General features: G+C 37.7%; 33 protein-coding genes, 1 long non-coding RNA gene and 1 other non-coding gene across 46 annotated transcripts; 15 read left to right on the top strand and 20 right to left on the bottom strand.

Annotated features, from left to right (window-relative positions):
* Positions 1-8,586: 8,586 nt before the first annotated feature.
* LOC114819621 (transcription factor MYB1-like) lies at positions 8,587-10,488 on the bottom strand. Its single transcript, XM_029088907.2, has 3 exons — positions 10,216-10,488; positions 9,986-10,115; positions 8,587-9,474 (listed from the first exon to the last, which is right to left on the bottom strand). The coding sequence occupies exons 1-3, from the start codon at positions 10,346-10,348 to the stop codon at positions 8,823-8,825; spliced, it is 915 nt and encodes a 304-aa protein (XP_028944740.1). The 5' UTR covers positions 10,349-10,488; the 3' UTR covers positions 8,587-8,822.
* A 51,725-nt stretch (positions 10,489-62,213) lies between these two features.
* On the bottom strand, positions 62,214-64,456 carry LOC114819616 (transcription factor WER-like). Its single transcript, XM_029088902.2, has 3 exons — positions 64,249-64,456; positions 64,010-64,139; positions 62,214-63,028 (listed from the first exon to the last, which is right to left on the bottom strand). The coding sequence occupies exons 1-3, from the start codon at positions 64,379-64,381 to the stop codon at positions 62,473-62,475; spliced, it is 819 nt and encodes a 272-aa protein (XP_028944735.1). The 5' UTR covers positions 64,382-64,456; the 3' UTR covers positions 62,214-62,472.
* Positions 64,457-77,794: 13,338 nt separating this feature from the next.
* LOC114819615 (protein ELF4-LIKE 3-like) lies at positions 77,795-79,906 on the top strand. The gene is made up of 2 exons (XM_029088895.2): positions 77,795-78,039; positions 79,267-79,906. The coding sequence occupies exon 2, from the start codon at positions 79,338-79,340 to the stop codon at positions 79,686-79,688; it is 351 nt and encodes a 116-aa protein (XP_028944728.1). The 5' UTR covers positions 77,795-78,039; positions 79,267-79,337; the 3' UTR covers positions 79,689-79,906.
* A 7,122-nt stretch (positions 79,907-87,028) lies between these two features.
* On the top strand, positions 87,029-89,934 carry LOC114819614 (small ribosomal subunit protein uS3z-like). The gene is made up of 6 exons (XM_029088891.2): positions 87,029-87,190; positions 87,285-87,432; positions 87,535-87,706; positions 89,140-89,194; positions 89,296-89,427; positions 89,547-89,934. Exons 1-6 carry the CDS (start codon positions 87,155-87,157, stop codon positions 89,745-89,747), a joined length of 744 nt encoding a protein of 247 aa, XP_028944724.1. The 5' UTR covers positions 87,029-87,154; the 3' UTR covers positions 89,748-89,934.
* An 885-nt stretch (positions 89,935-90,819) lies between these two features.
* On the top strand, positions 90,820-93,799 carry LOC103418083 (replication protein A 70 kDa DNA-binding subunit A-like). The gene is made up of 2 exons (XM_008356233.4): positions 90,820-91,292; positions 91,908-93,799. The coding sequence occupies exons 1-2, from the start codon at positions 91,036-91,038 to the stop codon at positions 93,589-93,591; spliced, it is 1,941 nt and encodes a 646-aa protein (XP_008354455.2). The 5' UTR covers positions 90,820-91,035; the 3' UTR covers positions 93,592-93,799.
* Positions 93,800-95,628: 1,829 nt separating this feature from the next.
* On the bottom strand, positions 95,629-99,574 carry LOC103400886 (mechanosensitive ion channel protein 10-like). Of its 2 annotated transcripts, none has more exons than XM_029088868.2 (6): positions 97,878-99,574; positions 97,654-97,777; positions 97,082-97,375; positions 96,799-97,001; positions 96,035-96,330; positions 95,629-95,933 (listed from the first exon to the last, which is right to left on the bottom strand). In XM_029088868.2, exons 1-5 carry the CDS (start codon positions 99,263-99,265, stop codon positions 96,057-96,059), a joined length of 2,283 nt encoding a protein of 760 aa, XP_028944701.1. In that variant the 5' UTR covers positions 99,266-99,574; the 3' UTR covers positions 95,629-95,933; positions 96,035-96,056. The 2 variants fall into 2 exon arrangements, with proteins under 2 accessions (XP_028944701.1, XP_070670650.1); XM_070814549.1 differs by having other exon boundaries at positions 95,629-95,999; positions 96,048-96,330; positions 97,878-99,524.
* A 2,960-nt stretch (positions 99,575-102,534) lies between these two features.
* On the bottom strand, positions 102,535-106,192 carry LOC103450923 (mechanosensitive ion channel protein 10-like). The gene is made up of 5 exons (XM_008390329.4): positions 104,600-106,192; positions 104,376-104,499; positions 103,958-104,251; positions 103,675-103,877; positions 102,535-103,054 (listed from the first exon to the last, which is right to left on the bottom strand). Exons 1-5 carry the CDS (start codon positions 105,874-105,876, stop codon positions 102,787-102,789), a joined length of 2,166 nt encoding a protein of 721 aa, XP_008388551.2. The 5' UTR covers positions 105,877-106,192; the 3' UTR covers positions 102,535-102,786.
* An 11,059-nt stretch (positions 106,193-117,251) lies between these two features.
* LOC103453393 (RING-H2 finger protein ATL16-like) lies at positions 117,252-117,812 on the top strand. The gene has a single exon (XM_008392935.1). The coding sequence runs from the start codon at positions 117,252-117,254 to the stop codon at positions 117,810-117,812; it is 561 nt and encodes a 186-aa protein (XP_008391157.1).
* Positions 117,813-118,352: 540 nt separating this feature from the next.
* LOC103450905 (vacuolar protein sorting-associated protein 2 homolog 1) lies at positions 118,353-120,855 on the bottom strand. The gene is made up of 5 exons (XM_008390315.3): positions 120,547-120,855; positions 119,687-119,817; positions 119,301-119,405; positions 118,916-119,176; positions 118,353-118,652 (listed from the first exon to the last, which is right to left on the bottom strand). Exons 1-5 carry the CDS (start codon positions 120,581-120,583, stop codon positions 118,509-118,511), a joined length of 678 nt encoding a protein of 225 aa, XP_008388537.1. The 5' UTR covers positions 120,584-120,855; the 3' UTR covers positions 118,353-118,508.
* Positions 120,856-126,075: 5,220 nt separating this feature from the next.
* Positions 126,076-127,272, bottom strand: LOC103450896 (protein BIG GRAIN 1-like C). The gene has a single exon (XM_008390305.3). The coding sequence runs from the start codon at positions 127,270-127,272 to the stop codon at positions 126,076-126,078; it is 1,197 nt and encodes a 398-aa protein (XP_008388527.2).
* A 4,224-nt stretch (positions 127,273-131,496) lies between these two features.
* Positions 131,497-135,643, bottom strand: LOC103450888 (protein Brevis radix-like 4). Its single transcript, XM_008390295.4, has 5 exons — positions 135,317-135,643; positions 134,852-135,234; positions 133,320-133,455; positions 132,708-133,108; positions 131,497-132,002 (listed from the first exon to the last, which is right to left on the bottom strand). Exons 1-5 carry the CDS (start codon positions 135,449-135,451, stop codon positions 131,924-131,926), a joined length of 1,134 nt encoding a protein of 377 aa, XP_008388517.2. The 5' UTR covers positions 135,452-135,643; the 3' UTR covers positions 131,497-131,923.
* A 2,632-nt stretch (positions 135,644-138,275) lies between these two features.
* LOC103415883 (uncharacterized) lies at positions 138,276-139,127 on the bottom strand. Its single transcript, XM_008354162.2, has 2 exons — positions 139,119-139,127; positions 138,276-138,998 (listed from the first exon to the last, which is right to left on the bottom strand). The coding sequence occupies exons 1-2, from the start codon at positions 139,125-139,127 to the stop codon at positions 138,276-138,278; spliced, it is 732 nt and encodes a 243-aa protein (XP_008352384.2).
* A 1,307-nt stretch (positions 139,128-140,434) lies between these two features.
* Positions 140,435-145,044, top strand: LOC103450792 (phospholipid:diacylglycerol acyltransferase 1). The gene is made up of 7 exons (XM_029088849.2): positions 140,435-141,336; positions 141,901-142,123; positions 142,254-142,537; positions 142,684-142,981; positions 143,260-143,519; positions 144,007-144,498; positions 144,679-145,044. The coding sequence occupies exons 1-6, from the start codon at positions 140,867-140,869 to the stop codon at positions 144,488-144,490; spliced, it is 2,019 nt and encodes a 672-aa protein (XP_028944682.1). The 5' UTR covers positions 140,435-140,866; the 3' UTR covers positions 144,491-144,498; positions 144,679-145,044.
* Positions 145,045-146,841: 1,797 nt separating this feature from the next.
* LOC114823746 (F-box protein At5g49610-like) lies at positions 146,842-148,150 on the top strand. The gene has a single exon (XM_029099188.2). It carries the CDS (start codon positions 146,842-146,844, stop codon positions 148,003-148,005), a length of 1,164 nt encoding a protein of 387 aa, XP_028955021.1. The 3' UTR covers positions 148,006-148,150.
* Positions 148,151-150,310: 2,160 nt separating this feature from the next.
* LOC103406823 (nuclear transcription factor Y subunit A-3-like) lies at positions 150,311-153,882 on the top strand. Of its 2 annotated transcripts, none has more exons than XM_029088842.2 (7): positions 150,311-150,664; positions 150,871-150,938; positions 151,721-152,009; positions 152,210-152,322; positions 152,390-152,461; positions 152,783-152,944; positions 153,160-153,882. In XM_029088842.2, the coding sequence occupies exons 3-7, from the start codon at positions 151,796-151,798 to the stop codon at positions 153,523-153,525; spliced, it is 927 nt and encodes a 308-aa protein (XP_028944675.2). In that variant the 5' UTR covers positions 150,311-150,664; positions 150,871-150,938; positions 151,721-151,795; the 3' UTR covers positions 153,526-153,882. The 2 variants fall into 2 exon arrangements, with proteins under 2 accessions (XP_028944675.2, XP_070670589.1); XM_070814488.1 differs by having other exon boundaries at positions 150,506-150,664; positions 150,871-151,487; positions 151,643-152,009.
* A 1,008-nt stretch (positions 153,883-154,890) lies between these two features.
* LOC103450838 (alpha/beta hydrolase domain-containing protein WAV2-like) lies at positions 154,891-158,360 on the top strand. Of its 3 annotated transcripts, none has more exons than XM_008390229.4 (8): positions 154,891-155,358; positions 155,774-155,809; positions 155,978-156,056; positions 156,210-156,264; positions 156,360-156,476; positions 156,618-156,782; positions 157,160-157,403; positions 157,852-158,346. In XM_008390229.4, exons 1-8 carry the CDS (start codon positions 155,121-155,123, stop codon positions 157,866-157,868), a joined length of 951 nt encoding a protein of 316 aa, XP_008388451.2. In that variant the 5' UTR covers positions 154,891-155,120; the 3' UTR covers positions 157,869-158,346. The 3 variants fall into 3 exon arrangements, with proteins under 3 accessions (XP_008388451.2, XP_008388443.2, NP_001362747.1); XM_008390221.4 differs by having other exon boundaries at positions 154,925-155,358; positions 157,951-158,346; NM_001375818.1 differs by having other exon boundaries at positions 154,931-155,358; positions 157,945-158,360.
* Positions 158,361-159,155: 795 nt separating this feature from the next.
* On the top strand, positions 159,156-161,881 carry ALF6 (PHD finger protein ALFIN-LIKE 6). Its single transcript, NM_001294089.3, has 5 exons — positions 159,156-159,328; positions 159,518-159,550; positions 160,627-160,855; positions 161,099-161,234; positions 161,375-161,881. Exons 1-5 carry the CDS (start codon positions 159,214-159,216, stop codon positions 161,636-161,638), a joined length of 777 nt encoding a protein of 258 aa, NP_001281018.2. The 5' UTR covers positions 159,156-159,213; the 3' UTR covers positions 161,639-161,881.
* A 1,204-nt stretch (positions 161,882-163,085) lies between these two features.
* Positions 163,086-165,631, top strand: LOC103450847 (ankyrin repeat-containing protein BDA1-like). The gene is made up of 2 exons (XM_008390251.4): positions 163,086-163,926; positions 164,333-165,631. The coding sequence occupies exons 1-2, from the start codon at positions 163,348-163,350 to the stop codon at positions 165,203-165,205; spliced, it is 1,452 nt and encodes a 483-aa protein (XP_008388473.2). The 5' UTR covers positions 163,086-163,347; the 3' UTR covers positions 165,206-165,631.
* Positions 165,632-168,851: 3,220 nt separating this feature from the next.
* LOC103450857 (protein PLASTID MOVEMENT IMPAIRED 1-RELATED 1-like) lies at positions 168,852-173,526 on the bottom strand. Of its 2 annotated transcripts, none has more exons than XM_008390261.4 (3): positions 173,189-173,526; positions 170,798-173,053; positions 168,852-170,690 (listed from the first exon to the last, which is right to left on the bottom strand). In XM_008390261.4, exons 2-3 carry the CDS (start codon positions 172,996-172,998, stop codon positions 169,532-169,534), a joined length of 3,360 nt encoding a protein of 1,119 aa, XP_008388483.3. In that variant the 5' UTR covers positions 172,999-173,053; positions 173,189-173,526; the 3' UTR covers positions 168,852-169,531. The 2 variants fall into 2 exon arrangements, with proteins under 2 accessions (XP_008388483.3, XP_070670633.1); XM_070814532.1 differs by having other exon boundaries at positions 173,180-173,401.
* Positions 173,527-178,935: 5,409 nt separating this feature from the next.
* On the top strand, positions 178,936-182,047 carry LOC103450868 (glycerophosphocholine acyltransferase 1-like). Its single transcript, XM_008390271.4, has 8 exons — positions 178,936-179,253; positions 179,368-179,487; positions 179,646-179,703; positions 179,801-179,901; positions 180,470-180,565; positions 180,653-180,746; positions 181,225-181,462; positions 181,547-182,047. The coding sequence occupies exons 1-8, from the start codon at positions 179,167-179,169 to the stop codon at positions 181,908-181,910; spliced, it is 1,158 nt and encodes a 385-aa protein (XP_008388493.3). The 5' UTR covers positions 178,936-179,166; the 3' UTR covers positions 181,911-182,047.
* A 701-nt stretch (positions 182,048-182,748) lies between these two features.
* LOC103450878 (myosin-17-like) lies at positions 182,749-195,664 on the bottom strand. The gene is made up of 39 exons (XM_008390283.4): positions 195,238-195,664; positions 193,664-193,792; positions 193,332-193,475; positions 193,079-193,224; positions 192,823-192,979; positions 192,638-192,696; positions 192,080-192,239; positions 191,815-191,964; positions 191,604-191,740; positions 191,363-191,509; positions 191,110-191,211; positions 190,978-191,035; positions 190,781-190,882; positions 190,562-190,599; positions 190,236-190,362; positions 189,980-190,150; positions 189,467-189,598; positions 189,231-189,340; positions 189,070-189,130; positions 188,463-188,640; positions 188,135-188,340; positions 187,880-187,999; positions 187,694-187,792; positions 187,364-187,585; positions 186,828-186,967; positions 186,041-186,158; positions 185,900-185,950; positions 185,723-185,803; positions 185,469-185,639; positions 185,185-185,340; positions 184,868-185,074; positions 184,485-184,622; positions 184,325-184,395; positions 184,111-184,210; positions 183,948-184,004; positions 183,799-183,855; positions 183,621-183,701; positions 183,445-183,527; positions 182,749-183,343 (listed from the first exon to the last, which is right to left on the bottom strand). The coding sequence occupies exons 1-39, from the start codon at positions 195,238-195,240 to the stop codon at positions 183,220-183,222; spliced, it is 4,593 nt and encodes a 1,530-aa protein (XP_008388505.2). The 5' UTR covers positions 195,241-195,664; the 3' UTR covers positions 182,749-183,219.
* A 16,618-nt stretch (positions 195,665-212,282) lies between these two features.
* Positions 212,283-213,995, top strand: LOC103450777 (threonine synthase, chloroplastic-like). The gene has a single exon (XM_008390158.4). The coding sequence runs from the start codon at positions 212,283-212,285 to the stop codon at positions 213,873-213,875; it is 1,593 nt and encodes a 530-aa protein (XP_008388380.2). The 3' UTR covers positions 213,876-213,995.
* Positions 213,964-216,541, bottom strand: LOC103450784 (WD repeat-containing protein VIP3-like). Its single transcript, XM_008390170.4, has 2 exons — positions 215,777-216,541; positions 213,964-214,823 (listed from the first exon to the last, which is right to left on the bottom strand). Exons 1-2 carry the CDS (start codon positions 216,113-216,115, stop codon positions 214,209-214,211), a joined length of 954 nt encoding a protein of 317 aa, XP_008388392.1. The 5' UTR covers positions 216,116-216,541; the 3' UTR covers positions 213,964-214,208.
* Positions 216,542-217,261: 720 nt separating this feature from the next.
* On the bottom strand, positions 217,262-218,977 carry LOC103450766 (uncharacterized). Its single transcript, XM_008390146.3, has one exon. It carries the CDS (start codon positions 218,975-218,977, stop codon positions 217,262-217,264), a length of 1,716 nt encoding a protein of 571 aa, XP_008388368.2.
* Positions 218,978-224,461: 5,484 nt separating this feature from the next.
* On the top strand, positions 224,462-226,795 carry LOC103450755 (UBP1-associated proteins 1C-like). Its single transcript, XM_008390137.4, has 6 exons — positions 224,462-224,730; positions 224,854-224,928; positions 225,111-225,244; positions 225,568-226,024; positions 226,249-226,359; positions 226,484-226,795. The coding sequence occupies exons 1-6, from the start codon at positions 224,644-224,646 to the stop codon at positions 226,544-226,546; spliced, it is 927 nt and encodes a 308-aa protein (XP_008388359.2). The 5' UTR covers positions 224,462-224,643; the 3' UTR covers positions 226,547-226,795.
* Positions 226,796-227,292: 497 nt separating this feature from the next.
* LOC103450740 (uncharacterized) lies at positions 227,293-229,971 on the bottom strand. Of its 2 annotated transcripts, none has more exons than XR_011576589.1 (6): positions 229,776-229,940; positions 228,860-228,942; positions 228,593-228,700; positions 227,976-228,131; positions 227,783-227,900; positions 227,293-227,664 (listed from the first exon to the last, which is right to left on the bottom strand). XR_011576589.1 is itself a non-coding variant. In XM_017323444.3 (6 exons), the coding sequence occupies exons 2-6, from the start codon at positions 228,867-228,869 to the stop codon at positions 227,611-227,613; spliced, it is 417 nt and encodes a 138-aa protein (XP_017178933.2). In that variant the 5' UTR covers positions 228,870-228,942; positions 229,776-229,971; the 3' UTR covers positions 227,293-227,610. The 2 variants fall into 2 exon arrangements, 1 of the variants encoding a protein (XP_017178933.2); XM_017323444.3 differs by having other exon boundaries at positions 227,976-228,102; positions 229,776-229,971.
* Positions 229,972-233,348: 3,377 nt separating this feature from the next.
* LOC103418197 (pre-mRNA cleavage factor Im 25 kDa subunit 1-like) lies at positions 233,349-235,441 on the top strand. Its single transcript, XM_029088791.2, has 7 exons — positions 233,349-233,805; positions 233,943-233,988; positions 234,141-234,234; positions 234,321-234,394; positions 234,479-234,565; positions 234,898-235,008; positions 235,098-235,441. The coding sequence occupies exons 1-7, from the start codon at positions 233,624-233,626 to the stop codon at positions 235,167-235,169; spliced, it is 666 nt and encodes a 221-aa protein (XP_028944624.1). The 5' UTR covers positions 233,349-233,623; the 3' UTR covers positions 235,170-235,441.
* Positions 235,412-237,019, bottom strand: LOC103450731 (pentatricopeptide repeat-containing protein At1g09190). The gene has a single exon (XM_008390107.4). The coding sequence runs from the start codon at positions 236,946-236,948 to the stop codon at positions 235,494-235,496; it is 1,455 nt and encodes a 484-aa protein (XP_008388329.2). The 5' UTR covers positions 236,949-237,019; the 3' UTR covers positions 235,412-235,493.
* Positions 237,020-241,641: 4,622 nt separating this feature from the next.
* LOC114823812 (small nucleolar RNA Z103) lies at positions 241,642-241,744 on the bottom strand. The gene has a single exon (XR_003771759.1). It is a non-coding gene; the product is annotated as a small nucleolar RNA Z103 (small nucleolar RNA).
* A 1,940-nt stretch (positions 241,745-243,684) lies between these two features.
* LOC103450724 (uncharacterized) lies at positions 243,685-244,563 on the bottom strand. Its single transcript, XR_531595.4, has 2 exons — positions 244,398-244,563; positions 243,685-244,284 (listed from the first exon to the last, which is right to left on the bottom strand). It is a non-coding gene; the product is annotated as an uncharacterized lncRNA (long non-coding RNA).
* A 1,211-nt stretch (positions 244,564-245,774) lies between these two features.
* LOC103450713 (mitogen-activated protein kinase kinase SIPKK-like) lies at positions 245,775-249,951 on the top strand. 2 transcript variants are annotated; one of them, XM_070814514.1, is made up of 9 exons: positions 245,775-245,974; positions 246,097-246,181; positions 246,420-246,554; positions 248,029-248,253; positions 248,359-248,541; positions 248,642-248,865; positions 249,327-249,372; positions 249,473-249,571; positions 249,656-249,951. In XM_070814514.1, exons 1-8 carry the CDS (start codon positions 245,898-245,900, stop codon positions 249,560-249,562), a joined length of 1,065 nt encoding a protein of 354 aa, XP_070670615.1. In that variant the 5' UTR covers positions 245,775-245,897; the 3' UTR covers positions 249,563-249,571; positions 249,656-249,951. The 2 variants fall into 2 exon arrangements, with proteins under 2 accessions (XP_070670615.1, XP_028944614.2); XM_029088781.2 differs by having other exon boundaries at positions 249,473-249,951.
* A 552-nt stretch (positions 249,952-250,503) lies between these two features.
* LOC103450699 (probable protein phosphatase 2C 6) lies at positions 250,504-253,194 on the bottom strand. Its single transcript, XM_070814509.1, has 6 exons — positions 253,014-253,194; positions 252,874-252,936; positions 251,957-252,483; positions 251,469-251,843; positions 251,224-251,329; positions 250,504-251,135 (listed from the first exon to the last, which is right to left on the bottom strand). The coding sequence occupies exons 3-6, from the start codon at positions 252,395-252,397 to the stop codon at positions 250,801-250,803; spliced, it is 1,257 nt and encodes a 418-aa protein (XP_070670610.1). The 5' UTR covers positions 252,398-252,483; positions 252,874-252,936; positions 253,014-253,194; the 3' UTR covers positions 250,504-250,800.
* A 4,717-nt stretch (positions 253,195-257,911) lies between these two features.
* On the bottom strand, positions 257,912-267,606 carry LOC103406943 (uncharacterized). Of its 4 annotated transcripts, none has more exons than XM_029088750.2 (15): positions 267,382-267,606; positions 265,094-265,627; positions 264,737-265,016; positions 263,822-264,120; positions 262,440-262,622; positions 261,499-262,254; positions 261,292-261,386; positions 261,130-261,189; positions 260,956-261,044; positions 260,212-260,772; positions 260,047-260,121; positions 259,807-259,877; positions 259,668-259,725; positions 259,233-259,452; positions 257,912-259,031 (listed from the first exon to the last, which is right to left on the bottom strand). In XM_029088750.2, the coding sequence occupies exons 2-15, from the start codon at positions 265,507-265,509 to the stop codon at positions 258,316-258,318; spliced, it is 3,879 nt and encodes a 1,292-aa protein (XP_028944583.1). In that variant the 5' UTR covers positions 265,510-265,627; positions 267,382-267,606; the 3' UTR covers positions 257,912-258,315. The 4 variants fall into 4 exon arrangements, with proteins under 4 accessions (XP_028944583.1, XP_028944597.1, XP_028944594.1 ...); XM_029088764.2 differs by having other exon boundaries at positions 260,047-260,106; XM_029088761.2 differs by having other exon boundaries at positions 261,130-261,180; positions 267,382-267,598.
* A 1,494-nt stretch (positions 267,607-269,100) lies between these two features.
* On the bottom strand, positions 269,101-274,038 carry LOC103450679 (uncharacterized). 2 transcript variants are annotated; one of them, XM_008390056.4, is made up of 13 exons: positions 273,753-274,038; positions 272,437-272,611; positions 272,099-272,182; positions 271,714-271,955; positions 271,339-271,582; positions 271,089-271,168; positions 270,898-270,982; positions 270,615-270,740; positions 270,405-270,518; positions 270,239-270,286; positions 269,852-269,936; positions 269,654-269,704; positions 269,101-269,567 (listed from the first exon to the last, which is right to left on the bottom strand). In XM_008390056.4, exons 1-13 carry the CDS (start codon positions 273,920-273,922, stop codon positions 269,476-269,478), a joined length of 1,596 nt encoding a protein of 531 aa, XP_008388278.2. In that variant the 5' UTR covers positions 273,923-274,038; the 3' UTR covers positions 269,101-269,475. The 2 variants fall into 2 exon arrangements, with proteins under 2 accessions (XP_008388278.2, XP_028944568.1); XM_029088735.2 differs by having other exon boundaries at positions 269,834-269,936; positions 273,753-274,023.
* Positions 274,039-277,067: 3,029 nt separating this feature from the next.
* LOC103450670 (protein ALP1-like) lies at positions 277,068-279,108 on the bottom strand. Its single transcript, XM_008390046.4, has one exon. The coding sequence runs from the start codon at positions 278,915-278,917 to the stop codon at positions 277,244-277,246; it is 1,674 nt and encodes a 557-aa protein (XP_008388268.2). The 5' UTR covers positions 278,918-279,108; the 3' UTR covers positions 277,068-277,243.
* Between the last annotated feature and the right edge of the window lie 2,026 nt (positions 279,109-281,134).

The following is a 281,134-nucleotide window of genomic DNA, read 5'->3' as shown; positions in this document are numbered from 1 at the left end:
GAAAACATCCATCGAAATACATTGGGAAAACCGAGGATTTGAATCTGCAAACGTTATAAACAACTCAAGATCTGAATTTCGGATCTGAAAAAAGTCTGGAGTAAACCCACAATTTGATTTTGTCTCTCTCTTTTCCAAACTTAGTTTTTTTTCTTATGGATTTCTCCCTATATCTTATTTTTCTCTAAATTTTTTCCATCGGAAATTTGTGAATGTAAAGTACATGTTCTAGAATCATGAAAAATTTGTATATTTTATGCTCCATGAGCTATTGGGTTGGCTTGATAGGTTTTTAAAGAAGTTTTCGTAAATTCGGAGCCATGAGTCCATGACCTTTTCATGGTTTGAGAGATGGGACCATAAATTTTTTATAGATCCTGGCGAGAGAGGGTGAGGAAGAGGAGAGAGGAGAGAGAAATACCATTTTCCTTTCTTTATCTTTTATTTTATGCTTAGCTTTTATATTAATGCACTGAAACTTAAGAGAATATCCAAATGAGATGTCAAATTATCCAAATAAGTAATAAAGGTAACAAATGACAACATTAATGTTTTCCAACCAAGAATCTAAATCTAATGTGGCATGACATGGATTGACATATCTCCCTCTTGCTACCAAATTTGAAAGCACCTTCAGCTTTTTTTAATTAATTATTAAATGCTTTTTATTAATTTTTTAGGGGAAACTTAATACGACTCCAATTTCATGAGCAATTATTAGTTATAGTCCAATTTTGCTTAATTTTTAGGTTAGGTCCAGTGATTCATTGTCCACATAAGCTTATTTGTATTCTCTTGCCAAATTTACCCTTAAATTGACCAATTAAGTAATTACTGTTTTTTTAAGTTTGTGATTAATGTTAATCTTATCCTTAATTATATGCTTAGGGATTTAAATCTCCTTTTTTTCTTCTCCTTCCCCAAACCGTTCATTTCTCTTTTTCTTGTTTCAATTCTCATTTCTTGTTTCTCCCTCACAATATCTTTCTCTTCCTACGTTATTTTGCTCAGTAATCTTCTACCATAATATTCTTATTCTGCTCCTCCTTTCATAAGGATGATCAATATACATTTGATTGGTTTAAAAAAAAAAATTGTATTAGCCAATCTTGTGTTTTGGGCTCTTCGTCTCATCTTTTTTTTTTTTTTTCATTCTCCTTTATATATATATATATATATATATATTTTTTTTTTACTTTGAAGTTCTATCGAATTAGCATTTTCTCTAGTGTTTCCTCCCTCAATATCATTTTTTCTTCACGAATTTTTTTGGTTTTTATCTACCTATATCACTTGTCCTTTTTTTTTTAATCTTTTTATATTATAATGTGCTTGTATCATGAATAATTGTATATATCTACCTATATATATTACATATTTTGTTGATAATCTATCTAAGATTAATTATGTTTATCTACCTATATATCACAAATTAACTATGTTATCTACCTATAAAATATGTTTTTGTTCATAGTCTATCTGTATCACATATTATTTTGTATTATCTATCTATACAATAGGTTTTTGTTCAAATCTTTTATTTTATTTTATTTTCTACCTCTGCCAATGTTTATTTTAATTTTTGATAAACTTATAAGATTTGTAATAATGTCTTTTTAATTAGAAAACGAGTAGATAAAGGTATTTGAAGATTCAAATTTTAAAAATTCAAATTTAAAGAATTAAAAAAATTCGAGGGGGAAAACAAGTGTAATAGAAAATCAAATAAAATTGGACCCAATTAAAAAACAGCTGAATTTTTTGGACCTGAATCAAAGTGCCCCATTTTTTTATTGGTTTAAAGCATATCCTTTAGTTTCTTTTCATTCCCAATGCAAAGAAAATATATATGAATTATTATTTTATGTTTAAAATTTGACATATCAGTTGGAGAGTAAAAGTTTAAAAGATGCTAAAATGCCACGTAAGCCTTCAAATTTAAATTTTAGGTTTAAAATTTGACATCTTCTTTGGAGATGGTCTAACGGTGTCAATTTTTGAGTAAGTGAATGGACACGTGTCAACTAAATAAGAAATGAGACATAAACGAGACACCAAAATCAGGACAGGAGACCCGTTGTCAATCATGAAATCTGTGGTCCATAATGTACAGAGTAGGAACCTCTCTTTTCATAGATCTCTCTCTCTCTCTCTCTCTCTCTCTCTCTCTCTCTCTCTCTCTCTCTCTACAGTAAAAGCAATAAAATGTTGATAGAATTTAATCGTGAACGTTAAAATAGGAGGGCACTGAAAGGAAGGAAAATATGAGTGGAGAGCGGATCCATAATGTCAAATGGTCGTAGTAAGTAACAATTTGCATATCTTTATAAAACTACCTCCTCAACTTCCATTCTTATGGTATATATTGAAATTCGGATGGTGCTGTTGCAGCCTGGCAGCTGGAACACGAGGCTTGCAGAGACTTGACATTACGTACAATATTATAATTAACTTGGATCCTGTGTACATCCATGGGATTCTCGTTGTCCTTTTTCATGAAAAAACAAAAACAATCAACAACAAATAATGTGATGATTTTTGCTGATTTTTTTTCACGTGCGTACATATATACATGCATGCTTGCAGATTTTCTTTCTTATATGTATTTTGGTTCATATATGCGATGATAAGGCCCATCGTGTATTTCTCTTTCCAAATGATTTGATCACCATGTGCATATAGTGCGCTGTGTGGAGCCGTGGGGATTGTATATTGTGCTGTTAGACTTGTGAGGTTGAACCTTATTTTTCAACAATCAACCTTGTTCCAATAAAATAAAATAAAAAACTTTGTCATCTATCCTATTATACATAAAATGATGCATTAAATCACTTGTATTTTCGGTACCTGTAAAAAATTTATCATCTACAATGTTTGGGGCATTTGAAATTGTATCCACCCGAAAAAAAAAAAAATCTAATAGTAACCTAGGGATGGTTTGAAATTGTATCCAATTTCGATCCGTTTCAAAATTTTGAAATCGGATCATATTGGATCACAATTTTTAAATTAGAAATTTTCGGCATATTACAAATTTTTGGAATCTTAGTAATCTTGAAAATTTTGGAACATAATTTGGTAACAGTAATGATATTCTTACCATGTTTTTATACCGCATTTATATAGCACCTTATGTGGTATCTGATACGGACAACCACATCATTTAAATTAATCAGAATTTAATTTAAATTAAAAACCATTTAATAATGTGACATCCCACATTGCCCAGGGGAGTGATCCTTAAATGTATATTTCTATCCCTACTTAGCACGAGGCCTTTTAAGAGCTCACTGGCTTTGGGTTCCGTAGGAACTCCGAAGTTAAGTGAGAAAGAGGCCAGAGCACTCCTAGGATGGGTGACCCACTGGGAAGTTGCTCGTGAGTTCCCAAAAACAAAACCATGAGGGAATGGTAAGCCCAAAGCGGACAATATCGTGCTACGGTGGTGGAGCGGGCCGGGGAAGTGGTCCGCCCCTGGCTGGGATGTGACAAATGGTATCAGAGCTAATCCCTGGTCGGAAGTGTGCCGACGAGGACGTCGGGCCCCTAAGGGGGGTGGATTGTGACATCCCACATCGCCCAAGGGAGTGATCCTTAAATGTATATTTGGATTGTGACATCCCACATCGCCCAAGGGAGTGATCCTTAAATGTATATTTGGATTGTGACATCCCACATCGCCCAAGGGAGTGATCCTTAAATGTATATTCTCATCCCTACCTAGCACGAGGCATTTTGAGAGCTCACGGGCTTCGGGTTCCGTAGGAACTCCGAAGTTAAGCGAGAAAGAGGCCAGAGCGCTCACAGGATGGGTGACCCACTGGGAAGTTGCTCATGAGTTCCAAAAAACAAAACCCTGAGGGAATGGTAAGCCCAAAGCTGGTGGATTTGACTGACCTGAAAAATTGACGTAAAAGAACTAGCGTGGAAGAAGAAACGGGAGAAGAAGTAGGATTGAACGAGGAAGGAAAGAGAAGACTTTTCGTATGCCACAATCACCATTTAATTCCAGTTTTTTTTTTTTAATTTTTGGTTTATTAAATGGTTTTTAATTTAAATTAAATTTTGATTAATTTAAATGATGTGGTTGTCCACATCAAATGCCACATAAGGTAATATATAAATGTGGTATAAAAATATGGTAAGAATAGCATTACTGATTCGGAAATTCATAGAATTCATATGTTTTTTAATACTATCAAACTTTTTTGTATATGCAATTTATTTTCTTTCTCAGTATTTAGTATATGCTTATATATAAATTCAATTAATTTTTGTTATAATAGTACGTTTTTCTTTTTAATGTATAAGTATATGTTTAATACAAAAAAAATGAATAAAAGGTATCCAAAACTAACAATAAAATATAAAAGTTCATTACAAATCCAATCGGATCAAATCGGAGCACAAATTTTAAATTAGGAAGTTTTGGCATATTACAAATTTTTGGAATCTTAGTAATCTTGAAAATTTAGGAATATAATTCCGAAATTCATATAATTCATATGTTTTTTAATACTCTCAAACTTTTTCGTATATGCAATTTATTTTCTTTCATAGTATTTGGTATATGCTTATGTATAATGTGACATCTTGTCCCGAAGTTTATTGTATTTTATTCTCAGTAGTAGTGAAATTATCAGAAGAGATGCCATGTCAGCCTTCCACGTGGACCTTAATTTTCCTTTCACCTTTCCAGTTTTATTTTACTATTTTCGACTCATTTCTACGAACTTGCGATCGCAGACGGAACTTAATTCGAAGTTATAACGAATAAGTTATGTCCAAAACTGTATGAAAATACCAGAGGAAAATCCAAAACTTAGAATCTCATATTGTGCAGCGTGCACCACCACATGGATTCTATCTGGAACATGAAATCAGCCTTTGTGCAGTGTAAAAGCTTGCATAAGTAAACTGATTTGTGTTTAAGAATTTTGCTACATCAATGTGACTTGGTATAGGTACAAGCTTATTTAGATTTACGAATGACAAGGCTTATCGAGGGCAAGCGAGCTATGGTTATGTGAATGGGTCTTTTCTTTTATATATATATATATATATATATATATATAATTGCTATATGAATGCCACAATTAAATAACGTCATAAGAAATGTTGTACTGTTGTGAAATGCTAAAATAATCCTACAGGATGCGTAGGTAAGTTTACTATGTTGACTAGAATTATTGAATCATTATGGCATGATTATATTTATGTAGTATGCTCATCATTGCTGCACCCCGGTGTTAGTGCCTGCCCAGGGCCAGGGCCAATTTTTCATGTGTATGTTCAACTTCGCACTGCATGTTCGCCTTGGATCCAAGTAAGTGCCAGTCATGTTGTACATGTTGCATTAGGCAATTCTAACTCGTAGGTGACCGCGAATAACGCCAGTTTTCACGTGATTGTAGCATTAGAACGTATATTATGATTACACTCAGTTATGTCCTACAAGTCGCATTAGGCGACTCCAACTCCTGTGCTAACATAGATTGATGAGCATCAATTCAGTCGTACAGGTCGTATTCGGCGACTCCGACTTATGTGCTAGTATAGATTGTTTGAACACCTGATTTTACTTATATTGTTGTTGAGATTTTGTGATTTTGGATATTCTGCCCTTAGTTACGTGATATTGTGGCGTAATGAATTCTTGAGATTTTGCAGGCTATGGTAAGTATTTTTATACTATACATAGTAAGTATATTTTGGAAACCATACTTGTTTTACGGCGATGGGTTACAATGTTTTCAGAAAGGTTTTTATAAAACTTTATTTTTAGACCCACTCACCATTGTTTTCACCCCTCCAGGTTCTAGTAGCAGAGCTTTCCTACCAACAAGGATTATTAGGGATGGGCATGGTGCAGTTCGGTGTGGTTCCACCCCCAAATTCAAACCGAAATCGAAAAATATCAATGATTCGGTTCGGTTTGGTTCTGCTTAAATTTATTACTAGAACTGTATGGTTCGGTCTACACTGGTTCCGATTCAGTTTTTGTTGGTTTACGGTTTCGAATACTAAATTATTTGAATACCAAATCATCATGCATTCAAATTATTTATGGCACAAATCCTCCAGAATTGTACAGTATGTTTTCACAAAGGGGTTTGGCCGAATAGAAGAATAACTACCTAATTTCCATTTGGATTGTCCCTCAAACTGATCCATAAGCAGCATCAATTTGAAGTCCACATAATTTTGTTTTCTTGTTCTTTTGTCAAGAAATTGGCATAAAGTTTATGTAAAAAACCTAGGAAAAGCAATGAAACAAAATGTTCTTCAACTGACATGAGATCATATATCCTAGCAACAGGACATCATAGCAATAGATGCACCACACCGCACCACACCACCCCTTTCCTCTACTCATAGAACACTAAACCAAAGCAATGACACTCCTCTTGTGAGAATTCTCAATTTAAGGTAGCCACTAATATTGGTTTCTGTAGAATAGAGTGCAGACATTCCTTTTTTCCAAATGGCAGCGACATCTAAAAAAGTGCAACCAAGTGGGGTTGATTGTGTGAAACTGAAATAGGGGAATGGGAATGTGAGGCCATGAGTGAGGTGAGAGGGTGAAGTGAGTGAGCTCTAATTGGGATGTGATCCATTGCTTTGCAACTCGGTAAAACTAATTTTTCAACCTATTATACCATGACATGTGTGTATATATAATTTATTTATTTATTATTAATAAACGGTTTGGTTCAGTTCCGGCCAGTTCTTGTTCATTCGAAACCGGAACCGGTTTGAACTGTTCAGTTCGGTTTTTGACTTAAAGTTGACTTTTCCGGTCAACACGGTTCTTTTCGGGTTTTTTTTCATACGGTTCGATGCGATTTTGTGGTTTGGCAGTTTTTATGCCAACCCCTAAGGATTATTGGCAAATCTTGGTGTAGATGATTACCTTCGATGGTATAATTCTCACCCTATTTTACTGTAATCTACTTATACTCTGTCATCACGTGTGAAATTGGTTCATTCCCGCTCGTAACGCACTCTTTAAATTAGGCACTTTTAGGTTTAAATTTAGTCACATATTCCACTACACTTTATGGCTTTGTCACCTTCTAGGTGTCGACCATCACAACTCAATTCGGAGCCTAAGTGGACAATTTGAGTCCCGGTGTGTCATACAAATTCAATTAATTGTTGTTATAATAGTATGCTTTTTCTTTTTAATGTATAAGTATATGTTTAATACAAAAAAAAAATGAATAAAAGGTATCCAAAACTAACAATAAAATATAAAAATTCATTACAAATGCATTATTTGAGTAAATAACTATAAAAATTGGAGTGTTCAATAACTTTTTTTTTTTGTTGAAATAAGTTCAGAACACTTCAGATCAAAAATTCAGAATTATCTGAATCCCTAAATGCGCTCCAATCTCTAGGGGTGTGTTTCAGAATGATCGGATCATAAACAACATTTCCAATTTTCATTCCAAAATTTCGGAATCAGGTCGGATAAAAAAAAATTAATTTGGAAGTTTTAGCATATTCAGAAATTTCGGAATCAGAGTAATCTCGAAAAATTCGGGACATAAATAAGAAATACATATATTTTCTATGTTTTTTAACATTCTCTAACTTTTTTCGTACATGCAATTTATCTATTTTAATATTTGGTATATGGTTATGTATAAATTCTATTAATTTGTGATATACTAGGATGCTTATCTTTTTAATATATAAATGTATGTTTAATATGAAAACAATAAACCAAATGTATCCAAAACTAACAATAAATACGAAAGTTAATTACAAAATATATAATTTGAGTAAATAACTATAAAATCGAAATATTTTGAAAGTTTTTTTATTTGAATACTTCAAAAAAATTTGCATAAAAAATTTATAATTCTCATAATCTCTCTAAATGCATTTCCGTTTTAATTTTTTTTTAAAAATATTCGAATTTGAAATTTTCAGATTCGGAAGTTTTTCCAATTCCAGGAGTTGGAAATACCATTCCAACTTGCACCCCTTCCAATCTCCGTTCCAAGGTTTTAGAATTTCCGGATTCGAATTCAGAAATTTTATCTTTAGAACCGGAAACACCATTCTAAATTGCACCCCAATAAACAAACCCACCAAGTGTCATCTATGTCCAATTGAGGCCATTAACCCAGCCCCATTTCTGTTATCTTATTCTTTCATTCTTTTATGTTTTTGCTGTAACCTGCCCCTTTTTCAAGCTACGGTTAATATGGTTGTTCTTAATTTGAAGCTCAATGTACTATAACTAATGGTGTTGAGAGTTTTGAGACCCACTACTGACACTTTTTAATACAAGCAGATCCTACATGCATAATATAGTTTATTTATTAAAGAGTGTATCAACAAGTGTGTAACCCTAATTTTAATACATTTGAAGCTCAACGTACTACATGATAATACCCCGTAGCTTGACAAGCATACACAACAATGTTGGAGACTTGTCTTTATTCTTTTATATAGTAGAGTAATGTTACACTTACCTTATATTTGTATCATCTCTCTAGCAAAAGAAGAGTCCACAAATACATGTGGGTTCCATCTCTGTTAAAAAAATATACCAAATGATGGTACAAGTACTTGTGGCAAAAGTAGCATTTTTGTATATAGTATGCTTATGTGCATTATACTCCATATACTGAAACTAGCCATAACAAAAAAGAAAGTACATGTCTCCCACTTATTGACCAATTCAAATCAAATAAAACAGAATCTAATTACGAAAATGATCTCTCGTAATTAATTTAAGGAATGTTTTATTGTCAACATTAATATTAGCCCTAGCTAGCTAGCTTGCAGGGTTTGATCCATTTTAACTAATTACTGCTCCACTTTTCATGATCGTCTTCTAAATTCAGAACAGATGAAGTTGCATTGAGGCCATGGACACGATCATGATCATCATTTGGCTGAAATATCTGGTCATCGTGATGATCATGAACACTAGCGGTCCAATTTTCCAACATTGCTTCACCCATCAAACCTTCAAGCTTGGTGATTCCATTTTCCATTTCTTGATCACACTTATTGATTTGATCTTGGAGAAAATTATCTGTATTTAATAAATCAGATATGAAAAGGTCATCGATATCGAAATCTATGAGAAAACCACAAGGCGGTGAGTCCTCCTGCGGATCCTGAGACGCTGATGAACTCGGGCTTTCCCACGGGAACAAACCAGGGTTTACATTTAACCTATCAATCATTTGATCGTGACCGTCCAAATGTGATGGGATGACAACCTTCCTGCACTTAAACGCTTTCGTTCGAATCACCTGGACCGTCTGATGAGACTTTGATGCTGGTTTCGGTTTTGGTGTGTACTCTTTTGAGTTAGTAGTACTAGTAAGTTCATGATGAGGAGCCTTGTCGCTTCCTTGCTCCGTTTTCTTGCTCAGAGTGGTGTTCCAGTAGTTCTTGATCTCATTGTCGGTTCGTCCCGGCAGTCTTCCAGCGATCAATGACCACCTGATGAAATACATACATCACCATAACAAGTACAAATTCAAAAGTTAATCTTGCTTCTATATGTGCTTTAATGAGTATGCATGGATATACTGGCTTCCATTTTCTCTATAATTTAGGAATTGTAACATGTTTTTCTTTCTTTTGGTTTCTTTTGTTCTGGCCTTTTTTCGTTTCCATTTTCTCTATAATTCTCTATAATTGGACGACTTTACTATTTATTCTTGTGAGCTTTGTTTTTATATAGATGGGGGACGGCCGGTGGGATCCCAGAGCGTATAGAACTTTCATCTTCAAGTCTAAATCGTCTTACTTCGGAATAGCTAATATCACCTAATATTCTATTTATTATTCAATAGAAACAAATATTTGCATCAATATTATTATTCAGATGTGTGTTGTTGATGTTAAAATTTGAACTGACGGTCAAGATTGAATTGAAAAAAATAATAATCAACATAAAAACGGAGCTGTACTCATTCTTGCATGCATGCATACATACATACATACATACCTGTTTCCAAGAAGCTTATGTAGTCTAATGATGAGCTCTTCTTCTTCACTGGAAATGTTACCTCTCTTAATGTCAGGCCTCAGATAGTTCAACCATCGCAGTCTGCAGCTCTTTCCACACCGGTTTAACCCTGCAGCAACATAGTTAATGCTAATTTGGATCCTACGCATACAGCATCTGAAAAAAAAATATTGTAAATTTAAATATGTAAAGTGCATACACACACATACCAGCTCTTCGAGGAAGGTCTCGCCATTTTCCTTCTCCATTTGTTTCAATGTAGTTGGTAAGGATTTTATCTTCCCAAGCTAACCATGCTCCCCTGTTTAGCCCTTCTTTATCAGAGCATGGTTTTCTTCCCATCTCTCTCTCTCTCTCTCTCTCACATAGAGAGTTCAAAGTTCAAAAACAACAGTCCAGCTTTGGAGCGTGTTTGATGGATTAGAGCTTTAGATTACTCCCCATGTTGATATAAAAGGACATATATAGTGCATGGAGTAATGCCAAATACTAAAAAAAGTATAAAAACTAAAAGATATGAAAGTTGATGATTTATTTATTACTTATATGTTGATAAACGTGTTTATTTTTATTGGTGACACATCATTTAGTTTGTAAATTTAGTTTTTAAATTTAGTGTCTTTAGCATTACCCATGTGCATGTGATGTAAGATTCAGAAAGAGATCCCCTCCGAATCCCTTCCACCAAATACTCTCCATCAATTAATCCGAATATTTGAAATTTGATCCAACGGCTAAAAATAGGAATCAACTTTAAAATTATATAATAATTTTAACCGTTAGATTAAATTTCAATAGCTCGAATTAATTGACGAGAAGAATTTGATGAATAAATCCGGAAATAATCATTTCCGTAAGATTCTCAGAACTGAATCTCAACATTTCGTGTCATCTTGTCACACCACTTGGCCTCAGCATTAAATATCCAACGTCTGTGATTCTGACCACTCTGCCTCAGTTTTTAAAAGGGCCAATTGAAGCCAATTTAGCTTAATAGAAAAATGATTAATTAAAGCTAATCATCAACAGTCACGTTGTTCAATATCTTCGTTAATTAAGATCTCTTCACACCATGTACCAAACTTTCATCAAAATTCTGTCTGGGGAAAATTGTTAATTGTGACGGGAATACAAGTGATATATTATGTGTTTTAATAGGAGCTGTGTGAAATTTTATTTTTAAGTTATAAATTTTTTAGCACACATATTTCACTATTTGTATAATGACACGTAATATAAAATCTCGTTTACCGATCACATCGAAAAATCTCTTGTGTCTGGGACCACTTCCACTCATTTTCAATTACCATGTGGACCTTCTGTAAATATTAATTAAGTTTAACCATGTTTAGTCCATTACTTTGACTTTGTGTACTCGGGATTTGGGTTTTCACTGACATTATTTCTCTGGTTAACCGCTTGAATCCCAAAAAAGCTTTTGATTTCCCCACTCCTGCTCTTGCCGCTAGACAGTTGGTTTAGATGACCTATATCTTATTAGAGTTTTAATAGATGATCTAATAATAATTTAGTTTGGTAAAAAAAATTAACGAATGATTTGATAACGACCTAATTTGTTAACGAGTTGACTTGACATCTATTATTTCGTATCATTCTGTATCTGGTTAACAAATCATGTAAAAAATTGTTAAGCGTAGTTAGAAGGTTTGAGATCGTTCAAAATCTTTGGCTCGTTGAGTCATTGGTGCTAGATGTATTAGATGACAAAATGGAAGGGAAAATAAAAACATCTATAGGCTCCTAGTACTATTAAAGAAATATGATAATGTAAAATAATGTCTAAATAAAGACGATGATGTAAAATATTGAAAAGAAACTTGTACAGGGGTTTACATTGACAACCAATGAAAGAATCATTCCTCTAATTAAGCAATAAATTTTTTTTTTATGGAACTATCAGATCAAATATACAACATGTAAGTAAATTTATTCCTTAATTTTTGGATATCAAACATCGACGTAACAATTACTACATTTTGTGGAGCAAAAAATAATCATAAAACGACACGTGAATTTTTGAGTGAAGATAACAAATTTACCCTCAAAGCATACCGAGTCTCCTACACGCGAGTAATGAAGAATCATCCATCAACCAAATCAGGAGTACCCAAAATAGGTAACAAGTTCAAATTTGTCTCATCTATCCTCATTCCATAACCTCCAAAAACCTCTCAAAACATTTCTTTTATTATGATAATTAGCCAATTAATATATTTATACCTAATTAATATATTTTTTTGCTAATTGAATCACCAAATAACATCCCAAAACACACTTAAAGGCCGGCCACACCCCATTCCCTATATATATGACCCTATTTCTTCTAAAAAGCGAAGTTGATACTCTTGCAAAACTCCCAAAAATCCTCTAAACACTTTTTCTCTCTAAATTCTAACTTTGGCATCGGAGGTTCTTCGGCCAAAGCCCCCCCATTCATCGTGGGCACGTGAGGTTATTGGCCTTGACCAAATGTGTTGATTGTTTTGTAGGTGCAATTTTGTCAAAGAAGAAGAAGGCGAAAATTTGCATCCACAAATTGGTGCTTTCATTGAGAGTTGAGATTCACACTCGTAGAAGACTCTCGCACAAAAAGGTTTTTTCTCTATTTTCTCTATTTACTAGTCCATTTGTATTTTTCGTACGTTCTTATTATTAAAAAAATTTATTTGCAAAGATTCTTTGATAAAACGTGAAAGAGAAATACAATGGCTAGAAATTTAGAAAATTCCACAAGTGAAAATTCCAATATTCAAGAAATGGGACCGTGGCAATACACAAGACTAAATGTGATCTTCAGAGTGGCACCGCCACTACAAGGCTCAACCATGGCAACCACCGCAGTGGCCACCATGGCAATCACCCACGGCGAGGTCCATGACTCTATCACCACGGCCCAAGCCATGTCACTCCATGCCCAACGCGAGCCATATACGTTGCCAACCCAAGCTCAAGCCTCGCATTCGCGAGCATTACACGCCGAGCAGCCTGCTCCCGACTAGCAGCTCACTCACATGGCCCAGCTTGCTCCCACCGAGCAGCCTACTCTCGTGGCCTAGCCTGCTCCGACGAGCAGCCCATTCCCGTGGCCTAGCCTTCTCCCGACGAGCAGCCCACTCTCGTAGCCCAAATCGGTCCAAGATTAGTTCAACCATCTCGGTTTCAAATTTTTGAGCTTACAATCGAACCGGGGGCATTCTCACCATATTTCTCGGTGGATTTGACATTTCCCAACTCAAATCTCGCGCCCGGAGTCTACCACTTTTCCACTACTTAAGGAGGCACATTCCTTCCAAGCTCTTCCAATCCAAATGGTGAAGAACACTTGTCTCGACAAGTCATAGAGTTGACAAGCGCCCTAGCACAGCAAACGCCCTTGGTGAACCAGCTCTTGCAACGCACTAAGATGCAACGTGCCCCAAATGAGGTGTCCCAAAGTAGGACAAGGGCAGATGAAGAACCTTTCCAGCACAGTAGACGGAAAGAAGCAGTCACTCAATCCAGTTCAAGTTCAACCAGCAGCCTGTGAGTTAACCGCTCGCTTGCTAGGAACATACCACACCCACCGCGGCCTGGCATAGACGAGCCGAATATATGGAAGAACAGCTTAGACCAACACATCACGATCGGGGGCAGTCGAGAGCTCTGCCACCCTAACAAAGGAAAATTCAGGAAGAAGAAAAAAGGCTCCTGACCAAGCGATTGACCAATTTCTCGCGCCAACTAAGCCTCAAAAGGGTCTACTCTCCAGTACGAGATGATAAACTAATTGATCTCCAACACGAAAGGGTAAACTAATTCCCCGACACCCAAAAAGGGTCTGCTCTCCAGTGCAAGAGGATAAACTAATTGCTCTCTAGTGCGAGAGGGTAAACCAATTCCCCGATACCCATATGGGTTTGCTCTCCAGTGGAAGAGGGTAAACCAATTCCCCAACACTCATATGGGTTTGCTCTTTAGTGCAAGAGGATAAACTAATTGCTCTCTAGTGCGATAGGGTAAACCAATTCCCCAACACCCATATGGGTTTGCTCTCCAGTGCGAAAAGATAAACTAATTGCTCTCCAATGCGAGAGGATAAACTAATTGCTCTCCAGTGCAAGAGGGTAAAACAATTCCCTGACACTCATATGGGCTTGCTCTCCAGTGCGAGAGGATAAACTAATTGCTCTCCAATGTGAGTGGATAAACTAATTGCTTTCCAGTGCGAGAGGTTAAACTAAATCCTTAACACCCATTTGGGTAAGCTCTCTAATGCAAGAAGCCCACATAGTTTAAAAGATCGAATGCTTGAAGATCAACTAAGCAACAAATGTTGAAAAATCAAACTCAAGCAGTTTCCTCATTTTCTACAAGCAGCCCAGATGTGGCAGCCCAAACAATTGTCTATCCCACGCCACTTCCTCGCCCTATGCCGAACCAATCCTTGGCTACAATCAAGCCGAGTTGCTCAAGCAATGGCCCCTGCCACATCACCTACTTGGCCCATGCCAAGCCGACTCCTGGCCCCTGCCAGCCGACGTGCCGCACCATCCCGACAACTACCCCGTGGAAGCACCGCCTAAGAAGAAGACAAGAAGAAATTAAGTTTTTATTACATTGGTGCGGCACGAAGAAGACGAAGAAAGCTACGAAAAATGGTCCTTTGCACGAGCAAGATGTAAAAGATTGCTAGATGAGGGTGAACAAATATCCTCTAAGCTCTCTCTCTTGCAGAGTAGAATAAATCACTCTCCAAAGTTGATTTAATAACCCACTTAAGGTGGACTTAAATAGGCTTTGAGAGAAATTTATTTCCTTTTCCTATAAGGATCTAATTTCATATTAAAAAGGGAATCTACATCAAAACAAGAAGCAGTCCTAAGTTTCCTAAGAAGATCTCTACACCTGCTGCACTTTCCTACGAGCAGCCCAGCAGGTGTGAGGGCATTTGTGGAGCCAAAAATAATCACAAAGCGACACGTGAATTTTTGGGTGAAGATGACAAATTTACCCTCGAGGCATACCGAGTCTCCTACACGCGAGCAATGGAGAATCATCCATCAACTAAATCAAGAGTACCCAAAATAGGTAACAAATTCAAATTTGTCTCATCTATCCTCATTCCATAATCTCCAAAAACCTCCCAAAACATTTCTTTTATTATGATAATTAGCCAATTAATATATTTATGCCTACTTAATATATTAATTGCTAATTGAATCACCAAATAACATCCCAAAACACACTTAAAGGCCGGCCACACCCTATTCCCTATATATATGACCCTATTTCTTCTAAAAAGCGAAGTTAATACTCTTGCAAAACTCCCAAAAATCCTCTAAACACTTTTTCTCTCTAAATTCTAACTTTGGCATCGGAGGTTCTTCGGCCAAAGCCCCCCCCATTCATCGTGGGCGCGTGAGGTTCTTGGCCTTGACCAAATGTGTTGATTGTTTTGTAAGTGCAATTTTGTCAAAGAAGGAGAAGGCGAAAATTTGCATCCACACATTTTATATTAAGAGTATCTAAGTATTCATGCTCAGAGAACAAGAAGTGGTACGTCATATATTATTATACAAATGAATGAAAGATTTTTTTAAATATTCTTCTACTTATATAATAACATATAACGTATGTACTCAAATTCTATACTGAAAATCTCGCGTGCTAGAGCTTGCATGCATAATTGCACATGCAATGCAGCCAAACTTGCCAGTTCTTATACATTCGAATAGTCCTTGTCAACTAACGGTACTTATTCTTCTCCAAATATGTAGCACATTTTTTGTTGTTGAGAAATTTGGAAATATGCCATTTTAAATAACCTCTAAAATTGATGTTTAGATGACTTTGGTACCCTCTGCCAAAACTTTCTCTTTCTTCCAACATTGTGATTTTTTTATTCCAAACCTTATCCTCGTTGTTGAACCACCATGTTACTCTGTTATCTCTACTCAAACACAATAAAATCAAGAGATCAGCACATCAATCACTTGGTGCAAGCGACTGTCAGTTTTTTCTTATCACAAACTCCGCAGCTAACAACCTCCATCGAATGATGAGTTTCACAATTGCCATCCGAGCTGTACTTGAGTAGTCATTGAGTGATGTGTAAGTCTATGAGAGGTATTCGAGACCTCGAGTAGTAAAATTCAATAATTGAAATAGAGATGAGGGGTTTAGAGAGGAGAAACACCGGAGTTCATAGAAGAGAGTTTTAGTCTTAGAGCCATTTAGTCTTTAAAACATCAAATTTGGTTAGTTTATTAAGAGTTAGAGACTGATAGCAATTTTTTTGAAAGTAGAATCATCTCCCTTTAAATTCTCTCCCATCTCCTCCTCTTCTCTCTCACTTTCCTCTTCTTTTTTTCTCTTTCTATATAAAAAAATCAACACAAATGTTGACGTGATTTAATCGTGATCATTCAAATAAAAGAAAACTACAAAGAAAGATAATTTAAAAGAGAAAGAATCGTACTAGCTATATTTTTTTTAATTGTCCCATTGAATAATATATGTCGGGTGTCGTGACCACTACAATAATAATATGGTGTTTTTGTGGTCTGTGATCGTATTCTTGACTTGTTAGGCTGAGTGACGTGCTTCAGTTGGACCATGCACATTTATATTTTCTGGATCCACAATGGACCTTTAAATTTAAACACTACAATATGAAGAAGAAAACTACGAAAATCAGCAAAGCAGCAGTGCACAGTCGACACTTTTTATACTCCACCAGAACTTTGAAAACCGTTGGATTATTCGAGGCATATAATGTCCAAGCAATTTCTATGCTAATTTTATTAGTTTTTACTGAGATGAACTATTCATGATGATGATGATGATGAGAATGGAAATCGCAGATTTTAACCATAAATGGGTGAATAAGGAAGTACACATAGTGATAGATCTAGGATTCGAACGTTGAGGGTTTAAATGTTAAGGATCAAACTTTTTTAATTGAAACAGAGCATGAAGCGTATAAAAAATATTTCAGTTTATTCACTGAGACATTTCATCGAACACTTGATGGGCTTGTTGTCGTCAGTCGAATCATGTAGCGCACATGTTAACATCGGCATATATTGAAGCAATCAGATAAATGCTATTGAGAAATTTGTCGATTGCTCCCGATGCAACCTACCGAGTGCTGCCGAGTATGCTTGATATGCATTATATCAAACACTTGGTGCATTATATCAAACACTTGGTGGATATAAAAGGAAATCATACCAAACATTCAAAGGATTCTCAGAAGACCTTTACATGTATATTTTTCATATTCCAATTGGTCTTGGGACCACCTTGGTCCCAATGTGCATCCCCTAATGGGTACACGAATGTATAAACACTATGTTAAAAAATAAATTTTATTAGATTATATGTTATATTAGCTAACACCATCATATAATGGCTTAACTCATTTTCACCACTATGGTAAAAACCCACTTACGTATAAACACTGTGTGTTGTGGGATTTATTGTTCGCACCTAACATAAATCAGAGAATATTGAGCAATTCAAATTTGAGTATTTGTTACTGAGTGGTACTGAGTGGTAGGTGGACGCATGAAACTTCGCATCAGCTGAACATTAGCATCAACACATTCCACCCACGAGTTTTACATGTTACATTGTCATTACTCATGTCATGTGGAAAAAGAAAGGGAGTGACTTTGTTAGCCAAATCATATACCCCTCATACCTGTATGTCCTCATGTTCTATAGAAAAATTAGTCATCTGCCTCACATCTACGTGTTTGGCAATTATCTCATTTTTGTCGTTTTACTTTTATTTTTAAGTTCACTTATTTTAGTATCATTGTTTTTTTTGTCAAAGTAGGTTGTGAAAAATAATGAACGTAACCACCCACAGTCCCACTATGTGGGGTATTTTTGTATGCACGTTTTTTTTATTTTTTGAAATCCTAATGGGAAAAGGATAATTTGGATATTATGAAAGTTTCACTATTTTTGTCTTCTCCTTTATATATATAAATAAGATAAACATTCCCACGTCTCATTAAACTCAACCAAGACGGTGACTGCAGTGTCCATGGTAATAAATTATAAAATTCTTAAGCCACCTTTTGTGCCTAGAATTGGATTGAATTGGATGACACATAAATACAATGCATATATTGAAGGTAGATGTAAATAATTTTTTTTTTCTTTTATTTTGGGGAAGATTAGAAGGGAACATGAAAGAAACATATCTCTTCTAGTCCTACTATTTTATTTTTTTTTAAGATTGAAAGAATAAATTTCTTTAACGAGTGATATATCTTGTACCTTCAAATTAGACATAATTTCATAATTTCTTTCTCATCTTCAATATAGTGAATGATCCAATCCAGTTACTAAACGTCGAGCAATCCCATTGTCACATATTTTATTAAATACGTTCAGCTTCCACGGACGTGGGCCAATAAATATAAGTTATTTTTATAACAAGTAGTTTAGAAGCCCAAAACTCAAAGAAAATTTGGACGGGTTTCAACAATCATATCTGGGTAGCACAACAAGAATATCATATTGTGTAACAAATTTGATCATTGACGCTTAACAAATTTAGGGTTGCGTTTTGACGGAAAATTAAGGGACAGAAATTTAAACGGAGTTAGTTAAAAGGTTCATTATTTTATATTATAATAAATTTAGAATTAGAGACTAATACTTACAAATTTTAAGTTCAAAGATCAAATTTGCTTTTCAGTGCAATTCAAAGACTAGTACTACTTTCAACTTGAGCTTCCATATTCCTACCATTATTATCTTCCAAGGATGATATAAATTGGTTGTAAGTTCAAGGTCTGGAAATTGTTCCTCACTGTATTCAATGGAAAATTTTAAAATACTTACGGTCGTAGAAGGATATATTGGAAAAGGACTTGATAGTGCTTCTTTGAAAGCACTTCCTAAATATTTTCCCCAAACTTTTTAAAAGAAAGCGCAAAGTTTACCAAATTCATATAAATCTTGGGGCCCATAGATAATTGGGGGAAAAGTTGGATGTTGATATCGGTGTTTTAGTCTTCAAATTCCACCAAAATCTACCATTTAATGGAATCTTTAAACTCCCCATCACTTTCATAGCCTTGAGGTTTTTCGAAACTCTCGATTGAATACGCCTAGATTTTCAAACTCCGTCAAAAGCCTTATAAAGTCCACCAAAACTCTAGGTTGAAGACCACAAGAAGTACTCAAATGCCCAAACACCAAATTGTTTTGCATCAACCAAACCAATGGATCAAAACACTAATCAAATCAAAGAAACCAAAATTCCATACTTGCGTTTTCATTCAAAACTGATAAAAACCATTGTTTGTACCATACTTGACCAATCCCGAAATTACCAAGCACCGGTCAATGTTATACCATCAAGGACCCAGAAGAGTTTCCCTCCAACCAAGAGGCCAATCACACATGTCAAGGCCAGAACAAAGCTAGAAACTCTCTTCTATAAAAGGAGATCATTCTCCCATAATAATCCCTAATGTCATTTGTACTAAATCATTCACTAGTACTCACTAAAGGAGAGCTTGAACCTATGTACTTGTGTAATCCCTTCACAATTAATGAGAACTCCTCTACTCCGTGGACGTTGCCAATCTGGGCGAACCACGTACATCTTGTGTTTGCTTCCCTGTCTCTATCCATTTACATACTTATCCACACTAGTGACCAGAGCAATCTAGCGAAGGTCACAAACTTGACACTTTCTATTGTATCAAAGTCCTCACTGATTTTGTGCATCAACATTTAGCGCCGTCTGTGGGAAACGCACTTATTCCTACTCTCTTCAGCTTTGTCAAGCTGGTTTCCACCATTCATACACTCTTTTTTTACCAGGCATCCATCTCCAACATGGGAAACGAAGGAAGCCACAACACGCAGAACGATACCCCATCGCATCTCGTGCGAAGCAACGAAATAAGGAACCAAATAAGCTCGTTCTTCAAGCTAAAGTCGAGGAACTGAAGGCTCAGAACAACAAGATAGCAATAAAGAATGAGATCCTTCAAGAACAATATGAGAAGCTCTTCGAGACGTTCCACGAAACTAGGCGTACTCAAACATGCGAGCTTGTTGCCCTTGTAGACATCAACCATCATCTGGGTGCCTCCCAACACAGAGGGTCACCTTCCTTCGATATAGGTATCCCTGATGAAGAGCGAGCTGATCATCAAAACATTGATCAACATGAGACTTTTCTCAACCCAGTTGCTTCGACTTGAAGCAGGAAAAGTGGAGGAAAACACCTCATTGCAGAAGGGTTAGAAGAATCGAAAGTCGTTTATCGTGACTACCGAGATTTCCTAAAGCAACATCGAGATAATCCCCTCCATATAAGCTCGAATATCAATGACACAAGGGTTTCTAAAAGACTCAGTCCCCTCCCACGACCTAGGCCAGCTGCCAATCTAGGGAAGAAACGATAAGTCCCAGAGGAACATAAAGGTACAGGGGACTCGGAGGTATTCCGACAAACTCGCCTTAGAAGTCAGTACAATGAGACTAAGGAAAAACCACATGTTTTTGCTCAAACTTTCCTACTTCCAAAAGGCAATGTAAACTTACAGAAGAAAATTCTAGTGGTACATGACTACACTCAAGACCCCCTTGTCCTACAGCTCCTTGAGGAAGTAAACAAGTTGAAGGTTGAACGTCAGGCCGAGATACTTGACTGGAACCAACCCAGGCCTGTCCCTCTCATAAGGAGGATCCTTGACACCCCCTTCAAGCGAAGACAAAACAAAAGCTTGGTTTACAACTCTATACTGGAAGGGAGGACCCGATTGAACACATTAACCTCTTTAAGTCCACCATGGCATATCGGATGCACACCGACGAAGAGCGATGTCTTCTATTCCCTTCCACCCTCTCTGGCGGAGCTCTAAACTGGTATTGTCGTCTTCTACCCAAGACAGTAAACTCATTTGAGGAACTAAGGAAACTGGTTGTCTCTCAACACATCTTCCAAACCGATCGCTTACATTCTGCAGATGACTTGTACACTATTTGTCAGAAGCCGGACAAGTCACAATGAGAGTATGTCGGTAGCTTCAGCCATGAGTATTCTTGCTGCGCTGAGGCAGATGACAAGACCGCTCTCAAAGCCTTCACGGCAGGCCTACGTGATTGTTTCTTCAAGGACATGATCAATGCCAACACTTGGAAGACTTACTCTGAGGTGATGGCACAGGCTTACAACCACGCCTCCGTCGAAGTAAGGACATACCAAGGGAACCCCTATATGGTTGACATTTATCAACAAGTGGGAAGTGGAAGTTAAGTTCTACCAAGTGAAAAGATTTTGGCCATTTAGACATCCATTGCATCATCTCCTACCTCATTTAGCTACTCGCTAAGTCACCAAACGTATTTGTCTCTTAGTAAGATTAATTATTTTTACTCTCAGCAAACCCATTACAACAAGAGGGATAAAAGTTCGTATCAAGACAACCAGGGGTGCACATACCGTCAACTATTATGACTATGGTGACAAGCCTCACTCTTTTAAAGTGGGGGACTAGGTACTGAAGGAAATGTTATTATAAGAAGGCATACACATTACAAATGTTTTGACTCTTAACCGCTTGAGATCTTTTGTCACACAAGCCATTTGGCAAATATTTAAAGAAGAGGAAATTCAGACTTCTTCTGAGTCTTTTGCATTCCTAGCACTGGAACACTTAGTCTACGCTAACCTACCCCTATACTCCAACTCAGAGCTTCAACATGCGTACTTTGACACAAAGTATGTGATACTAAGTGTTACAACCAACATGGTTCACATATCGAAAGCATGAATCCCTTCATGCATAGCAAAACATTCATAAGCATCGCTCATGTCAATCAACATAAACATCATACATTCCAACACATTCATACATAAACATCATACATTCCAACGCATGCATACATAAACATCATACATTCCAACACATTCATACATAAGCCAACTATGCTTCGAAAGGGTTCAACATACATTGTGTCATTCAACACTTACTACAATGTGCCTCGGCACCTTGCCCTTATTCTCACCAACTAGGTGATGAAGGAACTCATCTTCATGCCACCAACCAGGTGATGAAATGTACAACCTGTACTCTCCTTCATGCCACCAACCAAGTGATGAAATGTACAACCCGTACTCTAATATTATTTGGCAACTTGCCACTTTTATCACCAACCAGGTGAAGAAGGAACTTACCTTCATGCCACCAACCAGGTGATGAAACATACAACCTGTACTCTAATATTATTTGGCAACTTGCCATTCTTATCACCAACCAGGTGAAGAAGGAACTCATCTTCATGCCACCAACCAGGTGATGAAATGTGAAGAAGGAACTTATCTTCGTGCCACCAACCAGGTGATGAAGGAACTCACATTTGTACCACCAACCAAGTGATGAAAGCAACTCACCATTCATTCCACCAATCAGAAGACGAGTGGTACAACTTGTACATGTGAACTCCTAGCATTCACAAATAATCAAAAACCCTTAAGCTTTACAACTCAACTAGGGGAGCATTTATGCCTAACAAGAGTTATAGTCACCAACAAAGTCTTATTGCAAGCCAACAACGGCTTCAGTGCATGGTATACGAAAATCAAGCTCTTTAGCCCTATTGCATCTGCTTCAGACATTTCTTCTCTGTAACAATGCAAACACTACAACTCATAGAAAGCTTCACACACTCTTGATCAAGACTGTTCGAAGCAAATTCAATTTATATGGTTCATCCAAACCTTCGACTACTACAAGGTGTGGCTTGCATCACAATCTCTTGCTCAACAGTGTGAAAGCAAAATTTGTATATGTTGTCTCTCCCACATTTTTAAATTTCTAGTTTTCCTAAAAAAAATGAAATTGGGAAATTCAACAAAGCTTCAACCTCAAAGCTTCCCCTACAAAGCTTGACCACAAAAGCTTCACCAACAAAAGCTTCAACAAATGGAGGGCAACTACAATTCTTAAAAGCTTCACACACTCTTGATCAAGATAGTGTGAAGCAAAATCAATTCATGGTACCCATCAAAGCTTCAACCTCAAAGCTTCACCACAAAAGCTTCACCAACAAAAGCTTCAACAAATTGAGGGCAACTACAATTCTCAAAGCTTCACTTACAAAGCTTCACCACAAAAGCACCACCAACAAAAGCTTCAACAAATGGAGGGCAACTACAATTCTCAAAAGCTTCACACACTCTTGATCAAGTTAGTGTGAAGCAAAATCAATTCATGGAACCCAACAACGCTTCAACCTCAAAGCTTCACCACAAAAGCTTCACCAACAAAAGCTTCAACAATTGGAGGGCAACTACAAATGCCAAAGCTTCACACACTCTTGATCAAGATAGTGTGAAGCAAAATCAATTCATGATACCCAACAAAGCGTCACCTACAAAACTTCAACACAAAAGCTATACCAACAAAAGCTTCAACAAATGGAGGGCAACTACAAATGCCAAAAGCTTCACACACTCTTAATCAAGATAGTGTGAAGCAAAATCAATTTATGGTGTCAACGAAGCTTCAACATCAAATCTTCACCTACAAAACTTCAACTCCAAAGCTTCACCTACAAAAACTTCAACTCCAAAGCTTCACCTACAAAAGCTTCAACTCCAAAGCTTCACCCACAAAGCTTCAACTCCAAAGCTTCACCTACAAAAGCTTCAACTTCAAAGCTTCAACACAAAAGCTTCACCTACAAAGCTTCAACACAAAAGCTTCACCTCCAAAGCTTCGACTACAAATGCCAAAAGTTTCACACACTCTTGATCAAGATAGTGTGAAGCAAAATCAATTCATGGTACCCAACAAAGCTTCAACCTCAAAGCTTCAACACCAAAGCTTCACCTACAAAGTTGAAAGCTTCACCTCCAAAGCTTCGACTACAAATGCCAAAAGTTTCACACACTCTTGATCAAGATAGTGTGCAGCAAAATCAATTCATGGTACCCAACAAAGCTTCAACCTCAAAGCTTCACCTACAAAGCTTCAACACCAAAGCTTCACCTACAAAGTTTAATATATATATATATATATATATATATATATTCGAAAATTCAAAAATTTAAAAATTCGAAAATTCGGAAAGAAAAAAAAATAAAAAAATGGCCTAGGCCTCATTTTCTTTGGGCCTAACAACTTTCATAACAAATATATATGAAAGATGAGTTTTGGGCTACCACTTAGAAAGGAAAATGGTGAAGTTTTGTTACTTTGGAAATTTGGCTACTAGCAAGACACCTCCTTCGTCAACTCCCTCGATCGGAGACTTGGGGGACTCCTTTCATATGCTACTACACCTTGGTACTTGAAAGGTTCACGAACTCAGATCTTTCAAGTCTCCAACCGAGAAGTTTTCCTCACTCGGAAAATTAAGGGAGCGCTACCTCAACCTACATGCTTCACTCACAAAGCTTCAACATACAAGCTTCAACAAAAGAAAAAAATTCAAATAACTTTAGTGAAGAAGGCCTTGGTGTATTTAACACAATACGTTGAAATGAAGCAAATCTTATTTATTGATATCTCAAATAAGTTACAAATATGTACATATACATGAATCAAAATAAACAAACAAGATGGAGCCTTCACAAATGTTACTCAGGAGAAGTCTTAGCAGTCGGTAGAGCCTCAGAAAGAGGAAGCACCGGAGGGTGATCATTCGGAGTCTCAGTACAGGGCAGAACCCTAGAAGGATAAGGCAATGAAGGCTAATCATTTAGAGCTTCATTACGCAGTACAGCCCCAGAAGACGAAGGCAATAAATGCCTTTGGAACAAACTCACATACCTCTGATGATCAAGTAAAATCTGACCATCAAATTCCTGCAGCTGGTCGAGCTTCCTCTTCATGTTTATAGCATAGTCATGTGTGAGCCTGTGCAACTGTTTATTCTCATGCTTGAGCCCTCTTATCTCCTGTTTGAGACTTATCACTTCAGCTGCTAATGATTTAACTTGGCGGGTTCGAGCAAATAGGCATTGGGCCATATTAGACATAGAACCTACACACTGAACACTGAGAGTCAGAGAATCCTTAACAGGCAACTCATCAGACCATTTGGAAAGTAGTCTGTTATCTTTGGGAGTGAGAAGGTTCATGGCTACCACCGCAGCGTTCATATCATTCTTCATCACAGAGTCCCCAATGGTAAGAAGACCAGTAGGGGATAAGAAAAATGGGCGCCATATATTGTCTTGAGAAAGCATGGCTGCCTCTTCACCAAAGTTCAAGTCAAAACAACGGTCGGATGGGCCAGACATTTTCAGAAATGATGAAAGAGAAATGAGGTCCAATAAATCTCTGAAGTACAAAAATAAGGGGAAAATTCCTACAAGCAATAACTCTCTTAATATACTTCTTGAACACAATTGGTGCCCTTATAAAAGAAAGAGCAGCAGGGCCGTTTGTTCAAAAATCGAAGAGGCACCACTCTCCGGATTTCAATAAGCGGATTTTCCTGAGTAAAATCTGTCGACAATCTCCACACACAACATCAACTCCTCGGGTACCCCAGATAACATTGCCAAAGATCTCTAACAAAGTTTAGACACATAAAATTTGAAGGTCCAGCTACCCTACTATTACCCACAAGGGTAAAGGAACAGCATCACGGCTTGATAACTGGAAAGTCCATATATGTGTCAACCTCCTTGCTTCGTGGCAAGGCAGACTGGCAAAAATGCCCAACCTTTACTCACATCCAAGAAAACATTCCCAACAAGATTGCTTGCTCAAAAATCGAAGAGGCACCGCTCTCCGAATCTCGAAAGCCAGATCCCCCAACAGAATTACTTGCCCAAAAATCAAAGAGGCACCGCTCTTCAAATCTCGAGAGTCATACCCCCAACAGGATCAGGATTACTTTCTTAAAAATCGAAGAGGCACCGCTCTCCGAATCTCGAGAGCCAGACTCCCAACAAGATTGCTTTCTAAAAAATCGAAGAGGTACGGCTCTTCGATTCTTGAAAGACAGACTCTCAAGGATTGCTTGTTCAAAAATCGAAGAGGCAACGCTCTCTGAATTTCGAGAGCCGGATCTTTAACATATCTTCTTTCCTGAAAACCGAAGAGACACCACTCTCCGAGCTTTGAGAGCCAGATTTCCTTGGATAAAGCTTGTCTGCAATCTTCACACGCAACATCAGCTCTCCCTCTTCTCCATGTCCTTTTCTTTGTCCTTATTGATGTCTACAGAACAAGGAGAAAGAGAACAATCAGCCGGAACACGAGATCAAACTTTCGATCTTAGACTGACTGTTTGGAACTCTGATTGCTTACTTTATCTGTCACCTCTTTTGGCAAATCTCCTCACTCAGAAACTTAGGGGACTCCTACTATAGGGTTTGTATCTCGCTTAACCAAGCCCGAAACTACAAGTAAGCTTCAAGTGAAATTGATACATTACTTTGTGCATCTCCATCGGTTAAAGATACCACCCCTAGATGGAGGAAAAGTACTTCTAGAGAAGATGTCATATCTACCTATGAGACAGATAAGGCAAGTAAAAACGATACCATACTTTGGTACTTAGAAGTTTCGTAATTACTCAGTGGGTTGGATCTTACAAGTCCCCAACCGAGGAGCTTCTCTCACTCGGGAACTTAGGAGAGCACTGTTTGTACCATACTTGACCAATCCTGAAATTACCAAGCACCGGTCAACATTATACCGTCAAGGACCTAGAAAAGTTTTCCTCCCACCAGGAGGTCAATCACAGTGTAATACATGTCAACATCAAGAGGCCAATCACAGGGCGACACGTGTTAACATCAAAGGCCAATCACAGCATGACACGTGTCAAGGCCAGAACAAAGCTAGAAACTCTCTTCTATAAAAGGAGATCATTTTCCCACAATAATCCCTAATTTCATTTGTACTAAATCATTCACTAGTACTCACTAAGGGAGAGCTTGAACCTATGTACTTGTGTAAGCCTTTCATAATTAATGAGAACTCATCTACCCCGTGGACGTAGCCAATCTGGGTGAACCATGTACATCTTGTGTTTGTTTTCCTATCTCTATCCATTTACATACTTATCCACACTAGTGACCAGAGCAATCTAGCGAAGGTCACAAACTTGAAACTTTCTGCTTTACCAAAGTCCTCACTAATTTTGTGCATCAACAACCATTAATTTATCAAAATCATGCTTATTCTTATTAATATTATGGACACATAACAAAGCACAAAAAATCTTTAGAGACTTTGCAGATTGAGGCGCCCCAACAACGTAATCAACTTCGATCACGTTTTCCACATACTCCTTGACCTTGTCCTTCTCCATCTTCACTAGCTGTTGCTTCGAATCCAAGCCTTCAAGCTCCTTCACACCCAGAAACACTGTTAGTGACGCGATCAAATACCCTTTCGCCCTCACATGTGAAATTTTTTCCAGCGAGGATCCTTTTCCAACCACTTGAATCCAAAAAAAGTTTTGATTTCCCCACTCCCTGTTCTTACCACTACACAGTTGGTTCAGATGACCGATATCTTATTGGGTTCTTAATAGGTGATCAAATAACGATTTGGTTCGCTAATTGTTCTTAACGGATGATCTGATAATGACCCAACTTATTAACGAGTTGACCTGACACATGTTATTTCGTATCGTTTTGTATCAAATTAACAAATCATGCAAAAAATTGTAAAGCCTAGTTAGAAGGTTCGAGATCGCTCAAAATCTTTGACTCGTTGAGTCATTGGTGGGCTTTGGGGCATCTACCATCGCCAAAAAAGAGTTTGCTTCTAAACAGATGTATTAGAGCAAAATGGAAAATAAAAACATCTTTTGGCTCTTGGTAACATTAAAGAAAGATGATACTGTAAAATAATGTCTAATTAAAGATCATGACGATGTAAAATATTGAATAGAAAATTGTACAGGTGTTTACATTGACAACCAATGAAAGAATAACTCCTCTAATTAAGCTATCCAATCAAATATCCAACATGTAAGTAAATTTCTTCCTTAATTTTTTGATATTAGACAATCGAATTGGATAGGAAATCGTTTACTATCGTAACAATTACTACAATTTATATTAATGTTAGGAGAAATTATCAATGTATCTGAAACAGAAGTGGTACGTCATAAGTTCTTATACAAATAGATAAAAGTTTTTTTTAAGTGTTCTTTCAATTATATAATGACATATGACATATTCTACACTGAAAAAATCTCTTGCATGCATAATTGCATATGCAATGCAGCCAAACTCGCCAGTTCTGATACATTCGGAAAGTCCTAGTCAGCTGACGGTACTTATTCTTTTCCCAATATGTAGCACATTTTTTTTGTTGAGAAATTTGGAAATATGCCATTTAAATAGCCTTTAAAATTGATGTTTAGAAGACTTCAGTACCCTCTGACAAAACTTTCTCCTTCTAATATTGTGATTTTTTTACTCTAAACCTCATCCTCGTTGTTGAACCATCAGGGTCCGGCAATACCACGTGACTCTGTTATCTCTACTCAAACGCAATAAAATTAAGAGATCAGCACGTCAATCACTTGGCCCAAGCTAGTGCCGGTTTTTTCTTATCACAAACTCCACAATTAACAATCTCCACCGCACAATGAGTTTCACAATTGCCACCCGAGCCGTACTTGAGTAGTCATTGAGTGATGTGTGAGTAAGTGAGAGGTAGTCGAGACCTCGAGTAGTAAAATTCAATTATTGAAATAGAGATGAGCGGTTTAGAGAGGACAAACATCGGAGTTCAAAGAAGAGAAAGTTTTAGTCTTAGAGCAATTTAGTCTTTCGAATATCGAACTTGGTTAATTCAATAAGAGTTAGAGATTTATAACAATTTTTTTTTTAAGTAGGATTCTCTCCTTCAAATTCTCCCCCCTTCTCCCCTTCTCTCTCACTTTCCTCTTTTTTTCCTATCTCTATAAATAACTTAACACAGTAGAAGTCTCTTCCTTCAAATTCTCTTTTACACCCTTCTCTCTTGACTTTATTTCTTTTTTTATTTTCCCCCTCTCTAGTTCTTATCTACTCCCTATCAAAACTTGTTGCCTAGCTCCAAATCCTATCGGCCCCTCAAGATAGAACCTGATAAGGGTTCATAATCATGAAAAGTAAAGCTGACCCATGGAATTTTTTTTTTCATATTAATTAGAACCATATATATGACCAGTAGAGATATATATGGCTTTGAAAATATAGATCACAAAACAGCCTAACTAGAACCAAATTTTCCATGAAAGGCTACATAAAACTAACAACACTTTCCATTATGCAAAGTAGTAATATCTTCGCTTGTTTATGCATCCCTTTAACTTTTTTGGGGGACATGTTTCAACTATAAAAGAAAAAAAAAATATAAAGTTTGTGATAACAATATTAATACTGTATGTCTGAATCCATTAACGTAAAAGCACAGAACATGAAATAGACACTGCAACGAAGTGTCTAAATTCACAGAACAATAAACAAACATTGTGCTGCAATGTTTGAATCAATAAACTTATTTGAATCTCAATGCATAATCACATAACATAAAACAGACACTGCAACGAAGTGTCTAAATCCACAGAACAGGAAACAGACACTGCAACGAAGTGTCTGAATCCACAGAACAAGAAATAGACCTACTTGAATCTAAATCCAAAACTAAACAACATAACCACCATGAATTAACATACACAGAGCCAACAAATATGCCGAAACAGACTAAATTTGTTATATGCCCAAACCAATTTTAACATCCAAACAAGCTCAAATTCAAAACTAAAAGGTATAGTGTGCAAAGTTACACCAAATCTCTCAAAAACACATCTCAAATAACTTAAATTTAAAAATTGAAGAACAAGAAGAAAATAGGAAGAAACAAATTATCTTGACCGTGATTTCTCAGTCGCAAGTGCGAATTCTTCGTTGGAATCAGCGCAAATACGAATCATTCGTCGGAATCGTTCGTTGGACGATGAAGGTGGTGGGAGGCGATAAAGGTTGAAAGTGGTGGGAGGTGGGGAGGTTGAAGTCTAAGAGTGTTTTATGGCTGCAACGTGATTTACAATGAGGGAGATGGAAGGGTTTGGTGTTTTAAATGATAATTGCATCATTTGTAATTTTAATTTGATTGAGGTGTTTTAATGTATCTTAAAGTCTCATTAACCTATTTATAATTCTAATAAATTTGATTGACCTATTGTTAATATCATAACTTTTAATTGATTTTATACAAAATCACCCTAAAAGTTATTTAGTTATGTTTACTTAGTTTTTAATTAAATAAAGTTAGCATGGCAACGTAGAGTCCAAGTCAAGCTAGAGTCCAAGTCAAGCTAGAGTCCTAGATTGTAGGAGTTATGGTTGAGTCTGTTCACCACGTTCAAATTTGTTTCTGTTGCTTAAGGTAGTTGAACTCCACAAAATATGCACATGTTGTGCTAGTGGTTATCGTGGAGATTGTTATTTTCTATTTAAGTTGTAAGCTTTGTTTTCAATTAATGAGAAGAGAAAACTGCAATATTCAAGCACTGTGTAATACATTTATTCAAGCATCCTTTTACGTTTAAGTTAATTCCAGTATCCAACATCTGGTATCAAAGCCCCTTCTGGGCCTGAACAAACTTGAGAAAAAAGGTGAAAGATTGTGTCTTGCGGTAGCAAGAAACAATGGCAATTGACAAAGCTACTGAGAGTTTTGTTCAACCAACGATTCAACGGTTTGATGGTCACTACAACCATCGGAGTATGTTGATGGAGAACTTCCTCACAAAGAAGTACTGGAATCTTGTGGAATCAGGGATTGACACCCCAGCAAAGGGAGTTATGTTGACTGAACAACAACAAAAGAGGGTTGCTGAACAGAAACTAAGGGACTTGAAAGTAAAAAATACCCTTTTTAGGCACTTGATCGATCAATTTTGGAGACCATACTCGAGAATGAGACCTCCAAACAAATATTGGTTTCTTTGAAAAAGAAATATAAAGAGCCAGAGAGTGTGAAGCGTGCAGTGCTTCATGCTTTAACAAGGGACTTTGAAACTCTACAAATGATCAGGTGAGTCCATCACTAATTTCTTTGCTATAACTCTGGGAATAGCAAGCAAGATAATATCCAATGGTGGCACCATGGAAAAAGTCAAAGTTATGGAGAAAATCGTGAGATCATCAACTCCAAAATTTAACTACATCGTATGTTCAATTGAGGAGGTAAAAGATGTTGCTGGGTTACGAGTTGATGAATTGCAAAGCTCTTTGTTAGTGCATGAACAAAGACTTAACCGCACCACTACCAGTGAAGAACAAATAGCGCTGAAAGCTTCCACTTTTTCTGAGTCCTCAAGTTCTCTAGGAGGAATAGGTTATGGAAGAAATGGAAAAGGTGGCCGAGGCCATCAAGGTGGTGGACAATCTGGACATCGAGATGACAACAAGTCACCTCGTGTTTTCAAAAGAGATGATGACTTTGAAGAAAAATGAGCATACGACTATGATAAGTCAAAAGTGGAATGTTATAAGTGTGGAAATTTTGGCCACTACAAGAATGAGTGTTACACGAAGTTACCAAAAGAAAATTGAGAAAAGTCAAACTTTGTGGAGAAAAAAGAGGAAGAGACACTTTTGATGGCTTTTCGTACACTGGCAAAGACTAATCAGGAGACATGGTATGTGGACACGAGTTGCATCAATCATATGAGTGGATGTAAGTCTTCCTCTATTAATTTGGATGAAAGCTTTCACACAGTGGTAAGTTTTGGTGACAAATCAATAGTGAAAGTGATGGGTAAGGGAGATATTCAAATCAGAACCAAAAATGACTTTATTGAAACTGATTTAAAGACAAATTTGTTGAGTGCTGGTCAATTACAAGATAAAGGTTACATGATTACAATCTATAAAGGAGAGTTAAAGTGTACGATCCAAAAAATGCTCCATTGATGTTGTAAAAATGTCTTCCAACAAATTGTTTCCTTTGAAAATCAAGACTGTGCAGGCTTGCCTGCTTGCCTGCTTGCCTGCTTGCCTGCTTGCCAAAGAAGATGACCCGTGGAGATGGCATTATAGATATGGCTATTTGAACTTTAAAGGCTTGTGAACACTTCACCAGAAAAGGATGGTCATTGGCTTACCTGAGATAACTCTTTCATCAAAGGTGTGTGAAGAATGCATCACTGGGAAGCATCAAAGAAATTATTTTCCAAGTGGCAACGCAGCAAGGGCTTAATCAATCATGGAGATGGTTTACTCTAATCTATGTGGACCAATAAATACCATCTCAGATGGTAACAAAAAATATTTCATCTCTTTTATTAATGATTTTAGTAGGAAAACATGGGTCTATTTCTTGCAGGAAAAATCAGAAGCATTTAAAGCATTCAAAAGCTTCAAGGCTCTAGTTGAAAATGAATCAGACAAGAAGATTAAAACACTAAGAACTGACCATGGGGGAAAGTATTGTTTGAAGGAGTTTGATGCATTTTGCAAAGAGAATGCATCAAGAGACAGTTGACCACTGCCTATACACTACAACAAAATGGTGTAAGTAAGAGGAAGAATCACACCATTCTTAATAGGTTTCGAAGTCTGCTAGTCAAGGGAAGCATTCCCAATAAGTTTTGGCATGAAGCTTTGCTATGGTCAGTTCATATCTTAAACAAAAGTCCCACATTTTCTGTTAAGAATATGACTCATCAAGAAGCTTGGAGTGGATTAAAGTCTGTGGTTGATCACTTTGGGTGTTTGGGTGCATAACATGTGCACAAATCCCTGATGAGAAAAGAAAGAAGTTGGATGACAAAACTGAAAAATGTTTTTTTCCTTGGTGTAATTGAAGTTTCAAAAGCTTACAAAATGTACAATCAGTGACAAAGAAGATAGTGGTAAGCAAGGATGTAATATTTGATGAAGACATCATGTGGAATTGATCTAAGAATAGATCGGTTCAACAACAAATTCCAGTCGATGATGATTCAAACAAGGAAGATGTTGCAGCTCCTGAAATTTAAGCTCAACAACCACCTCAACCAGAAGTTCAGTCATCTCAACAATCTAAAGAATGGGGATACAATCTAAGAAATGAGAACTCAAGGAAAAGGCCAGCATAGATGATGGATTACGATGTAATTTATTCAAGTTGTGATGATGAAAATGCTCGCTTTGCATTATTTGTAAGCAGTGATCCAATCACGTATAATGAGGCTGTTAAAGAGGAGAAATGAAAGGAAGCAATGGACAATGAAATCAAGTCCATTGAGAAGAATCAAACCTAGGAGTTAACTGATCTTCTAAAGGGAAAGAAAACCATTGGTGTTAAATGGGTGTTTAGAAGAAAGTTGAACAAAAAAGGTGAAGTTGACAAGCACAAAGCTCGTTTGGTAGCTAAGGGCTACAAGCAGAAGCATGGCATTGGTTAAAAATAGATGTTTGCCCCAGTTGCAAGGCATGACATGATCAAGTTGGTGATCTCTCTTGCAGCCCAAAATTCCTGGTCAATTTTTCAGTTAGACGTGAAGTCAACGTTCTTGCATGGTAACCTGCAAAATGAGGTGTACATTGATCAACCACCTAGTTATGAGAGAAAATGAGAAAAAAAAGAAAGTGTTCAAACTGAAGAAAACACTCTATGGACTAAAACAAGCACCTTGAGCTTGGTATAGTCGCATAAATGCTCACTTTGCTAAGCTTGAATTTCACAAATGTCCCTTCGAGCACTCTTTATGTCAAGACTAAGGAAGAAGGTAAACTACTCATGGTATGCTTGTATGTTGATGACTTGATATTCAAGGGAAATGATGCTAAAATGTTTGATAAATTTAAGAAGGAGGTTTCAGATGGATGATTGCAAGCCATTTGGAACTCCAGCTAAACTCAGCTTAAAGTTATGCAAAGACAAAGGTGAGAAGGAGGTTGACAGTACTTTCTATAAACAAATCATTAGCAGCCTCATGTACTTAACATCCACGAGGCATGACATCATGTATACAGTGAGTCTAGTAAGCCGATATATGGAAAAACCAACTGAAATGCATCTCAATGCAGCAAAGAGAATTCTCAGGTATGTAAATGGAACAATTGATTATGGTGTATTTTATAAAAGGGAAGATGCTTCTGGTTATGTTGGGTACATAAATAGTCATTATACATGTGATATAGATTATCGTAAGAGCACTTTTAGGCACACATTTCTGCTCAACTCTGGTGCAGTATCATGGTCCTAAAAAAAGCAATAGATTGTGACATTTTCCTCAACATAAGCTAAGTTTCTAGCAGCAGTTACGAGCTCCTATCAAGCTATATGGCTCATAAAAATGTTTGAAGTGCTTGGTGATGTTCAAAAGGGACCAACGACCATCTACTGCGACAATATGTCAACTTTAAGCTATCAAGGAATCTAGTCATGCATGGGAGAAATAAACACGTTGATGTTCGTTTTTATTTTCTGCGTGATTTGTGTAAAGATGGGAAGATTGAATTAGAATATTGCAAGAGTAGGGAGCAGGTTGCAGACATCTTAACTAAGCCTTTGAAGCAGCCTGCATTCGAGAAGCTGAGGAGCATGTTGGGAGTTTGTTCACTTTGAAGCATTGATCATGTTGGTACCATATATTTAGGCCTCGTCTTTGGGCTTCATCTCTAAGCCCATGATTTATGTAAAATGGGAGGAAGCCCTTACTCTATAAAAGGGAGCTTCACCTTCACTAAAGGAGAGGAAAACAAAGAGAAACACGTCCCTCACAACAATAGAGGGCAATACCCTCTTAACCAAACAGAGAGCAAAATGGCAAGGGCAACATCCACAGAGAGAGCTCAATTACCGATCTATTGTAATTCATACATCCATACAATGAAATGGAATCAACATCAGTGTGGATGTAGCCCAAACATTAAGGTAAACCACGATACATCTTTGTGTTCTTGTACGTTTGTGTGATTCACGGCCGGATTTACGTTGGTCCAAGATCCTCCAGATTTTGTGCATCAACATTTAGCGCCGTCTGTGGGAAACAACATGAAAAGCTATGTCAGTTCTCTTTCATTTTTTTTCATCTCACCACCGTGAAACCCTCACACTCCATCGTGAATCTGAAAAACCCAAGAAACCAAAACTCCTATCTCCACTCTCCAGCTCTCTTTGTGCAACTTTTGATTTTTGAATTTTATTTTCAAAAAGAAAACAATTTGGGAAATGAGGATGAGGATGTACGAGCCACAGCATTTCCTGGAATCGCAAGAGAATTCCAGTAATTTCGGGGACCAAAAATCCTAGCTTTTCGTGGATGCCAACTCGTTCCCGACCCACCACTCGACTCAGTCCTCACTCGCTCACTCATCCACTGCCACCAACAGCAATCTCGATCGCATCCTCTTCAAAGACCTCGTCGAGATCATCCCTCTCGTCCAATCCTTTATCGATCGGAAAGCTAGCAATTCATTTATGCGGCGGGGTTTAGTGGCCTACACCAAGACACCTTCAAGAGAATCTGTATCCAAAAAAGTTGAACAAAAAGGGAGGAATGCGGCTCAATCCATTCCTGCAAGACAGAAGAGGGATCATAGAGACAACGATGGAGGAAGACGAGCAGAGGAAGATCGAAGCTTATTATCAAGAGATGCTGAAGTCAAACCTCGGCGGATGAACTACGGGAAATTCTTGCATGAGGTGGAGAAGGATGCAGTGGGGGCGAAGGAGTGCTATTGTAGGGCGGTATTGGGGAGTCCGGGAAACGGTGAGTTGTTGTCGCTCTACGCAAAGCTAATCTGGGAGACACATAATGTATGAGGACGGAAATGGAAGAGCTACTGTACTCTTATGGCGTCGATATACTGTTTAGTGGACATGCTCATGCCTACAATGAAACTGCTTGGAAACTTACTTTCCAGAAAGCTCAGTGCTCTCTGCAGCACCAAGCCGTCAGAAGATACCCACCAACTTCTGAAAAAAAAAGATGAAACTTTCATCATGAAGAGGAATGCATGTTCCCATTTTTTGGAATAGCCACAGGAACAGCAAGATAAGATTCTTTTTTATTATTATTATTTTGATAAGATCATTTTGCTTTACATCTGTGTGTATATTCTTTAACAAGAGACCACATCATTTCTATCACACTTATATTTTAGTGCACAGTTAGCAATATATTATTTGCTTTCATGATATGTGTGCATATAATGCGGCACCTCACGATAAATATATATGTGTGTGTGTGTATATATATATAATCTGATAGTGCGGCACCTCATAATATCTTATTTTCCATTACTATTGTATGTTTATTATGCCGGGTCACGACGCATACACATCACTACTACTATCATTATTTTACTGTTATATGAATTGCATTATTACCTAAACGAACAGGGTATATATATGTGTGTGTGTATATATATATATATATATATATATATATATAATCTGATAGTGCGGCACCTCATAATATCTGCTTTTCCATTACTGTTGTGTGTTTATTATGTCGGGTCACGACGCATACACATCACTACTACTATCATTATTTTACTGTTATATGAATTGCATTATTACCTAAACGAACAGGGTGACATGTTATAATAATATGTTTTACATTATTATTAATGATTTATCACATGACTATTTTCCATGACATGTGGCAAGCCTGACCAAATTACACCTTTTATTATTTGAATGTTAGGGTGACATAACTTTGGTGGTTCATGGCACAGACTTTGTTGATCAACGTTATTGCTGATTAAAGAAGTCTACCAACTTATAGACTAATGGGCCACATGCTTATAATGACAAATATTTAGTCCGAACAGTGATCTCTTGTCTGATCGAACACCCACTTGCTCGGATACTCGCTTATTTGGACACCTATGTGCCTGGACCTAACTTAAAGACCCTACAGATAGCCCCGAGTCAAAGACCCGACTTGCGGACCCTATCCACGGATCCGACACATAGACCCAATATGCGAACCCGACAAACGGACCTGAATCATGTCGAGAATCAACTCATACTGAGTATATGTTGACATAAAGTACATACTTGCAATGAGGAACACCACGAGCCGAGCCGCCTCGCAGTGAGCATAGCCTTTAGCCGAGCAGCCTCGCAATGAGCATCGCCTCCAGCCGAGCAGTCTCGCAACGTGTGATACCTCTAACCGAGTATTGCTTTATGTTGAGCATTGCCTTGTGTTGAGTACTGGTTCAGGATAATATCTCGTCACTTCGGCCCACATATGGACTGGATTTGAAGTCTCCAACCAAAAGACTCTCTTGACTGAAGACTTGGGGGACTCTTGTTGGTACCATATATTTGGGCCTCATCCCTAAGCCCATGATTTATGTAAAAGGGAAGGGAGCCCTTACTTTATAAAAGGGAGCCTCACCTTCACTAAGGGAAAGGAAAACAGAGAGAAACACATCCCTCACAACAATAAAGGGCAATACCCTCTCAGCCAAACAGAGAGCAAAATGGCAAGGGCTGCATCCATAGAGAGCTCCCTTGCTGATCTATTGTAATCCATACATTCATACAGTGAAATGGAATCAACATCAGTGTGGACGTAGCCCAACATTGGGGTGAACCATAATACATCTTTGTGTTCTTATGCGTTTGTGTGATTCACGACCGGATTTACGTTGGTCCAAGATCCTCTAGATTTTGTGCATCAACAGATCAGGAAGATGATTATGTGATGGTGGAGAAACACCCTAAACTGTTTTTCATAAAAATCAGTTTAAGGGAGGGTGTTAAAAGTTATTTAGTTATGTTTAATTAGTTTTAAATTAAATAAAGCCGACATGGCAGCGTAGAGTCCAAGTCAAGCTGGAGTCCTAGATTGTAGGAGTTGTGGTTGAGTCTGTTCACCACGTTCAAATTTGTTTCCATTGCTTAAGGTAGTTGAACTCCACAAAATCTGCACATGTTGTGCTAGTGGTTATCGTGGAGATTGTTATTTTCAATTTAAGTTGTAAGCTTTGTTTTCAGTTAATGAGAAGGGAAAACTGCAGTATTCAAGCACTGTAAAATACATTTGTTCAAGCATCCTTTTACATTTAAGTTAATTCCAGTATCAAACATGGAGAAACGGAGGAGGTGTTTGGAAGGTGAGAAAGTGCGAGAAAATGAAGGGGTGAAAAATGTGCTAGGTGCATGCAGCGTGAGATTCATACTGTCGTTGGAAGTGAGAAAGCGCGGGAAAATGAAGGGGTGGAAGATGTGCTGGGTGCACGCAGGGTGAGATTCAGTTGTCGTCTGGAAAATCACACGATCGCGTTGGGTGTGCTGGGTGTGTGGTTGGTGTCATGTTGAATTGAAAAAAATAATAATCAACATAAAAACGGAGTTGTACTCATTCTTGCATGCATACATACATACATACCTGTTTCCAAGAAGCTTATGTAGTCTAATGATGAGCTCTTCTTCTTCACTGGAAATGTTACCTCTCTTAATGTCAGGCCTCAGATAATTGAACCATCGCAGTCTGTAGCTCTTTCCACACCGGTTTAACCCTGCATTAACATAGTTAATGCTAATTTGGATCCTACGCATACAGCATCTGAAAAAAATTATTGTAAATTTAAATATGTAAAGTGTTAGTCTTATGAGGTTATACAATGAAAACACAAACGAATGAGTAACTGACCTGATTCCAACGGCGGCCATGGAAATCAAACACAAAAGTAGTAGGGCACGGCAACACCAGGATCTTCTTTAAACTCCTAGCCGGATACAACTACTCTATGGGAAGCATTATGTTGTATTCTAGGGCTTATAGGGACCGGTGTTTTATATAGGCTAAAAGCTAGGATTTCCATCCATAAAGGAAACCTAAACTTTACTTTCTTAGTCTCCAAGTCAAGTATCATAATCATATTCAATTAAGGATTCCATCAATCTTATTTCCAATATAAGACAACTTATAGAGGATTGATATCTTTAAGAGATGAAATCACAATCAACATTATTCTCCAATATTACATTCTTATTACATGTAGTAGACCACTTAAAGGTCGATTTATATTGAATAAATCCAACATAAAGTGCATGCACACACATACCAGCTCTTTGAGGAAGGTCTCACCATTTTCCTTCTCCATTTGGTTCAATGTGCTGGTAAGGATTTTATCTTCCCAAGCTGACCATGCTCCCCTGTTTAGCCCTTCTTTATCACAGCATGGTTTTCTTCCCATCTCTCTCTCTCTCTCTCTCTCTCTCTCTCTCACATAGAGAGTTCAAAGTTCAAAAACAACAACAGTCCAGCTTTGGAGTGTGTTTGATGGATTAGAGCTTTAGATTACTCCCCATGGTGATATGAAAGGACATATTTATGTGCATGGAGTAATGCTAGAGACTAAAAAAGTTTGAAAACTAAAAGATATGAAAGTTGATGATTGGTTTATTACTTATACGTTCATAAACGTACTTATTCTTATTGGTGACACATCATTTAGTTTGCAAATTTAGTTTTCAAATTTAGTTTCCTTAGCATTACTCATTTGCATGTGATGTAAGATTCGGAAAGGGATTCTCTCTGAATCCCTTCCACCAAATCCTCCCCATTAATTAATCCGGATCTTTAAAATTTAATCCAACGGTTAAAAATAGGGGTTCACTTTAAAAATTATAATAATTTTACCTGTTAAATTAAATTTCAAGAATCCAAATTAATTGATGGGAATAATTTGATGAAAGAGATCCGGAAAGAATCATTTCTGTAAGATTCTACCAATTATAAAACTATAACAAAATTAACAATTATATATCACAGATTCTCCATGGCATAGATTGGGTTCCAAATGACAGAAACAATGGACACAGTTCTCAGAACTGAATCTGAACATTTGGTGTCATCTTCTCACACCACCTGGCCTCAGCATTAAATATTCAACGACTGTGATTCTGCCCATCTCTACCTCATTTTTTTTTTAAGGAAAATTAATGAAAATGGTTTTAAAACTTTGAGTTTTAATGATAAGAACAAAATAAAAGGTAAAGTGAATAGTACCATGATTGACTTTTTAGTGTAAAAATGTAGTTTTTCGTTAAAGTGAACAGTACCAGAAGCTTTTCGTTAAAGTGAACAGTACCAGAAGCTTTTCGTTAAAGTTCCCTTTTTTTAAGGGGAACTTTTACACTAAATATTCAATTACTGTTCACTTTAATGAAAAATCATATTTTTACACTAAAAAATCAATTCTGGTACTATTTATTTTACCATTTATTTTGTTCTAATCGTTACAACTCAAAGTTTTCAAACTCTTTTCATTAGTTTTGCTTTTTTTTAAAAGACCAATTGAAGCCAATTTATCTTAATAGAAAAAAGATTAATTAAAGAATCATCATAGCTTAATTAATCATCAACAGTCACGTTTTTCAATATCTTCGTTAATTAATCTTCATCAAAATTCTGCCTAGGGAGAAATTGTTAGTTGTGATGGGAACAAAAATGGTATACCACGTGTTTTAATAGGAGTGGTGTGAAATTTTATTTTTTAAGTTATTAACTTTTTAGCACACATATCCCACCATTTGTATAATGACACATGATGTATGACACACCCCGTCCCGAAGGAGGGCATGCTGGCCGTCACGTGAGAGTGACGTAACCATTTGCACAGTACGGAAGCTTTAATTATAAAATTTAAAAGTTGATACACCTGAAGGTGAGTCCTAATTTTGTCCAATCTGTCAGAACACCGTCGAAATCCTCGTAGTCACCACACCTTTGTGCTTCCTGAACCTGGAGGGGCGCAAAACCAAAATTGAGTGGGTCAGTAAAACAATTCTTTTCCAAATCCAAACATTTCTCAAAACGTTGTAACCCCTCTCCGTAAAACCTGTATACTTTCCCAGAAATGTAAAATATAAATATACATATATATTCTCAATACTTTCTTTTCATTAACTCAACATTTTCATATCAGTTATGCCATGCCATGTTTAAATTGATCAGTTAAGTATGAATGCATCAACAATAATCATATCAGGTGCAAGAAAGAAATCAACCGGAGGCCCTCTAATAGCCCTGTACGGTTGAATCTAGAGCTCAAAATCTATCACTATCACTCTGCCGGAGTCACCTCTGTGACCTGTACGGCCTTCTGCACATAGGTTACGCTCTAGTGCTTCTCTCATTAATCATCTGTGCACATAATCTAAGGTCACCCACCAGTCGAAATCTCACTAACACTCTTCGACTGGCCCGTCGCACCCACTCCGCGTGGACTGTGCGACCAGCATCTACTTGGATCCAAGGCGAGCGTGCGATGCGGTGAATACTATAAGCACTAAACCAAGGTGCAGGATTTGAGCTCAATATATATCAACATCATCATAACAGTAATTAAATACTCACCTGATACTCACCTGTGCGTCCGCCGCACCATTCATTCATATGCATCATATATCTCAAATCATACTTTTCATATCATTTCATGCATGGCAATTCAATTTACATTTCCATATATATTTCATATACTTCTATGCATGATCTTTCAATTCACGTTTTCATATCATTCTATATACCTTTCATTTAAAACATAATTTCATTCTAATTCAATTTCTGGGAAAGCGTCAAGTATATATATATATACGGAAAACAAAACTGCCCACTCACAGAATACATCGACGTGTCGTAGGTCCCTGAGCCTCCCTTAGTCATGCCCAACGTTCGTACAAGCCTCGCCTATACGAGAAATAACCAAATTAACGTTATTTAACGCATAACCTAATTCTTAGCTAATAACCCCTCATATACTGCTCAAATTGGGTATATGAATATACCACTGTGACCTACACAACCTCAGAATCATCCCCATATTTTTAAAATAATTTTTGGAGGTCTCACGCGCCTCCACGCGCCTGACGTGGCACGGACCTACGCGCCCCCCACGCGCGGCCACGTGCCAAGCACACTGACGGTGTCAATTGACGCCGTCAGGAATATTCCGTTAAACCCCGGAATATTCCGTTAAAAACTAACCGTTCCGTTAACGGCGTCAGGAATATTTCGTTATAACTAACGGAATATTCCTGCTTCTTCTCCGATGGACTCTCGCCGGACTCCGGTCACCGGAAAACTGGGAAAATTTTCTATTTAACTATTCTCACTCGTTTTTCATCCAAATTTCTCGAATTTTACACCAATTTGAAGCCCTAAACATCTACTTTCACGTTGGACTAGTTTTAGGGCCTAAAAACTACGAGATCAAACTTTTCAAAAATTCAAGAAATCGGCCTACCTTTGAACTAGGTGATCCCGACGTCCATTTTGTTCAAACGAGGCACTCCGAGCCTCCTCGTGACCTCCTTAAGCTCACTATGAGCTTGGTTTGGCCTAAAACACAACCAATTCAAAGCTCATGAACAGTACACATTCACGGCAACTTTAGAAACTAGGGTTTTCGAAGTGAAACTTACCTTAAACTGGTACCTACGTGATCGTGAAGTCCTCAGGAGTGTAATGGTGGTTTTAAATCCGGCGTTGGTATTAGTTTTAGGTGGTTTTGATGGTTGCCCGTGTGTTCGAAAAGGTGAGAGAGAGAGAGAGTGAGGTCTGAGGAAAAGAGAGAGAAGGACAGTATACGGGAAATGAGGAGGGATTTAGGGTGTGAGGCCCTACCTGAACCCCAAACACAAAATCAAACGTAGAAATGTAAACCTAAATCCTAGCTTAAGTTCCTAACACCAAATAACTTAGGAACTTTAAGTAAACCAATTGTTAAATTTTCGCCCCTTAGTCCCGTTTAAGGGCATTTTCGTCTTTTCACGTCCTCGGAATTAAAATTCCGGGACGGGCTGTGACAATCTTCCCTCCTTATAGAATTTCGTCCCCGAAATTCCAGCAACCAACTAAATCAACCATACTCATTCAATAGCCTCGGGTAAATCCCTCTCATCCGATTCTCTTTTTCCCACGTAATTTCTTCCACCGAAATTTTCTTCACAAAATTTTTACCACTTACACTGTTTTAATTCTTAGGACTTCCTTTCTCCAATCCAAAATCGTCCTTAGTTCCTTATCAATCCGATCCAGTTTAATTCTCAATAGTTGCACCAGAATCTCATGTGAGAATCTGCCACCTAATGACAACGTATCGAACCCAAAATACATTAAGTACCTTAGCCAACTCTGAAGACATCACCACTTGTATGCAACTTTATTGATTCCTTTAGTGATAAAAAATGGTCTGATGTGTCTAAATCTTATCTTGTCTCCTTTCCAATTCTCGCCATTTCTGTTCGTGGTGAATTTTCCAAAATATCGAATCATGAAACACATCATACACTTACAACAACTCTGGAAGCCATTTAAATCTGTATTCAACTTCACCAACCTTTCGATGATCACGCTAAGTCCGATTCATTTGGGATTTAATTTGCCTTCCTTTCCAACCCGAATTATACTTTTCTATGATGAACACTTCGAAAATATAAAACCATTTACCTTATATACTCGATTAGTGACATATCCATCTGTTGATCTCTTTTGCCATTCCTGGTTACTTCAGGTTAACTTAATCACCTGAATACTTTGAGGAGACTCATCCATAGTCTCAGGGTCTACTAAAACTCTTTCTTGATCGAATCTTTCTCTATTCAGAAGCATTTCATTCACACGACACGCTTCAGGGACCCTATGGCGTTATTCCGGAAACTGCGCACCCAACATACTTAAGAACTCAGCAGTTCCGTAATCCAATTCTCTTTCCATAAAACAAATAAGTACCGTTGCCCTGTCTGGGAAAAAGTTATTACTCAGCACTGGAGTAATTGTACTAACTTGGTACAATGACCAACTATCACTTCAAATTCGATCATAACCATCCTATGTACAAGGAAACTTGTACACATAATCCAAAGTAATCTTTTTCCATTTCCGCTGCGAAACAGAAAATAGTTATCTTAATCCAAGGTTTATTTCTTTCTGCCTCAATCTGCTGACCAATAAAATGTCGAATGGTATGATAAATCTTATTACTTTCGGAATATTGCAGAAGTTGAACAGTGTACTTCATCCAAAATTGCTTGCTTCAAATCCTCAGCATTAGGCACATACTTTTTCATTTGCTTGTATCCACATACCATTTGATTCACGAATCATGTACTCATTCTTTTTCCCCTTCTTTCTCTGCCTTAGTTAATTCTTAAATTTCCTCGTCAAACATTTAAGTTTCGAGTACGACCTTACCAAACAGGCCTAACTTGAAATTTAACAAATATAACTTCTTCTCGATCTTTCATTCTTAATTTTTCTTCCGTTGGTTTTCAATCCACAAGATGATACTCTTGGCAAACGTGCCAGACATTAATCTTACTGCAATCTTTTCACCAAGTGTATCAGCTAGAACAATTTTTCGATCACCCTGGTCGTACAATCATATACATTAAACAATTAAATTTACCTTCGCTAACTTAGATCAAAATCCTTCCGAGTACATTATATTGAAGACTTTTTGGATTCGTAAAAATCTTGCATTCTTAACAAATATAATGTCTCCATAACTTCACAGCAAGGATGGTAATCGTGACTTCCAAATCACCAGTAGGGTAATTCATCTCATGAGGTTCCATTTATCGTGAAACGTATGCAATCACCTTAACATTTGCATCAACATGCCTCCAATACCATTCAAGAAACATCACTAAAAATTTATGATTACCACTATTCTCTGGGATTACTAAAATACGTGCATGAGTGAGGAAATACTTCAGTTGTTGAATCCTTTGCTCACAATTTCCTTCCCACTCATACATAACCTCTTTTCTCAACAGTCTCGTCAATGACAAAGCAATGACTAAAAACTCTTTCACAACCATCCAAGATAGCCTGGTAAGTTAAGAAATTCCAAATCTCAATTATGGCTTGTGGTTGTTCCAATTTCTCAATTCTGCTGCCTTTTAAGAATTCATTTGAATACCTTAAGCAGATATAACAAATCTTAGAATGCCACTTGATTCATTTAACTTTAGCCTTTGCTAAACTTAGCATACAACCAACGTTCTCTCAATCTTTGCTTCACCGACTTAATACGTTTACATGCTCTGCTCTGGTTAAGAATATGCCAGAATATTTTCAATGAAAATGATATCAATTTATCAAGGCATTATTGGAATACTTCATCCATCAACTCATAAAACTGCATGAGTATCCACATAGCGTCACCAAACTTCATAAGGACCATAACAAGTCCAGAAAACCATCTTATGATCAACACCACTTATAATATTCAATTGGTAGTAACCAGATCTCAATTCAATCTTTGAATCTCCGCAATTACTTCTGAGCTGGTTAAATAAGCATCAGTACATCACCATGGATAACGGTTCTCAATCGTTACCCGACTCCATTGTCTATAATCCATGAATAGTATTTAAAGTCCATTTTCTTTCTCATCAACGAACTGGGGCTCCTCAAAAGTGTTGTACTAGGTTGAATAAAACTTTTATCAACTAATTCTTTCAACTGAATTTCCAATTCCCTTAACTCATCATGAACCAATCTTTAACATAAATTTATACCTGGCAACAAATCAATAATGAACCTCATATCTCTGCCTGAAGACAATCCAGGTATACTTTCAAGGAAGACATCAAGAAAAGTCTAACCTTTTCGACATTATTCACATTACTCCAAACAACATCATTTAGCACCACTTGAGCTAAGTATTTTTGGCAGCCTTTCGAAAACAATCTCTTTGCTCTCACAGCATAAATAATGGCTGAACTCACTTCACTTTGCATGCCCACTCATTAAGGTAACCTCTGATTATCCAGGTCGATGGAAAGTGACTGGTTTCCCATAACAATCCATCTAGTCACAATTATAACCAACCAATCTAATGGAAATAATTTAACCGACACAATACATACTCTATTGCTACTAAGCATTCTAAATAAGTACAATACTAACATAAGATAATCTACCGGTTTGCTTGCTTAACGAATCCACGAATGAGTTATTAATATTACGGTCTGCAGCCCGCAATACTGATAAATCATCGTTGTCTCGATAAGTAGGCTGTTGATGCACAAAACCGGATGGTCTTGGTTCAACGTAAATCCGACCGTGAATCTGCAAGTAATGTAAATGACACAAGAGTTATCGTGGTTCACCCCAAGGTTTGGGCTACGTCCACACTGATTGTATTGTATTTCTCTGTTGAAAAGGGAGAGAGAGAGCTTAGAGCTTAGGGGGTGTGAGGAAGCTTTGAGAGGGGGTGAGAGGCTTGAGAGTTGGCCTCTGAGGGTGAGAATGAGGCCTCCCCCAATTGTGAGGGTGAGGGGTCCTTTTATAGAATAAGGACTCCTCACTTATTACATATTTGCCCCTTCCTTTATCCCATAATTACATTTAAGTCCCCTGAGTATTTGTACGAGATCTAAATACGAGGCCCTAAATATGGTATAAACAGTAGTCCCCCAAGTCTTCAGTCAAGAGAGTCTTTTGGCTGGAGACTTGAAATTCAGTCCATGTGTGGGCCGAAGTAACTAGATGTCGTCTAGAACTAATGCTTGATATGAGGCGGTGCCCAATCTGAAATGATGCTCAACTAGAAGTAGCACATGTTGCGAGGCCGCTCTGCTTGTAGCTTGTGTTGCCTTGGTTGGCTCGGCTTGTGGCGTTTGAAGGTGAAGGAGTCCCTTTTATAGAATAAGGGCTCTCTCCTCAATACATAAGTGATGGGTTAGAGTTGATGCTCGCAGTGAGACGGTTGCTCAGTAGGCGGCGATGCTCTCTAATGGTGGTGAGGGAGTCCCTTTTATAGAATAAGGGCTCGCTCCTCAATACATAAATCATGGGTGATCTTTCAATGAAAGTGAGGGAGTCCCTTTTATAGAATAAGGGTTCACTCCTTAATACATAAATAATGGGCTAGAGTCCCCCAAGTATTTTTCATGAGGCCCAGTTGAGGCCCAATATATGGTACATAATGTAGTCCCCCAAGTCTTCGGTCAATAGAGTCTGTTGGCTGGAGACTTCAAATTGAATCCATGTATGGGCCGAAGTGGCGGTTGTTAGGAGGCGATATTTGTATACCTTGCACTGAAGCTTTGTAGGTGAAGCTTTGTAGGTGAAGCTTTGCAAGTGAAGCTTTGAAGCTAGAGCTCTGTAAATGAAGCTTTTAAAGCTAGAGCTTTTGTAAATGAAGCTTTTGAAGCTAGAGCTCTGTAAATGAAGTCTTTGAAGCTAGAGCTCTTGTAAATGAAGCTTTTGAATCTAGAGCTCTGTAAATGAAGTCTTTGAAGCTAGAGCTCTTGTAAATGAAGCTTTTGAAGCTAGAGCTCTGTAAATGAAGCTTTTGAAGCTAGAGCTCTTGTAAATGATGTTTTTGAAGCTAAGGCTTTGTAAATGAAACTTTTGAAGTTGATTGTCATGAGTGATGCTCATGAATGTTTGATTGACATGAGTGATGCTCATGGATGTTAACATGAGTGATGCTCATGAATGTTGACATGAATGATGGTCATGAATGTTTATGTATGATTGTCATGAGTGATGCTCATGAATGTTTATGTATGAATGACATGAGTAGTGCTCAAGTATAATTTGGAGTACTAGGCGTACTTTTGATGACCTGGTTGGTGCTATTTCAGGCCTATGGGCCTTTGCCCTCCACAACATGTCAGCCCATTTGTTTTGGGCTTTTCCTTTTTTGTTGTTTTTTGTTTTTTGTTTTTTTGTTTTTTTTTTTTTTGTTTTTTTGACCCTCTGATGGGGTTTATATATATTACCCTCTGATGGGGTTTATACATATGTCTCCGAAAGATAAAAATAAATTACATCATTCGGGTGGGGTGTTTATTCCTTGCTTTTGCTTTTGTTTTCTGCTTTGCATTTTCTTTCGTTTTTCTGTTTTGCTTTTGTTTCTTTTTCACCACTCTCTCTGTCTCTTCACCTCACAGACAAAATGAATCGTAATCATTGAAATTTTTTTTTTTTTTTGCTTTTCTTCCTTTCTCTTTTCCTTTTCCTTTTCATTTTTGCTTTGCACCTCTGTCTTTGCTTTTCTCCAGATTTTGTGCGTTTTGAGTGATGTCCCATCTCTCTTTGTCTGATCATGCAGTGGAGGTGGTGGACCCAGAAATAGCAACAGCACACAACACTTTGAATATGGCCTCTTCAACATATTTAATCTCAGTGTCGGTGAGTTTGGTGCCCTTACCGTCAGTATCATCCTTGAGTGACAGCAACGTCGTTAGCATGTCCACGTGCTTCCCTCTGAATTCTTGAGGCCTTGAGCTTCTCTTTCCTCATCATTTGATCAAGCTTCGAGGCAGTGGCGAGGGTTGGGATCCGCACAAAAAATTTTTAACAAGTAGGAAATGGATCGTCGGATCTGGTTGATCCAACGGTTGCGAATGGCTTTCTTTAGGAGGCCATTTCTCTTATTTTTTCTTGCCTGCGTCTCCATGGGACCACCTGCTTAAAGCTTTCACAAATGCTTGCCCACATACGTGACCTTGTGTTGGAATCATTCAAGAAACTGGCTCTCCTCCCAGTGGAGGAGACTGACCGGACCAGGGTGCAGAGACCAGTAGCTGCCTCTGACATTGTCGCCGCTGAGGCCGTGTTGGTTACCGGTGGTCTATGGCCTCCACGTTGCCGGTGAAGACGAGCAAGAACGGCGGCAGAGAAACGTGCTTGATGATGGAGGGCACTGCAGCCATTGACCCCCGGAGGTACTCGGAGTTCGAAAGCCACGGCGATATGGAGCGAGCCTTCTGGAGAGAAGTTTGAATTGGCTGAATTGGGATGACAGCCTGGTTTTGATTCCCAAACAAGTTAAGAACAGAGCTTGGTTTTTTCTTATCCATCTTTAGAAAAAGCTGAAAAGTAAGGATTGAGGTTTCAATAATCTTGATGAGATCAGGAGCTTGCACTGATGAATTTGCTTCTTCTTACTCCTTTCCTTTTTGTATTGGACCTTGTATATTAGGCACCCGGAGGTACTCGCGCCGCCCTAATCCTTCAGGGCCGAGCCCAAGGTTGAGAGACCCAATTCCAGAGATGGGCTTGATTGGACCCCGGAGGTTCGAGAAAAGAATGGCGGTGGAGTTGTCAGTGGTTCTGTAGCAATACTGCCTGATTTCTGGCCAAAAAGCACGTATATAGATATATGCGTAGGAAGCAAGGTGGACGACAACGGATTTGGGGGAGAGAAACTAGTCCGGGCCTTTTTAACGGCCCGCATAAGCTGCATGCACCAAGAGACTAGCCCAGCCCATTCAAAGTAACTGTCGGCGAGCTCGGGCTCAACAAGGTGCCCCGTGAATAAAGTCTGGTTCTTGGTCTCTGATCATCTATACCCAGCGAACAAGTTTGTTGTTCTGAGAAACCAAACTTGAGAGAGAGGGAAAGAGAGATATTTGGTTTTTTTTTGGATTTTTTGTGATTTTGCAGATTCACGACAGATGTGAGAAATTGAGAGAGAACCGACATAACTTTTTGTGTCGTTTCCCACAGACGGCGCCAAATGTTGATGCACAAAACCGGATGGTCTTGGTTCAACGTAAATCCGACCGTGAATCTGCAAGTAATGTAAATGACACAAGAGTTATCGTGGTTCACCCCAAGGTTTGGGCTACGTCCACACTGATTGTATTGTATTTCTCTGTTGAAGAGGGAGAGAGAGAGCTTAGAGCTTAGGGGGTGTGAGGAAGCTTTGAGAGGGGGTGAGAGGCTTGAGAGTTGGCCTCTGAGGGTGAGAATGAGGCCTCCCCCAATTGTGAGGGTGAGGGGTCCTTTTATAGAATAAGGACTCCTCACTTATTACATATTTGCCCCTTCCTTTATCCCATAATTACATTTAAGTCCCCTGAGTATTTGTACGAGATCTAAATACGAGGCCCTAAATATGGTATAAACATAGGCAACCACTCAAAAAAAAATATAACATTACTATTTTGTCACTCAATACAAAATACATACACTCGTCTCAATTACAATTAATTACTACTCTCTAGGTAATAACATACATAATAAGAAATATATCAGCCGAAGTCAACTAGAATGACCAATACGACTGATTCAACTCTCATCTCAATAATACGTCGGCCGGATCCACTCCGCGTGGTCGGTACGGCCGAGCCTATAACTCACCAATTTCTCATGTGTCAGTCGAATCCACCTCTCGTGGTCTGTACGGCTGAACATATAACTCATCAAATCTCTCTGTACCCACGGTCAATCCGACCAAACTACTAAGTCCATAACTCTGCTGAAACGACACTATGATATCATGGAAAATTGTTGAGTACAACTGATTCTAGGGACGATTCACAATTCTGTGTCCCCTCTGTTCACATAAACACATTCATTAATTTCACACTTCCCAAAGTGTTAATTTTTGTACCTGCTGCACAAGGTACATTTCCTTTACTCAAGACACCTTGTCTCAAATATCTGGGATTACCAGTATATCCATCACTTTTACTCTGACCAGCGACATTAAAACCTCAGCTGGAAGAATTACCTCTAGCTTCACTTCTTTCGAAGCTCTGAATCTTTCTATATCCTTGATATGACGAATCATTAACTTTATCGTCTTCTTTTGATTCCCATTCATTTCTTATTCTTCTTTATTCTCGTTGATCATGTTCTCAGAGTCCTCAAGGCTCAACAACATCTCGTATACTCCTGGCAATTTAACAGTAATATCTGGATGGAAACGAGGCAAGTCTGAAAACTTTCTATAATATCCCTCGATCATCACCTTCCTTGTCTCATATTTGTAAACTCTTGTTTACTACCATCGATAAATGCCGGAGGGATAAACTTTTCCTTAAACAAGTCCTTAAACAATTTTAAATCGGCTGATTCCTCTGGTGACAACAAATAACAATCCTGTTTCCACCAAGATACAAATTCATACCTAAAACCAGGTAGTCGTCTCGACCCCTTGTCAGAAGGAAGATTCCTTTGACTTGCATAATCCGAAACATCTTTTCCAAATGGTTAAACCGTTACTTCGCTCCCTCAGGTTCATCATTTCATAAGGTGATTCAAATTCGACTCATAACCCGTCTTAAAATGTCCCTTTTTATAATAGACTGAATCACCATAATAATAGTTTCCCCTAAACCGCTATATTAGGGAGACTAAATTCCTCTAACTAAGTGGCTTGCTACGAGGCGGTGTAGTTCTGACAGAATTCACTAGAACTTCTCAAGATGTCCAAGATTGCAACCATGCTCTGATACCAACTGACACACCCCGTCCCGAAGGAGGGCATGCTGGCCGTCACGTGAGAGTGACGTAACCATTTGCACAGTACGGAAGCTTTAATTATAAAATTTAAAAGTTGATACACCTGAAGGTGAGTCCTAATTTTGTCCAATCTGTCAGAACACCGTCGAAATCCTCGTAGTCACCACACATTTGTGCTTCCTGAACCTGGAGGGGCGCAAAACCAAAATTGAGTGGGTCAGTAAAACAATTCTTTTCCAAATCCATACATTTCTCAAAACGTTGTAACCCCTCTCCGTAAAACCTGTATACTTTCCCAGAAATGTAAAATATAAATATACATATATATTCTCAATACTTTCTTTTCATTAACTCAACATTTTCATATCAGTTATGCCATGCCATGTTTAAATTGATCAGTTAAGTATGAATGCATCAACAATAATCATATCAGGTGCAAGAAAGAAATCAACCGGAGGCCCTCTAATAGCCCTGTACGGTTGAATCTAGAGCTCAAAATCTATCACTATCACTCTGCCGGAGTCACCTCTGTGACCTGTACGGCCTTCTGCACATAGGTTACGCTCTAGTGCTTCTCTCATTAATCATCTGTGCACATAATCTAAGGTCACCCACCAGTCGAAATCTCACTAACACTCTTCGACTGGCCCGTCGCACCCACTCCGCGTGGACTGTGCGACCAGCATCTACTTGGATCCAAGGCGAGCGTGCGATGCGGTGAATACTATAAGCACTAAACCAAGGTGCAGGATTTGAGCTCAATATATATCAACATCATCATAACAGTAATTAAATACTCACCTGATACTCACCTGTGCGTCCGCCGCACCATTCATTCATATGCATCATATATCTCAAATCATACTTTTCATATCATTTCATGCATGGCAATTCAATTTACATTTCCATATATATTTCATATACTTCTATGCATGATCTTTCAATTCACGTTTTCATATCATTCTATATACCTTTCATTTAAAACATAATTTCATTCTAATTCAATTTCTGGGAAAGCGTCAAGTATATATATATACGGAAAACAAAACTGCCCACTCACAGAATACATCGACGTGTCGTAGGTCCCTGAGCCTCCCTTAGTCATGCCCAACGTTCGTACAAGCCTCGCCTATACGAGAAATAACCAAATTAACGTTATTTAACGCATAACCTAATTCTTAGCTAATAACCCCTCATATACTGCTCAAATTGGGTATATGAATATACCACTGTGACCTACACAACCTCAGAATCATCCCCATATTTTTAAAATAATTTTTGGAGGTCTCACGCGCCTCCACGCGCCTGACGTGGCACGGACCTACGCGCCCCCCACGCGCGGCCACGTGCCAAGCACACTGACGGTGTCAATTGACGCCGTCAGGAATATTCCGTTAAACCCCGGAATATTCCGTTAAAAACTAACCGTTCCGTTAACGGCGTCAGGAATATTTCGTTATAACTAACGGAATATTCCTGCTTCTTCTCCGATGGACTCTCGCCGGACTCCGGTCACCGGAAAACTGGGAAAATTTTCTATTTAACTATTCTCACTCGTTTTTCATCCAAATTTCTCGAATTTTACACCAATTTGAAGCCCTAAACATCTACTTTCACGTTGGACTAGTTTTAGGGCCTAAAAACTACGAGATCAAACTTTTCAAAAATTCAAGAAATCGGCCTACCTTTGAACTAGGTGATCCCGACGTCCATTTTGTTCAAACGAGGCACTCCGAGCCTCCTCGTGACCTCCTTAAGCTCACTATGAGCTTGGTTTGGCCTAAAACACAACCAATTCAAAGCTCATGAACAGTACACATTCACGGCAACTTTAGAAACTAGGGTTTTCGAAGTGAAACTTACCTTAAACTGGTACCTACGTGATCGTGAAGTCCTCAGGAGTGTAATGGTGGTTTTAAATCCGGCGTTGGTATTAGTTTTAGGTGGTTTTGATGGTTGCCCGTGTGTTCGAAAAGGTGAGAGAGAGAGAGAGTGAGGTCTGAGGAAAAGAGAGAGAAGGACAGTATACGGGAAATGAGGAGGGATTTAGGGTGTGAGGCCCTACCTGAACCCCAAACACAAAATCAAACGTAGAAATGTAAACCTAAATCCTAGCTTAAGTTCCTAACACCAAATAACTTAGGAACTTTAAGTAAACCAATTGTTAAATTTTCGCCCCTTAGTCCCGTTTAAGGGCATTTTCGTCTTTTCACGTCCTCGGAATTAAAATTCCGGGACGGGCTGTGACAATGTACCATCCTGTATACCGATCACATTGAAAAATCTCTCCTGGCTGGGACCAATTCCACTCATATTCAATTACCATGTGGACCTTCTGTAAATATTAATTAAGTTTAACCATGTTTAGTCCATTAGTTTTACTTTATGTACTCGGGATTTGGGTGTTCATTGACATTTTTTTTCTGGTTAACCGCGTGAATCCAAAAAAAGCTTTTGATTTCCCCACTCCCTGTTCTTGCCGCTACACAGTGGGTTTAGAAGCCCGATATCTTATTAGATTCTTAATAGATGATCTAATAGCAATTCGGTTGGTTAAAAAAATTTAACGGATGATCTGATAACGACCTAATTTGTTAACAAGTTGACTTGACATCTATTATTTCGTATCATTTTGTATCTGGTTAACAAATCGTATAAAAAATTGTTAAGCCTAGTTAGAAGGTTTGAGATCGTTCAAAATCTTTGGCTCGTTCAGTCATTGGTGGGCTTTGGGGCATCGACCATCGCCATAAAAGAGTGCTAGATGTATTAGATGACAAAATGGAAAGGAAAATAAAAACATCTTTAGGCTCTTAGTGCTATTAAAGAAAGATGATAGTGGAAAATAATGTCTAAATAAAGATGATGATGATGTAAAATATTGAAAAGAAACTTGTACAGGGGTTTACATTGACAACCACCAATGAAAGAATCACTCCTCTAATAAAGCTATAAATATTTTTTTTTAATGGAACTATCAAATCAAATATACAACATGTAAGTAAATTTCTTCCTTAATTTTTGGATATCTGACAATGAAATTTGATAGGAAATCGTTTACTATCATAACAATTACTACTTTTTATATTAAGAGTATCTAAGTATTTATGTTAAGAGAAATTCTTCAATGTATCTGAAACATGAGGTGGTTCGTCATATGTCATTATACAAATGAATGAAAGTTTTTTTTAAGTATTCTTCCACATATATAATAACATATATAAAACGACAAAAAAAATAGATAATAACATATGTAAAACGGAGGAGGTGTTTGGAAGGTGAGAAAGTGCGAGAAAATGAAGGGGTGCAAAATGTGCTAGGTGCATGCAGGGTGAGATTCATACTGTCGTTAGAAGGTGAGAAAGCGCGGGAAGATGAAGGGATGGAAGATGTGCTGGGTGCACGCAGGGTGAGATTCAGTTGTCGTCTGGAAAATCACTCGATCGTGTGGGGTGTGCTGGGTGTGTGGCTGGGGTTCTGTTGTTGTATTATATAGTGTATGATATTGACGGTTGGATTGCTACTGAAAGAGTTGGGCTCAATAAAATTGGACATAAAGCCCAACTGTCAGTCCAGGATCCTTAATTGGTCCCATATTTGCTCTGACTAGGCCCATTTAAAATCTTCATAGCTTTCCTCTTTTCAATTAATGAGTAAGTGTGTTTATTATTTCATGATTGGTATTTCAATGTGCAACATTTAAAGTGTATAAATATTATGGGTGGGCACTTGGAACCAAAAACTAAAACCGAAGCACGAACTAAACCGGGTTGCATCAAACAGTTCGATTTTTTGCGGTTTTGAAACGGTTTCTGTTTGAAAATGCTGCGATCTATAAATATTATTAGAGTAACCAAATTAACTGTAGGTTTGAAGAAATAAAGAGATTATAAATTGCAATTCTTATGTTCAATTCTCATAAATAACTATAGGTTTGGAGTAAGGAAACTCTACTACTCGTCGTGCATCATGACTTAATTACAAAGCAAAAGTTGTGGAAATTGAAGTGTTTTCTTCTTGAAACACATGGGAAAATGTTTAATACATACATATAGAACTCCATTGATGCTGATTTAGGTGGAGGCTACTTCTTGTAGTTGCAGCTGCTTCACCTTTACAATGTATTCAGTCATTGCTTCTTCTTTGCTCTTCCCTGATTAGTAACACATACATCAGGGTCAGTTTAGCAAAACTACTCTTCTATATCTCAATTTATAATCACCAAGCTGAAGAAGTTCTCTAATAGACTGTGCCCTGATATTGTATGTGAAACGCACTTGTATTAGAGGTTGTCAACAATTATGTCAGTTTTGTATACAAAGAACCCCTGCCACATCAGTGAAAATAACCCTTCTCTTATCCCAGTTGAGGAAATGGGATAAAGTTGGACTAAAAAAAAATTACTAGGGTAAAGTGAGAAGAGTAAAAGTACAAACCACAGCTAAAAATACAGGGGCAAAGTGAGATTTTGTGAAAAGTATTAATACATGTAAAAACAAGCCTATTTCCGATTTAAACGTTTCTTATATAATATAGGGTTTTGTTTAATTTGTCAATTTATAGGTATTATTACCATCAACAGCTTTCCATGCATCCCATTTGGCCCTCTCTGTTGGGCTGAAAAATCCAGGTCGATCTGTATAATATATACATATATATATAGTTAACATGAAAATTGCTGCATGCATGCATATAATTTAAAGATACATACAGATCAATAGAATAACGATGGAGTGAAATTAAATTGTAAATTAGAGAAATTAATTAGGCCAATTATATATAATTATTGAAAGTACTCACTATTATTAACCGACCCAACTGTTGCCTGCTTGTAAAGGCCGTACAGGATTAGTTTATCTGCATCGGTTGTTCTTGGGGGTAAAGAAAAGACTTGGCCTTCTCTGCGTACTCTTTAAATTCCTCCTCCAGCTTCAATTATTCATATATATATATATATATGGATTTATTAGGAAAATTAGGTTCAAATCATTCTTTTTGTTACTCTATTGATTAAAATCCTATTCATTTTCACTTTTTGATCAAGGTCCTTGGGTATTAATAACATCATTAATTATTTGAATAATAAAATATTTTTATTTTTAAATATATTTCTTTAATGTTAAAAATGTTACAATTAGTATATTTATATTTATGGCTAAATTTTTTATCATATATTTTTATTTTTAGTTTGTACATATTTTTAATTTGCAAATATTTTTTATTTGTACCAATTTTCTTTTCATTTTTAATTTGTACCCATATATTAGTTTCTTTTTGTGCCCCTATTTTTTTAAAGTTTTATTTGTGTTTGTACCCATATGTATACCGTCAATTGACATTGTATATTTAATCAATGATAGAAAAATTACATATTGTATATTTATGTTTTATGCCTAAACTTTGTATCATATATTTATATTTTTAGTTTGTACCCACTTTTAATTTGCAACATTTTTTTTTAATTTGTAGTATTTTCTTTTTAGTTTTATTTTGTACCCATGTATTAATTTCTTTTAGCGCCTATATTTTTAAAAATTCATTTGTATTCATAAGTTTTAATCTTTTATTTGTACCCTAATTTATTTCTAATGTACACATTCTTCTTTATTAATATACCATTTTGTTATATGTGAAATGTACCAATTTTTTTAACACTATGGATACATTCTTTTGCCATTTATTATTTCTTATTTTTGCATAGTTTTTATCCATTTATTCAATCAAAATGTTTGAATTTTTTTATTGTAACCGTTTCTAATAGGATTATAATGAGAAATTTTAAATTTATAGGATTATAAATCTCATAAAATATCAAACAATTAATGTCAAAACTATAAAAATATAAATATTAATAGTAATATAATGAGGTGTACAAAGTCAAGGGACCTTGATTAAACTTTGAATACTATTAAGGTTTTAATCAAAGAATGTTAAGGATTAGGGACCGCATCCAAAATATCCCAATTAATAAACTCTCAGAAAATGAGTGTCGTGGAGATGAGAATGTTTTTTTTGATGTGTGGGTATAGATGAAAGAACATGATTAAGAACGAAAATATAGAAATGGCCGCAATTGAAGATAAGAAAAGAAGAGAGAAAATATATATAAACGGAAGACCTACAAATGCTCTGATTTAAAGATGTGATTATGAGACAAAGGCTCATGGAAAAGGAGTAGACACCTATGAAGATTTGGGAAAAGACTCTAAGAAAAGGCATAGAGTACTTGGAGCTAACGAAAGATTTGACACAAAACCGTGTGCAGTGGCATTCTAAGATTCATACAGCCGACTCCATTTAGTGGGATAAAACTTTTTTATTATTGATGATGAGCACTTCATATAATACACACACATATATTGCATAATTCTTTACATTTTTAAGCAGGTATCAAAACTATATTCTTATGAGAGAGATAATTACCTGCAGAGCCATTGTCGTATGCAAAGCAAGATTGTTAGCAGCAATTAGGATCAACTGTGAAATGGTTGTTATGATTTTGGGGTGGTCTTCTAGTTGGTGGTGGAGTGCATGGACGAGACTCACAAAGAATTTCTGTACATATGTATGAACTTCTTAGACGATTACAATGAACAATGACAATATAACATGGGTCCACTAGCACCACTACCACACAATATATATATATATATATATATATATATATATATATATATATATATATATATATATGCGCCTATGTGTATGTTAATTTCCGTGATATCTGCAATATTTGGAGTTAGAGGTGATTTTCACAATGTTTTCAGTTGTTTATACGTTTTTTTATTTATAGTCATCGACTCAACGATTAATTAAATTTAAAAAAAAACAACTAATATAATTAAATAACAAAGTGTTGGAGAAAAAAAAGATGCATGTTTATCATTTTCTTTCAAGTTATTAATTGAACTCGACATGTAAACAACTTGTTTTGGTAAAGTTAATATTATCATACAGTGTGTGAATATAACATAAAATTAGAAGTTGGTGAATATAACATAAAATTAGAAGTTGATTTCTTTCTATTTTAAAAAGGGGACCAGCTAGTGGCTTCTTCACGTCAATCCATCATTCTGGGCTTGGAAAGACTCACAGAGGCATTTCTGCCTCCACTGACCACTATCGTATGATTCATCAACTCTAGAAACCGAACACGGGACGTGCCTTGTGGAATACAGGCCTGAAATTCATCTTCAACCACTAAACCACCCCATGGTGGTTGGAAGCTGATTTCCAATACCTTCATTTTTCATACAAAAAATGTGCTCTCAACAATATAAAAAAGAAAACAGTAAATCTTTTACAATAAAATCAAGAAAAAATTTGCTCGACTCCTAACAAAAAACTTATAAGAATAAAACGGTTTTACGCATGTGCTAAACTGTAATTGATATGTGTGACAACCCGTCCCTGATTTTAAGAGTTTTAAAGTTTTAATAAAGGATTTTACAAAAATGCCCTTTGAGGTACGCGCATTATTCGAGATTAATTGTTGTGTCATGCCATCTAAGATTTGTTTTCTTGACATATCCTTATAGTACTCGTCGCTACGGACGTGTGGACGCTGACGGTTCGTTATTTGGAGTTATAACGAAAAAGATTTTAAAGTTTGAAGTTTGGGCATTTTATAAATTTTATTATTAAAATTTGGATGGCCCAGATTTAATGAAGAATTAAATGGATGGCTTGGATGTAAGGAAAACAAAAATAAATAAATATAAGTGAAAGAAGGTTTTTGTGTGTGTGTGTGCGCGTGAGAGGAAGAAACAGAGGACGGAGATTGGGCAGAAATGCCCAATCGGGACAAGAGAGAAGAAGGCATCAGTAGGGATTGAGAGAGGGAGAAGCCGGCCAATCGGAACAGGGGAAAGGAGGAAAGGAGAGAGGGCGAGAAGCGGAGGAAGAAGAACAGAGATGGGTTTTCAACCCATGACCCGCGCGGCGACCCGCTCCCGCAATGCCATTTTCCGACGGTTTTCCGTCCAAATTTATGGTCTTCTTCAACCTCCCATCAACCCCAAACACCTGAAAGACATCCGAGCATCCTAATTGACCCAAAAATCAATGACTTTCGTGGTGATTTCGCGAAGAACACCCACACGGGTGCCGCGACTTTCTTGTTCAAAATTCGCCCAATCCCGAAGCAATTTCTTTCAATTTCCACCACCCATACACTTCTCTTGAGGCCTAGAACAAAGCCCAAGCATTGGTTGGGACGGCGGAGTTGATTTGAAGGTCGAATTGGAACTCACCCAATTCTAGGGTCCGCACGGATTTTGGTGAAATTGAAGTGTTTCCAGGAAAAATTGGCCTTGGCCTCAGGTATAAAGTTTACTCTACTCATTGAGATCTTCAATTATGTATTTTTTGAGAATTTTTGGAAATAGTTGGATTTTCCGGCGAGCCGGCCGGCCGACCGCCACCCGCGGCGGCCCGTGCGGCGGCGCGTGGCCAATGGCCCGCCAATGTCATTCTTAGCATGTGTTTAAGGTTCTAGGTTCAATTTTGATAATTGATGGACGTAACTTGAGTAATTGAACCTAAATTCGTTTCGATTCGTGGTTAGGTGAAAATGTGAATTTACGATCCAACCGTCAGATCGTCACCAAACTTTGATACGTTGTAATACGTAATATTTGAGGATTATAGGAACTTACGGATCGGGAATCCGATTTACGGATATTGGGATTGGAGTTGTAAGTTCATAAAATAGAATGTTAACCGTCACTTGGTTTTGGAAATTGACGGAGATCCGACCGTTGGATGGTAATGAAATTTTAGGATGTTATTCTAGAGGTATATTGTGGACCTCTGGAAGTTATGGATTTGAAATCTGAGTTGCAGATCTTCCGGATCGAACTACGTAGTGACGTGTTTTATATAAGTTATATATTCTATTGATATGATTTCTGAGGTTGGATTTGATTATTATTTTAGGCGCCGATCGTCATGACGCATTGATGTGTGGTGTTAGGGAGTTGTTGGGCGAACTCCAGGTGAGTGGGCAGTATTTCTGTTTATACCTATATACTATTGATATTTTTCCCAGAAATTGAGTTTGAATGAACATACGTTTTCAAATGCCATGCATGCATATTATGAGATATGTGAATTGATAATTGATGCATATATATATATATATATATATATATGTGAATTTGTGCTGTGGACGCACAGGTAAGTATCAGGTGAGTTTTATGTTATTCATGTGAATCATTGATGATGCATATTATGTTGATAGCTCATAACCTGCAATCATGGTGTTAGTGCTTATATTATTCACCTCGCACCGCACGCTCACCTTGGATCCAAGTAGGTGCATGTCGTACAGACCATGAGAGGGTTCCGACTGATAGGTGACCTTAGATATGTGCACAGATTATTGATGAGAGAAGCACTATAGCGTATTATCACACCATTCATGTCGTACAGACTACTTCAGGTAGTTCCGACTTATATGCAGTGTAGTGCCGTACAGGTCACCGAGGTGACTCCGGTTAGATTGGATGTTGAGCTATAGAATTAACCGTACAGGATCAACTGCAGGGTCTCCGGTTAATTCATTATTTCACCTGTTACATTGATGCATCATTCATTCTGTTTTTGAAATTATAACATGGCATACTTTCTGGTTTTTGAGAAAAAATGATGATTTGAGATTCATGAAAAGTATTATGCTATTATGCTATTTTTCTGGGAAAGTACGGTTTTACAGCGAGGGGTTAGAAATGTTTTAAATGAAATGTTTTCGAAAAACTTTGTTTTACTGACCTACTCAATTTTGTTTTGCGCCCCTCCAGGTTCTAGATAGCAGAGATTTGGTGGCCATGAGGAATCCAACGGTGTTTTGACAGAATTCACAAAAGTAGGACTCACCCTCGGGTGTTTCATCTTAGTAATTGTATTTTTAAAGCTTCTGAACTGTGTAAATGGTTACGTCACTCTCACGTGACGGCCAGCATGCCCTCCTTCGGGATGGGGTGTGTCAATATGTAACTATAAAAATAACACTAGAAAGACAAGATAATGTATTTCTAGTATTTCCGTAACCATAAGTGGGTGCCCTTTTAAAAATAATAATTTATAATTAATAAAAGCTAAAAAGATGAGTAAAATTCGAAACTATTACAAATATTTTTCAAATCATATAATACATGCGTAGTTAATTTCATAACTTTTTGTTTGTGTGTGTGTAAACAATAATGCAACATGAAGAACACATGCATGGAAGTATATATATCATGTGATCGACTCTAGCTATTCATCGACCATCAACTTTTTGTGTTGGTGAGAAAGAATTAAATTCAAGAGTTTGATCATTTTTCTAGGTGAGAAATTTTTTAGTATGCCTGGAATATAGAGTGGTGCATCATATGTTATTATATAAGTAGAGAGAAATTTTATTTCAAATGTTATTTTTACTTTATAATGACATATGGTGTACCATCTCGTGTTCCGGATACATTGTAAAATCTCTCCTCCTATACAAAAAGGGAATTATGTCCTATTAAATTGCACAAACTGATTTAGGACTTGCTTTTTAATTGTATCAAAAAATGGTGCGGAAAATCAAGTTTTCTTTCAATTTTGCTTGTTGAATACAATTACTTACTGAAGTTTGAAGATCACAAAAGCATATAAATGATCCCAGGAGATCAATATCACAGCATATTAATAGTGAATGTCAAAATTATGTGTGGGATCGAAGCAACATTTACATCATCTGTAGTTTTTCTTGGTTTCAGCAAGTAATTATGGCTTTGTAGTTCTCTACCAACCAAGGCAGAGTCACTGTACATACATAAATTTGATGACAATTATAATTCTTTTATTGTAGGTAATATCACTATTTTATAAGTTACAATAAAGAAAATGGGGATTTGAATTTGAGGTGCAAAAGGTTGAAGAAAAAGACTTCTTTTTACATAATCAATCCATTACTACTTACGGTTAATCATCACGAGTCACCGCCAATACACACACATTGTACAATTAACAACAATTAATATTGGTGCATCTATACTAGTGAATAATGGATATTGATGTTTAGTAAAGGTAAAGTTGAGTTACATACGAATGAACCTTTATTTGGACATTAAGTATACAATAAATATGCAGTTATTGGCACTTCAAAAATGACATCCACACCCCTTTTTATACAACGTTTTCCCCGTATTTTTGTGAATTTGAAATGCATACCAAACTTATTTAAGTAATTAAGAAGGAAATTGTAGCAAGATGGAGTAGGCAAAATTGGACTGGCGATAAGGGTTTGATTAATCTTAATTAACCCACTGATGATAGCCATCTTGTGAATTGAGAAAAGCTGAAATTGCATAGAGGTCTACATCTTCGTGGTTTGGTTGAAATAACAAGTGATCACTGGTAGCACCCACATTTTTCCACTTTGCGGCTTCTGCATCCTCCCTTAGTACTAAATCCTCACACTTGGTTCCATTACCATGTCCAACAAAGTTCGAATCATCCACCACATAATTTCCAAATCCATTGATTTCGGCCTCGTGTGAAAGGCCATGGATGTAACTGTCGAAATCTCTTAGAAAACTCAACGACGAATTCTGATCACGATCATCTGAGATGTCTGATAGTGCCACCGGATTGGATTTCACTGGATTGGATTGACCATCTTCATCTTTGGAAGGATTAGAACAATAATTACCACGTTGATGATGACTATCGCCAGCATTAGGCGCTTGCTTGTTATTAATTATACGTTGAGGTCTTTCTTCTTGAATTCTCTTGCTCAAACTGATATTCCAGAAATTCTTGATTTCATTATCTGTTCGACCAGGCAATCTTCCGGCTATGAGAGACCACCTAATATATCAATGCGTCCACCATTATTATTTTTTAACTAATTTTGTACGTGTGCTTGGATCATAGAAATACACAATATAATCAAAAGCTTGGAGGACTAGTCTAAATTGCGGTTTGACCCCCTAAACTATTACCCCAGTTGAAATTAACCCCTAGAACTATTGTTTTGGTAAATTAACCCCTGAACTACTTAAATCAGCCAATTAACCCCTTGCCGTTTAATTTAATCCACTATTATGTCAAATTGAAGGGCAAATTAGTCTTTTCATCATCAATTTTTACTTATTAGCTATAACCACCAATAAAATAATGACACGTGGACACAGAATAATTCAAAAACTTATAGCATAGAAACATAAAGAAACGAAACGTTTACATACGGACCATTTCATATTATCATTACACATTTTATGTGTCCACATGTCATAATTTTATTGGTGATTATAAGTGACATGTAAGAATTGATGTTAAAATACTAATTTGCCCTTGAATTTGACAGAGTAATAGACATAATCTAACGACAAAGGGTTAATTGGCTTATTTCAAATAGTTCAGGAGGTTAATTCACCAAAAATATAGTTTACGGGGTCAATTTCAACTGGAGTAAGAGTTCACGGGGCCAAACGACAATTTATCCTTAATCTATTTGCATCAAATTTAATTATATAAAAAAAATTAAAAGCTATTGGTTAAAAATATTATAAAGTGAGTATTTAACCCAAAACCAATAAACAATGGACAGAGATGTTCAAGATAATTTAAACACTTATGCAAGGCTCCGATGTGAAATTTACTTTCTCAATATGTCTGCTTACATATGAGAATGTGAATAGTCTACTTCATATCATGTTATAGTTAATGTGAACATCCAACCCGAAATCAATTGGCAGTTAGTGGGAGACCTATCATGTAAACACTCTTGCAAGCCTTTGCTTCACCGTCTTGGGATTCACAGTATTAATGTGCAAAAATATGTCATACCTGTTTCCAAGAAGCTTGTGCAATCTGATAATGAGGTCTTCTTCTTCCGGAGAAATGTTGCCTCTCTTAACACCTGGTTTAAGATAATTCAACCATCGCAGTCTGCAACTCTTCCCACTTCGATTCAACCCTACAAATATATACAGTAACAATCAATTAAATGGTATTATATATGTATATTATCACCACGAAAACTAGTTTATTATGTAAATAAAAATAAAAACGTTCGCTATACGAACCAGCTTTTTTAGCAACATGTCTCCATTGTCCTTCTCCATGTGTTTTGACGTAGTCAGTAAGGACTTCATCTTCCTCAGCACACCATGCTCCTCTTTTTAGCCCGTCTGTATCACCGGATGGTTTTCTCCCCATCTCTCTCTCTCTCTCTCTTTCTCTCTCTCTCCTCTCTTTTTCTCTCTCTCTCCTCTCTCTCTGTATATAAATTTTCTGGGTGGAGAAATCATTGCATATTAGTGGGTATATATATAGGCCGATTGAGGAACTAAACTTTGGTTTCCGTTTTTGGAGTGAAGGTCCTAGAACAATAAATGTTTCTGAGATTTAGCGACTTAATGCAGTAATAAAACAAAAATATTTATAATTTACCAACTATATATGTTTGTGTGTTTTTTTTAATTTAAACGTGACTAGGTATTTTTTGACAATCGAGAGAAAGATAGAAAGAAAGAAAAAAAAAAGACCTAGAAAATAATGTTGTGTTTCCGATCAGTTTTGTCTTAAATGAATGAGCAGAAACATTAATGCAAACGACTAACTATATGGACCATATATAGATGTACTTGTTAAACCAGAGTTTGATTTTAACCAGTATATATTTACCCAGTAGAGCAATGTCGAGAATTACAGTATTTTGGTTGACATTCAGATGTACGCTTCACTGTCATGCATGCATATGGAATAATTTATCAGTACTGTAAAAGCTATTTTACATCTTAAGCTGGCTAGTCACAGTAGATATATGTGTGTGTGTTCTGGTTAGTCTCATATATATGTAGAAAGCTGCTAGGGTTTCAGTAGGGAAGGAAACCATACTGCATAAACGATGCCAGAGGTTCTGGACTCACGGTTGATACACACACACATATGTATATTTTTTTTATGACCGATGTTATTTAAACATACAAAAGTGACACACTTTTTATGCACCCTTTCATAAAGATGGGCCCAAACAATGGCATAGCCCCAGACGTATTGATTGAAGTAAAAATTCACACAACTAATTGTATCATGGCAAACCACCCACACCTATTGATTGCATGGGTAGTTAAGTGGGGACAGTATTGATGCAACTAGTGGTGACCGTGGTCTGCCTCTCTAAAAGTTTAACATAGTATCCAAGTGGGTTGGCCCGCATGATTGGGTTCATTTACAAACATGATCGACATGGAATTGGCTCTATGCGTGCCCCACCCACATGAGGTGAGAGGGGGGCGCGAATTGAACAAAATAAAAAGTCTCACATCAATAATTTCACAAGATAAATCACAACTTATGTCAAGTAATTATACTTCTAATTGTATCGAGGTATTTTGCATAAAAACCCCACACATATTGATTGCAAGGTGATTAGTGTGAGGACAATATCAATGCAATTATTAGTTGACCACAACCAATCTTTCTGAAACTTTGATCGTACACCTCATACCTATTGATTGCATGAGTAATTAAGTGGGACATTGGTGATGCAATTAGTGGTGAACCGGGACTCATCTCTCTGAAACTTTAACAATACATATATCAGCAAATATGTCAATTTTATGTGTTTGAATGGTTTTATTTTCACACGCTATGAAAAAAAGGTTGACAATAACCATTAACATTAGTTTTACATGGTGAGTAAAGACTGGTAAGCTAATGAGATTGGTAAAACATATCCACCTCCTTAGCCACCCCCTTAGAGTTTATTCACCTCATTCTGTAGAACCAATATTGATAATTATTATCAATTTTTGTGAGGTATTAGTAGTTAGTACAATATGTTAGAAGAGGTATATTTTTATATTCCAATATTAGAATAAGTCTTAAGATCCAAACCCTAATGAAAAAAATGTGAGCAACAATGCGCAACACAACTTTCATTCTGTGTGGCTAGCCTTGCATGCGTAGATCATGCATGAGTAGTCATGACACTTAAACTCCCAATTGAATTCAATATCTAACCGATGGTCCAATCAACTATCCAATTGACCAACTACTTTTATTGGTGAGAATATCTGCCCTACCATGCTGGTCGATCATCCACTGCAAAAATTAAATAAAGAAATAGTTAAAAAAAAAAACCTAATCAGATAAATGGTTTTTGTGATGATAGGATATTCAAAAGATAACTTCAGTGTTAACGAAAATTATGATTTAAACTCTTGTGGTATAATTCGTTAATAAATTTAGTCCCAAAATAATATTTTAATTAAATGCAGAGATAAAAACGTATTTTTATCTCATTTTTTCTTTCTTTGCACCTTCTCTCCCCCATCTCTCTTCCTTCTGTCTCTGATTTGTATCTTCACCTTCCTCAAGTCTTTCTCTCTACGCCCAACCATTTGTATGGGTTTTCTGTTCAAACCAAATTAATTACTAGGATCACAAAAACAGAAAGTAGGACCACATTCACTTGCATCACTGCAGCCATTAGGCTTTCTTCGTTTTCCAGCACACCATGAAACAAAGGCAAGAAGTTTATATAAATCGTTTTGAAATTGTTTCATTATTTTTTAGAGAGTGTGTGTGTGAAAATACAAATTGGAATGTGGTTGAGATTTCCTATTTCCTGTCACCACAAGAAAGAATAGAGTAAAAATACAAATTACAAAGAGAAAGAAGAGAGACGATGAAGAAGATGCACACATGAAAGTACATTTTTATCCTGTACTTTTAATAGAAATATCATTTTTGGACTGAAATTTTTAGCAGACTACACCGCTAGGATTCAATCCTAATTTTTTTTAGCTCATATGCTATTTTTCGAATATCTTATAACCACAATAATCTTTTATCCAATTAGACCATAAAAAATGCTCTACGGGTACATATATGCACTGCGATAAATTAAATAAACTTACATATTCTCAAAGATTGCCCAATCATTAGAGCTATGTGGATCATTGACAAACAACGTAAGCCTATACAATGTGATTATATCGATGTGTATCTATAATATCCTATACTTGTCACCTATGAAATGTTGAACAATTCAAGGTTCATCTTTAAAATTTGACAAATTTAAATAAAACTTATATTAAATGATTTTGCTTTTAATTGTATTGAAATTTTTTTTTGATAAAATTCTCATACGTATCATGTTGTGTGCATGGTCGTAGATACAATTCAAACCAAAACTTTCTAACTACTTTAAAAGGTGGTTTGAAGCAATGAACTTCTAGAACGTGATGACCATCGAACCTAAGATCAACTGGCAATGAGGTATACTAAAGTTATTTCTTTTAAGTCATTTTATAAAAGATATTTGCAGCAAAACCCTCTTACGTGCATCTCCTTTTGCTCCTAACACATGAACAAACATGTGGGATGGTTAGACTAGCCACAGATAGATATCAAACAACAATATTTTCCTTAAGAGAAAACACAGATTTGGGCTCAAAAAATAACCATACAAACTAATCATAACGAGCCTAAGTAAATTGGGTTTGAGGGTTTACACCTTCACCTTGGGCCTTTAGATACTGTAGTAGGTAGCCCAACCAAACTATAGCCTTGTTATTTAATTGAACAAAAAAAAAGCATTTCATTCATATATTAGTGGATCATTTTTCTTTTTGATGACAGAATACATAATATATGTGTATATGGGTGCGTGGGGTAATAATTTTCACAATCTTATATTTTCACTTTTGCACTTCTATTCATGTTCTTTAATTTTTCATTAATATATTCAATTCAAAATTTAAAAATAAAGCACTAGCATAAAGAGAAAATTCGAGTGCAAAAATCGTTATCTATATACACATAAGTCTGTGTACTATGATCGAGTGATATCTCTCTCCAGATCTATATACATTGAATTATGCTTATGTTAAAAGGAGAAAAATTAGGCAAGATTATTTCTCCGGAAATACACATAAGTATGATATTTAGTACTAATGTCTAATGGTATGTCTCATTACTTGTAAGTGGGAGATATTAAATTTGACTCTTATAAATTACGAGTTCAATATTGACATGCACATTGTGTGGACTTAAACCCAAATCTTTTCATATATTGTTATATTAAAAAATTTATATACACATAAGTATAGATAGGGGATAAGATTTCACTGGTGACCAAATATGTTACAACTTTTAAAAGACAAAAGTCACCATAAAAATATGATAGTGTCATGTAGGCCGAGTAAGGTTAAAAGCTTATTGTGTACACAATAGAAAAGATCAAAGTGTGTTTATTGGATACAGGGAGAGCAAAGTCTAACAAGTGATCAAATACCCAAAAAAAACTAATACAAAAAAATGTAGGATAATGCTATTCATACACCTATTTTTACCGCTTACACAATTTGTGGCCATTTTTCTTCTTCAACGTATCAATCTAACAGCCAAAAATTGAAAAGCATATGTAAGAAATAAACATAGGTATATGAATAGTACTATTCAAAATGTATTATAGGATTTTAAATTTGAAAAAAAAAAGATTGAAAATAAAAGAAGGTCTGACCAAAAGCGACAAGGCTTGAGTTGGGTCAAGTGGTGAAGTCACTCCCATAATCTCTCCAATGCATTTGGGGTTTGGCATTGCAAATTTGCAAATTCCCCCTCCTGTCCAATAATGTTTCAAAGGGGGGTTCTACATCTCCCAAGTCCCATCCCATGTGCTTGCTTTTTCGCATATGGGACTTATCTTCATCGTCCACATATTCCCTTTCCAAAACTCCTATCATCTTCCCCATCTATTAATGTGTCGCACGTTTCCAGGGCTAGTTTCGGAGTGCTGTATTTTTTTTCTAAACTGTTTTTGATGTGCTATACTGTAATAATAAATAGTATTAAAAAAATTAGGTAAATGTTTGGTAAGCTATAATGCTAAAGGGATGTGATATCTACACATATTTTTTTACTTCTCTCACACCCTTTTAATTTTCGGCCATTGGATCAGATGAATTGAAGAATATCAAATAATAGAAATTAATAAGGGGGTAAAAAGGGGTGTGTGGATAGCACACCCCATGCTAAAAGTACGTTTAGCAAAACAAAGATGAGAGTATGATAGTTAATATGAAAATTTCATTAACTGGTATTGTTTACCTACCTCTAATGGAAAAAAGGTTTTTTTAGAAAGCCTGTGTAGAGCTGTTTTTGCTTTCCACAATTTTGGATCTATAATTTTGAAGAAAAAAACACTTTTTTTTTTCATTTACCAAACACAACTAAGACCCTAGCTTTTTTAAGAAAGTGCTTTTAGGCAACCCCATACCAACTCTTAGGCAATAGATTCTCATATGAATATCCTTCTATTTTGATTAAACTATTGCACATGAAATCTGAACTCATAACCTAACCTCGTTCAACTAAGAAAAAAAATCAATATCGATTAATTAAAGGATCATGCGCATAACGCCAGTCTATTGAGTGTCTAGTGCCTAAATACTTACATAAGCATAGGTGTTTTTTTTTTAAGAGATCATGTAAGCATAAAATTTAAAATAACACATCTTCATTCTCGAAATCTACAAGCAAAAGTTAATATGGTGGGTTGGTGGGTCGGATTTGGATAACTATTTTAGCAGCGGGTGGGTATGGGGTTGTACACATTATTATACAATCGGATGTGGACGAGTGTGGGTGAGAAGAATTTTAAGCAAAGCATTTAACGAGATTAAGAAGAGAAGCACCACTGTTTGTAAACTAATAAAACAGAAAGAGAAAAAAAAGATGGAGAGAGTTCGAGAAGAAAACTGTTTTTGTATAAGACTTTATGCAGGTCAATTTTATCTCCTGCAGGTCTGTCGTTTTCAGTTGAAATTAGCCATTCAAAAAATTAATTAAATCTTGCACATATAAATTTAACAAATCTTTACAAGGGTTAAATCTTACATAAGTGACATGTAATATTGTAGCTGGACCCAAAAATGGGAAGAGAACTCAAGAAAAGAAAAGCAATCTTAAGATTCTCAACCCATAAGACTTTATGCACGTCAATTTTATCTCTTGCACATTTGTCGTTTTAAGTTGGAATTGAGCAGTTTTTTTTTTTCTTTAATGTACTACTGAGTGGTTTAAAAAATCAATAGATCTTGCGTATAAAAACTCAATGAACTTTTACATCAATTAAATCTCACATACGTGAAACGTAATCTTATAACTGGACCCGGAAATAAAAAGAGAACTCAAGAAAAGAAAAGCAATCTCAAGATTCTCAACACAAGACGCCACCATCGTTTCCATTATAAAAAGGATTGTGCTATTCACACATCCATTTTTACTTCTCTCACATCCTTTGTTAATTTATGTCATTTGATCTTCTTTAATTCATCTGATCCGACCGCCAAAAATTAAAAATATGTAAGAGAAGTAAAAAGGGGTGTGTGGATATCACATCCCTTATAAAAAAAAGTTAGCGTGTTTAGTGGAGACTGAAACATCTGCCTTCAGATTGTCTCCTATTTAGAAAACCAATCGTGGAGATTAAAGATAATCATTGATATCATTGGGGTTTCAAATGCTAATTACAACAACAACAACACTGAGCTTATGGTGCACAGATCCATACTCAATATTCTCTCTTTATCTATTTCTCAAAAGATACTCAAAAAATAATATCAAGTTTAATTTTGTGAGTTATTATTGGGTTTAGGTTTATTTGATGATTATTTACATCTATTTTTTTTTATTAAATTGTGATACATGTCATCCTTTATTTATAGTGTATCTTTTGGTTGGTTCTATCCACATACTCTTTTTACTTCTCACTCCCCTTTCAATTTTTAGTCGTAAGATCAAATGAATTGAAGAATATCAAAACAGATAAATTAACAAGAGGTGTGTAGAAGTTAAAAATAGGTGTGTCAAGATAGCACCACCCAATCCTTTACTCAATTTTAGGATTAACTATAAAAATTAAATATTGTTCTTTCTTTTTCGTGCTCCTAATTCATATCTCAATTTTTTCTTTTACCTCCCTCGCATGTTAAATGTGTTAACTAATCTATATTGTATGTACTACGTATATCACTACAAATGCTAGTATGGGTTTATAAATGTATGAAAGATGAAATTTCTTTGAACTATTTTCATGGATGATAGGTAGATTAATTTATATTTATTTTCATGGATATCTCTATTACGGGTTAAATGTACTTTATCAATATAGGTATCATATATGATAACATATAAATTTTCTTTTAACTATGTTCTGTAACAGTGGTTAGATTTTCATATTTAAATATTCAAATAACAAATTTGAGTAAAGATGCATAAATTAGAAAAATTAATTAAAATTGAAAAAAAAAATACTAGACTAAATCCAACAACAAGGACCTTTATCAAAGTAAAAAATTAAATAAAATCTAAAAAAAAGCTAAAGGCAAATGGGCTTGTTTATTTGTTTATGATCAACTTGTGAAAACGACCGTGGCCAATAATGTAGTGTACTTGTGAAAGTGCTCCCAGATTAGCATTAATCATAGTTTTATTAGCGTGGTCCATACGGTTCTCTTAATATGATTAATAACTTGAGAATCTTGTTGGCAATTGGATTAGACTCTATTTATCCTTTCATTATTCATGCTAAGCTACAAAATGCATGTCGTCATGAACATGATTTGAACTTTGGATTGGAATTTATCTAGTTCATATACTTCCTAACTATCAAAGTGTTCTTTATCATAGGTCATTATTAGTTAACTAATTATGAACTCGTTTGGAAATGTTTTTAACATGACTGAAAACGTTTTTCTAGTGCAGGTACTTCTGGAATCAATCCTTGGTAAATATACAAGTGAATCCTGGAAAAGTACTTCAAGTGTTTTTGGAACCCAAAAACATTTTATCTAAAAACACTTTCAATCATTTTAAAAACAGTTCTAAAATAAGTTTTATTTGTGTGTGTAGAATCCATACATAGGTACTAAGTTGCAACCAAGAGATCACTTGCCTTGCTAATATGGGGAATGTATTCAAATCCAAGGATCATGAAATTTGTAGGTACAACGTGACCAAACACAAGTATGATCATAGTGATGCTCTAAATTAGCTAATTCCTATGTTGTCATATTTGCTTGTCTATTAAGTGTGTTGAAAAATTAGACTGAATTTGTCCCGAAAGATGCTAATTATCTTAAATAATTGGTTGGGTGCGCTAAAGAACTTGAGTTAGTTTATTTTGTGTTGGAGTTTGGTGGCTGAGATTAGAGCCACATTTGTACCTCACATTGGCTAGAGAGAGAGCCATATAGTGCTTTATAATAAATGGTGCCTCATATATTGTCAAGATTTTTTGATAAAATCTCATACCTGTTTTTCTCGGATGGTTAAAGAGGGGAGAACGACGGCAATACCAACTCGTGCGTGCAAACCCTGTTCGTGTGCTCATCACTATATTTTGTAGTAAGTCTATTGATATTAAGGAGTCACCTTCATGTGCTAAATTATAGTTGGCATGCCAATTGAAGCGCTTGTTGTAGTGTCAAAAGCCTCAGCTTCTAAACTATCGAAATGCTTATTGATTGTAACATACTTTTTCCTATACTCTGAAACACTATAAAAAAAGTTGTGATTTAATTTTTTTTTTTTTTTTTTGCGCTTATTATCGTCGAAAACATGTTTGATTGAAATCCCTTGTTCAATTTTTACATAAGATAAATTAACCCAATAGATTTTGAAAGTGAAGTGAGTAGGCTCTGTTACACGTGTGGACAAATTTCTCAGTGTGCCTAAAACAAAGAGTGATACACTATATCCACATGTCATTTATATAAATAGAGAAAAATTTTATTTTTTAAGTGTTTATTCACTTGTATAATGACATGTAATGTAACACTTCATATTTTGAACAAACCGAACAATCTCTTCACACTAGATAGCAACAAACAAAATATTGGTCTTGAATGGCGTGTCCATAGGATACACTTTTTTAAAAAGGGATTTTTCAGTATGATCGGAACACGGGATGATACATATGTGTCATTATACAAATGGTAGGATATATGTGTTAAAAAGTTGAGAACTTTAAAAATAAAATTTTCCACAATTTATATAAAAATACGTGCTGTACCACTCGTGTTCTGGTCACAATGAAAAGTTTCTCCTCTTTAAGACCCTATTTTATTATTATTATTTTTTAGGAAAACTAATGAAAATGACTTGAAAACTTTGAGTTTTAATGATAATAACAAAATAAAAGGTAAAGTGAATAGTACAATGTTTGACTTTTTAGTATAAAAATATGGGTTTTCGTTAAAATGAACAGTACCGTGGGTTTTTCGTTAAAACTTTTTTTTTTCTAATTTTTCACGAGGAAATTAAGAATAATTAATTATTTATATAATAATGTCGAAGCATGATATTAGAGAGTGGGTCCACTTTGATTGAATGAAAGAACTGCTGCGGGAAGAGCATCAGCAGCAAATCAGCAGGCTAGGGACCTGGTTAGGTTTGGAACCAAACTTGCAGATCTCCCGAGCCTCCGAGGACACGCGTCTTCACCTGATTAGTCAAGCTTTTAGATATACCATAGTTTATTTATTTATTTATTTTCTGATGGGACAATCGAAACAAAATTAAGAGCTGGGACATGAGTTTGGTTCGAATCCAATTCTAAAAGGGACGAAAAAAACATACTTTAAGAAAGTGGTTCAGGTTGCTCAGCTGGTTAGAGCAAAGAAATAAAAATTTCTAATTACCATTGTAGTGTTTTTATATTTTTTTTTATTAAGCATAAGATCCAAACTCTAGCAGTGTGTGTAGTAGATAATTGAGCATGATCAAGTCATACATTTTTCCTTTAGAAAAATGAAAAGTTGGATGTCATAATTTTCCTTAATTCAAATTTTTTACGAAAAAAAAAAATATAAGGATGATATTTTTGCGAAGAGAATTCAAACTCTGAGCGGATGAGAAGGACATGGATAACCAAAATAATGTGGTTATACTTGATCATCTTTTTAGATCCAATATGGTTCATTAGTAACATGATCGATATTGACCTAACTTAACTACCTATTATTAAAATTTTATCACAAAATATATTGGTGATGTTAAAAGTAAAATCTCTCAAATATTAATTGTATTTTATTTTGTACGCGTGATATAGAATTCTATTTTCTACACGTCTCCAAACTCTCGTTCTTCTTCTTAAGTGCACCAAAGATGATGAAAGTTTTGTGAATATTATACATATAAGATTAGGATGATAGAACACCCATTTTTTATACAACCCTTTAACACACTTTTTTTGTAAAAACTTCCACTACCTTGAATTCAAAGATGGGCGTGAAAGTGAAAAGCTAACTTTGTTGACTTTCATAGTCTTCTTAAAGTAAAGGCTAGATGTGTATTTTTCTATTTTGGTTTGAGAATCAAATGCATCAATTTTTTTAATGATACGGCAGGACATGTCATTGGAGGAATATGAGACTTTTAGAATCCTTCAATTATACCCGTTCAATCGAATATCGAAAAGTAAAATATTAATGATTTTATTTTTTTTGCCCTTTTTCTTGTTTATCTTCTTCCCCCTCCTCACACTCTCTCTCTATCTCCGACTCTCTTCTCTCTCTATCTGGGATTACTTGGTTCTAGTTTTGGGCAACCAGAGGCCAGAAGACGATGGTGTGGGCATGGTGGGTCGGTAATCGGGGCCAACACCCATCGAAGAATGTAGAGAATTAAGGGCGTGTTTACGTATCCGTAATCGGAATGATAATGTGGAATTGAATTCTGATTACGGAGTACTCCGGTGTTTACTAAACATGGATGAATCAAAAAAGCAGTGGGGCCCACACAAATTTTGGAATTCAATTCCATGTATTGGTGGAATTGGATCCCCTAGATATTGGTGGTAATCCAATTCCTGATTGTTTAGGTAATCAGATTGACACTTTTGTTCCCTTTATGCCCTCACTTATTTTTTTTATTTCCAAGACCATCCCTTATAAACCCATTAGGGTGCGTTTGTTGTACCAGACTGTCTCGGACTGGACTAGCCTCAGGGACTAAGTTTGACTGACTTAGACTAGACTAAGCTGGACTAACTTAATGAAACGTTTGGTGCAGTAACAAGCAGGGTAATTAACAAACTCTAATATTATATTATTTAATCCATAATTATTAATATTTTATTTTTATCCTATTTTTTTATCCCTTTATTCCTCCCTTACCGTCCCATTATGTCCCTCTTTTTCTCCCTCTTTTTCTCCCTTTTCCGTTCCAATATTTTCCTCCCCAGATAAAACCTCTCGATTCCAGCCTATTTCTCCTCCCTCATTCTCGATTTCATCCCCAGATAAAACCTCTCGATTCCAGCCTATTTCTCCTCCCTCCTTCTCGATTTCAGTCTGTATCTCTCTATCCCCTCCATTTCTCTCTCTAGCTCTGCGCTAGTCAAATGGAACCCTCATAGCTCCATTTTTTTCGATGAGTTGCAAGTTTCCCGACGAGTTTTCCGACTAAACCTCTTCGGATTAGATGAGGTTTGCACCACTAACAAACTCTTCCCCATCTCTGGTCCCATATCCGAGCTTTGCATGCTCGAACCTGTCATGGATTCGATAAAACCCATATCGGCCAAGACTTCCAGGCCATTTTTCGGCCACCTCCGACCACCTTTGGCCTCGATTCAGTTAGAATCGTAATCCCCTCACTCCCATCTTCAATTTGGTATTTTATATGAAAATTGGTTGTGAAAAGCATCTAGTCCAATGGTTTTCGAGGGTGAGTGGTTGAGGAGCAGGGCGAGGAGGAGAGAAGGGATAGTTTTAGCTAGTCCCATGGTTTTCAAGGGTTCTCACTAAGACCAGCTAGTCCTTGATTTAGTCTAGGCGAGTGAGACTTAGTCTCATTAAACCTAGTCCCTGTCCAAACATGGGACTGGACTAACCCTTAGTCTAGTCCAGTCCAGTACACTTTAGTGAGGGCAAATAAACGCCCCCTTAAAGTATATAAAATATTTGATTTGGGACAAGGGCATTTTAGTAATTATACTGGTTTATATTCCGATTCTACTGAATTAGTAAACAGCTTTATGGAATTCTATTATGATTCAAGAACATTTAAGTAAACAACTTCAACAAGAATTTGATTCTGACTTCTCCTCATTCCAACTCCTCCTCAATTCAATTCCTCATATTTTACCGTTACGTAAACGCGCCATAAAGGATCAGGAAAAGCTGGATAGAAAGTATCTGAAGAAAATCCTGACCCGTCATTAGTATTACATTACACTACGTGCAATATGTATAAAACTAGAGGTACAATGTTGCAATTGAAAATTGAAAGGAAATTGTGTTTTAAGATCAAAGAAAACATCCTGAAAAATATGGATCTAATTCACACACAAAACCAAAACTTCTTTCAAGCAAAAACATACGTAAACCAACCCTTGAGAGACTTTCCATGTATATATCAGATGAATCTCGCATGTAAATGCAAACCTAACTAACATTGCTTTAGAGTCTAAAACAAGTCGGTTCTTAAATTCTAAAAGTTCAATCATTAATACATAGACGAGTTTATAGACTACATTACGGATAAATCTTATGCATGTCTTACACATGGTTAATGATTCATATCTTTTATTCACATGAAATTATAAAATAGAGGGAGGGTGAGGGTAAAAGGCAACTATTATTAATTAAACAAAATACAACAATCGCAACTTTACGAGAAATTACAAAATGATTGCTTATTAAATGAGAAAAATGTGGTTTCACACATGGCACAAAAATTAAAGAACGCTTACCTAGTGACAATCGCCTTTTAAGAGCAATGAGACTTTCTCAAGCAAGAAACTTATATGCAACATTTGATTGTGTACTACAAAGTGATACAGAGAGATGAGTGCTAACGACTCTATTACAAATTACAATGTATATAGATGTGGTTAGTCAATTAAATGGCTATATTACAAATGTGGTGAGTATATCAACCGATTCTATTACAGTAAATTACTCGGTTATATTAGAGGTGTGATCAGCAACGTGGTCAATCCTTTAGATACCTTAATTCAGGTAGCAATTGCAGATTCCATCATCAATCACTAGCAACGTGGCTCATAAATAGACCAATAGACAACTCATTTTAGGATATGAGGAAACACACAAGCAAATCCCAACTAAATCCAAAATAAAATAAAGGAAATATATCCAAAATAAAATAAAGGAAATATTTTTACTTACCAACCTAATGTATTGGTAATGTTAACCACCCTTGAAATTTTTTTTAATGTGCCGTGAACACGGTTCGGTACTTCAAGTATCATACTTCAAATTGTTAAAAAAAATTATTCACGTATCTAATCACTTGTATTATGACACTTGGTATAATGAGCCGCTTTCTAAATACATTGAAAAAATTCTCTCTCCACCCTATTTAGAAAGATCGTATAAGATTAAATTTTAAGATCTATATAATATGCAAACATAAATCTTAAAATTTAAACTAATTCAATAATAATAAGTAAGACGACGTTAACACTATTTCAAAGTGGTGAACAAAATGCGCCCTAAAATAAAATAGGGAAATAACAGGTAGATATGGATTTTATACTATTATACGACAACAATATATTAAGAGAGCTAAAAAATTTCGACACACTCAGAGGGGGTCCGAGCGTGAGCGTGACTGTCAAATCTACATATTCTCTCTTCTCCTCTCTCTCTCTAAAAAATTTCAGAATTCAGAGGTGTGGTGTTCTGTTCTCTTCTCCTCTCTTTCTGTTCTCCTGTTCCGGAGATTCGATTCAATCGCCAATCTTTTTCAGCGTTTTTTCGGATTCCGTCGTCGTCTTCCTCCTCCTCCATTCAACCTCTGTCTTTTCGCAGAATATAATGTTCCAGATTTTCAAGGTACGAATTTATTGTAATTTAATTATGTATTTAGAAAACATGGTTGAATAAAAAAACACAAAAGGATTTTTTTGTTTAGCTGGATTATATGTATTTTTTGTATATTGAATTTATGGGTTTTGTTTAATTTTCTTCTGCTAACACATTGACCATGTCGGCTTCTTGTTCTTCCTCCAAAGTTCTGATCTTTGTTGTGGATTTCTGGATTTTTTTGGTTCTTCCCAAATGGAAATTTGAGATATTTTCTTGGTGTGTAACTTTGGATTGTGAAGATATGTATATTTATTTATTACAGGCATTATTTTTTTTCTTACTTTATTCAGTATTGTTTTCCACTTCAGGAGTTTTTGCAAATTTTCAAGTACCTCCGAATTCCCAATTAGTTCTGGTTTCTGCTATTTTTTCAATTTCTTGTAAAAACCCAATTTAGATTTTTTTTATTTTTTGGTTGTTAACTTAACCCAATTGGGGTATTTAATTGATTTAATTGTGATTTAAGAGATTTAATTTTGTTCTTGTACTTTTGTCTGGAAAGATCAAAGAATGCTGTTTGTATCTGCAGCAGTAGTACCCTCATGGCCTCATCTTCTCTGCATCATTGACTGACTTTTTATTTTTTATTTATTTATTTTAATTTTTGGGTGTTTGAGATTCTTCTTTGGGAACTCTGAGCTTTAGTTGGGTATTTTCTTAGTACATTATAAAAGGTTCCCTTTTGTGGAAATGGGATCTGCTTTTTCCCCCATCTTATCATAAATCACATAAAAACAATAATAAAAACAATAATAATAATTATAATCACAGCAAAACTCATGTGTGTTTTCTGATTCTCCCGTGGAAAAGAAGAACCCTCGGAGGTCATGATTTTTTCCACAGAAACTGTCTCGTGTACACTTATGTTCTGGAAGTGATTATAGCACTCTCTTTTTCTCTTCTGACACTCGTTAAAGCATAATCAAGGGACAAAGACAAGGTGATAAGTGTAGCAAAAGGAGAGAACGAGAGTGCGGAAATCACTTTCCTACTTTTTCTTTGGGTGTTTTGGTTAGTGCAAGCATGTTCAGATAAGAAGTTATGATTGTGGGTGTTTGTAAAAAACTAAAAGATAAGAACTTTATCTTAAATTGGATTAAAGAATGCTTCTTTTCCAATTTTGCTTATTGGGGTTTCTTTTCTTTTTTCGACCATCATCACAATCTTCTTCTATTTCTGTTCTTGATCTTGCAGGACTGGTTCTGATCTGATCCGAATTTTTCTGAGTCCTCAGAAAATAAAAGAGTTTTAATTTAATTCAATCAATGGAGGGTGACACATTCTCAGGGCTTGGCAATGGCAGCACGCAAATTGATGGAAAAGTTCTGCAGACGTTTCAGAAGAGCTTTGTGCAAGTGCAGAATATCTTGGACCAAAACAGGCTGCTGATAAATGAGATTAATCACAACCATGAATCCAAAATCCCTGACAATTTAAGCAGAAATGTGGGTCTGATCAGGGAGCTCAACAACAACATCAGGAGAGTGGTTGATCTTTATGCTGATCTCTCAAGCTCCTTCACCAAATCCATGGATACTTCTTCTGAGGGAGGAGATTCCAGTGGGGCTTTGAAGTCTGATGGAAAAGCTGGGCACAAGAGAATTAGGCCTGCTTAGAGAGAGAAAGTGAGAGAGAGAGAGAGATTATAATTTGTCTTCCTAATTCTTTTGCATGTTGAGATGGTAGAAAGAAAAAAAGGAGAAAAATTGATCAGATTCTGTAAACTCCGCTGTATCTGTTAGATAATAATTCCCCAGAATTGCTGTTTCAATGTAAGTCTGTAACTGTGGATCTAATTGAAGAGATAAAAAGAAGTTAAGCTGTGTTTGTGTAATTCCATATCTTCTTAATTGGTAATAAAAGTTTATATTTGCCCTTTCGTTTATCTGTGTTCGTCTTTCTCTTTCTCTTAATTTGAGCGATATTCTAATTAATCAAATACAAATCACCGAGAGGATAATCCAAACTTGAGTGCAGATGGAGAAGCACATTGTTAGAGTCGAACCATATAATTTCTCAGGGAATTTAAAGAGTGCTGATATATTCCTTAAGAGCTGTACAGCTTTTATTTTAACTTTTGTTGTTGTCAAAAAGGACTATCTATCTATGAATGATGAATCTCCTTTTTGATCAAGGGTTCAAGATTAACTTTTGATGCAAATTCTTCCACAGAAACAAAAACCCTTTATTCCCCTTTTTCTCAAAGTTTTCTTCTTGATTTTAACTAAGAACTGGAGAGAGAGAGAGAGAGAGAGAGAGAGTTTTCTCTGTAATCTGCTTCCCATGAAGCCAAAACTGCTTTTTCCCACACTTCTTTATGCTGTTTTTATGGATTTTCTTATTGTTTTCAGCTGTGAAATGTGGAGAACTTGTGTTTGGGTACATAGTTTTACAGGCGTATGATACATACATCTGTGTGAAGATGCTCTGAAATAATTGGAAGTAAAAGCAGCTTTTAGATTAATCTTTTTGGTTCCCAATCACACACCACCACAGGAACAGAATCTCAGATAAGGGATGATGAGCTTTTTTGACCAGTTTTTCCATTTTTTTTATATAAATTTTATTATATTTGCTGTGACCAATGACAGTCCTTTTGATTGTACTGATAGAGAAAATAAAGTATTCCATAGGTAGTTTAAAACAAAGCACTATAGTTCCAAGAGACAGACAGATATGTATAAACAGTGACCCCCAACAACATGACAGGGGCCCCAAAGCTTCCCCCCCCCCCCCCTCTCTCTCTCTCTCTCTCTCTCGTAGATTGAACTTAACTTCTCCATGCCTACGCTTTTGGACAAGGATTGTCTCTTTTCTTTTTTTCTTCTCTTTTCTCTGTTTTTTTGTTTAAATGTTCAAGATTTTATCTTTGCAAAAAGAGAAAGAAGAAAAAATAGAGAGAGAAAGAAGAAGAAAAAATACTGTGGGAGGACGAGAGGAGGGGAAAGAATCCCCATCCTACGCTTATTCCCTCCACTCTCATAGATATTTTATGCATCTAGGACGTCACGTTATTGATATTTTGAAGTATGCACTGATGTACGAAAAAAATAAAATAAAGACAAGTGGCAACGTGTGATTGACTTTAAATAACGCTAGCATGTCATCAATATACACAGAAGTGATTCTCCCACTAAAGAAACTTTTTGTATTGAAATCGAGTGTATACTCCCAATAGTCTCTCTTATCTTCCACTCATGTCGTATGCTGAAAGAGATCCTAATAAGACGATATACACCCGGTTATATTTACGAATCTCTCCTATAATTTACTTATTGCCTTTAAGCAATAAATATCCTTTATGGCTATTCTCAAGTTGATGATTCCTTGGCATCTATTTCACTTTCTCTGATTGAGTACATGTCTCTGTTGATGGACCCATTTATTTTGCAACCTAATTTCCTGATCTTTGGAGCGGGGGCCCACATGAGTGATTGCTGCAAATGGTTTTTGGATTTTTGAATATTCAATGGAGGGGTTAGATCAACTGAAAAATAAATTAAAGTTATGAAAACGCTCACCTGAGTGGGTAGATTATGTCGAATATATCGTACCGGTATAATGATATTAAATTGACACACTTCGATCCGGATATCGAACGTGGACACCGGACGTTCGAAGTGTTCCAATCAACAATTGTAGAGTGACGAATTCACAAAGGGTGAGTAATGTGGACAAAGTGTAAGTAAATTAAAATGAGGCAAAATAAAAGGTGTGAGGGGACAAAAAAATAAAGATTTTTAAAAATCAGTTCTCTTTCGAACATACTAACTCCTTACTGTAAAACCTATATAATAGTCATACGTTCGCTTTGAATCCATGATAGGTGTCAGCTTGTCCCTAAATTGTGCTAGGCAACTACGACCTCGTATGTGAGCGTTAAGCACCAAAACACGGTATGTCCGCTTAGTTGTGCATATTCCACGGGAAGATTCATCTAAACATTGCATAAGATCACACTAATCCTTGTAACCAAAACACGGTATGTCTCATGCGGCCATGCCTAATTAGATTTTATCGAATAAACATGAACAATGAGAACAACAGCTAATCAACAACATTAAACATATAATGATCACATGTGCTAATTATAATTAGTGACAATAATCTTGATCGCACCGTCAAATCGCGCCTAATACGAGCCGGCCAACAATGCAAATAAAAAGGTTCTTTTGCTTAGTAATCCACTTGATCAAGTTTAATATATAAACTAACAATTAACCTGCTAAACCATGGTCGTACAATTAATTAACGATTATGGAATGCTTTGTTATAAACATGATCGTACAATTAATTAACAAATATGGAATGCTTTGTTTATTGTGAAAAATTAAGGTAATCACAAAGGGGTTTGAAAACTAGAAGATAGAAAAGGAGGGTGAGGAAAAACTAAGACAAGAAGAGAACATTCAAATTTGAGACAATCACTCGGAAAAATTAAGATAAAAGTTTTGAAAACTTTAGGCCAAGAAAACTAGAAGATTGAGGAAGAGGGTGAAGAAAAACGATAAGAAGAAAACATCCAAATGTGAGACAATCGCTAAAAAATAAGAAGCTCAGAAAATTGAGAAAAATAAAACACTCAAAAAAGAGAGGGGTTGCCACCGACCTCAACTTAAATCAGGGCTGACGACAAGGAAGCTTGGTTTTTGTTTGGGCAAGAGAGCAGACAACGAGAAAAAAGAAAGAGTAAAAAACCCTAACAAGATTTGTCATAAAATTTTCAATCGATTTCCATCTTCCTCCACCTCTTCCTTTCATCACTGGCACACCCACCCCATCTTCTTCTCTGAAACCCAAGATTCTAAAAGGCACTAGGCTAGTGGCAGGTAGAGGTCTAGCGCTTGGGCATCTAGGCGAGGGCATAGCGCTTAGGCGTCTAGGCGAGGGCTTAGCGCTTATATGTCTAGACAGGGGCCCATGAAATTTTTTATATAACATATAAATAAACGTCTAATTATATTTTTTTTAAAATACATAATTGTATTGGGCCATAATTTTTTCAGTTTCGGCTTTTTCTTTGCCTCGTATTGTTGCTCATGCTCATCCTCATCCTTACCACATATGTGGACTTCGAGTCTACAGTGGTCAACAGATGGACCTAAGCTCAATTTTGACTCATTCCTTGATCGACTGAGAATGACACACATTGAATCGGATATGAAGCTCGAACCCCATCCTCTAAAGATTTTTTATTGAGGCTTGTTCTTTGCCTCTTCCTTGGTTGCTAATGACGATGACGGCAGTTCTTGCGGTAGACGAGTAGTTCGGATTCTTAGGATTTGTTCGTATGTTTTGGGCTTAAATCCTTGTATTAGACCCTTTATTTTGTTGCTTGGCTGTCCACATCTTTAATTTGTGCTTAACTTTGCATTTGGACCACTTTATGTACTTTAGTGTATAATAAAAAATTATCATTAAGAAAAAGAAAAACTAGAAATACCAGATATAATTGGTCGCCTAATAAACCAGGCCAGACAAATTAAACATTGCTATAACATGTGCAATTCTGCAGTGGGAATCTACTTTTGTGCCCATTCCTTCTTTTGTGTTCCTTGCATTTCCAGCAAACTGCAGGTTGGAAGGGAGCCCATAATGTCCAGTTTTCCCCTTTTGACAAAGTTTTACAATTCTTTGATTAATCGACTTACAAAAAGTCACAATGAATCACAATTTAGCATAAAGCTCACTCTAAACGTGTACTCTCTTCGTATCTTGGCGAGTTGAACATGAAACTTGGGTATAGTTCCAATGCTACGAAGCAATATTACTAGTGTTTTAGTCGTTAGATTTGATTTTATATGATTATTAGATTTTCTATTTTCATTTTCAACCATTCATTTTACGAAACACTCAATGTTGAGTAATATTAAAGAAAAACTAATCAAACTTACTATAAATTGTTAAATATATATCATCCTTGCACTCTAGTGATTTGAACATGAAACCTCGTTCAACCATGAGGAGTTTAAATGTCGTTAGACCAAGTGGTTATGTAATTTTACATTTCCCTCTAAATCATTATTAATTGAACCAAATTAGGTAATGAGATTATAATAATCAACTTCCCATACTTGAAAAGGCCTATTTATGCCCTAATGACAATGCCAGTAATGATGATGTTAGTCCCTTAAGTTCCCCACTCTGTTTCTTTTTCCCTAAGGAAAGAAGTTTGGTGGTGGGTCGACAGATTCATCGAGCCCCAAATAATTTGGATATTAACAAATGTCATGTGCAGCACTATGAGAAAATATGAAAAACAATAATATGTAGAGAGCTGACAATCTCCAAGCTTGCACGAATGCAGTGTGACAGAATTTTGTCCTACTCTTGTGTTTGTAGTTTGGTAGGCGTTTGTCTCCCAAGATTCAACAATCTGTATTTTATTATTTATAAGATATCAATGTCATTAAGTATAAATATAAGGAAAACTAATGAAAATGATTTGAAAACTTTGAGTTTTAATGATAAAGACAAAATAAATGGTAAGGTGAATAGTACCATGATTGACATTTTAGTGTAAAAATGTGGTTTTTCGTTAAAATAAACAGTATCGGGAGCTTTTCGTTAAAGTTTCCATAAATATATCCCCTAAAACTTATGCAAAATACACACTTTTTTCACCATATGAATGAGATACATAGTATGTTAACTTCTTTGAATCATACCCAATCAATTTGCCTATTGAAATTAGACTCTGGAACTTTCAATTAACTAAGTTAGGTTTTCGTTCAGCTTATTGATTGGTTGTATTGACTTTAGCCTCGTTCCCCTCAATAATCAACTTACTCTCTAGTCGCACCTTTAATAATTGGATCCTCTATAGTCCTAACCCACGTTTAAACAATTTGTACCAATGTTACCTTCAAAATTTCTCTTCAGCTAAGAACATAATGGAAGGACTTGGGCCGCACAGTTTCTACTTAGACAACCCAAATCTTCTAGACATGGACTGGCGGACAGTGGTCCATTATAATTTACCACAAACTATAGCCCAAAACTAAAATTTTGGGCTACTTTCTTTGTTTTTGGGCCTCAAGGTCCAAAAAATTGAGTTTGTTAAGGTCATGTTTACTTGACTCACAACAGTTGATGCGTAAGGCGACACATATCTCACCAACCGTTGGTATAGTGGTACTTTTTTTTACTTGTAGGTGGAAAATCTAGTTGTTATATTATTGTTTGGACCTAAATTTACACCATCGGCCCGTGCGATCAAGGCCGTTGAGTAAGCATTGCTCCACACCGTCGGATAGGAAAGTTAAGATAATTTTATTGTTGTTAGGGGATAATATTATGATTTTTAATCATAATAATTATCTTTTAATAATGAATTATCTTGACACTTTTTATACAAGATAAATGTGACGCAAACTATATCGAAGCAAGCAGAACAGTTCGATTTAATTTGGGATTCTTATCATTCGACGCAGGGATTAAGCATCATGCATTATGAGAAGAGTCCTAGCACGTGGTGGCATCAGTTGGTGATCAAGGTGGAGTCCAACTTGAAAGATTAATTACGTAAGCTAATGTGATGCATGCATGGGATAATTATTAGCAAACTCAAGGCTGCCAAATAGGTGAAGTGAATATCCTATGGATAAAGCTTGATATGCCAGGGCTTTGGGACTAGGATTTGAACGACAATGCTTATCTTTAGCAAAAGACGGAATTGGCATGCCATGATTTGTTATGTGGTTTTGGCTGAAATGCGTTAGCACCAAAGAGATTTGAGTGCTACGATTCTCATTGGATAATCATCCCCGCGTAACGATTATTATTTGTGGTGGTGATTGATGGTCACGGCCGGGTTTTATGCTAAGTTAGCTCTATAAATAGAGAGGCAGTGGCAACGGAAGGAGCCCCACAAAATCAATACAAAATTGCCCTGCGCAAACTCTCACAACTTGTTATTTTTCTTTTTCCTTTTTCGCTGACACATCTTCCGTTGGCATCAACAGCACTGTGGAAGCAACCGGTGATATCTTAAGTCGGCATAGATAGCTCTGTCACCGTAGAGTCAGTCGGTCTCGCAGTATCTTCCGTTGGCATCAACAGCACTGCGGCGAGAACGATTGATTACCTATCCAAGTCTCGGTCGAGAAGGGTTTCTAAATCCTTATTGGTCGAGGTCATCTCATCAGCCTTCTCGGCGAAGTGAGGTGTTACAATCATTATATTCGGCACATTGAAAGCCGAATTTGATATTGAACTTCGTAAGAATAGTAACCTTGTCTTCAGGTTCGAGAGCCCAAGAGGCCGAGACGTGTTCCTTTCTCGGCCGCAATCGCAAGACGCAGAAGTCAGTAGCGCGACCCAACGCAACATCAACAAATTTACTTCTCAGCTGACGAGTTGGCACGCCCCGCATTCACCGAAGGACGTAGTTAGCTCATTAATTACTCGGCCTGCGCGCCACGTAGGCTTTGTAGTTTTTAGGGTCAACAATTATGTATTGTGTGGTTTAACACAAACTATACTCCATGTCTAAAAAAGAACATTTTGTGACAACAAGCTTTCAATGTTACTGTATGTAGGTTTGAAGTTTGAATCTTCCATTTCCGTTGGTGAACACGAACACTTTTCTTGATTACGTCTGACCAAGAAGAAACATTGATGTTCCAACAAAGTTGCTAATTTTGTTACTAACTATAAATCTTGGCAATTACTTTCTCAATGTTGAAAGAGGTGTAAACTTGAATAGTCCAATCTAATATATGTTTTTGAATTCTAATTGACGTTTTTTATCAACTATTGTTGTTCATGAGATTTAACTTAGAACGATGTTGTTATGGTAAAAACTAAATCCATGACCATGAGATTGAAGTCATGACATGCTCCAACAAAGTGAAAAGTGAAAACTATTGTGTTAGTTTTTTTTTTTTTTTAATATGGAAAATGAAGCCTAGGACAAATCTCATCCGTCCATTATCTAACCGTCCGATCAATCTCCACCTATGCATATAAACCCCCTCATATCCTTTAACCCCAAAACCCGGTGCCAAACGAGAGCTAGGGTTTTCAGAGCTCCCGCCACCACATTTCAGATCCCATCTCTGCAACTTTCACACCCACAACCATGGCGACTGCGACCCAAATGAGCAAGAAGCGAAAGGTCAGCCCCTCTCCTCCCCTGTTTGTTTCCCGAGAAAAGCGAGAAAATCATTCTCATTTTCAACTAAAGCTCTCGTCTTTGTTTTTGGTTGCAGTTCGTCGCCGACGGCGTTTTCTTCGCCGAGCTGAACGAGGTGCTGACGAGAGAGCTCGCCGAAGACGGCTACTCCGGCGTTGAAGTTAGGGTTACGCCGATGCGAACCGAGATCATCATCCGAGCCACCCGAACCCAAAACGTTCTCGGTATGATTCTCATTTGAAATGAGTAATCGATGTTTTTTTGATTTAATTAAGTTTTATGTTAAATAATTGATTGATTTGTGGGCATTGTATTGTGATTCTTAGGAGAGAAGGGGAGGAGGATTAGGGAGCTAACCTCTGTTGTACAGAAGAGGTTTAAGTTTCCAGAAAACAGCGTTGAGCTTTACGCTGAGAAGGTTAACAACAGAGGGCTGTGCGCTATTGCTCAGGCCGAGTCTCTCCGTTACAAGCTTCTCGGTGGCCTTGCCGTCCGCAGGTATATGATCCCATCTCAAAACTCTAGTTTGTTACTGATCGAATGCCGAGTCAATTTATTAGATAGTCTAGAACTATTATTAAAATGTGCATTGTTTGAGAAAGATGGGGAATAGGTATATTGTTTATTTTGTATGTTGAAAATGTGCAGCATTTGTATTTCTGATTTGGCTTTCTTTAGATGTGGGTATGTCATCTACAAAGCAGATTGGTGTTCTCATACCAACTCCGTGTCGGAAGTTGACAAAATTGATTCATATCCTCCATTCCATCATCCTCATGAAAGTCACTTTCTTTCATGCGGTAACCGTGCGGAGGGTAAATGGTTAATCGTTACTACCTGTGTACTTTCACCATAGTTATATGTAGTCCAACGGTATTCCGTTTAAAGTGATTGGGAATGGGACTTCAAATTAATTTTTTTGGTAATTGGATGTAGTTTGTATTTCAAACATATAGTGATAACTTTTCCAATTTGTTAGATTTGGTCTTATGTCATCTACAAAGCATATTGGTGTTTCTGTACCAAATTTGTGTCGGAAGTTGACGAAATTGATTGACATCCTCCGTGAGATAATCCCGTGAAATGTTCTTATATTCATGTAGTAATCTTAGGGAGGGTACATGGTTATTGTGGATCATTACTGTTAGTCGGGCCCGGGGTATCTGACACTCATTTTGATCTATTTTTCTAGTAATCAGGCTATTGTTTGGAATCATTGGCGTTGTGATTTGTGTCATGTCATCTACAAAGCATTTTGGTGTTTTCATATCAATTTTGTGTCGGAAGTTGACAAAAGTGATTGACAACCTCCATGAGATATTGCTCGTGAAATGCTCTTGCTTTCATGCAGTTACCTTGGGGAGGGTACATGTTTATAATGGACCATTACTGGTAGTTTCACCTGTGGTTTCTGGTACTCTTTTTGAACTGGAAATAAAGGCAACGATGCTTTGTGAAACTGTAATCTCTAGGCTCTCATTTTTTTGGGATCAGTGGCTTTGTGTCATGTCATCTACAAAGTATATTGGTGTTTTCATAGCAAATTTGTGTCGGAAGTTGACAAAATTGATTGACTTCCTCCGTGAGATATTCCTTGTGAAATGCCCTTGCTTTCATGCAGTAACCTTGGGGAGGGAACATATTTGTAATCCACTATTACTTTAGGTAGGTTTGGCACTCATTCAGAAGTATAAACAAAGGCACTGATGCTCGATCGAACCGTGATTTCTAGTAATCAGGCTATTTTTTTAATCAGGGGCTCTGAAATCTTATCTTTGAGTTGGCGAGGGCGAGTGATTTTCTATGTTTATCTAAATGGTGGCACTGCCAATGATCTCAATTATGTTTATTAATTGACTCCATATTGGTATGCATTTTAATTTGTCAAATGGATGTCCAGTAACTAATCCGCCAATGACTGTTCTTTTCAGGGCTTGCTACGGTGTTTTGAGATTTGTCATGGAAAGTGGAGCAAAGGGTTGTGAGGTTGGTCATTAGCAGTTTTCAGCTATGATTTTCCTGTTGCAATTTTAACTTGATGTTAGATTTTATCGGTACATTAACAGTTGATATTTGTATGTTAACAGGTGATCATTAGTGGAAAGCTAAGGGCTGCGCGAGCCAAGTCCATGAAATTCAAAGACGGATACATGATTTCTTCTGGTCAGCCAGTCAACGAATACATTGATTCTGCTGTGAGGCACGTCCTCCTTAGACAGGTTTGTCCCACTCACCTGTTTCTTCTTCTTCTTCTTATTGTGCTTCATGGGGTGGTTTTGTTCTGTCCAAATCATTCGCCGTTATTAATCAACTGATCGCCTCAAACATTTGCATACAGGGTGTGCTTGGTATAAAGGTCAAGATTATGCTCGATTGGGATCCCAAGGGCAAGCAAGGCCCCAAGACCCCCTTACCCGACCTTGTTACAATTCACCAACCGAAGGAGGACGTATATATCAGGCCGGCACTAGCTGCCCCTGTTGCAGAGCCTTTTTTAGCCCCAACTGAGGTCGAGGCCCCCGTCCCGATTGTGGCTTGAAGTCCATCACATATGTTCCGAGATGTTCATCCATTTTTTCTTTTGTAACTTGGAGTGTCGACTTCTTCATTCATATTGGTTTCCTGTGTCAATTTTTCCGCACCAAAATATGGGCCGATGCGTTTCTCAAATTTTGTTACACTCGGACGGTTTTATTTAAAATTTATCCCTCCCGTCTTTTGTTTGAGGCCGCTTGTTTTGCTCCATTTTGTATTTTTCTTCTTCTTCCTTTTTCGCTCAATTTTGTTAAACTTGCAATTCTGAACTAAAACGAAAGAATTTGATCCTGCGGCGAAATTAAAATTTAAGAAAAGATTTAAAGACGTGTTTGGTATTGCTTTTAGAATGATTAAAAGTGCTTTTACACCACCGAAAGTATTTTTTGAAGAAGCCTGTTTATCTAGGGAGAACTTGGGCGCTTAATTAGAATTTTCTAAATTCTTTTAGTAAAAGCTCTTTTAGCTAAAACATTTACGAGCAAAAGTGAGTCCTATATAATATAAGAGTCCCCAAAGAGTCACTAGTTGCATATTTATTTATCGCTAACGGGCGTGCAAAGTAGAGAAATCATTTGGACTCTTGATATAATCATATGGATAGTTGTTTATCTCATATTTAAACTATAGACATAATTCAAGACTTTTATAATTCAATGAGGCCATTCTTACCTTCTTTAGAAAAAAATCATAGTCGTCTTTTGTATTTTGGATTATTTTTTAGTCTGTAAGTTTGACTAGAATGAATGTTCACATGAATTCAAATAATTTTTTTTTTCGGCAAATGGTCATTTATCACAATGATGAAAAAAAGTTGAGTCCTTATATAACGGCATGAATTCGAATCTTGTCGACGACTAATCTAACAAATTATATTGTTTGATAAAAAAAAAATCATTTTTTTCACATTTTAGATTTTGTTTAATAAATTTCCAACAAAAAATAATATGGTTTTAAAAGCACACATTCCAATTTGGACAAATGCGCCGGGAAGAAGACAAAAAATTGGAAGGGCTGTGACATAACTGTAATTTCAAATAGCCAGAGCGCCTATCTATACTATACTATATAGGAAGGGCTGTGACATAACTGTAATTTCAAATACCCCTGAAAACCGGTTTCGAAAAATCAAAATCCCTCTCTCTCTCGGTCGTTTCCTCCCAAACGCCCCCGCCAATTACACAACCGCCTCTCACTCCGTCGTCTATCTCTCGTCAAATTCCCAATCTACCTTCCCTCGCCGTCGGCGTCCTCCTCGAGCCGACACACGCCTATCACTAGGGTTTATCAAAATGCCGGTGAACCTGACGCCGAACGCCATCGCGGCGATGATAGGCGGCGACGTGAATTTGAAGCCGTTGGTGCAGGTGGTCGATATTAAGCTCATCGGCACGCAGGAGAGGTACCGTTTCATGGTCTCCGACGGCGTTTCGTGCCAGCATGCAATGATCTCTTCGCAGCTCAACGACCGAATCAAGACCAACCGAGTCCAGATAGGCTCCGTCGTCCAGCTCACCGAGTACATTAGCACCATCCTCCAGAACCGCCAGTCCGTATCTCTCTCTCTCTCTCGTTTTCAGTTTTGGTTAATTAAAATTAATTTTGATTGTTAGATGAGATTATGCTTGTGATTAGAATGTGTTTGTGATAATGTTAGGGTTCTAATTCACTTATCTGAATTGAGATTTTGGAACCAAATGAGTGCTATGGAGTCTGAATCTGAGCTGATAAAACTGTGGTTGATTGAGCAATGATCAGATGCGATTTTCGATAAAGAAATTGAGATTTCAAAATTTGATGAATCAGTTTATGTACTTGTATATAATAATTGAGTAGTTTATTTTGATTGTGAAGATTGGTGTAAGTTAGCTGTCGCAATTCTGTGCTTGATGTTCATCTAACTCGAAAAACGAAGAATGTTATTTGCACTACGCTGGGATGATTTTTTCTTAATCACAAGCTATAATGCAGTCCGTTTGTATTTTAGGAAAGATAACTTAAAAATTAACCGAAGAGATTGAAATCATTGTGAGTTGCAAAACCTTGTGAATGAATGTAAGAAGTCGGCAGTGTTTTGACACAAGAATGTGTTTCCGTGTGATTATTTGTTACATTTTTCTGTATCGAAGTGTGCAGCGAGCTTTGAATTGTACTCTTTGTACAGGGTTATTGTTGTGCTGAACATGGAAACTATCATACTGAACTCTGACGTGATTGGGAATCCAAAACCATATGGTCCACCTGATTCAGCTGCTCAAAATGCGTTGCGTAATGGCAGTGTTCAGCGATCAGCTGGTAATCATATGATTTCGCAAAATCCTGTTCACAATGTACAGAATCTTAGACCTACTTCTCATTCTGAGAGGCCAAGCGTCAGACCTCGTCTTCATCCTCAAAGCTCTCCACACGATGGGCCAAATTTTCGAGCTACTGTTCAGCCTCCTTACCAACCACCTCCACATTACAAAAATCATGGCCCAATCATGAAGAACGAGGCACCAGCACGGATCATTCCTATTAATGCTCTGAATCCTTATCAGGGAAGATGGGCTATCAAGGCAAGGGTTACAGCAAAGGGGGATCCCCGTCGGTATAATAATGCTAAAGGAGATGGTAAAGTTTTCTCTTTCGACCTCCTTGACTCTGAAGGAGGGGAAATACGAGTTACCTGCTTCAATGCTGTTCTTGACCGCTTCTATGATATTATTGAGGTTGGCAGAGTTTACTTGATTTCAAAGGGAAGCTTGAAACCTGCCCAGAAGAATTTCAACCATCTGAAGAATGACTGGGAGATAACTTTGGATGCAAGTTCAACCGTGGACCTCTGCCCTGATGAAGATGGTTCCATACCAGCGCAAAACTTCAACTTCAGGCCGATTAGTGAAATTGAAAATGCTGAAAGTAATTCTATTGTTGATGTTATTGGTATTGTGATATCTGTCAATCCTTCAGTTCCTATCATGAGGAAGAACGGTATGGAAACTCAGAGAAGAATTCTGAATCTAAAGGACCGGTCGGACAAGAGCGTTGAGGTAACCCTTTGGGGGGATTTCTGCAACAGGGAAGGTCAAAAGCTTGAAGAGATGTTGGCTTCTGGGTTTTCCCCAGTTTTAGCCGTTAAAGCTGGGAAGATTAATGATTTCAGTGGCAAGTCTGTTGGAACAATTCATTCTACACAGCTATTTATAAACCCAGATATTTCTGATGCTCGTACCTTGAGAGACTGGTTTGACCGAGGGGGCAAGGATACTGCTTCAGTCTCCATTTCTAAAGACATTGTTCCAGGAGGAACTAAGAATGAGATACGCAAAACTGTTTCTCAGATCAGGGACGAAGGTCTCGGAAGATCAGATAAGCCAGACTGGGTCACTGTGAAGGGGACGATTTCTTTTATCAAAACAGATTCTTTCTGTTACACAGCTTGTCCGTTGATGATCGGGGATAGGCAGTGCAACAAAAAGGTGTCGAGGTCAGGAAACAGTGGATGGCAATGTGACAGATGCAATCAAGAATTCGAGGAGTGCGACTACAGATATCTCCTTCAAGCCCAAATTCAAGACCACACTGGATTGACTTGGGCGACAGCTTTTCAGGAAGCCGGGGAAGAGATCTTAGGTTGCTCAGCAAAGGCGCTGTACTTGTTGAAGTACGAAGAGCAGGATGAATCAAGATTTGGAGACATAGTCCGGAGCAGCATCTTTAATCAGTTTCTATTCAAGCTTAAAATCAAAGAGGAGATGTATGGCGATGAGCAGAGGGTGAAGATCACCGTGGTGAAGGCAGATAAGGTGAACTATTCTTCAGAAAGCCGATACATGCTCGATATGATTTCGAAGCACTCTAGGTAAAGTACATGATCGAGTTAAATTGAACGGATTTAGTTAGATGCTGCTGATTGCATTGTTCGGAAATTATTTTAATTTTTTTCGATAAGTTTACACAGAAATTGTTCTCTAGTGACTCTGAATTGGTGTCATCACATCAGCATTTATATAGCAGGTATTGTAGACATAGGTGGTCTCGCCGGCAATTTCATAAATTTCTGATTTGAGTTCATGGTGTTTTCTTTCTTTGATCGTTTTCCATTGCCCTCTGTTATTGTCATCCTCTACGTTTGCATTGTGTATCGAACTGTTGCACACAAATCGAAAAACGAAAGAGCGAAATTTCGGAATTCACAGTTTTCTGCCAAATTACGAGTTGATTAAGCCTGGTTTGGTACTGAGGTGATTCTGAAAAAAGTTGGTATAAAAAAAAATGGGAGCTTTTTTTTTTGTTTGGTAAACATTCAGCTTCAGTTTTTTTTCACAGTTTTGGTTGAAAAAAAGCCAAAAACAAGAAGCTGCAAAATCCAGCTTTGAAAAACCGGTTTTTTTTCACATCTGTTTTACATAAAAGTTTACTAAACACTATAATACTGCTTTTTTTTTCAAAAGCATTTTTACAAAAAAGTTTACCAAACACTCTGCTGCTTTATTTTACATTTGCTTATTTTTACAGCATAGCAGAAGCAGCTTTTTTTCAAAGCAGCAATACCAAACTAGCCCTAAGAGTCACTTCTTACACAGATGGAAAACAGACAGAAAAAATTTCTTGACATATACAATAAGATAGATTTGTGAATACTTCGTATCCTCAGCCTCTCTTAACAGGGTCGAAATTGGCCACGCCAACTACAGCACCAACGATCACAACAACTACAACGCCGCCGGCCGCAATGCTGAGCAAGAAGTTCTTGAGAGAAGGAGAAACTCCCGAGGCCGCTTCGGCCACTTCCGGGATCACCATTGAGGCGGTGAGCGCGGCCGCCGTGATTCCGGTCACCGCCTTCTCCTTCAAGGAAGCCCTGACTTGGAGCCTCCCGCTCGATTTTGACGCGGCGGGTGCCAATGCCTTTGAGGGCCTCAGTGGCATTGGCTTGAACAAGCTCTCGGCTGAGGATTGGATCCTCTTTTGGGTTGCATTGGTCAATGGCATGGCCATTGTAACTGCTGCGGTTGCTGCCATTTTCTTTCTCTAGACTAGCTCAGCTTTCTCTCTCTAAACCGGCTGCTTTTTTCTGTGTAAAATTTGTGTCAGATTTGAGGTGCTTCTTGCTAAGATAGTCATAGAGGTAGGGGCTAGCGGGGGAAGGGAAGAGGAGCTTAATGAGGGGTGGGAAGTTTGTCAATTATCTTTGTCCGACGTGGCAGCTTCTGTTTTGGGATTGGTCGATAAGGCTATCTTGTTGGACCAATCACCGTCGAGATCGGAATTTTCATCACCCCAATCACCGTCGAGATCGGAATTTTCATCATCCTTCTCATTCGAATTGTCTAATGGCGTCAAACAACCTTCCAGAAGGGAGTATTTTTCGATGTTACATTCTATCTTGGCTATTTAATTGGGATATATGGACAAACCAAAACTTGGGACAAGGGCATTTTTGTAATCATACTAATTTATATTCCGATTCTGCTGAATTCGTAAACAGTTTTATGGAATCCATACTATTTCTATTCTGATTCCAAAACATTCTAGTAAATAGCTTTTAATGAAATTTGGATTTTGATTCTCTTCAATTCAATTCCTTCAATTTTGATTACGGTTTCGTAAACGAGCTATAATAAGCAATTGACCGGATAAAGAGACACTAAAACGTGTCGGTTTGGTATAACCTGTATTAATTTTTAAGGTTGTTAATTTTTTATTTGCTACTAGCCTTTTAAGGTGGGAGTGTGCTTTACAAAATTCAAGAGCTTAGGTGTGTTTAATCTGAAACATGATAATAAATCACTCACCCCTACGCTCTTAACTTATTCACCATAAATTAAATTGCCTAATATCCTGCATTATTTTGGCCAATACTTTCACGTCATCAATTATAAGCTGAACCCAACAACCAATCACTTTAATATCGTGTTTTAATATTGAAACTCAGTGCTCCATGTACATATGGCTTCTCATCAAACGGATTGAAAAAGGTAGAGATGAAGAAAACTCAACAGTTCATGCATTAAAACAAATCAATTCCAAACTTACAACATCGTGTTTCCACCAGCTCTCACAAATCTCAGTATCTCAGTGTTGAGACCTTTTCCCCTTCCACTGAGCATTCTTCATCAAAACTTCCTCGAGATGAATTGTAACACATCCAACAATATCGTTTTTGTTCCGATGAGACTTCTGGCAACTTCACTCCCACCTCCCCCTGGAAAATGCGACGAAAATTTCAAGTTAATGACACGAGTCAGAATCTTTGCTCGTGGTCATAAAACTGGACTGGAACTAAAACAGAAGAAAGGTACATACTTGCAGCATACACAACGAAAAATCACTGCCACGTTGGTGGAAGTTCTGCAGTGGATGATCCGACATAGCGGAGATGAACTTCTTGAGGCAGGAGTTTATATTTTATACCAAGATCTTCAAATATTTTCTTCAGCTCTAAGACCAAATCTGATCTCCGACTGCTCTTGTCTCCGTAGTTCTGAAAGTTTATGGTATGCGTAACATAAAGAGCCATTTTCATTTTGTTGACGTCCTCAATATCCTTAACCACCACGCTATGGGCAGGACGCCAGTGCTGACTCTTGCTGTCCAAGTACCTGAAATATTCAATTTTCTTCAGCAACTCATTTCTATCGTTCAGAGGTGCGCTTATGCCAGTGGATGTTTGTGTATAGAGAACGTACGACATGAAACCAGAAATATCAACAGCAATGCAAAATCATAAGTAAACAATTCCAGTACCGAAAGAGAAGCAAAACGAAAAAACGAAGCTATATAACCACCAAAGATACAAAACAGATGAATCAAAAGCCATACTAGGATAGCAGAATCACCTAAACAGAACTATTTTATTGACGAATCCATGCGAGAATCCTAGCTAGCAGCTATTAAATTCTATCTGTTCCAAGGATCCTAAACTCTAATCTTGCATGTCATGATAATGTGACATAAGCAGCATGCTGTTATAAGTTGGTTTTGTTGAGCTGAGAGAGCCTCTCTATATGTAGATTGAAATTTGAAAGCAATAAATAATTGAGAGTTTGAATAAGTTTAAGTCAACGTACTCTTTTATTCTGGCTTTTAGAGCCACAATAGTATCAGCCGTTGTAGAAACATGAACAGCAAATTCAACAGAATCACCCATCTCCGGACTCCTGTAGAAGTTGCTGATGGGTTTAGAAGCCAGTACTGAATTTGGATAGAAAATTTTCTCGTTGTCATATCTTAGGAAGATCGTTGTCAATATGTTCATCTCTTCAACTATGAGCTGTTAGGTTGAAATATGTCAAGTAAAGTCGTTCTAATAGAAGTGAAAATTTATTTGAGGAATGAAGATTTCGAAGTTACCTGTACTCCATCAACGACACAACGGTCCCCTACATCAAAAGGGTGCATCACAAAGACGAAAATGATTGCTTCAAACACAGTTTTAGCAGTATTACCAAATACAAAGACCACCAGTAAGAGCTGAGATGATATAAAGACCAGTATGTTGGTTGTCAAAAATCCCATCAGAAGTAGCCACACGATAATGATCACAAGAAGCAATACCCCTGAGGCAAGCCTATTCAGCTCCTCTATCGCTGTTTTAGTGTCATTTAACGAATGTGCCAGAGATTTGCGTTCAAGGTAGACATTCACCTGAAAACAAGAATAAGGTTAAGAGTCCAGAATTCCAACTCTAACGAAAAACAAATTGAAATTCAAGGTTCACGACATGTAGAATTAAGATCCTTTCAAAGGGTCATTTATAAGAATTATAACTGCTCGTAAACTGTAGTTTGTGGTAGCATTATACATTGTTGGTTTTTTTCTCAGTGCAGAAGTGTCAGGTGAATTCGAAATGCAACTTTTGCGCAGGTGGGTACATAAAACGAAAGAATAAGAAGTTTCAGATACAAAAACCAACTGGAATTTACCAGCCAGTTCTTCAAAGCTTTTCTCTTGATCTTGCCCGTTTCTGCTGCCCCTTCAAACAGAGGTAATACATTGTCGACCTCCTCCTTTTTCATGAAGCGCAAGAGGTCATCTTCCTCAATGTACCTAGTCCATTTAACCGTAAAAATAGTGAGAAAATTATAGATGAATAAGTCATCAAAAAGGTAGGAGGAACTTTTAAGATAAACAAAAATGAAATTCTTACTTGTTGCTATGCTTGGCGACATTCAGGAAAATATCATAAGCCACAGCCTTTGCTTCCCACTCACTAGTAATCTCCTTACCTTTCTGCTCACTCTCCTCATCGTCAAGACTCTCAAGTGTGTCGGAGATGGTAGATAGCCCGGAACTCCTTACCATGTTAATCAACCCTTTCAAGGTCCAAGCAGAAATTTTCTTCTGGTTCATCTTTTTTAGCTTTTCTACATCAATCACCTCTTCTTTGGGCCCTTCCTTCCCCTCCTTTTTCCCTCCCTTCAAATTTTTGAAGCTCAACTGGCCCCTACTTGGGGTCTTCCCGACTCTTTCTGCCATTTCCATCAGAGGAGGCCCGGAAAGGGTGCGGAGAACATACTGATGAAAAATTGATTCTTGAATCCGATCAAAGAATCTATTGCATTGGAACGAAGAAGCTACCACTTTGACAAATAAATTCTTCACCAGCCATATGCCCGCTCCAATTAGACACGAAGCCAGACCCCTTGTAACGTAACCTAGAATCCTAGAGGTTTTCCTTGACCTTTTCACTCCGCGGTTGAACAACAAACCCCATGCCAGAAGAACCAAACTCAACCAAATAAAAATCTGTACGCTTCCCTTCAACCCGTAAACGAAATACAGAACATTCTTCTTAAGCAAAAAGTTCAACTCAATCACGAAAACCAGAACATTGATAAACCATTCTGTGACCAATCTACCACACAAAACAACCAACACCAAGACAGACCATTTCCACAATTCCAATCCCCAATACATCTTCTTTTCCAACTTAGGAACAGTTAAGCAGGCAATAAAAAACCCAACAATACAAACAAATGCAATCAACTCAATTACTGCTAACTTTTTCATCTTCTTGCCAGACTTCTCACGCACCTTAAGCTTTGCAGTCTTGTAAACCTCCTCATCGTCGTCCTCCTCGCTGCTGTTGATCAACGGCGTTCGTGGGGTTATCGGGGCTGATCTCAGAGCGTCTCTCGGTGTTGTGGCTGCGATTTTGGAGCTTGGCGATGCCACATTCGGGGAATTAGCAGTTGACTTCAACTGGGGAATTTCGTCGGTCGCCTTCTTTTCAGCAGGAGGAACAGGCTCCACGAACCTCGACTTGGGCTTCGAGAACGCGGACCGGGAAAACGAAGCTCGCCGGGAAGTGGGTTCGGCTGGGATTTTCGGCGGCTTCCCCGGCGGCGGCGAGGGACTCGGCTTTGGGATTTCTGGAGAAGCAGAGCCGGAGACCCTGAGGCTCTGAAGCTCTGTCAGCTGGAGATTCGAGTCTCTGATTTCGTTACTGTATCTCGTGTGTTCTTCTCCGACCGAAATCTGCAAAACCACGTCGTTTGTTCCTTTCTTCTCCCCCACGCCTTTTCCACCTTCCATTGTAACTTTCCTCCGCCACTGAAGCAGAAGATTCAAGCTTTAGATACCCATTTGGACAGTGAGCAAAATATGAAAATATCCTTTTAATTTTCCGGGAAAGTTTTGAAATTTCTCGAGAATATTTGCAATGTTCGGAGAGAGAGAGAGCTTCAAGCAATTTTGCAGCAGAGTGCTGTGTAATGTGAGTTTTAGAGAGAGAAAATTGGAAACATAAATTGGGAAGACAAATTTTGACGTTTATTGATGAATATATAAAGTTGTAAATTGCAATGGCGCTGGAAATTATTGACCGACTGACAGACAGAGACCGACTGAGGAGGCTTCCATTTTGTGTTCTTATTTAAGCCGCGAAATAATAACGAATTTAAACAAGGGAACTTTAACTAAAAGTTCCTGGTACTGTTCACTTTAACGAAAAATTACATTTTTACACTAAAAAGTCAATCCTGGTACTATTCACTTTACCCTTTATTTTGTCCTTATCATTAAAACTCAAAGTTTTCAAACCATTTTCATTAGTTTTCCTTTTAAACAAATCCAACCACAACCAAACAAAACAAAAGAGAAAAATAAGATAAAAAAAAGTGTAGTGACTTTTACCCACCTAATTCGAAATCCTTCAGTTGACCAAAAAAAAAAAATTGATATCCTTCTTATGTTTTTGTAAAAATGGACTTTAACGAAAAGCTATCGGTACTGTTCATTTTGACGAAAAATCATATTTTTATACCAAAAAGTCATTTTTGGTACTATTCATTTTACGTTTTATTTTGTCATTATTGTCAAAATTTAAAGTTTTCAAGCCATTTTTATTAGTTTTCTTTTTGTAAAATTGTTGTCATTTAATTTATTTAATTAAAAAATTAAAGATTTTTATGAAACTGAGAAAATTATTTTTCATAAAAATATTTTTGTAAACACAATTAGGCATAGAACACCATTTTCAATTATACAATTAATCACTTTTACAGAAAAATTTAATATAACAATGATGTGAGAGCACATATTTATAAGATTGGTTATAATCCTTACATATATTTAATACAAGAATAATACTTGCATTCCTTGTTTGAAGTATGACCTCATTCCTACATTTGCAAAAAACGTAATTTCATTGTAGAAAATTCATAATCGGAATCATTCAACTTTTAATCTTCATTTAAAAATTGTCCTTACAAAAAATTATTTTGAATCAGAGATCATTTAGTCATCAAAATATATCAAATAAATCAATGACTCGTTATTAATAGTTATTTGGTACCTATGTCGTTGATTCAGTTAATATATTTTGATGACTAAACTATTTTGATTTCGAATGATATTTTTGTAGGAATGATCTTCAAATGAAGATTAAGAATTTAAACAGTTTCGATTTTAAAGTTTCTACGGGAAAGAATGTCATTTGCAAGTGGAAAATGAATTCATATCCGCAAAGAAGAAATGCAAGTATTAACTTTAATACAATCACCATTTAATATAATAATTAGGGTAATGCTTGCATTCCCTCTTAGCGGTGAGTTGTTCGTTCAAATAAGAGTTGTACCCGCACAAAATTTGTCTATTTCTCATTATGATCTCTATTCCCTTATCAATCCCCCACTTACTTATGATGTATTTTCACTATAAAACTTTTATAATCAGAACCATTTAATCTTTTAATCTTCATTTAAAGGTAAACCTTATAAAAAAGGTCACTCGAATTGGATATCATTTAGTTATCTAAATGTATAAAAGAAATCAACGGTTGATCATAACTATGCTACTTGGTACTATGCTACTTACCACCTCAATAATAGGAAAAAAATACATTTGATCTCCGGTTATAAGGTGACCTCACCTCTCTCTCTCTCTCTCTAAACTCAATTTTGAACTTTTTATGCATATTTTTTTTTGAATCATTGGCTGTCTTTATTATTTTTGTAGTTGTATTCACAACTGTCCAAGAGAGTACAACAAAAGGTCAATTTTTCCATTGGAAGCACCTCAAGTTAGGAACAAGTCTGTTATTCAATTACATTCATGGCATATAACACTTGAAAGGTCAATTTTCCATTGGAAGCACCTCAAGCTAGGAACAAGTCTGTTATCCAATTACATTCATGGCATATAACATTTGAAAAAGCTAATGATGTATTTCAACATTGTTTAGCATGTAGCAAGCTTTGTTTGACTGATATACTCAATACTGCATTTGTAATTTTATCATTGGTCCAACTTTTTGAATAAACAATTTCTCTTTCTTTGCACTTTGAAAAAATGGATTTTTATATTTTTTGTTAGTATCTAAATTTGTTCCGTTCATGATAAGGTTTAGCAAAATATCTCATATGATTTTCAATCCCGCAGCATCGCGCATGTGCAAATTTCTAGTTGTATCAATAATTTAAAAATACATGTTTTTCATGACGGTGTATGATATTTATAAAATACTTTATGTTAGAGTCTTATTCTTTTTCCCTTCCCTTCACTGCAGTCCCGACAAAAGTACTTGGAGACTAGCAGCAGATGCAAACTCTGTACTTAACTAAAACTGTTTACTATCTGGTCTTTCTTGGTTTGTGATTCTGGTATACCTGATCAATGTGAATATCAATTGTGTGTTTTGTGCTCCCGGGTTTGTGCTTAGAGCATTGTATTTTCTATATATAAATTTTCTCCTTCAGTTCTATATGCATATAGCCGACCCCACTTAGTAGGAAAAGGTTTTGTTGTTGTTGTTGTTCTATATGCATGTTGTTTTTCACCTCTTCGTCTCAAGTATTTGGTTGGTTTTATTTAACAATTTTTTCGAACATAGAGAATCTTTGCACCAATATATTATTCTTGGATTTCCTGATGATTTGAAAATGAAATGTTTGCCAACAGTGTCACATGGGTATCATGGATTGCTCAAAAAAGTCTCAAAGACATAGCTCCTACCATGCGAACTATGAAGCTAGAAAACAATGGTGCAGAAATTGCTGTTTGTTCTTGCTAAGGTTTGTAATCCAATGACTAATAGGTATGTTCCCATATTCGGCACTTCAAATATGTCTAGAAATAATGTTATTTTTACATAAGTTAGGTTTTCCATTTTTCACTTCTTGCTATGTTATTTCTTTCTGAGCAAACGACTTCAATCACCCTAGTTTGGAAATTCTTGAGTTGTGCAAATTGTACATTAGAGGGGATCCCTTGATATATATTAGTAAGTTCTTACTAAAACTCTTGCAAAATGTTTTTGTTATGTTGAAGTAAAAACCTTTTTAAGTTTGTAATTAATTTTCACGTGTAAATAATGTCTATCATGTATATGCATCATAACTTTCTACATGTTTTATACAGTTTAAAAACCTGTAGCAACGCGTGTGTACTAATAGCTAGTCCTATACTAAAACCAAATCCCAAACCAACTAGGAAACACAAATCCAAATATCTTGCGTCCAAGATATCCTAATTTTGTTTTAGTTTAGGCATATTGATTTAATGCCAAATCCAACATAAGGGTACATACTTGCAGCATACACAACGAAAAATCACTGCTACATTGGTGGAAGTTCTGCAGTGGATGATCCGACATAGCGGAGATGAACTTCTTGAGGCAGGAGTTTATATTTTATACCGAGATCTTCAAATATTTTCTTCAGCTCTAAGACCAAATCCGATCTCCTACTGCTCTTTTCTGGGTAGTTATGAAAGTTCATGGTATGCGTAACATAAAGAGCCATTTTCATTTTGTTGACGTCCTCAATATCCTTAACCACCACGCTATGGGCAGGACGCCAGTGCTGACTCTTGCTGTCCAAGTACCTGAAATGTTGAATTTTCTTCGGCAACTCATTTCTATCGTTCAGAGGTGCGCTTATGCCAGTGGATGTTTGTGTATAGAGAACGTACGACATGAAATCGGAAATACCAACAGCAATGCAAAATCACAAGTAAACAATTCCCGTACCAAAAGAGAAGCAAAACGAAAAAAAGGAGCTACATAACCACCAAAAGATACAAACAGATGAATAAAAAGTTACTCTAGGATAGCAGAATCACCCAAACAGAACTTTTTAGGGAAAAACTCTCGCTACTGTTCACTTTAACGAAAAATCACATTTTTACACTAAAAAATCAATTCTGGTACTATTCACTTTACTCTTTATTGTGTCCTTATCATTAAAACTCAAAGTTTTCAAGCTCTTTTCATTAGTTTTCCTAACTTTTTATTGACGAATCCATGCGAGAATCCTAGCTAGCAGCTATTAAACTCTATCTGTTCCAAGGATCCTAAACTCTAATCTTGCATGTCATGATATTGTGACCAAAGCAGTATGATGTTATAAGTTGGTTTTGTTGAGCTGAGAGAGCCTCTCTATATATAGATTGAAATTTGAATCCAACAAATAATTGAGAGGTCGAGTAAGTTCAAGTCAACGTACTCTTTTATTCTGGCTTTTAGAGCCACAATAGTATCAGCCGTTGTAGAAACGTGAACAGCAAATTCAACAGAATCACCCATATCCGGACTCCTGGAGAAGTTGCTGATGGGTTTAGAAGCCAGTACCGAATTTGGATAGGAAATTATCTCGTTGTCATATCTTAGGAAGATCGTTGTCATTATGTTCATCTCTTCGACTACGAGCTGTCAGGTTGAAATATGTCAAGTAAAGTCGTTCTAATAGAAGTGAAAAGTTATTTGAGGAATGAAGATTTCCAAGTTACCTGTACTCCATCAACGACACAACGGTCCCCTACATCAAAAGGGTGCCTCACAAAGACGAAAATGATTGCTTCAAACACAGTTTTAGCAGTATTACCAAATACAAAGGCCATCAGTAAAAGCTGAGATGATATAAAGACCAGTATGTTGGTTGTCAAAAATCCCATCATAAGTAGCCACACGATGATGATCACAAGAAGAAAAACCCCTGAGGCAAGCCTGTTCAGCTCCTCTATCGCTGTTTTACTGTCATGTAACGAACGTGAGAGCGATTTGCGTTCAAGGTAGACTTTCACCTGAAGAAAAAGAATAAGGTTAAGATAAAAAAAGGGACTGGAATATACCAGCCACTTCTGCGCAAGTGGGTACATAAAACGAAAGAATAAGAAGTTTCAGATAAAAAAAGGGACTGGAATTTACCAGCCACTTCTTAAAAGCTTTTTTCTTGATCTTGCCAGTTTCTGGTGCCCCTTCAAACAGATGTAATACATTGTCGACCTCCTCCTTTTTCATGTGGTTCAAGAGGATCTCTTTCTCAATGTGCCTAGTCCATTTAACCGTAAAAATAGTGAGAAAATTGAAGATAAATAAGTCATCAAAAAGGTCGGAGGAACTTTTCAGATAAACAAAAATGAAATTCTTACTCGCCATGGTTGGCGACATTCTGGAAAATATGTTTAGCCACATCCTTTGCTTCCTGCTCGCTGGTAATCTCCTTACCTTTCTGCTCACTCTCCTCGCTCTCAAGTGTGTCGGAGATGGTAAATAGCCCGGAACTCCTTACCACGTTAATCAACCCTTTCAAGGTCCGAGCAGAAATTTTCTTTTGGTTCATCTTTTTTAGCTTTTCTACATCAATCACCTCTTCTTTGAGCCCGCCCTTCCCCTCCTTTTTCCCTCCCTTCAAATTTTTGAAACTCAACTGGCCCCTACTTGGGATCTTCCTGACTTGTTTACACCTTTCCATCAGAGAAATCCAGGAAAGAGTGCGGACAACATACTGATGAAAAATTGATTCTTGAATCCGATCAAAGAATCTATTGCATTGAAACAAAGAAGCTACCACTTTGACAAACAAATTCTTCACCAGCCATATGCCCGCTCCAATTAGACACGAAGCCAGACCCCTTGTAACGTAGCCTAGAATCCTAGAGGTTTTCCTTGACCTCTTCACTCCGCGGTGGAACAACAAACCCCATGCCAGAAGAACCAAACCCAACCAAATAAAAATCTGTACGCTTCTCTTCAACCCGTTAACGAAATACAGAACATTCTTCTTAAGCAAAAAGTTCAACTCAATCACGAAAACCAGAACATTGATAAACCATTCTGTGACCAATCCACCACACAAAACAACCAACACCAAGACAGACCATTTCCACAATTCCAACCCCCAATACATCTTCTTTTCCAACTTAGGAACAGTTAAGCAAGCAATCAAAAACCCAACAATACAAACAAATGCAATCAACTCAATTAGTGCCAACTTTTTCATCTTCTTACCACACTTCTCACGCACCTTAAGCCTTGCAATCTTGTAAACCTCCTCATCGTCGTCCTCCCCGCTGGATGACACATTGGGGGAATTAGCAGTTGACTTCAACTGGGGAATTTCGTCGGTCGCCTTCTTTTCAGCAGGAGAAACCGGCTCCACGAACCTGGACTTGGGCTTCGAGAACGCGGACCGGGAAAACGAAGCTCGCCGGGAAGTGGTTTCGGCTGGGATTTTCGGCGGCGAGGGACTCGGCTTTGGGATTTCTGGAGAAGCAGAGCCGGAGACCCTGAGGCTCTGAAGCTCTGTCAGCTGGAGATTCGAGTCTCTGATTTCGTTACTGTATCTCGTGTGTTCTTCTCCGCCCGAAATCTGCAAAACCACATCGTTTGTTCCTTTCTTCTCCCCCACGCCTTTTCCACCTTCCATTGTAACTTTTCTCCGCCACTGAAGCAGAAGATTCAAGCTTTAGATACCCATTTGGACAGTGAGCAAAATATGAAAACACGCTTTGGATTTTCTAGGGAAAGTTTTGAAATTTCTCGAGAATATTTGCAATGTCCGCAGAGAGACAGAGCTTCAAGCAATTTTGCAGCAGAGTGCTGTGTAATGTGAGTTTTAGAGAGAGAAAGAGAGATTTAGTAAGATTTTATGGAAAAGGATTGTGTGAGAAAATTAGAAACATAAATTGGGAAGACAAAGAGAGCCGACTGACAGAGGGATACGTGACTTCCATTTTGTGTTCTTATTTAAGCCGCGAAATCTATATCTATATATATAGCGAGAGACAGTGAACAGTGGGATTTGGTGTCACCGGCTTCGACAAAAAGCATTGGACCAAAATGCCCCTCAGCCAAAAAAATCCAAAACCAACCTAAAATAATATATCAAATCATACAAGGGTAATTTGGTAATTTGATCATTATAAAATATAATATAAATATAAATGGGAAGAGAGAAAATAATAAAAAGAGGGGTGTGCTATCCACACACCCCTTTTTACTTCTCACACACCCTTGTTAATTTATGTCCGTTGATCTTCTTCATTTCATCCGATCCAACGGCCGAAAATTAGAAGGGTGTGCGAGAAGTAAAAAGGGGTGTGTGGATATCACATTCCTAAAAAGAATGAAAGGGAAGAGAGAAAAGAATAAACAAATGACAAAGTTGATGGTGCCCATGTGATGGGGGAAGAAAAATGTAATAAAAAATAAGAAAAATCATGAATGTTGTGTTCAAAACATCTTAAAAGGCGCATAGCACTATTGATAAAAAAAGAAAATGACGAAATAAAAAAATATTGAAACAATTCACGCATATAAACAATGGAAGATCCATGATTTCAACATTAGGTGATCCAAATTGTAAAAGTTTCAAAAAATCTTAAAACGAAAATAACATTGAAAATTTTTACAATAATTTACTATATGATGTTAGAGAGAAACTGACACACCCCGATCCGGAATGTCCATTAGGACTTTGAATCGAGCTGTGCTGGCTGACACCTGAAAGGTGATGCAGCCATAAAGTGTGATAATAAATAAAATGTGAATAAATTAAAATCTAAAAGTGCCTAAGTACACGAGTGCGTGGTGGGCGGATCTGGATCTATTTCACGCGCGATACATAGCATAGGTATAGTACAGTAAGGTGAGATAATGATTATACCATCATAAAAGACATCTGTGCTGAAAAGTGCCACGAATCTTCGTCGATACGGAACTCTACTGCTAGAACCTAGAGGGGTACAAAAACAGAAAATGTGAGTGAGTGAAATAAAACTCTTCAAACCAATTTCAACTACCAAAGATAGTAGCCCTTCGCCGTAATACCTGTTTAATTTCCCAGAAAATAACATGCGTGACTATAAATCAAAACCATAACCAAAATAATAGTCTTACGGTTATGCTACGTCAAATATCTTAACAGGAATGAGTAACCCAAGTGAAATAAACCAATAGGAAATTACATGTTAGCCGGATCCACCTATCATGTAAGGTTGAATCAATATCTCATCCCATATATGCTAGCATCTCATCACATATCTCATCATAAATATATGCTAGTATCTCATCATAAATATATACTAGAATATATGCTAGCATCTCATCACATATCTCATCATAAATATATGCTAGCATCTCATCATATATGCTAGCATCTTATTACATATGTCATCACATATATGCTAGCATCTCATTACATATCTCATCATAAATATATGCTAGCATCTCATCATATATGCTAGCTCATAACATATCTCATCATATATGCTAGCATCTCATTACATATCTCATCACATATATGCAAGCATCTCATCACATATCTCATCATAAATATATGCTAGCATCTCATCATATATCATCACATATATGCTAGCATCTCATTATATATCTCATCATAAATGTATGCTAGAATATATGCCAGCTCGTAACATATCTCATCATATATGCTAGCATCTCATTACAAATGTCATCACATATATGCTAGCATCTCATTACATATCTCATCACATATATGCTAGCATTTCATCACATATATCATCATAAATATATGCTAGCATCTCATCATATATCATCACATATATACTAGCATCTCATCACATATCTCATCATAAATATATGCTAGAATATATGCCAGCTCGTAACATATCTCATCATATATACTAGCATCTCATTACAAATGTCATCACATATATGCTAGCATCTCATTACATATCTCATCATATATATACTAGCATTTCACCACATATATCATCATAAATATATGCTAGCATCTCATCGTATATATGCTAACTCAACGACGTTCGTGGGGTTATCGGGGCTGATCTCAGAGCGTCTCTCGGTGTTGTGGCTGCGATTTTGGAGCTTGGCGATGCACATTGGGGGAATTAGCAGTTGACTTCAACTGGGGAATTTCGTCGATCGCATTATTTTCAGCAGGAGGAACCGGCTCCACAACCTCGACTTGGGCTTCGAGAACGCGGACCGGGAAACGAAGCTCGCCGGGAAGTGGGTTCGGCTAGGATTTTCGGTGGCTTCCCCGGCGGCGGGGAGGGACTCGGCTTTGGGATTTCTGGAGAAGCAGAGCCATAGACCCTGAGGCTCTGAAGCTTTGTCAGCTGGAGATTCGAGTCTCTGATTTCGTTACTGTATCTCGTGTGTTCTTCACCGCCCGAAATCTGCAAAACCACATCGTTTGTTCCTTTCTTCTCCCCCACGCCTTTTCCACCTTCCATTGTAACTTTTCTCCGCCACTGAAGCAGAAGATTCAAGCTTTAGATACTCATTTGGACAGTGTGCAAAATATGAAAATACCCTTTTAATTTCCCGGGAAAGTTTTGAAATTTCTCGAGAATATTTGCAATGTTCGGAGAGAGACAGAGCTTCAAGCAATTTTGCAGCAGCGTGCTGTGTAATGTGAGTTTTAGAGAGAGAAAATTAGAAACATAAATTGGGAAGACAAATTTTGACGTTTATTGATGAATATATAAAGTTGTAAATTGTAATGGCGCTGGAAATTATTGACCGACTGAGGAGGCTTCCATTTTGTGTTCTTATTTAAGCCGCGAAATAATAACGAATTTAAACAAATCCAACCACAACCAAACAAAACAAAAGAGAAAAATAAGATAAAAAAAGTGTAGTGACTGTTACCCACCTAATTCGAAATCCTTCAGTTGAACAAAAAAAAATAAAAAATTGATATCCTTCTTATGTTTTTGTAAAAATGAAATTTAACGAAAAGCCCTCGTTACTGTTCATTTTGACGAAAAATCATATTTTTATACTAAAAAGTCATTTCTGGTACTATTCATTTTACGCTTTATTTTGTCTTTATCGTTAAAACTTAAAGTTTTCAAACAATTTTCATTAGTTTTCCTTTTGTAAAATTGTTGTCATTTAATTTATTTAATTAAAAAATTAAAGAATTTTATGAAACTGAGAAATTATTTTTCATAAAAATATTTTTGTAAATACAATTAGGCATAGAACACCATTTTCAATTATACAATTAATCACTTTTACAGAAAAATTTAATATAACAATGATGTGAGAGCACATATTTATAAGATTGGTTATAATGCTTACATATATTTAATACAAGAATAATACTTGCATTCCTTGTTTGAAGTATGACCTCATTCCTACATTTGCAAAAAACGTAATTTCATTGTAGAAAATTCATAATCGAAATCGTTCAACTTTTAATCTTTATTTAAAAATTGTCCTTACAAAAAATTAATTGAATCGGAGATCATTTAGTCATCAAAATGTATCAAATAAATCAACGGCTCGTTATTAATAGTTACTTGGTACTTATGCCGTTGATTTAGTTAATATATTTGGATGACTAAACTATCTTGATTTTGAATGATATTTTTGTAGGAATGATCTTCAAATGAAGGTTGAGAATTTAAACAGTTTCGATTATAAAGTTTCTACGGGAAAGAATATCATTTGCAAGTGGGAAATGAACTCATATCCCCAAAGAAGAAATGCAAGTATTAACTTTAATACAATCACCATTTGATATAATAATTAGGATAATGCTTGCATTCCCTCTTCGGGGTGAGCTAATTCCCCCACTTATTTATGACGTATCTTCACCATAAAACTTTTATAATCAGAACCATTCAATCTTCTAATCTTGATTTGAAGGTAAACCTTACAAAAAAGTCACTCGGATTGGATATCGTTTAGTCATCTAAATGTATAAAAGAAATCAACAGTTGATCCTAAATATGCTACTTGGTACATGCACCTTTGATTTATTCAATAGATTTAGATGACTAAACGATCACGATTCAAATGATTTTTTATAGGGATAATATTCAAATAAATATTAAGAGATTGAATGTCTCCGATTATAATATCTTTATGGTGAGTATACATTATTTGCAAGTGGGAAATGAGCATATCCCCAAAGGAAGAATGCAAACATTATTCCAGTAATTATTTGTAGTAATATCTTCTATGTAATCTTACTCTTTTTTTTCAAGAAAAATATTATTATTCTTGTATATATTAAGAAGAGGCTCGCATGTGTATATATATTAACATTTCTTTTCTTGTGTTCTTGTTATTACTTGTTACTTTGTTAGTAGGGATCAGCTCGGTTTGGTTTAAAATGGTCTTCAAATTGTGAACCGAATCGAAGAAAAAGACTCGGTTCGGTTTGAAAACCAAGTTTTGTCTTTTTTTGCATGGGGTTGGTGGCATGTGATGTGGATGGCGCAGCCAGTTTCCTAATCAAGGAAAAGGTCGTCTTCAACTCCAAATTATCTTAATCTCAGGTGTTGAGAATGAGGAAATTAAAATATAAATTAAACTAGCAACTTGGCTTCAGTGTTTAGGGTTTAACAATTTTTCCTTTATCTTCTGGATCAACTCTCTCAGCTGTCAATCAATATTTTGTTGTTCCAAGTTAAGGCTGTGTTTGATCAATTAATTTGGGGGGCAAATGGCCTTTACCAAAGTGGTGGAAAGGTTTAAACCCTTTACATGATGGTGTGAATTTAAAATACGTCGGTGACTAATCTAACAAAACCTATTGCTTGACAAAAAAAAATTAATTTGTGGAATAATGAATTGAAGAGAAGTTGACAATGGCTTATGCTGATCGGATCATCTTTCCCTACAGTCGGTGTGGGCTGTATATGGGTTGTTAGGTCATCTCCAACCGAAGGGTCCAGATGGCCGAAAATAGCCCGAAAACCGTCTCCAACCGAGGGCCATGCCAAATGACTCGTGGGCCCCACTGGACAAAAAATGACCAAAGAGCCAACCGGGTGGCCCAAAGTAGCCAGCTAGCTGGGCTAGAAATCAAACCCCTCAACGGCTAGCTAACATCAGCTAGCCGTTATTTTTGAATATTTTTTTTAACAAAATTTGTTTACAACATTTTAAAAATTCTTTTTTTTTCCTATAACTTCCTAAACCATTAAACATTACATAACATTAAGTTACATGAAACAATATTAAACAACATTAGATAACATTAAATAATATTAAACAACATAAAAAAACATTTAACAACATTTTTAAAAACATTTAACAACATAAAACTTAAATGCTTATTGCATGCTTCTTTGGGTCCAAAGATGTGCAACAATGACGTCACTTAGCCGTTGGATTTGAATTTAAGTTGTAGTTTTTAAATAATAAATTATGTTTGGCCCTATGACCCTTTAGTCCTCGGTTGGAGATGGTTTTTTGTGACAGAACTAAAATGAGCCCTCTGGCCCTTTGGCCGTCGGTTGGAGATGGTAAGAAATATGGTTCTACACTGTTCATTAAAATATTAATTTATTGACAGACCAGAGGGCTAAAACGAGTCATCTAGCCAGTCCTTGGTTGAAGATGGTCTTAGTTGGCTATATTATATCTAAAGTGGGCAAGTGTTTATATAAGCATTTAAAACCACTAAATAGACCAAATGCAAACATGAAGATGAAACCAAAACCTTGCGGTCTCCATTGACCCCTCAAGTTAACTCTCTCAAAATCCGACTGCTATTTTAAAACCTCATCAGGTCGATTTTCTAGCCGAACCACGTTACGTACAACTAGAATTTTGAAATTTGTAAAAGATTACATTGTGGAACCCTGTCTTTAATTAGTTTAATGTCACTGTTGTAAAATGTTACAGGAGAAGGATGAGCACAACAGCCACCAGGTGTCGAAGCACTTCAAGATTAATGGGAAGAATCTGTTTCCAGTTCCATAATTGATCCTTGAGATTTGAAATCGATACAGTTAGTTAATGAGTTTGCCCACGTCAATTATTTTGGTTATTCCGTGAAAAATCTCGGTTAAATAAGGATAAAATGACAAAAATACTCTCAATTTATTCTTATTTAACAGAGATTTTTCATGGAATAACCAAAATGATTGGTAATGGATAAACTTAGCGACAAGTTCCATCAATTTTAAATCTCAGAGATCAAAATAAAGAATTATGTCAATTTCAAATATAGAACTTTATTTGTACGTACATAGAAATCCTATATCGTTCACTTAAAGCATACCATGTGAATTAATTAATGATATTATATGACGGTTGTAATATTTACACCAAAACAATTTCATTAAATTGAGGTCATGTACAACTAATCAAGGAATTCATTAGGTGATGTTATGTGCTAGAATATGACCAACCCATATTTCTAAAGTAATTGATGGCGATGAAAGGCCGAGAGCGACTGTATTAGGATTGGAATTTTCTCATGAACTTTAGGGTGTCGAGATGTGATGTGATTTTAATTAGCACAACGTATCAATTAGCTATATTAGTCTAGTTCAAATAGGTCCAAGAATTAAGTTTCAATCTCCCCTTTCTCTCACAACATTAGGATCTCTTTCACTACAAGCTTCGAGTTTCACTATTTGTTTCTTCTTACACTCTAGAAATAACATGCCCAAAAGTTTATTGTTTTTTGCGTTTAATTTGGTGTTGGAAACTTGGGGCCAAAGAAATTGCTTGAACAAACCATTAGGTTCATTCTCTCCAAGTGAGTCTTTCTCTCCGTGTTTGAGACTTTTTCTTCATTTGAGAGTTTTTCTCATTTTTAGTGTGAGACTTTTAATCTTGAGCATATCCAGTGGCGTCGACCCTAACTTCGGTAGGGGTCGGTCGCCTTCCTCCCCCCCCCCCCCCGCCCCCACCCCCTTTTTTTCTTTCTTCCTTTTCTCTTTTCCTGGAGTCAACTGATCTTTCCCCCTAATTTCTTTACTGATCTGTACAGTTCCTTTGCCCCTATGGATATCCCTCCTCCTGGCTCATCCCTATTCTGATCTTTAGCCATGCATGATGTTGAGATCGTGTGTAGAGTTCCAGTGTTTTCACCGGTTCGAGTGTTTCCAACACCAACACCTTCTCTATGTTGTCTGTCATTACTGGTAGTGTCGCTCGTGGATTTTCACTGGCTTTATCTTGATAGTTGGCTTCTCTTAATTAGTTGTCGGCTATCCTATTTTTATGGTTGTGCTTGAGGAGCAGATTGGAGTTGGAAGTTGCGATTGATGAGGGGATGCTCGATGGTTGAAGAGGAATTGGATGATCTTGTGGAATTGTCGCGGAGATTGCGTAGAGGTTTTAGTTTATGTTGTTTAGTTTTGGTCTTGGGCTATCTATTGGTTGGCTCATTTAGTGTTTTGTTTTGTTTTTGGCCCATTTTTTGTTTGTTTATATGTTTACTTTGGGTCTTTAGTCTGCTTGTATATATGTTTTAGTTGCTTGGTAATAAAAAACAACTTTTTACCAAAAAAAAGGAAAGAAATTGCTTGAACGAGTCCCTAGGTAGAAACTGATTAAAAAAAGTGTCTAGATATGAGAGATTTTTCAGTGTGCCGAGAATACCGACCGATACATCAAGTGTTATACTATAAATGGTTGTAATTGTTTTTTTAAGTATCAAACCACTTATATAATGATATACTTAATGTACCAAACCGTATTTCTGGCACATTAAAATATTCTCCCTAAGTAGAATGGAAATTGGTAACAATGATATTTTTGTAGACCTTCCCACAAATATGACATGTCTTTTGTGTGCAACAACAAAAACAATACAAAAAATAAAAATAAAAATAAAAATAAAAATAAAAATAAAAATAAAAAAACCTAGCAAAGTAGATCATAAACAAATCATTAGAGAATAAATTAATTAACTAAAATACAAAGGCAGTACTTATAAACCTAACACAAAACATAAACCATAACTCAACATAGCAAACGCAAACAAGAAGAAGATGAAGCTAAAATCTTGCCATCTCCATGGACCCTTCAAATTAACTTTCTCAAAATCCGACTGCAGCTTGAAAATCTCAGGTTGTCGATCCTCTAGCCGAACCACGTTACAACTAGAATCCTGAAATTTGTAAAAGATTACTCTGTGGTACCCTCTCGTTAGTGCAATATCACTTTTGTAAAGTGCTACAGGAGAAGGAGGATCACAGTAGCTTCCAGATCTCCAAGAACTTCAAGATTGATGTTCAATGCTTGTCTCTTACTCCATACTTTTTTATCATGATCTTCCATGACCAAGTTCATGAACGTCTCTCTTCTATCAAAATAAATCAAACCAAGGCGACCTTGGCAGTCCACGAGTTGGTTGGAATTAAAACATTCACTATCACTTACCGGCTGCGGTAATTTCCCATCGATCTTCATGATCTTCCTAATAAAAAGCGAATACTTGGTTGTTCGTCAGAAGCCAGTACACGTGCCGCATGCTGTTAGACAAGGTTGGTGATAAGAACTGAAGTAAACACAAGAGGGTAAACTAATAACATCCTTCAATTTCTTCCATGCCCAACTGTTTGAATCAAACACCTCGCCCATTAGGTTGTTGTAGCTTTTTAGTTTATGATAAGGGGCTTGTAGACGGAGATTGGAGTTTTAGGGTTTGAGAACCGTAATAATCTTGTACCTTAAAGGTTTCGAGCTCGATCAACATAACCATGGCAGTTATTCAGGTACCACAGAGGAGCTTCTAGGGTTTTGGCTCATGCAAAACACTAGGCCATGAGTACTATTCACATATTTGATCTAGACAGGAACAGGCATGAAGTATAGTAGCGATGAAAGTATCAAAGTCTTGTTGGACTTGTTATCAACAGACCAAGGTTGATGATATTTGTTCTGAATTAAAAACCCAGAAACCGTGTCACTCCTCTTACAAAACAAATGCCATAACGATGAGTCATATGTGATGTGATTCCAGTCCTTGGCTCATGCAAAACACTAGGCCATGACTACAACCACTATTGAATGATTTGATTCGCGTTAAAATCTGATAACATATTTCAGAAGGAAGAGATGGTGGTGAGGCCATTAGAGCTCGTTAAAGAAAGGCGATGCAAATTACAGTGGGATCCTCCTCTACGGAGATTTGAACTCTAGAGCACCTTTAAGTTTTTTTTGTTTTTTTTTTTTTTTCGTTTTCACAGTATTAGATCAAGAGGTTTAAATAGCAAGATGCTACTAGACAAATATTAGGTCAAGAGGTTTAGTTCTTTGAGTAAATTATAGCAATGGTTATTCAACTTTAACTCAATTGAAGCAATGATTCCTCAACTAAAAATCTATTAGCATTGGTCCCTCAACTCATCAAAACGTACCGCTATAATCCCTCAACTAAAAATTCATTACCAATGGTCCCTTAACTCTAATCCAACTAAAGAAATGACCCTTAAACTTTAACCCAATTGGAGAAATGATCATTCCAACATAACTTATTTTGACAAAATTTTGACAAAGTTGATGAAATTGACCATAGTTATACGTTTTGATGAGTTGAGGACCAATGGTAATAGATTTTTAGTTGAGGGACAGTTGCTCCAATTTGATTAAAATTGAGGGACCGTTGCTACAATTTACTCTTAGTTCTTTTGGTTTCTTCATGAGTAAGTCCTCCAAAACTATTTTATAGTAAAAAAACATTTAGAAGCCTCATATTGAGGGGAAAAAAATTTAAGGAAATGTCTATTATTGAAACCGACTATTGCGCTAGACAGTTAAAAAGGCATTCTGAGTCTCTGCATTTAGACATTCTATATTTACCAGTTAATTATTTATACAGTTAACTTCATCTAACGAGATAAGATTTGGTTGTTGTTGTATGTAAGTTTCAACTTAAATTGAAAAATTGTAATTATAAAGCTATGGTTTACTAATTGAAGGACAAATTCTTACACAAGATTAGTAAATAAAACAATCGAACAATAATATATTTAGTTAATTGTTGTCTTAGCCAAGAATAAGGCGGCAGACTGAAAGTGAAATAATTCTTATCTATAAATTTAAGTCCCTCTCAAGTCTCATCCACCCTTGCTGCTATCTTGTGTTTAACTGTGCATTCCTTTTGTCTCCTTCCAATCATTCTTATTCTTTACCCCCCAAAGATTATTAAACAAAGTTTATTATTTCCACAACTACATAACCACCACGGCTTTTCGATTAACTACTTGTTATGATGAAAATGGTTATCTTGATATACTAGATTAAGAGCTCGTTTGAAAGAGTTTTCAAAATGACTGAAAGCTTTTTTTGTGAAAATATTTTTAGAACCAATCTTAGTACAAATGTACGTAAATTCTAGAAAAACTTAAATGTTTCTTAAAATGAGCACATAAAAAACACTAAGTGTTTTTGAAACTTAAAACATTTTCTCTAAAAGTACTTTTAGTCATTTAAAAACACTTCCAAACGAGCGTCTAAACTAATTTGTTAATACATTCTCTAACATAGGTGAAAATTACAATGAAACCTCTCAACTGTATTGAAGAATGTATATAAGCAAATGTGTCAATTTTGTATGTCTAAGACTAAGTAGTATTATTCGTTGCATTCCTAATTTCATTAGTAGTGTAATTATGTAAATCTTAGTAGATTATGTGCAGAATTCTACAATATTTTTTAGATAGTTTTCTTGTCGTAATTGTATTCTTGGAGAGCAAGAATTCTCTCTCCCTTATTAATATAGATAAAAAAAACAAAACATGAGAAATATCCTTTACTAATTCATCTACATAAAGACACAAAGCACAAGACATATAAAACACGAAATTGCTCAAGCAGTTCTCTCCCTTCCCCTTCCGCCGGTTTCGTGCATCTCCTTTCCCACAGTAAAATAGGCCAACAAGATGATTGTTATTTTAATCTAATTTAAACCTAATTAATAATAACAGGATTAGAGTAGAGAATCTTCTTGATGAAATTAAAACAACTACCTAGTACTAATTTAAGGCCCCTCCTCCTCTCCAAATCCTCTTGCTACTTTCGCCAAAAACCCCCAAAAAAATGGGTTACAAGCTCCACACAATACAAAGCCCTTTTTCACAGCCACCACAGCCCCCGCCTACTCCGCCACCAAAAACCAACTTACCCATGTTCTATTACGGCCTCATAATCGTCTCAATAGCCGCCATAATCCTAGCCATGTACAACCTTATCTTCGTCAAACTGACTTCGAACCGCCACGATCAGTCTCCGCCACCAAGATCATCAATCAGTTTGGTTGATCTCTCAAGAACAAGGAGGAGTAGGAGCTTTGGGAACTTGGACAGCTTCAGGTACAAGAAGAACGAAGGGTCAACGTCAAAAGATGAAAGTTGTGTCGAATGTGCTGTTTGCTTGTCAGTTTTTGAGGACGGAGAAGAAATAAGAAAGCTTCCTACTTGCAAGCACTCCTTTCATGCTCCGTGCATAGACATGTGGCTCAACTCTCACTCTGACTGCCCGCTCTGTCGCACTCCCCTGCCGGCGAGCTCATGGAGTCATCCGCAGCTGACTACTACGCCGGAGGAGAATTCCAGAGAAGTCCTACTAGCAAGCACTAGTCCTTTCATGCTCCTTGCATAGACATGTGGCTCCACTCTCACTCCGACTACCCGCTCTGCCGCACTCCCCTCCCAGTGAGCTCATGGTGTCATCTGCAGCTGACGACTGCGCCAGAGGAGAATTTCAGGGAAGTCCTGCTACTGTGAGCTTTCTAGGGTTTCCTTTTTTCGGCTTTTTTTTTAATTTCCATATCTAGGGTTTCTTGGATTTTGTTGGTTTGTGTAGGACGATGGTATCAAGGAGTGGATTGTAGAAAACAAGGATTAGTTGAAGATATTTTTATGATTATCAGAAACACAAGTTACGTGATATACCATTCCACGTGTTATAATAAAGATAAATGATAGAGCTGATACCCTTCTTTTAGGGTATATTAACACAAAACAAATCTACTTATTGTAGTTTGAGTAGAATAGTAATGTTACTTGACCATGTTCATGGTACACTCGATTAAGTGAACGGAGTGTAAACATATTTCGCCTTTCAATTGGTTCCATCATTGTGTTCAAGCTCAAATTCCCCTCTCACAGTTTAGATTAAATTAGAATATTGCTCGAATAATTTTTGTGTACAAACTCATCGAATGTAATTTTATTAAAATATGTCCGTCTCAGATCCTGATTCGATAAATTCCGGCATAAATTTCTCACAGATATTACAATGCCCAAAGTAACTCCCATCTTTCACACTATGCCAATAATATACAAGAGATGAAATCTACATCCTTCTTAAATTGTCTAGCCTCGCCTGTAAATCACTATCTATCCCACCGTCATCCGCTCCAGCTGCCGCTGTTTCAACTTGTGGAACTTTGTTCTTCGCAGCCGGTGCAGCAACGGCAGCGGATGGTGCATTAACAAGCTGCAGAGAATAAGAAAACCGAAAAAATCGTTATTGCTGCTCCGAAAAAATTTAATTCTTGGTAACCACAGTGTAGAGGAAAAATGTAGGAGTGTGCTATCCACACCCCTTTTTACTTCTCACACACCCTTTATTAATTTTTGTCCTTTGATTTTCTTCAATTTATCCGATCCGACGGCCGAAAATTAAAAGGGTGTGTGAGAAGTAAAAAAGGGTGTGTGGATATCACACCTCAAAATGTATTTCTCGACTGATGTAAGTACCTCTTGGTTGACGTCAATTCCAATCTCATCAAGAACTTGGCTCACTAGTTCGTCGGTTTCCTCCTCTTCCTCATCTCCTTCCAGCGCATCATCAATGGCATCGCCCATCACCTCAGTTGTCAATTCCATCTTCTCATTCTGCCTCTCAAATTCTTGCATGATTTTCTGCAGTGATGGCAAGTTCATCTGCCTGTTCATCTGGCCCATTGCCTTTGTCACTCCTTTCATCGCCTCTCCCATAGCTTGTGTCGATTTCAAAGTCTGAAAAGAAAAAGTGAATTTTAGAACCCAACCCATCCAATATGATAACAAAATAATGACGGTGTTAAAAATTGCGAAAGAAACTTTCATTCATATAATTAAAAAGGGATAATGTAGGATATACCTGAATTCTGAGAGATACACCCTGGAGTTGTGATTTGAGCTTGTAGAACTTTTCAATCTGATGCCGTGTTCGAACAAGGTCTTTCGCCATAACTTTAACAGCTCCCTGAAACAAAGTTGGACAAATAAAAACCACAGTCAGGCTTTGTGACCATCAAATCAAAGTCTATACACTACAAGATAAACAGGGACAATGTTCTACGCATGTATAACACCAACTGCATAACTAAAACTCAGCAACAGATAGTTAGGCAACAATGAGCCGAGGGAGTTTAGGTCTGCGGTCAACAGTAGATCAGCCACAGAGCGCAGACAGAGGAAGATACTAAAATCGACCTTCATGAACAATAAAGCAAAACACCAACTAGCAGAGAGAAAATAACATACCATCTGCCCTTGCTTGGCACTTTTCTTAATCTCTAGAATTAGTTTCTTCTCTTGTCCTTGGAGAGCTCCTCTCTCCCTCTCTATTTCTCGAATAGATTTGTCCAACATCCTCTTGTTTTCCCGCAAAAGTTCTGAAATCTCAAATTCAGACGCATGTATACAATTTCAGCTTATAAAAAAGTAATTCTTAAAGAACACTGATATGAATAACAAAATAGTGTTACGTGTCCAGAAACCAAACAACCGGATTACCAATTGAGCAATCAAATTCAGATATCGATGTGCAAATAACGGTGTATAACGCGCAAACCAAAGATTATCAATTATTATAGACATCCTTGTGCGTCAAGTACTTAGAATTTCTTCATTTCGTCTATACATAACCCAACTGAAGGTTACACATTGTAAATTTACACACCACTACAGGTTCAAATCTGGATATCTGGTGGAATTTAAGGTCTATAATCATTACGACGCCACCTACGTATAAAGATATATTGAAAAACTAAGCACTGGAAAAAGCATTGACTAACTAGATTGAATTGTAAAGGATTAAAATTTTATATCAGCTCCAATTGAGCTTCCTAAGCACAATCAGCTCCAAATCATCAATAATTAGCAACAAAAAACATTAAATTCTTTGAGTAACACATAAATTATTTAAATTTCTGGTTATTGCTCCAATCAGTCTCTCTATAATTTCCAAATTTATTAAAAAATAACACAAAATTCCCAATTTTGTTTGAAGATGTTACAAATTTTACATCAGGCAAGTCAAGTATCACAGAAATTCAACAAATCAAAACCCTCAATAACATAAAACCAAACCAAATTCACCAAAACCGGATCAATCTACGAACCTGCGGGCGTTTTCCGCTTCCCGAAGAGGAAACTCATGGCGCCGGATCGAACGGTTGAAAATCAATCCGAAACTTCTCCGGTTCGGCCTGGATCGGATCGGATCGGATCGGATCGTCTCTGCGCGCGTTCGACTCCGATTTCTCAGAAAACCGATTGAATTCGTCGGCTTTTCAAAGCTTTTGCCTCTCGATTCGTCGAGCTTTCCCTTCACGCTGTGTGTTTGCGTAGTGGTTAAGGAATGGAATCGAAGCGTCGTGGACGACGACGACGCACCTTACACGCGGCAAATCTCTGGTGATGGGCCCCGCACGATCGTTCCTTTTTCGCACCCTTTTTTGTTAATTTGTTTCTCGAAGGCCCAATGGACTTTCTCAAATTGCATCTGAGGCCCGTATGGTGATGTTTGGGCTTTGAATTGAGGCCCATATGTGGGGGTCGGCGTTTTTGTCAGAAGTTGGTTGGTTTAACCGCACGCGGGAAAAGGCGTCTGGCGTTTTTACCTTTTTTTGTTTTAACCGCCGAGTGAAAGCTGTACATTCGGAGCTGACAGCAACAGAGCGCACGGGTGCACGTGGGGAGCATTGGTTTTAAAGACACTGGGAAGACGCAGACAGGGTTCAGGGAGTCACGTGCGGGTTTGTCCCACTACGTCGTACGTGAGAGTATAGTATACTATACTGTTCCTTTAGCATGCACGTTCGGAACTCACGGTTTGTTCGGAAGTGCTTTTTTAGGAGGTACTTATTTTATACTTCTCTCAAAAAAATGCTTATAATGAAAGCATAGAGTAAGTTTCATAAACATTTCGAGTGTTTATTGAAGAATCAGTGTTTTTGAAAATTTGTATGGCCGTTTAATAACTATTTTAGTTTTAATTTTTATTTTCTGTTGTTTCGAATCTGAACACTTGATTCAAAATTATTCGAAAAACTATTTCTTTGCCTTTTCAAAAATTGCCTTTCAATTTTTTATTATTTTCTTAACTAAAAACTAATGATAGTTAGTAAACAAGTTTTCTTTTGTCAGGTTTTTCTTTAAGTGCAAAACTAAAAACTGAAAATTGAAAATTGAAATAAAAAATTTTCAAACGGCCCCTTAAACTTTTCTATTAAAACCATGTCCAAAATGATTATGAATCCACAAAAACACTTTTAGTCATTTGGAAACAAGCTCTAACCGATGTTTGCTTTAAATAAGCCAACAGGATCCTGGAGATTCGTGAATCGTGTCCATTCATCGTACATCGTGCGATCATTTTTTATCAAGTACTATTTGTGTTTAATTTTAAATAAAAATATTTAAAATAATTTATGACCGCACGATGTACGATGAACGGACATGATAGACGGATCTCCATGATCCACATAAAGATGATCCGGCAAGGATTTGGTTTCTATGGAGTCTAACTATGGGATGCGTATTCGTTCTTTATTGAAGAATGCGTTGTTGCTATGAAATTCAAATATCATTTTCAATAACAAAACCTACTAATTCGATACATTTTCAAGAATATCAACAACGGTTAGTTCTCCTTCGTAGGAAACTTTTATTTAATGACCAAATATTGAACAATTTACTACCATCAGTACTCAGAATTGCTCTTTCAAACAATAAGCGTAGTGGATTTCTATTGCCTATACAAAATTCTACGGTGCTCCAAAATATAAGATATTTCAAACTTTTTAATTATTAAACCTTAATTTTGGGAAATTTGGAAAAAACCAAAATTTTGACCCCATATAGAAACTATAGCCACCTTTTTAATTTTATGATAATTATAACCAAAATTTAATATGAAAGTACTAATATACCCATAAAGTTCTCCGATGAACTCCACTTCTTTCTCCTCCATAGTCCACCATAGATCTCTTCGACTCTTCCTTCTCTAATTTGGTACTTCTGTTCTGCTTATACAATCAGACCCAAAAAATTTGACATTTTGTTGTTTGCTTCTGGAGTCACAAGTCTGGAGCATACACGTAGAAGGAAATGCAGCAACATAAATTGATTTGGGAATGGTTTTCTCTGCGTCTGGTTCCGTTTTCTTTCTGGTTTTTCTCTACACTGCCGTAAATATCCAAACTTCTTCCGCCTTCAGATAATCCCTTACCGAGTAAATATGCCCTGAGCAAAGCTGCATTTGGGACAGAATTGTAGATTTGGCTTTTGGGTTTCATTTGAATTCCCAGAGATTGCCAGCAAATTTATGCTAATGAGGCAATTTGTCCTCAGTGAACAAGATATGAAGAAACAGGGTTTTACTTTTCAGCAGAAATGAAGCTTTCTAGGATGCCACACTCCGTGAAAAAGCCAAGTTTAAGGGTGTATGAGTAATTTTCTTTTAAGTTTTAGTTATAATTGTCATAAACTTAAAAAAGTGGTCATAATTCTATATGAGGTCCAAATTTTGGTTATTTTTTCCACATTTCTCCTCAATTTTTGTGTATTGGACAAAAAATCTAACAATTATAAAACCCATAAAAAAATGCTAATGAGACTTTCTCAAAGCAAGGATTCTCCATAGACTCTCTGTTACTACAAAGTTTAACTTTAATTTTCCTACTAACATTAAATATTATGCAAAAAATATAAGGTGAAAATTTTATTTTGAGAGGATCTAGGACATGGTTTCTCTGCCCTCCCACTTCTCATACACTCACATTCCCTCCTATTTGTGCGGTCACGGTTAAGTCATGTCAACATTTTATAGTATTATTATTTTTTGTCTTATTATCTCTATGAAAAAAATCAATATAAAATGTTGACGTAACTTAACCGTGATCGTACAAAATAGAAGAACGTGAGAATATATGAGAAGTGGAAGGACAGAGAAGCGGGTCCCTTCTTAACATTTATCAACTCAAAATATCCGATATTCCGAAACACTGGATAAATCCTTGCAGCTGAAAAGACAATTGCATAATTTTATTTTGGACTCACATAGGTTATGGAAATCATGCAAATAATGCAGAATGGGCAACTGGCATACTGGCAGATTGCAGAGAACCTAATCAGTTATCTGCAGCGGCCACCCATTGAGATCATTAGTCACAGACAAATATGGAGAAGATCCAACCACAGATAGCTGGTGCGTTGTCCTCCTGCAGTCCTGCTCCTCCATATGTATCTGCTCTGTGTTCATATAATTCAAATTAATTATATAAATAATTTCGTATTAATTTGCTCACATGCATTTGTTTTAAATCATCCTCCGTTAATCAATTTTCCAGGCTATTTGCCACGGATTTATGCACGGTTGTTGAGAAGCATGAAGTGATTTATTTGGTAGATTGCAATTTCCCATTTGTTTATACGTGCTTATGCGATTACTAGAACGATACGGTATTCTTATTCACTAAGTGAGAAACTTTAAGTTTGTTTCATGTAGATAGTGAGTTTGATATCATATTTTGCGGATCTCGCTTAGCTTAAATTATTGTTATGTTGATCATGTTGGTTTTCACTAAAATGTGTAGGTCAAATTTACAGTTTGACAAAAAGACATTACTGATTGTGTTTCGCCCTTAAAGATTGAGATTGGTGACCACAAATATAAATTGATGACATGTATTGCCTTTAGATCTTCAACTCACGTTAACACATTGATTAAACAAGATATATAGAGCCATATATTAATTTAGTATCTTGACTGACTAAATATTCCCTCTCATTTCACTACAACAACCACCAAATATTATTTCACTCAACAGGATTGACTGTATGAATTCTAGAACGTCACGGTATTCGGTTTTGCATCGTCTTTCCAAGCCTTCCTTTACCCTTTTTGCATGAGCCTCTGTGTTATAGTCGCACCTTCTAACTAGATCATCTGTAAATTTTTAGTTCACATGTCCAAACCACTTTAATTAATTTTCTCATATCTTATCTTCAATTGCGCTGCTTCTATTTTACCTTTCATTCCATTTCACTAATTTACCAATTTTTTGTTATTTTTATTCTAATTTTTTTCACTTTTGAGAAGCAATTGAGAGCTAATGTGCCCAAAGTCAATGAAAGGGGCCAATATGGGTGTCCCATTAACCATCCCAAGAATATATAGATTTGAAGATCAAAGAACTTTAATCTTCTATGGTGTAAAAGTTTGTTGGGATATATGCCTTAATGCTTGATCCTGCAAATATATTGACTTCTTAGATTCCTCCATGAGTGGCCCCCTCCTTGTCTCCCAAGCTTCAAAACTCTTCTAATTTCAATCCCTAATGTCATTTCTGCACATTCAGATCATCTTTAAGATTTAGCATTGCCTTCCTCTTCATGGATGTTGCAATGTGTCTAATGGCCAACTCAATAATGAATCCTACTGTATCTCTACCTAGCGACGAGTAGAATTTTTTGCGTTCGACTTAAATATGTAATGAAATATTATAAGTGACAGAATAATCTTGCTTTCACAATCTATTGAAATTCAATCATTTCGTATTTGTAAGAAAAGAGCATATTGTAATAATGGTCTCACAACTTTAACTGAATTAGAGCAATAGTTTCTCAACTAAAAATCTGTGATCGTTGGTCTCTTAACTCATCAAAACGTGCTACTATGATTTTTTTCGTCAATTTTATCGAAATGAGTCACGTGCTACGCACATGATGTTGAATCAAGGGGCAAATATGGAAAACCAAATGAGAAAATTGTAACAATGATCTCTTAACTTTAACCCAATTGTAGCAATGGTCATTCCACCAACACTCATTTTGACCGAAGTTCTAGTAGAATGAACGAAATAGACTATAGATATACGTTTTGATGAGTTAAGATACTAATGATCACATATTTTTAATTGAGTAACCCGGCATCACGATTTTTGAAAACCCTTGCCAATCCTGCTGTGCTGACCAATAAAATTTATATTTCTGCTGTGCAGACAATAATTAAATGGCCGAAAAGCTCTGAGTTGTTAATCATTTCTAACCCCTTTGAGACCAAAGCGATTGAAATTTTTACCTGTAAACACTTGAGGTGGTTGAGGCCATGTGCTAAAGCACCAGGCAAGAACTGCTAGCTAGCTGCTTTCACTTTCTCTCTTCTCTAGCAGATAACATTGGTGTGTTCCTACTTTTTCCATTCTCTCTTTTCAATCTGCTTTTTTTTTTAGTACTTATAGCTTAAGCGTGTGAATGTGACATCAACAGAGAAAGTGCTTACAAAGTGCTTGTAGTTTGAGCAACGTTATCTTATCATGTTTGTGTTGTTGGAGTGTAAATTCAAACCATATACATCGGCGAAAAAATGCTTAAATGTAGCTTGAGTATTGTTTTCTCATCAAATTTTATTTTATCACGATAATATTTATGTTTTAAAATTGTAAACCTAAACATATTTTCTTGCAGGAAGGTTGTTCGAAGTACTTGTAGTTTAAGTAACTTCGCTTGTCAAACTTATGTTATTAGACTCTGAATCTAAACCATAAAAATTAACTCAATAATAACTTACTCAAGAATTTGAAAGTAGAAACCCTTAATTAATTTGCTCAACCTTTTCACTAGAAAAAAATAAAGAAAAAAGAAAATTACAAGAACCCTTGGGCAATAGCTTGATTGGTTCTGAAATTAGTAGTCTCATACACTGGAAGTTCTTCCATGTACCTTCCAACCCCAACTGGATGATTCAGCTCAAAAAGATCAGAACTTGAACAACTCTCAGCATCATGATCACTTCCTTCATCATCTGCATTGTCACAAAAACTTCTCACAAAAGTTGGACCAACCGCGCCGGTCGTCCTATAACTTGTTGGACTAACCGCGCAAGTCTTCCTGTAACTCGTTGATTTTGTGGTACAATTGAATGTAACGAGGTCTTGCGTTCGACTCTCGCCCGATTGGATCAGCGTATCATAATTACCAGGGCAAGACCTTGCATATTTTTGAAAAGAGGGTTTTGGCATCAAGCTTGGGTCTTCTTCAAACACACATTTGTGGTGGGTTGAAAGCTGAGAATCCTCACCAAGAACCATACTCGTCGGGTAAAATCTAACCGTCCTTTTCGTGCCATTGCTCGATTTTTTCGCTCTTGAAGACGGTTTGCTCAAGCACGACCTTGAGAAAGTAGAAGCCGGCGCAGAAGAAGAAGAACAAGATGATTTCGAATTCGACACATGCTCTGTGATGCTCACATCTTCCACAGCTCCAACATGACACATTTTTGCCTTTTTGACGTTCCCGGAATTGAAAATTGAATTGATGAAGCTCGCAATACGCCCGCCTGGCGAAATGGGTTGCTTCACTTTCTTCAGTTCTCCATAGATTTTCAAAGCTCGGAGCTTTGTCTTTGAAAACCCACCTCCCCCGCCACTCTCACTCTTTTCCTTCTCCTCGAACTGCACGAACCTCCCCTCGACCGCCTTCGGTTTTGTTCTTGATCTGCAGCTCGAATCTGTTTCGGAAGACGAAAATGCAGCTCCCGAGCTCGACTCCGAGGAACTCGAAGCGGAGTTCGAGAACATGGAGCTGTGAACATTCTGCTTCTCGACCCATTTCTCAATCATAATAGCCCTTCGTAGATTAACCTTCTCCTTGCCTCCTTTAGCAGAGCAGCTCTGTTTCTTTACCATTGTACTCGAATCTCGAACATAACCCTGATCTCCATCTCCACCGCTCGATTCATCAATCGAGCGGTAGATGGAGTCGAGTAGTGAAGAAGAGAAAGACGGGTTTCTTCTTCGCCTCGAAAACGTTTCTTCTCTCGGTGACCTCTCCCTCACATACATCTTGATTTGCTTACACAAAATTCACAGAGGAAAAAACAGAGTTTTATAGGCAAAAAACAGAGGACACAGAGAGAGTGCGAAAAGCAGAGGACAGTGGGAAATAGTTTAAGAAGATGTGTTTGCTGGAGTGTCTGCTTAGAGAAGGTCAAAAGCTGCAGAAGGGAATTTTATAGGGTGCAAGTAGATCATGTGAAAGAACAACAAAGAACAGGGAGAGATTGCAAGTTCCCTCTGTTTTATATCAGAAATATTATCACGGTTGCCAGATGCCAAGTGACTAAGGCCATCCATCTCCAGCCACGCATATAGGACACTTTTAACTTGAATATATTAGTAAAACTAATAAAAATAGTTTGAAAATTTTGAATTTTAAGATAATTGACAAAATAAATGATAAAGTGAATGATACCATGATTGATTTTTTAATGTAAAAATATGGTTTTTCGTTAAAGTTACCAATAACTTTTCGTCAAAGTTCTATTGAATATTTGTAAAATCTATGTCTAATCAAGGGCTAAAATGAACTTGTAAAAAAGAATCAGCGTGAATTTAGCCCAGAGCTAGAGACATACAGCAAGCCCTCTCCCATCGATGGGACTTTACATGCACATCGCAAGTATTTAGAGCTAATTTGAAATTGATGTGTTTTAAAAAAAAAAATATTTTGGTATTTTAAGAATAATCAAATGTAAAATAAAATAGATGAACGTTTGATAAACTGTGCTGTGAGTATGAAAACAATATTCTTTACAAGGGCTACTTTTAGTCCTCCATAACTGAAGATGACCTAAAAATGCAGTGTCACTCACTTTTAAATTTGTTATCAAAGATGATAACCGAAAAAACGAAACTCATTTTTATATTTTTTTTGGTTCTTTTGCAGTAACAAGAACGGAGATTGGAAGAAAGACAAACACAGAGAAAGGAGGGTTCTGGGAATAAATTAAAAAAGAAAGTGCCGTGCGTGCGGGTGAATTATGGTTTTTGCGGGTTTTCCAGGCTGGCGTACTATATTTTTGGGGTTTACAAGTTGGATGAAGATGCTCTTCGGATTATCTTTATACGGATCTTAGAATCCTCACATTATGGTTATTCATCATATGTCGGTGTAGTTAATTTTTGTTAAATATTATTTATATTTAATTTTAAATAAATAAATTCAAAATAATTTCTGATCGCACGATGTACGATAAACGGTTAGAATGTGAGGATCCCTATGATCCCCACAATTTGGATCCGGATGGGCTCCATCTCCTTACAAGTTTACTGTGTTTCAATTTTCTTTTTGAAGAAGAAAATAACTGTGTTTGGTTGCAAGTGGTAACTTTATTGATTCTTCCCTTTGATTTTGGATGGAAACAACACTAATGAGTGGATGAATTTTTTTGTTTCTTTTTCGATTTTTTATTGTACGATTATTTCACATCCAACTCTTGAGATTTATTGCATTGTAAGTAGTGGCGGATGTAGGATTTGAATCTTAAGGAATTCCAGTGTTAAATACAAGTTTTTTAGATAGAAATAGAGTGTGAAGTGCGCAAAAAAAAAAAATCAGTTTATTTACTTAGTGGGCTAGTTGTGCATGTCAACGGATATCGGCATTTGCTGAAACAATTTGATGAGTGATATAGAGAGAATTTGTCGAGTATTGTCAATATAGCATGTCGAAATATATCTAGCATGCATTACATTAAATATTTAGTAAGCATAAAAGAGACATGTACTAAACATTCAGAGGGCCCTCGAAAGACTTCCACGTGTTTATTTTCTTAACTTGAGTTGTCTGGGACTCGAGTGATCGTGGGACCACCTTAGTCCTTACTTCCATCCGCCCCTAGTTCTTAGCATATGATAAATTTGTTATTCTTAATAAAAAAAGAACAATTTCCAACAAGATTATATCAATGTATTGAAAATCTTACGCTAAATAATTTCTACATTGACAAGAACAAACTATATATAATCCTTATAAGACATACGGGTAGGGGCTTGTAACTATTTGATCGGAATAGAACTTTTAACATATTTGCTAGGCAATGACACTTTGATTATTAAAAAAAAATATTTACTTATGGTAATATATAGATATATATATATATATATATATATATATTCTTCATGCATTTGATGAAATTACTTTTGTTTCTCAACAAATTTTATAAGTTCTATGAAATTCGCCATTTGAACCTCGCAAAGATCTCCAAAGCTGTTATGAATAAAAATGGGGTAAATTACATAGTAGCTCCTCAGGTTTGAGGTCAATTACAACCCCATACAACAACTTTAAAACATTTCACTTTCATACATCCAGTACCATTTTATTTCAAAATAACACATCCGTTAGATTTTCCATCCATTAGTCTGTTAAATGCTGACGTGGCTGCCACATTTGTGCTGATGAGGCTGCCACGTGGCAAAAAAAATATTTTTTTATTTTTTTTAATCTAATCTTCTAAATATTAAAAAAAAAAAAAAAAAAAAAAAAACTTGAAATCGCAGAAACCCAACCCACCCCTTTTCTCCCTCTATTTGTTTCTTCTTCTCCGCCCAACACAGAAAAACACCAACCACTCTTTCTTTTCTCTTTCTCTGCTCTCTACATACAAACCCACATACCCCCCCCCCCACGCGCCGCAACCTCTCTTCTTCCCTCCCGACGCCGCAAGCAAACCTGGAAACATCCACCCCCAAAAAATCTGCAAACAAACCAGAAAACTTCCCCCCCCCCCCAAACAAACCCAGATCCGAAACCTCTTCTTTTCTCCCTCTTCTTTTCTCCCTCTCTGCTCTCTGCATACAAACCCACATACCCCCCCCCCCCGACGCCGCAAGCAAACCTGGAAACATCCACCCCCAAAAAATCTGCAACCAAACCCAGAAAACTCCCCCCCCCCCCAAACAAACCTATATCCGAAACCTCTCCCCTCTCCCCCCCCCCCCAAAAAACCCGGACCCAGTGCTCCTCTCGTCGGCTCTAACAACAAGGTATGTATTCAAATTTTGAATTTTTTCAGTGCTTGGTTGGTGGGTTTGGGGTGCTTACGAATGCGGTCAAAGTTCTGATTTTTGAATGGTTAATCTCAAACCACGGAACGATGCCGCACCGAGAAGAGAGAGAGAGAGGGGAGGAAGGCTGAAGAAAAAGTGAAAAAGGATAGCAGAGAGCAGAGAGGGAGAAAAGAAAGAGTGGGCGGAGAAGAAGAAACAGAGAGGAAGAAGAGAGGCGGGGGGGGGGGGTTTCTGCGTTTTCAAGTTTTTTTTTTTTTTTTTTTTTTTAATATTTAGAAGACTAGATTAAAAAAATAAATAAAAAATTATTATTTTTGCCACGTGGCAGCCTCATCAGCACAAATGTGGCAGCCACGTCAGCATTTAACAGAGTAATGGATGGAAAATCTAACGGAGGTGTTATTTTGAAATAAAATGGTACTGGATGTATGAAAGTGAAATGTTTTAAAGTTGTTGTATGGGGTTGTAATTGACCTCAAACCTAAGGGGCTACTATGTAATTTACTCATAAAAATGATACAAATGCATATTAAAGCTACATGTTTCTAAGAATTTTGCGTATTTCTTTACTGTAATCAAAGTTTGTATAAGCATGCAGAAGAAAAGGATTTGTAGTTCAAATGCTTGAAAGAATCAGAGTTTGTACTGGTTTGGTACTGATGTGCTTTTATAAAAAGTGGGTATAAAAAAAAGCTAAGCTCAAAAAGCTGTTTGGTAAACACTTAAAAACAGCTTATTTTCACAATTTTGGATGAAAAATGGCTGAAAACATAAAACAGCAAAAATGAGTTTATTCTCACTGTCTCACAGCACAGCAGAAGTAGGTTATTTTTCAAAGCAAGACAATACCAAACTAGCCCCTTGTACAAGCACGTAAAAGAAAAGGGTTTGTAGTTCAATCACTTGAAAACATTTACATTTACAACCGAGATCTTAAATTCAATTCTTCTCGCAATACTATCATTTGTAAACTCATTAATGACCAATTCAATTTTCACTTCACTCATCTCATCTGGGCTTCTTTTTTTAAGCCCCTTCCCGGGTTTGATGGACTTTACATTGTACTTGCGTGGATTTGGCCCATTGACATTCGGATTTTATAACCAATTACCTTTTTATTTTTTGGCGAAACTAATTTACTTGCTTATTTACTACGAGAAAAAGATTGGAACTGGATGCAGAGACAAGAAAAAGATTGGAACTGGATGCAGAGTCTATGCCATAACCAATTTACTTCCCCTCCAACATTTTTACAGCATATAAAAATGCACTGAAAAGAAGAAAGAAGTGCCACAGGAACGAGAGAAGAGATCATATCCTCCATTTGGTATTGACATACACATCTTTTCAACTCCTGAACCGAAATTCAGATACAACTGATGCTATTCATCCACCAATAAACAGAAAAATTAACAAAAATTAAGACTATAACTTTACCCCCCAGCCAATCCCGTACGAATATTTTGGATCATGAACAGGGGAAGCTTTATATTCATCCCGCCGAACATCATGAGGTGCTAGTGGCACCCATTTGGATATCTCTATAGACAAGGCTTTACCTGTATGGAAAACCCGAAAAAGAAAACCAAACCACGAAAGCAACACCTCCTCAAGTTTTCTTGAAGCCACCCGATTTTCACAATCACAAGTATTGTTCGTGTATCCTTGCCCGATTCTCTTCCCACCACAATCTGGCATGCATCTCCCCAAATTTTTCTCGGCTGCACAAATCATGTCAAGGCAATATAATTGCGAATCATGACGATAAATGAGCACGAGAGTAAATAGCATTTTCACACTCGAAAATGTTATGTTAGACGTGTACCACCTAAGGATGAAAAGCACTAGTGGAAGCAGAATTATTGCAGTAATATTGATGTCATATGGTTGATGATAGCATTTCATATGACTGGCAATTTAAGTCATAATTGTCAGTAAGCTGAGCCTCAAGTATTCTATAATGATATGTAGGGCCAACGTGTCGAAAAACAGTCTACTTAACAAAAGAAAAGCAATCATTGTGGCCTGAAATCTTGCAACGAATCATCTCCTGTGAGAATGATAAGCTTAAGCAATCCGTTGGATGTTCACTTGAAGGGCCACAGGAATAGTAAAATTTTGAGTAGCACTGTATAAATCATATACTCAACCAGGTTTTGACAAGACTACAAGAATCCTTTGACTGGATTATGGTCATTTTTCGGGTCAAAGAATTGATCAAGCAGGTCCTAAGGCAGAGTCACTATGTGGCCATGCAATGTCGATAGTCTCAAATGCATTGCAAATTTTCCCTACAAATTCTTACTCTTTCAGGTAGTTGCAATATCATCTAACAGAAACAATTTGATGTAACTCTACTCAATTTCTTACTAGTAAACGGTTGTTGCGCATTGTAAACGTTGAGTTGTTAAGGATAAGGATATTACCTGAATCTGACCCGTCTAAGCTCCCGTTTGCCCCCTGGTAATGCTCTGATTGTGATGTAAACCCCTGGCTCATCCTGTTCAACCCATTCAGTCTCCATATCGCTGGCATTGCTGATTGATAGCTCCCCTGAGCGATCTGCATCCCTTGACGAACTACTTCTGATAGAAGCATCCATGGATGATGTCTCTGTCTTGGTCCCACTTATGCTGGAGAGTTTTGGGGTGGAATTGACACCAACTGAATCGCTGTAATGGCGGGACTGCATCGGGTGATGATCGAGCGAATCTGAGGATGAGTAGCTCATAGCCATCCCTGTGGGACGATACAAGTTGCGAGGTAGGCGTTCTCTAGTTAGTGGGGGAGTTACAGGGCTGGCTTCTGCAGATTCCATCTTTGAACTCTACAAACACGAGAGGAACAAGACATCATTCATCTGAAAGTAAATAAAGAAAACAACATAACATCTGCAGATTCCATCTTTATATAAGTGCAAATGCTGAACTAGGATTGTCATCGGAAACCAAGTATTGCCTTCAGATATCAAGAGAGAATCGCCATTGTAACCGAATTGCCACAATGCCATTTCTGTACATAGCTAGCTTGGGGTTTACCTCATCTTCAGATCTTCGTGGGGTTGGAAGCGGGAAGGCATTCCGGTTAAACCTTTGAACATTGTAAAGTTCCATGACCCTGTCATAGTTGTCAGCCCACCACCTCTGAGCTTGCCATTTGTTGAAAATATCTCGACTAGCCAGAGAAGATAAAACAAGAATTAAGAATCCCCGATGTCATGAAATTACAGCATAAGAAGCGACAACAAGAGGCACGCCACAAGGACAAAACAGTTGGAAACATTCGTTTAGCGTAACAGTTGAAAAAAAAATCAAATGCCACTGTTAAATATGTTACGCCACTTCAAATTGGGCGCGCAACGCCTTTTGACAAAATGAAAACAGAACTCAGGAAAGGCAAAGCCAGATTTCGGTGCGTGGAATAAAGTGGCCTCCAAAGTTTGGCCAAACTGGCTTTTTTCAGCAGTGCCTAACCCGTCAAACCTAATAAGTGGCTTTTTCCAAAAGCCGATCAACAAAACGAATCTATTCAAATACTAAATTGACATCAACCAACCAAAAACAAAAGCAAGCAACCCCATTTTTGTTTGTCTCCTAGGCAGCAAGAAAGCTACTGGCGTGGAAATCTAACGTTGGATGTCCATATTTTGTCACGTACGTAGTTTTCGGAATCACGCTAGTACTTATCCAGTTCGAGATAACGTGATGCAACAAACGCATCCAGAGTAAAAGAAAGACAAAGGCAACGGAGAGTCAGGACAGGCGGGGTAGAATTTAAGAAAAAGAAATCTAAAGGGCTTCTCCGACAGGACGACAACCCTGGCCCACCAACCACTTCAATCCTCACCATCCCTCCTCTCCTTTTGGACTGTTCTTTACTTTGCCATCAGGAGGCGTGAAATTTACCGGGAGAAGGATTGTCTGCCCTCCTCTTTCCATACTCTCCCCATGCCCTCCTGTTTTGTGCGGTCACGGTTAAGCCATGCCAATATTTTATATTAATTTTTATATAAAAATAATAAGACAAAAAGCAAATGTTGACGTGGTTTAACCGTGACCGCACAAAACAGGAGGGTATGAGAAGGGTATGGAGAAAGGAGGGCAGACAATCCATCTCCAATTTACCGGCCCTCTGTAGGGCCCATCCGGGCCCCACCTAAATGGTTCGTATTGAATAAGGTCATGTTTGGATGGGTGCTGAGAAAACATAAGAAAATTTTGGGTAGCGACACCAAAACACGAGTAACAACTCTACCTGATTCTACAAAGATCACATTTTGTGTTAACGGGCAATTATACTTGCAAGCGAAGTTACATATTCAAATAACTCAGTCCTCCAATATCGCTTGTATGAAAAACAAAGCTACTCAATGCCCTACCTATAAAGAAGAAACCTTTTGCCCGGAATATTTAATTTTTAATTTATTAAAATTAAAAATAAAAGGAAAACAAGCTGCCAAACATCACCTAACGTACTCAAGCACGACAAATATTAAACTCCGACATCCACCGTCGGATAAGAATCCAAAGAACAAAACGGACGGTCAATTTTTCGAGGGAGATTTATTTACCTGAACCGAATGCGCTTGAGATCGTTCCCGCCACGTGGCAGGGAGACGAACGTGATGAGAACTCCGGCCTCCACCTGAGCCACCCACTCCTTGGGCTCGCGCTCTTCCACGAACACGACCGGGTCGACTCGCCGCCCGCTGGCCGAGTTCGGCGTCCCCTCGCCGCTGGAGATCCCTTTCAGCCTCGCCTCCATCTCCTTCCCCCAAGTCCTCGGCGTCGTCGAGCTCGAGCTCCCGGTCCGCCGGTACGACCACCTGAACCGGTCCGAGTCGGCGTCCGACTCGCCGCTCCCCTTGAACCGACTCTGAGCCGCCGTCGCCGGCCCCGCGCAGGGGGCGCAGTGCCTGTAGGCTCCCGAAGCCTTTAATGCCATGTCCTTGAGCTGCAAAATTCGAACAATCACGCCAATTCAGGTCGATACATACATATCCATGTATCTATACGTCAGGGTTTTGAATTAGTACCTGAAACGTGAGCGATTTAATTGCGGCTTGCTGCTTGGTACTGGAGGAAGCCGGAGTGTTGGTGGAGTCGGAGACCTCGGGCTGACTCAGCGAGTTGTCGCCGAGTTTCTTCGGGCGAGCTATGCACGTCAGCATTGTGACTGCGCTCACACTTCGTCTGCGAAGCTCCCAGAGAGAGGAGAATTGAAACGGAATGCGGTTGCGAAACGAGGTCGTTTCGTGTTTCCCGGCGCCAAAGGGATGGAATTTGGAGTGGAAGAAGAAGGCGTGGAGAACGAAGCGAGCGCTGCAACTGTCAGCTACCAGAGACACGACCGAGACAGAGTACTTAAATGCCACCTTAAATTACGCTACCAGAAAGAAGATTCGCTCATCAAAATTTACTAATTAAAAAAAAGCATAAATAATTATTACAAAATTAAATTAATTTAATAAAAAAAGTAAGATATTATTTAGAGCAAGTCCACCGGAGGGTACAGCTCGGTGGATAGGGGACCAAAAAAACCCAATAGCCATCTTTCTTTGCTCCAGCCCATGCAGGCGATTGGGCTAGGGGCGGGCATGTGGGAGAGGGGAGGCATGAATCAACGGCCCAAACACCTGAGGGCGCTGATGCAAGAGTGGCGTCAAAATTACGTCATTCACATTAAAAAATTAATAAAAATGTAAAAAATAAATAAAAAATCTGAAAAAAAGATTAATTTTTTTATAAATCTCTAATAATTATCTTCTACCTTATACCACAATTTTATATTTTCTCAAATACTTTGGGTTGTAATTTCTTATTTATCAACATGGCGCAACGAGACTGATTAAAAATTCTATCTGAAATTACAAATAAAATTATTTTTTATTATTTTATAAAATAAAAAATACTAATATTTTATTACATATTGTCATGGCTATTCAGTTTAAGGGTAGAGATGCAAAAATAATTACTGTTCATTAAAGATAGTTACTATTCATTAAAGGAGATTTAATAAGCAGTTGCTCTAGGGGACCTTCCAACACTGGAAGTGCTCTTAGAGACGCTTTTAAAATGAACTTAAAGTATTTCATCGAAGAAGTACATAATTGATTTTTTTTTTACATAAAACATTTTAAAAAGTACTTTTAAAACTTAAAAATATTTTAAATTATTTTAAAAATACTTTCAAACGATCGTACGATTTACCTACCAATATTATGGTTTCAGTGTCATCGGAGTTAATGGTGATGTTGAAGTGACCAGTGAAGAGAGAGGAGAATGTGGAGAGAGAGAGAGAGAGAGGAGTGTGGTGTGTTTTCTTTTTGGCTCGAGGCTCCCTGATTGGCTATAACAGGAAACGTGACGTTTCACCGCGAACCGGGTGTTTACCGGGTTGGGTTTCTGGGGCCCATTATCCATTTGCTTGTGGAGTTCTAGAGAGGCCTGTTTAAAATACGTTTTGTTGAGTTGGAAGTCCAAGATCCAAGATTTTGTGGGCTGCGGTTGTTGATGTTTCACCCGGATGGTCCAACAGTTAGTTTGGAGAGTTATATCAAAACATATGGAGAGCAACTTACTTTAGCACAAAAGATACTGTTATCGGAGCGTCTCGTGTCAATTTAATCAGAATGTTATTATAAAAAAAGATAATTGGAGCAATGGTCTATGAACTTTAGCTTAATTGGAGCTTTGGTTCTTGAACTAAAAATCTGTAAGTATTAGCCCCTAGACTTGTTATAATATGAAGCAATGATTCTTATGGCTAACTCTTTTAGAACTTCCATCCAAAATAAGGAGTTTAAAGGGACAAGAAATGGATAGAAATTCTAACGTAATTAGTCAAAATGAGCATTGCTCCACATTATAACAAGTTCAGTGACCAATACTCATGGATTTTAAGTTCAGGGACTAAAGCTCCAATTGGGCAAAGTTCATAAATTGTTGCTCTGATTTTCTCTGATAATAATGTACTCATACTATATAAGTCATTATCGAATCTGATCATAAGTTAGGTGTTAGGCTAACCTCTATTTATCAATTATTTTCCCTTTATTCTTGACTTGGATTAGAAAAAGGGTAAGAATCAAACTCTTTTCAAGTGGGCTTAACTTCAAACCCATTAAAGTTGGATTCGCGTAAAAATTGAAATAAAGTAATCTATTGTGTGGTGAGAATAAACAGCTGTGCAGAAAAGTAAGTAAGTGTTTGATAAGCTATACTAGTAAAATTGCTTTTAGTAAAAAAAAAAAAAAAAAGAAGATAAGATTAGGATTGTCGATATGAAAGTTTCATTAATTAATTGATACCGTTCACCTGCCTCCAATGAAAAAGGCACTTTTTTGAGAAGCATGTAGAGCTGCTTTTGCTTTATGTTGTTTTAGATCCATGGTTTTGAAAAGAAAAAAAAAATTTATTTACCAAACTCAATTAAGACCTTAACTTTTTTTAAGAAGCTGATTAAAAAAAATTAAGCAAACCAAAACGAGCCCGTAGTTAGTCTCCTTTTGGCCTGGACACGGTTTTGTTCTGTTCGATATGAAAGTGGAATCAAAACCCAAATTGAAAAAAAATTCAATACAGTTCGGTTCAATTTTAAGGTATGTACCAAATTGATACGGAACCATTCGGTTCAATTTCAAGGTTTTAATATGGAATAGGAGTGAGTCGGTTTTGCGCTTCAATTATAGGCTCATTTTTTTCTTTCTTTTCGATCCAATAGGCCCACTTTTTTAAGAGAGAGATATGCCGGCAGGGAGGAGGTTAGGGGCTGCCTCCGGCGGAGGTGGGGTTGCCGACGGGATTACGTGCGTTGGGTTGCGAGTTCTCCGGTTTGGTTTTCTTATTTTCTTTGAATTTTTATTTATGAAGTTAACTCTGTTAACTTATGGTCAAGTAAAGGGACACTTGTCCACACCAAAATGCAGCAGAGGGTGGGCAGCCATACTCTGACACAGCAGATTCTTTTTTTTTTTTTCCAAAGGATAACATATATTAAAGGCGAATCAAAAGGTTTACATCTTGAACAAGAGTATTAAACAAAAAAGTTGGGCCAATATTATCCCAGGTGAAATCACGACCTTCCTTTAGCACATACTTAGCCACCAAGTGAGCAGCCTGATTGCTCTCCATAGGCACAAACGCAAACGTAACCGACGTCAACATTCGTGCTAGTATCTTGATATCGCCAAGAACACAGTCCAAATTAAAGTTTTCAGACACTTCCTTCCTGATCATTTGAATGATCTTCTGAGCATCAGATTCGACAATTACATGATTGAATCCGTGATTAATACAAGCCGACAACGCTGAGCGTATCGCTATGGCTTCGGCCGCAGCAGCGCTTTGACAGAGCATAGTACCGGTGCCGCCCGCAGCTTGGAGCACCCCGGCAAAATCTCTCCCCACCCAGCCCACTCCTGCACGACGGGAATCCTTGCACCATGCCGCATCCGTATTGATCTTGATGGTCCCGAACTTGGGCCTTTGCCGGTGAGGGGTAGTTCGGGCAGTAGCTGGGTGGTTGCCTTTTGCCTTGGCCTCAACGTCCCCTTCCACACTATCTGTCGCCTCCCTAAATTCATTGATGTTCTTCCGCCATAAATCCAGAACTTCAAGAGGTTGGCGGTGCAGCCCCTTAAAGACGACTTCATTCCTGTTTTTCCATAGTCTCCATAATCCAAAAGCAAATTCTTGACATATCTCATATGCGTTAACCTATTCTTTCGATGTAATTTCAGTCATTTATTCTGGTTTTGCTCTCCTCTTCACCTAAACTCTGTTGAATTGGCTGGAGTGGACTTCCTTGACACAGCAGATTCTAAAGAAGGCCACAACCACAACCATAACGGCCCTACCTGCCCTTTGATTTTTTTTTTTATTATGATCAGAATATGAGTAGTACATCACGTATTTTAATATAAGTGATGAAAAATTTTATTTTTTAAATTATTAATTTTTTAACATATTTATCTTACTATTTTTGTAATGACACGTGATGTATCATCTTGTGTTTCGATCACACTAAAAAAAAATTTCCTTCGAAAAATCTGTCCTTTAGATTCAACTTTGTGGTCCGTATTATTTTGTCTGGTTTTTTCTGCAAAAGTTATTGTAATCTATCTTGGTTCTGCCGACAACCTAAATATTACTAAAAAACAACATAAGTCAATAATATTACTAGAGACAGTCAACAAAATAATTATATTATAATCATGCACTATAAAATATTTCGGAATTGGATCCTCTCTGAGACAATACCTCGGGATCCTACTGATCAAACAACATGGATCGTTGAATTTTGATTTAACGGTTACAAACAAAAAAAATTTCTCTAAAAATTATAATAATTGTAATTGTTGGATCAAAATCCAACTGTCTATGTTGTCCAGTCAGTAGGATTCCTCGGAAAGAATCCAATTCCAAATTTTGACTAATAAAATAAAAAAGCACTTTAAAATAATGTTATTTGGTCTCCACCCAATAATAAATAAATAAAAGCGTAACGCTTGTCTTCTAATGAGGGGACTTATTTTATTTGTCTCCACCTGCGACGAATTTTACAGTTAGAACATTTTAATTAAAACCGGTTATTTCAATTAAAATCGTTTATTTCTTTATTGTCTATACATATGAAAAAAAAAATCAATTTTGATATAATTTAATCATTTCACATGTTAAACTAATTAATGATTTTACTAACAAGTGGTGCTTTTATAATAAATTGCCTATATGTTTTATTTAAATAAATGGTTAAAGATTTTCAAAATGAATAATTTTTGCATATATGTTCTTTAATTAAATGATAATAAAAAAAATGAAATGATCACATATATTGATAAATCGTCTCTATATTTTATTCATACAATAACAATTCATTAATTATAAATAAGAAGACGAGTAAGACGTAAAGTACACAAAGCATTATACAACAAAATGTTTCGCTCAAAGAAAAGAACAAGTCAAACTTAATTTAATTTCCTTTTCATGGAAATGGATCATCTTCGGATCTCTTCCACCTAATCCTCCTCATCAAATAATTTAGATCCTTAAAATTTGATTTAAAGGCTAAAATGTGGATCTACTTAGTTATAAAAAATTTAACCGTTTAATCAAATTTTAAAGATACAAATTGTTTGATGAGGAGAATTCTGGATCCTGTAATGCCCACTCGGACACAGATTAAAGTAAGGAAAACGTCATCCCAACTAAACCACCGTTGATCACATCCATTATCTCCCACAGGCTTCCGCCACGTGTCCTAGAGTAGTGTGTTGTGGGACCCTTGGAGGTTCTGGGAGCTACCAGGCTCAGTCCCTCCGATTTCTAAACGCAACCACAAGTACACAACCAGTTCGACAGCCAATCAGAATCCTCCACATCCCCACTCGCCGGCCAAGACCTCTCCCCCTGCCGCCACAGCTACCATCGCCGCCGTGTATAAATATAGTCACCGTATTTCTCGGGCTTGGGGGTTTCGATCAGCTGCTTCGCTGAGCACCGAGGGACCAGAAAATGAACTTTGTAACTCAACGGAGAGAGACCGTTTAAGGCCGCCCACTTTTTTTCTCCCGTTTATCAAAACGATGTCGTTTCTTAGACGGAGGAAGGGAAAAGCCGCTTCCGACTCGGAGCCGCCGTCTCCGCCGATTGGCGACGACAGCCAGACAGAAAAGGAACCCCAAACGCAGAAGGAGGAGCAGCAGCAAAAGCACACTCACAAGAAAAATGGCGGGGAAAAGCAGCAGAGGTGGTCGTGCGTCGACAGCTGCTGCTGGTTCATTGGGTTCATATGCTCGATCTGGTGGTTCCTGCTCTTCCTCTACAACGCAATGCCCGCCTCGTTTCCGCAGTACGTGACGGAGGCGATAACGGGGCCGATGACGGACCCGCCGGGGGTGAAATTGAGGAAGGAGGGGCTCACGGTGAAGCACCCGGTGGTGTTTGTGCCCGGGATTGTCACGGGCGGGCTCGAACTGTGGGAAGGGCATGGTTGTGCAGATGGGTTGTTCAGGAAGCGGCTGTGGGGCGGCACATTTGGTGAAGTGTATAAAAGGTGAGTGCTTTCTGGGATTTTCATGCTAAAGCATGATTAATAATTTAATTGGGGATTAATTTGATTTGGACTTTTGGACTTTGAGCTTTTTGTTGATTATTTAGTGATTTGGCGTCGTTTAGAAGGAAGTGTGACATACTAAGAGGGTAATCAATGCAGTTTTCGTTGCGGCGAGGTTGCTTAATTTACCAGTTTTTACTTAAATCTGTAAAGTGAGTTGAATGGTGGGGTGTTGTCTTGAAAATATAGTGCTACCTATTTCAACTGTATGCCATGTGTAAAAGTAGATTGATAAACTTTTTGAATTGTAGAAGTGAAGAAAATGTTGTGAGGGTGCTTGTTAGAGTGTGGATGTGAAACTCATTCATTTTTTCTTTCTGTTATCCGAAAGAAATATGGAGTTATTTCATGCTCGAAACACTAATCATTGGGGTGTTTTGGTTTTCCCCATTTGTTTTCTGAAGTCAATCTCCTATTTGTTTTCTGAAGTTTTGGAATATTGGTGGTGGAATTGAATCTTACATCACGATTCTTGTCAACCACGTTTCCTTTCATCTTTCGCAGACCGTTGTGCTGGGTTGAGCACATGTCTCTGGATAATGAGACTGGACTGGACCCTCCAGGTATACGGGTCAGGCCTGTTTCTGGCCTTGTGGCAGCTGATTACTTTGCACCAGGTTATTTCGTCTGGGCAGTTTTGATTGCAAATTTGGCTCGCATTGGATATGAAGAGAAAACAATGTATATGGCGTCATATGATTGGAGACTATCGTTTCAAAATACTGAGGTGTTGTTCTGTAACCCATTTAGCTTCCTGTGATGGAAATTCGTACAGTTTCTTTGTTCATCGTAGCATGATAGATTTTACCATGAAAAATGATTCATATTGTATTTGTCTGCTTGATTGCCTTTGTCAGGTTAGGGACCAAACTTTAAGCAGGATAAAGAGTAACATAGAGCTTATGGTAGCCACAAATGGTGGTAACAAGGTGGTTGTTATTCCTCACTCAATGGGTGTTCTGTACTTTTTGCATTTCATGAAGTGGGTTGAGGCACCGGGACCAATGGGTGGTGGGGGTGGGTCAGATTGGTGTGCAAAGCATATTAAAGCTGTAATGAACATTGGTGGACCCTTTCTAGGGGTTCCAAAAGCCATTGCGGGAATTTTCTCAATGGAAGCTAGAGATATTGCAGTTGCCAGGTTTATCTCATTTACTTTTGCACCATATTCGTCTGCCTAGAAATGTGAATTATGGTTGTGTCCTGCTTTATCTAGTCTGCTAGAAACATGTATGCATTTTTGTACCCTGCTTTGGGCTCTTGATCAAATGTGAATCTTTATTGCAGGGCTTTCGCACCAGGTGTTTTGGATAAGGATGTTTTTGGCCTCCAAACCTTACAACATATGATGCGAATGACCCGTACATGGGATGCAACCATGTCAATGATACCAAAAGGCGGGGACACTATTTGGGGTGGCCTTGATTGGTCACCTGAAGGATACTGCAATTGTAGTGCGAAGAAGGTGAAGAATAACGATACAATCAGTGCAGTTGAAAAGAGAGTAAACTATGGGAGGATTGTATCATTTGGGAAAGATGTAGCGGAGGCAGATTCCTCCAAGATTGAGATGATCGATTTCAGGGTATTGCTCTGTGCTGAAGCATAATTAACCAAAGGCATTTCATTAGAAGTATATATGTCCCCTTGCCCTTATATTTGTACCATCGTTTAGTAGTTTACCTAGCATCTTGGTTTAGTCATTTGTTTTTTAATATGGGATTATTCATAAAAATGTGAAGGAGGTTGCCTGGATTGTTCGTCTTCCAAGATGTATACTGTCTTATCTTTTCTTAGAATCTCAAGATACATACTATCATAACTGTTTAACGTGTATGACTTTGACTTGTGCGTGATTGGCAGGACGCTGTGAAGGGTAATTTCCTTGCAAATGCTACCCAGTGTGATGTATGGACGGAGTACCATGAAATGGGTGTCGGTGGTGTCAAGGCCGTTGCAGATTACAAGGTCTACACAGCTGGATCAATTTTGGATCTCTTTCACTTTGTTGCCCCCAAGCTGATGGCACGTGGGGATAATCATTTTTCTTATGGGATTGCTGACAATTTGGATGACCCAAAATATGAACACTACAAGTATTGGTCGAATCCCCTAGAAACAAAGTGAGTTTTCATCTTTTTGTGTTGTTCTATCAGCTTTCCCCCTAGTGAATCATATATTGAACTTAAACTCATTTTCCATCTTTTGGCGATCCTTAATTGAGCGTAGCCAGTATTAGTGCTTTAAATTGTATCTACACGCACCACTCTCCAATGCCTTTTATATGCTCAGAGATGAATCCTTAAGTAGGAAATGCCCCAGTTTTGCCTAGGTAGTAAAAAATTCTCTAGTTGGTTTCGGGAAACTGCTTCCCAATGCTTTACCCAAAGTGTGAAAACAGTCACGCTCCAAACACGTCCTGTATGTTTCAGTCAAATTTTCCATTTTCGATCAAAAGGCTTTATATACTTAAATTTCCAGCTCATAGTATCTTAAAATAAACACTTCATTTGTTCATGTTGTTTATTTGGTTGTTGTTCTGGGCTTGTGTTCACTGTTTAAGCAAATAATCTGTTAGTGTGGTGCCTGAACTTCTGACTGCTTGTGCAGATTACCAAATGCTCCGGATATGGAGATCTATTCCATGTATGGAGTTGGAATCCCAACAGAGAGAGCATATGTATACAAGTTAACTCCTAGTGCTGAATGCTACATTCCCTTTCAGATAGATACCTCAGCAGAGGGTGGAAGTGAGGACCCTTGTTTAAAAGGTGGAATATATTCCACTGATGGCGATGAAACTGTTCCTGTTCTGAGTGCGGGTTTCATGTGCGCTAAAGGCTGGAGGGGTAAGACCCGATTCAATCCTGCAGGCATCCCTTCTTACATAAGGGAATATGATCATGCCCCTCCGGCTAATCTTCTTGAGGGACGAGGCACCCAAAGTGGTGCTCATGTTGACATAATGGGAAACTTTGCTTTGATCGAGGATGTTTTAAGAGTGGCAGCAGGTGCTACGGGAGAGGAATTGGGCGGAGACAAAGTGCACTCTGATATTTTCAAATGGTCTGAAAGAATCAACTTAGATCTCTGATTTACATGGTGAGTTATAAAGCGCTCCCTCTCTCACTCTTGCGCTAGCACGCACACACAAACAATACGGATACAATCACATGCACCTTTTACTGCTTTAAACTACCTACGTAATGGTCGAAGCTATGTTTTCTGAAGGCGGAAAACTGTTCTTTTGTTCAACTTGCCTCCTTCAACCTTTGTTTTCAGGTTATCCGGTGCTTCAAGATGCACCTGATGAATTATCGGCTTCCAATGGTGGCGGTTGTGATTAAAGCGCCCGTTCATGTATTTTCGTTGAAGCCTAAGAAATGAATAGCAAATTGCTGAAACAAACACTTTCAAGATTATATTGTCATGTATCTGTACTCTGCAGTCTTGATTGCTTCAAGGAGCCGCGAAACGGCTTCAAGATTCGGATTGAATCGGATCCCACGACATGCAGGGCTCCTACCAATTTAGGTGTAGCTAAGTTTACAGTTGATATATAGCTCGTTGGAATTATGGATGTTCGATTAATTTGTTGGAAATTGCCAATAAGTCCATTCAATTGACAAACGTTATGCTTCTCCGGTTCTTCTACCTGTAATTATGCAGTATTTCACTGCTCCATAGCCTTTGATATTTTCGTGAACATATTTACAACGTTTTGGAAATCTTCACTAAGATTTTATATGTTTTCTTTTCCTTTAAAGGTAAATCACTATTATTACAACTTTTGACACAAACGAAATTTTAAACTACTTAATCATATTAGAACGGGTAATTAAATTTACGAAATTGGTCTAAATGATCAGAAATTAAATTTGAGGGTGAATTGTTAATTTAGTCTTTAAATGATTACTGAGTGAAAATTAGGTCTTTAAATTATTTTTTCAGAAGAACTAGTAATTGAATTATAAAAATTTGCCAATTACATTCTTAATATTAGATTTGAAGCTACTACATTCAATCTTCTTTCAATTTAAGTCATGTTACTTGTATTTGATACGTATTTAAGGGTAGATTGATAATTTTTTTTTATAAAGAAATATAGTATGGAGTTAACTTTAGAAGGTAAATTGAACGTTAAATTCACAACCTATATGAAATGTTAATAGATTAACGGCGAGAAAATGATGGTATTACACTTTAAAGTGTGTCAAGTGACTTAAGTTGATGAAAATTTTGATAAAATAGCTTTGAATATAATAGTAATTTTTAATGAATTTAGGGATTTATTTTACTGAAAAAATAATTCAAGCGCCTAATTTTCACTGAAATGATAGTATAGGGACTAATCCGCATTTCACCCTAAATTTTAATGGTTGAACTCAATAAAATTAAGGACTGAATATTGACAATATATTTAAAATTGATTAGTATTGAGTTTTGAAAATGGTAATTTGGATTCGTTTATGTTCAAATTTATATGTGAGGAAGAAAGTACATACACATTACTTTAATCAAGTGGCCTAACTTCTCCGAATCAAACTTTTAATTTCTTGCTTTGTCTTTCATTAGCCTCCTTGGAAGGCAAGGTAACGGTTGGAAGACTCTAGATATAAAATTTGTGAACTAAATGATGTGTCACAAATAAAAATGAGCATGTTTATCAACTCTTGAGTAATGCTATTCATACCATCTTTTTGTACCACATTTTCATACCACCTTATGTGGCATTTGATGTGGACAGCCACATTATTTGAATTAATCATATTTTTAAATTTAGTTCATTATTTAATAAACTAATAATTAAGAAAAACTAGATAAGTAAATGATAATTATGGTATACGAGGAGTCTTTCTCCTTCATTTTCTTGGGTTTTGAATTTTTTTTCAATTGATGTGCCACCTAAAGTGGTATAAAAATGTGATATAAAAACATGGTATGAATAACATTACTACTAAATTTAGTCTTCCTAGCATTATCCCAAAAAAATATTGTCCTTCAAATATCCTTCCTTCCTCTATCCTTCTCTTTCACTTTTTTTTTTTGTCTTTCTCTCTATAAAAAAGTCAAGACAAAATATTGATGTGACTTAATTGTAGTCATTCAAATAAGAAAAAGAGAAATTTAGAGGAGAAAGAATGCCACTCCTTAATTTCCCATCTGAAAGCAGGATACTAGTTACAAGTTCCAAAGCTTACCGAACACTATTTCTTTTCTTGCAAGTTTTCCAATCAAAGTAGGAAATAGGAAATCAGAAAGTTGAAAGAAAAAGAATCATTACGTTACCCCTTCTCCAAACCCATCAAGGACTAGTAAGAAACATCTCTGATATTCTCTCGCTGTGTGTATATATATGTATATACTTGTATATAAAACCAAAGATTCTCTCTCTTTCTGTCTCTCTCTCTCAACCAGTGTCAAAGAAAAACACACTTTTATCTAATGGCTTCTTCTTCACCAACTCTCCCTTCCGACGTTATACGTTCCGAGATTTTAACCCGAATATCCCCGGAAACCCTAGGCAGTTGCAGACTTGTCTCGAAGGAATGGTACCATGCCGCCTATGACTCCTTCAAACTATTTTGTGAGAAAACCAACACAACATATGGCTTCTTCCTTCAGAGCAAGTTCTACCCAAACCGTGTTTGCACCTTCTTACCAGTGGAAGATAACAACATCGACAACTCCAAAACTATTTCGCTTAGGTTCTTACATTTTCCCTACAGTATTGAAGCCGCCGATCGAGGTTTACTCGTCGGCGTGAGCCATAAAAACCATAAGATTCCTCGCTACTTTGTTTGCGCTCCTACTACTCAATACTGGAAACAAATACCAAACCCTAAGACTAGGTATTTTACTCGGGGCACTGCTATTGCCGTGTTGAGGTCGAGTTCGAATTCGAACCCAGTTTTGAGCAGCTGGTTTAAGATTATTCGATTATCGGAGCCCGAGACCAACCCCTCATTTGACAACCACTATATAAGCGAAGTCTTTGATTCAAACACTTGGTCTTGGAAGCAGCTGAACGATTTGATTTTACCTCACGGGGTTTTATTGGGCACCAATTCACCTGTTTCAGCGTGCTGCGCGCTTTACTGGCATCTTACCAACAACCAAATACTGGCTTTCTATCAAGACAAGGAAACCTGGGAAACCTTCGCGCTACCACACCCTATGTGCAACAACGTGCATTGGAAGTACAGTTTAACCGCTTACCAAGGCCGTCTCGCGTTGGTTCGCAAAGAAGGAGGTGATGAGTTCACGGAATACTGGATAATGGAAGACCACCGAGAAAAAATATGGAGTGAGAGGAAGAGACTAAGCACCCGAGGGACTTCTGTTATAGCATTCTGCGACAGTGACGTTGCGCTCATGAAGGAATATGGGAAGATGATATTTTACAATTTTAAAGAGTGCAGAGTATCCAAGCTAGTGGAACTAGAGAGCTGGCATGAGCCGGACTACATTTTCAGTTTTCCGGCCACAAAAAATCCGGGAAATATTGCCGATCATGTCACTCACAACTTAGCTTGGGGCTGGTGTTTCAAGTTCATCCTTTTGTTGTTTGTCATTACTTTGTTTTGGTTTTGGTTATTAGACATTTAAAATCATGTTCCAACGTATTTCATGGGGGGTGACAATCAACGACGGCAAGGTGTTTTGCTGTGGTAGCAACAGGGCGGTTAGGGTTTCTTTCTTTCTGTGTGTGTTGTCTTCTGTGTTTTGTTGTGGGCTCAACCTTTGGGTTGAGTTTTTTGCTTTGAGGTCCATCTGTTAGTGTTGTTTGTTTTGTAGATAGGCCTTTGTTTGTAATGTTTGTTGTTTTGGTAATGAATTTTACACTTGATAAAATAAAATAAAAAAAGATTGAGTGCCTATTTCAGAGGTGATATTGATGATATTTGAGTTTTATTTCTTATTTTTTCAAGAGACATTTAATTCTACCTCAAACCAAATGAATCCAAACAATTTAGTTTAGCTTAATCACTTGACAAGTATAGTTAATCTTCAACCAAACTAAAGAGTAATGTTACACTTACCACATATTCGTATCATTATTTGTACATCTCTTTAATGGAGGTTAAGGTCCACCAACACATGTAGATCTTATCTCTATTAGAAAGATGGTACAAATATGTGGTAAGAGTAATATTTCTGAATAACTAGTCATTAATTTTATTCGATTCAATATGGCATGTCTCATTGCTAATTAGAATTTGCCACCCCTGTAGGAGACAAATCGTAATTTTACAATCTAGTAATTCCCCATGTGGAAGCAGTAAAATTAATCAACGCTATTTCTTTTCTTGCAAGTTTTCCAATCAAACTAGGAAATACATTGGAAACAGAAAGTTGAAAACCCGTTGATGCTTGTAGGAAAAGAATAATAACCCAACAAGGATTAGCAAAACAAGGAGTAGATTGTAGCTAGAGAAATGCTCAAGGATCTCTTAAAAACAGAACTCTTGATGAACTATCTCTCATCTCATGTTTTTGGCATAATATTTTATAAAGTTGGTTCGAGAATTGTGCCAAAAACATGAGATGATGGAAAGTCCACGATGAATCACACTTTAAAAGAGTCTCCTTAGCATTTCTCATTGTAGACATGGTTTTTAAACTATGACTGAATTGTAGCTATAGTTCTTTAACTAAAAGTTAAATAATGTTATTCAATGCTTGTAAGAAAAGATATGGAACGAGGAGTTTATGGAGCCACGGGTGATTCGAGACTATGACAAAAAGATCTGGAGCGAGCGAGAATGAGAAACTACTATGCATCAAAACGCTTAATAACGATGAAATGGAGATGGATCAAGTATTCCTTTCGTGTTGTTTGCAACAGTGATGTTGCATTTGTGCTCGAAATATCCGACAAGAAAGCGCCCTTTTGCGTAATTTTCAAGAGTTGGCAACGTTTGCACTCTCTGATGATGAGGCGAGGACTTGAGGCGTCCAATCCTGCACAAAATATCATCTTCATCATATCAGACCCAACTTCTTCGCGATGATTTGAGCCGTTTATTGGTGCACAAAATATTACACTCTGATAATTATAGTCGTTTTGACATTTGGACGTGATTAAGATTTAGTTATACCCGTTTCGTTTCTATTTGAGGTTTGTTGGTATTCTCTTCCTATTGTTAAAAAAAAAAAAAAAAAAAAAAAAGAGCAAGTAAAAAAAGTCAAGAAAGAAGCACAAATTCTAACACGTTACAACCCGAACGCGAACTTTTCCATCCCGTCATCATCGAGAATACAATTTTCCCTTCCATTTGAAGAAAACGTTTGATGCTTTTAGAGTGGTTTTTATAGAATTAGGTGATAGAATGATGTGTCTTAGGTTAAAAAATATTAAACCTCGTCCTAATGACGTCTTAGGTTGATGTGTCTTTTCCTTTGGAGTTATCTTAATTGGCCATAGAATACTTTCTTATATTTTTCAAATTTTGAAAGAAATTAATAAAAAAAACAATATATATATAATTAAAAAAACTAATGAAAAAGAACTTTGAGTTTTAAATAAAAGGTAGAGTGAATAGTATTAACATTGACTTTTTAGTATAAAAATATAATTTTTTGTTAAAATAAACAGTACCGAGAGTTTTTCGTTAAAATCTCATAATAATTTCTCCAGTTGAATCATCACGCAGAGAAGCTCACTCGCCGCACGGTGGACGGAATACATTTTCCAGCCAGATGGAAGCGTAACACAGAATAATGTGCTTGCATTTGTGGCGGCGCGTGAGAAATGCGGGCGTGGGAAACAAGTGAGGAAAACAGTGAAGGGCGGCTGAGATAAGGAACGTGAATGCAGCCAAGCGTTAAGGGTGCGTTTGGGCGTGCGAGTGGGGCCACCACCAAAGGAGGATGAAGATAAAGACGAAAGCTTGAAAAATACAAGAAAAATATAGAGGAGAGAGAGAGAGAGGGAGAGGGAGAGAGAGAGAGAGAGAGAGAGAGAGAGTGAGAGGGGAGAGGGAGGGAGGTAGGTGGCAAGTGCTTTCAAGTAGGAATTTATGATTTTTTTTTTTGTGTGTTGTGTTGTCATAGCAGCAAAGCCCAAGAAGGAAAATATAGTGAAGAGAGAGAGAGAGTGAGGAGAGAGAAAGACCGAGACTTTGAGGAGGAAGAAGAGGGGGGAGAGAGAGAGAGAGAGAGAGAGAGTGCTTTTATTTAGACAGAGTTGGGGGAAAGGAGACATGTCCAAGTTCTTCCCTACACCTATATTCTTCACTTATTCATCCCTTACCAGATCCCAAAGGTCTCTCTCCCTCTCTCTCTCTCTCTCTCTCTCTCTCTCTCCTATTGCTCATTTTCTCTCTTGCCTTTCTATTTTCTTTTTCCATTTATGGGTTTTATTTTTCTGCTAATTTATTTTATTATGGGAGTAGAATCCAAGTGGGTTGCTTTCTATTTGCTATTTACTAATTGCATGTGGATTTTGAGATCTTTTGATTTTGTTTTCAGGTGCTTCTGAAGATGGGAAAGTAGAAAAGTTGTCTCCTTTATCAGTTTCTGGTTTATACCTGTTTTGGGTATGTTCTTATTTCCATTTTTGTACATTTTACTCCATATTTTCTGTTTTTATTTAAATTTTATTTATTTTCCTCTTTTATTATTAATCTCATGTCTTTTTACTAATTTTCCGGATTAATCTCTCATTGATCTGTTTTTGTTGGTCTAATTTGTTGCATACTGATGCTGCAAGTGCATGTAAATTTCTCTGTAGTATTTACTGACATTTTGGATCTGGTTTTCTAAACCTTCTTTTTTCCTTCCATGGTAATTGAGATATTAAATGCAATCTATATAAACTTGGAAAAATTGTTTCTTCTCAAAAAAAAAAAGAAAAAAAATATATATATAAACTCGGAAAAACCACTTCTTGGTGTTCTTAGCGTGTTCTGAGCTTTTGGAGTCTGATTTTTCGTTTAAATGGTAGAAACAGGAACACCAACTTGCTTGCCGTAAATGTTTTGTTTTCCGATGTACATCTGGTTCGAAATAGGAGAGATGCCGTGGATTCTGCCCGGCGAAAATAATATATTAAGAGAAGATATCATTTGATATGTGTTGAATATGTGGTTAGGATAGAATAATCCGTTGGGTAGTTCCAGTTCGTCGGTGAGTTTTCTTATGTTGTTTTGTTTGCGATATTGGTGTGATTGATGGGGTGTTGTAATGAAGAACGCGATTGTATGCTTGCATACATAGCCGTTATGTGTGTATGTGTATTTAGTTGTTGTTGATAATCTGTGAGTGTGAGGTTGTACTTACATCCTCATTAAGGATCTTTCCGATTTTGCATGTGTTTCAGGACTCGACGATAGAATTATATATACCAACAACTCAAAAGTTGGATAAGAACATTTTCAACCAGAGTTCTGTGGCAATGCCCCTTTATACAAATTCCATGTCGTGGAATCCAAGTGAACAACAAGTTCCACAACCTTTATCCAAAGATGTAAGCTTCAAAGTGAAATTTCCGCCACAGGTTCATCATGGCTCAAAGCATTTAGGACTCCAACTACAAACAGACCAGGGATCATCATCCATAACCCAATCAATCGGTCACTCTCAAGATCAATGCAACTCATCAGATTCTGGTATACAGACTCCTGGTTTATGATCTTATTGTAAAAGTTACGTTTATAAGAAGAGAATGCTACGTGACAGTTGTCATATAAAATCTTTATTATTTTTTTCGTATGATACATGGTCTATGTTCATGCGTAGTAGCTATATATCATTCTGTGTTCCCCTTTCGTGTACTTAGTTCTTTTCTGTTTCTTGCCCTTGAACCCAGGCGAAGTTCAAACATGTGGTAAGGATGCTGAAGGCAACATGAAGCCAGTTTTCTTGCAGAGTAATCAAGATTTCATGCTGAATCCTTCTCAAGTTAGTCACGGAAATTTAATGGTAGGTTGAGCTGTTATACCCAGAATTTAACCTGTTAGGTGGTTGTTAATTTGTCTCTTTCTTCCAGGGTTGCGTGCCGTATCCTTATGTCGACCCTTACTTCAGCGGGTTCTTGACTGCATATGGACCACAGGCGATGGTTAGTTTTTATTGAGCACTTTGTTTTCATTTTCCGTTGATTTGTAGTTACAATGCTTCCCCACTCAGTTATATCTGAAAACAATTACATTAAATGGACATTGTTAATTTGCCAAATGGTGTCCGTTTATATTCTCTCACCGTATTTTGTCAAAAGAAATGACGGTGGTTTTAACGCTTAAGATGTACATCTGATTGGAGAAATCCAATTTTATGTTGGTTTGAGTGCCATCGTCCAGATTATACTTATTAGTTTTTCATTATTTTTTTGTGATTGTCACTACCTTTTATGAGCTTATAAGTGGAATTCAACTTAATTCAGTCCCATATGCTTGGGATGGCACCTACACGAGTTCCATTGCCTCTCGATCTGGCACAAGACGGACCCATCTATGTCAATGCAAAACAATACCACGGAATCCTCAGAAGGAGACAGTCCCGTGCAAAGTTGGAGGCTCGTAACAAACTTCTCAAAGCTCGAAAGGTATGTATGTCTACCGAGTTATAAATCATTTTGATTCCTTTGCTGCATTTGGTTCTATATGGAAGTACGTGTTCTTAGTTTGGAGACCAGAATCTCATGTTACTCATCCTGACCTTGTCAATGGAAGAGAATCAGCGGTTGTGTTACAAATGATACCTCATCCATCCAAACCGTGCCTTAACCCACGTTTTGATGTCACTTTTAAATCAATGCAGCCTTATCTCCATGAGTCTCGCCATCTTCATGCCGTGAATAGGGTAAGGGGCACTGGTGGACGTTTTCTCAGCACAAAACGGCAGTCAGACCAGAACCCCTCCAGTATCACCCACCATGTTTCGGACTCCATCAGCTCACATCAGAAAGATACAGGGGGCACAGAAAGTAATCACTCGGGAAGCAGTGATTTCCTCCCTAGTGTTGCACTCCACCCAGACATGACTAGCGTTTCCAACACCAATGACAACTTTCAGCAACCAGATCGCAGATTCTCAGGCATCCCTCCCCACATGAGTGGAGCAATGCAGTTCCCTGGCGGGTTTATGCGTGCTGGAAACCAGCACTGTGCTTCTGTTGTCCGGTGAGGGGTCAGCGCAAACAAGACCGTCATGTTCTCACCGGTTAGGCAATTCATCCTTGGCTTTTCTCACTTGACATTCCACCCTTCGTGCTTCTAACAAAATGGTGGCATCTAGAGATGCTGTAATCTCGTAGGTTTCATATGTATTCCCTAGTGTTCTAAGTCTAGGTTGTTAACCTTGATGTTATGTGATTGTGTTTGATTCAAATCAGCTAAGCACTGCGCCGCGAATGTCGCGAAAGAACGGTTTGGTTTGATTCGATTCCGATATGTACGACTTTACATTCGTGTGGCAAATTCCTTGCAGATGATGGATGTTTTATTTATATATTTATTTGGGTTAAAAAAGTTTGGATGATAATGTTTTTCTGGGTTAAAAGTAGATAACTTGATACCGAAGCATTCTTGGAACAATTCCTTACCTGGAACTCGCACCCATTTCATTACTCTTTACGCTAAGCTGTGATTTGTCTGAAAGAGAATGATTCCGAATTACTCTTTTCGATGTTTAATTTAAGTAATTTTCTTGACACGTACGGAGCCAAGGATTCTCCTCCATAAAATGTCGGAGGTAGATTGTCTGTCCTCCTGTTTGGTGTTCTTCCTATCTCTTCTTATTTGTGCGGTCACGGTTAAACACGTCAACTTTTTATATTCTTATTACTTTTTATCTTATTATGTCTATAAAAAAAATTAATATAAAATGTTGACGTGACTTGATCGTGATCGCACAAAATAGGAAGGGATGAGAAGGGCATCCAAACAGGAGGGCAGATAATCTGCTTCCTAAATGTCACTAAGGTATCATGATGGCATTCGGTAACAAACAATTTTTTCCTAAATAATTTGACAAACTAAATTACTCTAATTTACTAGTACTTTACTAACTTGGCTCGACCCAGATCAGTTCTATGGTGCTTCCGATTGAATTTCTCAACCGTTAAATCTTGATTTTTCTGGTTTTGTTCAGTTTAACTGTTAGATCTTGATTTTCTAGTTTTGACCAAGAAAAAAAAATTTGAGCCTTAAAAAAATTTGAAGTATCTGACTATGGAGAGAGTTTCAATGTGCCGAAGCACGACTCGGTTTATCAAGTATTTTTTTTTTTTTTAACAAACGATATTTTTTATACTAAGGGAAATGGGATGGGTTTAGCCTCACAATGAGCTAGTAATAGTAATGTGGTTCAAATTTACCTTTGATGAGAATCGAACCTAAAACTTCTCACTTACAACTGAACAAGAATGCCACTAAATCATACTACTAAATGATAAGTATGTTAACATAATTAGTTAAAAACTTTAAAAATATATTTAATTATTTATATTATAACACTTGATGTTCGTGTTTTCGTCCGACCAACAAAATTTTCGAGACCATGAATTAGTACTACAGAAAATATCATAGAAAATTGCAAACCAAGCGACAGGGCCCCACCGTGACCTTCCAAAATTCCAGAATTTTCAACCCGCAAAAATTCAATTCTCACGACAATTCAGTTTTTCCAGTTTGCACTTTCCAGATGGTTAAAGAAGGAGCTAGAGATTAGAACAACCCGAAAAACCAAACCCAGCAAAAAGCTCCACACGCCCAGCAGCCATGGTGTCGTACGTGAGCGCGCTGCTGTACGGAGTGGGAGGCCTGGTGGTGGCCGGCATGACATTGCTCGTCGCTCTCCAGGAGCGCCTCGTCTACGTCCCCGTCTTGCCGGGTCTCACCAAGTCCTACCCGATTACCCCCGCCCGCCTCCGCCTCACATACGAGGACGTCTGGCTCCAGTCCTCCGACGGCGTTCGCCTCCACGCTTGGTTCATCAAGCTCTTCCCTCTCTGCCGAGGTCCGATCCGCTTCTCCATACCCGATTTGTTTTTCACTTTTATGTTTTGTTTTGATTTGGTTGAGCTCTGAATTCTGCTGAATTGGAATTGGGTTTTTGGTTTTGCTGAGACAATTAGGGTTTTGTTGGTTATGGGGCTTAGTGAATTACTCAAAGCAGGTAGCGAATTGTGTTTGTTTTTGTTAATTTAGCCTACAGCTCACTCGAAATGCATGCATTCCACACAGTAATCCCCATCCATTTTGTATGTAATTCGTCTCAATTTCAAGTAATTAGGTGTTTACTTCAAAAATTAAACTGTTATTTTGAGCTGCTTTCGAATTTTTCGGTATTTCTTAGAACTCAAGGCACCGCTGTGATTGTAAGATTCTGATATTCTTTGAGGGTTTCTAAAGTTACTTTGCTTGCTTTGCAGGTCCAACCCTATTGTTTTTCCAAGAAAATGCTGGAAGTATCCTTTTCTTTCTGAATAGTCGTCGACTTTGTTACTATAGTTTGATCATTAACATTGTGTGTTGTTTTTCGTGGTTTTTCATTCGGGTTTACATGCAACTTTCATGAACTTAATGGTGAATTGGGGGTTCTTTTTGCTTTATTGGCCTTGACCACTGGCCTGCAGATATTGCTCATCGTCTTGAAATGGTCCGCATAATGTTACAACAACTGCAATGCAACGTGTTTATGCTTTCATATCGAGGGTACGTGCGGGTTTTTTCTTGTTGCTTTGTTATCTTGAAACCAGCTTAATTTGAGTGATATGTGATGGTTGGAAAGAAAAGTTGGGCTATTTTATGTATACCAATAGTATTATACTATTATTTCATGCTAATTTTCATCTATAAAAACAACAGTTATGGAGCAAGTGAAGGATATCCTTCTCAGCACGGGATCATAAAAGATGCTCAGGTATGTGATTCACTTACAGTTGTATGATGATTCTACTCTTATTTTCATGTTTCAGCGCTGTTTTATACTTATCTTTCTTTCTTTCTTTCTGTTAGGTTGCATTGGATCACCTATCGCAGAGGACTGACATTGACACATCTAGAATAGTTGTCTTTGGAAGGTCACTTGGGGGTGCAGTTGGAACTGTGGTTGCTAAAAACAACCCTGATAAGGTATCACTCTATTAAATCTGTTGCAACTTAATGTTTTTCACTTCCTTCGAGTGTTGGAAATTTCGCCACCATTTAAGGTACTTAAATCGTATATTTTGAGTTGGTAGGCTGAGATAGTTTTTCTACGCTTATGCCTTGTAGGTTGCTGCACTGATACTGGAAAACACTTTCACATCTATTTTGGACTTGGTTGGAGTTTTATTTCCTTTCTTGAAGTGGTTCATTGGAGGCAGTGGTTCAAAAGGTCCTAAAGTACTCAATTTTCTCGTACGTTCTCCTTGGAGTACAATTGATGTCATTGGTGAGGTGAGCTTTCTTGGTGGTAGAATTTCTTGTTTCACCCTGCAATTAGACGTGTAAAGCTGAAACAATATGGTAGACTTTTATTGTTGGTCTTTTTCAATTTTCTACATATTCCAGCTTTCTGATTGTACCCATCCATGCTTGATCCTACACAGGATATCTGGTTGAAATAACCGTATTTTAAGTCAAGTTTTCAACAAAATCTGCACCAGTATTGCATTTCATCAGATGATAGTAACAATAAAACGTGATTCTTAAAGATGTAAAAAATTACCCTTTCTAAACAGCAATCGCCTCAAGAGCAACAAAGTGTGAGGAGACACATTTCTTCTGTCATTACCTTAATGTTCCGTCCCTCACGTGTGACCATCTAAATGCAGGTTAAGCAGCCAATCCTCTTTCTTTCCGGCTTGCAAGATGAGATGATTCCTCCATCCCATTTGCAAATGCTGTATGCCAAAGCAGCTGCCCATAATAAGCGGTGTGTTTTTGTGGAATTTCCCACTGGCATGCATATGGATACTTGGCTTGCTGGTGGTGACGAGTATTGGAGAACGGTCCAGGAGTTTCTTCAACAACATGTTCCAGCGAAAAAAGATGATGGATCCTCTCACAGTGATAGCGGTAAGTTTTGGTTAATGAAGTCTTCCAAATTCTTTACACACATACAGGGCACACACAAAAGTTGAATGAAGGAAAAGAACACTCAATAAGACAATAAATTTTGTAAGAATTATGAACAGAGTGGGAAAGTTCATATTGGATCATTTTTCACATACTGAACTAGGTAATTCAAGGATTAACTTGGAATGGATGTGGGCCTACCGCCTACTGATTTCTGGTTGAGACTACATAATTGTTTGACTGTGTACCACTGTGGCGGGTTGCTTCTCAAACACACTATATTTTGTGGAGCCTGAAGGATGGAAGTTCATTATACTGTTTTTCGATTACATTATTTACATTCGTCAGTTATCCTAGATGTGGGGGCAAAGTGAGACATCTTTGAGCGTTCTTTTGTGCTTGCCTTCTCCCATGCTTCTCAATTCTTACTCTCTTTCTCCACTCTCAGATGTGGGGGCAAAATGATTGGATGGATTTTAGACTTCTTCAAGCAATCTGATTGGCTCCTCACTCAACACAATCTGTACCTTCTTTTTTGAAGCTGCAGCAATTGGAAGCTCGCTTTGAGGAGTCGCTCTACAAAGACCTGCTGCACCCGTTCACGTTTTCCCTGTCGAAGGTTTTTTGTTGGTTTACAAACTTGAGACAGATTCGGAGAGAATGTGAATGCCTTGGGATATACTATATGGCTTCTGACATACACGCTCGATGCCTAATCCGTTCTTACTGACCCATCGTATGAAATAAGAAGTCACTAAATGTATATGTTCGGTTGGTGCACCGAACCGTTTGTATTGTATCTCATTTGTGGTCCGTTGGGACAAATGTTGCTTTGAAAATTGTTCGGTTATAGAGGATTACCATCAGACCATAGTACTGAGTGGTTTCGGAGTGGTCTATTTGATACCTTTTACTGGTTTAATTTGAGTCTCAGTGCGATTGAGTTTTTTGTTTTTTTCGATTATTGAGATTATGTGCCTTGTTTTGATCGTACACCAAGTAAAGCTTCTGAAACTGGCTTCATGTGGTTGCCGAGACAAATGAAGCAAACCGAATTTGATCGTAACAAATTCTTTTCCTGTATCCTCATACGCGTTGATGAAACTTGGCGTCTCCTCTCTAAATAAGTTAGGTTTTATTTACCTCTCATCTGAGATCCTATGTTCGATTACTCCTCCCCATTTATTTTGGTAGGGATATATTTGTCAAATCCAAGTTCTGTTTCATGAACGCATTGAGTCCTCAATGCCAGCCGACGGTCACGGTGGTGCTCCTCCCCTTCTATCCACGGTGTACCAAAACGTAGCTCTGGTCCAAGATCTTCCGGTCCAAATCACGACGCGTGGATGGCCCCTCTAATCCCACTGTCCCATAGGTAAACATAGGACCCACTAATCCGTGGTCCAATCACCTTCGCGGATCCAAACGACTGGGAAATTCAAATGGGGACCACCGTTTTTAATGAACAACTCCTGCCAATTTCACGTAACCACGTGTCAAAATTCCTTTATCAAGAAAACAAAATTTTATTTATTGGGTTTTGGTGGTTTTTTAATTTACCTAACATATATACGGTTGGGATTTTATGGCTTCTCTTTCTGCGCCGTCGCTCCTCCATAAATGAAATAAAATAAAATAAAATAAATAAATCAGTAATTACGATTCGGCAACCGAATCCAATTACGATTCTACCCCCACCTTCCGTCCTGCTTTCTTAAATTTTCTACACTATTTACTAAGCTCAATTAGTCAATTTCGCTCTCAGGAGAGAGAGAGAGATAGAGAGAGAGAGAAAGGAGAGTGAACGGAGATGGTGATGGAAGTAGAAGAAGGAGGAATAGCACCGTACAGCCCGCGCACTGTGGAGGAGGTTTTCACCGACTTCAAGGGCCGTCGAGCCGGCTTGATCAAAGCTCTCACCACTGGTCTCCCTCTCTTCTTTCTTTTTTTTTTATTTTTTTTATTTTATCTTAATTTTTAACTTTTGTCACTTCATATTTTGGCGTTTAGTTAGGGCTTTTTTCTTTTTCTTTTTCCAATTTCCTGTTATTTCTGCACATTCTAAATGCTTTCCTGATTTTTCTAACTTTATTTATTTATTTATTTTGGTGCAGATGTTGAACGTTTTTACCAGCAATGCGATCCTGGTGAGTGCTCTCTTTCTCTCTCTCTGTTTCTGATTTTTTTTTTTTTTTGTCAATTTTTCTGATTAATTACTGTTTTCCCTTGTCTCCATGGCCTTGCAATTTTATTAATCTGTTCTTTTTCACTGTAAATTATTACAACAACCAAGCCTTATCTTGAGTCGGCGGTACGAATCCTATAACGTGCATTGAGTTTGCGTCACTATAAATTAGAGTAAATTGTAGTAACAGTCCCTGAACTAAAAATTCATTATCATTAGTCTCTCAACTCATCAAAATGCGTAGCTACGATCCTTTTCGTAAACTTCGCCAAAATTTTGTCAAAATAAGTTATGTTGAAAGGATCATTGTTACAATTGGGTTAGATCATTTCTCCAGGTGGATTAAAATTGAAGAATCAATGGTAATGAATTTTTAGTTGAGAGACCATAGTTTACATTTTGATAAGTTGAGGGACCAATGGTAATGAATTTATAGTTGATGGGTCATTGCTCAAATTGAGTTAAAGTTAAGGGACCATTACTACAATTTACTCTATAAATTATTACTATGTAAAATTATTGCTTTTTCTAACTTTGTATCTGCAGAATATAGCTGCTTTTTATAGTTTTGGAGCTTGAACCTTTTAATTCTCCCCCTCCATTTTGTCTTTTTGATACAAACAATATATTTACACTAAGGGGCGGGGAAATAAACTGGTATCGAACTCCCTTTTTAAATGCTTAGGTTGTCCCGTTGGCTTGCTCTTTGTTTCGTTTTTCGTTGATCATTTTTACATGATGCTTATGATTTGTTTGTGTTGAGATGAAATTTTCCTTGTTTGAGTGAGAGTATTAATTTCGTAATCGCGTTTCAAAAACATACCTTCCGGGGTCATTCAACTTGGATCAAGTTAGACTTTGTTGTATTTGATTGGATCCTGCCTGTAGTGAAGATGTAACTGCTAAACAGAGCGTTCACTTGCATTTTCTTCTTGTTTTGATCATCGGAAATGTAAGATCGTTGTGGGATTTGGATAATGTACTTAAGATACTGCTTGATAATTTAACTAATTGGTAATTGATTGGTCAATGTTTCAGAAAAGGAGAATCTTTGTTTGTATGGATTCCCGAATGAAGAATGGGAGGTTAATCTACCTGCTGAAGAAGTTCCTCCAGAGCTCCCGGAACCTGCTCTGGGCATCAACTTTGCCCGAGATGGAATGCAAGAAAGGGACTGGTTGTCTCTGGTAGCTGTGCACAGCGACGCGTGGTTGCTTTCAGTGGCTTTCTACTTTGGTGCCAGATTTGGTTTTGACAAGACTGAAAGGTACGCAGATCTCCCTTCTTGCGTATGTCTGATGCTTTTATTTCTATTTGCAAGAAAATAAGGTTGTTTTGAAGTTGCTCTTGTTGTCGCTCGTTGATCTTTTGCCTATTGTTAGTGCTTTCAAATCTCAAGAAACAATGTTGTTATAAGTTCTGAAGAGGGTTCAAATTCAGCTTGTGGGATGGTTTATTTATTTAATTTTGCTTTTCTAGAAAACTAGGTTCATTACAAATTTTGATGCAGGAAACGTCTCTTCACTCTGATGAATGATCTGCCATCTATCTTCGAGGTTGTGGCGGGCATTGAAAAGAGACAGTCAAAGGAGAAGTCATCAGTTTCAAATAACAGCATCCATAGGCCTAAGTCAAGCTCTAAAGGGGTAAAATGAATTGTCTTATGTCTCTCTCTCTCTCTCTCTCTCTCTCTCTCTCTCTCTCTCTCTCTCTGGTTTGTAACGGGTTTACCTTACATTGGTTATTAATTACGTGTTTCTGTGGTCAATTCTCCATCTGAGAACAGAGAGGCTCTGAATCGGTCAAATATGCAAGAGCAATGCCAAAAAATGAGGACGGGGGTCTGGATGGGGAAGGTGATGATGATGAGCACGGCGAGACTGTCTGTGGTGCATGTGGGGAGAGCTATGCTGCTGATGAATTCTGGATTTGCTGCGACATATGTGAGAAGTGGTTCCATGGAAAATGCGTGAAGATAACCCCAGCCAGAGCTGAGCACATCAAGCACTACAAGTGCCCGTCATGCAGCAACAAGAGAGTCCGTCCTTGAAATTACAACAGGGGGTTTGTGCGTCCGCCCCCCTTGTAAGTAGTTCATGTTGGATAGAGCTAAGCTAACAATCGGCGTGTGAGCCATGGTGGCATAACCCTTCTACTTAGTACTTTGTTCTTCGTGATCTTGTTACTTGGATGATGTTAATGTCTCGTAATTAGTAGGATCTATGAACGGCGATGCTATGACTGTTTTATGCAGTTCTGTCAAATGCTAATGGCCCTAAATTAGCCTGCCAAATTTCAAAATCTGATATCTGTTATCTGATGCATTTTACCAGATTCATCATCTGCTTGTTCTTACTGCGGTAAGAGGTTAAGGTTTTCGCTTCTCCGAAACCAACAGTTCCTGAAAGTCTTAGGGTAAATTCCAGTGGAACTCCGAGGTTTTGGATTCTAAGCAGGAAAGATTCTTCCAAGCCTAGCTTTGAGCTCAACAAAAGTTAGACAAGCCAAAGCAATATTCGATTTGACTCGGCTTGTTTACAGACCTATTTCTGAAAAAACAAAACCATCTTCCCACCAATTATCCTTAATAACAATAACAACGAAAATAATGAACCCACGTACATGTATTCTTGACGAAGAAGAAACTTCAATAGCAAACATGGGCTTAGCCAAGGTGCCTAGAGCGGTGTGCTCGTCTTCTGCACCCAAGTTTGAGCCCCCATCCTCGTATCGTTTGTCTCAAAAAAAGTTATACACTAGTATATGGTCATGTTCTCTCCCTCCTAACAGTACTGAAAATACTACTAATAGTATACTAGTAATGGAGAAGGAGAAGAAGAAGAAGATGTCTCGGTGATCAAATACATGACGGACGCGGTGTTGCTGGGCGAAATAATCGATGGGGAAGAAGCAGATTTGCAGAGCCACAGTGTGGCGATGGTGGACGACGCACACGAGAGAGCGCTCTCGACTGACATTCTCCTTGGAGCTCTTAGGGAAATTGCTCGAGCAAGAAGACCGCATGGTTTTAAACTGCGTATCTCGTGTGCCTCTCAAGTCGATTCTTTTTCATTTTATTCGTGTTCGATTCTTTTTCATTTTTATTCGTGTTTGATTACTTCTCAAGTCGACATTATATATAAAAATGAAAAAGAATCAAACACGAATAAAAATGCCTTTTACACATTGAAATTTTAACGGTGAAATTGTTAATCAAAGATTTAATGACTAAATATTAATCATAAAAGACTTCAAACTATAACGTAGACGAAACATAGTAGAATTTTCCAAGTCGTCTCGTTTGCAAAATTGGAAATTTCCACTCCAAAAGTCCCAAGTGCCGTCCCACCTCACCTAAAAACGTTTGACCATAGCAAGGCATTCTCTTTCCTCTTTCTCTTTAGAATACTAATCAAATTTGAACTTTGACTCGTTTTGGTCAATTTTTGTATGCAAACATATTAATTTTTGTTTATAGGTTTTCATTTTATTTATTTATTCAGCAGTGGCTTTTAGACGGCGACATCCATTGAAATCTCAAACGATATATCACATTTCATTATACAAATGATAAAATATATGTTTTAAAAAATTAATATCTTACAAAATAAATTTTTCCACCGTTAAAATAAAAAATGTGTACCATCTGTAATTTGATCATAATAATAAAATTCTGATTATTATTCGACTTCATGGCTGCAAAAGATTGAAGCTTGACGACTTTTCAGCTGACCCAGAAGAGAAAAACGAGCGGAGAAGATGGAGAAGATGGAGAAGAAGCTTATGGATGCAGCCATGGCGGGAGATACGGGGGCGCTTAATGATCTGATCGCAGAGGACCCACTTGTTCTCGACAGAGCTTTAGTCTCCTGCGTCGCCGAGACGCCGCTTCACGTAGCTTCATTGCTGGGTCACCTGGCTTTTGTTACCGAGTTACTTAGCCGCAACCCCGAGTTGGCCTCCGAGCTGGACTCGCAGGGGTCAACGCCTCTCCACCTGGCGGCAGCGAAGGGGCACGTGGAGATAGTGAAAGAGCTGGTTCTGGCGGATCCTGGGGCGTGTGCGGTGAGGAACTTAGACGGGAGGACGGCGCTCCACGTCGCGGCTGCCAAGGGGCGGGTTAAGGTGGTGGATGAGTTGGTCGGAGTTGGGAGTGAGTGGACTCGGGCGTTGACGGACCGAGGCGAGACGGCGCTGCACTTGTGCGTTGGGCGTAATCGGTTGGAGGGGTTGAAGGTTTTGGTTAAGGCAGTTGGGAAAGATGATGAGTTTGTGAATTGGAAGGATTGCGATGGTAACACCGTTTTGCATATTGCCGTGGCCAAGAAGCTAATCGAGGTACACATTAATTAATCATATTAACTTACTAATTGATTAACGCTCAAGCGCTACTGATCTTAGCTAGCTACCTTTAGGCTTGGTTCGTTGTCTGGATTGAATAATTCACTAGGTTCAATGTACGTCGATGCAAGAAATGGACGTCGAATTTCAAATCTTGTCGGAGTTGAAGGTAGAACATGTATTAGTCATGACGTAAACTTATCCATTCCAATCATACCAAGGCGAAAGGCATTTTAATTTTCAACTCGAGTTCGTATCAGAAACATAAAGATGTAGCATTTAGAAACTACTGATTAGTGTTTGATAAATACTTTCTGTACATGATTATACATCTCTTAAAAGGGACTGAATTTGTGTGTTAGTTTCATTTTCTTTACTAAAGTGGTGTTTTGAATTTGTGCAGATTATCAAATTCTTGCTTTTTGAAACCGGAGTGAATGTGAATGCGTTGAATGCAAGCAGCGCTACGGCTTTAGACATTCTGATGCAGAGTCCTAGAGATTTGAGGGATATGGAGATTGAGGATTTCCTTCGAGGTGCTGGGGCTCAAAGTGCAAGGGATCTACGTAACATTGAGCACGACTGGGTTCACGCTCCAACTAAAGAACGTCAGATACTAAGACATCGAGGATCAGCGCTGTCCTCGAAAGTGAGTGAGTCTATGAAACCGGCTGAGAACAAGAAGCCTACTGATTGGCTTGGTAGGAAGAGAAGTTCATTGATGGTGGTGGCATCTCTCCTTGCAACTGTTGCCTTCCAAGCTGCAATAACCCCTCCGGGAGGTGTTTGGCAGGATGACCAGCAAGTCGATGAAAATGGCAACCCTGTGGAGAACCCTCACACCGTTGGAACATCTGTCATGGCATATAAGCAGGGAAAAGAATATGGTCTAGTAATGATTTTTAACACAATCTCTTTCCTCGCGTCCCTAAGCATAATTCTTCTGCTCGTTAGCGGGCTACCTATCAAACGGAGGAGGTGGATGTGGATACAAATGGTCATAATGTGGGTTGCTGTCTCAACACTAGTAGTAACATATTTCATCACTCTCCGTCATATGTCACCTAGTGAAGAAAATGTGCAGATCGTGTTACGTAGGGTAACTGAGATATCAGGTTGGACATGGTTGACTTTAATGGTGGTTGTTTTCTTTGGCAATGTTATTCGTATGAATCTATGGATTCTCAGAAAGTATGGTTATATTAAGCCAAAAGATGTGGAGCCATCTAACGTTGATGATGAACTTGAACTTGGAGAGGTGAGAACTGAGGATTAAGGTGAACAGCTCTCACTTTTTTATGGCTTCACAATCACAGAACTCGTCATTGCAGTATTGCGGATGTGTTTAACACTAAATTCATTAATCCGGGCGTCAAACTAGTCTCCGAGAAGGTCTGACCCAAAGCATTATGAAATATATGATCGGATGCTTGAAGGTCTGTTTTCTAGCAGCAAATTTAGATGAAGATACTGCAGTTGAAGCCTGTATTATATGATGCTTCGAGTTGGAGGGGTAAACTCGCTGTTCTTGTACAACTATTCTTCTGTTCATGGCAGTACATTGAATGCTGTCTTTCAAATTCTGCAGGTCACGAATCTTCGTGGCTCGGAGATGGCATGCTGTTCTGTGTTGTGTTCTATCTGCCATCCTTGTAAATTTTGAGGGATAATTTTGATTTTTTGCTCTCATTATTTTCTGCCATTTCCTCTTTTTTTTTTTTATCTGGCTGGGTTCTGCTTAATAAAGAAATACAAGGTAAGAGAGTAATTCTTAGGGCACTTCTCATAAAAGTACGAGGCTCTTGTAGTTCTGGTTGAGTCGATTTTAAGCTGGTTCGACCCAATGTAAGGTTAAAGTTTTTGATTCCGAAAGCAAAAGTTCTTGAAAGTCTTGGGTGGAACTCCCAGGTTTTGGATTTCAAGTAGGAAAGATCCTTCCAAAATTCTTCCAACCCTAGCTTGAGCTAAAAAAATAAGTTAAACAAGCTAGAGTGATATTCGATTTGACTCAGCTTGTTTACAGACCTAGTTCTGAAAACACAATTATCTTTCCACAATTATCATTAATAAGGATATTAACTAAAATAATAAACCCGCATGTATTCTTTACGAAGAAGAAACTTCAGTCTCAAACTTCAACTTCAGCTTAGCCAAAGTGGCTAGCGCAGTGTGCTCTCTTTTTGGGCCAAAGTTTGAGTCCCCGTCCTCGTATCATTTGTCCCAAAATTATCTCATGGGGAAGATATGATGACTTAGATGAACTTGATGTTGAATATTGGCCTAATGATGGATGAGACTAAAGGATGCGGAAGCATGGTGGATGGGGACAAGTCAAGACGTGACAAGCAAACATGAGGAATCGTATAATAATAATTGATATGTTGTAAATTAAGGAATCTCATCTAGAGTATTGTAAAGTAAAGCTGATTGTGATGTAAAGGACATTCCTCCTTATCTTATGTAAGTAATGAACAAAAGAGGAAGATGTCTTTTGTCCCCTGATAGTTTTACGAGAGGTTCAAGTTCTTCCTCGGCCTATAAATATGTGTGTATACTCTGTAAGAAGATAGACTTAAATAGAAATTAGTTCTTTATATAAACTTCTCCTGAGTGAATATCTTTATTTGAGTCATCCTTAGTAAAGATCCTTAAATTGATGAAATGTAAAATCTCTCTATTTGGATTTAGCTGACCTAGGACTTGGTCAACAACGCCAAGAATTGGTGTCCAAAATCTAAATTAAATTTAGGAAACATGTGGTGCGAGTAGAATGACTCTAACTTTGAGTTATAACGAATGTTGTAAAAGTTCTCAAAATCGATTGGAAAACTATGGGTTATATAATAACTCACAGTTTTTGTGAAAAAAAAATTGAAAATTTTAGTTTTAGGAAATATTTTGCGTCATAGTTAAGGAAATTATTGGAAGACCTTTGGACGTGATCCTACCGTTTATTAGGTCCCGTAAGTATTTTTTATTGATTTTTAAAGTTGAAAAATAGAAAAATATCTTTAAATTTAGGTTCTAAATCGTTGATTTCAAGTGTTTAAATATGAATTATAATAGATTTTGCACAGAAAAATATAGTTTGAAGAACATGAATATGATAGTTTGTTGTTATAGTAAGAGAAATGAAAGAAAAATTAACCAAAAGAATAAATAAATAAAAAGTAAATAAAAAAACTGAAAAAGAAAAAATATTTAAGGGGAGGATCGGTATGATGATAGCGACTTTCCTTGAAGGAAGTCAGTAAGTTCTAGCGACTAGTGTCGATGGAAGTCGCTAAATTCTAGCGACTTTCTTCAAAGAGAATTGGTATGTATCTACCGATCGTATACTTTTCTATTTTTTTTTCTCTCTTTTTTTTTTTCTTCCTATGTTACTTTATTTAGATTCAAATACCTTTAGATTTAGGTTTATACTTATATTCTTGTTTTCAAAATTTTTAACGTGGATTATAAGAAATTTTTTTATTGAAATACATTTTGTAGAATACAAAGATGATAGTTTGGTGTTGTGGTATAGGAAAAACAAAAATTTAACAAAAATAAAAAATAAAATTAACGATTTAGGTGTAGAGAGATGCAGCCCAAACTCATGCCCTCAGGAAGGCCCAAGGCACAGCAAAAGCAGTAGAGGCCCATGCAGTTTAGGGTTTAGGGGTGTGTGAATAGTAACACCTTGAGTTCAAGTGTTTAGGGGTGTGTTAATAATAACACCCTGAGTTCAAGTGTTTAGGGGCATGTTAATAATAACACCCTGAGTTCAGCCTGTTTCAGTGTTCGTGCACTCGAATTTTTCCCTTGCCGCAATGCAGCGGAGAATTTTTTTTTTTAATTTTTAAATTTTTAAATTTTTAAGATGCGGTTACTATGATAAAACTTACGACTTTAGGGTGAATTCTATCATGGTTGATAGCGACTTATAAATGCCCCACCCTACTTCGTCCGGCCAACCATGGTTGACCCCTGATATTAAAACAAAACCCTACCCCTATTGATAGCGACCTATAAATGCCCACCCCCAACACCAATGCTTCGTGCAGACAACAACAGTTGACCCATGGGATTAAAACTAAACATAAACCCTATAAATGCTCTATCCCCACTACTTATAGTTCGTATGGCAAACCATGGCTGACACGTGGGAATTAAACTAAACTCTACCTCCTATAAATGCCCTACTCCCGACACAATTGGTTCGTACGGGCAATAATGGTTGACCCATGCATCCAAGGCCACCTCATTTGTGTGCGTCGAGCCCGCCTCATTTTTCATGGGTGGAGATTGCATCTTTTTGCACCCACCGAGCAAGACTTTAGGGAAATATTTTGCGTGAAAGTTGAGGAAAATGTTGCAAGACCTTTGGATGTGATCCTAATGTTTGCAAATGCCCTAAATGCCCACCTACAAATCTTTGGCTGCCCTAGATGACCTCCTTGCCTAAATTGCAAAACCAGTCCCTGCAAGTTATTAGATTTTCACTTTCGTCCATATAATTTGTTTTCCGCTGCATTTCGTTTTTGTAGTTTGGCTTTTTAGTCAAAATGGTCTCTAAGATTTGAATAACACATCACTTTGGTCCCTAAGATTTGAAATCAATAGAAGTGGTCTTTGTGATTGTCCACTATCAATCATTTTGGTCATTTCATGCAAAATTATGTTAAATAAGGATCAAAATGACAAATATACCTCAATTTAATAAACAATTGGCCAAAATGATTTGACAAAAATTAAGACTATTTTGGTCATTTTATTCTTATTTAATGGAGATTTTTTAAGGAATGACCAAAATGATTGATGGTGGACAAACTTAGGGACCAATTCTATTGATTTCAAATCTCAGCGACCAAAGTGAGAAGTTGTGCAAATCTCAGGAACCATTTTGGATAAAAAGCCTTGTAGCTTTATAGAAATAAACATAAGTAAAAAGCCTTGTAGCTTTATAGAAATAAACATAAGTTGAAGAACATTGGAAAAGTTTGCAAAGTACATGGACCAAATTGGATGCTATTGAACATACATGGACAAGGTATATGGACTAAAAACTTGTTTTCGCCTTCGTTCTTTGGGTCTTGGACCCTTGCACCCAAGTTCTAATCATCGTTCTTGTAAATTAGAGTAGTCATACACTGTTGCATAAAGGGACAATTGAGTGAAAGAGAAATGTAAATAAAAAATATAAACACGATGATCAAAACTCCTATTCACTTCCCTCAAACGAATCCAACAAGCGCACACCAAAAACCGCATTTCTGAACATTTCTGCAAGGTCCAAGAACAGCTACGACATTTTCGCACACAAATATCACCTGCCGACGGCTGTGAATTGAACACAGCGCCTTCAGACGGGCATACATTACAATGCTTGCAAGCCTATACTCACATGACATGGATTTACAACAGCAAGACAACGATACAACACAACCTTTTCCCCTTCATCTCATCTTGTCTATCGGTCAACTATGTCTATGTTCATGTGACTACAAGAAAGAACCTCACAAGCAGAGACATCGGGTAACGCCCTGTTTATAGGGATTAGTCGACAACCAAGCTGTGTAATGACAAGGTCAAAAGCACTAACCGATTCAAAAATTGAAATTCAGCTTAATCTGAGAGTTTCATTCGGAAAAATAACATTGGGGTTCCTTATATGTGGATTTAGTGCTGCCAATTCCTTCCATTTTTCTCCAGTACCATGAACGCGTGCTGAGATGCTCCACAAGGTATCACCAGGCTGAACCTTTGTTGTTGCTGGACCAGAAGATTTTGGAGCAGCTTTTGACTTCATAAACGGATGCTTATTGCTCTTCCCCATTCCATTAGCAAGCAACCAGCGGGAACCGGACTGTTTCTGGTTTGCAGTACCCCATGGCTTCTTTTTATCTGGCTCGGTTTTCAGACCTGCAACATGGACTTCAGTGATTCTAAACTTAGGAATAGCTTCCACTTCGGCCAATTTCTCATCTTTCATCTCCTCCTTTATTTCTTCTTCTTTTCCCACTGACTCAGACTGATCATTCTCTTCATCATTCTTCCTCAGCTCTGAAACCGAGATGTATATTCTTGGCTTCGGTGGGAGAAACACTCTTTCTACTTGAATAAGAGAAAGCATTGGTGCCCCAACAGGTTCATAGTTTCGTAGTGGATCACGAAGTTGCACCATCAGTGCTACTGTGAAATTGTTCCCCAACAAGCCACACTTTCTAGCTCCTTTGCCACGCCTTCTCTCTCCCTTTGACCCTCCGCGAATCATGTCCAAAGAGTTTGCATGATGAGCCGCAAGGATTTGAGAAGTCCGTTCACTAATATGATCACCATCATCAATTTCACCAGAATCGAGTTTCAACCATTCATCAAGAGTTAATGAGAGGCCCATTAATCCGTCAACATCATTGCCACTGTCTTTTATGTCTAACAACTGCATCCCAGCGGCTCCTTCCAGACCAAGGGATTCACCAACGTTGACACCCTTGCCCTGGAGAGCTGAGATTTCCGCAACAGACTGTGCGCTGATATTTGAAGGTGCATCTGCATTGGACATTCCGGCTTGTATTCTCAACCCCTCAATTGAGAGTGCTTCAATTTTATCCATGGCTAAAGGAGCAAGATCTTCTAAAGAGACATATTCTAAGCCCATCTCGTTGCCAGCTGCACTCGAACTTAACTTATTAGACTTAGGCCCAGATGAAATTCCTTTAGCTCTTGTTAGCCCATCCGATGTATGATACCCAACTGATTCATGCTGCGCCACAAATTCCCTGCAACAATAACGACATGCAATAAAGTTAATAATACTCACCAAAGACGTACTAGAAGTATTGGACTTCGAGCTTCAAAATTGAGTGTAAAAACAAGACGCACAAACCTCTGAGGTCCTTCCAAAGCAGGCACAGCTTCCCATGCTACTTGTTCCATTGTCTTTCCAGTGATATCTTCCAAGGGCATTAGCTTATTTGCCTGCATAGAAAGCTTCTCAATTCCTACTGATGCCAAATGCTGCAATATCTCCATTACCCCAGAACCCATTTCTGCCGGTACCACAACTGGACTAGAAACCTGCATGATCAAGTTCCCGCCACTTTTGGCCTCGCTGAAAAGTGAGGGATTCATGGACCGCACAAACCCTCCATTCTTTGTCTGAAGAAAAGGACCTAACCCTTCTCCAAGAGGAGGCAATTCTAAAGGTTCTTCAGCAGGCAAATCCATCGAACTTCCAAAACTAGCACAACCTTTTGGTGGAGAATGCTGAAAGGCCATCTCATTTAAGCCCCACTCCCGCATTAATGCTTCCGTCTCCAAGTCCTCCAACATTTTGGCTTTTGCTTTACTTTTTACTGCCTGAGCTGCTATCTGATGCTCTTCCTCTGCAGCTTGAATCACAGATGAGAAATCAAAACTATCAGATAAGTTCTCCCAACCAGTCTCAGTTGAAGGCGTGTATCCATAGTCTGTTTGGTCACTGATGCCTGCGTCAAAATCAAACAAAGAAGTACCTCCAGCAAGGGCTTCCTTCTCAAATTGTCTTAGCAGACGCTCTCTTGGAGACTCGGGATCACTCTCAGAACTCAAGGAAATTGGACTATGATCTATCCCTAGCATGTTCAAGAACTCGTTTTCAACAGATTCTGTAACATCATCCAAGCTATGCGATCTCCCCATCATATTTAGTTTTGAATCTAATTTACCTTCCACATAACATCTTTGGTCTTCAGGTGAAGATTCTAGTGCTGCACTCTCCAAATCGGATACAATACTTAGAGCGGACTCTAGCTCTTTCATGAGTGATTCTTTGGTGCACAAGGCATCTCTGTTGGAAGTGGACTCACTTACCATAAGGTCATCAGTATGACCCTTTTCCCCAGCCTGGGATTCGAGCTCAGCTTCATCTTCAACTGCTACTTGTACACCAGTGGTGATTTCAGAAAAATGGCTTTCTGCTGGAGAAGCATCAGCAACCTGTGTAACAACTTCTGATTCCGCCAGTTCCTTTGATGGTAATTCTATCCCCTGTTCAACTACGGAAAATTCGTTTTCTTCACACTCATTTTCTACTTCTTTACCAGAACCAGATGATGGGAAAAAAGTCGTCTTCATAGGATCAAGATGCTTGTCAACTGGAGTATCTGACTTCTCTTCTTCGTCAAATTTCTGAAATAGTGTATTCACTGAACTAGAAAGTTCCGACCTTGATACTGGCAAAACCCCATGAAGATCCTTTATGCCCTGTACGGATTGAGATGAGGCCCGTGACTGCTGATTAGGAAGAGTTCCAGCACGCTTTATACTTGAGTTATTCTGCCTCGAAATCAATGCCTCAGGAACATTCTGGCTATTTCCTGTTGCTCTGGGATTATCTTCAAGCACTGTATACCCAAAACTAACATTCAATGAACCACCTTTAGCCTTTCCTGATAATTTGAAACTCGTCGTCCAGTTCCTCGAGCTTTTCTCCTCCTCTAACTCCTCCAATGTCAGAGGAAGCAGCCTCGTGAGATCAATCCTATGCTTCCCCAAATCAAGTTCTGGTGCATCAAACACAGAAGCATATAGCAAAAAATGCTTCGCTTCATACTTTGCCGAATGGTGAGGTCCACTCCTACTACCATACACTGAGCAAGTGTGAGCCAACTTCTCCTCAAATTTTGCTGTCCCTTGAACAACCTTCACTGGATTAGTAACGAAAATCCCATCCCGCCTCTTCCAATGTACACAGAGACTAATTCCATTCAAAGTGGAGGGCAACCCTTCAATGGAATGGACTTGAAGAGAAAAGCAGCAGTTAAACCTACGGTTTCGGATATGTGTAATCGCCTTCAGGGGCTTCCAATTCCAAAAGGACCTCTTCTCTTTGTTTAACAAGTTTTCACCACCAGACTTATTCTTCGATTTCGGATCAGGTAAACGGTTCTTCCCTAGAGACATTGACGGTTTACTCCCCGCCGGAATTGAACTCTTAGAGGATTTTTTGTCTACATATAAAGCCTTGCTTATACTCTCAATCTCATTCAACAATTTCCGATTACCGGAATCTCCGCCCCTCTTCTTCCCACCTTCCAAATTTGACATCTTTTACTTTTTTCTTTCCACACAATTTTCCAATCAAATTTAGCAAAACCCAATTCTGCAAATTCACATAAAGGGGCAAATTTTGAGAATTCAAATTTATTGGGCAATCCTATTTTCTCACAGAACTTGGGAAAAATCGAAAATTTAATTGAAAATTTAGAAAATTAATGGAGAGTGAAACTTTAATTACCGAATTGAGCTGGCTGGGAAACAGAAGCTTGCTGGTGAATCGAGAACCAAAAAAAACCCTAAATTGCACGATTCAAGTCGCTTGCTTGAAATTCCGAGATGGAATTTTGGGGAGAAGTGTTGAAGATTTTGAATTTAAAGAGGAGGAGGGAACGAAATCCGAAATCCGAAATCCGAAAGAAAAGGAGAGTTTCGGAGGTTTCTGAGCAGCGTTTCGGTAGCCAAAACTCTCTGTCACTCTCTCTCTCTCTCTCTCTCACTCTCTCTCTCTCCGAGTCTCTGAGTCTCTCTCTGTGTTTGAATTGCCGTTGCCTCTTTCAAACAAAAATGAAAACAAACTTTTGAAAGCAAAAAATAAAAAATAAAAACAAAAAAAATAGAGTACGTAATTTAGAAAGAGAACCTGATATTTGATTGTATTTTATTTCTTACCCCTATATTTTTTGCATCCTTTTAATCTAGTCCTTTTCTTCTTTCTTTTTCTATTCTCTCTTTTTGTTTGTTTCCTTTTTGGTTCATTTTGGTATATAATTGTAAATTAGCTTATTAAGACGAATTTAAAATTTGAGGGTTAATTATATGACATGTTTAAAACATGTGTATTTGAATTATTCACAAGGAATTATTTATGTTCCGCATTAAAATTCATAAAAATACTTACAAAATAAGGAATCAGATCAACTCAGGGTCTCATTCCAAGCAAATAAACATGTGAACCATCTTTAGAAAGTCACACGCCTCTTTCTCCTAACTCTTGTTTAACTTTACCTCTTGATTTTCTATTAATTCATTTCATTCTAAAAGCCAAAGATATGCATATATATATATATATATATATATATATATATATGCATAAAGGAGAAAAGGTTGATGAATTCTTCCTTGAATTAAAAGGTTATGAATTCTTCCTCCTTTTTGGGGTGGGGGGTCCTAATTTTTATTAATTTTGATTAACTTTCCTCAACTACCTAATAAAATGGTTTTGTGGGCACCACTGCAATTAGCCCAAAAATAAATATTTTGTCTTCAATTAGATTAAAGATATAGGAAAGGGATCGTCTTGGGATCCCTTCCACCAAATCAACCTGATCCTTAAATTCGGGCCCTTGAAATTTGATACAACAGCTACAAACAGAGTCCCTTTAAAAATTATAATAATTTTAGCCATTTGATCAAATTTCAAGAACTTGAATTTAAGAATGTGGTGAATTTGGTGGAAGGGATTTCCAAAGATATATACTTTGCTTCCATAACCATTCACAAGGTTTGGCAAACTACTCCTTTTTTGTCAATAAATGCTTCATTGAGCCAAAAGGCAAAGGAACCACCAAAAGGCCATCTATAATTTCCAAGTTTTTCATTTATATATGGATTATAAATGACACTTTAATTACTTGGAATAAGAATCTGAATTATCAGGTTTATTATTTTTCAGTGTTTGCTAACAAATCGGTATTGAAATTATTTTAATTCATGACTTTTCTTACTTTTACTAACACATACGAATTAAAACCCACCACGAGGTTGCTTGGTGGTTGTGGACGAATTCTAAATTTATATTTCATACAGCATATTCTAAGTTCAATTTCTGACGTTGGTAAATCACACACTATAGGGAGGTTTAAATACTTCTGTGAGTCTTCTCGACCTCCAAAAAAGTGAACTGACAAAGTCACCAACAAATCTTTTTTTTTCCTTAAAAAAACATACGAATTAAAAAACATGTGACTTTTGTCATTCTAAATAAACACGTCATAAGTTACATAACTTGTGTCCTATTTTTCAATGTTGTAAGTGGTTTCTTGTGCTCTCTAGCCCATAGTAGAAATCGTTTCAAACCTTTCCCATTGAGATTCGCTCCACAAGGAGCTAAGCATCACATGATGCTGAAAGTTCCAGACCATATACGTTAGGATTTTAATTTTTAAAAAAATGTCACTATTATATTCCTAGCTTTTTCTTAGTGGTGAATTCTTTTGGGTATATTTCTATCCTTTGCATAAAATAAAGTGAAAATTATAGCAATGATTTGTCAATTTTAATTAATTAGTAGTATTTCAACTAAAAATCATGACCATTTTAATTAAAAATCATGATCATTGGTCTCTTAACTCATCAAAACATGCAGTTAAGGTCATTTTCGTTTACTTCATCATAAATTCATCAAAATGAGTGATGTTGGAAGGATCATTGCTACAATTGGATTAAAGTTGAGTGACAATTGCTATAATTGGGTTAAAGTTGAGGAACCATTTCTCCAATTGAGTTAAAGTTGAACGACCATTACTACAATTTTTCTAATTTGGTTTTCCATATTTGCTATTTTGTTCAGCCTCATATGCATGGCGCATGACTTATGTTGAGGAAGTTTTAATGGAGTTGAGACATTTTGATGGGTTAAGAGACCGATGATCATGAATTTTTAGTTCTTCAACCATTACTCCAATTGTGTTAAAGTTGAAGGACCATTACTATAATTTCTTCTAAAACAAATAAATAAATAAATATATTTGTTTACCAGAACAAAAATAATTTTATTATTGTCATGTCATTATAATTATATATCTCCATTCTCATGGGCCGGAAAATTTATATTACCTGATATTTTCTGGTTTATTGTAGAAGAATTAAGTTAAATTTGAAATCAAATGTAATATATAACTAGTGCTAAATTAAAAGTTATATTTGACTTTCGATAAAACTTTAGAGTGAAATGTGAGACTCCACCTTTAAAAGATACGACATTTATGTTTAACTTTAAATTTGACTTAATCTCTCCCTAATTTAAATTTTTTGATTCAATCATTGAAATTTAACAAATAATAAATTTATGTTGCTCATGATTTACACGCACAAACTTAAATTTGACTTTATAATTTATTTCACACTTGACACGTTGTTGTTGTTTTTTGTTCCAAAAAAGGAGAAGAAAAAACACGTTGTTGTTATTAGAAATTCAATCAATTATTCATGAAAGCTGGAAAAAAAAAAAACCAAGAGAGCCACCCAATTACAAATTTTAAAATGACGCTCCAACCTGTGACATCTCTGTTTATCCCCTTATGCAATTATTGCTCACATTTCTCATTTTTTATACCCAAGTGGATAATGCTTGTGTCGCGATTAATAAATATTTATTGTCCGAATATCATAATCGAAATTGTTCATTTTCTTTATAATTATTTAAATATTATATGTGCAAAAAATCATTCAATTTGAAAATCAGTCATTCATACATGTTAAACCAATTAACAGTTTTAGTAACAAGTAATGAAACCTAATATGTATTGTAATGATTCAGAACATACGCGTGAATGATGATCAACTGTTTATACAAGAACTATCCCAAGTCAACAAGATTCCTCGCTTTGAAAGGATCGGGAGGGGAAAATGTCTATCATACGCAGTTTTACACTTACTTTACAAAGAGACTGTTTACACGATTCGGACCTGTAACCTTTTTATGATCAACCATTCACAGATTATAAAATTTATTCTATAGTCTCATAATGTATCAACGCGTAACATTTACCCACATAAAACATCACTCAATCATATCTTAACTCATAAGTTATGAATGCACGTTGTCCAATATCTTAGTGGATAAGATGTTATAGGATGTTAAGTTTTTACCCATGTCAGGCATCCAAGTTTGAAATTCCTTCTTCCCCTTTATTCTTATAATAATTTAAAATACTTCCCCCTTAATAATAACGAATTAAAAAAAAAACTCATAAATTATGACTCATTAGAGGCATCAGATTTATTTTTTATTGTGTGTTGTTCATAAAATTAAAACTTCAAACTTTATTTTTTATATTTACAAGCGATATCTAAACTACATATTAATAAAACACTCATTGTCAACCAAAACTATATAAAATTACCAGTTTAGCCCTCTAATTAAAACTAAACATGAATAAATAATAGGGAGTTTTAACAAAAAGCCCATGGTACTATTCATTTTAACGAAAAACCATATTTTTATACTAAAAAGTCAAACATAGTACTATTTATTTTACCCTTTATTTTGTCCTTATTGTTAAAACTTAAAGTTTTCAAGCCATTTTCGTTAGTTTTCCTTAAATAATATGGGCAAAAATGTAATTTCACACAATTAAATTTTGCTTTTTTTTTTCTTTTCAAAACCTCACCTACGTGTAATCCAAACATATATTTAATTAAAAACTAAAAAAAAAAATTCTCACTCCCACATTCTTCATCACTCTCTTCCTCTCTCCTTCTACTTCAAAAAAATAAAAATAAAAAAATTTCACACACACTTTGTGTGTGACCATATGCTAGTTGGAAAGAGATCATATTCGGATCTCTTCCACCAAAACCACCGGATCAAGTGATCCGAACCTTTGAAATTTTATCCAATGATAAAAAATTATTATAGTTTTTAAAAGATCAAAACAGATTGGCCATTAGATGAAATTTCAAATGCCCGAATCACTTGATCTGATGATCTTGATGGAAGAGATTCGAAAAAAGATATCTTTTTCATGCTAGTTTTCATTAAATTCATTTAAAATTATTGAAAAAAAAAAAGATTGAGCATCTATTGCAGGAGCACGATGTTTTAGCTAGCTTAACAAATTTACAGGAAACGAATAATTTGATTCGAAAATGTGACGTGAGCATTTTTCTAACTTTTGCGATTTGATGGAAGCCCATGCCTTGATTCTCATGCAGAAATGTTTTAATTTCCACCCTTCACCTTGAACAACGAGCTCGGCCCACTAGCCCAGGCCAACGATAATTCTATTTAATCCCCTGCATCCCCGCGTACTGTTGTCACGAGCCAAGTTACAATCATGCTGCGCCACGTATGCATATGCTTTCGTCATCCTTTAAAGTCAAGGCTGACCTGTGGAGAAAGTACGCGTGGCAGGACGTCGAATCGCATATTCTTTTTTTTTTTGGTAAAAGAATCGCATATTCTTTTATTTCTTTGCGTCAAGAAAAAGGAAGATTATGATATTGGGAGTTTTAAAGAAAAGCCTGTGATACTGTTTATTTTAACGAAAAATTATATTTTTACATTAAAAAGTCAAACCTGATGTTATTCACTTTACCTTTTATTTTGTCATTATCATTAGGATTCAAAGCTTTCAAACTCTTTTCATTAATTTTTCTTATGATATTTAAGGTTACATTCCAATACAACGTAATTATTATTATTATTATTATTATTTTAAATGACAACTGATGTTATTCACTCTTTTCGAGAGTCGGAAAGATTTATAGAAATATTTCAGCTTTCTTCTGATCACAAGTTTGACTTCCACACCAACAACAGGTTTCAACCCCAAAACCTCTAGTTTTTAGTACAACGTAATTATTTGGTACCTATTAAAAATTGAAAATCTTATCTCTTTCAAAAGTGGAATTCTCCACTGATTTTCTACCACTTTATATTTTTAGTACAATATTTTATAATATCGACGTAAAAATTAACGTAAAACTGTGAGATGTCAGAGAATTAATAAAAAATTCAACTTTGAGAAAATCTCGTTAGCATTTATCTTAAAAACTCAAAAGTGCTACTACACTACTCCATTATTTTCCATAAAATTTGTAAATTCTAATTATGTAGATTCAATTTTTTGAATTCACTTGCAACCTATGTCTTACATTGAAATTATTTAATTTTAAACAAATTAATTATATCGTTCGTGTTTTTAATATTGTACATGAATTAATAGAGTCACACGATTTATACGCAAAATATTAAGATAATGAAAAGAAAATTAAGTTTATGATTGAACATGTTCTATAAATAAATACCTCGTAATGCAAAATTACAAGCAGAAACGTACAAATTATTTTTTAATTTTTTTGTGGAAAAAGAGCGCTTAACAGGATTTTGTGTTGTTCTCAAGAACCACCTTCCTTCTTCCCTCCCTCTCTCTCTCTCTCTCTCTCTCTCTCTCTCTCTCTCTCTGACTCTGATTCTGATTCTCCATAGCAAAAATGTCCAACGGCGACGACCCAATGGAGGAAACAAATGGGGATTCGTTTCACCAAGCAGTGAGGCAAGGGTTGAAAGACCGATCAAAGGTATGGCCAAATTCGTTTCCTTTTTTGGCATTTTGTTGTAAAGACGGTTGTTTTGGATTCTGGGTTGTGTTTGCTTCTGGTTTTTGTTGATTTGGGAATGCTTGGTTTTTCCAGAAAGTTGCTCAAACCAAAGAGATTTTGTCGAAACAAGCGGTTCAGACCAGAGAGATCCTCTCAAAGCAGGCTGTGAAGATCGTCAAGCAAGCTGAGGAACACGAAAAGTTCATCAACAAGGTAAGCACTTCAATATTTAAGTAAAAAGTTGAAAACCAATTTCATGTGATTGAATTTTGATCAGCATGTATTGTGTTTGTGCCATTGTTTGAAGTGCATGTATTGGATTTGTTAATTTTTGTGTTGGAAGTTTATAAGTTGTTTTTTACCTGCTTTAGGTGACGCATCTTGTGGGGGTTCTCGGTTTCGGTGGAATTTGCTTCCTCTTAGGAGCAAGTAAGGTTTCTTGATTGGTGAAATGGTTTTAGTAATTACTATTTGAGAAAAGCAATTACGTTGTGTTTTTGTTTCTTACATTTTCATCTTTTAACAGGACCGCAAGACACTCGATATGTATATTGTTTGTTCTATGTCATCTTTGTTCCTCTTCGTTGGATATACTATCGGTTCAAGAAGTGGCATTACTATCTTCTGGTAAGCTTTGCTATTTCATATTGATTTCGTTAAATGCATCTGTTATTCAATTAATGTATGTGGACCTCTAGTAGTGATTTAAAGTCTGTTAATAAATTGTTACTGCATTTGGATGAATAGGGTATTGGTCGTATACATTGGACGATAGTGATAACCATTCGCGTAAAACAATTAAATCATTGGGGGTGGTTTTGCCATCTTCAATACATATTTCGGCTTGATATGGGGTTCCAAGATGACATAGTGGGAAAAATTTTGGGTGTGTTCTAACTGGTTTTGTTCTTTTCTCCTTTTTATTGTCTTACCTACCTTGACAAAGAAGAATGAATACTTCATAAAAAGTTAGAGATAAGAGAGGAAGCAACTGTTGGTTTGAAATTAAGAATAGTGGCCAAGTGTTCAGGTTACCCTAGTTCCATGTTCTCTGATTGAAAGCTTGGTGGAAGCTTTTCAATCATTTGTAGAAAATCGCTGTGCTCCTATCATCCTTCGCTCTTGTACTTTCTACTTTCGTTGGAGTAATTATGATGAAAACTGAGGAAGTAATGTACGTGTTTGTATGTTTTAGGACTTTTGCTACTATGCCAATACGATATTTTTGGTTGACCTGCTTCTTTATCCAAGGAACGAAAAGTTTTTCATGGTTTGCTTCTCATTTGCTGAGGTAAGCAAGAACTCCTTAGTTACTTTGCTTTGTGATGAAGTAACGATTCACTTGTTCAATTGTTTATTCTTTCAAATGCGCAACCAGGGGCCGTTAGCATGGGCATTGATCGTTTGGCGTTGTAGCTTGGTTTTTAGTTCTCTTGACAAAATTGTTAGTGTCCTCATACATCTTTTACCCGGTGAGTCAATTCTTTCCTTACATGTTCTTATGAAGTACCTTTGAAACAATTTTGCAGTGTTTGAATTCTATCTTTTTCGTTGGAAAATTAATACCACGACTTCAAATTGTTATAACTTATAGGTAAAAACATTGCCTAAAACAGTTCTCTCATTCTGTAGAATGTGCACAGAACTGCACATATCTAAGATCAGAGAGAGCTTCCTTTGTGGTGGGTTATATGGTCTCATATAGATTCAAAAATTAAAATAGGAAAACTAATGAAAGGGGCTTGAAAACTGAGTTTTAACGATAAGTACAAAATAAAGGGTAATGTGAATAGTGTCAGGATTGACTTTTTAGTATAAAAATGTGGTTTTTCGTTACAGTAAACAGTACCAGGAGCTTTACGTTAAAGTTTCCGAAAAGTTTATGTTGCATACTCTCTAGTGATCAATATACATTAATGTCATGCCCCTGACACAATAGGTTTACTTCAGGGTTAGTTTTCTTCACCATTCGATGGTGGGATCCAGCAACTTTTGCAGCCATGCATCCGGAAGGAACTTCTCGCAGAGCTTCATGGCCTTACGTAGAAGACAAATCCTACCTTTGGTTATGGCTCTTTTGGGTCCCCTTGTTTGCTTACACCCTCTGGCAGGCTTTGTATTTCCTCATTGTCAATGTTTTACGCCGGCAAAGGCTGTTGAGAGATCCCGAAGTCATGACTTCTTACAGGTTCTTACCGCCTCTCTCCTCATCATCCCTTTAATTTTGGTTCTCCTTTTTCTTTTTCCTCGATTCTGATTTCTTTTCCAACAGGGAGCTCTCAAAGAAGGCGCAGAAAGCAAACAATGTATGGTGGCGCTTGAGCGGTTTGCTTGGGGATCAGAATCGCTTGCTCATGTACATTCTACTCCAAGGCGTATTCACTGTGGCGACAATGGCGCTCACAGTCCCTATCTTCCTGTCATATGAACTGCACGTTAGCTTCCAAATACTCAAGGTTTCCGCAACTGTATGGAACGGAGGAAGTTTCTTGCTCGAGGTAATGCCGAGGCAAGTGATTCTCAAGGAGAAGAAGAAATCAGAAGTGCAGCCAACACAAACTCAGGGGGATCAATCGTTGGATTGTGATCAAATGACAAGTAATCCAGTCGAGGCATCCCCAAGTCCTGTGAAGTAGTAGGCTGTGTAATTTTGTGTTCCTAGAACTTAGCTTTTATTTGTAGAAGGTTCATATTTCTTTTCCAGACTGATGGGAAATGATTTGTTTGTGTACAAATTTGCAAAAAATGAAATTCGGACCGTTACGTGCAAGAACCTTAGTTATCTCTCTCTAGTTTCCTTCTCAGCTAACCATTCCTTTCTTTTCTTTTCTTTTTTTGAAGTACAATGATATATTTTACAAGAGGGGAAGTTCGGCTGAGCTACACAATGGGCAACCTAATTTTGTATCAAATTCACCATCTACGAGATTCGAACCTAAAACCTCACTTTCAAGTGAAGAGGAATATCATCAAACCGTAATATTGAGTGGCAACCATTCCTTTCTTGTGGTTTAATTTTGGAAGATTTGGTGGGCATGGAGAGTAAATTATTAAGTTTCTAAAAAATTTTAGGCAGAAAAAGATTGTTGGGTGGATAGAGTTAAAAGTTGGGTGCGAGTAGAAACTCCCCCTTTTTTAATGGTTCTAACTCATTGGTCAGGGGCAAGTTGGTTAATTAAGATGAGAATGACGAATGAAGATGATGAATATTGAACTGGATTCTTGGTTTTTCTTTCTTCCAAATATAATAAAAGGGGCAATCCCAAACTAGCAGGCTCCCCACTTTGTGAGGGTCAGAGAAGGGAAAAACGTCTATCTTACGCAGCCTTACTCTTGCTTTTCAAAGAAATTGTTTTCACGACTCGAAACTTCTGACTTCGAGTTCTTACAAGTACCGAACTTCTGAGTTCTTAAAAGTAATGCACAAATAAGGAATAATTGAAAGCAATTTTGAGGAAAAGAGGTCAAACAAAATAAAAATCAAATAAATTTTATATTCTGTAATCTTGTTAATACAAAGGCTTCCATCTAGTATTAGAAGTAACAAAAAAAAAACATTACACAACTTAATTACAACTTGCTTCCACATACAACAAATGATGGCCTACAAATCCACTCAAAAACCGGCAGACGACCTTAAAACCCAAGAAAGAAGCTACCGGGCGCCAGTGCCCGTTTCCAGGCACGTCGTCGCATAAATTGCGACGCGGCAACCTACGAAAAACCCTCGTGTTGATAAAACTCGAGGGAAAGAATGAACTGACTCCGCCATCCAAACCAAAATGGATGGCATGAGCAGATAAAACAAGCTCTATACACAAATGTTGATGATTACAAACAATGAAACTATATGCACAAGTTTCAGCACATCACCTGATGTGCTGTGTGTCTTTCGACACAACCATGAAGACCCGAGCGGAGCATGAGAGACGATGATCACGAATATCATTCAGACCGGGGGAGCAAGAAGCCAAACCCAGAGTGTTCACGAATCAATGGTGGAGGTTCAATGTCAGTTACGTCTACTTGTTGCATTGACTTTGAGATGTCGTCCACCGAGAATGGTATGCTGCATGGAAATTCATCGAATTTAAGCAAAGATGTATAATTTTCAGATGGATAATCAAATACAGAATTACATTGTAGTTCGGGGATCACGAATATCAGTACCTTGAGTCATCGTCTAATAGGAAAGAGCTGCTCACAGCATTGTTGGAGTCCTCAGTCATCAGAACTCTCATGCTTGAAATAACCTAAGGTATCGACGAAGAATTTTAGAAACGAAATGTTTTAACATACATCAGAGGACAGAGGCTATATGTCGGTGCCATTTGAAGTCGACTTACATCTGAGGACACACTATGTGTACCGTATTTGTCATCCCAGTACATTGTACTGATCCTGTATAACTGCTGTATGCTAAGCACCTGATGAGGCCACAAGCAGCAATAACATCAGAAGGAAGGAAACATACAATTACGGGAAAAGAAAGAGGTCCGACATTTCAAAGGAAGAGACACGAACCGGGCACAGTTCTTTTGTTATTTCATTCAAGGTCTTCTTCGGTTTCTGATGTATAACCTGAATTTTTTCAGAAAATGGGTCAGCAAATTGTGCAAAAAGTGAGAATTCCCATTTACTGCAATTAAAAGATCATAGAAACGAAATTTTACTAGGAATCCAACAGCCTGCCTAATATGCTTCAGTTCATCCCAAGCTGAGCCGGCGTACTGTTGACAAAAAAGGTTTAAGGTAAAGACATGAGAGATTTGTGAAAAAAGGGTAAGACATGAAAGAATGCATAAACTAAAGTTACAAGTGTCGCATGGTTCTTACTTCCTCACTTGCCCCATAGCACCACTGTTCTAATTCGGCCAAACCTGCTTTCACATACTCCCCATTACTGAACGAACAACACTCACGCCGCAAAAGAAGACTGCAGAAAATGATTGAATTAAATGCCACAAGACCTTTAAACAAAGAGTGGTGAATGGAAAAAAAAGGGGTGGGGAGGGAGGCCGCAGAGAGGCAGAGGACTGATTGGATCTACCTATTGAATAGCTGGACATTGATGAATGAGAATATCTGAGTGAACACCTTGCGGACCAAGAAGGGAGGCACCTGCGATACGCCAAACAATATAAGAATAAAATACTGTTCACCAGAGAATCACAATTTGTTTACGTTCTATGGGGAACTACAGAACTCACATAATTTGCTTTCATTGTCTTCAAGCAATTGTCCAAGCTTTTCACAATGCTTTGCCAATGGGCAATTAAAGCTTGCTGAGCGACAGCATTAGCTTGGGCACGTCCTTTCACTAAACTTGCCCGTGATGTCCTGGGGGCCTGCATAGTAAAAGCGAAATCAGTCAAACTTTCCAGTTGTTCAAGTTGGTATCCCCATTATTTAGGGAGGAGAACATCTACAACACCAATACACGGGCAACAAGAACAAAGTTTTCAATTCCTCTTTTATTAGCATATTCAGACACAATTCCTTCTTTTATTTTCTTTCTTATCTCACATATGGCTATGGATTCTCAAAGAACATGCTTTTGTTCACGGAACCATAAAAAAGTTAAGTAAGCCACCTGGATGCATAATCCGAGCAATGGTGATATCTCCTTCTTCAAATTGTCCCTCATCATTCCATATATCTTCTCAAGGAAGGCAGTAAGCTGCTGCTTAAACAATAATGCAGGATACTTGGCCTCAACTTGCCGTAAGTCATCCAGTCTACCAAGTCCTCTACCATTAAGAAATGAGAGCCCCCCACTTTGAGGAGAAGCCCGTAACCCCTATGAAGACGAAGGTACAGATGAAGATTGGTAGAAAAAATAAGGGTAAGTACAATATGAAACAACAAACTACTTAAATTAGAAGATAAGTAAATGTAAATGCTCTGTACCTGAGACATCCTTCCAAAAAGAGATGCTGATGATGTTCTCCTCCGTTGTGGTGTCATGCTAGCTGCTCCACTTGCCTTTAGTGTGTGCTGGAGCAGCAACAATAAAGTTGAGGTATTGGATAACCAATAAGCTAATACGTCATTATTATCCGGGACCTGCAGTACGTAAAACCAATTGTAACATGTTTAAGAATATTCAAAACTTGTTCTAAAATGTAGTAAGAGGTACGATAAAGTTTGGAGTAACAGGCTGAGATTTCTTAAAACCACCCAGAGTAACTTACCTCTATGGCTGAAGCTATTGTTTGAATTACACGGTCGAAAATTCCAGTCCTTTCCACTTCAAAGGACCTCCAGTGAAGAAGACATTTGTATATGACACAAGCAGCAATTGGTCTTCCCCCGAAAAAACCCAAATCCTGTGATATGCATTTGACCAGCAAGTCCTGGTTCTCCTGAAAACAAGTGGATCGCGGTAAACTAATTAGAAAGACAAAAAGAAAAACCAAGGCGTCAGGACATGCCAATAGCCACTTACCAGCTGCTTTTCATTTAGAGATTTCTGTGGTTTTTCCTCTGACTCGGGTTCGCGTGCATTTGATAAGGCAAGAGTCATATCCTGAAGCATATAGCAAACAGTAAGCAATACAAATAAATTCTTATCCTCTAAAGATTTGCAAAACTTTCATTCATTAAAGCAATGAAGTACACTTACCGATGTGACCTTGGATTCTCCATTTACATAATTCCCATTCTCTGGTGTCCTCTGCGGATTTCAAGAAACACTTAACCTATGAGTTTAAATGACAATGCAAATAGATGCAGAATGGGTAATGATCCTAAATTCAATAGATACCTGAATAATCACCGTCCTTGATCTTGAAGATAGAGATTTTCCAGTCGGTGACATGGTCAATGCTTGTTGACGAAGTACTTGATTCTCCGACTCTATGTTCGAAAGCTTCTCCTCTAGCCTGATATGGAGAATAAATCAACTCCAATGAATATGACTTCACAGAAAATCGAGAGAGACAGAGAGAGACAGAGAAAGACAAAGAGAGACAAAGAGAGACAGAGGGATGCTTTGGATAAAATTAAAAAAAAAAAAAAAAAAAACAAAGGAGGGCACATTTCGAGACAAGAGAGGCAGAGGGAATAGTGCGTATCAAGGTGACAATTGATAGCAGCTTAAAAAAGCCTGATTCGTAAATGTAAAGGAGCAAGAAGGGAAAAAATGTAAAATTGAGTGAAGAATGGGATGAGGGTCAAGCAACTGTTCTGCAGTCTAAGTTGAGCTCTTTTTAGCATAATTTTCCTCCACCTTTTCTCTGGGGCCTCTTTATAATTATAAATTATATGCGTTTGGGCCCAAAAACATTTTCTAAATCTTTTTAGTTCCTTTTAAGTCAGGCGAAAAACAAAAGACCTCAAGTAAAAACGTGAGTAGTAATTGTAAAGGGGTGGTGTGGAAAAATAAACGTAAAAGTGAGTGAAGGGTGGTTAACAACCAACAAAATGTGAGCTTGCATTTTAACCTGCTAGACATGATGGGAAAATCTCGAGCCAGCCAGGTGTACGAAGCATAATCGTTATTATAACATACTAGAAACCTGACAATTCCATTATTACAAGCGTTTACAAACCTCTGTGCAGATTCCTGAAGCTGGTCCACTTTTCTGCATGAATCTTCAAATTGTTTGACCAGCTCTGCATTTCTAGCCTCAGCATCAATAGAAGCTTTCCTTGCCTCTTCCGCTGCCTGTCTTTCTGAGAGCAGCAAGGCCTGTAAAGTTTTAAGGCGTCATTAAGTCAGCACCTACCATAACTTTTCTACATGATATAACTAGAACAACTTTTAAGCAAAAGAACATAAGCTTAACAAAACTCAGGTAATTAATTCAGGCCAAATAGATCAGGCTTCAAGCTAACCCAACCAATTGGCAGTCCTAAACCTAAAATGCACAACCAGTTGCATTTTCAATGTGACTGTCTGCATTACAGAGGTATGACCTCCTCTGAACACAGCAATCATCAGGATCAACTATTATTTGTCTATTTTAGTTGAAAATGCATTATTGTCATCGTTATGGTTATCCGTTACAAACTGGTAAATCTAAAAGGAGAAGATACTTCATTGACAGATAGATAGCATTCATCATCCAAGTTAAAGAGTCCCCACCTTCAAACTCTCCACCTCAGCAGATAATGAGTCAATTTTTTCAGTGTCTTGAATTATTACAGGAGTCTCCTTAATGACAGGAGGTGCTTCTTTAACAGCTTTCTCAAGTGCTTCTCGTTCTCTAATTGCTCTGGCATTTGCTTCTTCTATTTGTATTTGCATTGCATGCAAAGCTTCTTGCAACTTAGCAGTTTCTTGGGCCTTTTCCTCTTCTAAATCAGTCTGCAATTTAACTCATCACACATTAATTTAGGTGCTATTAAATGACCTACTTTCTCTCACCAACCAACAACACCAACCAAAATGGGTATTAAATATAAACATATTTACCCTTAATCGCTTCTCAAGTTGCAGGCGCCATGTAAGTTCTTCCACACGCTTTTCTAGTTTGTCTTTAGCTTCTTTGAGGGCCCCTGTTTCTCTTGCAGCCTGAACAGATTTAAACCACAAAGTAATTGATACGACACCTGAGATCCTCCTATGGAAACAAATCACATTAAGGAGTGTAATACAAACCATTTTGAGATTTCTGAGCTCTTTCCGGGCAACCCTACGCCTCCACCCACACTGCGTATATAATGCAGCTTTCTGGAGACTCCTATAATAAGAATAGGCTATGTGGCCACGCAAATGAGTCTGGAAGCAATCAACAAGAACAACTAATCAATATTAATTCATCTGAAACAAGATGCATGAACAGAAACATAGAAGTTCCTAGATTTCCTCACGAAATTTAAAACAATACAGTAAGAATATGAGTGATGATAGGACCTGGATAAGAATTGCAGCCTTAGTTTGCTTTCTGAATCTGAATTCATTTCGAGCAGTCATTGCTCTCAACCCTGTCTGTATTGTGATTGCAGACAACCGTACTGTCGAGAATGATTTCCTGGCAATGTATCGTCGGAAATCTTTCTGTATCTTGACAGCTGCTGCTTGTTGTCGCAGCTGCTCAAATATCTCACGAGCATATGTTCCTGATTTTTTTTTATAAAAACCAAGAATACAATTATAATCTGGAATACCTCTGGGTTGAACACCAATTAATATGATGTGTTAGGCCAAAGGTTATTATTTAAATGCCAATAGATGATGATACCTCTCACATAAGATTGCAATTGAATAGCAGCTTTGCGTAATGCAAAGAACTCTTTGCGTGCAACATATGTACGGATTTGTCTTTGTATAGTTCTGGCTGCATTTCCAAGTACCTCTGCTCTCCTTGCATCCAACTCAGCCATCTGACCAGCTCTTAGAAAGACCTTTGTCTTGCCTATCTGCCAAGGAGTTGAACAAAATGATTATCAGACAAAAGGTTCATCGACAAAATGCTTGGCAAAATATGAAAAATCAAGTGAATTACGCAGAAAACAACAGCATACATATAGTAAGTTCAAACAGGTTACACAAGCATCATCTATATGATAGCACTAAGAACTAAGAAAAAGTGAAGAAATTTCAGAAAGCTATTAGCCTGCTAGGGACAGCTGACAGGCATGGATAGTCGGGTCCCCATCAACTCCTATTAGAACAGGGATGTCAGGCCTACAACCTGGGTTCGTGCAGTAATGACCTCATCTCAAGCCGGCATTGTTTAAAGATAAGCTTGGGTATAAAATATAGGGTGCATATGGGTCGCACTACCCAAGCCTGCCTAACTGCCGTAGCTAAGTAGTATCATCAATGAACATAAAAACTTGAATCACCTGATAACCAGTCAATCCCAGTTTATCCAGGATCATTTGGCATGCAACCTTGTCCTCGCAGCTGTTCAGGCAAAAGTAAAAACAATTCAACATTTCTGTTGAAAATGAAAGCTATAGATAAAAAAATCTGTCTTTCACCTGGCATAAAAATGTGTACTTACTTTCCTTCCAAAACTTCAGGAGCAAGAACCCCAAAGCGGAGAAGAAAATCATAAAATGTACGTCGGGTAGGATATCCCGCGCAGCTGATCCTAATTGCCTCAAGAACACCCTGAAAAATAATAATAATAATGACTGGTATAAGCTACCCAGATACACAGGATTTCGGATGATTATTTTTGCAGGTTATGCAGTAGAAATTAAGCACAAGAGGAATTTATAGGCAGATCATACTCACACCACAGCGTAATTGTTGTATAATGTTAAAATTCTCAAAAATGGCAGGCTTGAGGACACTGTTCGGCTTCACACATCTGATATAGTGAGGTTCTGTTGAATTTAAGGTCTCCATCAAAGATTGTAGTTGTAACTGCATTTTCAAGAAGACAATCTCAGTTGTTGCCTCCATAACAAAAAGTTTTCAATAATCTAATATATTAAGATGTAGCTGAACATTAAATTTAAAGTAAAGGTGTTCTGTACAGACAATTCCATACATCGTGTCATGCAACAGACTCGGTGCTCCAGAAAGTGACTAAGAGAGTACATAGTGCTCAATAAATCAAACTTTTGGGTGTTATCTGAGACGACTTTGCAATGTCAAGGATAAGAATTCATCCTCATGTAGACTTATGGCGTCCCTCCGACTCACTACCATAAATTTAAATCTAAAATGTGGATACTAATTTAATAAAAAAACTATAATCCACACCATTATAAGACAGTGTAGAGTACTTGATCCAAATAATACCTTGAAGCGTGATCCAATGGATGAAAACTTCGATGACTTGGATGAATCCTCTGGAAGTGGAGGAAATAGCCCTGCCACAAAAGGGCATTTGGAGGCTGTCAACAGATCCTGGTGCTCTGCAACCACATAATCTTTGTTTTTATCAAGGAACTGATCAGCCAGATAAGTTACCTGAAAAACAATTGATGAAAGTTTAGCAAAAATTACAATAATATATAGAGGTACTGGAGATGCATAATGGCTCCAACATGTATACCTCCCCTGCATAGTGAGATATGGTAAAGCTAGTACGAGAAAGCTTCGGTTTGATAAAGCGCTTGTTTTTTGTAAATGTCTGGTATAACTTCTGAGCAAATGTTTCATGTGTGGATTTAGGAAACATACTGCGAAGCAAAAAGACAAACATGAATCCAACCAAAAGGAAGAATTTAAAGAATTCAAGCTTGAGTACAATTGTTCATAAAAATGAAAATTAGAGGATAAAAAACACAAAAACTAGAGCAAGTTAACTTCTAATTAAGGTAAGAATTCTGATTCCATCAACTTCATAAAAAATTGCATGATTAAATATTATCTACATACCAGGCTTCATCTAAAAGTGCAATTATCCCTCCAGGTTTCTGGAAACAGAAAAGAAAAAAAAAAGATTAAACAATAACTCAAGTGAAATGGAATGAGGAAACCGTAGACTTCTGTTATTCTTTCAGATGAAGGAATCCCACATTATGAGTTTGTAGTCATGTAAACTATGCTAGCCATTTTGGATAATAAACAAGAATGCAGCAAGCAACAATCTGTCACCTTTTCAATCAGATCCAACACATCTTGGTTATCAACAAACTCAATGTAGCTCCAATTGATTTCTTCTTTTGTATATTCTTCCTGTTCCATCTTAAAGACATGCTGCAACATGCAATTACCAAAAGATTTTGATTAAGACTGAACTAAACTATTATCATTAAAATTAGGAAGTGAGAACTATGCCAAAAGTTTCTGACCTGATTGAAATGTTGTTGCAACTTCTCATTTGTAAAATTGATACAGAACTGCTCAAAACTATGGAAAAGGAAACTTGTCAGCTGCAAGACTAGATCGTACATTGTAAACAATATTTGAAGTTGAAAGTTTACCTATTGAACTTAAAGCTCTCAAACCCATAAATATCAAGAACTCCAATCAATGTCTTTGAGTTTGGATCTTGACCAATTGAGATGTTAATTTTCTCCACAAGCCTGTTGCATTAAAGAGAATTTAACGTAAGAATCAAAAACAGTGGTTAGAATACATGTGTTTGATACTATACGACAACAGATGTTCATGGCTAAACATGCATGGACACAACAAACACGTACAAATAAAACCACTGTAAGGAAGTTCGATTACCAGTCAAACAAACGTGAATAAATAGTTTTGGCTAAGGCATCTCTGCTAGCCAATGCAGAAAGAGGGTCAAGAGTCCTTGTAATGATTTCTTCTGGTGTTACCATTACACGCTTAATGAGAGCATCTTCCAAGCTCTTAGGATCACACCTACAATAAAGAATAATTGATATGTCATTAATAAAAAGGTAATAATATGAGATTCAAAATGCATCAAATGTAGGAAATGATAAAAGGAGCATACTTAAGCAACTCAGCTGTCGTCTTCAGATGGAATCTAGACTTCTCATCCTTAATGACAGAAGAGTCAATATCCTCTCCTTTTGCAAATTCAACATTGCCAAGATGCAGAATTGCAGCTACTACCAAAAAAATTGCATCCTGGAAAAGAAGAATTATTATCAAACTGAATGTAACACCACACAATCTATCTTAGCACATCTGAGAACACCGACCTGCTCTTCTTCACTGATCCCAACTACATCCATAGCCCTTCGGGTTGCAAGATATTCTTCACCGTCATCTATTCCATCCAGCTCATAGCAACTGGATTGATTCAAGTAATGGAATTGTTTGGGGTCTCCCAACTTAAATTTATCTCTCTCCTGAAAGATTTTAAGAAGCAACAATGAACTGTAACCATCCATCACAGGTATAGAACAGCAAAACATATGACGGATGGTGAGGTGTGTGGTTCAATGTCAAATACATTTTAAATACCTCAGGCGGCGAAGCACAAAGAAGGTAAAAACAATGATAGTTTCTTTCAGGATCTGAGATTTGGCAAACTCGAGACCTTTCAAGCAAATAAGTCCTTATAGCTGCCCCAGAGATCCTCCCATTCTTGTCAAATTGAATCTCCACGAATTTACCAAACCGACTGCAATGTGCAAACAGAACAGACATTGAGAGAGTAAACTGTGAAAAGGGAAAGATGTACACCAAATTTCCCTGACATCAGTTGTATGATTTATGTATTAAGATATACAAAAATGATGTAGGCTTGTGTGGCCGGCCAACACAGATTTTACCGAACCAGAACAAAGTATCCAGTCAGAATTTTCTTATAATCTCAAGACAATCTCTCTTCCTTATTAACAATAGAATACTGTTAGATATATATTATATTATTATCTTGCATTTCTTCTTGCACATTGTCCATCATTCATTTGACAGTTAAATGCACGATATGGGAACCAGACACATTTACACTACAATCTTTCTGGCATTGGTGAAACCATGATTCAACTTGTCAAGCTCGGGAATGAAAATACTCACCTGGAGTTGTTGTTTCTGACAGTTTTGGCATTTCCAAATGCTTCAAGAACTGGATTGGACTGTGAATAATCAACCAGAAAATTAATCCAGGTAACAATATTCATCCCATTTGAACTTAAACAATATTACATTTTCAAGATAATATATGGACCACAGTCTAAAGGCAGAATATAGTCTCATCATACTTCTAGAACTTGTTGTTCAACTGTCCGCCCTTCTACACCAATTCGACCTCCAAGGTATGCAAGATATCGCATAAGCATCTTTGTTGTCTCTGTTTTACCAGCACCACTCTCTCCACTAACCAGAATTGAATTGCTTTTTCCCTCATTGATCATTGCTCTGTTATATAAAATACTCAAATAGTAAGAACGTGATGGGAAGAAATGTGGGGGAACTGAGAACATAAATATTGCACCTGATAGGATATATTTAAGTTACCTATATGCAACATCTGCAATTGCAAAAACATGAGGGCTTAACTCCCCAAATTGGGCTCCTTTATATTGTTCCATCATATGCACGTCATACAAATGTGGTAACCTTTGAAATGGATTTACTGCAATCAAAATATTTCCAGTGTATGTCTGGAAAGATATACAAGGATAATACAACAAGACAGTCAAAAACTTTTCATTTCAACTCAAAAATTCCTCCAGCACTACTAACGAACAGAGAAAACTTTGTATCTTACATATATTTCATTGAGTTCATATCTGGCTGCCAAATTATTCAGAACTCCTGGTTCATGCAAATATGACAGCTTTGTCATGTCATCCACACCTCCAGGAGGAGCTTCAGTATCCTCGGGAAAGACTTTTGAGATATTTGAAACAACCTGCAACCAGATTTTCAGTTAGTGAACGTTATAATACCTAGCATAAAGTATATCATGATTAGTCGTACATCAAATTTCCACATTAAAATTTGATGATCAAAAAAACCAATTTCATTTGCATAGAGAAGTTTCCAATGCAACAAAAACATATCTCTCATCACACAGTAAATACATTAAGTATGGCTCACCGTTTTCCCATTTTTGGTACGTATGTGAACTTCTTCACCACTAATACGGAAAACTTCTCCACCAATCCATGCTTCCTTTGGATCTTCAACCCAGACATGAGAACCTACAATAATGTTAACTGGTGGAGCCTGCAAACACAAACACGTTAGAATGGAAAAGATAAAACGAATACAATAAACTATTGTTCACAAACAGCACATAAATGAAAAAGAAACATTTCTCAAGAGAACTATTTTATAGCTCAACTTTTTGGATTTTATAAAATCAATGAAGTGTTTTAGTAACAACTTTCTACCATAATGGAATAGAGTCAATAGGAATTCGATCCAAAAGTAAACCTTATACGAGTGAGTTCATAATAAGTTCAACTATAAATAATACAGGTGTCCAAAGTATTTCATCGAAAATTGTTGGAAAGCTGTTTGAAAATTTAACTTAAAAGTTGAATCAAATAACGTACTCAATGGCTATAAAATTCTTTAGAAGACAAATGTAAGTGAAAATTTACACTAAAATCATATTGGTGGCTGGAAAAATCCATGAAGAAAAGTAATAGGACCCCAACATGTATCTAACAAAATTCAACAGTTGTTCAAAACAAAAAACAAAAAATCAACAAATTGTTCACGGACTTTAAAACCACTAAAGGAAACTAAAACAAGAAATACGGCTAAAAACCAGAAGTAGCAGACAATAAATTTACAATTGCAGCAACATTGCCACAGACACCCCTCCAACATCTTCGACCTCCATTTCAATATTTGACTTAATGTTGACTATGAAGCCACATTCAAAGTTTATGGCACAACTAACCACACTACTTCCAAAAGCTCCATTTCTTATATATATTGAAAGGCCGCGAACAACTATTATGCATGAAAGTTGCAATGCCAACGAACATCCAGAATTCAAAATCCTTCTAGCATGACGGGAGCCGTCCAAGTCCTTGTTAATTGACTAAAATGGACCACCACCCTCTCACTAATTTCAAAAATTACCTTGCCATGTCATTTCGTATGGAATTAGAACCTCTTATGGTAAGTAAATTATTCCCCATCCACTTCACCTATCACATGATTACGCATATGACTAAACTCAGCCGAATCTATCAAGTAGAATTGGATTGTTTAGACCACAATGCCTCTACTAGACAATCTTAATGCTCTTAGCATCAAAATCCAACAATACATTTTTTTCATCTCTTTGTTCCTCTTGTAGCGGCCATAGCTACCGATGCATATTCATTGAATTTGAATTTCGCAAACCCTTTTCGCATCGCAACCAATAAAAGCTGACAATTCAAAAATTAAAAATTAAACATTTGTGCCTGTTTTTGCAAATTTCTTATCTTTTCAATTGCTACATGATTTGAGCTACAAAACTAAAAACCATACAATCAATCCGGAGCTTCGGATAATCAAACTTTCAGCAAATTAAGCCAAACCAACAATTTCACTAATAAAAAAAAAACTAAATCAAAATGAAACTTGCATAATCAAACTTCAGCTAAGCTAACCAATCAATCAAATAAATCAAACTAATCAACCATTTCAACATATTTCTTTCAAGTTACCATATCGATTGCACAGAGCGATCTCCTCTGCTATGACATCCGATACAGGACAGAGGCAAACAGCAAGTGATTCGGCGAGTCAGATCGGAGCGAACCGGACCGGAAGCTTTGAACTTTCAGCCGCAATACCGACAAACAAATTTGAACTTCGAGCCGGCGAAGACGAGAAGGGAAAGCGTACAAAGCAGACGATAAAATTCTCGGCCCCTTTCTTCCGAAGCTTTTTTTTCTTTTTTTTTTCGATTTTTTTGTTTCTCTCTCTAGAAATCGAGGTGTGGAAGCTTAAATACGAAAAAGCCTTGAAAGCTTCTACGTCTCTCTGTCTCTTTCTCTCTCTAAGTTTTTGAGTCTTTCTCTCTCCAAGTTGTTGAGTCCTTCTCTCTCTAAAAGTTTTTGAAGTTGTGCGCTCTCCGTTGTTGCTTGCGGCTGTGCGTTTCGGACAGTTAGAGTATTTTTCTACTTTTTTTATTTTACTGGTCTGGTCAGCAGGGGTCCTAGAGAGAGAAAGTAGAGAGAGAAAGGAGGAAATGCTTCGTGAGCTCCACAAAAGTTGGCTTTCGGCTCTAAAACCGACAGATTAGAATCAAAATCTATGTTTATTGGGTAGATACGTCTTTTTAAATTACGAAAAAACCCTTCTTCATTTTAAGAGGTATTTTTTTCTACCGACTTTGACTAAACGCTCATGTACAAGCTGCTAAAATACATTAGGAAACTATTATTTGTATTGACTAACATATACTATTTAGATATCACATATATTTGATAAGCATCACTCATCTTCAATGATGACGCTCAGTAATGTAGCGGAATTTAGAATATGGATATTTATGGAAATGTATCATGGACGGAATTAGTGAAAGGTAATAATACCTTGTAAATATCTATTTAACTTCATTATTGTAATATGTTTTCAATGTAGATAAAACGGTATAAATGATTAAAATGCACACGAGATTTATAGATTTATGATCCAATTACGGTTATTGAGAATCTTATAAGAATTAAGGAATGTATGGAATTCATAATTATTATGAATTTTTGCGATATTATTTGAAACTGTAATGAACTAAGTTTCAAATTTTCATAATTCTTTATTCAAAAGTAAAAACAAAATATAGTATTTTCAATTTGAATTTGTGTTGTTGGAGTAATTAATCACTATTTTACCAACTTTTTGACTTGACTAATTTGCACAAGGCCGATTTGAGCAACTACATTAGTAGTTTTTTTATCACCAATTCACCAAGGAGGTTAAAATGGTAATTCGCACAACGCCAAACGACCAATATATTCTTATGAATAGAATTACGTTTTACGACATGACAAACCGATATCCGCCTACAATTCGCTGGCGCCTGAATTTTGTATTGCCTCTAAATACTTGGGCTGGAGGAAACATTCCGTGTAAACACTCACACTGTATGTTGGGTGTCCGTGGATTGCCAATTTTTTTTTTTTTGGATACAAAAGTAAAGTTCTTTTTTTTTTCTTTTTTTTTTTTTTGAGAGAACTAGTAAAGTTATTTACCAAAACACAAACTTACAACACAAAGGCCCAAAGACAAAAAATACAAGCAAGAAAGAGTGGGCCAGCCTAACAAACCAAAAATGAGTTCAACCAAAAGTTGAGGCCCTAAGCAGAAAGAAAGCCAAAAAAACTGAGAATTCCACTGCAACCACCGCCGCAGCAGTGCATCTCGACCCACACAACTCCATGCCCCAACCAAGTATCGCCTCGTCGATCACCATCATTCAAACCCAATCATCCCTCCGAGCACAACCACAAAGTGAAGAGAACCAGCAACCAAGTGAAAGAAGCTCGTGGGATTCCACTCGCAACACTGCCAACAAAGGCAAACATTTATTCACCATCTCGGTGGGCTGCAATAAATCGTGGTGAAGCGTGACTGCATATCGAAGCTTGAATAAACAAGGAGGAAGAACACATATGGGGTGAGAAGAAAAGGGCAAACCGAAATGGAGAATAGGGGAAAAGCAGTAGAAGGGAGATAAGGAGGAGACAAAGAAAGAGAGGAAATAACAACCACTAACCCATGCCACAGCTAGAATCGGCGACACCGAATTTGAACCCAATGGAACCCACTCACACCAACTGTGAGAATCGCCTTTAAACAGAGGGTCTCTCATAGGGTGAGAAAAAAGTAGCTAACGCAGGCTTAATTTGTGTTCCCCATGGCCACAAAGTATGAGATTCGTTATTTAGGTACCAAAAAAGGATTTGAGAGAGGTTATATTTAAACCATGAGATTTGATATTCACAACCCTATTAACAAAGAATGTGTTGAAGTAAAAATGAGTGTGTTTCAGCCACGCCAATTGTTATGACCTTTGGTCACCATCCTTTGATCAAAAACCAAATTATAAATTAGAGCTATGATAATCTTTTGGAACTAATTTTTTCCCTAATTTCTTTTACTAATTAGAAAGCAAAAGAATTTAGTTATATTTGGATCATATTTCACGTGGGTGGCTCCAAAATTTATGATATTATTCAAAATATTTGTGGTTCAATTAAATAACTATTGACTCGATTGCTTACGAAAATAAATAAATATTGACACAATTAACTCATAAAATAAATAAATAAATATTCTCAAACAACTTACGAAAATAAATAAATATTAACTCATAAAATAAATAAATAAATAAATAAAGATTGACGGACACGATTCATGGATGCTCGTGCATGTGGATTTTTTTTATTATTATTTTTGTTTAGTTTAAGAAGAGGGGGCAATTTTTGACATTTTGAATGTTTCACCGAATCTTGCCTCTCCCATTATATATAAAGATTCACCAAATGTATTTGATTTTCTTCTGCTTTCAGTATCACTAGCAATTATCGAATAATAAATTTGTGTATCACAAATTATATACCCGAACATGTTGCAACAAAATTGTAATATCCCGAAAATTTTAAGTGGGGATTAAGAGTGAATCACTTGTGGTCTTTGTTAGCAAAAATTGATTTGCCTTATTTGAGGTTAGATCAATTGGCCTTTGGCCATTAAAAGTTTTTAAAAAAAATAAAAATAAATAAAATTAAAAAAAGGGTAAAGTTGACGTTTAGGATATAAAAAAAGGGGATGGGTTATAGAAATCCCCATTTAGCTGCTTTCCCTCCAGCCAAAAGTAATGAAAGGGGTTTACCCCTTTTAGCTCTTCACTTGTCAAAAAGAAAATCTAAGGAAGAGGAGTTTAGTTTTCTTTGCTTGTGAAGATTAGAACAATTGAGGATCTTTCTTTTGTCTCCATTTAAGGTATCTATTTCTTACCTTTGGGATCTATTTGATTTTTTTGGTTTGTTAACCCATGAATTAGTTTGGGTGGGAGTAAAAGAACATGAAGGTATCATAGTTCATGTTATAGTTTTAGAGTTGAGCACCAAGTGTTTGATTTAAGTCTCCAATTAACCTTGAATTAGGGTATGTTGTTAGATATTTGTATAAGTGGTGTGTAATGATTTTTCTTGTTTATAGATAAGGAAGAGAACGGCAAGGGGATGGCACAAGTCGACGAACACCCTGGAAGTTGAATATCAATAAATTGTGTTGAGGTAGGGGAGTTTTAATCAAAAATAAAATATTTTGGTTTTTCATTTTTACTTGATCAAGGATTGATGGCATTTGAGCATTATTTGAAGCTTACTTAAAATGTTTTCTTTTTCGATTATGTGAAAGAAGTGAAGAAAATATTTCACTATGGTTTAATCTTAATGATTCGAATTCCGTTACTACAATTTTGGTGAGTTTAAAGTGATTGAAATGATTTTTCAAGATTTTGTTTTGATGTGCATGCCTCTTATTTTGCTCAATATCAAATACTGAAGCATCTCAATACGAATGTTCAAATTGTGAAAGTAGATGGAAAGTAGTGTAATACCTGTGTAGTTGAGAATGTTGAGAAATGTATGAATGGACACAATGACCCATGAAGTTGTTTGATTATGGGCACAATGACCCAAGGTTCCCCGGGAAAAGCTCCATGTGTGGGGGGGGGGGGGCTATGAGAATGAGTTACGAAAGTGATAAATACATGTGATATGTATATTGGCCAGGTATATTACGGTTCTTTCCAATCTGCTTGTCACTTGTTTGGGATAAAAGAAGATCTTTGTGATTTGGTGTGCTAGTGATTCTTTAATGATAATGGCTTTGTTATCCTTATGACAAAAGAAGTGATTTTTGAACTTGTGTGTTGTACCGTTGTGTTGACCCTAAAAACTACCAAGCCTACGTGGCACGCAGGCCGAGTAATCTATAAGCTAACTACGTCCTTCGGTGAATGCGGGGCGTGCCAACTCGTCGGCCGAGCTCGGCCGAGGAGTAAAAATTTGTTGATGTTGGGTGCGCGGCTGACTTCTGCGTCTTGCGATTGCGGCCGAGAAAGGAACACGTCTCGGCCTCTTGGGCTCTCGAACTTGAAGACAAGGTTACTATTCTTACGAAGTTCAATATCAAATTCGGCTTTCAATGTGCCGAATGTAATAACTTGTAACACCTCACTTCGCCGAGAAGACTGATGAGATGACCTCGACCAATAAGGATTCAGGAATCCTTCTCGACCGAGACTTGGATTGGTAATCAACTGTCATCGCCGCAGTGCTGTTGATGCCAACGGAAGATGCTGCGAGACCGACTGATTCTACGGTGACAGAGCTATCTATGACGACTTAAGATATCACCGGTTACTTTCACAGTGCTGTTAATGCCAACGGAAGATGTGTCAGCGAAAAGAGAAAATAAAATATCTCAAAGTTGTTGAGAGGGTTTGCGCAGGGCAGTTTTGTGTTGAATTGGAGGTCCCTTTTGTGTTCCATGACCCCTTGTATTTATAGTGGCTACATATCTGCTCACAGCCTGATTCTCGAGTAGAGTCTTATTTCAAATTCCCATGTATCTGACGTGACTTAGATAACCTTCTGTAAACAACCACCAATTATATATATATATATATATATATATATATATATATATATATATATATATATATATATAATAGCCTTTCACACGGCATCAGGCTAACCTTCTGCCACTTCCATCTAGGCTTATCACATCACATTCCTAATCCACCTAGGCTTCTCTCTCATCACCAAAACTCCATCAGTAGCCTTTATCTAACCAACAATTAATTTGCACGCAAATGGCTGCTTAACCAGATAAGAGTCCCAAAGCTTGAGATATAGTTTGCATCCCATTTATCTTATATAAAAATAATTCTTTACTAAAAGATAATTATTATGATAAAACCATAATAATATCTTTTAATAATAAAATTATCTTCACCTTCTCATCCATCGGTCTGACACTACGCTCAACCAACGGCCTTGATTGCACGGGCCGATGGTGTAAATTTGGGTCCAAACACGTTGTTATCAAGCTACTAATGCTCCGAAACCTTTTGTTTTTCTGTCATATGTTACTTTCCATAAATTTTTTAGCATATTTAAAATTGTTGGATTACGTGGTGGTGAAAATAAACGGTTTTGAATCACTCTTATTACTTTCGGCATGCACTAGAGATTTTAAATGACTATGGACTTACCCCTATTGGGCATTTTATGCTCACACCGTTTTTCTAAACATGTACTTTCAGGTGTGTAGAGTCGATTAGTTGATTTTCAAGTGGTAACTCTAGTGTGGGTTAGTTGACGGGAGTCCAGGCGTACACTTCTTTTGGGTGAGTTGCCAAAGTGTTTGTATAGTTAGTTTCTGTTTGTAAATGATTCTTTTGTGGCGTAGTAGACTAAAATGATGTCGACCTCGATGGGTTGGAGATTCTACTTACATGGGCTATGAAAACCATGTATGTATAACTACTCGTCTTTTGGCTTGTATAGTTTTGCTCATGTACATTTTCCTCAAATGGCCTGAAAATGTTTTCTTGTTAGAAGCCCCAAAAGTCTTTTGTGAACTTATTTTAATATGTAAGATTTTATGAATGGCTTTTGAATAACCACTATGAATTTGGTTATGTTTAAAACTGTAGGTGTGTATCTATTACCTAAGTGGTATGTTGCAAAAATTCAGATTTTTGTTCTTTGGAATATAGATAGTTTTATATGCAAAGTAATTTGGTGCTGCTGAAGTTGTTTTTACAGGAAAACAGCAGCATGCCTGTTTTAGTTTTAACATTTTCCTATACTTCCCGAACTCGAAAATCAATGAAATTTTGACACAACTTAGTTTCATGGGTCTACTTTGGATCTGGAAATTTTCACCCATTTTGGTTGAATGAGCTATTTTCGGTGAATTTTACGGTTCAGGTCGCTTTTGTAGTTTGTATTACCATGAGATCTTTAACTCTATTTCTTTAAATTGACTTTTGTAGTTTAACTTTATGGAAATTGGGGGATTTAAATTTTTGTCGACATAATCTTAAGATGAGATTTGTTTTGCATCCTTAAACGACCCCTTTGTTCTATTTATTTTACTTAATCTCACACCTCAAGTTTTGGGGTGTGACAAAAACTATACACAACCTAATTTGATAAGTTGCTTGTAGCATACCTACAAACGGAAATCCCTTGATATATTGGGCGTAAGCATGGTGAGACTGTTACTATTTAGGCCTAAACTACAAGTGAATTAATGTTAACATCACAATTTGGGTTAGCTCTTTTAGTTCTCAATCTGGTTTGGTTCAATTTAAGTTCAAACGAGTAGCATTATTGAACCAAATCAATCGTTTTATTGACCAATTTGATTCAATTTTTTTTCCTCCGTAAACAAGTTAGCAAATATTCTAATGTAGCTGACATATATCTATAAGTCGACCAAGAGTTAAAATAAGAAAATTGAAAGATGATCAACGTGTTAGAAACAAAGTATGGAGTAGGAGAAAATAGAGAGAGAGAAGAGAGACATTGGGCGAGGAATTGACGTACAATTTTTTTCTTATTAGAGTGTCTATTAATGACAAGGAATTTACGTAGAAAGATATTCAATTATTAAGATATTACATATTATTGAAGTAGAACGTGAATAGTCACATAATGAATAATATTGACAACACTTTACACACACAAAAAAAAGTAATGAGATTTCATAATAATAATGAAATTTCAATACATTTCTAGGGATGGCAACAAGACAGATTGAGTTCGGATGTGTCATCCCCATAACCAAACCCGTTTAATTTCCCCGAACACAAAAGCGTAAAATCCCTGAACGGGGATTCCCTGTAACCAAATCCATTGGGTTCATATTCCACATCGGATAACGGTTTTTCCCATTATGATATTTCTTTCTTGTGAAAAATTAAGCAAATGTTTGTAACTCTTTCTAAAATTCAACTAATAAAATAGTGATTCTTAAACAACATTACTTAGCTATTCTAGAAAAGTTCATCATAATTCAAAGTACTTCAGAGAAAAAAAAGGAAATTCAGTAGAAAAAAAATATCCAAAATGCTCCAGCTAAGAGCAATTCCACCGGAGTGGAATTTGCCCAGGACCCAGGAGAAAAACAGGGCCAGCACCCTGTCAACCAAGTCCACCCCTCAATTTGACTGGTACCCAGCCAGAGCTGGGCAAGAGCCCAGCCCAAAACAGACTGAGCAAGAAGCTGGGCAGTTTGCCTGGCGCGTGCGCTTCACGCAGGCGCTGCCGCGAGTAGCCGACAGGGCTGTCAGCCCACTTGTGCTCCGGATCCCATCAGCGACGTGGCATTCTTATATCCGTTGGATTTCCAACGGCTAGTTTTTCTAGACCGTTGGATTTCCAACGGTAAAAAAAATTTAAATTTTACTTTTAAAATATACCGTCCGATCACAGATCAACGGTCCACGTTAATTAACTAATTAAAATTTATTAAAACATACAGAAAAAATATTAAAAAATACATAAAATTTAAAAAAAAAATTATTTATTTTTTCTATAAATACCTAACTCTCATCTTCCACCTTACACCACATTTCAATATTTTCTACACTTTCTACCAAAGCTTTCATATACTTTTTGTGTGAAAAAAAATACCAAAAAATTTGTGGTTGAAGAATAAAGTGTATTTGATGAGTTTATGTAATTTCATTTTAGTGTGTTTTTTTTTTAGTTTATTTGATGAGTATGTAATTTTATTTTAGTGTGTTTTTTTTTTAAGTTTATTTGAAATTTTATCTGAAATTGGTTAAAAATCTTATCCGAAATAAACTTAAAAAAAAAACACACCAAATAAATGCGCTGGGTACCAGCGCATTTTTTTAGGGGTGGAGATGCCTTGGCCTATTACTGTTCACTCCAGTCTATTACTGTTCATTTGAGTGGATAAATGCGCTGGGTGCTGGCGCAAAGTCCTTGGGGGTGGACTTGCTCTAATGCATTGCCCACATAACATATTAACATCTAATATTTCTAACGTCCACAAAACAAGAAGCAATGCTTCATAATGTTCATCCCTTACGACCATCTTCATGATGTTCCTTATCCACATACATATAATCAAAGTTTGAGCAGCAATTGAGTAGCAACCAATATGTTCATCATCATCAGAAGAATCTGTTTATAAAACAACAGCCTAAATTAGTTTGTAAAATTCAATGCACAGCAGGATCTGCTCAAACAGTAAGTAATAACACAATAAAATTATCTAATTAGCAGAATCTGCTCAAAATCGCGCTAAAGCTAGGGCGTCACCCGTAAGTGGCGCGCTGTGTGGCCTGAGCACAGTGATAAATGAGCAAGGGTCGCTGTATCTCCATCGGCACCCGGATGCAGTGTTAAATGAGCAAGGGGGCCATAGAAACTTCTTTTCGAACGACTCCACTCAAAGTTGTTTGGGAGCATATGCTCCTATCAACTTTACCCGGGACACACAAAAGAAGTACTTTGATCCTATTAGACGGGGGAGGGTGAAGAAGCTAGGACAGAAGGGTAGAGTTCAAGAGAGCAAAATGCGTTTAGGAACGTGGAATATAGGAACCTTAACGGGAAAATCTATGGAAGTAGTGGAAGTTATGGTGAGGAGAAGGATAAATATTATGTGCCTACAAGAAACTAAGTGGGTTGGTAGTAAGGCAAAGGATCTAGAAAACTCAGGGTTTAAACTTTGGTATTCGGGCACAAATAGAACGAGAAACGGTGTTGGCATCATCGTGGACAAGACCTTGGTACAAGATGTTGTAGATGTCAAGAGGGTAGGAGATAGAATCATGGCAATCAAGATTGTAATAGGACAAGAACTTATCAATGTGATTAGTGCGTACGCACCTCAAGTAGGGTTGGATACGAGTTCGAAGGAGAAATTTTGGGAAGATCTTGGAGACTTGGTGCAAGGAATTGCTCAGACGGAGAAGTTATTTATAGGAGGAGATTTAAATGGACACGTGGGCAGGGAGACAGGCAACTATGGAGGTTTTCATGGTGGCCATGGTTTTGGGGAGAGAAACGAGGATGGGGAAGCTATCTTGGATTTTGCAATGGCATATGATCTCTTCTTAGCCAACACCTTCTTTAAGAAGAGAGAAGAACATGTGATCACCTACAAGAGTGGGTCGTCAAAAACACAAATAGATTTTCTTCTAATGAGGAAAGGGGATCGTATAACTTGTAAGGATTGCAAAGTTATACCAGGAGAGAGCGTGGCTAATCAACATCGCTTGTTGGTGATGGATGTACATATCAAAAGAGTAAGACAAAAGAACAAGACTTGGAAGTGCCCAAGGACTAGATGGTGGAATCTAAAAGAAGAAAAACAAGCCATTTTCAAAGAGAAGGTAATCACCCAATGTGTGTGGGATAGAGAGGGGGAAGCTAGCCAAATGTGGGATTCCATGGCTAGTTGTATCCGAAAAGTAGCAAAAGAGGTATTAGGAGAGTCCAAGGGCTTTGCCCCACACCAAAAGGAATCTTGGTGGTGGAATGAGGAGGTACAAACAAAGGTGAAGGCTAAGAAGGAATGTTGTAAAGCCTTATACAAGGAGAGGACTGATGAAAATGGTGAAAGGTATAGAAAAGCGAAGCAAGAGGCGAAGAAAGCTGTCAGAGAAGCTAAGTTAGCGGCTTACGACGATATGTATAAACGACTAGATACCAAAGAAGGAGAGTTGGATATCTATAAACTATCTAGAGCAAGGGAAAAGAAGACAAGGGACCTAAACCAAGTGAGGTGCATCAAGGATGAGGATGGAAAGGTTCTTGCTACAGAGAACGCGGTTAAAGACAGATGGAGAGGTTATTTTCATAATCTTTTCAATGAAGGACATGAAGTGAGTGCTTCTTTAGGGGAGTTGAGTAACTCAGAAGAGTGTAGAAACTACTCTTTTTATCGTCGAATCCGGAAGGAAGAAGTGGTTGTAGCTTTGAAGAAGATGAAGCATAAAAAAGCAATAGGCCCAGACGATATACCAATCGAAGTGTGGAAACTTTTGGGAGAGACAGGTATAACATGGCTCACTGACCTTTTCAATAGGATTTTGAAAACGAAGAAGATGCCAAATGAGTGGCGAATGAGCACTTTGGTGCCTATCTACAAGAATAAGGGCGACGTACAAAATTGCATGAACTATAGGGGTATTAAGCTAATGAGTCATACAATGAAGCTCTGGGAGAGAGTCATTGAGCATAGATTGAGGCAAGAGACACGGGTTTCGGACAACCAATTCGGGTTCATGCCAGGGCGCTCAACCATGGAGGCAATCTATCTCTTACGAAGATTGATGGAAAGATATAGAGATGGGAAAAAGGATTTACACATGGTCTTTATAGATTTGGAAAAAGCGTATGATAGGGTCCCAAGAGACATTCTTTGGAGGATTTTAGAGAAGAAAGGAGTACGAGTAGCATATATCCAAGCTATAAAGGATATGTATGAAGGAGCAAAGACTGCCGTAAGAACTCATGAAGGACAAACCGAAAGCTTTCCCATAACTGTAGGATTACATCAAGGCTCATCCTTAAGTCCTTACCTTTTTGCATTGGTAATGGATGAGTTAACACGACATATTCAAGATGATATTCCTTGGTGTATGCTTTTCGCAGACGATATAGTGTTGATAGATGAAACTCAGGAAGGGGTAAATGCAAAGCTTAACCTTTGGAGAGAAGTGTTGGAATCTAAAGGTCTTCGCCTAAGCCGATCAAAGACAGAATATATGGAGTGCAAGTTCAGTGCAAATGGAGGCCAAAACGAGTTAGGGGTGAGGATCGGAGATCAAGAAATACCAAAGAGCGACCGTTTTCGTTACCTAGGATCTATCTTGCAAAAGAACGGAGAATTAGATGGAGATCTCAACCATAGAATATAAGCTGGATGGATGAAGTGGAAGAGTGCATCCGGCGTGTTGTGTGACCGCCGTATGCCACTGAAGCTCAAGGGAAAATTTTATAGGACGGCAATAAGGCCGGCGATGCTGTATGGCACAGAATGTTGGGCGGTGAAACATCAACACGTACACAAAATGGGTGTAGCGGAGATGAGGATGCTTCGTTGGATGTGTGGGCACACGAGAAAGGATAAGATTAGGAATGAGGATATCCGGGGTAAAGTAGGAGTAGCCGAAATTGAAGGAAAGATGAGAGAAAATCGGTTACGGTGGTTTGGACATGTGCAAAGAAGGCCTACTGACGTTCCGATTAGAAGATGCGACTATGGGACAGAGGTTCAGGGCCGAAGGGGTAGAGGAAGACCTAGGAAAACTTTGGAAGAGACTCTAAGAAAAGACTTAGAGTACTTGGATCTAACGAAGGACATGACACAGGATCGAGCACAATGGCGTTCTAAGATTCATATAGCCGATCCCACTCAGTGACTTGGATTTTCCAAGTCTCCAACCGAGAAGTTTTCCTCACTCGGGAAATTAAGGGAACACTACCCCAACCTACATGCTCCACTCAGAAAGCTTCAACATACAAGCTTTAACAAAAGAAAATTCAAAGAACTTAGCGAAGAAGGCTTTGGTATATTTAACACAATACGTTGAAATGAAGGAAAGCTTATTTATTGATATCCCCGATAAGCTACAAATATGTACATATACATGAGTCAAAATAAGCACACAAGAGGGAGCCTTCACAAAGGTTGCTTAGGAGAAGTCTCAGCAGTCGGTAGAGCCCCAGAAAGAGAAGGCACCGGAGGGGGATCATTTGGAGCCTCAGTACTGGACAGAACCCTAGAAGGAGGAGGCATCAGAGGTTGATCATTTGGAGCTTCATTACGCGGTACAGCCCCAGAAGACGAAGGCAATAAATGCCTTTGGAACAAACCCACAAATCTCTGATGATCAAGTAAAACCTGACCATCAGTTTCCTTCATCTGGTCAAGCTTCCTCTTCATGTTTGTAGCATAGTCATGTGCGAGCCGGTGCAACTGTTTATTCTCATGCTTGAGCCCTCTAATCTCCTGTTTGAGACTCATCACTTCAGCCGCCAATGATTCAACTTGGCGGGTTCGAGCAAATAGGCGTTGGGCCATATTAGACACAGAACCTGCACACTGAACACTGAGAGCCAGCGAATCCTTAACAGCTAACTCATCAGACCGTTTGGAAAGTAGTCTGTTATCTTTGGGAGTGAGAAGGTTCCTGGCCACCACCGCAGCGGTCATATCATTCTTCATCACGGAATCCCCAACGGTAAGAGGACCAGTAGGGGAGACGAAGGATGGGCGCCATATGTTGTCTGGAGAAGGCGGGGCTGCCTCTTCAACAAGGTTCAAGTCAAAACGACGGTCGGAGGGGCCAGACATTTTCAAAGGTGTTGAAGAGAGAAGAGGTCGGACAAATCAAGATCTTAGAAGTCCAAGAATGAAGCTTCTACTGGTGGAGATTCAAGTGTGCTTTGGAACTTAATGCCAGCCCCTATAAAAATCTGCACTCAACGAAGCTTCAGAAATCGAAGAGGCGCCTGCTCAGAAATCGAACAGGTGTTTGCTTTCTCAAAAGCTGGGCTGCTTAGAGATCACGAGGGTTGATCTCAGAAATCGAAGAGGCGTTTGCTTTCTCAAAAGTTGGGCTGCTCAAATACCACGAAGGCCGATCTCAAAAATCGAAGAGGCGCTCGCTTTCTCAAAAGCTGGGCTCCCCAGAGACCACGAGGGCCGATCTTAGAAATCGAAGAGGCACCTACTTTTCCAGCCTTTTCCAGCCTTGTCAGCACCTGTCACACGCACACTCAGTTTTGCGGAAATTATGGGCATTCTGTCAAAGACTTCTGGGGAAGTAGAAAACACATGAATCTTACTGTTCAATCACCCACTTCACATACGCAACAATAGCTCATGGGTACCACAAATAACTTTGCCAAAGTTCTCTGCCAAAGTTGAGCACGTGAAGCTTGCAGCTCCCACTACATCGCTCTGACCAAGAAGGGTAAAAGAATAGCAAAGAAACAGCACTAACAAAGTTTAGACCCATAAATTTTGACGGTCTAGCTACCATATTATTACCCACAAAGGTAAAGGAACAGTACCACTGCTGGATAATTGGAAAGTCCCTGTGTGTCAACCTCTGTGCTTCGTGGCAAGGTAGACTAGCAAACATGCCCAACCTTTACTCACATTCGAGAAAACACTCCCAATAAGATTGCTTGCTCCAAAATCGAAGAGGCACCGTCCTCCGAATCTCGAGAGCCAGACTCCCAACATGACTACTTTCTTAAAAATCGAAGAGAGGGTAAAGGAACAGTACCATTGCTGGATAATTGGAAAGTCCCTGTGTGTCAACCTCTGTGCTTCGTGGTAAGGTAGACTAGCAAACATGCCCAACCTTTACTCACATTCGAGAAAACACTCCCAACAAGATTGCTTGCTCCAAAATCGAAGAGGCACCGCCCTCCGAATCTCGAGAGCCAGACTCCCAACATGATTACTTTCTCAAAAATCGAAGAGACACTGCTCCCCGAATCTCGAGAGCCAGACCCCCAGCATGATTGCTTTCTCAAAAATCGATGAGGCATCGTTCTCCGAATCAATCGAAGAGGCGCTCGCTTTCTCAAAAGCTGGGCTGCTCAGAGACCACGAGGGCCGATCTCAGAAATCGAAGAGGCACCTACTTTTCTAGCCTTGTCAGCACCTGTCACACGCACACTCAGCTTTGCAGAAATTATGGGCATTCTGTCGAAGACTTCTGGTGAAGTAGAAAGCACATGAATCTTACTGTTCAATCACCCACTTCCCACACGCAACAATAGCTCATGGGTACCACAAATAACTTTGCCAAAGTTCTCTGCCAAAGTTGAGCACGTGAAGCTTGCAGCTCCCACTACATCGCTCTGACCAAGAAAGGTAAAAGAATAGCAAAGAAACAGCACTAACAAAAGTTTAGACACATAAATTTTGAAGGTCTAGCTACCATATTATTACCCACAACTGTAAAGGAACAGTACCACTGCTGGATAATTGGAAAGTCCCTGTGTGTCAACCTCTGTGCTTCGTGGCAAGGTAGACTAGCAAACATGCCCAACCTTTACTCACATTCGAGAAAACACTCCCAATAAGATTGCTTGCTCCAAAATCGAAGAGGCACCGTCCTCCGAATCTCGAGAGCCAGACTCCCAACATGACTACTTTCTCAAAATCGAAGAGAGGGTAAAGGAACAGTACCATTGCTGGATAATTGGAAAGTCCCTGTGTGTCAACCTTTGTGCTTCGTGGCAAGGTAGACTAGCAAACATGCCCAACCTTTACTCACATTCGAGACAACACTCCCAACAAGATTGCTTGCTCCAAAATCGAAGAGGCACCGTCCTCCGAATCTCGAGAGCCAGACTCCCAACATGATTACTTCCTCAAAAATCGAAGAGACACTGCTCTCCGAATCTCGAGAGTCATACCCCCATCATGATTGCTTTCTCAAAAATCGAAGAGGCATCGTTCTCCGAATCTCGAGAGCCAGATACCACAGACCACTTTTTCAAAGTGCTCTGACAGAGTTAAAACATGTGAAACTGGCAGCTCCCACTACCGTGCTATGACCAAGCAGGGTAAAGGAATAGCATTACTACTTGTTGTTAGGGAGACTCCTATATATGTCGACCTCCATCCCCAACGGACAGGCAGACCTGCAAAAATGCTCAACCCTTCATCATATCTGAGAGGGCACTCCCAACGAAGCCTTTCGAAATATTCAGCTTTCTTTCCCCCCGATAATACCTCTGCAAACAAGCTATACTAGAGCAAGAATATCTCATATCATCAGGGTTAAAAGCAAGAGTATCCCATATCATGCTTTTTCCCTGTCTTTTCTTTTGGCCTTGTTTTTACCTGCAAGACAAGGAGAAAGAGAGCAATCAGTCAGCACTTGGAATCAAGCTTCCAGCCAGGAACTGACTGCCTGGAACCCCTTACCTGATTACTTACCTGGCATTGCTCTCGAGTACTCATCTTCAACATCTTATGTTTCCAGGGAAGATTCCGCATCTGCTTGAGGAACAGATAGGGCAAGTGCGAAGGATACAAGGAAGCATGTGGAGATAAGCGTAACAGCACACGTGCCGATACATTCATTACTCTGTCAAAAGCAAAAGTATCCCATATCAGCAGGGTGGAACGTACTCTAGATTTGATGGACTTGTTTTGACCCTCAAATTCTTCAGTCGGCCTTATACTCTGGAGGAAACCAGAAAACCCTCCAGCTCAGTTCAAGAATAAGCCTGTGGAAAGTTACTTCTTCAAAAGCAAAAATATCTCATATCATCTCTTCTCATTTTTCTTCTCTTTATCCTTCATGCTGCTGCAAGATGGGGAGAAGGTGAACAATCAGTCGGAGCTCTGATTGCTTACCTTGTCTGTCACCTCTTTCAGCAGACCCCCTAGCTCGGCGACTTGGGGGACTCCTACTACATGGTTTGTATCGCGCTTGACCAAGCCTGAAACTACAAGTAAGCTTCAAGTGAAATTGATACATTACCTTGTGCATCTCCACCAGTTAAAGATACCACCCCTGGATGGAGGAAGAGTACTTCCAGAGAAGATGCCACATCTACCTATGAGACAGATAAGGCAAGTCAAGACGACACCACACTCCGATACTTAGAAGTTTCGTGATTACGAGATCATTCTCCCACAATATTTCCTAATGTCATTTGTACTAAATCATTCACTTGTACTCACTAAATGAGAGCTTGAACCTATGTACTTGTGTAAACCCTTCACAATTAATGAGAACTCTTCTATTCCGTGGACGTAGCCAATCTGGGTGAACCACGTACATCTTGTGTTTGCTTTCCTATCTCTATCCATTTATATACTTATCCACACTAATGACCGGAGCAATCTAGCGAAGATCACAAAAAGCGATCGTTTTCGCTACCTAGGATCTATCTTGCAAGAGAACGGAGAATTAGATGGAGATCTCAACCATAGAATACGAGCTGGATGGAAAGAGTGCATCCGGCGTGTTGTGTGACCGTCGTAGGCCACTGAAGCTCAAGGGAAAATTTTATAGGACGGCAATAAGGCTAGCGATGTTGTATGGCACAGAATGTTGGGTGGTGAAGCATCAACACGTACACAAAATGGGTGTAGCGGAGATGAGGATGCTTCGTGGGATGTGTGGGCACACGAGAAAGGATAAGATTGGGAATGAGGATATCCGAGGTAAAGTAGGAGTAGCCGAAATTGTAGGAAATATGAGAGAAAATCGGCTCCGGTGATTTTGAACATGTGCAAAGAAGGCCGACTGACGCTCCGGTTCGAAGATGTGACTACGGGACAGAGGTTCAGGGCCGAAGGGGTAGAGGAAGACCTAGGACAACTTTGGAAGAGACTCTAAGAAAAGACTTAGAGTACTTGGATCTAACGGAGGACATGCCACAAAACCGAGCGCAATGGCGTTCTAGGATTCATATAGCCGACCCCACTTAGTGGGAAAAGGCTTTGTTGTTGTTGTTGTTGTTGTATAAGTTTCATAAACACAAAACGAAAACGTGCCTAATTTATACACGTGTCCCAAACGGACCTACTAATGAGTCACGACCCTCTCGCTCCTCCTCTCTCCTCCTCCTTATGATCACCCACCACTCCAAACCCCTCCAAAATCCAAACGCCCGCCGCCTCCTTCCACACGCTTCCCCTCTCTTTCCTCTCAGCCATGGCTTCGTCCGCCTTGTTCCACTCCTCTCTCTCCTCCCTCTCCCCTGATCTCCCCGCGTTTTACCAAAACCCCGCATCCAAACGCCCCCCTACCTCCTCACTCTATGTATCCTGCACATCCTCCACATTCGATCCCTCCACCGCATCAAACACCTCCTCGCCCCAGCCCTCTTCCAACAAGACCCGCCGCGCCGCCGACGAGAACATCCGCGACGAGGCCCGCCGCCACCGCTCCCCCCATAACTTATCGGCCAAGTACATCCCGTTCAACTCGGGCTTCGACTCCCCCGAGTCGTACTCGCTCGACGAAATCGTCTACCGCAGCCAATCCGGCGGCCTCCTGGACGTCCAGCACGACATGGAAGCGTTGCGGAAGTTTGATGGCGCGTACTGGCGGAGGCTCTTCGACTCGCGCGTTGGGAAGACCACGTGGCCGTACGGCTCCGGCGTCTGGTCCAAGAAGGAGTGGGTCCTCCCTGAGATCGACGACGACGACATCGTTTCGGCGTTCGAGGGGAACTCCAACCTCTTCTGGGCGGAGCGTTTCGGAAAACAGTTTATGGGCATGAACGATCTCTGGGTCAAGCACTGCGGGATCAGCCACACCGGCAGCTTCAAGGACCTCGGCATGACGGTACTAATCAGCCAGGTCAACCGGCTCAGGAAGCTCAAACGACCGGTCATCGGAGTCGGCTGCGCCTCCACCGGAGACACGTCGGCCGCTCTCTCCGCCTATTGCGCATCCGCAGGTATTCCCTCGATTGTTTTCTTACCGGCGAACAAAATTTCAATGGCGCAATTGGTCCAGCCGATCGCGAACGGCGCGTTTGTGCTGAGCATCGACACCGACTTCGACGGCTGCATGAAGCTAATCAGAGAAATCACGGCCGAATTGCCGATTTACTTGGCGAATTCGCTGAATAGTTTGAGGCTGGAGGGGCAGAAGACGGCGGCGATTGAGATTTTGCAGCAGTTCGATTGGGAAGTGCCCGATTGGGTCATTGTTCCGGGGGGCAATCTCGGCAACATATATGCATTTTACAAAGGGTTCAAAATGTGCCAGGAATTGGGGTTAGTGGATCGAATTCCGCGGATGGTTTGTGCTCAGGCCGCGAATGCAAACCCGCTTTACTTGTATTACAAGTCAGGGTGGAAGGATTTCAAGCCGGTGAAGGCGAATTCGACATTTGCCTCTGCAATACAGATTGGGGATCCCGTTTCCATCGACAGAGCTGTGTATGCTCTGAAGAATTGTGACGGGATTGTGGAGGAAGCCAGTGAGGAGGAGCTGATGGACGCAATGGCAAAAGCCGACTCCACGGGGATGTTTATCTGCCCTCACACCGGCGTTGCCCTAACAGCATTGGATAAGCTCAGGAAGAGTGGTGTCATTGGAGCCGGTGATCGAACTGTGGTGGTCAGTACTGCTCACGGTCTGAAGTTTACGCAGGCGAAAGTTGACTATCACTCGAAGGCCATCCCGGACATGGCTTGCCGGTCCGCTAACCCGCCCACGGAGGTGAAGGCCGAATTCGGGGCGGTGATGGATGTGCTCAAGGATTATCTGTTGAACAAGGCTCCAAAGGAATAAGTGAGAGACTAGGGTTTTAGCAAGTTTTTTGTATTAATGCAACGAAGTATGCCTTTTCGCTGTTGATGCTCGGATTTCAACAGGTTGCTTTTTGGTTAATCCACACAATTAATTTTCAAATTTCGAACCAAGAAGCAGCCACAATCAAACCAAGTTTAATTCTAAGGCTTCACCAATTCGACGGTAAAAGATCCGTCGAATCGGTACGCGCATGCATTCCCTAGACCAACACTAGTTTCTTGTATTACACACAGAACATCAGAACAGGGTGTCAAACAAACCGATTACAAGCGCACGATCTGGTAAATTTCATTTCTCCCCGAGCCAGCTACTTCACGAGTAGTCGTACAGCGATATACTCTTGTCATCGGACACGCTAGCAAGTCTACCGGGCATTCCTCCTGGTCGAAACGCCACTCCCCAGACTTGGTCAGTGTGGTTGCTCATTGTCTGCACAGCTCCCCTCATGCTGATATCCCACAGCCTCACAGTTCTATCACTCGAGCCTGTTGCAACAGCCGCCCCATCACTGCTCACATCCACACTCAGGACCCAGCCTGCGTGACCTGACATAGCCCCGACCAAGGTTTTACCCTCAGCATCATACATGTGCACATGGGCATCATCCGAGCCTGTGAAGAGCAACCGGGGCTCAACGGGAGAAAACACGAGAGACCTCACTGGCATGAAGTGGCCTTCCAGGTGGTGCAGGAACTTGGCGCGATCTGTATCAAAAACAGAAACAGTTCCATCCATCGACCCACAAGCAATGCGTCTCCCATCAGGACTCCAGGCAACCGATAGCACAAACTTCTTGCTGCTGCTTTTGTCAGTTGGCTTGGTTCCTTCGGGGCGAGGAATCGACAATGTGGCTACTATATCCCATGTGGCAGTGTCCCAAACTTTGACGGATGCACTTCCCCCACCTGCCACAGCTAGCATGGTACCCTGATCAAGAGCCACAAGTTAGCATCAATTTGAATAGGCTTTTTATTAGCTAAAATGGTTCCTGAGATTTGCATAACTCATCACTTTGGTCCCTAAGATTTGAAAGCGATAGAATTGGTCCTTGAGTTTGTCCACAATCAATCATTTTAGTCATCACATATAAAATCTCTATTAAATAAGGACAAAAATACTCTCAAATTTTGTCAAATCATTTTGGCCTATATTGAGGGTAATTTTGTTATTTTGATTATTATTTAACATAATTTTTCACCAAATGACCAAAATGATTAATGATGGACGACCATTTCTATCGATTTCAAATCTCAAAAACCAAAGTGAGAAGTTAGACAAATTTCATGGACCATTTTGGCCAAAAAGCCATTTGAATATAACCAAAAGGGTTTGCTTAATACTTCAATTCAGCGCCTCCAAACTTAATTTAGCAAAAATAAAAGATGGTTCTCAATTTGGTCCACTTTGAATATCAGTCTAACAATGAAGAACTAAAAGAGATCAACAACTTTTCGGGAAGAAAAGTCCTGGAACGGTGATACCATTTTGATGGTCTCCAAGCCAATCACGCAATGTCACGTGAGAGATTTCAAATGGTATCTCCAAAGTCAATCACACAATGTCACGTGGAAAATTTAAGAAGCATGGCATTATAAAGCCGGGTAACAGAGTGTGATTGCCTTGAGATACCGACGCATCCCGCGTAGGTAAGCTTGTCTCCAATTGGCATCTCTGACACTATTAGTAAAGCATCCAAGCAAAATACACCATATTCTAAATCCCCAATTATAATTTTAGCATAATTTCCCAAGTAAATAAAAAAAAAAAAAACAAAGCAGAATTAAATGCATACATACAAAAACAACTAAACCAACATTTATATACAAAACTTTACAAAAAAACATTAAAAATCCAAATTTTCCAACAAAGCAAAAATGTACCTGGGGATTGAATCGTAATTGCCACACTTCAGACGGCGGGGCTTCGAGACTGGCCACGGTGTTGTTGGTGTCAACATCAAAGATCCTCACGAAGCTATCGAGCGAGGCCGAGGCGGCGATGCGGCCGGAGGGGTGAGCCGCCACCGAGGCCACGCCGAGACAGTGGCCGGTCATTTTGCCCCGGTTAACCAGCTCGTCCGGTTGCCACAGCCTCACGGTCTCGTCCAGCGACCCGGTTAGCAGCAAAGCAGGTCGGGAATCGGTGGCCGGGACCCACGTCACCGCCCATACCGACTCGTCGTGCGCGTCGTCGATTGATTTCAGTCCGGCGAGCTTCATTGGCGATTGATTTTGGTGAAACGACAAGAACCCTAAGTTTGCTTACTTCTCACTCCTTTCAGTCTTCGATTTTCTGTTTCCCGGAGTTTTTTGGGTTTTATATTTGGGCTAAGATTTTAGCTGGTGTTGAGATTGGGCCTTACCGAAATTTTCGGCCCGTAATTGAGTGGGTTTGTTTACGTATTTGTTTATTTGAGCCCATCGTCAGGTCCGTTCAAGACTGATTTCGAAGGAAGTTCTTTTGCTCGGAAGAGCTTTTTCTGTAAGTGCTTTAGTTCGTTTAATCTAATAAAATACTGGTTCATCTTTCCCTTTCATAATATAGAATAAGGATATGCATTTGGGGTTCAAAACTTCATTATTTCCTAAATTAATGTAATTGTTTCGAACTTTCTTTCCTCCCTCTTACAATAATAATAAAATATTGTTAAATGTGCAATAGCAATCATTGCTATATCTGCAATGTAATAAGAACTAGGATGAGAGGATTGTATACAACTTGCTACATGTATGTTTAGAGAAACAAAATATTGTACTGAATTCATTTCATGCAAATTTCTCGTCTTACAAACATGTAAAAAAGATTGCACACGAAAACAAAATTGGGTCAAACTTGAAAACCCATATACATATACATTGTACTTTAATACAAAATGGCTCTAAGAGGTGAACAAGAACACATTTAGATCCCCCAATCCATACAAATATAGTACGAGCTCCAAGAGGTGAGGAAAAAATAAAGCCACTCAGAACCCGTTGTGTCCAATACACACACAGATCATCAAAACACAATAAACCCAGAATCCAATTCACATCACTATGTATCTACATAAGAGAAAGATTCTGAAGTGTAACTGGAAATATAATCCTGCCGATTCCTATATCTCTAGTCACGTAAACCTCCGATAGATCTTCAATATAACCGGGAATATATTTCCCCTCTTCTTATATCTCTCGTCACATATATCACTGATTGTATGCGAGAATTTTAGCGGTGCTCCAAAAGATTAAAAAAAACCACAATCAGAGCCCTAATGCCTTCCATCTTTTCTTTGCCAGAACGTACCATAATTCTATATCAAAGTGTTAAGATTGAAGGTGAATGTAAAAGTAGAAAATGGTAAGTAAAAAACCAGTGCATGCAGATTAGGGCATCTTCTTTTTCTGCCTCATTGAGTTCATCTTCTCAAGCCTCCACTCATCTTTCAGCCTAGCAATGAAGTTATCAGCTTTCGTATTAACATCTGGGCTAGGGCAGAACACGGAGGATCCGCCGCCGCCGTCCATCGCGTTGACTTTACTCTGTACTTCTGACTTTGACTTCATGTCTTCTTCCTTACGTGGAGATGCATCAACGTCGTCAACGTCCTCCAGTTCAGGAGATCCACAGCGCGAGCTCTGCGCGCTCTGTATCTTAACAAAATCCCCGCGCACAAAAAACTTCAGCTCTGGCATTTTAAACGGTGGAGGTGGTGGAGGCGCCGCAGGAATTAACGGACTCCGGCAGCCGCTATTCACATTCCCATCGTGTAAATAACTGTTCGCCTTTGTTGGCAACGGGGGCCGGCCACTGGAGGCGGAGTGTCGCGGCCGGGAAGTAGCCGGAGGCGGTTGTTTAGGCGGAGTTGGTGGTGCCAGCGGGAAACTAGTATTCCAACTCTTGTGTTTTAGCAATGCCGGCCGCGGTGGCGGTGGTGGCGGAGTCGGAGGCGTCAAGACGGAGTGAACTTTCTTAGTTTTGCTCATTCCCTTTTTGAATATATTGTGAAACACAGAATGTGGCGGCGGCGGAGGGGGCGGTGGAGGAGGTGGGGATGGTGGCTGTCTTGTGAAAAAATATTCCCCTTCTCGGTCTTCTTGTTCGTGTTCAGGCGGAGAAGCAGCGGTTTCGTAAAAGTTTCTGGTACCCGTGACCTTGTGCTGCTTCTTCCTCTTTTTCTGGTTAGACAGAACCGAAGCCCAAACCATCGCTATCTCCTTCTTCACATTGCTCTTTCTACGCTTCGGGTCTGATCTAATCCGAATTGGTGACGGCGGCGCGGCCGGACGTGGCGGCGGAGGCGGCGGCGTCGGTGGCGGAGTTCGAACTTTCTCCAACTCCTCAGCCTCATTAATAACATTTTTATTAACTGCTTTCTCTGTCTTTTGATCTCTCCGTCCAACAGTCTGATACGTCCTCCTCGGTTTCTGATTACGAGGCGGAGGTGGTGGCGTCGAAGGCTTGGATGGCAGCGGAGGAGAAGAGTGAAGCAAAAAAGTATCCACCGGAATCTCCTTAATTACATCAGAGTACTCCTTGGGTCGCCGTTGGTGTGAAACTGGCGGGACACGATGGTAATCGCCGATTTCGAAGTCGTCGAAAAAGGGAAACTGCGACTTGTTGTGATCCCGAGTTTCCCACACCGAGTCCTGCCCGAGTGGCCTCAGATCCGGGTAGGAGCTGCTGCTCCTCCTCAACCGGTCGCCGCCGGATTCAGGCGTCCTGCTATTTGAATATCCAAACCATTGTTGCGGAAGTAGGGATGCAGCTGATTCCGATTCCGATTCCGATATGTTGGCTCTGTTTGTACGAATGTTGTCCAAGGGGTGCGGAAAATTAGTGTCGGGAATGCGATCTTCTTCAGAGGATGATGCGTCGTCGTTTAGCTTGGCGAAGACGCCGCATAGGATTGCGAAAATGACGAGAAACACGTTGAGGGAGTCCCAACTTTTCTTGACGGAAATGGTGGGGCGGAGTAGTTGAGAGGTGAAGGAGAGGAATTGAGGGATGGCGTAGAAGAGGATGATGGAGACGATAATGGGGAACAGGATGATGAGCAACGGTGAACTTAGAAGCGGCGACGGTGAGCGGCGGGGAGGCATGGAGGAGGAGGAGGAGGCGGTGGAGGAGGTGGTGGTGGTGATGGTGAGTTGGGACAAGTAGGTGGGGGGGTGGTGATTTTGGTGGGTCTTTAGGCTTTGTTTACTTGCATTGCATTGCTTTTGATGAGTTGGGGTTTTTGCTAACAGAGATACTACTATGCCGTTTGAAAATGAAATTAATAATGCACGTTCCTTAATTTCTTTTTAACAAAAAACCATTGAGTTACATCAAACATGATATTTGATGAAAGAGATACAAAAAGTAGGCAATTGAAGATAATTAAGAATCTTTTAAACGTCCAACTCATTACTTGGCTCTTATTTGAAACTAAGATAGCTAAGAACCTCTCAAGCGCACAACTCATTACTTTACTCTCTTGAGTTACTTGCACTAAATATCTTGGGTAAATTACATTTTACCCTTTCAGGTTTGTGGTCGATTTCAATTCCTTACAACATTTTTATAACATTCACTTTCATCCCTCACCTACTATTTTATTTCAATTTCATACATCCGTTAGAAAATCTGTTAAGTAAACCGTTAAGTGATGACGTGGCAAATATGAAATCCACATTTGTGTTGACGTGACTGCCAAATTTATACTACGTGGCAAAAAAAAAAAATTTATGCATTTAAAAATAAGTAATTAAAGAAAAGGTAAAAAAAAAAAAAAAAAAAACCTATCATTTTCTCAGCAACCAAACACAACCCATAATCCCAATCTCCTCTACTTTTTCATTGATACCTTCGTCGACTTCTCCGTCAGCAGAAGCCTCTTCTTCGTCAGCAGAAGCCTCTTCTTCTTACCCCAAACCCCCAATCATTCATTTCCCGCCTCCCCTCAAAAGCACCAGAATGCCCTCCCTGCCTGCCACAGCTCCGATGATCTCATGCCCTTGCGCCCACCACTGCAAACCTATTACCATGGAAGAAAATGCCGATATTATCGGTTTTTTGCGCAATGGATATTTAAATAGGTATCCGAATGGTTTTCGTCAAAATATCGCAATATTTTGGAAATATCGCGATATTTTTTTGAACGGTGCAATCAGACTCCGAGCCGAACGTCGGAGAAGAACGCCGAAGATGGTGTGCCTATTCCCGAGCCGATTTCGTCCCAAAAACCTTGCAAAAACACGATTTTTAACTTCAATTTCACATATAAACTTCAAATTTCACGGATGCAAGAGGTAATCAACGATTCAACATATGTGATGTCGGTTTAGAGTTTAGGGTTTCAATGGAATCTCACCTGAAAACTTGTTTTCTTCGAGTCGAAGACGAACCAGATGACTGAGCCAACTCCTTGCTCAGCGGCGCACCGCCACAGACGACTGAGCCAACTCCGACTTCGCCAGAGCCATGATCAACGGTGGCGACACCCAGAAAGCTGGTTTCTGAAAAGGAAGAGGGATTCGAGATTGTCGGACTGAGGAGCAGAACGATCGAGAGAGTGGGAGAATGATCGATAGACCTTGGGTCTCTGTGTGTGTGTGTAGGAGAAGGATCGAGAGAGTGGGAGATCTGTGTGTGTGTGGGAGAATAGAGAAGGGGGAGAAAAGAGCTCAGGCCTTAGAGAAGAAGAAAGAAGGATCGAGAATTCGAGAGAGAGAGAGACGTATGTGTGTGAGATCTGTGTGCGTGTGTGATGGCATGTCTGAGAGAGTGGGAGATCTGTGTGTGTGTGGGAGAATAGAGAAGGGGGAGAAGAGAGCTCAGGCGCCTCAGAGAAAAAGAGAGAAGGATTGAGAATGAGAGAGAGAGAGACGTATGCGTGTGAGATCTGTGTGCGTGTGTTGTGTGCGTGTGTGATGGCATGTCTGTGTGTGTGTGTGCCTGTGTGATCTGACTCACCTGACTAATTGTTCAATCACTTTTTACAATTTCAGACAATTTTCTACATATTTTCTACACTCACAATGTTTGTCAGCTCGCTATATAATCAACTTGATAATGTTAAATCCATCATGCAATGCATTTCCTTCCAATTTTTTGTGATAAACTAATAGATAATTGACTAAATAAACATCCTGCAAAGTTTCAATAAAAATTTCCAAGTTTTTCTTACAATTTCCGTGGTTTCCATGTAATTTTTATCGATATCGATATTATCCCGATATTTCCATCGATATTTCCGTGTTTTCGGACTACCGATATTTCCGATATTACCGATATTTAAATCCTTGCCTATTACCCCCCGTAAGATCGTTTGGTCCCAATCGACGATTTCCAAGTAGACTTGGAAAAGACCAAGGAATCGCTGAGGCTTGCTAAATTGATCAACTCGGAGTCGGGTAAATGGGTCGGAGGGTCTACCACCGTCGTCTAGATATGTGACGTGATGGACCAGGGCAGCGATGAGATTAAAATCCTGAGGGATGGTGGGTGCAAGTTGTAGACGAAAGAAGGGTGGGTGAGATTGCATATGAGATAAAGGAGAAAGGGGGTGGGGGTGATGAGGTAGGAGACGAGTGGGTTTTGGTTGGGGGGTTGCGGGGAAGGAGGTAGGGGTGGGGGGATAGGGTGTTAGGGTTGCAGGGAATGGGAAGGGCTCGGGAAGAAGATAGGTTTGCTTTTTTTTTTTTTATAATTTTAATAAATAGTAATATTTTAAATGAATAAAAATAAAAATAAAATTTTCCACGTGACATAAATTTAGCAGCTACGTCAGCTTTTGATGGATCAATGGATGGAAAATGTAACGAATGTACTATATTGAAATAAAATAGTAGGTGAGGTATGAAAGTGAAATGTTTTAAAGATGTTGTAAGGAATTGAAATCAACCCAAAACATGAGGGGGTAAAATGTAATTTACCCAAATATCTTCTATTGGTATTAAATTTGGTCAGTGATAGGACGTTATTTTGACTAAGAATCGACGTGTTACATGCATTGATCTGAACTATTAATCATGTAGATTTTCTTATGTAGACATGATGTATTACAAAAATATTATCTTTTATGACCAAGATACGTGCTCGTGTGGTTAAATAATAGAGATAAGATTGATATGAAGATGTATAATCAAATAGAAACAAAACTATAAATGTGAATCATGAGGGTGTGTTAGATTGAAACATTCGGACTAATACAAAACTTAATCACGCTTAATGCATACACATAACTTAACTAGTTTTTATAATTGTATGGTAGTGTGTATCACTCAACAATAGTTGTTTGCTAACAACTAGTAGTCTACCGACAAATGGCAACGTTGAGTTGGTAAGAATCATTTTCTACGCCAGACCAAAACTTAGGTTTGAGTTTCGTTGCCGACAATCTCTTATCCAAATTAATATTCTGATATGCCAATTCCTCAAAATCAAAATCAAAATAAATTAAAACTGATTTAAAAAAGAAAGAAAGATAACAATATTAATTTGAAGTATTTCTAAGGCAAGCAAGTTGCAGGTGGAGACAGATCAGTAGAGGACGTGTACGTACGAGTCAACCAATTTTCTTCTTCTCTTCTCTCTTTGTTTGAATGATGGGAGCGTGGTTGCAATAATTGAAATTATACCCTTTTACCATGAAACTACCAAGACTATGCCTCTTGGGGGACAATCTGTCAAAAGAATAATTTTTCCTTTTTCAGAGAAAGGACACTTAATTCTGGAGAATATGCTGTTTTCTAGTCGGTTTTAGGGTTTATGTAAAGCTATGTCCATGATGAGAATAAAGACATGCAAGTGTGTTGTGACGTATATTTTTCCGTGTTTAGCTTTCATCACGTGACTTGAATTTCTGATTGCATAAGATAGACAAACGAAAAGGCACCAAAGGAATCTCTCACTAATCTCTCCCTTTTTACTTTTCCTTAACAATCCATTATTGGTAATACGGCTTTTAACGTGACCAGTTTTCCTGCATAATTTTCTCTAACTATGTTGATTGCAGACTGTCTTCTAATTATGGCTTTCCATGTCCCACGCATAACTATGTTGGTTGCAGAAAGTTTTCCTGCATAAGTAATAAGCAGAAGCTGTGCTGTGGGAAAAAAGCTATAATTCGAATCCTAGTGCTCTTGGCTTATCCCATGTCCCACGCATGTCCTTAGATAGAGAGGTCACAGCTCCCATGGCTTGCAAGCAACTTTTTTAAACAGCAGAAAGGGACAGCTGCCATGGCCACCACGACCAATTGTCGTCCAAATCTCCCCAAAGGGAGGGCTATGGCTATTAGCTAGCGTTTAGGGACACCCTTTTCTTTTTTCGAACTTTTTCTTTATATTTTTCTTCACGTGAATATTGGGGAGATCTCCATTGTTTTAAAGTCTTGAGTTTTTACTTAATTAGCAAAAGTAAGTGATTACCGATCTCGATCTCTCCTTTTTCATATGATATTTTCGTAGTTTCTAAATTGAATAAATTAAAAGACAGTCAAGATAAATGAAAATATGAGAGCCATTTTGCAATACCTAATTTCTTGCTTCTCTCCAAATTTAACGCAAGATAAACTTCATGCTAATACAAATTGATTGACGGCGTGGATTCGAACTCTGTCAGTGACTAATCTAATATCTAATATAACAAAATATATCTTTTTGAAGAAAAATAATACAAATTGATAGTAGTGATTGATGGATATTTTATCATGCTGATATTTAAGAGAGCGCTAAGTACTTAAAAGCTCAACAAAATCATTGCTAAAAACCAAAATTTCACTACTTTTTGGGATTTTGGAACCCACTTTGGATGGAAAGTTGTATTTTTAATAATAAAAAATAAAAAAATAAATAAACAAACTATGATACAAGAATGAAGCGACCCAATTTGATATCCAAATTATCAAAAAGAACACTCCTGAAAAAATGGACTTTTGGAGAATAAAAAAAAAGAGTTAATGCAAGAATATAACCATTAATTTTAATAGGGATGAATTATAGTTTTTTTTCCTAATTACTATGTGTTAGTAGCTAATTGGAGTTGAGTTGGGAGCTAATTTCTACTAAAAGATTTCTTGAAAATTAGCACCATTTTTTTTTTAATTTACATATATCAATAATCAAGAATCTCCGCTTACCCCCAGCACTTCTCAAAGTGTTATATATATTTAAAGCAAGAATGGACATAGCCAAGTTACATATACCAGAGTGTTCGTTTCTTTACTCAGTCGTTTAAATTAGCTTAGAATATCGCTATGATAATAATAATAAAAGAGTGGTACTATCTATACACCCAACATCTCTCAATTTCTAGCCGTTGGATCGATTAAATTGAAGAGAATCAATAAACAAAAAAAAGGCGAGTAGAATGGGAGAAAAAACTAAACCTTCCTTATTCGGCCTAATTAACAAAGGTATATAAAAGATAAAAGACGTGTGTGAATAGCACTACCATAAAAAAAAAAGTGTTGTACAAAAAATTATGCAGCAGAATGGGCTTAAATTGAGATAGACATAGTTCAAAGTTTGGGCCTCCACTTATCATTCACATGTGGGCCGAAACATGTCGCCAATCATGTAAAATGAAACGAAGCGGATCGCAGTCGTTTTGGTATTGAAAACTTCCAACCCAAAACCCTAATTCTAAATCCTCCTGCAAATGCCTTAAACCCTCCGGAACTTGGATCACCCCTTCGGTCGCGTGGTCGTAGTCTCGCAGAGCTTTCTGTCTCTTCTGGATTTGAGCTTGGGTTTGTTGCATACAGCTTCATCGGAGAGAGATGGTGTGGTTTCAGTGCGAGGATTGCGGGGACAACCTCAAGAAACCCAAGGTTCTGGGTCACTTCAAGTGCTGCTCTGCACGAAAGGTCTCTACTTTCCTAATCCCAAGGCTGTTTGGTTGCCGAGAAAATTTGGGCATTTATTAAGTTTTGATCTTTTGACTTATTGGGTTGCTAATATTGTCGCTGTTGTTGCTGTTCATGTTTCAGTTTTCGTGCATTGATTGCGGAGAGACATTTGGGAGAGAAACCGTTCAGGGTCACACACAATGTATGACTGAGGCGGTGAGTGTTCATTGTTTGGATTATGAATCGAACGGTTTCGATTGGAAAATATTTTGAATTGAAGGGTTTGGATTTGAAAAATTAATGAATTGGGTAAAAGGGGGTGATATTACTTTGCTGAACTTGTTATGGATTATAATTTTACCGGGATGTAGAGTTGATTCCTTTGTTTTTGTTTTCAGGAAAAATACGGTCCCAAGGGGGCACAAGGGAAACCTTTGAATGGTGGGGGAGCCAAGCCCAACAAGGACGGAAAGCAGCAACCCGATTTTGATATTACTGTCGGGTTGACTAAGCGATTTCCATGGTTTTGCAGGTATGTTCATCTCATCTTATTTTGTTGGTAATCTTTTATTCGCATGTTTATTTAGATTTCGTATCAAATGATTGCCGTGAACTTGGGAATTTCCCATGGCGATGCATAATGCATTTTATGTTTTTTTGTTAAATTCTATATGCATTCGTGCTATCGCTGCCCTTTGAAGGTGACGGTTTCAAATTGCTGAATTAGTTTGTTTCGAACTTTTGAGGAAATGCATTGTCGGTTGTCGACATGAAACATGGAAGAGTCGGAGAAGAAAAGGATGTAAATTGACATTGTGATCTGATAGTTTGCTGGATATATCTGTGTACTTTCAGTCTTTGCAATACTAAAGCTACCAGTGAGCAGACCCTGATGCTGCATGCTGAAGGAAAGAAGCACAGGGCAAAAGCCCGAGCAATCCATGCTGCAAAGCAACAACCTAAGCAGCCGGAAGAATCTGTTCCGGATACAAAACCTCCACCCGAGGACACACCAAAGGGTGAAGTTCTTGAGAATAAACAAATAGAGGAACCTAAGTCGCATGATGCTTCTAGGGTCAATCCTGAGCATAAAATTTCTGAAGCAGAGAATGATGCCTTACTGAAAAATAAAAAGAGAAAGCTTGACGCATCCAAGAACGATGAATCAACAAAGAAGACTAAGGATAGTACATCGTATGAAGTAGGAAATGGCAAAGTGGTTCAGAGTGGGAAGACAGAAGCAAATGGGAAAGAGGGAGAACTCACTACGAATATAAAGTGGAAGAAGTTGATTACATCAACCCTAAAATTGGTATGAAATCTAAATAATCGTTTCTTGCTTTACCCTAAAATTGTGCAATGCATCAGGCCACCCTCAAACAAAGAAGAAGATAGTAATATTCTCCTTTATATACAGATTAGTGAAATGAACACTATCATAAGAAAAGATTCACTTTTATTTATCACGCATTTTGCTTTATGCCATTGCCAGTTATTCGATATAAACTCAATCGGCTTTTTATATGCATGGTGCAGAATGATGGAGTCCTGAAGATGAGGAAATTGAAAAAACTTGTGATGAAGGCTCTTGAAGAATCCGGAATAACAGATGACGAAACCAAATTGAGTAATATGTTTGAGCACAAGGTTTGCGGCCTATCCAATGTTTATTTCTTCCTTTTTATTCATTATCTGCAAACTAGTAGTATCAATTGGCCATCAGACTCACCCGTTTACATTATTTTTTACGATACTGATTCTTTGGTCCCAGATCAGTTCAAGTTCCAAATTTAGAGTCGAGAACAAGTATGTTCATTTGGCGGCCAAGGATTGAAGTACGGTCTGTTTGAACTGGAGTGTGACTGGGGGATTTCAGCTAGTTTCCTCTCCTTTGAAGCCCTTTCAGGCCGTGGTTTATCCCCTCGTTTGAATTCAAATTCGAATGCAGAGTTACAAATCTAGGACACGGATGAGCTTAGGTTATATCTACATTTCTCATGTCATTTCTTCTGTTTAAAAAAGTTTTCAGAAGAAATATCCTTGTCATTAATTCTTCAATTCTCTATGAATCAGACATTCTTCATTTGTTTTGTGTGTTTGGAGAGAAGCTTAATCTAAAACTTCATGTTCACGAACAAGGTCATAAAAATAACAAGAAGATGATCAAATAAAAACATGAAAAAGCATTACTGGTACTATGTTTTCAGGCAACCGGCGATAGTAATTCCGACGGGTTTACAAATGGAAGCACTTACAGTCTACAAAGCCGATGATTTTGGTATAGGACTGACCGGCAATCAATTCCGACGGGTTTACTCATAACTGATGACGATTGAGTCACAGCAGCTGCTTGCAAGCACGGCTAGACACGTCAACGGATTGGATTTTGATCCAAATTCGATAAAACATTGTGCTTAGTGTTGTAATGAGGGCTCAGGGCCTCGTTTAATTACAAGTCCACGCTACGAGGCTCATTAATTTTCTGTCATTTTAGTGAGCCACGGTGGTGGAAAGCTCGTAAAGAGCTCGTACATTAGCTGATATTATATTCTGGTTGGGCAACTGAAATGCGTTCAAGGATTAAAGATCACACAGCCCTGTATTTCAAAATTCTGTATAATTACAATGTTTACACATATCGTCTTGCCTCATTTGTTCATACAAATATGAAAATACGAAAACGATAGCTCAACATCATCCAAAGCTTGTAATCTAGACGTCTGAAGAATTGTTTGGGAACAGTCCAGGTTCTTTTCATCTGTCCTTTCCTTTTTTCGTTTACCACCCTTTCAACCGGAATAAAAAAAATCAATATTTGTGTTCTTACGGTCCCTTCCAATCCCACTATGATTTCTTCATGCTTGTGAAGATGTTGCTAGCGCTTCCGATTGAGCAAATCTAGAACATCCGAAACAATGCCATGATCAACAGCACGACAGAACAAACTAGTGCCTGCAACAATTGGATAATTATGCCAATTAATTCTCTGATACATGGTTGAAGATGTAAACTTTAAACTGTAGAAACATGCTAGAATGGAAACACGTAATCGAGAGAGAGAGAGAGATACAGCAATTGCAGAGGCGGCTAGTCCTGCTCGCTCCCTAGGATCCTTCCGATAGAAATTTCCAAAATAGAGAACTGTGGCATAGTACCACATTATTGGGAAGACGAAGCCTAAAAGAAAACTGCAGTGCAAAAAACAGGAATGAGACAAGGAATAATGAAAACTAAGGAGGGATAGAGGAATTAAAGATACTCACGAAAACCATCCTATCCCGCAGCCAAAGCAGGGAAGCTGTTTCTCATACATCCCTGATGGAAAGTCATCTGCGTCTCTAATTAAGGTATATTTTCCCTTTTCAGGATCCGCAGCTTCTGTTGCTTGCCCTACCATGACCATAAGACCTCTCACTTGTCTGGATAAACAGTTGATATAAAAGATCCAGTTGCTATAAAGATCTTGTTTATCGACAGAAAATATAAATTATATACATCCTGGATCAGATTCATGACATTTTTAAATTACTACTGCATCCCAGCCCAATGTTTAATCAGGGAGGCTATTAAAACAATCATCAATTCTAGCATGCCGATACATTCTCCCGCTAACAGGTCTTAAACAAGCTGATTGGTGCTGGAAGTTGATACGACAAGAGGCATTCCATTTTAAGTACTAAGTTAAAAAGCTATCTAAACAACAAACTATCATGGATGGAAACAGTGCATGAATGACAAAAAAACACAATTTGATAGAACAAACACATTGCATAGTCCATGCGAGGAAGATTGATACTTGTCACGGATAATTGTAAAAGCACTTATAAGTTGCGAAACTCAAACAGGATTTGCTAAAGAAAATGTCCAAACAAGATCCTACCTTTAAATATTGTACTTAATCTAGCTGATGGTCTCAAAAGTTCAAGATGCTTTTCAGATGATGATCTCACCAGCTCAAGGTCGTTTCTCAAACCCTCTCCCGAAGCATCTGCAACACCAATAAATCTTGTATCAGAGTAAGGAAGTAGTAAAATCATGACTGATCATGCTAACTTAATCGTTATAGTTCTGAACAAGTGAATATATAGGCATAATTTATCATATACAAAAAAGATTAAGCCCAAGTATTCAAGAGATGTTCGAGTACTTTGATCCATGAGTCCTACAGCAGAATTGCAGAAGAATATGAGGGGCCGAAATCCTGACTTCTGTTACCACACCTTAAAATTCCTGCTCCACAAAATTAGAATTTCAGTTCAGATCCAATTTATCCAGGAATTTTTTTTTTGTTCATAATCTTTGAGAAAACCTTTACTTGCTCGCATATCAAACATAAAACTTGAACAAAAGTTTGCAACTACTTGTAGCTAAACAAGCCCTCCCCCTTACTATGGTTAAAAATCATCCAGAAATCACCTTTCTCATGGCAAGCAAATTCATTCCTTACAAATTAAAGCATACTACGGGAATCGGGATCATTATCTTAAACCAGAACTGAACACAAGCAATTGATTGTAGCTAAACAAGCACTCCCCTTACTATGGTTAAAGAAGATTCACATATCACCTTTCTCGGGTCATGCAAATTCATTCAGTACAAAATTAAAGTATACTCCGGGATCATTCACTTAAACCGGAACTGAACCCAGCAACATTTTGCTATTCTCCAGCTCAGGTGGAAATACAACACTGGTTTTACATGGTACTATGATGGACAACTACTTGGGGCAACAAAACCTTAGTTCTTTTGAGTTGTGTCATAAAAAATTTCATTAACTATTAACTACATCTAATTATCTATGCATGTGCTGCAAAACCTTCCACAAATATTCCAAATCATCCCAATTCAGCTCGTAACTTCAGAAATCCAAAATTCAAGCACACACAACCATGTCAAAACAAATTATTGAAAACCCATCAAGTATTAACAACAAGGTATGCAAAAGCTTTGAACTTTATGCAAATCCCCACAAACCCAGAAGAGAAAAACAGTTCAAACAAATCAATCATAAAAATTGAAAGAAAATGTGCAGATAGAAAGCTGGAAGAGGAGGAGGAACTTGCCCAATGATTTGCAGGAACTGGGGAGCAAAATTCCAATGAAATTTCTCCTGCACAGGTCAAAAGTTGAGAGGGGCTCTTTGCGTATTTGAGAGAGAGAGAGGTAGGTCTTGTACTGTCGTACAGGTCAAGCAAGGCTACCTACAGTGCAGAAAAATTGACTCCTCCATTTTGTCTATTGTCTTTTAAAATTATAAAATACAATTTACATACTTATCAAGTTATAAATACATTATTTATATTCTTTTTTATATTTTTTTATTTTTTTCAACTATTTTTTAGTTTATTTTTTATTTTAATGGTTTTTGTTTGTATTAATAATATATATATTTTTTAGTTGTAGTAGTAGTTGCTAAAATTATTTGAGGAATGGTTGGTAGAGGAATCAACGATTTTGATTGGGTAATAGTTAAAAAGACATCCAAGCCCATTATTTGACTCTCAATTTTCTGCGAAACTACGCAATTTGATTGGGTGGGGGACTTAGGGCTTTAGAGCGCCCACGGTTGACATGTCGTTTTCCATTTCTTTTTTCTTTTTTTTTTTTTAATTTTCCGGTTTAAAATTAATTGTCGCCGCCTTGTGCCGGCAAAATAATCGGAAAGAAATTATGCTTTTAAACAATTTTTTTTTATCCGACCAAGAAAAGAGTGTTTTCTACTATTCTATATTATCTTTAATTTTTAAATTTCAATTTATATAAAATGCCGGGTTGGATGCTTAGTGAAGTCCAAGTTTAGGAATAACGATTTACAACAAGAATAATGTTAGGTAGACTAAATTTATGGATTAAATTTACAAATTAAATTATACATCATCGATAAAAAATAAGCACGTTAATCAACATTTAAGTAATAATTCAATCGTCAATTTTCATATCATTTTGTTTACAAAATTTATAAAATTGCACCTTAACCAACTTTAAAAAATGTGTGTGCAATGCATACTTTATGCATATTTTTGTGTGTGTGTGTGTATATATATATATATTTATTCATTCACTATGCTATGGACTGTAATCTCTTGTGAAATGTGATGGTGAGATTTATATTTCTGATCAATATATAAGTTAGAAATATACCCCAGAATGTAATGCAAAAAACATTTTCTAATTTACGGTTATCATCGCAAATATGAGTTGTATATCTGTTGATTATATAAATGGATGATAATTTCTTGTGAATTGTGATGGTAAGACATATATTTTGGTCCATATATGAATAACGCTCCAAGAATATGATACAACCAACATTTACTACTTTATACTTTTCTTGTTTTTATAATTTTATTGCTTTCTAATATAAATTTTTAATTTTTTTGACCTAAATGGAATTAGTGCATCCATATTATCAACGTGGTTAAAAAGCTCACAACATATTAACACATCAATATGGGATCCACCATATAAGTTAATACTATTTTGAAAAGCATTATAGGCGGGATCTAGGCGTTAGGCAAAGATTGAGCGCTATGGTTAGGGTCTAGACATTTAGAAAATCGGTGAACCTTTTAGGTAGCATTAGGTGGCTACCTAGGTGGTCTAGACGGCTCTAGGCGGTTCAATTTTTTTTTCTTTTTTTAATCTTTTTAGGCAAAGGCTTGAAGATAGTTTTCTTGTAACATAACTTTGAATACATATTTCATTTTTTCCTATTCAATCAATTGTAGCCACTTATTTATATGTTTTTATTGTTATACTAATATATTTAAATTAAAAAACAAAACCTGCCTAGGCCCCTAAGCATTAAGCTCATGTCCAATGTCTGACTAGTGCCTAATACTTTTTATAACCTTGATTACTACCCAAAACAAGTCGCATGATAATTAATTGTGGGTTTCCCTTGTTTTGTGACCCAAATTGTAATCAAGATTACATTATGGTTGCATGACACTCCAACAACTTCCCAAATAGAACAAGAACATTCTAGAGCAGTAAACCTGAATCAATGGGAAGAAGTAGAGGAAGAGCCATCTGGTTTGGCTTGGTGATTAGCTTGCTCAACAAATTAAAGGATGATTAATAATCTAACAATAATATTTTGGTTGTTAAATGAATCATTATCTTCTAAACTTCTCACCCGCTAATTAACTTTTAATTTTCTGATCAATATGCAAATTTCCTTAATTAATTAATTTTCATCATCTAAAGCAAGGGGGATATGGGGTTATACATCTTTTCAAGTTACTTGGCTTGCAAGAATCGATGAATATTGAGTTTTTCTTAATTAGGTTAACTATTCATCATATTTTTGAGTTTCAATGATCACTGATTGAACTTGCAAGTTGGTGTGATTTGATTGAAAATATCTAATCTCAAGGGACCAAACTATAAACTTGTTAAATGTAGAGGCATAAATCAAATCTTTTCTTTGCCTTAACTACCACGAGATGGTCAAGTGGTTGGGAACGAATTTCAAGTCTGTATTTTACAAGACGCGTCTTAGGTTCGATTCCTGACGTTGGTGAATCACACGAGGGTGACCAGTGGAAGATTGAAATGTCTCTATGAACCTTCTTGATCCTCACGAAAGTGGACTAGACGAGCTGATCCTTTTTTTTTTTTTTTAAATCTTGTATTTACCGATTATCATTATGTGCACTTCTCCATCTGAAATCAGAAATGCCTTCATCCACATTATTTAAATCTTGTCAATTTTTACATCCAATTTAATAGTTACATTTTTTGTTGATGCACAAAATCAGTGAGGACTTTGGTACAACAGAAAGTGTTAAGTTTGTGACCTTCGCTAGATTGCTCCGGTCACTAGTGTGGATAAGTATGTAAATGGATAGGGACTGGGAAGCAAACACAAGATGTACGTGGTTCACTCAGATTGGCTACGTCTACGGAGTAGAGGAGTTCTCATTAATTATGAAGGGTTTACACAAGTACATAGGTTCAAGCTCTCCTTTAGTGAGTACTAATGAATGATTTAGTAGAAATGACATTCGGAAATATTGTGAGAGGATGATCTCTATTTATAGAAGAGAGTTTCTAGTTTCATTCTAACATTGACACGTGTCGTGTTATGATTGACTTCTGATGTCGACACGTGTCGCGCTATGATTGGTTTCTGATGTCGACACGTGTCGCACTGTGATTGGCCTCCTGGTTGGAGGGAAACTCTTCTAGGTCATTGACAGTATAACGTTGATCGGTGCTCAGTAGTTTCGGGATTAGTCAAGTATGGTACAAACATTTTTCACAAAGAAAATTGAAATGGCATAATTTACATTATTGTTTGTGGCTAAAAGCAAAAACGAAATTTACATTTATTGGTGGAATTTTATTGGGTCACCAAGCAAATCAAGCTTCGTATATTTGGACCCAAAGAACCCACAAAAAAACACCAAAAACGTATTCAAGCCCATGAAAAATCCCCTACCACCTTCCTACATAACACACATATACAACATATTGCTACCCTGATGTTTTGTGCCAAAAAAACCAAAGACATGATTTTTCGATATGGCACAATTATATTGTTATTGTAGCATCTCGTGTAAAATAAAAAACGTGAATGAATTTTTTCCACGTGACATCGTTAAAGTGGACACGAAACGACACGGTGCGGTATATCCCACTTCTTGAAGTTGTTCTTCTCTCACTGGTGAGAAGTAGCCAAATAGCCAATTATCCAGGTCTCCCCGGAACGCCACGTTCGAGAGACGACACAAGAATTCGTTCCCAAACTCCGTACACAGGCGACCCTTCCCCTCTCTCTCTCTCTCTCTCTCCTCCTCTCTCTCCTTTCCTATTTATTTCTCCTCCTGCGCCTGAAATTTCAGTTCTTCCCTTCCTATCAGTGCTTCACTTCACAAGAATTCCAGAGAGGAGGGACACTTGAAAAATGGGGGAAGAAAGGGGTTCCTTACACGTGTCAGACAGCAACGGTCTTGATCATCGTGACAACGATGATCAGAGCCGTACGCTGGACATATACCCTCTCAGCAGCTACTACTTCGCTTCCAAGGAAGCCATTCCTGTCAAGGTCGAAGCTCCGGCCGATCGTCTTCACAGATTAAAGTCCAAGTACTTATATTTTTTTTCTTGGGTTTTTATTTATTTATTTATTTGTGTATTTTCAATTGGGTTTCCTTCCTTTTCATCAATTTTTGCTTAAAAAAAAAAGAAATATTAATTTGGGTTTTGTGCTTGTTGAACTATAGTTATGCTGCTTATGGATTGAGGACTTGTGTGGAAGCAGTTATTCTGGTTGGTTCTTTGTTCTTATCAAGCAACATTTTTTATTATTTATTTATTTTTATTCGAGCAATATTCTAATTAATCTAATGTAAACTACGGGGGGCGAGGGATTTCGATATCGAAATGTGAGTAAATTTGATATTGCCTTCACCATGATTCAGGTTGAGTTGTTCAAACATCCTCATGTGCTGCTCTTGCAAATAAGAAACTGCATTTTTAAGCTGCCCGGGGGCCGCTTAAGACCCGGCGAATCAGGTGAATTTAACTCATCAGTTTCGTCGAAATAAGGACTTGAAAATCTTGTGAGGTTTTACTAAAATGGAATCTGTTTGAGCTCGCAGAGATCGACGGATTGAAACGTAAGCTGTCGAGGAAGCTATGTATCAATGCTGATGGTGATGGGATTCCTTGGGAGGTAGGGAACATGGAAATATGTTGTTTTGTTTTCGGGTGGTATTCGAGTTGAAAAATTGTTGGTGTAAATTGTTTCAATGTTTAGGTTGGGGAATGTCTTGGGGCATGGTGGAGGCACGACTTCGAATCATTGCTCTGCCGGGACTTGCCAAGTAGAGTTGAAAGCCCAAAGGTAACGCGCTCGGTCTCCCTCTAACATGAGGTAGTTAACAGTTAACTGAATAATCGACGTGGCAACCAATCTGTCAAGATCATAATAATTGGTGTATAGCGGGGTGCTAGGATCAGTTGGCAACACGCTGGTGCTGATTTGGCTGTGCTTTGCGGCTAGGATCTGCCCGCCTGGGTGTGCAACTGATCGTAGCATTCCCTTGATGTATAATATTGGGCATGAAGTATCATATTATGTCATCGACTCATCAGTTAATGTGTTTCCCCTCCTAACAAGGGTGCGTCGTCTGGATGCCAAGAAGCATGATTTCTTATGTTTATGTCATTATGTAGGAGTGCACAAAACTCTACGTTGTGCAGTTACCAGATTGTCGGAGGTTCATTGCGCCAAAAAACCAAAAGCTGCTTGCTATTCCCTTGTGCCAGATCGCCAAAAACAACGAGGTAAATGAATCTTAAAATTTGTGTCCGTACATGTTTGTAAGCGTTTGAACGTGTGATGGGAGATTGAATTAGTCTACTGTGTTCCACAGACGTATGGACCGATAATATCAGGTGTTCCAGAGATGCTATCGAAGTTTACCATCAACATTGTAGAAGATTAAGATCAATTTGATCGCCTTTGTAGAATATGCCGTGTGGTTTGCAGACGAGGATTAGCAGTAAAAACGTGCGTTGGAGAAAGTTGTTCCCTTGGCAGCTATCTCTCTGTAAATTTTGACAACCGTTTGTGTAATCTACATAGCGTGTAGATTTCGTGTGTAGATTTCTTCTGTAACTTCTATGTCCAACGCTATAGTTTTCAATAAGGTCGGAACATGGCTACAATGTCAGCTCTCTTAGAGAATTAAAAGAAAAAACATCTTTGTTTATGGAAGTCGGAAGTCGAAAAATGAAGGTTACATCTTCACCGAACGTAAATTTCATGACTACCCAATTGCACTCTGCCCTGGTGCTTTTATGATGCAGTTTTCCCTCATCAAATCTCTAACTTTCTCAACTTCGTCCCACCTGCCTTCTTCTGCATAAATATTTGACAGCAACACATAATTACCCGAATTCCATGGTTCGAGATTGATAAGCGCTTTAGCTGCGAGTTGCGCGAGCTCTACATCACCGTGAGTAGAGCAAGCACCTAGTAGTGCACCCCATAAAGCAGCATTCGGTTTCGTAGGCATACTCTTAATCAGGTCATGAGCCTCCCTCACCCGTCCGCTTCGCCCGAGAACATCAACCATGCATCCATAATGCTCTAGTTTCGGCTCAATTTGGTGAGTCTCAATCATTGAAGCAAACAAATCCTTTCCCTTTTCCACCAAGCCTGCATGAGCACAACATGTTAAAACCCCAACAAATGTTGCATCATTAGGTCTCTCGCCCTTGCTTATCATCTCCTCGAACAAGCCGATCCCAAGTTCACATTTCCCATTAAAAGCATATCCCGAAATCAGTGTGTTCCAGGAAACAACGTTTTTGCGAGGCATTTGGTCGAAAACACTACAAGCAGCATCCAAGTCTCCACATTTACAATAAAAGTTTATAAGTGAATTCCCTACAGATGCAACTTCTTGCAGAAGTCCTTTAGCATCCGTATAAGAGTGTATCCATTTCCCAACATCAACAGCTCCCAAATGAGCACACGCAGGCAAAACCGAAACCACAGTCGCTTCATCTGGTTCAAAACTCTGATCAAGCATCCCACGAAAAAGTTCCAAAACCTCACTATCTCGCCCACTATGCGCTAAGCACGAAATCATCGAGTTCCAAGAAACAACATTCCGTTCACCCATCTGCTTAAACAAACACAATCCCTTATCGACATCACCTGTCTTGCAAAACCCACGAACCATCAAATTCCAAACGATGATATCTCTCTGAGACAAAGCATCAAACACCTTCTCAGCATCCCCCATTCTCCCACAAGTTACATAAAGCTCAATAACTCCAATCCTAATCGAACTAAACCATTCAAACCCAACTCTTAGAATCTGTCCATGGACGCACTGGCCTAGTCTGTAATCGCAAATGTTCGAGCATGACTTGAGCAACGGCGCGTAAGTGTACTCGTCGGGGCGGATGCTCTGGTATTTCATGAGAGAGAAGATGTATAGGGATTGTTCGAAGGGTTTGCAGAGTGAGAATCCTTTGACCATGGAATTAAAGAAGAGGATGTTGGGGTTGTGGGTTTGATTGAAAATGCGACTTGCGTAGCTCATTTTGTTGAGTGACCAACAAACGGAGACGAAGTGGGCGAGGACTTGATTGACTTGGCCAAGGCCATGGCGGAGGAGGTGGGCGTGGATCTGGCGGAGATGGGTTCGGGTTTTGTGGCCATGGAGGAGGCGGAGGACTCGCCGCTCCGCCTCACGGCATGCTCTGCTCATGGTTGTAGAGTGGAGCTCAGGATTACCGGAGTGGGTGAAGGTCGAGAAGATGGGGAGTTCGCGGGAACGGTAACTGTAATTTAAAAAGGAAATGAGCTTGAAGCTTATAAGGAAAAAATAAAAGGTAAAATGAATAGTATCAGAATTAATTTTTTAGTGTAAAAATATGGTTTTTCGTTAAAATAAACAGTACCGGAGTGGGTGAAGGTCGAGAAGATGGGTGAAGGTCGAGAAGATGGGGAGTTCGCAGGAACGGTAACTGTAATTTAAAAAGGAAATGAGCTTGAAACTTATAAGGAAAAAATAAAAGGTAAAATGAATAGTATCAGAATTAATTTTTTAGTATAAAAATATGGTTTTTCGTTAAAGTGAACAGTATCAGGAGTTTTTCGTTAAAGTTTCCATTCAAAAGGTAATGAAGTTTTTACGACAACCTAAAGGACGTCGTATAAGAAATAGGCTTTTTAGTCAAAATTATTCTTGATATTTGCATAACTCATAACTTTGGTCCCTGAGATTTAAAATCAATAGAAGTGGTCCCTAAGATTATCCACCATCCATCATTTTGATCTTTTTGTTAAAAAACTTTGTTAAGTTGAAGATATTTTTGTAAAATCAAATTCTCCCCTTCCTTTTTCACCCTTTTTCTCTCATCTCTCTCATCTTTTCTACCAAAGTCCTCATGTCTCTCGTTAATTCGTCCTTGTTGGTTGACAGAGAAGGGAAAAAGTGACTAGGGTTTCTAAATTGAGGGTTTGGGTGACGGACTAGGATTCTCTTCCTTCCTCTTTTCATCTTCTTCCATCCCCTCCTCTCACATTTTCTTGTTTTGTCTTTCTCTTGCTATAAAAAATTAATGTAAGATGTTGACGTGGCTTAACCATGACCGTTCAAATAGGAGGGGAGGAAAGGGGAGGTAAAAATAGAGGGGAGATAATCTTACTTCTTGGGTGACAGAGATTCGATTCGTGTAAAACTAAGACTGAAAATCAAAAATCGGTACGGAATCTTTCGAATTGGTGAATTGCGAGGCAGTGAAGTTGACTGCGACATGGCAGACCATTTTAGGCAGATCTGGGAAGGCTCCCAAATATAGAGGTTGGCGTGCATGTTTACTGCTGTCTTGTGGTGTGGAATAGTTTAAAGGTTTTGGCATTGAATAAGAGTAGGAAATATATGAGGAAGTAGGGTCCTCTGGTTATTGACATCTAAACCTTTTGGCCTCCTTTTCTTCCTTTTGGTAAGCTTATTGATTGAGCGCTTTCCATTCACATTCATAGTTGTAAAGCAACACCGAGGTTTTGAAAAAAAAAATTGTAGGTTTTGATAATGAAAGTGAAGTCCATTAAATTGGTTGATATTGTAGGTGGGGAGGGGCAGGGGCATGGGAAGAGGAAGAGGAAGAGGAATGGGAAGAGGGAGATATTATCCAACTCACAACGCGCTCCACAAGTTCAAATGGTACATTCAGTAGCCCTTTAGTTTTTGTATTGTTTATTCTTTTACTTTTTTTTTTCCAACAATAACTTGTGTAAATTGTAATAAAAGGAGTACGATTTGGATTTTACAGGGTGACTATTAACTGTAAGGTATTATCACTTGGTTTTCAACAGGTACAAGGTTGCATTTGTGTCACTTTCCAAGTAGTGCCACCACAATCACATCCTACCAACAAACGATACAAATCACCAACAAAGAGAGGCAAGCCCTGGAAGCCTTGAGCATGGAGAGAGTTTGTAGTTTGTATATCACTGCACAAATGGAAGAAAACAAGCTGCAACCATTTCTTTTCTTCTTCTTTTTGCATTAGAACAGTTACAGTTGGATATTGATTTTGCAGTTGAACATTTAGAGTTTGATCTTGCTGTTAAACATGTGGGATATTGTTTTTTGATATTGAACATTTGAACATATTTTGCTTTGGGATATTTTGCAAGTTATAATGCTAATCATGTTGAAAATTTCATGTAATGGAACATGGTATCTCTTTTTTGTTAATTCTATTAATTTAGTCTTGTATGTGGATATACCATAGTTTGAACCATTCATTTCATTATATTCAAGTGTGCAAACTGTACAGTTTTTTTTTCCAAAAATTAACAAAAGGGAAAAAGTCAAGTACCGTTTGCGATGATTTACTTGAGTTTGATGCCAAATCGTTTTTAATAATAGTTGAAGAGTTGATATCACTGCCAAAATTAGCAAATAGGGGTATTCTTTTTTTAGAGAAATGAGAGAAAAAGGGTGAAAAAGCACATGGAGAATTTGATTTGACAAAAATACCCTCAAATTAATGGAGTTTTTAAATGAAATGACCAAAATGATGAATGGTGGGCAATCTCAGGGATCACTTCTATTGATTTTAAATCTCAGGGACCAAAGTTATGCGTTATGCAAATCTCAAGGACCATTTTGGTAAAAAAACCTAAGAAATAAGACTAAGGGAATCTCTGTAAAAGACGTGACAAATTAACTCATTGGGTTGATACGGGTATCATTAGAGCAACTCCACTCTTAAAAACTAAGTTGGCCCAAAGTCCATTTAATTCACCCAAATGAATAGTAATTGACTGCAATGAATAGTAATTGGCCAAATGCATATCCACACCTAAACAAAATGAGCTGGCAAGAGTTTAGTTAATTTGTATTAAAATATTATTATTTTTTTTACAAAATAATAAAAAAATATTTTATTTTTAATTTCATATAGGATTTTTAACAAATCTTGTCACACCACGTGTTATTATTCGAAAGTAGAAGGTGGAAGATGATGATTAGGTATTTATAGAAATGTAGTGTAAGGTAGAAGATGATGGTTAGGTATTTATAGAAAAAATAAAATAAAATTTTCGTTTTATTTTTTTCTGTATTTTTAAACAATTTTTATTAAGTAATTAATCTGGATCGTTGGATTTCAAAAAGATTGAAATCCAACAGCCCAAAATTGGACACGTGGTCAACAATAAGATTTCTGACATTGTTTTTAATGTTTTTGACCGAAAAACCTGGACCGTTGATCTGGAAATTGAATGGTCCAGATTTTGCCATGTCACTAGCCGTTAGATTTCAAATTCAAAGTTTTTTGACCATTGGAAATCCAATGGTCCAGAAAACTAGCCGTTGAAAATCTAACAACCATCGTCGCATCACGTGGCCCAAGTTCGATGTCTAGTTAGTGTGCCTGTAGCGTGGGCCCCCTTTTACGAGCTGTCGGAAACGCGCGCTCACGTGCCAGCCACAAAAAAAACTCAACCTGGGGCTGACGTCAGATGAGCCAGTTCCTCACTCAATCCATTCTGGCCCGACCTAGAAGCTGGGGTGGACTTAAGGCCAACCTATTGGGTGAGGTGGAGTGGGTTTTTGGGGGACTATGCTGTTTTGGGGGATTTTGGGCCAACCTATTTGGATGGGGTGGACTTACTCTTAAGACTCATTTAATTCGATTTCACCTTATACCATCATCACTACTACTAATCTCACATCTATATTAGGTAATACCAAATTAAACAGGTCTTAACGGTTATCTACCCAATAGGTTGATTCGCCACCCTTGAAGATTGAAAAGCTAAATATGTGATGAGATATGTAGATTCCTTAAAAACCTAACCCATGGCAAAATACTTAAGTTTCATGCACATCACCATTCTCTTCAAAAAGGCACGTCATAAGCCAATTCGTAAAATTGTATCCTTGATACTCGATTCACGCGTTTTTTATTTTGATCTTCGATCCATTCCGTCATCTGATATATATCAAAACAACAACCGCATCTCAGCACAATCTTTTGTACCGTAGTCAAACTACCATTCAACATTCAAATTGTGGTATGTGTATGATCGAGTTTAATTTATTATAGTATAATACGACATACCAATCGAGTCATAACTTGGTGAAGTTCATCATCTTTTGCATCTAGTGCCCTCATAGTTTCTCTTCTATTTATACACATGACATGGTCTTCTTTGTTGATAACATATACCAACCATTATCTTCTTGTGCCGACATATCTTTTTATCCTTATCCAAAAAAATGGAAGGTGACAACTAAAACGGTGTCTGTGTACTGTCTTATACGGTAAACACTAACAGAAAATAAAAAATAAGACAGACAAAGACAAGACATCAACTTTCCTATGTGCCAAGGTTAATGCTGAATCCTGTCAGCGACAATCGTCGTTTATGCATGCATGAATAATATTTACACTAGTAATAGAGCTCGCGCGTTGCTGCGGGTTTTAAAAGTCTATAAAACATGTAAAAAGTTCTATTACAATAGTAGCACATTGTATCATGGTGTTACGATTATAAAAAAAAAAGTTTGATTGGTTATGTACGAAATGAAATTTACTTACTGTGGGAGAGGTTGGTCTAGGTTTTCTGCCCAAATTCTAAGCAGATGCCAAAATGTGTATCCTGGAGACTTGTTGGTTCAACCTGAAAGGAAAATGAATAGATTTTCCAATTGAAATAGTGAAGAAAAATTATTTTAGTTGAACTATTGTCAAAACTGTGAATTGGGATTATCTTTTTTTGTTCAGGATTTTTACTAATTTGATCGGCCCCATATTTTTTCTGCAATTTTTTAAGCAGACGCAATGAGAAATTATGTAATTGCTGGATAAAAAAAAGGCATGAGTAGAAAATGATAGTAGGCAACAAAACGAAAAAAACGAAAAAAAAAAAGTTGTAAAAAGATGGATCAGATATATTTGGTTTGGTGTCTCTATGTAATATAGAGATATAATTTGCTGAGTTGTTTCAACTTCCATGATTTGGACAAATAATCATCATTTCCATCATTACTCTTCAAAGAAATCGACTGTTACCAATTTGTAGACAAAGACTTGATTCTTTTCATTTGCTGTAAATACATAGCCAATCACTTGATTCTTTTCAAATGCATAACAAAATTTGTAAAAAAACGAATCAAAGATTAAGAAGATATAACCAAAATTCAAATATTGACAAATTACCCAGCTAACTCATACTACCCTTTATCATGAATTAAAAACACTCATCATCTTCTTCTCAAGTGCATAACAAAGCTTCTAAAAAAAGGAATCGAAAATTCAGAAAATAACACCAAAATTTAAACACCAACAGACAAATGAATAATACAAAAATAGCAACAATCATTCATGCACAAATCCAGAGCTCACCCAATTGTTGACCTTCAGTTAACTGTAGAAACACTGCAGCTGCAGATGGGGAAACAAAAAGGGCATAACCGACTTTTCACTGCACAAATGAGGAAACAAAAAGGGAACTAAGCTTAATCAAAGGACATTTTTGCCACTTTACTGTTAATGAACATTAACCGAGTGTTTGGGTTTTAGTATATATAAATTTGTTGACGAGTTGATTATACGTGCTTAGATAGTAAATTACACTGTTTTAAAGGCAGTTCACCGTCTCAATTAATCTCTAGATGTTTGAAAAATAAAAAATGACGTCGTCTAGGTGCTAGGCCCCTGCACGCCTGCTAACTAGCACCTAATACCTTTTAGAACCTTGATATTTGTTGACAAATTGTGAAGGTTACCTTTCATCTACAATTGCATGCATGAAAGTTAGTTAGAATATGTTAGCAACAATCATTCATGCACCCTTACCTTAAATAGTTAATTACGATGTTAACGAGTTGTGAAACCTACTTCCGTCAACAACAGATGTTTATTTACATGCGCTAGTTGTGGATGGAAATGGGTATGTTGCTGTGAGTTGGTGACAATATATTTGTGTCATGCATGACACACCAACCCTAAATTTATCAAAATCGAAGCTGTGAGAGTGATTGGAAGTCGTAATAATATATGGATCCCATTTGTATTTATGGCCTCACGATTAACCAACTAACAAGCAACTATTCAAAGCAAAGTGTGAACCAAAGGATCTGTCGGATTCAATTTTCAAGTCCATTTTCAAGCAGTCAATCATGTGACATAGTGCATCTAAGTTTTATATATAACCTCATTTCACACGTGCCTTGACTTTTCCTTTTTCATCTTTTCAATAAAATAGAAATTATGCTACCTCTCCGTTGAGATGAAAAGATTTTTTAATGTATTGGAAACAGGAAGTGTTACACAAAATATTATTATATAAGAGGTGGAAAGCTTAAAAAATAAAACTTGCATCCACTTATATAATGACCTGCAATGTACCATCATTCCAAATTTCAAGCACATTGAAAATTTCTCGGTAGAGACGGCTTATTAGACCAGAGCAGTGTTCATGTCTCATGTACGTAATTTGAGTTCGTACATTTAATTTTGTTTATATAATTTATATTCTAATTTAAGATGGAAAAAAAACACTTGAATTGCTGGACAATAATTATATAAATTATTATATTTATTATTTTGACTATTTTTCAAGTGTTTACAATTTTTTTTTTTTGTCGATGTTCAAGAATTCAGATTAGTCATATGAATACATAACATGCGGTACAATTGTATAAGATCAAGTTTCAAACTTTCTGTCTTATAAAAATCAGGAACATCAAACCCGTGCACTTGAAATCTCGACTTTCAGTTTCCTCTACCTCCGTACATCATGTGTATAAGAACAATACATTTAAGTCAAAATCAAGAATTTAACAATTGAAAGTAGAAACTGTCGTTGTTATAATTTAAATTAAAAAAAATGGTTAATCTCAATTTCCTATTCTGAAATTTTTTAATTTTCAATATTTGATACATAAAGCTTTTTTCGTCCCAATCTGGTAGCTAAAGTCATAATTGTAGGACACTTTCATACGTCAATTAAGTTTTCCGTCAAAACTTCCTTTAACTGATGACGTAGCGTCCACGTGAACAATGACTAAATGTCCCACTTGGACATTAAAAATAATAAAATAATAAAACTAAAATAAATTAAATTAAAAAAATAATAATAAATTAAAACTTAAAAAAAAAACAAAAATTTAAAGAAAAAAAAACTAAGGGTTTTTCCCATCCCCATTTCGAACAAGTAGCAAATCCCCAGCAGCCCCATCTCCGTCTTCACCATCGCAAATCCGCAGCAAACTCCTGCTCCAAACCCTTATCCTCCTCATCCCAAAACCCAAAACCCAACCCCATCCTCCACACCCCAAAACCCAACCCCAGCCAAGAGACGTCACTGCATGAAGTTATTCACGGAGCCCAATCCTCCAACACGCCAAGCCCAAGGCCGCATATCTCTACGCCTCCTCCTCCGGATCCCGTCACGGCCTCCAACCCTTCCCTCGAAATCTGACGCCGACGTGGATCTTCCCGAATCCGACCCGGAATTCATACCGTTGGGCGCTCCCGAATCGGACCCCTACCCACATCCAGCCTGGAGACCCTGACATCCTGCAAATCCACTTGTTCTTAGCCGAGATTTGATTTTGAACTTCCTTCAAATTCACAAAAAATGGAAGGAAAAATAAAAATAAAAATCACAGAGGTAGAGAGAGAGAGAGTACCTGCAAGATTTGGGTGTCTTCGTGTAGAGAAGAAGAATTGAAACTAGAGGTAGGGGAGGGGGACGGTGGCCGTCGAAGTGGGAATTGGAGAATTAATTGAATTTAGGGTTGCGTGGGTGGAGAGGGGAGAAGGGAAGGAGGGGAGTATTTACCAAATATAGCCAAAAATTAACTCTTAATTTTAAAAATGTTACTTTTTATAAAAACTTTTAAATATATTTAAAATTTGACTTATATAGATACAAATATCCTCAAATTTAACAATTAAATAAATTAAAAACTTTTTAGCTACTGTCGTCTCAAGCTCCGGTCCAACTTTTGCTTCTACATTCCACCACCACTACCCTATTCCCTTCAATCTCCTCATCAACGACATTGAGCGCCACCGCGATTACTGCTGGTAGGAGCAGAATAATTTCAATCATGCCTTCAACGCATTTTTTCTTACTAATATTATTTTTAGTTTTAAATATAAAAATAAGTTAATCCACATGTCGTTATATGATTGTATTTGTGAGACTCACGTGGCACCACATCATCTCACTAACAGAGCAATTGACAAATTTTTCACAAAAAAAACTAAAATGATCACGATGAACAAATTCAAAGAAATACTAAAATGATTTATGATAGATAAATTCAAGAACACTACTATTGATTATCATTAATTGTTAAGGATCATATTAAGGAGTTATGTCAATATCACGAATCATTTTGGCTAAAAAACCTTTAATTTATTGATTGTTAAATTTGAGGGTATTTATGTCTATTTAGGTGAAATTTTGGATATATTTGAAAGATTTTATTAAAAGTGACATTTTTGAAATTAAAGATTAATTTTTGGCTATATTTGATAAATACTCGAGGAAGTGAGTGTTGGGACTCGAGGAAAGAGGTAGGAGACGACCTAGAATTTTAATTTTTTATTATTTTTAATGTCCAAGTGGGATGAAATTTACAAGTGGCGTCTAGTCATTGTCTATGTGAGTGTCACGTTATCAAGTAACAGATGAAAAACTTAACGAATGTATGAAAGTGTTCCAGAATTATAACTTTAGGTATTAGACTGAAACGAAAAAAAACTTCATGTATCAAATATTAAAAATCAAGAGATTTTATATAGTAAACTGAGATTAATCTAAAAAAAAAATAGTAAACTGAAATTAATTTAAAAAAAAAATAGAGGTTGAGGTATAATAACGAAAAGTCGTCGGTCCCATCTTCTTCCCCACCCATTTTGCAAAGGTTTTGAGTTGATGGGTCTCCACCAAACTTCCAAAATTTCCCAACCAACAGTGGAAACACCACTATTACTAGTCCAAGTGGGGACCCACCTTATTTCCTTAATTACATATTAGTTAAATAAAACATTTTGTCGACATTTTGTAAATTCCAAGAGATTGACTTCAGCTCAGAGTCTGTGAAGACCAAACACAGAAACACCAGAAGAAGTGCTTCGACGAAGAACAATAAGCAAAAACAAGAAAAGCTCACATAGTCATGAAGACAGGAACCTTAGGACCCAACCTCAAGCTCACTCTCCCTCCTCCTGATGAAGTTTTCATCTCTAAGTTCTTGTAACTCTCTCTCTCCCTCTCTCTCTCTCTCTCTCTCTCTCTCCCTCTCTCTCTCTCTAGATATGTGTGTGTGTGTACGTGTATATATAGATATGTATATTACGAGTTTTGTGGTATGGCAGGACTCAAAGCGGCACGTTTAAGGATGGCGATCTCCTGGTTAATAAACAAGGGGTTCGGATCGTTTCTCATAGAGAAGTTGAATTTGTAAGATTTTTCTCAGAAGATTTCTATTCAATTTTGTGAAATGTAAAGATTGAATCTTTTAAGTGAATTGGGTTAAATTTTGCCAATTTGATGAGCATTATTGTGATTAGGAAAATGGGGTTTGCTTATTACTCAAGGTTATGCACTGTGATGTTGTGTATGTATAAGAAAGATAGGTTTTTGAAGTGTTTTTGTTTTGGTTGTGAATGTGAATGTGAATGTGCATGCAAATGCTCAGCCGCCACCTATTCAAGCATCGGACAACCAGATGATTTTAGCCGACCTCGACTCGATTAAAGTTATTGGCAAGGGAACTGGTGGGGTTGTGCAATTGGTTCAGCACAAATGGACTCGCCAGTTTTTTGCATTGAAGGTATGGCGGAAGGCCCATAATTTTCATATTATTTGTTCATGTTTTCCCAGTCAAGTAACTCCTTGTGTAGCGTAGAAGGTTGGGGTCGTTTTTTGGAGGTATGATCAATACAGTGTTGTGCCTTAGCACCATTTTAATTTTCCAAATATGTGTGTGCGCTGTCTGTTGTGACGATGTGCAACTCTTTGTGAGGATGTGAATGTAAACGAGTCACACATTGGTGAAAAGAGAATCCTTGAAAGGTATTATAAGAGGTTGGGCTACTCACCACAGTTTTGTGGTGGAACCTCAACTTTCTTCATGTGTTAGCCTAAAGATGGATTTCCAAAAGTTATGCTGTAAGCTGCAATCGTGTTTGAATCTTGAGATGAGTAAAGTCGGAGTAGTAGAGTCTCTTGTAGAGCTATTTCAAAATTCTTACTATTTCAGGAACTTCTTTGAGTTAAGATTCCTTAATTATAAACACCACTCCTTACATGTTTGAAATTCACACTGTTAGAATTATCTTCATGCTTTTGTAGATTGTAGAGATATCCAGGGCCGGCCATGAGAATTTGGGGGCCTTAGGCAAGCTTTTGAAGTGGGGCTCTAAAATTCTTTAATCTCCGGTTCTTTGTATATTGATTTGTATAAAAAAATTTGCTAATTGCGTAAAAAGTTCTATTTTCACATCAAATATCATTAAAAATTAATATCAAAAGAAGATAAATATATAAACATTATTTAAATATTGCAAGATTCACTTTTTTAAACACAAATGTACTAAATGTTTGCAGTCAAGAGTTTAAGATTGAGAGTGAAGAACAACAAAACTTGATGATCAAGAGAGTAAATAACAATAAAACTTGATTGACGAGTATAATAAATTCAACGCCAATTGTTTCTCTTGTGTTTTTTTTCCTTCTAAAATCAACATCACACTAACGAATTGAATATTAAAATAATCCATTGAATAAAAAGTTATTGAAAAGAAAAATATAAAATTCAAAGTTTTGATTACCTTAAAGTACAAATTTAAGACCATATGATAGTTGGTTTAAACATTTAATAGAAATAGAGAGAATGAGAAGTTGGTTTAAACATTCGATAGAAATGGAGAGAATGAGAAGTTGAAAGAAAAAAGATTGCAAAGAGACTTGAGTTTTATAACTTTATATGCATCTAGTGACTAAAAGACAACTTTGTGTTTCGAACTCAACACCCCAAAAAAAAATGAAGCCAACATTTCCACTGCACTAACAAATGAATTATGATATATATATATATATATATATATATATATTTTGTATTTATATGTTAATTACAAAATATAAATTTTTTTTGGGGGCCTTCCGAATTGGGGGCCCTAGGCGGGCGCCTACTTGGGCTACCCTCAGGGCTGGCTGTGGAGATATCCACCGATATGCCTTCAATTGGATATTTCTGCATATTGTGTCATTTGCTTTATGTTGTCCTTGCGTTATCCCAATTTCAGGTAATTCAGATGAACATTGAAGAGTCTATCCGCAGGCAGATTGTACAGGAATTGAAAATTAATCAATCATCACAATGTCCAAACATTGTTGTATGTTACCAGTCCTTCTACGATAATGGTACCATTTCAATCATCCTAGAGTACATGGATGGTGGGTCTTTGGCAAATCTTCTGAAGAAGGTCAAAACGATTCCAGAGTTTTATCTTGCTGCCATTTGTAAGCAGGCAAGTTACTTCACCTTGATGTATGTGACCTGAAACTCTCTGCCTTTCGTACTTTGATAAATACTAATTATAACATGTTGTTTTCTCCATTTCTTGTTGATGCAGGTGCTGCAGGGTTTGTGCTATCTTCATCATAAAAAGCACATCATCCATCGGGACTTTAAACCTTCCAATTTGTTAATCAATCATAGAGGAGAAGTTAAGATAACGGACTTTGGTGTGAGTGCAATAAAGGCAAGCACGTCCGAACAGGCAAATACTTTCATTGGCACATACAACTATATGTCGGTGAGTAACTTATTTATTATTGTATACAAGCATCATGTTTTCTTGTTCAGGGCTATTGAGGTGCGGGCACTAACTGTTTCTGTTAAAATTTGTTTTGCAGCCAGAGAGAATCGCTTGTCGCAATTATAGCTACAAAAGTGACATTTGGAGCCTGGGGTTAGTACTGCTGGAGTGTGCAACAGGTCAATTCCCATATGTACCACCAGATCAAAGTGAAGCATGGTGTAACTTTTTTGAACTTATGAGTGCCATCGTTGATGAACCAGCACCTTGTGCCCCTTCCGATCAATTTTCTCCAGAGTTCTGCTCATTTATTTCTGCATGGTAAAGCTTAATTTTTCCGCTCGTATTAAGTTTGTGATATTCTAAAATTAAATATTTTTATGTTATTTCTCACTTGTAATTTTTGGTTAACGATTCTCACTTGTAAAATATTAGTCCTCATCTTCCTATCCATTGGTTTACGCCTGTAATAGCAATTTTGAACCAACTGTATTCTCTAAGGTTGTATTAGTTAAATTTCATTTGCCATTTGTTATTTTTTGGTCATTTCTGTCCATCCCCAAAAGGACTGAACCATCGAACCACAAGAAACTTGGGTTTCCTTCAAATTCTCTTTGCGTGATTGAGTTTCTACTCATTGCGTTGTCTGTTGATGAAGTTGCTGTTTTTGACTTTGTTGATGTTCATTTATTTTTTTCCCGTTTATCTCGAATGTTTACCCTTTTATATTCTTTCTCTTTGAGGTGACTAACCCTACCTTGGGGATCTTGTCTTTATCTCAGTGTACAGAAAGATCCGAAGGATAGACCATCAGCTCAAGATCTCCTGGTACGACCCATGAAACCCTTTGTCCCAGTTTCTTCTTCCTTGTACGATTTTGTGGATACTTTCAATCTGATTTGGTCTTTGTCTTTTGGTCTCATTTCAGAGACATCCTTTCATCAACATGTACGATGACTTGCATATTGACCTTTCCTCTTACTTCACCGAAGCAGGATCTCCCCTTGCAACATTTTAAAACTAGCTGGTATATTCACATCTGTATTTGGTTCCACATCTTGGATTCACTGTTGAAACTGAAATACGAAAATTCATTGCTTTTCTTTGTTAGTGTAATTTGGTCTCGTGGATGAAGACAGTTGCGGAAATGAAGAATCACTGCTATGGCATGTCCTCGATAGTATATTTTTTTTTCTACAGAATATCCTTTTGTATGGTAGATGAAAATTAAGCCTCTTTTCTTTGTTATGCCGTTTTCTGTTCAAATGTTTATACCGTACTCATTTTTTTCTTGAAGCTCCTTTACGCGAGATGTTTGAAGTTTCGTCTTGCTTACCAAGATTGAATTAGAACTGTAATCTAATGTATGCCTAGAGACCTTGTTCAACGAAAGATTGGATTGTGGAATGACTCTTCTGCTATGTTCTTGCCTATGACAGGATGTGGACTGCCGTTGTTACGGTGTTAGGGACCGCAGATGTACTGTCACGAGTAAACTTTCTTTCCATTTTAGTTCCTCGGTAGCACAAGTTTTACTTCGTAATTGACATTATTTTTACTAGTCCCAACTTTTTCCTGCCGTATTGGAAATGCTTCTTGTAACTTGTAAGTGACTGGTTTCTCCTCCTTGATAAGTCGATTCGACTGTACACTCCTAAACCCAATTGTAGTATCAGCACACCAATGAAAGAAGTATACTTTGCCTTCAACGCCGGAAAGCGAGCAACTTTCCATAAATTTGAGGTTTATGATTGTTGGGGGAAATCTGTTTGTTGTTCGTCAAATGCACTTGGAAATCTGTTCATCTGTCTAGTGTCGAAAGCATTTGTTCGTCTTTTACGATTGCAAATTCATTCGTCTGTGTTATGTAATTTGCCTTCTGTGCAAGTAATTTCTTATGGATTATGGTTTATAGGGTCGGATTGTTAGAGAGACTATCAAACAAGAAGGAAAGGAACATAGAAAAACATCATTGTAATTCGTTGAACTACTGTGTTCATGTACAAATTAATAATATAGTAAGAACAACGCAAAGGAGGGCGAAAGAATTCTTAAACGTTACAGTTGTGGAGAGATTTTTCGCTGTGGTTGTCACACCGTCACGTGATTTTATCAACCTATCATTCACACAATTAACCACATGATGTGACGGTCCGACCAAAAATTTCTCCGTGTCACCCAACCCAGGTGAAAAACTTAGGGTTGCGTTATTTTGGTGATTAAGATAAAATCTCTGATTACCAATTTTAATTCTAATTAGGGTTTTTTCTTAAACTTCCTTGTGGGTTTCAAGTCTACTACTATAACAGTGATGTTGTCCTTGCTCCCCTTCTGCATGGCAAGCCTTGAGAGATACTCTGCTGCAGATTGAGCAGCAGGATCAGCTCCCTCGCCCCGTTCCGTTGACATGGTATCACCGTACTTCTTGTGCCACAGAAGGATCCGCCTTCGTGCAATGTCGCAGGCCTCCTGGTTTGTGATGAAATCCCACAACCCGTCGCTGGCTAGAATTAAGCACTCGTCTTCCTTTTCTCGAGAAACAAACACTACTTCTGGATCCGGTATAATCCACGGTTTCAAATATTGGTCCCCTGATTAGATTGAACATCTCCATCAGCATGAATAAAATCAAACTCAGACCATATATACAAGCACAAGATGGGTTTCCAAGGTTTGTACCAATGGATCTTGACGTTGCAAGAACACCGAAAACACGTGAACCATTCCACTGTATGACCCTGCCTCCTGCAGCCTCTATCCTTGCATATTCATCTTCTCTATCTGGCTAAAACCAGAAGAAAACTTAATCAGTCTCTCTAGAAACTTAGGCACTTCCGGGATGATAAACACGCGTTTGCACTTAAGATTTTGTGAGATGCAAAATGGATGAAATAATGGAAAACTACAAAAATTAAAGGCCTTACCTTGTGGTCTACTGACAAAGGTACAGAAACTTTCCCTCTACACAATACTGCTCTCGAGTCGCCACAGTTTGCTACGATAATATGCGTTGGACAAATTACGGTGACTACAGCAGTTGATCCGGCGGTTTCAGGAGCTATAGGTTGGAGAAGGCCTCCTGGAGCTCCCCCAGAAGAAGCAACAGGTTTGCTCTCAGACGTGCCTCTTGGAGCTCCTCCAATCTCAGCATCCACTTTAAAGAAACTATTCGAGAAGGCCTCCTTCCACCTCTCCTGCCAACCCTCCTCCCCATTGCTTCTGCCTCGGAAGCCTGTTTTCGCAATTTCTAGCTCTTCGGCCAGTGCAGAGTGCAGGCGTTCGCTACAATAATTAGCAACCTGAAGAATTGAGAGAATCCAAGTTGAGTAATTCGACACGAGAAGTTCTTTGATCAATGCAAAAATGGAAATTCTATAGGACAAAAATTCGAATTTCAGTTAAGCTATCATACCTGGCAACCTCCATGTCCATCATAAACTCCAAAAAAATGGGCGGTTAAGTCATTTGGGTCTTGATTCATGCCATTCAAGACACTGTCATCCATTAGCATTTGAACCGGAACCTGCGAGAATTGCGGCACAACTGCAACGTCATCTTCCATCTCCGGTCTCCTTCCAATGATAGACGTGGAACCCCAAAGGGGTACGCGATCCAAATCGAAAACTTTCTGACTGCAGCTTGTTCCGCACATTTTCTTACTATATTCCTGACTTCCCCGATTCACGACTTCCGCTCCCCGGTTTTCGTCATGAGGACTATTGAAGAACAAAGGTGACGCGTTTGCTATTAGCTTGAGGCCAGTAATTTCCACCTGGGATTTTACTGCTGAATCCTCATGGATCAAACTACCTAGCCTATATGGAACAGCAACTGCCTGAGCTAAATCCTCCATAGATTTAACCTTCACCTTCCAAACCCAACTTACAAAATTACCAGTGTTCAATTACTGCCTTCAGTAAAAATCAAATCTTTTGTGATCTAATTCAAAAACATGAACATTTAGAAATGGGAACTTGAAACTCCACAATATAAATAGAAAAACTTCAGGAATCCTTCAACTTCTTCAAGTCTCTAGAGAACCAAAACTTTCCTTTTCTAACTTTTTATCAACCCACTGATCTCACAAAAAAGAAGAAGAAAGCTTTGTCCTATTTCTAGCAAACAAAAGTCAGGAAAAGAAAAGGCCAAAGCAAATACAGAAAAACCCAGTAAGGAAAATGATTGAAAACTTCAGTTCCCTGGATCAAAGGCAACTCATATCAGCCTCTTGAAACTAGGGTTTTCTCTCTCTTGTGAAACCAACTTCAACTAACTTAAATCAAAAGGAGATGGAAAAGTTAATTAAGCTGAGTCACCCAGCTACTTTACCTCATAACCCTCTCAACTGTTCTCACCACAAGACAGAAGTGATTAAGAACGTTTATCCTTGCACTGAACAATTTTGGAAACATATCAGAAAATAGTAGACACAAGAAAAAAGGTGTTTGATGGTGAGTTTGCTCATTCACCTATATTATTCTCCGCTTCGTAACTACTTGTAACTCAAGCGATTAAGAGCGTTTACTTTACACTCGAACAGTTCTGGAAACAGATCAGAAAACAGTATGACAGAAGATACAAAATGTGTTCTGATGGGTTTGCCCAGAGTTTTCAAAACTGTGCATGCAGATTTTAGGTGGGAAGAACAAGGAGAAAGTGGCTAAACGAAGAAGAAGCGTAAGAGGATGGTGTGCAAATGCATTGATGCAAGGTCTTGGATTTATATATAAATAACTTGAAAAATTATATTAAAAAAATGTTGGTAAAATTTGGAAAAGAGAAACATACACGTGTTCATGATATGTCAAAGAAGGGAATTAAACAAAGCAAGGCATCTATTGGTTACACACCTACGTAATCAATTTAATAAATAAAATAATATAAAATTGTCAAATAAATAAATAAGTGGGCCTAAAATATCCCAAGGTTTAAGAACCATATCTTTAAAATGGTGATTTGTAAGACTATTTACCTAATAGTTCATTATTATTAAATAGAGCAAACCATACAAGACCATCTCAAGGAATTCTTTTAAGCATATAATATTGTAGTTTTTTGGCATCTTGGCAAAGACTCCATTATTTTAGCATATTCATAAGGCACGTACAATAACAACAAAAGTTCAAGCATTATAAGTCTTCTCATAATCACAATATTTGTGTCTATATCTTTCTGGATGTGATGAGATAAATATCTTGGATTGGATACACATGAGCCCCCTAAGATATTAGTATAATAACTATTTTCTTTGGAATTAATTGGTTGAGCTCTTGAATTGAGTGGATCTTTTAATCATATTAAACTTTTTTCTTGCATAAGAGGAAGAGTTCCTTGTTTTAATAAAATGGTAGGGGAGATTTGAACAAATGCCTCTTTCAACATTTGGAAGATTTGAAGTCACATGATTGAGTTTGTAACATCAACAAATTAAGGGCTAATTTGGTGAGCTGGATATGGGTGGGCCTTAGAGATATGATTTGATTGTCAGATATTTGTATGACATGATTTATAATCCATATATAAGAATAAGTTAGATAACTCACTCTATTGTAGACTCATAACTCATCATCTCCGGTCATGTCGATGTCACATTTAACACAACAAACAATAGATTAGACTCAAGTCCATTTTAATTGGTCATAACATATCTCATCCAGCCCATAAACGAGGCCTAATAGGAAACTACCACAACTCTTTTCTTCTGGGTTGGAAGATATAGAATGTTTGAAATTTCACCACTTTGATATTTAAAAAATAAAGAAAAATAAGACCGACTCATCCACCCTCGTACCTTTTTTTTATTAACAAACGAAGACTCTCACATGTACCTTACATTGTTTTCAATAGTCGACAAAGAGTGTAGGTTTTCTTGGAGGCATAAAACTAAACAACCCCATAGAACTTGGTACACAATATTTAAATCTAGGGAACTTTAATGAAAAGCTTCCAGTACTGTTCATTTTAACGAAAAACCATATTTTTACACTAAAAAGTCAATCCTGGTACTATTCACTTTACTATTTATTTTGTCCTTATCGTTAAAACTCAAAGTTTTCAGGCCCTTTTCATTAGTTTTCCATTAAAGCTAACTAGGATTAAAAATTAAGCACTATGGGATGACGCAATTATTAGTACGAACTTTACGTATATATTTTACATGCCGGTTTTAAATTCAATTCTCAACGTTGATAAATTACACTATAATTACAAAAAAGAGATTGAAATGTCTATGTGTATCTTTTTATCTTCGAAAAAATAGATTGTCGTTTCTTTGCCCTAAACCCTTTTTTTTATCTTTTCTAAATGTGATTAAAAATTAAATATCCATTTTTCCTTTTCGTTTCCATGCATGAGCGACCACGAACCCTGTCACGTCATGGCTCTGAAATTCTGGGTAAAGAGTTGGCGGAGGAAGGTTACGTGGGGGATTACGATTGCACTGTTATGTTGGGGGAAGATGTACCAAAATCATCTTCTCTCTCCTACTTTCTCTCTCTACATTTTTGGGACAGACAGGTGGATTCGTTCATTCATGCACTCAGTCGTATCTCAAACTGTGTGTTGTGTGACGCCTTCATTGGACAACACAAACACACAGAAAACCAACCGATCTTGCCGCGACTTTCGTGCCAAAGAAAAAGTTTGACACAACCACCCTCTGGTTCGCCGACACGTGTTTTCCAATCATTGGTGCGGTCAACCGGGAGTTGGAACCGACACGCAAGCACCACGAGCACTTTTAGTTAACTTGGTAATCTGTCTCACTGTTTTCAAGCTTTTTGAAACTCACATTCCGTGGACTAATTTTGGTTTGTTTTTGGAAAGAATACAGCAAATGAGAGACGCATTTGGTGAGGTGTGTTCTAGAAATGATTGATTTGACCAGTGCGATTCCAACTACCCATAAAATAATCTAGGTAGGTAGGTTTTTACGTGTGTCTCGCCGAGAGACATCTTCATGTTTTGCGAGTATAACACTTATTACGTGACATGATATGAGATAACATCAAGTTTTATGATCACATGGAATAAACCCAAATCTTTGGCAGAAAAAACTTTCAACCAATGCACCAATCAAATGACATTACTAGTCCAATATACATTTTAAGATGTGTTCAAAACGTGCGCAAGATGTGTTCAAAACGTGAGCAACTCGTCCAACACACGTTTGCCATATGATGAAATGGTGACAACAAAGAATCTCTAAAACTCCAAAATGAAAAGAAAAAGCAACCTAAGTCTCGTATTAGGCTCCCAATCCCCAAAAAACTTGAGCCCCGAGAGATTCTACTGAAACAAAATTGGACTGTCAAGAACGTAGAGGAAGTAGAATGGACGGTTGATCAAATCTAGTATGGATCGTACATGGACGATAATTGGAGTCAATGACTCTTCTACCCCATCTGAGATCCTTGGGGAAGAGGATCCTAAGCCCCAATTTCCTCACCGGAACGATAAATTTGGGCCACCGCCAAGGCCCGAGGCCAGCCGTATTGGCCCGTGGCCCCGGCAGGCCAGAGCAAGGGTGGCCGGACCCAAGAGGCCAGCAACACTAGCTAGCGAAGACTTCTCCCCACATAGACGCCTTTAAAAGCTTGAATTTGACTTTGGAGGCAGCCTTTGCCAGAAGAACTCGAGAAGGAAATATAACTTACCTAGCCAGATGCACACCAAGTAAAACTTTCGGTTTCGGGATAGAACGATTGGGTTGAACTCAGAAATTAAAGAAGGCTCTTCAACAATTGGAACAGGATAACTAATGGTAAAATACTACGAGTTACGAGTATGAAACTGCTAAAAACAACACACTGTGGAGGCCGAAACACATAAGCGGCGCGTAAGAAGTGTAAACTACAAATCCATCTACTTAGAACATCTCCAAAGGAGACTTCACATTCAAAACATCAAATTTCAATTTGAAGGCCAACTTGGCAATTTGACATATTGTCAATTTTTTCCTTCCACCCGATATGCCAAAATTTATTGCTTCATTTATGTTTTTTTTTAACAAAAATAATAAATGTTGGATTGTTGGCCCTTTACCAGAGTGGTAGAATGGTTTTGTGCCCTTGTATGACGGCATGCGTTCAAATCCTACCAATGGCTAATCTAACATCTAATATAATCTAACAAAATCTATTGTTTGACCAAAAAAAAAAATAATAAAAAAATAATACTTAAATATGTTAGCATTTAAGGTAAGGCAAGTGGAATGCCTTTGGAAATAGCAAAAATCAAAGTTGAAGGCAACTTCAAATTTGACATCTCCTTGTCCATGTCAGCTTAGCCTTCTTTTCCATATCATCTTTGACATCTCGGTTAGAGTAAATAATACATCATTTGTTACTGTTGTATGTCTATGCGGCATTTTTGACATCTCCAAATATGGTCTAAACAAGTGCAGATTAGGCTGCATGCTCCGTACCAAACATATTTCTGGTCATCCTATGTTTTATAGGGGGGGGGGACCACGGGGGCTGCAGCCCAGGGACATGTATATGTAAGATGGGTACAAGATATGATCCACCTTGCAAAGGAAACCAAGGCAACAAATCAACATGATTCAGGAACACACAGAATACATCAGTCAAACCCAACAAGTTAATTACTGACTGCATAAACGAAACACAACAAAAGATTGGACAATGGAAGCATTGGGAGACAATTGAACACAAGCTTGCCGGATAAATCCGTGATCTTAAATTAAACTCTAAAATTTGATTTCCTGAATTCACTGACGATAATCGAATATGTAGGGAATGAACTAAACACAAGGTATAAACACATTTCAAGTTTCAAACTAAATAAAACCAGAATCAAGTAAGCGCAAGACATAACGTAAGCCCGGAGGGGTGAGCGAAGCATCAAATTTGCGATGATAAAGCAATAAACCTCAAACAAGATGAGCATCAATGCAGTGCAAAGGCAATGAAACCAAAGGTTCAAACTCAAGATTCAAAACAAATTCAGATCAAGGTTCGGGAGTAGCTATAGGCTTAGGAGTAAAGACTTACCTCGGCGGTCTGAAATCAAGGTCCACAAAAAGCACTTGGAAGTTCATCTGTGCATATCATTCCAGGTACGGTATATCATATCAGAAAAGTACCGAGTCTACTAAATTGAAATCTACAGCAACTGATGTCTGATAAGAAGCAAAACTAAAATGGGGAAGGAAATTTTCTTACCATCAGTAAGCCTCATCAGTATACACACCGAAAGTAATCAAGTGTGGCGGAAGCTGAGTTGGAGACGACCAAAACGTCAAAGGAGCATTCTCTGAAGATACCTGTAGAACAATCATAAACCAATAGAGATACAGAAGGCAAAACCTCAAATAATGAGTTTGCCAGCTAGAGAATAATACATATAAATTAAGAGCTGATTTTTATTAGGAATATAAAATGTATGTACAAGAGGGCAACGTTCTCTGATTTGTAAACGCTACAGGCAGGATACACTGTTTGCTAAGATATAATCACTAAGCCATACTAACTAGTGCCTTGAACAAAAAGATCTTTACAGTCAAAGTAACCAACTTAATACAGGAGCAAAATCCAAAACATCCGAAAGGTTCACTCAAAATTTAACTTGCAGGAGCCTACGAAAGAATCTATATAACCTAACTGTGGACCGATAGCCAAACGACTATGCATGTGTAGCTGGGACTGTGGATACTCCAATGACTATTCTTATCACTGATCATTTCTTGAAACATCAATTTTGTTTCATTTGTCAATAGTATAATGAACAAGACTATACAGAGAAGCAACTTCAAACCATCATATTTAAGTCTGAGAGGTCATCCATCGGAATTTCAAGACCCATAAAATCATGATCTTGTAAATTGTCATCATCGATATTCAACCACGAACCCAAATCTTGCCCTTGGTCATCAATATCGTCAGGGCCACCCAATACATCCATTCCCGGTAATTGCAGGTGAGACAGGTCAATGGGATCCTCCATTACATCCGCGGAAAACTCATCCTTATCCTTGGCATTGTTACTGGCGGTCACTCCCCCTGACTTTGATCCAGAAGGCAATGCCGGTTTATGTTGCTCTGATGGCTTGCCAACGAGGCCATTTACTGAAATAGATAGTTGCGTTTTCTGCTTAGGCTTCGTCTTTGACTTTCTTTCCCCTTTAGCATTAGATACCGCTGGCCGACCACTTTTTGGAGTTCCATTTCTAGATTGCACCTCCCTGTTGTGCCCTTTTCCATCTCTATCCCTCTCACTCCTCTTTCCTTTTGCACTGCTCGTTAAAGAACCACCCATACCCGATGCAGCAATTGAAGTTCCAATATTATTACCTACGTCATCCAGTGATAACTCCCTCTTCTTGACCCTGTTAAACCACGTCTCTTCTCTACCAGTAGTTTGTTCAGATAAGTGATTTAAAGGTTGAAAAACATCTGAAGAGATGACATTAAGATTATCCGCATTCTGACTAAACTGTGAATAGCTTGGCTGGGAGCCCATGGAAGCTGCGGAAGAGACAATAAGAAATAAAAAAAGACATGTCAAACAATAGAGATTGAAAAAGAAAAGGAAGAAAATACCCAGAGTGCAAAGTCCTTCATCCCCTTATGCAATTGATTACACAAGTAATAGAAGAAAATGCATCAGTAGATAATGGAACGGAAGCACATACACAATATTACATTCAAAGGCATAAGAAGAAATACCCGAATCCCTGGAGGCATTACCACCCTCTGCAATAGCCTCTGCTTGTCGTGTGCCAGAAAGAAGTATATCCCTATATAAGGGTTCACTGAAACAGCTTTTCCCTGTATTTTTAAATTCATCACATCTGTCTAATGTCCGCTTAACAAATGCTAAGGCAGCTTGCTTGGCCATTTTATTACTGGAGCTCTTCCCACCAGTAGCATTAGGACCCCAAGCATTCTATCACAAAAATATATATGTTAAAGACAGCAAGAACTTTGACAGTAACAAGGGCCATCCTAAGAAACAGTCGTTACTTTTATGGATCTATTATGGATCAGTTAAATGATACAACTCTAGCCCTCTAGTTATTACACCTAAATTTGCATCCTGAAAACCTTACAAGGAGTATTGCATAAAAAGAAAATAAGACGATGGAAGGTCAAAGAAATTACCATATACTTTTCATAAGCCATTCCAACAAGTTTGTCAAGGGCACGCTGTTCAAGCTCCCTATATGAAACCAATTTGAATCGTTATACCATGATGGACAGAAAGTTAAGCAAAATTACCACAGGATAAAGGATTAATTACTTTTCTCGGAATTCTTCTGCCACAGAGGCAGACCTCATCAGTCTATCCAGCAAGCCCTTCTTCTTGGAGATCTGTTACATTGAAAAAAAAAAAAACATTAAATGGAAGCCTTAACAACAAAATCAGAAACGCAGTAACTAATAACTTCCAATACATCCACACGATTAATTTCTATAAGCTCCTATGCATATCCATTCCATAATACATTGTAATACAGAGTAATACTAAACATGAAAATACCTGTTCATGGTGCTTCGCCTCTAATTTCCTGATTTCCTCATCAATTCCTTCATCCTCCGTCTGTGTCATATCAGGCTTAACAAAGATTATGCAAAAAAATGTATAATTAATAATATTCCATATTATGGAAGGATAAAATAAAATTAGCGTCTTCTAGAACCATACCTCTAGCTCTGGAAAAATTCCAACGCTTTGAACCTCCAGGACAAGTTTTTGATCTAACGACATGTTACCATACTGAAATTCTGAACAGGCCAATCCAGGCATCACCGCTGGGTCTGAAAGGAAACCATTTTGCAAGTGACCGAAGTCTGAACTCATTACTTTGTTTGGGATGCCCACTACACCTTCTGGCTCATCATATTCTGGCCTCCCAGTAATCCTATAACCATTAAAAGCAGTATGCCCAGCAAACTGAACGTTATCTTGTGATTGATAATCCAAACCATTGGATTCCACCTCTGCATCCAGATCAAAATCAACTCCGTATGAATCAAATGTAAAGTCTTCATTTACACCGCTAGAATCCTCCTCTGAAATCAATGCAGCTAAGAGTCTCTGACAGAGGGAAATTGCAGCATGATCTCCAGTTCCTGGCACAAATTGTTCTGGATGGAAGTCACCAATCCTTGGTTCACATTCAATTTTTTCATGCCCATTAGCAACAGTAGTGCTCCCATGTACACTAGAAGGAACTTGAGTTGCCACATTAGATTCAATGTCGCCCTGGTAAATCAATAGAAAATTAGAAGACCTCATTATCCACAGCAGAGACAGAGGTATAGTTGACCCATGAATATAAATACCAAATAAAACATTTTAGTGACATGACATTGTTTACAGACATCATTTTTCAAGAAAATAACAACATATATTCCTTCATCCCCTCTAATTAAAGCAGGCCATCACCTGTTGCTTCAGGAAAGCTATGTCGGCATCAGATAACAAACTAAAATATGGCTCCATTTGCCCCCAAAATGAGTTGGAGAAGGAAAGAGCTGCGGCAATAATAGAACTATTAATTCAACAAAACATTAAATGCTGGAAAAGGGTAAAAACAAAAGTGATCAATGAGAAAGGCACCAGAATTAACAACAGCATTTGCAGCAGCCAAAAGCTCTTCATGTCCATCATCTGATCCCACTTAGGAAATTGCAACAAGAGTGAATAAGGAACAATAAACACTAAAGTAAACAAAGATAAAGTCAAAAATTTATTCCTTCATAAATTTAAAGGTTTCCCTACCAAGAAAATCTGCTGCTGCATTGATTGCTGTGTGCTTTTGACGTGTATAGGCCTTTCGATCAGAAAGTCTCCTAGTTGGCGGTCGGCCTGCCTTGCTGTGTAACAATTTATATTAAATATGAGTCAATCCCAAATATTAAATGTTACAAAATAAACAGGATATTTATATGACAGTCAGATAAATATACAGAAGTACAATATTTAAACCTTTCACTCTTGTCAAAACCAAGCCTGGAACTTCTTAGCTGTTTTGCTGTTCCAACATTTCCAACCTTCTCGACAGTCATTGGCATGAGAGCCCTTGTGGAACTAAAACCTCGCCCTGTCCTCCCTTGCCTCCGAACACCATCTCCAAGGTCTTCCCCAGTAACCAGCTTATTCTTTCTTGATGGCAAGACCAGAGTGGACATCTTTTGAACATTCTGTCCAACTTTCTCATCTATCTCATCAGTCTTTTTGACTTTATCTCTGGATTTAATATCAGCAGCTCCCGACTCCTCACTCTCGGAAAGTGCAGCAGAAGACAAAGGATCGGCTTTTAACTTAACCTGCTGAGGAGAACTTCCAGGCAGGCGTTTGGCAAATCCCAGCCCAATGTCACCACCAGTAACATCAGATGGACTATCCATAGGAGGGGTTCCCTCATTACTTGAAACAACAGGAACAAAATTTGATCGCCTTGCAGTACGGGAGATCTTTTGTGGTCTCTGGCCAGCCCATTGAGCAACAGGTGGAGACGAAGATCGTGCTGATGTCATGCGTTTGCGATTGTTAGCTCCAACGGCAGCAGGGGGCTTATTCGTACAATGAGAAATCTCCCAATCATTAGGAACATTTGCTCGATTAACAACTGGGGACAACTTGGGTGCCACACCTGAGCCTGATCGTGGAGCCCGAACAGAAGTGTTCATCTTTGTGCTTGAGGTAGGACTAGCTGAATTAAAATCATCACGGACACTAGCCCTAAAAGAAATACAATATAAAAAGAAAGACATCAATGCAGTCTCATACTAAAAAAAAAAGAAATTACTACATAAATACGAGGAACGGAGCTAGAAATAAATATGCAGCTTTAAGCCCTTAACAAGCAGCAAAACACCATTCCAGAAGATAACCACGTGAGTAAATACTAAGGCAGCTATGCTTACTTATTAGCAGCTCTGTGGTTTGCCCTTTCCTTATCTGTACCAATAGGGCGATCTCTCTTATCAGTGATAAGGGAAGAATTGTCTGGTTCAGTCTTAGGAATGGATGAACGAAAGCCGAAGCCAGTTGGTTGCGAGATTCCGTCAGACTTTCCGACTCCAAGAGCTCCATTAGTGACTCCTGGCCTATAAAAATACAAGGTGTTAGCATTACCTCTCAGGCAGTATATCACAAAAATCAATCAACAAAACAAAATAAATATGTAAAATTTCAACAAAATAACATGTCAACAACAAGAAGATTGATCCTTCAATTCACCCATTTTTAAAAACGTTTTCATATGACAGAAAAAACCTTTTGCTCTCTGTACTATGAGGTGAAAGCCCAGAAGAGAGTCCTGGGTTATCCATTCCAGTTCCAATCACGGGGTTCATTCTTGTCAATAACGGCAGAAGTTTAAACAATCACTACTGTTAGACAAAGGACTCCACAACGATACAGATATCCTTCGGGCAATTGTTAACACCAAGCACATCGCCTCTTTTATCATCAGATCAAGATTACAAGTACCGAACTCTTAGATAGTAATTATATTATAAAAGGCATAATTTGCCTACAATTTCTAAACATGGCTTTTCAGATTCAGAGAATCTGACCAAAAAATATTAACACGTTTTCCTTAAATAATTGGACAATACAACTCAAATGAAAACACGGAAATGAAGAAATAGTATCGTTTTACATATGAGGAAAAATAACTAAAACCATATAATCTGGTGTCATTCTTTTGTCTGATTCATCCAACCCTTTTACAACTTTTTGAGGGTGATGTCAAGTTGTGTCTACAAGTTATCTCTTTATCATCAATATCCAAATATAAAAAAAAAAGGTTGTACCCAGTGCACAAGGCTCCCGCTTTACGCAGGGTTTGGGAGAGGTGAATGTCGGCTAGCCTTACCCCCATTTTATGGAGAGGCTGCTCCTAAGTCTCGAACCCGAGACCTACCGCTCAGATACATAAAATGCAACCTTGGCACTTTCAAATTTTGCATATGTTGTGCAACCTCTATACATAAATGGTGATTGAAAGGTGACAAACAACAACTTGCACAACGTTTAAAGAACTATTACATCCACTATGGATCCTCAGTGGAAATATATAAACAATAAGCATAAGTTCGTTAGCATTGAAAATCACTGAGACTTCTTACCAGTAAGTTGACCCAAAAAGAACTACTTATTCCTCAGTTCCTTTTAGAAATAAAAATCTAAAAACTGCGAAAATGCCAATCAAATTAACCTAAAACATGAAGGAATACAATTTAAAGTGATGGGGTCAATCTGTCCTTATGGGAAGAGCAAGTCGTTCTTTAAGAAGTCATACCTAAACCCATGGGAGTCATTATTTGACCTTGAACGCACATCATTCACAGGCCTTTGCTGCATTCCCTGTTTAGTTTCACGGTAGCCATCAATTGGTTTACTGGATACCATACTTGGAGAAGCATCTGGCTTTATCCCGGAACGCTTCTTCTTCATTTTTGACTTTTCCCAGCCATCAACACTGACAGATAAATTTCGATCCTCTCCCTGAACTGCACCACTACTTGCAAGCCTTGGCATTTCCCTATCCTTGTCTACAGCCCCAGATGGCCGCACAAGAGAAGTACTCCGCACATCCATCTACAGTTATCATAAGAGTGCAGCAAATATTAATGGAGGAACTTAAAGATCACAACAGACATTATCAATTCATGGATTAGCAAGTGGAATGCATATGGTTAAAAGCACAAAAACCAAATGCAATGCCCAACCCAATCCACAGCTTGAGAACAATAAAACAGAGCTAAACTAGCATGCAGAATCATAATTATATGCAATCATATATGCACTATAATTCCAAGAAAAATAAACAAAAATACTACATATATCAAAATCTACTATAATGCACAAAAGCAAACTACCTTTCAGTACCATAACCCAACTCATTCAAATAAAGATATTCCTACTCATGACATTTGAAAGCGATATTTAAGTGGAAGAAGGTTCCAGATTAGATCAATGTTAAGCATTCAAATAAGCCCATAAGCCCTGTAGCTACATACAATAATCACAACAGCTTATGATGATTTCTAAGGAATCTTTAAACAAAACATAGTTTAGCCACAACCGCAAGTAAAATAGTACCTAGAAGCTAATTCTGAACAAGACATGCATATACAATGCTCAATAAATTATTATTATATAAACAAGACGAGTCAAAAAAGGAAACGTAGCAGAATTTTTTCAAAATACGAACCCTCGCATCCACCAAAGAAGTACGAGTGCGTTTGTTTGGGATAGTGTTCTTTGTCCTTTCTTCTGACTTTTGTTGCTCAAGTTCAAAACCACCTGAGACAGCATGATTCTGAATACCAATCTTTCCCATATTTGGCCCTAGGACTGACCGATCACTCGATAGCATCGAACTAGAACGTTCATTAGAAAAACTTTCTGCTCTTGATCTCTTCTTAGATGGTATGCTTGGGAAAACCTTGTTGAATACAGATAAGGCTTCATTGAAAGTTTTTACACGTTCCCTGTACAATTATTCAATGTTATGGAGTAGTTGAAAGTCACAACGACAAACCAGATTGCAAAACATACACAGAACTACCTGGCCTTAATAGAGCTTTCACGCAGACCAGCCTTAACTCGTTTGATTTCCTCCGGAATTGGAGACAGTAGCAACTTTCCTTTTACCGAAGCAGATGGAGATTCATCAGGTGAAATGCTAAGAGCGACGCTCATAAGTCTTTTTAAGTCCCCTTGTCTGTTAGACTTGTGCTCTGCAGCAACCAATTTTGGATCAAAGCGTAAACACTGGAAGAAGTTCGTTACATCTCCTTGTGTTACTGCAGACGTGCTTCTTGACATGTTTGGAAGTGAAGATAACATTGGATTTTCCATGCTTTCGCGAAAGCTACCAGATCTGTCCAATTGAGCAGCTATGTGGGATCCTCGCTGCCCACTGGTGTATAATGGTCTATCTGGGCTACCAGACGAGAGATCAAACTTGCTAGAAGTTGCCATTGCATCAATTTCCACACAATATCCGAGTCACAAAGCCAGAAAATACAGAGGTGCATGACAAAGACGCACAACGGCACATAAAGCCCAAACTTTTAAGAACAATGACTGGGCAATACACCTGAAACAGATAAGGATCATCAGATACAAAGCCAAGTCCCTGTTCTCTTTTTTCAAACTATTGATCAAGTTTTCACCTATCATAGGATGGGTAGTCATTTTTAATCCTGAATGCTGAAAGAAAAGAAAGAATGATGGGAAACATAACATGAAGTAACCAATTGCAAAAATGTATAAACAAAAAACTGGACTGAGATGCATAAACCATAGAGAACATTAATTAATAATTTCTTCTTTCAAGGGTAAAACAAGTTGAAAAGATCACATTTAAATTTGAAGTAAGGGTAATTTAATCTCAAAGAACTTGTCCACATAACACAAACCTAAAGGATTCAAACAAACTCGCAAGCTCCCTGATCCAAAATGAAGAAGAAGGAAAGAAATTAAGCCTTATATTAGATGTTCAATCTTGTTACATCCATAAAAGTGAATTGGTGAAGCAACCCACACGAGAAAGATTACCACATATCCCTGATATATAAGCAATCTAGCATTACAGCCCAGAAACCACGAGACCGTCACAAACAAGACACAATATAAACAAAAATAAATGCAACTGACGTGCATGCAATATGAGAATTTTGCGCAGGAACCAAAGCATGAGCGTATCATTATGGTTGCAGCTCCATTAATGTTAACATTATTCCGATCAGCAAGATTATATTTGATTAAGATCAGTAAATTCAGGCACAAAGCAGATAAGCCGAAGTAAATAGAAAGCATTTTAACTTCAATTTTGCACAATTTACCAAACTGGGGTAGTGTTCCATTCTTGAGTGTTTGGCAATGATTTGATTAAACTTCTTGAGGTATGGCTTCTCCAGGGTAACGAAGGGCACACCCAACCAAACAATCAGTAAAAAGAGTCTCCTTTGGTCAATCTCCTCCCAGGTCTATCCCCCGAATTTTATAACATGTTCATTAAAATAAGAGCACACCAAAGATCTAAGGAGAATCATATAAGCTGACATAAAAATGAATTACTTGTTGATACTATTTAATTATGAGTTTCACAGTTCCAGTTGACACTCCATAAGTAGCTCATTGACCAATAAAAAGTAACTTAGATAATGAACACACCAAATGGAACATGCTATCACCAACACCCATATGACGGCTCAAGTAACATTACTCTTGAGCTAGAATAATCAATATGGACCGTCATTCTCTTTTAACCTCAAAAAGAACCTGAGATAATGAAATGAGCACAGCTATCTCTAAGTAACGCCATAGTCACCATAGGTGCCTTTTACATTTATCATCTTCCCTTCCATGAAAATAAAATTTTCCCCCCAGTTTTTTTTTTAGGTGGATTATTCTAGCTGAAGTACGATTTGTAAGTTCAATGTCTTTCGCGCTAAATTTCACTCAACGAGACTACTATTTCCTAATTTTTCATCAATCATTCTCCATTCCAATCAACAAAACATACCTATCAAAACAAACAGATAGTCACATAAAAATTTCAAATTTTGGTCTACAGTTAAGATTTTGTACTTCATTGCATCCTAAGCTTAAATTTTTCTATAATTTCACTTCATTAATTAAAAAAACCTTAAAACCCCCAAAAAATTCGCAGATACAAAATGGAACCCTGGAAGCTGAATCCACGAAACCCTAGATAAATCAAGCATTACAAATCAAGCATTACAAACCTTCAATCACACGTAAAAAATTCAACCCAAAATTCGACACGCAGAACTTAAATAGAGCAAAATTATATCGAAATTGAAGTTCAAAATTCAAATCTTATACCTTTCAAAAATCGGAGCCAATGATGTCCAATTGGCGGCGAAGCAAGCGCGATTCTTTGATTTCGGGATTTGAAGATACGTCGGGAATCGAATATTCCAAGGGTTCTAATTAGAGTTCTGAGCTCGAAATCGAAGGTTCGTACGAAGCCATGGAGGACGAAGACGAACCCTGTGTTTTGATCGGCAATGCAAATGGGGGGCGGTTAAATTACAGTTATACCCATGTTCCGTTTTACCGATGAATTAAAATGGACATTGAGGGCGGGGGTAGTTTGGGAACAATATGTTGAGCCGGCTCACAACAGCTACATAGAGTCTTCCATGGATGTATGTAATATATATGTATGTATGATTGTATGAAGCTATATGTGTGAATGTGTATATATATGCACATGGGATGAATTAGGAAGTGACAATTATTGAGTAATTTGAAAAAAAAATATTACTTAGTGAGAAAAAATAATTGAAATCAACTTTTTTTATTTAAAAATGTGATATAATAATAGTTTTTGATTATGATGTTAATTGAGTTATAAATAACTGAAAACGTTACAGTATATATTTGTTCGATCGTTAAACATTACATAGTGTAGAAGTCGCCAAATTATAACACGTACAATTGGTCACACAACATGTGCGGTTTTGTATGCACGGTTTAGAATTTGGATATTTGTGCATGTATTATAATTTAGGTTTATATAGAAGGCAAACAAAAAATTCACATCCTAATCTTTATGGTAATATCGTAAAAATGTGTACCTAGTTTGGGCATGTTTTCTTATTTGGTTCCATTCGTACATCTCCCTCAAAATGCAAAAATAGGTATTTAAAACATCGTCACTCTTTGCTATAATTTATCACTCTTTGCTGTAATTTATCAATTCAAACTGTTTATTTATGGGATAATTTCGTTATGTTTATTTTTAAATTTCAATTCATAGACTATTCTTACAACGTCGGGGTAGTTCAGATTCTTTTGGGCTTCGAACGGTCTTAAACTGAAGCACGAATCAGAGCCTCTGTCATCCCACAGCCATTACAACGTTTGATGTTTTGGAAGCCACTCATGCTATCTAAACCATGTCATGCAACTGAGGACTTTATGTGAAACATTGACATCGAGGTGGTACCGTGTCAAACTAATCATGCGAAGCCATAGGAGAAAATTAAACTATGTGGCAACATGCGAAACTTTAGAACTCATCCACCATGGATATCCCGCTTCATGTAAATCTCTCTCTTGCACCTTGCATTTGTCTGAGCGTTTGTTTTGTTCGAAACAACATGCATTTCGGCATTGACTCTTGGTCATGTTTACCTACGATTTGGTTTTTTTTTAAAAAAGGTAAATTTAAAGACGCGGAGAATGGGAGAAGTATTTTCCCTCGTACCATCGAGATTTCTTAGTACCGTTTGGTATGTGGGACGGGACCATTCCGTCCCACATTTGGTGCGCCTAAAACGGGTGGAACGCTGTTCCACGGGACGAGTTTTGGGTGAATTTTCGTTCCACCTCACCTCCTGGAATGACTCGTTCCATATCCATGTAATACAAAATTATAACATCTTCGTCTCCTTCTTCTTCCTCCTTGTTTCCATCTAAAGGCATCTTTGCTCCCTCTCCATTCCGTCCTATCCTGTCATGTCCCGTTCCGTCCTGTATGCATACCAAATGATACCAGAAAGAAAAAGAAAAACGGCATAGGGGAAGCCAGATAAATATTGGAAATATATGAGACTATAAGATTGCAACATCAGTAACATCCTCAAACTTAGGAATCAAAAACTCAATTATGTTTCAGCAGCCATAATTTCCTAGACAATCAAAGAGAAGAAAGATCGAAAACCGCCACAAGTGAAGGCACATTGCCAACCTGGGTAGCCAGGACCATGATAAAAATATCACCCCTACTCGGATACAAAAAGTTCTAACGATCTTCTACTAATACTGTACACTTGAAGTTCTGCAAGATGTAGCAGTCAACTGTGTTGATCATGTGGTGGTCGGGGCAAAACCCAACTGGGAAAAACAAGCAGGCGTGCGCAGCAGGTTCCTAGAAGGGCCCTGTCCGCCTGTCATACGAGACGCTGTGAGTCACTCTGACATGACATCCTCTGGTGCAGTAAGTACCTGAGCTTCCATGTCGTACGAGGGATACTTGGTGGAGTAGTCCAGTACAGAATCACCTGGACAGGAACACAGTCGATTATTACATGCACATTACAAATAAAAGTTACAGTTAATGAGACCAGTTCGGGTCAGGATTTCTTACTTTGAGAAGAGTCAACAGATGTCCGATTCAGCGATGTACTTCTCTTTAGATCTGTAACAGTAACGAACATAATCCAGGAAATTTAGCAGATTGCAGACGACGTTGCTCATTAAATTAAAACTTGTAGCATGTTGAGTCTAGAAAGAGAAAGGAAAAGGAGAGAGGTGAAGAAAACTGTACTTCGGTACAATGACATACCAGATGAACGATGTAACCCTTTGACAGCCTCAAAATTCTTGTATGTGTAGCCAACAAAACTGAGATCTTTAGGAGTCAACAACATCTGCAAAGAAAGATACAGAACAAGCATAAAAAACTAATATAACAGGAATTTTCTTTCCGCGTTTTCCCTTCTTCAAGAATAAAAATGTTCCTTCATACAAGATCATGAAATAAGCACACCGGCCTCCAAAAGAAGATTAGTCAATGTTTTCGATAAGTTCAAAACCCCAAAAATCTAAAGAAAACTTGTTTTATTAATCTAGTAAGTCAAAATGGACCCTTTTAAGCGTTTAGATGGCGAAAGCCATCACCGGATAATGAATCAACATTACGCCACTTCAATTTTGGCTATGAGAAACATACCTTTCTCATGGGTCCAGATCCAGTTCTTCCAGGTGCTGGTGGATCCACCTGCAGCACAGTTGAATTTTAGACACAAAGGCACAATCCAGTACTTCACTAATAGTGACTAGTATAGGTCGGTGTTTTCGTGAGCAGTAAGCAGACAGGAATATATCTGACACCTTACCTCATCATACTTCATAAAGTTTTGAGTATCAAGTTCATCGTTGACCTCTGGTTTAAATGCTGCCTCCGTCTCGTAAAGTCTGTCCCAAGCAGTATCTCTAAACCAAGGATGAGCCTGATCCATTTAAAATAAGAGGACCTATTTCATTCAGAATGGTGTAACAATGTGAGGGTAAAACCATAAAGTTCATCTGAAATAGAGGCAAAATACCTTAATTTGGTCTGCTCTACCAAGTCTGTTTTCAACATCGCAAAGAAACCTTTTGATCAGATCCTTTGCTTCAGGTGTCAACCGTGCCTCGACAGGAAATTTCAAGTGATTTTTCCAATGTACAATCTGCATGCATTGTTCCATATGTCAGATTATGCACGAGATATGAATTTATCAATAAAACTTTAGTAATTCTGTGAGTCCTCAAAGAGGTTTGTGGTATATGCCATGATGCACTTGAATCCGAACATATAAGAAAACTGTGAACTGATTGCAAATTAACCTTTCTGCATGTTGTGACGGGATCATCAGAGTAAAATGGAGGATAACCAACAAGCATCTCATACATTATCGCACCAAGCGACCACCTACAACCAGGAATTGGGTGAGAAATAGTATTCAAAAACGAACTTGCTCACACCATATTTTAGCTACTATAACAATCCAATAATGCTGCAAAAATCGTGGACTCACCAGTCACACTCCATGCCATATCCTTTCTTCAACAATACCTCTGGAGCGATGTAATCTGGAGTTCCAACTGTCGAAAATGCCTACCATTGAAACAAAGGAAATGGCATTAAACATTGGATCTTAAATCTACACAGTATTAATTATCCACAAATAGCAAACATTTGTTGCTTTCACCTTATCCAGTTAAGAATCTAAGAGCAAGAGAGGTGAAATTCCATATTAGAAGATAAAGAAAAGATCATTTGAGTACCAATGTTCTCCTGTTTATCTGCCAATGCTGAAGTTGCTCAAGCGGGCTTTTCCAGCGCCTCCCATTTTTTGTTTGAGGGAAGGATTCATCAATATCCATTGCCTCATTCAGGTTCTCATCATCGAGCACTTCATTTTCATTTATGGAAGATAAATTCGAGCAGTCGAGAGGCTTGCAAAGACCAAAATCAGAGAGCTTCATGTGACCGTTTTTGTCTAACAGGAGATTGTCTGGTTTTATGTCTCTGCAAAAATAGACGTACCAAATGCAAGAGTTAAATTATGTTATCTTGATATACCATTTATTAATAAAATGTACTTTAAGAGAATCCAACTTCCGGTGTTGGCAAGCTTGTAACCAACAGGATAAACCAACCTGTGAATGTAGTTATGTTTATGAATAGATTCTATGGCCAAAACACTTTGCGCAATGTAAAATCTTGCGACAGTTTCAGTCAAAGACTCTTCTCTAATAAGCAAAGTCATCATGTCGCCACCAGGTAGATATTCCATGACCAGATACAAGTATTCAGCATCTTGAAAGGAATAGTAAAGTTTCACAATGCAATGACTGGCAACCTCTGCAAGCAAATTCCTTTCAGCTCTAACATGTTCAACCTACGTTGTGGATAGACAACCAGTGAGCGCTGGATTTGCACGAAAAGTAATGGATGAAAATTTGAGAACCTTTAATTGAAGCTTCTCTTTCCTTTAAGGTAATAGAAGTCAAATTAAATCAACTCCTGATATCATATAATTACCTGCCCCCTACTGAGCATTTCTGACTTCTTCAACTTTTTCATGGCATAAATGTTGCCAGATTTCTTCTCCCGGCACAGTCTAACCTGCAAAATATTAATAAAAAGATTATTTATCAAGAAATTATCAAACATAAACCAAAGAATAAAAAAAAAACTACGACAAAGAAAATGAAAATGATTTGTTTTAGAAAATAATCAGCGTATTGTAACAGTACACAACTCGAGGGTGACTGAAACAAGCTTATACTCACTTTCTCTGTATATTATATGTTGAAAAGGAAATTAAAATCTTTTACACCTAGCACCTATGCAAGTTCTAAGAGATGCATATCTCTAACCTCTCCAAAGGCCCCTCTCCCAATTATGGCCAGAAGGTCAAAATCATCTACACAAATTTTGTGCCTTTTAAGGCGTATGTATTGAGTCTCTGTGCGCTCCAAATCCTTCAACAAATTGATCTGTTCCTCCTCCGGTACATGTTCAGATGCCAACTTCTTTTCCAGCACCGAGCGCCTGGAAACAGTGAACACATTTGAGGGCGGATATCAAGATCAAAGACAGAACCTTTATCCTCTAACCATTGCCAAATTCACTTTAATTACCAGCGGTGGAGGCACATCACAACTATTGGACTCTAAAACCATATAACAAAACAAGAACATATTCAACACTAGCGATATAAAGTTTATGTGGCATGAATGCAAGAGTGTGTAGGAAGCAGAACTGCCATAACGGACCCCTGAAAAAGAACAGATCAGGCATTAAAGATAAAGGTGAAACACTGCAGAAATAACCATACTAACAGACGCATTCTATTGCCTAAGAACTCAAACATTTAGCCTTTTCAGCACTCTCTTCCTGCTACTCTACGATGCACAAGTTGAAATACGAACACAAATTATACACCTGATGAAAAAATGCATGAGAAAAACACAACCGAGAAATAATCCAAACAATCCATAAAGAACCGACGACAGCCACCACCCATTTTATGTTATGAAACATGTCTCTCGCTCATTGCTAAACCAAAGGGCCTCAATCACACAGTCAACCGCCAAATAATTCGTCTAAGGTGATTAAAATCATAACAAACCAATAACCAAATACTTTTCCAACTAAGGATTTGTAGATAAAATCTTTGCGCAGCTGCCTCAAAACTAATAACCGTCACTAGGCAATTCTTTACTAATCTGCAATGTCATTCAGCAACCAAACTCTTATCATATTTCATATTTGGTATTCCTTAAAAGGTTTGTACTTTGTCAACATCGTATGCGCTGTTACAAAATCTAAACACAATCCGATAAGTAAACAACAATTACTTTCAGTTCATGCAAGCATATGCATTTCAAAAGCACAATGATTTAGGAATTTTCGAAGAACCACATTTCCAAAAAAAAAAAGTAAAACCAATCAAATTCCAACTCGTTCCAGGAATGCAATTCCAAAGGCAGTCAAAGAAACACCCTCATTTCTCAGAAAAATCAATACTTTCCATTCGAACAAAAAGAAAATAAAATACCCGGAAAAAAAAAAATTGATCGCAAAAAACCAGCTGAAATTGCAAAAACAAGAACCGGGCAAGGCAGAAAGATCCTTAAAAACAGTAAAAACAACAAAAGTTGATGTCTTTTTTTTTTTTTCTTTTTCCAACCTCTGTTTACGATCCTGGATGTGCTTCATCTGAGCCTTGTAGTGGCTCTCTATGAATTGCTTGGCCGCAGCCACCCTCTCCAGGGTCAGGCTGGACCCCACCTGCCCGTCCTCCTCCTCCACCGCCATGGGCCCCGCCTCGTCCTTCTCCATCTGCTTATGGTTCTCCATCCTCTCTCTCTCTCTCTCTCTCTCTCTGTGGCTTGAGAAATTTGGATGATTGTGACGAGTGACAACGAAGCAAAAACCCCGGGACGATTGAGAATAAGACCCCTCCAAAAACAGCTTCAACAACTAATTTTTATATTTTCCTCTCCACCAACGTCTATTTTGTCTGTCTGACACGTGTCCACCTCCAGTTGGTTGTTCCTGGGTTCGTACGGTTGGACTCTCTCTTGGGTGGCATTTCTCAGGTGGCAGAGCATGTTAAGTACAACTAAAATATATTCTCTTTTTATTAAAAAGAAAAAAAAAAGGGAATTAACCAATTTTTATTCCTTAATTTATAAAGAATCCTATTTTGGAAAAGAAAAATTATAAATAATCATATTTAGAAAAATGGTAGTTTCTAAAACTGGAAACCAAATATTTCATAGTTGTTAGTAGGCAGTTTTGCAGGTGCAATGAACTTTCTCAATGACAGTCATTGCAAAAAGTGAAATTTGGGGAGGTAATGAAATTGCCCTCAAAATGTTAAAACTTGCATGTCAAGGTGTATATGTATGTTCGTTCATTTGTATTTGTCTTTACGGGAGGAATGTATATATCTTTTTGTCTATCTGTAACATCATGAAATGAATGTATACACTGTATCGTCACGGGGGGAATGCATATACCTTTGTCTCTATCTGTATCATCACGGAAGGAATGCATACACCTTTGTGTCTATCTGTATCATCACAGGTGGAATGACTATACATTTGTTTCTATCTGTATCATCACGAGAGGAATGTATATATCTTTTTGTCTATCTGTAACATCACGAAAGGAATGTATACACTGTATCGTCACGGGGGGGGGGGGGGGAGGGGGAATGCATATACCTTTGTCTCTATCTGTATCATCACGGAAGGAATGCATACACCTTTGTATCTATCTGTATCATCACAGGTGGAATGACTATACATTTGTTTCTATTTGTATCATCACGAGAGGAATGTATTCACCTTTGTCTCTATATGTATCATCATGAAAGTAATGCATACATCTTTGTGTCTTTCTGTATTATCACATGTGGAATGTATACAAATTTGTTTCTATCTGTATCATCACAGGGGAATGTATACACTGTTGTTTATATCTTTATCATCACAGAAAGAATGCACACAGCTTCGTGTCTATATGCATCATCACATAATGAATGTATACACCTATGTCTCTATCTGTATCATCACGAAAGGAATATATATACTTATGTCTCTATCTGTATCATGACAAAAAGAATGCATTTGTGTCTATATGTATCATCACGGAAGGAATGTATACACCTATGTCCTTATCTATATCATCACGAAAAGAATGTATACACCTATGTCTCTATTTGTATTATTACGGAATGAATGTATACACCTTTGTGCCAACCTAGATTACCATAGGAGAAATGTATATACATTTGCCTCTATTTGTGCCCATCAATGTAATATAATACAGGAGGAAAGAGACCGACACAATAATATATAAAACAGTGACACAAAAGTTATTTCCAAATTAGATTTTACATTCTTAATCAAAGGCTTCTCTTCAATAAATGTCAATCAAGCAAAAGCAGAGAAGCCCTGTTCGATCACTGCAAATATTTTGAAAGAGGCAGATGATGTAATCAACTTCCAAATGCAGACCAGCAAACCCAACTGGCTATAAACATCATGTCACAACAAGGTTTCCATCACTCCCTAAACTAGGGGCATAAATTCTTAAATGATCCACAGTAGTATGTCTACGTCTTTCTCGTAACGATACAAGTGAACAAACAACAGATAACAAGACATATTCAACCCGGAACAAAACTAATGTAAATTTAAAATGTTCAATCTAGTAAAAGTGATTAATTAATTTATAAAATAGATTTGTAGGACTGGTTTGGAATTGCTTAAAATAACTTTTTTTCTTTTCAAAATCATGGGTCCAAAACAGTATAAAGCAGCAGCAGCTTTACATATACTTCTCAAAAAAACAATTTTTTCATTGCAGGCAGGTGAATAATACCAATTAATTAAACTTTCATACTGACAATCATACCCCTATCATTTTTTCGCAAAATGCACTTTTAGCATTACAGTTTACCAAACACCTGTCTGTTTTTTTTCACAACTATTTATTCTTACAGCACGGTAGAAGTAATTTAAAAAAAAAAAACTCAATAACCCCAAACTTCCCCATCACTATCAATTTGCCAAGAAAGGGTTAGTAAAAGTCTTCCCCATCACTGCGAATTTGCCAAGGAAGGGTTGGTAAAAGTCAAAGAACAGAGGAGACCAGAATTACTAATCTGATGCAAATAATTAAAAGGTCAGAGACTCAGAGGAAAGCAAATGAGAATTGTTGTTGTGCAAGTGCCAGGGGAAACCGCGTTCCAATCAGCTTGTTGGACCAAAAGTTGATAAAATTAGAGACTGCAAAAGGGATTTGCCATGTTGAAAAATGGGAGTTTATGACATCACAAATTCTGTCAATACTTGGTTCTTTGGGGTCTGCATATTATGGTAGCCTGATATGGCCAAGAACTAAAAGTTACATGGTTGACAATGTTTGTATTTTCGTTTGTATCTATCTTCATGATACGTGACCGAGTAGGTAAGCGCGTAATGAGAGATGCATGATTATATACAAGCGATGTTACAAGAAATTCTCTCTTGACAATCTGACTTAAAATTCTCATATAGGATTATAAGCTCTCAAACTTTAGAATAAAGGAGATAGATGCACAATTATATACAACTGGTGACACGATAAATTTTTTCTTCAATGTAATCAAGAATTCCAATTACTCATACTTTTTAAGTTAGAGAGATAGGCACAAAGTTGTATATAATTGGTGATGCATCAACTTTTGTCTTGGCAACGGAATTGAATATGTCAACTTTTCTCTTGACAACGTAATTGAAAATCTCATCTAGTTCTAATCATGCAAACTCCAGAATGTCGACGATGAAACCATAAATCAAAATCTCGACCAATTTACAAACTCAAACTTCAAAGTTAGAGAAATAGATGCACAGTTAGATACAATTGGTGATACGACAAATTTTCTTTTCAACATAATCAAGAATCTCAACTATGGTCGCTCAAACTTCGAAACCAGATTTAGAATTTCAGATGGCAAAAATGAAGAACGAACTATATTGATTAAGATAATATACTTATACACAAAGCTAATCAAAAGCCAAACTATATTTCTCTCCGTATAATCTTTTACTCTACAATATAACTACAACAAAGACACCGCCAAAAGCCTAAAAGCACAATACTAAAGCTGAAACTCAAAAGCACCCCCTACAGAAAACCAGTGCCTGCAGCAAGGCCATGGTGCAACAAATTATGAGCAATGTGATCCCTCGCCTGCACCGAACCCGCCGACCTCAGACTATTCACCGGTGTCACCACATCGTCGAAGAGCTCGAACCCGAACTCGGGATCGAGCACCTCATTCCTCATTGCACAGATATTGTGCAAAACACAGCAGGCTCCAAGCACCACAGGCAAGTCCTGCAGTTTGACCTCAGTCCTCTTCTGCAAGCATGACCACCTCCCTTTCAACTTTGCAAATGCATCTTTAGTCACCCTTTCGACTTCACCTATTTTCTCGTTGAATGCGTGCTGGGTCCACGTCAAGTTCTGGTGGGTGTAAGGAACCAGCACCCAATCCATCAGAGGAAACCCAGCATTTCCTACAATCCACACATCCTTCAATAGTCCTCTGGTTGCTCTCTGGTACAATGCAGACTTCTCCAGCACCTGTTCGTCAGGCATCGAACCCGGCCAGCCGATGCAAACGTCGGTGAAAACGCCTCTCGGATCGACAACCCCTTGAACCGTGATCGAATACGAAGTCTTCTGGTTGCGTTCCGTGTGTCGCTTGTTGAAATACGCCGCCACGTTCACCTTTGGAGCAATAATTGGAATGTGGGTGGTGTACATAGACCCAGCAACGTTTGGAATTCCGGAAATGGTCTCGAACTCCTCCTTGATTTCCTGCATCCTGCCTTCGTCCGGCCACTGGAGAAATTTGGGCATCAAGACAGTCTTGATAGCAAGGCAAACTTCCAGAACCAGCTTGTGGCAGGTGGAGATTCCAAGCCCGAAACGTTTGGAAACCTCCCGGAGCGGCTCCCCGGTGGCAAGCCGATATATGCACACAGCCACACGCTGCCGCACCGGAATCGCCTCGCGCAGCATTGTGTTCTTCTTGAAAACCGCCAACTCCAGCTCCGCGCATATCATGTCGAACGTTCCCTTGCTCATCCGAAACGCCTTTCGAAACTCCTCCTCTGGAACATCTGGGTGGCCCAAATTCTCCCACCACACCTTGGACCTGTCCTTCACCCAAAGCCTCCTGTGTGGACCCGGAATCGTAGCACTCGAACTCGCTTCCGGACCAGCCGCGGATGTCTCAGCTGCGGCAGTGGCCGCAGCGGCTGCAGCGGAAGCGGACTGCCGACTCCGTTTCGCCCTCGACTGCTCCGATTCATCAGATTGAGAATGATACTGCTGAAGATCAGTGTAATACTCCTCCATAGCTTGAGTCTTCTGCCTGTGATTAGCTTCAAGCATCAATCTTTCCTGCTGGGCTTCGACCAAGTAGCTCTCCTGCTCCTGCTTCTCCTCCTCGTCCAGCAGAATCAGCGAAGCCAGTATGTCGCTCATTGCTCCCGGAGCGGCTCCAGCGCCGCCACCAATACCATTATTGCTTCCGTCGTCCTTTCTTCGCTTCTTCAGGTTGTGATTCCCTCCATTTATGTCGAATTCGTCCATGTCAGTGAACAGGGTGTAGAAATGGGTGTAATCTTCTTGATTAAGAAGTGGGAACGGAGTAATTTCCATTAAAGGCGTGGACTTTGATGGGTCTGAAAGGTGTTTGACGAAATGCCTGTGTGAATTCGAATTGCGAGTGCGGAGGTGAACTGGTGGAGATGGAGTTGTTGGTTGGAGGAATTGGACTGGGGACATATTTTATACCCGCGGGAGGCGTGTACGCAGGTGTGAACGCGGAGTGGGGAGGCTTTTGACTTGGACTTGACCCTTTTGGAAGAGAGCTTTTACGCGGTTGGAGTTTTGGGGGCGGTGGTTTTTGGGATAAACGATGGGAATTTGGAAGGGGAGGGAAGGGGACGGGGAAGTTTCGTTTTTGGGGAAGGAAGAAGGAAAGAGGGGAAAAGGGGGGAGAATAAGAGAAATGGTGACTTTGCTTGTACTCAATTGCAAAACAATTTTTTGTCGCCAAAAAGAACCCCCAAAGGTTCACTATTTTAAGTTTTTTTTTTTTTTTTTTTGAACAAAACTCTATTTTGTTTTTGGATGGTTAGTAAACACTGAGTGCCTGTAGTCATTTACAAGCTAATGATGAGATGTCAAGTAAATTTGATTGTTGTGCGCTAAAGAAGGTTTTTGAATTAAATTGGTTGGGTTTTGTCGTACGGGTATGTTTTTGTAACGATAAAATTAGTAGGACTATTAAACGAACTCTAAAATACATGCGTAATCATTTGCGAGCAATGAGTGTTAAAAACAATTGATTGTTTCGGGCCAATGAAGGTTTTGAAGCAAAAATGTCATGAAGTAAGCTTTGGATGCATGTAGTCATATGCACCAAAGAAGATTTTCAACTAAACGATTCAATAACGCTTAATACGTGTAACCAATTGCAAGTGGTGAGGTATCGAGTACATGTACTAAAAATTGTTTTGTGAACCTGCAATTACGATGTTTTTTTAGAGAAGTTTGATGTCACATGAAATTTTTATTTAATTAAACAAAAAAAATGTTTCGGAGGATATAATAAACAACTTCAATCGTAGCCATTTTCCAAAAATCTGTAGTGAATTCTACATTGTCCGCCCCAAATTTATTGAAGGCATTTCCTTGCTTAAAACACAACCTCGCATAATTAAAGTTTACATATTAACCAAATCCATAAACACATTCAACATTGTTTTACCAATAAATTTTCCTTAATAACGAAACCTTGAATATTAATGTTATATTTAGTGGATCTTTACCGAATATCCTTTACTTTTTTGAATTAAATGTTTATCGAAAACTATATACTTTCTATTCTGATGTACTAAACAAAATTCTTTGGCTTTACTAGTACTTTTTCGTATTAAAAATTTAAAGTGATTCATTTAAAAAGATTGAGGGGTGAGAATAGAATTATCCTAAATTTAAAGGTCAAAACCATCAACCATCATTTTTCAACAATGTACTTTTAATTAAATTACGAACTTCTAGTAAATGAGCGTTATTACCGTGGCCGTACAGTGTGAACAATTTAAAACGTGATTTGCATCAATTTAAAACTCTTCCAAACATTTTATATTTTACTTTTTTTTTATAAGAAAAACTAATAAAAAAGGCTTAAAATTTTTGAGTTTTAACGATAAAGCTAAAATAAATGATAAAATGAATAATACTATAATTGACTTTTTAGTATAAAAATATAATTTTTCGTTATATTAAACAATACCAGAAGTTTTTCATCAAAGTATTTTTTTTTTCTATAAGATTCTTTTATTCAACTTCTCTTTTATTTAAGATGATTCTTTTTCAAAACCAACAATTTCTGTGGTCTAACCATAAAAATCCACTACCAGCAGTGAAACATGCTATCTTGTTTTCGATAAAGTGAATTTGTAATCAATGACGTTAGATGATAATTGTATTATATACACTTATTTATATAAATTATATATGATCGTTAGATAATAAGTGTATTAAATTCATGCAAGTATTGTAGTCATGAATTGATTTAGACCACATTTGTCACCAATAGAAAATAAGTACGTTAATCAACATTTAATAATAATACAATCATCAACAACCACATCATATGATTTACAAGATATAGTTTAAATAAATGGTTTCCCTAACATTATCCATATATATCATGTAAATAATAACTACTATTTTTGGCATTTAACCAGTAAATGTTGGGGACAAATTTGTGACATCTCTTTTTTTACATAACTTTTGACACGTTTTTTGTGGGGTCAACTTTATAATGTATTTCAACAATCTAAACCGTCTATCGTTTAGATATTTCCTAAAAAATCGTGTTTACCAAAACTCACTCAAATTTGAAACTATATGATTGTTGGATTAAGGGTTTAGGCTTTCTTTGTAGAACCGTATTCGTCTATTTTTTTTCACTACAAATGAATGTTTTAA

The sequence above is a fragment of the Malus domestica genome, chromosome 02 (assembly GCF_042453785.1).
Source record: "Malus domestica chromosome 02, GDT2T_hap1".
Taxonomy (NCBI): Eukaryota; Viridiplantae; Streptophyta; class Magnoliopsida; order Rosales; family Rosaceae; genus Malus; species Malus domestica.
This window is presented reverse-complemented; position numbering and strand designations above follow the sequence as displayed.

What these genes read in the sequence shown, in the direction of transcription:
- LOC114819621 (XM_029088907.2), bottom strand. Translation starts at nt 10,348, where the DNA reads ATGGGAAGAAAACCATGCTCTGATAAAGAAGGGCTAAACAGGGGAGCA. An exon ending in AGACCTTCCTCGAAGAGCTG is followed by an intron (nt 10,116 to 10,215) that starts GTATGTGTGTGT and finishes ATGTTGCTGCAG; the next exon opens with GGTTAAACCGGTGTGGAAAG. An exon ending in CATAAGCTTCTTGGAAACAG is followed by an intron (nt 9,475 to 9,985) that starts GTATGTATGTAT and finishes GTATTTCATCAG; the next exon opens with GTGGTCATTGATCGCTGGAA.
- LOC114819616 (XM_029088902.2), bottom strand. Translation starts at nt 64,381, where the DNA reads ATGGGGAGAAAACCATCCGGTGATACAGACGGGCTAAAAAGAGGAGCA. An exon ending in ACATGTTGCTAAAAAAGCTG is followed by an intron (nt 64,140 to 64,248) that starts GTTCGTATAGCG and finishes ATATATTTGTAG; the next exon opens with GGTTGAATCGAAGTGGGAAG. An exon ending in CACAAGCTTCTTGGAAACAG is followed by an intron (nt 63,029 to 64,009) that starts GTATGACATATT and finishes TTGATATATTAG; the next exon opens with GTGGTCTCTCATAGCCGGAA.
- LOC114819615 (XM_029088895.2), top strand. Translation starts at nt 79,338, where the DNA reads ATGGAGGGTGACACATTCTCAGGGCTTGGCAATGGCAGCACGCAAATT.
- LOC114819614 (XM_029088891.2), top strand. Translation starts at nt 87,155, where the DNA reads ATGGCGACTGCGACCCAAATGAGCAAGAAGCGAAAG. An exon ending in GGTGGCCTTGCCGTCCGCAG is followed by an intron (nt 87,707 to 89,139) that starts GTATATGATCCC and finishes TGTTCTTTTCAG; the next exon opens with GGCTTGCTACGGTGTTTTGA. An exon ending in GGCACGTCCTCCTTAGACAG is followed by an intron (nt 89,428 to 89,546) that starts GTTTGTCCCACT and finishes ATTTGCATACAG; the next exon opens with GGTGTGCTTGGTATAAAGGT.
- LOC103418083 (XM_008356233.4), top strand. Translation starts at nt 91,036, where the DNA reads ATGCCGGTGAACCTGACGCCGAACGCCATCGCGGCGATGATAGGCGGC. An exon ending in ACCATCCTCCAGAACCGCCA is followed by an intron (nt 91,293 to 91,907) that starts GTCCGTATCTCT and finishes CTCTTTGTACAG; the next exon opens with GGTTATTGTTGTGCTGAACA.
- LOC103400886 (XM_029088868.2), bottom strand. Translation starts at nt 99,265, where the DNA reads ATGGAAGGTGGAAAAGGCGTGGGGGAGAAGAAAGGAACAAACGACGTG. An exon ending in GTGTCGTTGATGGAGTACAG is followed by an intron (nt 97,002 to 97,081) that starts GTAACTTCGAAA and finishes TCAACCTAACAG; the next exon opens with CTCATAGTTGAAGAGATGAA. An exon ending in CTAAAAGCCAGAATAAAAGA is followed by an intron (nt 96,331 to 96,798) that starts GTACGTTGACTT and finishes TGAATATTTCAG; the next exon opens with GTACTTGGACAGCAAGAGTC.
- LOC103450923 (XM_008390329.4), bottom strand. Translation starts at nt 105,876, where the DNA reads ATGGAAGGTGGAAAAGGCGTGGGGGAGAAGAAAGGAACAAACGATGTG. An exon ending in AATGTCGCCAACCATGGCGA is followed by an intron (nt 104,500 to 104,599) that starts GTAAGAATTTCA and finishes TAAATGGACTAG; the next exon opens with GCACATTGAGAAAGAGATCC. An exon ending in AAGCTTTTAAGAAGTGGCTG is followed by an intron (nt 104,252 to 104,375) that starts GTAAATTCCAGT and finishes CTTTTTCTTCAG; the next exon opens with GTGAAAGTCTACCTTGAACG.
- LOC103453393 (XM_008392935.1), top strand. Translation starts at nt 117,252, where the DNA reads ATGGGTTACAAGCTCCACACAATACAAAGCCCTTTTTCACAGCCACCA.
- LOC103450905 (XM_008390315.3), bottom strand. Translation starts at nt 120,583, where the DNA reads ATGAGTTTCCTCTTCGGGAAGCGGAAAACGCCCGCAG. An exon ending in GTGCCAAGCAAGGGCAGATG is followed by an intron (nt 119,406 to 119,686) that starts GTATGTTATTTT and finishes ACTTTGTTTCAG; the next exon opens with GGAGCTGTTAAAGTTATGGC. An exon ending in GTGTATCTCTCAGAATTCAG is followed by an intron (nt 119,177 to 119,300) that starts GTATATCCTACA and finishes TTTTCTTTTCAG; the next exon opens with ACTTTGAAATCGACACAAGC.
- LOC103450896 (XM_008390305.3), bottom strand. Translation starts at nt 127,272, where the DNA reads ATGTATGTGAGGGAGAGGTCACCGAGAGAAGAAACGTTTTCGAGGCGA.
- LOC103450888 (XM_008390295.4), bottom strand. Translation starts at nt 135,451, where the DNA reads ATGCTGACGTGCATAGCTCGCCCGAAGAAACTCGGCGACAACTCGCTG. An exon ending in TTAAATCGCTCACGTTTCAG is followed by an intron (nt 135,235 to 135,316) that starts GTACTAATTCAA and finishes CGAATTTTGCAG; the next exon opens with CTCAAGGACATGGCATTAAA. An exon ending in CTTAGACGGGTCAGATTCAG is followed by an intron (nt 132,003 to 132,707) that starts GTAATATCCTTA and finishes TGATTTGTGCAG; the next exon opens with CCGAGAAAAATTTGGGGAGA.
- LOC103450792 (XM_029088849.2), top strand. Translation starts at nt 140,867, where the DNA reads ATGTCGTTTCTTAGACGGAGGAAGGGAAAAGCCGCTTCCGACTCGGAG. An exon ending in AGAGATATTGCAGTTGCCAG is followed by an intron (nt 142,538 to 142,683) that starts GTTTATCTCATT and finishes TCTTTATTGCAG; the next exon opens with GGCTTTCGCACCAGGTGTTT. An exon ending in TTGAGATGATCGATTTCAGG is followed by an intron (nt 142,982 to 143,259) that starts GTATTGCTCTGT and finishes CGTGATTGGCAG; the next exon opens with GACGCTGTGAAGGGTAATTT.
- LOC114823746 (XM_029099188.2), top strand. Translation starts at nt 146,842, where the DNA reads ATGGCTTCTTCTTCACCAACTCTCCCTTCCGACGTTATACGTTCCGAG.
- LOC103406823 (XM_029088842.2), top strand. Translation starts at nt 151,796, where the DNA reads ATGCCCCTTTATACAAATTCCATGTCGTGGAATCCAAGTGAACAACAA. An exon ending in TTAGTCACGGAAATTTAATG is followed by an intron (nt 152,323 to 152,389) that starts GTAGGTTGAGCT and finishes TCTTTCTTCCAG; the next exon opens with GGTTGCGTGCCGTATCCTTA. An exon ending in AACTTCTCAAAGCTCGAAAG is followed by an intron (nt 152,945 to 153,159) that starts GTATGTATGTCT and finishes AAATCAATGCAG; the next exon opens with CCTTATCTCCATGAGTCTCG.
- LOC103450838 (NM_001375818.1), top strand. Translation starts at nt 155,121, where the DNA reads ATGGTGTCGTACGTGAGCGCGCTGCTGTACGGAGTGGGAGGCCTGGTG. An exon ending in GCTCTTCCCTCTCTGCCGAG is followed by an intron (nt 155,359 to 155,773) that starts GTCCGATCCGCT and finishes CTTGCTTTGCAG; the next exon opens with GTCCAACCCTATTGTTTTTC. An exon ending in TTTCCAAGAAAATGCTGGAA is followed by an intron (nt 155,810 to 155,977) that starts GTATCCTTTTCT and finishes ACTGGCCTGCAG; the next exon opens with ATATTGCTCATCGTCTTGAA.
- ALF6 (NM_001294089.3), top strand. Translation starts at nt 159,214, where the DNA reads ATGGTGATGGAAGTAGAAGAAGGAGGAATAGCACCGTACAGCCCGCGC. An exon ending in GATCAAAGCTCTCACCACTG is followed by an intron (nt 159,329 to 159,517) that starts GTCTCCCTCTCT and finishes ATTTTGGTGCAG; the next exon opens with ATGTTGAACGTTTTTACCAG. An exon ending in GGTTTTGACAAGACTGAAAG is followed by an intron (nt 160,856 to 161,098) that starts GTACGCAGATCT and finishes ATTTTGATGCAG; the next exon opens with GAAACGTCTCTTCACTCTGA.
- LOC103450847 (XM_008390251.4), top strand. Translation starts at nt 163,348, where the DNA reads ATGGAGAAGATGGAGAAGAAGCTTATGGATGCAGCCATGGCGGGAGAT. An exon ending in TGGCCAAGAAGCTAATCGAG is followed by an intron (nt 163,927 to 164,332) that starts GTACACATTAAT and finishes GAATTTGTGCAG; the next exon opens with ATTATCAAATTCTTGCTTTT.
- LOC103450857 (XM_008390261.4), bottom strand. Translation starts at nt 172,998, where the DNA reads ATGTCAAATTTGGAAGGTGGGAAGAAGAGGGGCGGAGATTCCGGTAAT. An exon ending in GCTTTGGAAGGACCTCAGAG is followed by an intron (nt 170,691 to 170,797) that starts GTTTGTGCGTCT and finishes TTATTGTTGCAG; the next exon opens with GGAATTTGTGGCGCAGCATG.
- LOC103450868 (XM_008390271.4), top strand. Translation starts at nt 179,167, where the DNA reads ATGTCCAACGGCGACGACCCAATGGAGGAAACAAATGGGGATTCGTTT. An exon ending in GGTTGAAAGACCGATCAAAG is followed by an intron (nt 179,254 to 179,367) that starts GTATGGCCAAAT and finishes TGGTTTTTCCAG; the next exon opens with AAAGTTGCTCAAACCAAAGA. An exon ending in ACGAAAAGTTCATCAACAAG is followed by an intron (nt 179,488 to 179,645) that starts GTAAGCACTTCA and finishes TACCTGCTTTAG; the next exon opens with GTGACGCATCTTGTGGGGGT.
- LOC103450878 (XM_008390283.4), bottom strand. An exon ending in GCACTTTTAGATGAAGCCTG is followed by an intron (nt 190,363 to 190,561) that starts GTATGTAGATAA and finishes TTTGCTTCGCAG; the next exon opens with TATGTTTCCTAAATCCACAC. An exon ending in CAAGGACGGTGATTATTCAG is followed by an intron (nt 185,951 to 186,040) that starts GTATCTATTGAA and finishes TGAAATCCGCAG; the next exon opens with AGGACACCAGAGAATGGGAA.
- LOC103450777 (XM_008390158.4), top strand. Translation starts at nt 212,283, where the DNA reads ATGGCTTCGTCCGCCTTGTTCCACTCCTCTCTCTCCTCCCTCTCCCCT.
- LOC103450784 (XM_008390170.4), bottom strand. Translation starts at nt 216,115, where the DNA reads ATGAAGCTCGCCGGACTGAAATCAATCGACGACGCGCACGACGAGTCG. An exon ending in AATTACGATTCAATCCCCAG is followed by an intron (nt 214,824 to 215,776) that starts GTACATTTTTGC and finishes GCTCTTGATCAG; the next exon opens with GGTACCATGCTAGCTGTGGC.
- LOC103450766 (XM_008390146.3), bottom strand. Translation starts at nt 218,977, where the DNA reads ATGCCTCCCCGCCGCTCACCGTCGCCGCTTCTAAGTTCACCGTTGCTC.
- LOC103450755 (XM_008390137.4), top strand. Translation starts at nt 224,644, where the DNA reads ATGGTGTGGTTTCAGTGCGAGGATTGCGGGGACAACCTCAAGAAACCC. An exon ending in CGATTTCCATGGTTTTGCAG is followed by an intron (nt 225,245 to 225,567) that starts GTATGTTCATCT and finishes GTGTACTTTCAG; the next exon opens with TCTTTGCAATACTAAAGCTA. An exon ending in GTAATATGTTTGAGCACAAG is followed by an intron (nt 226,360 to 226,483) that starts GTTTGCGGCCTA and finishes CTTTGGTCCCAG; the next exon opens with ATCAGTTCAAGTTCCAAATT.
- LOC103450740 (XM_017323444.3), bottom strand. An exon ending in ATTAAGTACAATATTTAAAG is followed by an intron (nt 228,103 to 228,592) that starts GTAGGATCTTGT and finishes TGGTCATGGTAG; the next exon opens with GGCAAGCAACAGAAGCTGCG. An exon ending in TAGCCGCCTCTGCAATTGCT is followed by an intron (nt 227,665 to 227,782) that starts GTATCTCTCTCT and finishes CAATTGTTGCAG; the next exon opens with GCACTAGTTTGTTCTGTCGT.
- LOC103418197 (XM_029088791.2), top strand. Translation starts at nt 233,624, where the DNA reads ATGGGGGAAGAAAGGGGTTCCTTACACGTGTCAGACAGCAACGGTCTT. An exon ending in CTTCACAGATTAAAGTCCAA is followed by an intron (nt 233,806 to 233,942) that starts GTACTTATATTT and finishes GTTGAACTATAG; the next exon opens with TTATGCTGCTTATGGATTGA. An exon ending in AGATCGCCAAAAACAACGAG is followed by an intron (nt 235,009 to 235,097) that starts GTAAATGAATCT and finishes TGTGTTCCACAG; the next exon opens with ACGTATGGACCGATAATATC.
- LOC103450731 (XM_008390107.4), bottom strand. Translation starts at nt 236,948, where the DNA reads ATGAGCAGAGCATGCCGTGAGGCGGAGCGGCGAGTCCTCCGCCTCCTC.
- LOC103450713 (XM_070814514.1), top strand. Translation starts at nt 245,898, where the DNA reads ATGAAGACAGGAACCTTAGGACCCAACCTCAAGCTCACTCTCCCTCCT. An exon ending in CTCATAGAGAAGTTGAATTT is followed by an intron (nt 246,182 to 246,419) that starts GTAAGATTTTTC and finishes GCAAATGCTCAG; the next exon opens with CCGCCACCTATTCAAGCATC. An exon ending in GCCAGTTTTTTGCATTGAAG is followed by an intron (nt 246,555 to 248,028) that starts GTATGGCGGAAG and finishes TCCCAATTTCAG; the next exon opens with GTAATTCAGATGAACATTGA.
- LOC103450699 (XM_070814509.1), bottom strand. Translation starts at nt 252,397, where the DNA reads ATGGAGGATTTAGCTCAGGCAGTTGCTGTTCCATATAGGCTAGGTAGT. An exon ending in ATGGACATGGAGGTTGCCAG is followed by an intron (nt 251,844 to 251,956) that starts GTATGATAGCTT and finishes TCAATTCTTCAG; the next exon opens with GTTGCTAATTATTGTAGCGA. An exon ending in TGCAACGTCAAGATCCATTG is followed by an intron (nt 251,136 to 251,223) that starts GTACAAACCTTG and finishes CAATCTAATCAG; the next exon opens with GGGACCAATATTTGAAACCG.
- LOC103406943 (XM_029088750.2), bottom strand. Translation starts at nt 265,509, where the DNA reads ATGGCAACTTCTAGCAAGTTTGATCTCTCGTCTGGTAGCCCAGATAGA. An exon ending in AAATGCTGTTGTTAATTCTG is followed by an intron (nt 261,045 to 261,129) that starts GTGCCTTTCTCA and finishes TTATTGCCGCAG; the next exon opens with CTCTTTCCTTCTCCAACTCA. An exon ending in AGGCGAAGCACCATGAACAG is followed by an intron (nt 259,878 to 260,046) that starts GTATTTTCATGT and finishes TCAATGTAACAG; the next exon opens with ATCTCCAAGAAGAAGGGCTT.
- LOC103450679 (XM_029088735.2), bottom strand. Translation starts at nt 273,922, where the DNA reads ATGGAGAACCATAAGCAGATGGAGAAGGACGAGGCGGGGCCCATGGCG. An exon ending in AAATGCTCAGTAGGGGGCAG is followed by an intron (nt 271,956 to 272,098) that starts GTAATTATATGA and finishes TCCACAACGTAG; the next exon opens with GTTGAACATGTTAGAGCTGA. An exon ending in GATCTGGACCCATGAGAAAG is followed by an intron (nt 269,937 to 270,238) that starts GTATGTTTCTCA and finishes CTTTCTTTGCAG; the next exon opens with ATGTTGTTGACTCCTAAAGA.
- LOC103450670 (XM_008390046.4), bottom strand. Translation starts at nt 278,917, where the DNA reads ATGTCCCCAGTCCAATTCCTCCAACCAACAACTCCATCTCCACCAGTT.